At 41.0% G+C, this 243793-nt stretch overlaps 23 protein-coding genes and 1 long non-coding RNA gene across 35 annotated transcripts; 12 read left to right on the forward strand and 12 right to left on the reverse strand.

The window, feature by feature from the left end:
• Positions 1–8241: 8241 nt before the first annotated feature.
• Positions 8242–13054, reverse strand: LOC108091055. Its single transcript, XM_017190006.2, is given in 17 exon segments — positions 8242–8437; positions 8514–8750; positions 8805–8947; positions 9006–9102; positions 9160–9377; positions 9434–9525; positions 9579–9687; positions 9744–9859; positions 9912–10086; positions 10147–10275; positions 10331–10477; positions 10682–10819; positions 10947–11534; positions 11594–11742; positions 11812–12130; positions 12133–12256; positions 12856–13054. Coding segments are annotated over 16 exon segments (2847 nt in total). The 5' UTR covers positions 12239–12256; positions 12856–13054; the 3' UTR covers positions 8242–8353.
• Positions 13055–31201: 18147 nt separating this feature from the next.
• LOC122319738 (serine/threonine-protein kinase phg2) lies at positions 31202–34009 on the forward strand. Its single transcript, XM_043207367.1, is given in 2 exon segments — positions 31202–33296; positions 33328–34009. Coding segments are annotated over 2 exon segments (1632 nt in total). The 5' UTR covers positions 31202–32346.
• Positions 34010–68242: 34233 nt separating this feature from the next.
• On the forward strand, positions 68243–113907 carry LOC108091056 (potassium voltage-gated channel protein Shaker). Its single transcript, XM_017190011.2, is given in 12 exon segments — positions 68243–68424; positions 97848–97885; positions 97888–97970; positions 98042–98210; positions 98436–98532; positions 99662–99857; positions 99963–100084; positions 100493–100646; positions 101151–101322; positions 105729–105858; positions 108091–108281; positions 109780–113907. Coding segments are annotated over 12 exon segments (1995 nt in total). The 3' UTR covers positions 110241–113907.
• Positions 76102–77206, reverse strand: LOC108091058. Its single transcript, XM_017190022.1, has 2 exons — positions 77142–77206; positions 76102–77086 (listed from the first exon to the last, which is right to left on the reverse strand). The coding sequence occupies exon 2, from the start codon at positions 76981–76983 to the stop codon at positions 76198–76200; it is 786 nt and encodes a 261-aa protein (XP_017045511.1). The 5' UTR covers positions 76984–77086; positions 77142–77206; the 3' UTR covers positions 76102–76197.
• A 13553-nt stretch (positions 113908–127460) lies between the features above and the next one.
• On the reverse strand, positions 127461–143411 carry LOC108091100. Its single transcript, XM_017190120.2, is given in 7 exon segments — positions 127461–128075; positions 128078–129329; positions 129978–130377; positions 130742–131201; positions 131264–131844; positions 135144–135812; positions 143244–143411. Coding segments are annotated over 6 exon segments (3042 nt in total). The 5' UTR covers positions 135199–135812; positions 143244–143411; the 3' UTR covers positions 127461–127781.
• Positions 143412–144929: 1518 nt separating this feature from the next.
• On the reverse strand, positions 144930–148156 carry LOC108091108 (vacuolar protein sorting-associated protein 4). The gene is made up of 5 exons (XM_017190131.2): positions 147997–148156; positions 146928–147067; positions 145918–146776; positions 145605–145833; positions 144930–145538 (listed from the first exon to the last, which is right to left on the reverse strand). The coding sequence occupies exons 2-5, from the start codon at positions 147061–147063 to the stop codon at positions 145437–145439; spliced, it is 1326 nt and encodes a 441-aa protein (XP_017045620.1). The 5' UTR covers positions 147064–147067; positions 147997–148156; the 3' UTR covers positions 144930–145436.
• A 481-nt stretch (positions 148157–148637) lies between these two features.
• Positions 148638–150374, forward strand: LOC108091092 (mitochondrial fission process protein 1). The gene is made up of 3 exons (XM_017190107.1): positions 148638–149021; positions 149078–149303; positions 150081–150374. The coding sequence occupies exons 1-3, from the start codon at positions 148910–148912 to the stop codon at positions 150241–150243; spliced, it is 501 nt and encodes a 166-aa protein (XP_017045596.1). The 5' UTR covers positions 148638–148909; the 3' UTR covers positions 150244–150374.
• Positions 150372–159772, reverse strand: LOC108091091 (glutathione synthetase). 4 transcript variants are annotated; one of them, XM_017190103.1, is made up of 8 exons: positions 159518–159772; positions 159138–159364; positions 158345–158557; positions 156821–157191; positions 153205–153247; positions 152182–152420; positions 151733–152117; positions 150372–150811 (listed from the first exon to the last, which is right to left on the reverse strand). In XM_017190103.1, exons 2-8 carry the CDS (start codon positions 159294–159296, stop codon positions 150509–150511), a joined length of 1713 nt encoding a protein of 570 aa, XP_017045592.1. In that variant the 5' UTR covers positions 159297–159364; positions 159518–159772; the 3' UTR covers positions 150372–150508. The 4 variants fall into 4 exon arrangements, with proteins under 4 accessions (XP_017045592.1, XP_017045593.1, XP_017045591.1 ...); XM_017190104.1 differs by lacking the exon at positions 156821–157191 and adding an exon at positions 153731–153864 and having other exon boundaries at positions 159438–159772; XM_017190102.1 differs by having other exon boundaries at positions 159438–159772.
• Positions 159773–161055: 1283 nt separating this feature from the next.
• On the forward strand, positions 161056–172073 carry LOC108091072. Of its 2 annotated transcripts, XR_001771373.2 has the most exons (3): positions 161058–161853; positions 171342–171725; positions 171971–172073. It is a non-coding gene; the product is annotated as an uncharacterized LOC108091072 (long non-coding RNA). The 2 variants fall into 2 exon arrangements; XR_001771372.1 differs by lacking the exon at positions 171971–172073 and having other exon boundaries at positions 161056–161853; positions 171342–171861.
• LOC108091071 (cilia- and flagella-associated protein 91) lies at positions 162692–166945 on the reverse strand. The gene is made up of 2 exons (XM_017190075.2): positions 164914–166945; positions 162692–164336 (listed from the first exon to the last, which is right to left on the reverse strand). Exons 1-2 carry the CDS (start codon positions 165561–165563, stop codon positions 163808–163810), a joined length of 1179 nt encoding a protein of 392 aa, XP_017045564.1. The 5' UTR covers positions 165564–166945; the 3' UTR covers positions 162692–163807.
• Positions 172074–172082: 9 nt separating the features above from the next.
• On the forward strand, positions 172083–190199 carry LOC108091069 (serine/threonine-protein kinase minibrain). 4 transcript variants are annotated; one of them, XM_017190071.2, is made up of 8 exons: positions 172083–172381; positions 176927–177084; positions 177899–178033; positions 180896–181067; positions 181138–181305; positions 181782–182068; positions 182169–183036; positions 188022–190199. In XM_017190071.2, exons 1-8 carry the CDS (start codon positions 172324–172326, stop codon positions 189056–189058), a joined length of 2883 nt encoding a protein of 960 aa, XP_017045560.1. In that variant the 5' UTR covers positions 172083–172323; the 3' UTR covers positions 189059–190199. The 4 variants fall into 4 exon arrangements, with proteins under 4 accessions (XP_017045560.1, XP_017045559.1, XP_017045561.1 ...); XM_017190070.2 differs by lacking the exon at positions 172083–172381 and adding an exon at positions 173724–175423; XM_017190072.2 differs by lacking the exons at positions 172083–172381; positions 188022–190199 and adding exons at positions 174790–175423; positions 184267–186984.
• On the reverse strand, positions 190108–192501 carry LOC108091070 (zinc finger protein 622). The gene is made up of 3 exons (XM_017190074.2): positions 191848–192501; positions 191053–191415; positions 190108–190592 (listed from the first exon to the last, which is right to left on the reverse strand). The coding sequence occupies exons 1-3, from the start codon at positions 192358–192360 to the stop codon at positions 190242–190244; spliced, it is 1227 nt and encodes a 408-aa protein (XP_017045563.1). The 5' UTR covers positions 192361–192501; the 3' UTR covers positions 190108–190241.
• Positions 192502–192962: 461 nt separating this feature from the next.
• On the forward strand, positions 192963–195286 carry LOC108091105 (actin-related protein 8). The gene is made up of 3 exons (XM_017190128.2): positions 192963–193025; positions 193085–193670; positions 193813–195286. The coding sequence occupies exons 1-3, from the start codon at positions 193021–193023 to the stop codon at positions 195052–195054; spliced, it is 1833 nt and encodes a 610-aa protein (XP_017045617.1). The 5' UTR covers positions 192963–193020; the 3' UTR covers positions 195055–195286.
• Positions 195210–196759, reverse strand: LOC108091106 (putative sulfiredoxin). 2 transcript variants are annotated; one of them, XM_017190129.2, is made up of 3 exons: positions 196495–196759; positions 196202–196358; positions 195210–195750 (listed from the first exon to the last, which is right to left on the reverse strand). In XM_017190129.2, the coding sequence occupies exons 1-3, from the start codon at positions 196590–196592 to the stop codon at positions 195538–195540; spliced, it is 468 nt and encodes a 155-aa protein (XP_017045618.1). In that variant the 5' UTR covers positions 196593–196759; the 3' UTR covers positions 195210–195537. The 2 variants fall into 2 exon arrangements, with proteins under 2 accessions (XP_017045618.1, XP_017045619.1); XM_017190130.2 differs by having other exon boundaries at positions 196202–196339; positions 196495–196603.
• A 714-nt stretch (positions 196760–197473) lies between these two features.
• On the forward strand, positions 197474–201969 carry LOC108091122 (protein telomere ends associated-like). Its single transcript, XM_017190149.2, has 9 exons — positions 197474–197939; positions 197994–198323; positions 198384–198518; positions 198594–198923; positions 198993–199475; positions 199539–200058; positions 200133–200208; positions 200264–201614; positions 201706–201969. The coding sequence occupies exons 1-8, from the start codon at positions 197515–197517 to the stop codon at positions 201601–201603; spliced, it is 3639 nt and encodes a 1212-aa protein (XP_017045638.1). The 5' UTR covers positions 197474–197514; the 3' UTR covers positions 201604–201614; positions 201706–201969.
• A 1124-nt stretch (positions 201970–203093) lies between these two features.
• LOC108091037 (laccase) lies at positions 203094–206555 on the forward strand. The gene is given in 5 exon segments (XM_017189988.2): positions 203094–203254; positions 203551–203777; positions 204361–204997; positions 205328–205659; positions 205661–206555. Coding segments are annotated over 5 exon segments (1938 nt in total). The 5' UTR covers positions 203094–203181; the 3' UTR covers positions 206330–206555.
• A 471-nt stretch (positions 206556–207026) lies between these two features.
• Positions 207027–208129, reverse strand: LOC108091039. Its single transcript, XM_017189991.2, has 3 exons — positions 208017–208129; positions 207296–207953; positions 207027–207212 (listed from the first exon to the last, which is right to left on the reverse strand). Exons 2-3 carry the CDS (start codon positions 207926–207928, stop codon positions 207180–207182), a joined length of 666 nt encoding a protein of 221 aa, XP_017045480.1. The 5' UTR covers positions 207929–207953; positions 208017–208129; the 3' UTR covers positions 207027–207179.
• A 1212-nt stretch (positions 208130–209341) lies between these two features.
• On the forward strand, positions 209342–210702 carry LOC108091036. The gene is made up of 3 exons (XM_017189986.1): positions 209342–209416; positions 209720–210432; positions 210502–210702. The coding sequence occupies exons 2-3, from the start codon at positions 209764–209766 to the stop codon at positions 210544–210546; spliced, it is 714 nt and encodes a 237-aa protein (XP_017045475.1). The 5' UTR covers positions 209342–209416; positions 209720–209763; the 3' UTR covers positions 210547–210702.
• Positions 210703–213143: 2441 nt separating this feature from the next.
• Positions 213144–214264, forward strand: LOC108091038. Of its 2 annotated transcripts, none has more exons than XM_017189989.2 (3): positions 213144–213231; positions 213336–213995; positions 214079–214264. In XM_017189989.2, the coding sequence occupies exons 2-3, from the start codon at positions 213363–213365 to the stop codon at positions 214109–214111; spliced, it is 666 nt and encodes a 221-aa protein (XP_017045478.1). In that variant the 5' UTR covers positions 213144–213231; positions 213336–213362; the 3' UTR covers positions 214112–214264. The 2 variants fall into 2 exon arrangements, with proteins under 2 accessions (XP_017045478.1, XP_017045479.1); XM_017189990.2 differs by having other exon boundaries at positions 213151–213261.
• Positions 214265–215874: 1610 nt separating this feature from the next.
• Positions 215875–218666, reverse strand: LOC108091115 (AT-rich binding protein). Of its 2 annotated transcripts, none has more exons than XM_017190140.2 (2): positions 218372–218666; positions 215875–218308 (listed from the first exon to the last, which is right to left on the reverse strand). In XM_017190140.2, exons 1-2 carry the CDS (start codon positions 218549–218551, stop codon positions 217337–217339), a joined length of 1152 nt encoding a protein of 383 aa, XP_017045629.1. In that variant the 5' UTR covers positions 218552–218666; the 3' UTR covers positions 215875–217336. The 2 variants fall into 2 exon arrangements, with proteins under 2 accessions (XP_017045629.1, XP_017045628.1); XM_017190139.2 differs by having other exon boundaries at positions 215877–218311.
• A 1021-nt stretch (positions 218667–219687) lies between these two features.
• Positions 219688–222523, forward strand: LOC108091112 (protein NipSnap). Of its 2 annotated transcripts, XM_017190136.2 has the most exons (6): positions 219688–219812; positions 220075–220207; positions 221161–221340; positions 221411–221704; positions 221769–221911; positions 222072–222523. In XM_017190136.2, exons 2-6 carry the CDS (start codon positions 220149–220151, stop codon positions 222218–222220), a joined length of 825 nt encoding a protein of 274 aa, XP_017045625.1. In that variant the 5' UTR covers positions 219688–219812; positions 220075–220148; the 3' UTR covers positions 222221–222523. The 2 variants fall into 2 exon arrangements, with proteins under 2 accessions (XP_017045625.1, XP_017045624.1); XM_017190135.2 differs by lacking the exons at positions 219688–219812; positions 220075–220207 and adding an exon at positions 220528–220610.
• Positions 222524–222624: 101 nt separating this feature from the next.
• Positions 222625–229341, reverse strand: LOC108091111. The gene is made up of 8 exons (XM_017190134.2): positions 229009–229341; positions 227401–227697; positions 226599–227045; positions 225835–226010; positions 224067–224280; positions 223688–224012; positions 223445–223569; positions 222625–223383 (listed from the first exon to the last, which is right to left on the reverse strand). Exons 2-8 carry the CDS (start codon positions 227546–227548, stop codon positions 223253–223255), a joined length of 1566 nt encoding a protein of 521 aa, XP_017045623.1. The 5' UTR covers positions 227549–227697; positions 229009–229341; the 3' UTR covers positions 222625–223252.
• Positions 229342–230349: 1008 nt separating this feature from the next.
• On the forward strand, positions 230350–231332 carry LOC108091040 (sperm flagellar protein 1). Its single transcript, XM_017189992.1, has one exon. It carries the CDS (start codon positions 230487–230489, stop codon positions 231234–231236), a length of 750 nt encoding a protein of 249 aa, XP_017045481.1. The 5' UTR covers positions 230350–230486; the 3' UTR covers positions 231237–231332.
• Positions 231333–232070: 738 nt separating this feature from the next.
• LOC108091046 lies at positions 232071–233031 on the reverse strand. Its single transcript, XM_043207358.1, has 3 exons — positions 232943–233031; positions 232736–232881; positions 232071–232497 (listed from the first exon to the last, which is right to left on the reverse strand). Exons 2-3 carry the CDS (start codon positions 232817–232819, stop codon positions 232108–232110), a joined length of 474 nt encoding a protein of 157 aa, XP_043063293.1. The 5' UTR covers positions 232820–232881; positions 232943–233031; the 3' UTR covers positions 232071–232107.
• Positions 233032–243793: the final 10762 nt, after the last annotated feature.

The following is a 243793-nucleotide window of genomic DNA, read 5'->3' on the forward strand; positions in this document are numbered from 1 at the left end:
AGAACAAAAGGCGGTGCAAGTGCCGAAAGACAGCTCGTAGCACTCAATTAACGCATTTAACAGCACGCTGGTGATCCAAGGCGGTGGGGGCCAAAGGTCCCCACTTGTCGGGGTTTATTTCGAGACGCTGTCGGTGCATTGTGCATTGTGCATCCGCCCCATTGTCTCTGGCACGCGGCGAGGGCCATCAGGAGCCTTGTGTGTCTGGGGCACAGAGGATGGGCTCTGCTCCTCAGGTTTGCCTCCTCCTTTCTCTGCCGAAAACCCGCCTTCATCCTATACCAAAATCCAGCAAACAAACCTCCAATCACCGAAAGGACCGACACAAAATCAAATGGGGGGGCAGCTCGAACTGGACCATCGATTGATTGCCCAAACCCATTAGGGGAGCCCAGATCAGCAGAGGAGATTTCTGTTTCGTTTTGGGCTTATTGAAAGAAGCCCGGCTGGAAAACAACTCATCCGCCTCATTATCAAATTGCACTGGCAATAGAAAGACCCTTTAGAACTCTTCTTCTGCTCGAGAACACAATAGAAATGCCAAGGTTTTCAGTCATCAAAAGCTCCTTGGCTTCAGCTAAAGAACTAATAAGTGCGCCGAGTTGACATTGAAGCCAAGTCATTTGGCTATCGCGGCCAACCAACTATGACAGCTCGTGACTCAATTTACGAGCGTTTAGGGCAAGTTATTGCCTTCTCAAGTGATCCCTGCCATTTGACGGGGTCATTCATTAAAGTTTCAGCCCAGCTTCAGTTTCAGTTTCAGTTCCACTGGCACTTCCCCTCGATGGCCATCGCTCGGGTTTGTTACGAGAAATAATTTAACGCATCAACGATTGGCAGCATGATTATTGGCCCTTCTCCCCGGGACTTTGGCCCCCCTTGTAATCGCTATCCCCGTCCCTTTCACTCGCTCTATCTCTGTCTGCCCGCTGGTGTTGGAGCTCTGGCCATTTGCTAGCCGAATTTAATTAGTTTCAGCCGGGGAATTGGTTAGCTAAGAAGCCTCTTGTGCTTTTCTTTTCTGAACAAAAGTGTTTATTGCAAGAAGGTTAGTGAATGGTAAAGGTGAAGTACCCTTGATAGTTCTATTTCTCAAATTGATTGCGTTCACCTTCAAAAATTAAAGAGGGTCACCTGCACTAAATCGGATTAATATCCACTGATAAATTAATACCACTACTTAGTGCCAAATGAAGCAAAGTATTCAATCTCTGGATTAATTAAATTTGCTCTTTTAAGGTTTTATGTTTTAGTTATTAAAAATTGCTAGTTTGTCTAAAAAGTTACTTTGATAATACTGAAATTAATTATTTTTGTAGATGAAGTCGGGGCACTCATTTAATATTTCAGATTAGATGAATATAAGCAGTGGTTTTAAGAAGATTGGTAAAAAATATTTATTAGATTTCCAAAACTTAATGTTATTAATACATCTTAACATTACTTTATTCCTTTAACTCTTGTCATTAAACTCATTATCTTCGCTAATAAAACTTATAAAATGTAGAAGGGAAGAATCAAAGGTTTCAGAATAACATGAACCCTTTTAGGAGTAGTTTGCACTTAATAAACTCCAAACTTATGCCAAATCAAATCGGAGCTCTCTGTTGATATAATACCCACTTGGAGGGAACCTTTTGGCTGATTCAGCCGACTGATTGAGCCACCACTGACTGTCTGCATTCCTCGATAAGGGAAGCCCTGCTAAGCCATGAAATTGTGTGGGTCTTTATGGCCCAGTGACCTGCTCACGTTGTTCATGTTAAAAATCCAAATTACATTTTGCATTTTGATTAAAACGTAAGCACAGTGACCTCCGCCACTCACTTGGCTGCTGCTCGCCAGACAAAAAAAGGAGGAAGGAGCGCCCTCCTGGATTCTGGAACTCGTTCCGCCCACGAGACACTGGATTCCCGATGCTCGTTTGCAATTTAATGAAGCAAACTGTTGCTAAACACAAGTGAAGGGGGCTGAAAGTGGAGGGGGTTGGCGGGGGTTGGATTGGCAGCGCGATTTGGGCGAGGGGATTCGGTTGGGAGGCGGCGTTCGAGCATGAAAATTGTTTGTCCACGAACTCCAGCGGATGCCGGCGGGATAAAAGGCGACTGAGGCAGAAGGAAGGCGCTTAGCGTCCAGCAGCTGTTCTGAAAACCCCCCACCTGGCATTTCACCTCCCGTATCCCGTATCCCTTATCCCATATCCCTTATCCTGAATCCTGAATCGCATACCCCATAGCCCACATCGTGCGCCGCTTGGCAATTTGACAAGAGCGCATTAGATGGGCCTGCCTGCCTCAACATCGCAACAAAAAATGAAAAATGATAGAGAGCCGGAATTTCGGCGGAGACGCAAGGAGGCTATAAAACTGGGGATTAGCCCAGTCAAACGATTCCGCTGGCACTGGGCCAAAAGGAAAAGCGAAAGGAACGCAATCGCAAACGATGGCAACAACACACACACACACGAATACACACACACCATCAAATATAAACACACACCACCAGCAGCACGGAAATGATGTACATTTAAAACTGCATAAATCAAAACACTCGCACAGAAAGGCCAAAGGTCAACGGCGATAATTGATTGATGGTCAGTGCCAACTGGCGAGCTTTTATTGAGCCTCTGCTAATGAAGCGTTTTGCGATGAGAATAGCCTCCAAATGTGGTTTTAATTACCAAAACCTCAAACGGATGGTAGTCCACTTTCAGAGGATTTTAAAACTAACCGAACTCAAGCGGTCTTTTCAAATTTCCCCATAACAAGCCCTCAAGATTCGTGAATAAGGTCAATTAAATAACCTAAAACTTTGAACAGGATATAGATATTCATCTACTTGAAATTAGAGTGCTTTCGAGATATTTTGTAAACTTAAGATCGATTAATACGCTTTATTGGTTTTATTTATTTACTTTCTGCGTCCGATTAAAGGGTTATTATTGGGTTGGCAAGAAAGTCATGTCGTTTTTTTTTCAATATTTTCAAAGATGATTTATTTATATCAGGACTTATAATTAATCAATTATGTATTGGCCGTTTTGTTGGACCACTAATGACCATCTTTCGGGCAGCTGCATAATTCCGCGCTCGAAGAACTTTTGGTCTTTTCCAGCAAAGAATCGAGACAAGTTCTTTTCGACAGCCTCATCTGAATCAAAGTTTTTACCATTGAAAGAGTTTTGAAGAGAGCGAAACAAATGGTAATCTGAAGGTGCTAAGTCCGGACTATAAGGTGGATGTGGAAGCACTTCCCAAATCAGCTCCGTTAATTTTTGCCGAGTGACCAAAGATGTGTGGGGCCTAGCGTTGTCATGGTGAAAGACTATACCCATCCGATTAGCTAGTGCCGGCTCCTTTTCTTTAATTTTTTCCGCCAAATTGGATAGCTGGCGACAGTACACATTTCATTCCGGCCCAGCAGCTCAAAGTGCACTACACCCTTCCAATTCCACCAAACAGACAGCATAGCTTTCCTCTGATGGATATTGGCTTTTGGGCTGACTCATTTTTCTTGCTCCATGATCTTTTTCGTTGGACATTATTGTAAACAACCCGCTTTTCGTCGCCAGTAATGATCCGCTTCAAAAAAGGATCGTTTTTAATCCGTTGCAGCAGAGAATAGCAGATGTTGATACGCTTAGTTAGGTGAATTTCCTTTAAGTTATGCGGAACCCAAACATCGAGCTTGCTTACGTAGCCAAGTTTCTTCAAATGGTTTTCAACCGTTGAATCCGACACACTGAGCTTCTCTGACATCTCCCGCGTTGAATAACGCCGGTTTTCATCCAGCAAAGCCTGAATTTGTTCGTCAAAACGGCCGATGGTCGACCAGAACGTGGGGCGTCTTTGACTCAAAAATCTCCAAGCCTGAATTTGGCAAACCAGCGCTGACATTGGCGATCACTCATGGCATCTTTACCATACACTTTGCACAATTTTTCGCGAGCTTCGACCGCTTTTTTTCCTTTTTGGAAGTAAAAAAGCAAAATATGCCAAAAATGCTCACTTTGGTCCTCCATGTTTAATTTGCTATAGCTTCCACAAATGTTATCGAATAATTACCAAATTTTCGTCGATAGTACCTAAGACAATAAGCTTTAAAAAGATACTAAAAAGTGTGACCTTGGTGCTCGATTAGTCGTAAATAAATTAGATTAAAAACGATTACTAAAAAAAACGACATGACTTTCTTGCCAACCCAATAGAACACAAGAGAGATCCGCAGAAATGGCAAGGCTGTTTTCTTTAGCTTAATATCAACACCTTTATCTCAATCGATATGCACAGATAAAGAAAAGTCAATATTGAAAAAGTGGAAAACTTATTAATTTTAGACGTTATTAGATAATATAGATAAATAACGTTCTAATACTTGAAAGCTATTTCTATCCACTTTGCAGATAATTGATAAGGCTAAAAAATGTTAAATATCATCGGAAAATAATTCCTAAATTACCGTTCATTTCGTTTTTCTTTATCAGCACTTAAATGGTATTCAATCTTGTATTATTTTTTAGGGAAATTCAAACAGTAGAAAACAACTGGCAAATTTGTTTGGAGTAATTGTTCTTGTAAATTGTGGCTTAAATCAGAGCTTTAGCTTTTTAATTTTTCATTGCTTTTATATTCTTCTGCTTTTTGCTCCCTTCAAATTTCAGACATTTTTCACACTTATCGTTGTCGTTGCAATTCTGGGGTTTCGAATTGAATTTTATGTCCTCTGTTTGTTTTCCATCGCCGATAACTCAAAGCAGATTTCATTTCTCTCCCGCTCGATGGATGTGCCAACAGAATGAGGAATGGAGTCCTGGGCCAAGGAATCCCTATTTAGGAGCCAGTGCCATCGGTGTCCGCTCCGATTTCTGCCAATTTTCCGCACTCTTCTCCGTTTTTCCGCAGAGCTGCCGCAATCCGTGACGCATTCCGGATCCCCAAATTGCCACATGGTCCCTCCGACGGCAAAGGGAATCGAAAAATGCAACTGAAAATCGCTCAGACAATGGCCGAGGGGGTTAAGAGGGGCGTTAAGGGTTAAGCAGGGTTCCGGGTGCGGGGCTCGGGGTGAAGGAACAACGAAAAATGCAAATTGTCAAACATGCAACGCAATTGACGAGAGAAGAACTGTGAGGCACGCACAACAATGGGAAGGTGCTTACACTGTCGATTATTTCCAGTTAATCGATAAAAAAGGTGATATGCACTCCTCTTTTGTATTGGGTTGGCAAGAAAGTCATGTCGTTTTTTTTAGTAATCGTTTTTAATCAAATTTTTTTACGACTAATCGAGCACCAGGGTCACACTTTTTAGTATCTTTTTAAAGCTTATTGTCTTAGGTACTATCGACGAAAATTTGGTAATTATTCGATAACATTTGTGGAAGCTATAGCAAATTAAACATGGAGGACCAAAGTGAGCATTTTCGGCATATTTTGATTTTTTACTTCCAAAAAGGAAGAAAAGCGGTCGAAGCTCGCGAAAAATTGTGCGAAGTGTATGGTAAAGATGCCATGAGTGATCGCCAATGTCAGCGCTGGTTTGCCAAATCCAGGCTTGGAGATTTTGGAGTTAAAGACGCCCCACGTTCTGGTCGACCATCGGCCGTTTTTGACGAACAAATTCAGGCTTTGCTGGATGAAAACCGGCGTTATTCAACGCGGGAGATGTCAGAGAAGCTCAAAGTGTCGCATACAACGGTTGAAAACCATTTGAAGGAACTTGGCTACGTAGGCAAGCTCGATGTTTGGGTTCCGCATAACTTAAAGGAAATTCACCTAACTAAGCGTATCAACATCTGCTATTCTCTGCTGCAACGGATTAAGCAGGTTGTTTACAATAATGTCCAACGAAAAAGATCATGGAGCAAGAAAGATGAGCCAGCCCAAAGGCCAATATCCATCAGAGGAAAGCTATGCTGTCTGTTTTTGTGGAATTGGAAGGGTGTAGTGCACTTTGAGCTGCTGGGACGGAATGAAACCATCAATTCAGATGTGTACTGTCGCCAGCTATTCAAAATTAAAGAAAAGGAGCCGGCACTAGCTAATCGGATGGGTATAGTCTTTCACCATGACAACGCTAGGCCCCACACATCTTTGGTCACTCGGCAAGAATTAACGGAGCTGATTTGGGAAGTGCTACCACATCCACCTTATAGTCCGGACTTAGCACCTTCAGATTAGCATTTGTTCCGCTCTCTTCAAAACTCTTTGAATGGTAAAAACTTTGATTCAGATGAGGCTGTCGAAAACCACTTGTCTCGATTCTTTGCTGGAAAAGACCAAAAGTTCTTCGAGCGCGGAATTATGCAGCTGCCCGAAAGATGGTCATTAGTGGTCGAACAAAACGGCCAATACATAAATGATTAAAATTAAATTATAAGTCCTGATATAAATAAATCATCTTTGAAAATATTGAAAAAAAAAAACGACATGACTTTCTTGCCAACCCAATAAAAGAGTAACAATACGTTTTTCAACACTCCAAAGCCTTTCTAAATACAGTAAAATCCCAAATTTAAAATTAAAATGTGAACTGAATATGCTATTAACAATTTTGAGGGGGAATTTATGGGCTGTTAAACTCAGCTATAATTTGATTACAAATTGGAAGCAAATGTTTCAATTATCCAAAACAGATTCTGAAATATTCATATAAGACGTTAAACGAGTGCAAAAGTTTTCCTTCTGCTTTGTCACTTGCTCTTTTGAATTATGTTTTGCATCCGAAAAAGCTAGGAAATATGTGAAAGAAACAGACTGATTGTCAATTATGGTTCAGTTTCGTCTTTGCTTCATCCTTTATTAAAATGTCGCATTCAACATGTTGGTGCCACTGTTAATATTGCATTACCTTTATAAATTAAACAAAAAACATTTTCAAGATACGTCGCATAATGACATTTTGAAACTGAGTATTAATTATGCCAAAATTTGGGTCAAGTACTGAAAGTATTGGTTAGCAATTGCAGATTCAGATTGGTTGGCTATTGAATTCGAATTGATACCAACTTTTTAAACACACAAAAATAAATATTTTTCACATTTAAAAGATTGTTGTTCAAAATATTCAACACCGAAATTTTATTTTTTTTTTTTAGGGGAATAACAAAGGGAAAATGTTTCGTTAAAAATATATGGATTTATTTTATTTTATTTAGTGTCTTGGTTTATATGACATGGTTCAATATGAGAGGTCAATAGGAATTTAAATGAAATCGGAATGCATCATATTAACAACCAATATCTAGTCAATTAAATCAGCAATTTGTCTGAATAGTTTTATATTGATGTTAAGGTTTTTGCAAAATACCATTTTGAAGTCCCAATTTTGCGATTTTTTCTCTGTGTATCAGCATAGTGAGTGGGTCCTTGGGTCCCTGGGTCCTCCCAAACATCGAAACGCTTTCTGCCGAGCTCGGGTGGTTTCCCTTATTGACAGGCCGTCACTCTGCCAGTCCGTCAATCTGCGGAGCTGCAGCATGTGGTATGAGGCATGTGGCATGTGACCCACTCCCTCGCAGTTTCCCAGGACGATCGGCAGCTAAGTCCCTGGCTGGAAATTAACCCGACCCGTGTCCTGCCTCCCCGCCCATATCCCTGCCTCTCAATCGACGACTGTTGGCGGATGGCGGATGGCTCGGCACATCCCGGCCGAGAAATGAAGGCAAGGAACTTGTTGCTTTTGCAGTTGGCAGCCGGCCCTCGGTCGAGTCATTTTTAAGCAGGCATAATTAATGGAACCAGCCCCGGATAATGTCAACATTATCGCAGCTAATTGACAGCGCAGGGGAGCAGAGAAGTGGATGGGGCGAAAGGGAATGGGACTTAATGGTGCTGGGAATATGGGAATGCAGATAATGGAGCAGCATAATTCCGAGACTCGGAGTAATTGGCCAAGGGTTAATCAAGATCTTTTTGGTTGTATAATGTTTCGATTTATAAAGTTGGAATAAGCCTAAAAATCCACTGAAGTGCACTTAAATATGTAGTTACTCTTGTTGGTAAATCAAATGTTTGCAACCACAAACACGCGCCACTTTTAGAACTGCAAAAACAGCCCTTGGCAAACTGGCTTTCTTTTAGCACTTTTTGTTGCACCTTTGGCAAATTAGCAGTTCACACCCCACAATTTTCGCACACTTTCCCTTGCTGTGCCTTTCAATTAGCGACTTTCCAGACATGTGAACCCACCAGTGATCTCACAGCAAGTATTTACCCAGAGAAATGAGCGGAGATCCGAGTTTGCATTAGAAAAAAAAAAACAGTTGAATTTATTTATTGTGCCTTAGACTAGTTAGATTTGAGCCTGGACTCTGTGGATCTTTAAGATCGCTTCCTATTTAGCGGGTACTCCTAACTATTATCGGAGATAAGTCGCTGCTCATTGTAGCGAATCGGATATGTGAGTGCGTTGCCCTTGTCCCAGGAGTAGAGTTCCTAAAGGGGATAGTACATACCAAATAAAGTAAATATACTATATATGTATATATAGTATATGCTTTTCGATGCTTACCACAGTCAGGGGATTGTAGCCCACGGTGGTGGTGTGGCTGAAGGGGTTCGAGAAGGGCAGGTTCGTGCTGAGCAGCTTGCCCTTGTACAAGTCGACCATGTATCGGATCTGGGTGTTCTTGTCCGTACCCGAATCGATGGCATACAGATTGCCGCACACGATGAACATCTCGCCAAACTGGTGGTGATCCAAGGTGATGTTGAAGTTGTACTGCATCTTCAGCGTCTCCGGATCCAACTGAATGGGGTGATCTCTTTAGAAAATACCTCCTTAGAGGAATAACCTACTTACCTTCGCGACCAGGGTGTTGTTCGAGTTGTAGGTGCTGTAGATCACCCACAGACCCACCTCGTCCACATTGAAGTCCATGTAGTTGAAGTCCGTCGTGTAGAGCTTGTTCCCAGCGGAAACTCCAGCATAGGGTAACTGTGTGGCTGGAGGAGTTCGGTTGTTGAGAAGATAGTACTCTAGTACAAGGAGTAAGTCACTTACTTATCTTCTTGAGGCTGATCAAGTCCAGCTTGACCACCAGATCGGAGTTCCTCTGCTGGTAGTAGAACGAGTTGTTGAAGACCACATGAGCATTGCCCTGAAAAGGAAGTTTGTTTACGAAAGGGTATTCGGATGTTAATGGTGACCCACTCACATGGAAACCCTCTGATATCTCGTACTTTCGCCTTGGGATACTGTTCATTCGGTACTGAATGCGGGTGGTGAACTCGAACAGGTTGTAGGGATCGTTCTCGTTTGTCACGAAGGTCTTCTCGCGATCGCTCTCCGGCGAAGGATCCCTCAGCCAGGAACCGAACTTCTCGTTGACCACCTTGTGGAAAACTGGCTTGCCCACCGCATACAGATAGCAAGCTATTAGGAAAAAGACGTTACTTTAGTTTGGGAAAAGAAGGAGGGCTTCTACTTACTCTTCGGTCGCTTGGGCAAACCTGGGTAACTCAGGTTGCCGGTGGGTTGGATTTCGAAGTTGTTCAGTATGGAGTCCTTGCACTGGTACAGACTAAAGAGAAATACGAGTTTTAGGGACGAAGGGAATGTATTTTAAGAGCTTACCTGGGATCTGGACACTGGTCGCACACGGGACACTCGCTCTCCGGCGGCCTTTGGCCGTAGACCTTGATGCTGTTGCCCACATACGGTGTCTCACTGTTCGGATCTTGGGCTGAAAGTTATTGGGTTTGACCAAGACTTCACATCTGGTTACGCTGAGAAACTTACGTGCTATTTCAAAGTTGACCATGGTGGCGTTCAGCTCATTCCGCGCCACACAGTGGTAGTAGCCGAAGTCATCCTTGCGCAGATTGCTGATGGTCAGGCGCATCGACGTCTTGAAGCTAAATACCAAGGTGAGTACGAAGTAAGGGTAAGCTCGACGGACAGACTCACCCCTCCGGATACGACTCAATGCCGTACTTCTCGCTGGGATCCAGGATCTTGCCGTCGTAGGCTCTTTCCCAGTACCTAATCGCCTCGGGAAAGGCCTCCACCAAGCACTCGAGTGTCGCACTGCTCTGGTACTCCGCGTAGATCATCTGGCGGTACACCGAGATCATGGGAGCAACTGCAAGATCAGGGAGCGATTTCTGTAGAAGGAAACCTCAGTAGCTTGAGGCATACTTACAGTGAACCTCCACGATGAAAGTGGCATTGGCCACTGGGGCGATTCCGTTGTTGGCATAACAAGTGTAGGCCGCCATTTGGTTTCGCGTGATGTTGGTGAACTTGAGGAACTGTCCGCTGATGGAGGCCACTGAATTCGAAGGGGTTTGGTTATTGAAGTACGGAAACGAAATCCGGAGACTCACTCTCTATCCCGTTCACATTGATGGTGCGTCCGTCCTCGCGACGCCACTCCACCTGAGGAGTTGGGGTTCCTGTCGCAGAACAGCTCAGGTTCAGGGACTTGCCCTCCTCCACAATTACCGTCCGTTGGAAGTCCGGCTGTTGAATGTCTGAAAAGGCAGTAAAAGTATAAAATTAAGGAAGTGTAATATACAACAATACAAATTCCGAAAACCCCTTTTCTTTCTTTTAAACTTGAAGCCCCAAGCTAAATATATTCATTTATTAAAACCCTTTGTAGTTAGTTTATCATAAGCAAAGTTCAAGTAGATTAGAATTATGTCGGTAGGTTCTGATTAAACTTAACAACTTGCCTGTTATCGAGGGTGGAATGAGCAGATCATTCGAGGAGCTGCCGTTGGGATATTGCAATTTCCAGGCATTGATGCCGGGAATTCCGGGAGTGCCATTGGTGCCCGGTTTCCCAGGACGACCACGAGGACCTGCAATGCCTGTTTAAGGAAGTGGAAAAGTTGGGATTATAAAGAAAGGTATAAAGAAAGGTATGATTAAACTAGTTGCACTTTTAACTTCAGGCTTAATGCTTTAAAAAAACAAGCCTCTGATCTGATGACTCACCCTTGAGACCTCGTTCGCCGGGAGGTCCCTGAGCTCCCTTGGGTCCCGTGATGGACAGCCCATCCTTGCCGTCCTTGCCGTGCAGTCCGTCCTTGCCATCGCGACCCGGCAGTCCGTTCTTGCCATCGGCGCCCGCTCGACCCGGCACTCCATCCAATCCCGGCTCACCGGGCACCCCGTCCCGACCATCCAGGCCACCTCTTCCGACGGCCCCGGCATCCCCCCTTGGGTCCCCTCGGTCCGGGGGTCCCACGTGGCCCACACCGTCGATTCCAGGTGCTCCTGGCAGTCCGACGTCGCCGCGGTTGCCCTTGGGACCCGGGATGCCCGGAAGTCCTGGGCTGCCGGTTGGACCCTTGGGACCAACTTCACCCGTGGGTCCCTGCGGAGCTGGTGGGCAGTAGTCCTGGGTGCCCTTGCAGAAGCCCGTGATGATCTTCTCCGGCACGCGGCAGTAGGTGTTCAGGTAGATCCACTCGTCGCCGCCGGGAGCGGCGCCCTTCTGGCCCGTTCGCTTCCGTATCTCGGTGTCCTGCTCCTCGAGGACCTTGCGGTGGTTCGGGTTGAAGAACTCGATCAGGGGATCAGCTGGGGGGAGTCATTGAAAGCGTTATGTGGATAAGGACAGATACTATATATTGGAGTACCATGCATGGAGGCGGGGGCAGAGGAGGGGATGTCCCGCCGCATCCGTTTTCCGGTGGGTGAAGGCGTGTGGCTGATCAGGTTGTCCGTGAACTTGCGCTCGTTCTTCAGGGGATCCCGCGATGCAGTGGTGCTCCTGGATGTGGTGCTGCTGCTCAGAGGATTTGAGAGGGGTACAAAGGTAAGAAGAGATCGTGGTTGAAAGGTCTTAGGTGCCCACCTGCCACCCAGTTCCCGCTCGCTCTCGAGTATCCTGGCAACCAGGGAGCGTAGTTCGTCCTCCGATCGCAGCAGCTCCGCTTGGAACTGCGCTCTGAACGCCCTCGTCGAGTGGACGGGATCCTCGGTGGGCGTGGCCTCCTGGGTGTCCTGGGTGTGCGAGTAGAACACGATCGAGAGGCTGGCCAGGATCAGGGTGAGTGCACCCAGGTAGACGTAGACCAGCGCCAGCGACTGGCGGCCGGGGCACTTGCACACCCGGCATCCCGGTCCGCCGATCACCAGGTGGTCGCTGGAGGCACTTGGCTCGAGGGGAGCGACGGGGGCGACCCCTCCGCAGGATCCTCCTGCGGATCATCCCCGTTCGTCCGCCGCTTGCGCTTCTTCTTGCTGGTGTTCTGCAGACTCTGGTTAACCGCCAGAAACATTTTACCGCGTTAGGTTAGCTGCAAAGAATCGGACGTGGAACAGAGGGATAATGTTTGAGATCCAATTGGAGTTTTCCGATTTCTATTAGCTGGGGTAAGATACAATATTAAGAAACAAACTCTTTAGTGTTGGGATTATAATTTCATTATTAACTCAATATTCTATTTTCCTTTTTTAAATTGTTGATTGCAAAGTCTATTTCAAAATACCCAAAAAGTGTTAAAACAGAAATTTTTAACTTCAAAAAAGCATTTATTTAAAATAAATAGTGTATTGCAAAGTTGTTTTGTAATCTTACGATTAATCATTCTTTGCAATATTAAGCAATAGCTCTTCCTTTGATATTTTCAATAATGTATTTCTCGAAGTGCCAATAGAAATCAGTTTTATAAGCGAATGTCTTTTAATATTTCGATTTTGATTTGTTTTGATTTACGGCCGGCGAGTGCAGTCGAAAATAAAATGCCATACTTATAGACTGAATGAATGGCTATAATTAAACCACTGCCTGCTGGCTCCGGAGCGATTAAGTTTGAATAAAACGCGGAATGGCGATGCATTTCCTCGGTTTCCCCGATTTCCCCGATTTTTCCGCTTTCCCCCGCTTTTTACATACTTGTATACATAAGAGCAGAGCCCGTGGCCGCACAACTTTTCACACTTTTCCTCTGGAGTCGCCGAAAGTGCGGGGGTGTGAGAAGGTGCGACGGAGATGGAGGAGGCGGTAGACAGAGACAGACAGAGTGAGTGAGTGAGTGAGTGAGTGTGTGTGGGAGAGAGAGAGAGAGAGAGCTGCTTCCGAACGCGTTGGCGTCTAATGCTCGACTGAGCGCTTTTCCTCCGCAGCGGTTTGTTTTCCACGCTTTCGCCGGCAACTTTCCCACGCATCCGTTTCACACTCTCTCTGTTTCCTCGCTCGCTCTCCGCCGCTCTCTCTCAGTTTGCGGGAGAGTGGACGGCTATATCCTATAGCTATAGCCTTACGCACATCGTAAATAAGTCGCAAGACTTGAGATTCGCTTGATTTCTGCTAATTTAAGAACCAGAAAACACAAAACAAACCCCATAAATTTTAAGTGGAAAAGTGTTTGCTGTCCGAACCCAAACATAATTATATTCTAAAACAGGAATTAACCGTGGAAATCTAGGGGAAATCATTAACGGAGCGGGAGAGAGAGAGTTCCACGCCTGCGCGATGAAAAGCCTTCTGTTTTTCCTTTTTCCGTTTCCCTATTCCCTATTCCCAATCCCCTACCCCCTACCCCCTATCCCTTATCCTTTATCCTTAAGACCTGCACAGGATACTCCTCCGTGTAAGCGAAGGATGCGGGGAAGTCAACTGTGAATGCACACGGCTCAGGAGGAAAGCTGTCTTGGCTCGGCTTGATTTCGCCTCCTCGGAGAGGGAATACTCCTCGGCGATATCCTCCTCAACAAGTACAAAGTTTAATGGGCCAAACTTGGCCCATGGCAGCCGGAAAGTTTCCCTATTCGCAATCATGGCCTTCCCACTCGAGTTTCCCGCAAGACACTCTATTTGGAATAGTGAGTATCACGAATGTTTTCCTTGCCTGGAAAATGTCTATCTGTGCATCTTTGGGCTTTAAGTGAGTTACTCGCATTTAATTTCATTGCAACCACTTGACTTTTAATCGAACTTCTCTCGCTCGAATTTCATCGATATTTCATTCTCGAATATCTCAATTTAAAATGCGTTTTAAGTCCGCATTTCTTTGCTGACTTATTTCATTGTCCCCATATTTATTTTCGCTCTCTTTTTTTGGTTCTCTCTCCGCTTACTTAGTAATTATCGCAATTAGCGCTTCAATTCTGTCGCTCCAGCCGCAAACGATTCAAATTGATTGCATTTGCTCAAATAATTAAATGTGATTATGTGACGTTTCGAGTGCCACTCGATTATTGTTTGCCACGCCCACCGTCCATTCGACAACCATTCACCGCCCACCCACTCTTCTGCAAGCACTTAGCGCTTAATTTGCATTTCTGTTTCTGTTGCGAAGGCGAATCGAATTTACATTGGCCAAATGCATGCGAGAGCACGGCCCAAAGGCCAATGAGCCGTAACGAGCTCGTTAACTGTTAACTGGCGGAGCAGGACCTGCATCCTGGAATCAGGACCTGCATTTCAGCGATTTACTTCTGCCAGCTGGGCTCCGCATTAGTGGCCCAAACACAATGGCCAGTAAGGCCAGAAAGAGCGGAAAGGGAAGAAAGGCGGAGGAGCGGCAATTCGCCATCAAAGGCCAATGTCAGAAAGTTGGCAGCATCAGATGTACAGAGAGAAAATATCACAAGTGCATCTTGTTCAACGAAAAAGGCTTGCTAATTAAGGTGGGGCTCTTATCGTTGATGTTTCAATTTTGCTGCTCGAAACCTACATATTTGCTTTGGATATTCAGTTGTTCGTAGAGAGAAAAAATCCTTCATAAAAGTTAGCTTTATTTATTTTTATTTCGGTTGTGGAAATAATATAATAATATAATATAATAATAATAATAATATTTATATGATATATGTTAGTATATTTCAAAATAACATATGTACATATTATTGATTTAGCTAGTAACAAGTTGGATGATAAAATGAGTTTACTTTTAGGAATTCAAGGGGGAAATTGGTACTTGGATTCCGACTAAAATTATTTAAGTAAAATAATTTGATTGTCAAATTATGTTCCGTTTGAGCTACTAACAACTCAGGTTAGAACTTGATATAGAGGTCTTCCATTCAAAACGAGTTTTCAAGATAGACCTTCGAAGGACCCACCAGACTCCCTGCTGAGCTGAGCTCTTCCATATTACGCTTATTATTGTGCGGGGATTTTCCGCGTGCAAAGCCAACTGGGAGCCGGGCCAAGCTGTTTGGCGGTTTGGCACAGCGCCTTTCCACGCGGGCCAATACTTGTAAGCGGCTTACTGCCAAGCATCCGCAACAGCAACAGCAACAGCAACAGCGGCAATGGCAGCAACAAGCCGCAGCAGGAGCAACAAGCCACGGCTGGAACCCAAGAACCCGAGAACCCAAGAACCCAAGAACCCAAGAACCAAAGCCAAAGTTTAAGCCAAAGCCAAAGGCAAAGGAAAAGCCAAAGTGGAAGCCGCAGACCAAGTCGGCAAACAACGGCAGCGAAGCCAATAAATCAAAATGTCAAGATGATGGCCTTTGAAGTGCTTTCGAGCCGACTGAGTGGCGAAGGTGAGCCAAGTTGGTTTGCTGGCATGGTAACTTGGGGTCGCAGGTGGCAGCTGGAAGATCCAACAGGCAACAGACACCAGCCATCAGCCATCAGCCATCGGGCATTAGACATCAGCCATCAGACTGGGGACTGCAGAATTCAGACTTCAGACAGCGGAAGACAGACGTCGCTTAATTTCGAACAACAAGTCGGGGATCTCCCGGGGAAATGACAAATTAAATGACAAGAGCTGTCGGCTCGGGACGGCGGCATTTAGTTAGCCTCGGGCTTAACACGCCTCCATCTGCGGTGCCACCGAATTCGAGGTGTAGCTAAGCATATTGATTGTTGTTAATGCGCTCTGACCTCGGACACCACGTGGCGTATGCGTAATAAATGTATGCAAAGTCGCTCGAAAGTGCCCGCCAAAGTGGGATTACTTTCACAAAAAACGGTTATCACTCGGAAAAAAAGTTTATTTATTGAATTTCCCAAAGACATTTATCTCAATGTTTCGATTTTATGATTTATATACAAGTATTTCATTATTTGTTTGTTCATTTATTTTTTGCATATTCGTGTATTAATGCCAATTAATGCTCTGCGTATAATTAATTAGTTAAAAATATAACATTTACTAACCATTGCAATGGGTACTTGCATAAAAAAGTGCAGGCCGATTAAAACTTCAAAAGGATGTTTATATATTGCCATATAAATCACTCTGGATATATTTCAACATAACTTATGTGTAATAAATAGAAATGCTAATTTCCAAATGTATGGCATTAAATTTGATTAATTAGTCGATAGTCATCCCCTTACATTTCTCTGTTTACTTTTTCGTACACAAGTATTCCCTATTACAAAATAAAACATTGAGCTACATATAGTATATATGAAAGATTATCTGTATGCAAAATACAAGTAGAAGAAAGAGTTAATCTTTGATGTGATGTTCTAGTGGCATTTGGTTTTTGTTCTGTGCAGCTGGCTTTTATAACCCCAGCAGACGCACGGCCGAAAGTGCATTCGGAGTTTGGTTTTTTATGGCCCAGTTGGCAATAAAACCCGAGCAGAACAACAACAACGCTTCCAAAAACAAAACGAAAACAATATGGCAGTGGCTCCGTTCGCTTGAAGGAAGCGAAATTGAAATTTTATTAGCATATTTCCTAGGCTCTCTCGAGGATTTCGCCTCGCTTTCAATCAGGCTGATTGAAGCACAAGGTTCTTCAGAGAAAATAACTTCGGAAGTAGGAAATTGTCCACAAGCCACAAACTATCCAAGAGGCCATTGTAAAGAATGTTTAATGCGGTTGATGCTTTTCAGGGCACCACAGTTAGAATACTCAATCAGTTCAAATGATATCACAGACAGCAGAAGCCTTACCATAAAATTCAAACTGAGATGAAAGTGAGTTTTACAATTTGTTTACCATTTTAAGAATAAAGGTGAACAAAATAAATTTATTCCAGGACACTTTTTGAAAGTGTTAAACATGTAAACAATACTAGATTGTAGAACATGTTTTAAATATTCCTTTAAATAATTTAAACAACCAAACCCTTTTATATTTCCTAAGTATTTATTGCAATAAAAAGGTCAAGTCAAGCTGCAGTTCGAATTTTATGTTGATTAAGCTTGTTAATTACATTCTGTGGAATATTTCGAGGGACTAAAGGTGAGGGAAAACACATTCCGCTTCATAAATAAGATTCCCGCAAGTTTGGGGCGTGGGAAATGTCTTCAGGTAATTTCTTAATTGCCGCCCGTCGCGGAAAACGGAAGTGGGCGTGGCAATCGGCGTTGAAATTTCTGACAGCGTCCCCCCAAACATCATCTCCAATTGTTTTCGGGGGAAAGGGGAGTTTTCTTTGGTTCGTTTGCTCCGGTTTGCATTGCCTTTGCATATTTATGAGGGTGGCTACCGGGGAAAAGTTGTGGAAAGCTGGCAGAACGAACAGAAAGCATTGAACGCTTATCTATCACAGAGGAACAAAAAAAAAAAAAGAAGAAAAAGGAAACTGGAGGCCTACGGAGGCTCTTGCCTTCGGCTTTTCGCAGGGAAACGCAAACAACAACAAAATCAACAGAGGAAATGTTTTCAGAGTTCAACTGAAGCAGAAAAGCTAAGCTCCGGCAATTCGAGTCAGCAAGAAAAAATTAAATGAATTTTAAAGTTCCAGTCTTTGTGTCTTCAGTCTCTCAAGGTATAGATTTAATATTGAGTTGGGTTTTGGGGAAACAATTTCATAATTTTGAACAGTCAAAAAAGCCGACATGATTTATAGTACTTTCTTCAGTTATTTTATAAACAAAAACAAATATAAGTTTAATTTTGTGAGGTAAACATAATTAATTTTTGTCTTTTGTACAAAAATCAAATGTATAATATTGGTATCCCTTTTAGTGCACTTCTGCTCAAACTAAGTTTTTGTAATAACTTTTAATTAATAGTACTTTGGGTTATTTTGTTTAAATTGCGTTTTCAGCTCGAAAGGAGATACATTTTAAATTCTAGGATCGACTTTGTTTACTCATTTTCCAGCTGCCTTTATTTATTTCAATTGTATTCCTTTTGTCTCCGCCATTTGGTTTCGGATTGCCTTAAAAAAGCAGGAAAAACTCCGCAGGAGCGGAGAGACGATGGAGCTCCATTTCGTGGGGTGTCGGTGGGAGGGGGGGTCAGTGGTGGGTGGTGGGGGTGGTGCTGGTGGTGCAATCTGCCGCAGATGCCGAGCGCTGCTGACTGGCGATGAGCACGTGTTCGCAGTTGCTCCTGCTGAGCAACAAATGCCGACGAGCCAAGCGAATTTCGCCGCCGCCGCTGCTTCGGCCGCTCTGCCAGCGTTGGCGTCGACGTCGCAGTCCTCTGTCGCTGTCGACGTCGACGTTGCCTGTTGAAAACTTCGAAAATTCAGCATCAGCGCATTGGAAGTTCGAAAAAAAATGTGGAAAAGCTCACGGGAAATGCTTTTTACGCTTTCGATGCTTTCTAAAGCTTTGTTTTTACATTTTTAAGTTCAAACGGAAAGCATGTATTCAAACCTTTGGCGAAAAACGAAACTAAGACCGATTCGAATACAAAACCATTTTTTTGGCGGTAACTACGGCATATTTTGAACGATTTTACCGTTACCAAACCGATTCAATCAGTGAAATTCCAGCCAGGCAATTTAACCTATTGAGTTCCATAAGTATTATTTGTAAGAAACCCAAATATTTTAAATTGATAAGGTGGTGCAAGCATTTCATTTAATGTTTACCAGATTAATAGAAGAAAATGAGTTTACTAAAAGAATTTATATATTCAACCCCTGTCATAGATGCGATTGTGTTGATTGAGCGACTGCGTTTCGTCATTGCCTAGTTTTTGACCTTTTGGCAAGCTCATTGACGTCATTAAGCAAAAAAGCTTCACCTCGATCTACGACAACGTGAAAAGTGTGAGCGTGCGAGTGTGTGGTGAAAAGCGTCACACTTGCCCCGAAGTCACGTTTTCGTCCTTTTATCCTTTTAGCCTGCATTGTGTCAATGTCCTTTTAGCCTGGGGAAACGCAGCGGAATAAAAGAAAACGGCTGAGGAGCAAAAAAGAATCATGCCAAACGAGGTCACGAGGTCACTGCGGCTGTGACGTCAGTGGTTGACCCCCAATTATAGCAAAAAATTAGAAAAAAGGGAAAACATTGTGAGATACGAGTATAATAGGGCTATTTCATAAAATATCTGATTATATTGATAGTTTTTAACATATATGATGATGATATGATAACTTTTAAAAAGTTGTTTTTTAAGTTAAAAAGTCTTTTCCTTTCAAATAACTAATGCTTCGCATTTTTCTATCTTTTCTTATTGCAGGTGAGTAATAACCGTGAAAAACAGAGCCTATTTATAAACTTACTTCTGTGCAAATTACAATTGGCCAAGCAAAGGATTTGGACGTGAATGCAACCCAACATGTTTTCATTTACCTGCCTAATAAAAAAAGGGCTTATTTCATGATCCTTGAGCTTTGTTTAGATTACTTTCCCATCACCTCAACAATCAATCAGCTCATCAATCGCTTGAATATGATTTACATCGGTTGATTAAACACTTGCCACACCGCATAAGCATAATATAAATAAAGCAAATAAAGCAAGCAAATGCCAAAATCCCAATTAAATACAGAAGACCCGAAAAGAGGTTGGGGCTTATTCAGCTGGCAGATGATGATCCCCTCGGTTGATCCATTCGCGGCGATCCATCATCGGCGCTGCCTCCTCGACCCCTTCACATTTTTCTCAAGTTTTTCCCACCCACTTTTCCCGCGTTTCCCACACCCCCGATTTTCCCAGCAACTTTTGTTACTCATGCAAAACGTTTTTCGAGGAACATCAACGGCAATCAATCGACAAATAAAAGGCGATGCCAGGAATTGGGAATTGTGAAAATGCATTAAAAATGTTTCACCCGCGAAAAATCACCCCGCACCCATTAAACCACCCACTTGGCACGGGGTGTGGGACTCAACCGACATGAATATAATATAGATATATAATATACCCTCTGCATAGTGTATCGAGTTTTCAAGGATATCTTGAGTAGGAAAATATGATATGTTTTAGAGCAACAAATGATTATGAGCTTCGAATTTTAACCAAAACTACAGTATTCAAAAGAATTCATTTTGAGATACTTTCAATACAATTTATCTAAGAGTTACTTATTCTCAAAGTAGTTTATTACTTCTATCGAAATAGTTTAAACTGGATGGAGGTATTATTAAAATACAATTCATGGAAAATCGATCACTTCACACTCCAAATATTTCTCATTTATAGTTTCTGAATACATCACATTGAATTGTGATAAAAAGCCTTTAAAGGGTGTTTTCAGATTCGATCCTTCGACTGCTGACATTCCCTTTTGTTAGACTTTGATCGTTTTCATGGTTTTTATGTTGCGTTTTTTGTGAGTTTTCTTTTTAAACAAATCAAGAGGCGCATTAAAAAAGATATTGTCGACAATTGACGAAAACAGGGCAACATGGTCGACGGCTCTTTACGCAATCTTCGCATTTCGCCCCTTGTGAGTGAAATGAAGAGGAAAATGAAAATGAAAAACGAGTGAAGGTCGCTTCGAGTGTGTGTGTGTGTGTGTGTGTGTGAGAGAGAGAGAGAGAGAGAGAGTGTGTGTTTATGTTGTTAATCTAGAGACGCTATTAAAACGCATTTATAAGTGTAACAACATTCATTCACATCTGAGTAGCTCTTGTGGCTGCTGCTTTCCGTCCCATGAATCCAAATATTTGTGATTAATTGAAACTGTGCAGGAACTGCACTTTGCATTTGCGATTGCATTGCAATTCCAATTGCAATTGCAATTGCGTCGATTCCCAGTCGGATTGCCAGATGATGAACACCACTCGTGCATGCCGTGCCACAATGCCACCATGCCAGCATGTTATCATCTGAAAGCGTTTTCCCGGCCATTTTCCTGGGCCGTTGCCATCGATTTTCTGTTGCATGTCATTTGTGTAATCGATATTCGCCTCAAAAACATGGCTTGTTTGTTTGTCTTCCTGCCAAATACTTGGATGGATTTCGTTGTCGTGATTACTGGTGTCGCCCCCTTCCCTCTTCCCCCTTCCACCTTTCTTCCCTCCCACTTGTTGCTCTCGGATCTTTCGAGGGTTCGAGGCGTTTTGGACCAAGGCCGAGGACAGGCATCCACCACCCCTTTTTCCTCCCCTTCTCCTGTGTTTGTTTCGTCTCTTCCCCCCGAAAATCATCAACTGCAATTCGAGAATGGTTCACAAGGCTCTTGGCCATGGCACTAAGTGATTGGTTAACGATTTCAATGAGTACCTCGTTTATACGGAAAAGGGTGTGAGGTTGACCCTCTTTAATGGCACTTGATAATTCATATGCTAGAAGTTTTTTTAAGCAGTTATGCATAGTCTATAGAAGTTTAATAAAATCTTCCTAAATTTAAATCGAAAAATGTGATGGAAATTAAATATTTTTTAAATAATTATTGTTTATTTTTTGAACTTAAACTATTAATAGATTTAATAAAAGTACGTTCGCAAGTTATGGCCATGCATAAACGCATTTTCCCACTGCCGTTTCTTTGGGTCGTCGCTGGCCGTTGACGTTGCAAACAATTTGCGTGAAAAACACTTTCCACACAAAAACACGCTGCGATATAGACAGTTTGAATCCCACTCACCCACTCTTCTCGGACTTACATTCACAATTCAGATGGCTACAGTAAATATAATTGCTTAGGTGACGTATTATTTTGATTCGAAAAAACCTACATATTTCTGAACGCCTCTTTTCTAAATTTATGATCTCTTAAATTTTATTTTATTTTGCATTGACAGTATGATTTTTAATTGGTGGAAAAAATGTTTGCGAAAAGTGAGACAAGTGCCTCAACATAATTCATTTTGAGAACAGTTAGATACACCATATTTTTCATTTTATCCTTTTAAGAAAAATTCCACTTTGAGCATAAGGACTCATAAAAAGAGAATTGAGAAATAACAAAGATTTTTGTAATAGTTGCTTGAACTACAGTACATCTGATTGCGAAAAACACTTTAACTTGCTGGGTGTGAATTTTTTTTTTTTTAGATATTTTTAAACCTTTTTAGTTTTCGTTGTAAATTATTCTTTAAATAAAATTATATTATTTTTATGCCAATTTAGATTCATGATGTTGTTTTTGCTTTTGTTGCTTTTGCATAAGCTATAGCCACTGTATTAACATCGGTATATAGGCTGGATTCTCCCGATGCTGCCGGCGCAGCTGCCTCTGCTGGCGCCTGGCGGCGACTGCGACGTCGGCAGAACTCAGAGGCCGGCGAGCAGAGCGATCTTCAGTACCGCGCACGCCGGTGATCGCTTCGCACTTGTTTTAGAAAAAAAAAAAAAAAAAACACAAAAAATTTACCACAGAAAATACTAGTAAACGAAAACAAAAGAAAAAGGAGGGCGGGAAAATCCTGCCCACTCCTGTGCGTTTAGCCCCTTTTTTTTGTGAGTGCATCCGAGGATGGTGAAGTGAAAAGTGAAAATTCCGAAGATCATCATCTTCTTCTTCTTTATCTCAAGTGAAAAGTGTCGCGTTGGTCGTTTTTGTTGTCATTCTCGTTGATGACGTTGTCAATCCACCACTGTCCCTCTCCCTCTCCCTCTTACGGTCTCTACCCATCTCTTTCTGGCGCACACTGGCCAGCAGAATTATATGTAAAATTCTTTATTTTTTGTGAGTGCTATTTTTTTTTGTCCAATGTTGTCTCTTTTTTGTTGTTATTTGTGTGTGCCGCTCGGCGGTGAAAATGTGAAAAATGTGTGCGACAACTGCGGCCCCGCCCCCCAACCACCCCCGCCCCCTGGTCAATGCGCGCCTCTGCCTGCGTCGACGCTGACGTCGCTGCCCGCTGCGTGGAAAACAAAAAAAAGTGAAAAATAAATGAAAATTGTTTCGTTTCATTTCTTTTGTCATTTGAATATAAATAAATATATATCTAGACGTCTGTCTATTTGTCTCCCCCTCGCAACCACCTAAATGAACATACATATATGCGTCCGCATATCGGCTGATCTATATACGATCCGTACAGTCTTAAGTGTTTCCCGACTTCCCAGCGGCCAGCGAAAGCCAGACAGAATTGGAAAGGCGCAAAGAAAAGAAAAGAAAATAAAAGAAAATAAAAGAAAAGCGATTAAGGACGCCGAAGAAAGCAGCGGAACCAGCTGAGGTCAAAGTGCAGTGCAGAGCGAGAAAAAGTGGAGTAGGTCGATGAATGGATCGCCTGCATGGCCCACATCACGACGACGCACGGCAGCTTAAGCCAAGCGCCAAGGTAAGCGACCCCACCCCCTCCCCCTCTCCCTCCCCCTTTTCATTCCGTTCCGTCGCTGCCTCCGCCTCTGCCACTGCCATTGCCGCCGTCGCTGCCGCCGCCTCTGCCTCTGCCTGCGTCGCCATCGCTGCACAAGTCCGTGATCCGTCGTGGATCCATGGATCCCATATTCCCCTTACTATCGGTCGGGGTAATACTGTTTGCACAGTCTACATACTTAATCAGTGAAGAGTGTGGACCATACTTTAACATATTTATGTTATAATTATATTAATATAATATTTATATTTATTTATAATTATAATTATTTTTATAGTGTTATTGGATGGGTAACAAATTGTTTACAGTTACACGTTGAACGGGTATACTTATGCTTATGGGTACAACTTGATTGGTGTTTTGATTTAAAAATTTTAAACGATAAATATTGTATCAGAATAAATATCGAAAGGTTTCAAATGCATTGTAAAGAATTCAAATTAACGTTACAGGACAGGGTTTATTTTGTGTTAAAAGTAGTCTGTGGCCAAGACTTTGATAGCAATTTGTCGGCATCATAGAATATTGAAAGCTTCTATCGTTAATGCCTGAAATTTAAACATGCACTAAACAGCAGGTGAAATTTTGGTGCACAAAATATTTCAACTTTTGTATAGTTTGATATATGTAGATTAAAATACTTTATGGTTGCTTTAAGTTAACTTCTGCTCTAAGAATTCGATAACATGAAATACGGGACAAGGTATTAAGCCTTTAGCTTTACGGGATTTGTACACTTTTAATTTTAAAAAATATGATATTAAAAATAAAAAATAAATGGACATCAAATCAAATCACTAGGCAATACCTTAGCGATCAACTTTCGGGTATGGTATTTTTAAATTTTCCGAACATCAGCCATAAGCGTTTTCGAGCGAAACTTTTTTTATTGGTTCAGTCCTTGGGGTTCAAATCTACATATATTTCATAAATGAGACAAAAACAAAAAAAATAAAACAGAAAACAAGTGTGTCCGCTGTAAATTTCAAGCTATTAACGAGACAATTAAAAAAGCCCTTAGTCAGCGTGTTTGGGGATTAAAAAGTATGTATTTGGTTCCCTGAATAAAAAGGCCCTAGTTTTTCCCTTCTATATACTCTGTTTGCTTCGATTTTGTTTGCCACGCGATTTCGGACTTTCATTTTCTTTCTCCCATTTTTCTCTGCACGCCTTTCGGCCAAATAATTCATTTTCCATTTTCCATTCTGCATTTAAATTTGGTTTTATTATTTTCTAAATATTTACTTTTGAGCGAGAATTCAGCGTTTACGACTCGGGCCGCGAATTATTCGCAGGTGCCTCGGGGCAACGTTTGAATTATGATCCGTGGCATTAAGCCCCGAAATAGTTAGTCGGCCAGACGATCATTATCTATCTATCTATCTATCTATCTATCTTTCTATCTATTATCTATAGTTAATCTTCTTGTCTTGACCAACCTCGAAATGCAAAAAGTCGAGATATTTAGGTTTCACTTTTTTGCCCTGTTTTGTGTTATGTTTTTTTCTGCCATCGATTGGCCCGATGGCTAATTAACGTGGTCCAAAAGCGCATATGCCATGCATTTGTGTTCACTCAAGGTGCGAGAGGGACGGCTTGAGTGCGAGCGAGAGGGCGAGTGCGGCAGAAAGGGAGAGGTGACGATTATTAAGGCGAGGGGTCAACCTTGGCGGCGTCTTAAAATGCGCTAACAAGTGGACTCCCATGTCTCCCGGGTCTTAGTCCACCTGCCACTCCCCTTTTCCTTCCCCTTCCCCTTCCCCTCCCCCCCATTTTCCTCCACCCCCTCTTCCTCTTCTCGTTAAACATAATTTCTCTCTGGCCGCCCCCTGTCTCTCTTTGCCACCTCTTCCCGGTGGGAAACCCGCTCTTTCCACACCTTGTGGCACTCTTCTATCCGGCATTTCCCACTTGGCCAAAGCCAAGGCTCAAGACGTTTCAAAATTAAATTAGAAGGCATGACTAGAGGTCTGGTGCCAGAACAGGCTCTTTAAATACCCTCTCTAACCGTTCGGTTAACATATTTGAGGTTGTTATCTTAGGGGTTGATATCCATCACACTTTAAGCTTTAAAACAAAACCCTTTTTATCAGAGCTATAAAATTTGTGTGTTAAATGTTCATTTTGTTGCACAAATAATTAAAAAAGGTTAATAAAAAATGTAATACATTTTATATTATAATTAAAAGGTTTCCTAGTTTTTTCCATATTCTCTACCTTTTTAAGGTATGAAAAAATTACCCTCTCCAGCCTTTACTATGTATGACATTTCAAATAAGCATTAAAACAATTCTAGAAAGTTGTCACAAGTCTCAGGTCGCCCACGATGTTACACTGTAGATCGCGAGCGACATTTTTTCTGATCTTACAACAAAATTTAAGAAATTATCATAGGCTCAAAAAATATCAAGTGAGGCAATAATAAATAATTATTTATATTAATAACGCTTTGACAAAAGATAAAAAGGAAAGATTAGTCAGTTTGGTTTAGCATTATTACATTATGTTATAAACACATTAATGAACAGTTTTATGTAACCATTTATGGAATCCAAACAAGGTTTGATAAAAAGTTATCTATTTGCACAAGCAAAAGTGAAATACCCTTTAGAAGAGTGGTGATAAGATAGCCACCGTCGATCGCTGGTGTCTTTGTAAACCCACTATTTCGACCTGGAAAGACCAACCATTCTCAGCCACCTTGCTACCCAGCCACCCAACCACCCAACCACCCACTGTCGCCGTGTCTTTGTCAACCCGCCACGCGGTTGCACTTTCAAGTGGCGCGCGCGCCCGTTCACATCGCTCCCTCAAAAAGCAAAAAAAAAAGCAAAAAAAGAGGCATCTCTACTGGAATTCGTGCGTCGCGAGGGGGACCAAAAAATTCACAAAACTGGTGTCTGGAATTATGCATGCGGCGCCCCACGTGCGCTCGCCAGCAGAGATGCGTCACAAGAAGAAGAGGTAGTGAGCTCCAGTCTCCGGAGAATCCGGAGTCCGATATCCGGATATCCAAGTCCGAGAATTGGGATCCCAAACCTTTCGATTCGCTAATTTTTTCAAATATTTTTTCAATGTGTGTGCTTGTGTGCAAACTCGAAATGATTCTCGACGGAATGGATTCAGGCAAAAGCAATTTGTCATGCAGGATAATTTTAAGATGATGTAAATATGAGATACGATTTCTGATTTCCCCTGTAAAAGATATTTGTAAATCGGATTAGCTTACAGTAGGAAATTGCTTGCATTGTACTGCTCTACGAATTATAAATGATATTTTGATTGCTTAATGGTTTTCTAGTGTAGCTTGGCTATATTGCTTTCTAAAAATATTATGTGATTATAAGGTATTCCCAGTCAATTGCCGGCGGTCAAGTAAAAGTGCGGCGTAACTGAAATAATTCATATCCCATAATAAATCATAGCTGGTATTCCATATATAATATCTATTCATCGAAAGGGGGCATTTCTTCCAGCTGTTCTACGTAATTCTTTTTGCTGGGCAAACACATTCCTTCTCCCGATTTGTGGGGCGTTCAAAGGGAGTTGCAAGTTGGCCGTTGAAGTGGCAAAGCGGATATGTCAGGCGGCACGAAACAATCCCATCAACCGCTCCGCTGCGTCCTTTGTGAAATGTGAGTTGCGAGTTGTGTATGGTGTGTGTGTGTGTGTTTGTGTGTGTTGTGTGCGGTGTGTGGTGTGTGCCTTTTGATTGCCACAACCTTGACGTGAAACGGAAATATTTGCCCAGCACTTTTCGTCTTTGGTTTTCTTTGTTCGGTTTCCATTTTCCGTTTCTGTTTTGTTTTCACGAAATTTTTTAATTGATTTGCCTTTGCCATTGTTTTGTTGTCGTTGTTGTTTTGGTTGTTGTTGTCGCCTTCACCGTGGCCATGACCAGTTAGCCGCAAAAACAACCGCTGCCCCCTTCCCCATCCCCATCCCCTTCCCCATTCCCTTCCCCATCCCCTTCCTCGCTCCCCACACACTTTCTCCGACTTTCCTTTTCCTTTGTGGAGCACACACGCACACGGCGCTCAAAAGAGTGAGTGAGTGAGTGTGTGTGTGTGTGTGTGTGTGTGTGTGTGTGAGTGAGTGCGGAGCGAGCGGAGAAAGGCCATCCATTTTGTTATTTTTAGCATGCAAATCGTTCTGTCAGCCTTCGGGGCAAATGACTTGGTCGAGTGGGTGCCTTCATCCGCCGACTTCCAGCTGGGCAAGATCCCCAGCTTCCCTGCCATGCAGTCCGCTGCACCCGAGGCTCCCCGTCGGATTTATTTGTTTTCCTGCCCCCCTCCCCCTCCCCCTCCCCCAAGTAAGCAGTTTCCTTTCAGCAGCCAACAGCCCTTTTCCCACGAGCTGTGGCAAACATTTGATCAATAATATTTTGGAGTAGCCCCCATCGGAGCGAACCGAAAACGCTTTCGCTATTCTCCTCACGTGCCGTGACTGCTTATTAGCCATGAAGGTTGCCGGCGCCAGCTGAGTTAAGTCGAGCTCACAGGCAGAGAAATCGGTTATGCGGTCCAGATACTATATAAAATGAATTAACCGGAAACAGTGCCCTTTGGGAAGGTTAGGAAAATCTTAACGAAAGGTGCTAACGATCCATAAATTCAATATACAAACTAAATAACTAGGGAAGAAATATTTAAACGAATCTTTTGGAATGCCAAAGCTCTTGAAATGTGTTTGATATACATGATAGATATCAGGATATTTATAAATATTACATATATATATAAATATTAATTTATTTGTTATAATATAAGACCTATTTATAAAATCTTGATTAACATTTAAATGCTTCATCTTCCCCAACTTTGTCCTATTTATGATTGTACTTTTTCGCTCAGTGGTTCAGCTTATGCCACACGATGGCCAGGCATGCAACCCAACGGGCAAGGCGCACCACTTAACCCCTTAACCCCTGACCGCCCAGCCACTTTGACACTGGGCCAGAGCAATTTGCATGGCAGCCACAGAAACAAGCAGCGAGTGTGGAGGGCACAAAGAGCCGGCCATGATCCATGGTCCAACGTTGCGTATGCGTCATATGCTCAGTGCTGCTCCCTTCGCCGACAAATTGCAGTCGCACATGCAACTCAATTCCATTCCCAGCACCCGGCAACAATTGTCCTTCGTCCTTGCAGACCTCCTGCTCTCCCCTTTTCCCCTTCTGGCCCCGATGAAGGGAAAATGATATTGGAATTCAAATTTGAATTTGATTCGGAAAATGAACGGGTGCTTGGATTTTATGAGCCATAAGTTGCAAGTGTTGGGTTTTGGATTCATGAATTCATACGAAATTAGGGAAATGATAATGCGCTTGTGGAACCACCTTAAACCCATTTAAATTGACAAATGCTTTTAATGGGAGAGCGGGGGTTTCCTTAGTTTTGAATACGAACCAGGAATACCCTCAATCTAACTCACTTTTAACCTCTTTTCGAGGTCGCGTTGGGAGTAATTTTCCAGTCAGCTGCTTTTTACACTGCCAGAAGCTGTAGAGGCATTTCCATATAGTGCGTTATCTTTTCAACTACATAGATGTGCACTTTAAAACATGTTACAAAAAACAAATACAACTAATAATATTTCATATGTGGAACTTTGAGAAAGCCTTTTTTATATATTAAAATGGTTGAGTAAAAAGGGTTTTTTTTTTGTTTAATATAATTAAAATGAATTTATTTTAATATACATATTTTTTCAGGCACACTTTAGCTAGTGCACCCACTGGCAATTAAAATCAATAAATATAATTAGGAGGAGAACGTGTTGTAGATTTTCCTATCTTAATGGCGGAGTTAGCCTTGGTTTTTCACTGTGCATTGTTGCTGCTGCACACACATTAACATTAATCGTCATGCAAACGCACACACACACACTTTCACACACGTGGCCACATAACACTCACACAGTGGAACAGTTACGAAACCGAGGCACCAGCAAAACAAACTACGAAAATGACGAACGCGACAACGACAACGACAACGACAACGACAACACAACGACAACACAGCGACAACACAGCGACAGCGACTGCGGCAACGACGACGACTCGAACCCGAATTGAAATGTTGCCCTCGGCTGTCAGACGGCCACTCACACTCATGCACACGCGTACGATTGTGGCCAATCGAATAGGAGCAGAGAACAACAAACAACACTTTTAATCCCACAAACTGTGTGTGCATTTTGGACCAATAAATGAGTTAGTATCGAATACATTTTCGACTAATTAATGATTGAGAATATGATGTATTTTGAACTTAAGAATGAGTTTTTATCAAGTAGAATTTGTTCTAAGAATGAATCAAATAAAACTAATCCATAAACTATTGTAAAACAAGTAGAGCAGCAATTCATATAGGGTATATAATTAATCATTTACACAAAGTAACATGTTATTTACAAAAAAGAAAACCACATAAAGGTTAAACAACATCGAAGCTGTGACGATTTTTTTCTTAATATTCCATATAGTTTTCCGAATTTAATGAGATTTAATTCGTAATTCAAGAGTCGTTAGAAAACTCTATTTTCCAAAAATCATGCTTGTCTGATGAAAACAACGATGTTATAATTTTATTTTCTGGTTTTCCATATAGATTTTTCTATCTATTCTATGGCAGCTATATGATAAAGTAGTTAGAAAACGGCATGGTAAAGTTTCAGCAAGATAGCTTTAAAACTGAGTGACTAGTTTACATAGAAACAGACAGACGTACAGACGTTCGTCAGATCGTGATGCTGATCAAGAATATATATACTTTATGGGGTCTGAGCTGTCCCCTTCACTGCGTTGCAAACTTCTGATTGAAATTATAATACCCTCTGCTCTGCAAGGGTATAATAAACTTTTCTTTATAGTTATTAGTTTAAGTTATTATTATATTGACCTAAAAACTAACAAGGTCTATGATTAATGCAGATTAGCATATTGTTTGTTGTTAATCATGATTAATATGATATATGTAATAGATTATCACTCAAAACTTGTTCGAGGTCAATGAAATTTTTTACCACTGATATTTTTGTATTTGAGCGGGTTAGATATCTTCAAAGATGTGTTTTAAATTACTTTCAAACTTTTTAAACGAATGGATCTGGCTGCCATCGCGAGGACCCTTGAAAGTATGCTACTATTTTGACCACGACTGTGCACTATCCACTCGTAACTCGGAGTTCACGAGCTTTTGGCCTTTGTTGTTTTTGTGAGTTGAGTTAAAGTCGGGTTGCCAGCATATGTGTGTGTTAGTGCTCATCCGCGTGTGTGTGAGTGCGCGAGTGAGTGTGTGTGAGTGAGTGTTGCCGCCATCTGCAGCATTTAGTTAAGTTAAGCAATGAAGTGAACCCAACTGAACCGAAACTGGCCGAAATTGAAACGACGACAACGACAGCGATGAGGAATCGTTGCCATGCCTCTGCTATATAGGATATACATATATACATATATATATATATATATATATATAACTATTTGTGCGACTGTGAGTGTGTGTGTGTGAGTGAGCGGTTCAAGTGGTGCTGCTGGCTTAGATTTCTGTTCATTTTTTTGTGATTTTTTTTTGGTGCTGTGTTCTGGCTTTTGGTTCTGGCTTTTTGGCGAATAGTTCGTCCCGGCCAGCCAGGAAGCCAGGAAGCCAGTTAACAGAGCCTCTCGCTCTCTCTCTCTCTCTCTCTCTGTCTCTCTCTGTTGCCTCTCTCTTCGCGTCCTGCTCTCTCCCTCTATTAAGTGTGTGTGGTGTATGGTGTATGGTGTATGGTGTGTGGTGTGTGTGCGTGTGGCAACTTCGCTGTTGCTAGTGGCTCTTGCTGCCACTGCCACTTCTGCCACTGCCACTGCCACTGCTGCTGCTGTTGGCTGTTGGCTTTTGGCTTTTGGCATTGTCAACAACGCGGCACAAAGTTCATACAATTGTGACACGCGGCGCGTTAAGCACGTGGCTCTGACTTTTGACTGATAACACGGCGCTGAGTTGCCCACCAATAAATGGGATAAATCAAGTGGACGTCCTGCTGCCGTTGGCCAATGCATTTTTTAAACATTTTTTTTGCGAGTGCCCATCGGTGTTTCCGCGTGTTTCGTGTGTGTTAGTGTGCAAATGGCGATGATAAGACCCAATGACCTGCTGACCCCCCAAGTGACTGTGATTTTTGTTCGAGTGCCGCGGTAGAAAAGTGCGTGAAAACTCCACCAGGGAAACTCAGCGATTAGCTAACGTCTGGCCATAACCATTTCGTATTGGCCATTTACCATTTACCAGCAACCGGAGCAGTGCATTCAACTCCACTTGGATGACATCCAAGAGCAGAAAATACATGAATTGTGACGGGCAGCGGAGGGGTTCTTGAAGAAGTTTAAACAAACAAACAGTCTAGCGTGATTGCAAAACGTATATATAATAAAATAAACCAAGTGGAATTATAAAACTTTGGCACAACACATAAGCAATAATAACAACCACTAAGCAAACTTTAATAAATATTTTTTTTAATAGAAATTCAAAGCACCCTAATAAAAAATGTTTATAATATAATACATCAACTTTATAAATCATCAAAGCAATCAATAAAAAGCAATGATTAACAAATGTTTTATTCAAAAGCGTGTGATACAAAACTAATTAAACCTAAATATAATAAAAATAACCTCTTTAGAAGTTAATCAGTGTTCAATATAATAAAAACCTTTCAATTCGATTGACCTCTTTCAAATAATTTTGCAACTTAGAGAATTTTTTTTAATTAGGGAATCAATGTTATTGAAAATCAATTTAAACACAATATAATTAAATAAAAAAAAATTTAAAAAGTGCAACTTATAAAAATAACAAACATAATTAAACACCGAAAGCAATTTGAAGCTTCGAAAAGCACCAAAAATAATTACTAAACAATTAAATATCAGCAAAGAGTCGAAAATGAGCCATAAACGATAATTTGGAGAGTATTCAGTCCCTGCAACATACCCACACAGCAACAATAAAAACAGCCACAGAAATGAGCAGCAACAATGGCAACGACCACTCGCAGCAGCAGCAGCAGCAGCAACCCCCAGATCCACGAGCAACAGCAGCTGCACCTGCAGCAGCAACAATTACCGTTAATACGGGGGCAAATGCAACTGGTTCCGGTTCCGGATCTGGACCCGGACCCGGATCCGGATCCGGATCGGGTTCGGGATCTTTACGACCTGCAACGGCACCCGCTCGCTCCAGCAGCAGCAGCAACAACAACAACAACAATGCAACAAGCAGCAGCACCAGCTTCTACAGGGTCAACCTGAGCCACACTAGCAACATCAACAGCAACATTAACTGCAACATCAACAACAACAGCAGCAACAGCAGCAGCAGCAATGCAAACCAAGCAAGCAACAACAACCACCATGAGAGCAACAGCAACACCACCGCCACCTTGGTGGTCAACACCAGCAGCACTTCAGCAGCAGCAGCAACATCAGCAGCAGGAGCAACATCAGCAGCAACTTCGACCTCGGCAGCAGCAGCAACTGCAACTGCAACGGCAAGTGCAACAGCAGCAGCAACATCAGCCACGAACAACAACCACATCTATGTGAATCCTCACAGCTACGACAGCAGCACCACCGGCAGCGTGAGTGGATCCACGGCGGTGATGCTGCCCCTGCCCCTCAGTCTGCCACTGAACCTGCAACACCAGCCACCTGCAGCAGCAGCGACAACAGTCGACGCGCAGCAGCAACATCCGCTGGGCGGCGGCAACACGGGTGCCATCAGTCGGATCGGAACACTAACTGGAACGGGCACCTCCACATCCACCACTCTGAGCACCCTGAACACATATCTCTTTCCCTGCGGCGCCGATTCGGCCAGCAGCTGCGATCTGGACAGCAACTTCAGCCAGATGCTCGGCGGAGGCAGCGAGGGCGGGGCCAGCAGCTCCCTGAGCCAAACAACAGCTCCAGTGGGATCAGGAGTGGCGGGGGGGAACGGGATCGGCAGCTGGACTCGGATTGGGGGTTCAGCTGGGACTGGGCTTCATCAACAGCCGGCGGCGCATTCGAAGGCTATTCGGCGTGGGTGAAATGGTACCGCCGGTGGCCACGCCCACTCCCTACGCAGCCGCCCTCCGGCGACGCAGTTCGCAGCTCGTTCCAATGACCAAGAAGCGGGAGAAGGAGTTGGAGGATCTCGAGCAGCAGCAGAGGATCGCCACGGTCGCATCGGCGAATGCCGCCTTTCTCGAGCGACGCGAGCAGCAGCAGCAGCAGCAGCAACAGCAACAGCAGCTGCAACAGCAACAACAACTGCAGCAACAGCAGCATCTGCAGTTCGCTTTCAATCCGCTGCAATTGGAGGGCGGTAAGAAAAAGAAGAAGAAGCCACCCGGACCGCCGGCGCACACGCGACAGCAATCGTCACGCGGCATGGAGGATCCCATGATGAACCGACCGAGGAAGAGCACTCCAGCTGGTGGAAAGAAGAAGGACAAGGCAGCCGAGAACCCCTATGAGAAGTACCCATCACCAAAATCCAAAAAGCACCCACCGCTCTTAAGCCTCACCTCTATAAAATTACCAAAATCAAGAAAAAAACGAAAAAAAAAACAAAAGAACAGAAAAAGAAATAGCAATTCAAGAGAAATTTATGCAGCAAAAGTGCTTTCTTGCTGATTGATTTGATTTACGCGCTGCCATTTGTTTGATTTTCTCGCTTGTAACGATTTGAATAAAACGATTAAGAATACCCGCAAATACATAGTTTTTCAATTAGTTTTGAGTACCGCTTTGCTTATCGCTTTTCAATGCTTTTTCGCCTTGTTGATTCTTGATTCTTGCCCTCAAGCACCTAAGGTCGTCAATTATATGTTATGCCCTTGTGAAAGGGTTCAAATACAGTACACTTTTTTTTAGACATCTTTCAGTGAATTGGTTAACTGGAAATCTCTTTTTGAATATCTATGTTTGAATACATGGTCCCAAGGTTTCTAAGAAATCTGAATCGTGTTTTGGAGCTATATATTAAGTTTCTACAAACACAATGCAAAAAAACTGATTGGGAAATTGATTACTTAAAAATAATTATTGGCATTCAATCAAAAATTGAACATGAAGCAAATAATTATTATTATAAAATAATCGCACATTGTCTAATGTACAACTTAAGTACTTAAAACTCCTAAATGTTGCCCTACAACTTAAGTTATTCTTGGATATATTATATAATTTGTTAATCACACTTATCGCCCAGCACCAGACACCTTCAACTTTCTTGTTGGTGAGCTCGGAAAATCCATTTTGCGATTACAGTGCTTTGCTGCTAATTGGGCGAAAGTGTCACATGGGTGTAATCTTGCTGGCTTGCTGGCGGAGATTTGTTCGCCGTCCCACAGGGCGTATGCGTAATGCCCGCAACAGAGGGAAACGGCGAGCAAACAAAAAATAAAAACGAGAGAAAAATCGCAACTTTTTGGCCTGGGGTCAGAGACAGAGCCAAGTTGCCGCCAAGTCAATGCCCGAAAGTCAGACACAGAAGCCGTAAACGATTCCAGAATCTATAACCGAATCTGAATCAACAGACAGTAGACGGCGCCAGCTCCAAACTCTGGCCAAAAAAAAAAAACCAGCGAAGAAGAAATAAGCTCTTTGCGAGCAAAAACAAGTGCTGAATGGTTTTTTGGGGAAAAGGGGAGGCGAGAAATAAATGCGTAGTCATCTGTGCGTCTAACTGGAGCCGGCATAAGTCAGTGTCCTATCCTGATCTCGCCAGCCGAGTCCCACCCCCAAATTATCCTGTCTGCCAGGGGAGATATTACGTATACGCCACCGTGGCTCCTGATGGCATTTCCGAAAAGCGTCGACGGTTAATTGCCCTAGGTCAGCACAAATCAAAGTTCAGTCTTAACTCAGAGCTCTGAGCTCGCCGATCTGCGGCAGCTGTTTCGGGCCTTTGGTTTCCCCCTTTTTGATGGGCTTTCTTTTTGGACTATTGTGTCATATATTTACCGCTTTTATGTAATGCCTTGGTTTTCTGGGTTTTCTGGCCTGGAATGGGGTGTGGAATTGCTTTAATGTGGCTTGCGTGTCGCTGTGAGCTGTGCCCTTTGTTGCTCTGTTTTTTGCTGCTAAAAAAGAATTTATGTCAATGCCAGAAGCGACAAACAACCAACAGCGAAACAGCAACAAGAGAACAATAACAGCGAGCGAATATTATAATGAAGGGTCGCCCGAAGGGGTGTAAAGGGGTGTAGAGGGGTGTAGATGGATGTAGAGGTGGAGGGGTGGAGGGGTAGAGGGGTAGAGGGGTAGAGAGGTGGGGCATGTCGAAATCGGGAGTACTGACTTGACCCCGAATATTACTCTGCAGTTTCAGTTAATTGGCAAGGCACACAGACACACTCACACTCACACACACACATGCGCCTGTTTCTGGTGCCTATCCCCCTTTGAGTGGCCAACACGTGGGCGACAAAAAAAGCCAACACTGCGAGAAAAAGTTCACAACTGATCATTGATTTTGATTGTTTGACTTATAGTTTTTTTTAAAGATGTTTAAAGGTGTTAGAATATGAGTTACCAAATAAATATAATTTAATAATGTAATTAAAAAGGTTTTTATGTATTATTTTTTTCAAGAATAAACTCTGAAATATTGTTCTGTTATTCCCGTATTATCCATTTTTTTCAAGCTTAGAACCAATATTTTCTATTCTTAAAAAACTGAATTATCTACCATATTCAATTATTTTTGAACAGACATTATATATTTTTGGTATAATTCTATTTTATGCCAGCAAAAATTTAATAAAATACACATATGGTATATTAAATCTTTTTTTTTTTTTTTTTGATAATTTCTTAAATTCGACAGCAACTTTTGTTCTTAATTTTATTTTTTTTTTTGTTTTGTTTTAACTTTTGTAAGCCAAATAGGGTTACTAGGTTTTTAGTTCTAAGGTAAATTTTAAGTTCTATCTCAAGATAGTGCTTATGGTTTGAAGTACATTAAACTATGTTTATTTAGGTGTCTACCCATCTTATCTAAAAGGGTTGGTGAAAAGTATATTAAATGATTTTACCACTATTTTACCTTACATACTATTTTTCTCACGGTGTACCTATAGGGAGCGGAAGGTGCGGGGAAGAGGAAGAGCGAGAACACGCGACGCCAGCGCTGCGACATGTAGCCGCCATTTAAATTGCCCGGCAAGGCGACCTCGCCGCCTCCACTTGCCACCCACCATTCGGCCAATACCACCCCTGTCCCTCCTTTCCCCCTTTCTCCTTTCCCTCTTCCCCTTCCCCTTTTCCCTTTTCCCTTCCCTCCAAATGTGGGAACAGACCCGGAATGAGACATGCTGCCCTTGATTTGTGTGCACGGCATGTGGCGGCGTGTTGACTATTTGCATTGCATGTCCCCCCACACACAAACATACCAACACACTTGCACACACTCATGCTACTCTCTCCCCTCGCTGGTGTGTGTGTGTGTCCAATAATTTCGTAACATGGCCTTTGTGGCGATCTTTGCACAGCGATAAGAGAACTGGGAGGAGAACTCATTGAGTAGGCCACTCGCAACTCGTTTTTTGCTCCCTTTTTTGGGCCAAGTGTAAAGGCCTTTGGCGAGGACAGAACAATATCATTTGGCCCACTGCAACTGGCTGTCTCTGGCTGCCATTGTGCGTTTGTGTTTGTGTTTGCGTTGCTGTTGGTGTTTGTGTGGGTCCAATGCCAAGTGATTTGCATTTTTATTTGTGATTTCTTGTGCCTCCGCCTAATGACGGGGTAATTATTAATTATTCGACGCCACTGGTGACCCTTGAAGTGTTTTTGCTGAATAATTCCCAAGCGATTCCCGAAGCAATTGAATAGGTGCCCAGAAGTAGGATTGTCAAACTGTACTAAAACTAATACCTAATGTAGCTATTTATAAACTAAGTAATTTTTGTACAAAGCTTAAGGATCACGAAAAAAAGACGGGATGTATTCAACATTTATTGTGATTTTAAGAGGGTTTTGCAATTAACATTTACCGTCGCCGTCAGATTTAATGAACAACTTCTTTAGAAGGAGACATTGATGGTTTTGCATGGTTTTTTTTTTTTTTCAAAATTCATATTGTTCATTTAGGAACACAGTAGATATACGTATACATATTATTTTTGAGCATATTCAATATTATTTTCAAGTGACCGAATGTCTGTGATGCATTTTTGTAAAAAGGTTTTCCCGTATCAAATAAAATATAGCTTGAGACCAGTAAATTAATTATTGGGAAAATTTCTTAGCACACAAGTCAGATTACATATATGCTTACATTTAACTTTTTAAATTGTTGTTGTTACATCGTTTTTCATAGCAAAAGTCTTAGTACTGAAAATAAACTCTCTTTAAGAATCAATTTCTAAACATAAAAATTGAACAACAAGTAAACAGAACGTCAGTACGTTTTAAGGGCACTAAGATAGTGAGGTTTTGATAATCAGAAGTAGTTGCAAACTCAGAAAGTCTGGCAAGGGGCTTTCTCTAATTAAGCCGATTGCCTTGTTTACCAGCTGGTGCAGCAGCTGATTTCTTGGCTGCGAAAGTTAATTCAATTTCCACGAAGGCAGCGGGAGAGAGGGGAAGAGGGGAAGAAGGGGAGTCCTTCCTCGAAAGTAGGCTACGGAGGAAAGTGCTCGCTTATACGAGAAACTGCAGCAGGAGCCGCGACTCGCACACAACTTTACCGCAAGGGCTGCCAATTAGTGGAGGCAGCAGCAGTGGAGGCACGACCACACCGCCCACCACGCCCCCTGCGGCAGCGACCTTGAACTCGCCGGCAAATCGAAGCACGAAACGAACACAAAAGCGAGTGAAAGTAAAAGTTGCACGTGCTTCGTCTTTGCGGCTTTTGCCTTCCCACTTCCTCCTGCCACTTGCGGCAGCTGCATGCATAATGTGGCACCACTGGCAACCGCCCACCACCCACCACCCACCACTCACTACCCAGTGCTTCCCCCTATTCCGCGAAGGTCGCCACTGCAGGCTAGATGGCTGAAAAATCCATTAGGCCCTGTTGATGAACCTGGCCCACCTTTCCAGCGCTGACGTCACCGAACTCGCAGACCCAAGCCGTCTCTCCTTTCCTGCCTCTCTCCACTTTCTCCCCTTTCTCCGCTTTCTTGGCATTCTTGGCTTTCCCACCTGGCCATCTTTGTCTTTGCGGCCTGCATTTACTTATTTATTGAGCGCTGCGACAAAAACTCGCAAGGAACTCACACGTGTGTGCATAAGAATGTGGGCTAAAAACCAAAAAAAAAAAAAAAAACAAAGAACAACAACAAATTAAGAAAAAAAAGTGGGCGGGTCGAAGTGACGACGTCAGCAGCGATTTATTTCGCGACAGTTTGTCGTTCATCTTTTTTACGACCGCCGACTTTCAGATTGCTGTTGTCATTTATTTGCCGTCATAAACTTTCAATGGAATCACGCAAGCGATTTCTGCCAACTTTTCTCCTACTTATCCTTCGCCTCCGTCGCCTGCTGCTTTCTTTTATTGTTCCGCATGTCTGACAACATGTGACAGCGACAGCAGGCCTTTCTCCCCGTTCTAGCCCCCCTTGCCCACTTCCCCACTTCTACATTTCTCAATTTTAAACGAGGGACGCACTCTCCGCTCCCAACCCTTTTTCTATTAATTTCCCGGCCAGACTTTAAACTTCTGGGCGATGTTTTGCATGTTCGACACCAAAACTAAAGGGGCGAAGAGGGAGGGGGAAAGGGGGGGGTAAAACGACCGTAGGGCAAAACGGAGCCAAAAGGCGAACAATAAGCAAATTGGCCAAAGGGCGAACGGCAACAACAGCAATCATCAGCAGTGGCAATAACACGCCAGCTCCGATCTGGAGCGAATCGGAAGTGCCCTGACTTTGGGTATCCCTTTGCCTCGGAAGAGCAGGAATTGTAATCGCTACTTTAGCGGAAATCAAATCAAAGAATTATTTCTATAAATATACGGGAATGCCACCAAACGAAAATCTCTGCAGGTTAAAACCACTTATTCGGTGTCTAAAAATATGCGCTTGGAATGTTACAGTATACTTTGACATTTATTCCTAACATTGTGGCATACTATTAAAAACCTATGAAAGAGGCTTAAAGTCTTTATAGATTTTTGTCTCATTCAAGATGGTAACTCGGTGTATTTGTAACTACTTTAAATAAATTAATTTCAGCTAGATCATTTATAAAAATGTCTAGTAGGCTGTTAATAGAAGTTCGATTTACAGCTAATCACTCTAGATAGAATATCTTAAAAGCAATAAAATCTATAAAAAATTTGCAATGTTATTTCATGAAGTAACACCCCTTATATACAAATAATAAACACTTTAGTAAAGTTAGTAAGCCCTATTATGAAAAGCATATTTAGGGTTTTGCGAATGACGTACTTAATTATTAGATGTAAATATATGCAATACGAATATATTTACTATTATTTGCATATATTGCAAAACACTGGCCAAGAAGCTCATTAAAAAATGAGGGTTTCCGGTAGTCGTTGCACTTGCCACTTGATGTGGCCTGCTGCTTTCCCCCGCCCCCTGAGCTCTTGCCCTGTATAAATAACATTTTTGTCAAGCGCCTCGTATGACAAAGTGTCAGCTATAAATGTGTTGGACACACACCAAGACAGCCACTCGCACACCCTTGTGCCACACGAACACATGCATACATGTACGAGTGTGTGTGTGTTTGTATAGCTAGGCCTATTGGGCACTCAAGTGGCTGCAATTGCTGTAGTTGTTGTTGCTGCTGCAGTTCAAATGGCAACACCAACAGCAACAGCAACAACAACAAGAGCAACACCAAAAGCAACAGCAACAGCAACAGCAACAACTGCTGCTGCCGTCGACGTCGCTGCCTTCAGTGTCTCCAATGTCTTTGATTGTTGTTGCTGGCAGTGCTGTTGCTGCTGTTGTTGTTGCTCTTGGTGTTGCTGTTGCCTTAGCTGATGTTGCTGCTGTTGCTGTTGTTGTTGCCACTGCCTTTCGCCAGTTGGATGCCCAAAAATTGTGGCGTCTGCGTTGCCCTTTTCCACTTGTTGTTGCTAGTGTAATTTTTGAAATTTTTACTGCCTATTCGCTTTTCGTTGTTGCTACTTCTACTGCAACTGCTGCTGCTGCTGCTGCTGCTGCTTCTGCTGCTACTTCTACTGCTTCTGCTGCTGCTGCTGCTGCTGCTGTGGCGACAAATATTGTTGTTGCCTGGCGTTTGAAATGAGTCTGGCCTTTTGTATTTGTTATTTTTGCCATTTTTTTTTTTTTGTGTGTGCCTTTTCTATATTTTTCGGCAGTCAGGCAAAACATTTTCGGTTCTGGGTTTCTGGTTTTCGGTTTTTCGGCCTGATGTTGCTGCCGTTGCAGTTGCAGTTGCACTCGGCGCGGAAAGCGGAAGCGTTGCCTGCTCCTCGCTCGATGCGGATAAAAATCAAATTTATTTTCGGCCGCTGCTCAGTGACCACTCAGCTGGGAAGTGTGTGATCCTCGATCCTTGATCCTCCGTCCTCCATCCAGTGTCCAGTGTCCAGTGTCCCGGATCCTCGATACCGGGTCGCGTGTGGTTGCTGCCATCGCAGGATAATATGGCCGTCGACGGCTTCGGGCCGAGCAAAACGCATTCTGGCCGGCCAGCGGATTGCCGTTTTCTTTTTGTTCGAGTTTTTCACATTTTTTTCACGTGATTTGTGCCTGTGCCCTGTGGTTAAGTGGAGTTGCAACAGCAGCATCACCAGCAGCACCAGCAGCAGCAACATCAGCAACAGCAACTGCAGTAGCAACAACAACAACAACAACGGCAACAGCAGCAGCAATCTTTCAAGTTGCTCCAGGATGTTCGTTGTCAATGCCATCAAGGATGAGATTGAGAAAATGTAAATATATGCCGGGATGTGTCCTATACCTTCAGTTCTTGCTTTCTTTTGCTTTCTCGGGACTCACGCATTGATTTTTGTTCGCTTTTAGCTTCTCGCTTTTCGCAACCCCAAAATATGGCAAAACCAGCCATCAGATAAAATTAGAAATTAAAAATTGATTGGGCAAAACAAAGGAAAGAGCAGCAGCAGAGCTGAATTATGCAGAATTCCTTGATTTGATTTGACGAGGGGCATTCCCTTCTCCTTCCTCGGAAAATCAATTGATAGGTACGCAAATGCCGCCCCTCTCCCCGCCCCTCCCCCCTTGACACGCCTGTGTGCTGTGACCCAGCCAAAAATAAACTCCATTGACCGCTTCCACTTTGCTTTGTCGCCAGTTTTTAAAATGTCCACGTTTGGGGAAACTTTTTTGGAAAAAAAAAAAAAAAAACGAAAGAAAGGGGACAGATGTGCAGCTGTGGCAAAAAAAGAGGGGGGGGGGGCTTACTTTATGCCACTGCAGAAAGGCATTTGAAAGTGAGGAGAACAGTGGAGGTTTATAAAAGAACAAATGAAGCAAGGGAAACACAGAGTTCATATTCGATGAAAATTGTTACAAACTTGTGGGAAAATATAAATTGCATTTTAAGAAGGATTCTAAGAGATACAAATTGTTTTAAAACTGAGTATTAAATTTTAAGTATTTCCTCTTCACTGTTCTGACTGAATCGTTAAGTTCCTTTTTGAGATTGATTATTAGGTTCAAAGTATTTTCCTATTATTATTGTACTTGTTATAAACATTCCTGCCCCCCAAGGTTATTTCAAACAATGCTTTCGTTATAAAAATCGATTATCTTAAAGCGATTTGTACTGCAAATATCGCTTCTTTTTTGTGCATTTAGGTCGAGAAGACTTCTGTGTGCATTGGCACTTGAACATATTTTCTGAACTTTCTGTTGAGACGTGCTGAGGCTGAAGCTGAAGTCGTGTTGGTGCACTGTGCTGCATTATTTGTCGATAAAGTAAATCCACATTTTCCTTCCGTTGAATAACATATCATCTTCCATTATTATTTTCTGCTTGTGTGCCCCTCTTTTTTGCTCCTTCAATCGCAAGTCAATCGAATTGATTGATGAACCCACCGATGGCCACCGACCAATCAATGTCAATCGCTTTTCCCAATTCCCCATTCCCTTTTCCCCGTTCCCCTTTCCCATTTTTACCCTCTGTTCGCTCTTCCTCTTCTAGGCAACTTCCGCTTCCTTATCTCCGTCTGGCCCCCTCCCCTTTTCTATCTTTGTGTGTCATGTTCCTGCCCTCCGCTGTCTGCCTTGATATCTCCTTCGACTTCTTCTCCGATAACCAAGTTTAAACGTCATTAGAACACTTTGCGTGCCATGTTTGCCACCATCAAACACACACACACACACACACACACCTACAATCTGGGCACTGGGAGAAAAGTTAATGTTTAAAGCTCAGTACTGCATTCTGAGATTGTAGGGGATCAAATTGAATGAGCCATGAGTTATATGGCAAATGAAATAATCCCTTTCATCGCAAAGCAGCTGGTGATTTGGTTTCTGTCAGACGCTGCAATGCAGTGAAAGAAACATTTCCGACCTCTAAAACAGATACCTTAATTCCCATCAGCATCGACATGTCCCCCTGTTTCAAAGCTATTTCACCAAAAGCATGATTGCTGTTCCAGGTTGAATTGAAATTGAATTTTTAAAAAGGGAAAGTTCGGGAAAAAAATCATAACTTCTTGAACGGTCAACACACAATTTTGGTATTTAGGTTTCGGTGATATTTGACATTTGAATTCCAAATTAATTTTTAGAAATAGCAACGGGAATAAATATTAAGTGCTGAAATGAGCACAGACAAGTGAATATTCGATTTTTATGTGACTCTTTCATATATATTATATGTGAGTGATCAATTTCGAATCAGATTTTCTTCAATATAAATTTTATAGAAACATACTCTATTTCTTAGATATTTTGTGTAACTGATATTTTACGAAGGAACTTTTCTTTAATGTTGCCATTCATATATAAAGTTTATAACCATGTTAAATCTTCAATCGATCATATAGCTCAGGAATAAGCGAAAAAGATTACAAATTATTAGAAAAATTGGAATAGATTGTAACATCATGAATCATTTGTAATGAAATATGGGAGACAAGTTAATTGCTTTCTGCGCATTAACCAGTACTAAGATATCTTTTCAAAAACTGTTTTCCTAATGGGCTTTCCTGTTTGTTTTTATAATGCCTGATAAATGAATTTCAAACTGTACAACTTCTTGGCTTCGCATATATTAGGCATTGGGCATTGGGTTTTCGAAGAAGTTATTATTATTATGCTAAGTTATCCTTTTTTTCGAGTGTGCAACGTGTTTTTTTGCACCGCCTTCATTTTCGCAGCGTTCTAGTTTCTCTTTGGGTTTCGGTTTAGGTTTCGGTTTCGGTTTCGTTTGCTTTTTGTTTTTGTTTGTTTGCCGTCTGTGGCATTTGGCGCTAGTCTGGCGGCCTTTGCCACCTCTGTGGCACCAACCCCTTCACCCCCCACCCTCGGATGTATATATCTCCGGGGCTATATGTCTTGCACTTTTGCCTAAGCCTCAAGTCGCGCTGAGCGCTAAATGCATATCTCTGTGTCAGAATGTGGAACAGTTGGCTATAATTACACACACACACCCCTCCTCCTCCCGTTGCTCTCCGCTCGCCGCAGAAACAAAAGTAAAAGTAACTGAATTTGGAAGCCCCGATCGCCTTTCACCCGCCGCCACCTTCCACCTTCCACCTTCCACCTTCCACTTTGCTACTTCCTCCTTTCACCTTTCGGCCCGTTGGGCTGACAGGTGGCCAAAGGGGGTGGGGATGGAGGGGGTGGGGTCGGAAAATGTGGGGTTCCGGTGGTTCCGGTGGCGCCAAAGAAACGTTTAACGTTTTATTCCCATTCTCATTTTCGCCAGTTTCATTTGCATTGTTTGCCACCGCTCCGAAGTCCTTCCACACAGTTTTAGTAATCAATTTTTGTTCTTGCTTTTGTTGCACCCAAATGCTGTCGCTATCGATGTGACTCAGTGTGCGTGTGCCGCTTTATGTGTGTGTGTGTGTGTGTGTTTGTGTTTTTGTGTGTCTGTGTGTGTGTGGGTGTCCCTGGTGGATGTGTGCGTGCTTTGGGGGGAAAACTGGTGAAAATGTGGCATCGACACAGCCAGTTGCATAAACGTCGCAGTCGCACGCGGAACCAGTCGAGAGTAGCAATCGCATTAAATCCCAATTTTCGACGCTTTCGTCGGGGTCTTCCATTACGTAAATACTGCGTGTATCCTGCGAGTCCTCGAGTCCTTGGAACGGCATCCGTATCGCAAGAGCAGCGTCCTCTGTTCGCCTTCGCAAAGGACCAAGATGTGCCGTCGTCTTCGGCGAACGAAAAAAATAACAAACAGAAGCGCGTGTGTGTGTGTGTGCGTGTGTGTGAGATGCTGCTGCACTCCCAAATCGCTCCATCTCGCTCTGCCGCTATGCTCGCTCCCTTTCCTTTTTGTAAATGTGTGTGTGTGTTCTCTCTCGTTCGCCCTCTCGCTCTCTCTCTCTCCCTTTCGGGCTTTTCGCATAGAAACGGTTTGGCAAAATGTGAAACATGAAGATTGGGCTTTCTTTTAGCCGCTTTCCTTTTTGTTGTCATGCTGCGTTAAGTTCCCGTTAGCCGTTCGCCGTTCGCCGTTCACCAGTTTGCCAGTTTGCCATTACCATTACCGTTAGCATTGGGCAGCAAGTGCTATCTACGTGATTTTTTTCCAGTGTGATTGAGAAACTCAATTTGTGAGCCACTCGTGATTTTGGCCTTTTTTTGTGATTTTTTTTAAGTTTTCGCATCCAATCTAGTTGGCAACTTCAGGCTGCCACAACTCGGATACATTTCAGCGTGTTTGCAACTGAACTGCGCGCCACTCTGGAACAAGTGTACATATACCAACAAATAAGTGGCATGCGGTTAATCTAAGCCATTAAAAATAGAATTCGTGACTAACAATCCGTAGATATGACCATTTGTGAACCGGGAAAGCTGCGTTTCGTGTGCCGTCAACACAACATAAACATAATTACATCTGATTTATTGTGATTCATTCCCCACTCAGTGGTTATTATTCAGTCTCTGATTTAGGTATTTTCCCGTGATACGAAGTTTCAGGTTGGCATTGATATAGGTATATACATATATAGGTAGTTATATACAAAAATATCACTCCTTATTACACCAAATCCTACTGTCCATTCTTCATAAATAATAACCGTTCTCTCCCAAAAAGTATATATTGTGAGTTTATAATAATAATAAAAGAGTTCTCATTGAATTTCGACGATTCAAAATAAAAAAAATAACAATTCAAAAGCAAACAATGAGAGATTGTAAACACTTCTCGTTTCAAAGTTTCTAGAATAACAAATGACCTGTACAAAGGCAAATAATTTTGAATGTTGGTTTTTGCATCTCCAAAAAGAGATGTGATTTATTGTTTGAATTGCTGAAACTTAGAAAGCAAACTAAGCGCATAAATAATAGTTCGTTTGATTTGTTTTGTTTTTAAACGGATTTGTGTTAAATAGTTTTGGTGTACGGGATCAGTTGTTTAGCTTTTGACTGTTCAAAAAGCAAACTAATTTATTGTGCTAGCTGAAATAATTAAAAATTCAGTTGTACACATTCCTTTTTCGTTTTATGCGCTTGCAAAATAAACTTCATTTGTTTTAGTTTTAATATTATTGAAGAGCTTTAGCTTTAATAATGCTATTAGAACTTTCATAACATCAACCGCAATTTAAAATAAAATCATTGATTTCTTGTTTTAGAATTAATTTGATCAGATTTTCCTTTCTTTTTGGGACTATAATTTTTCTGTACAAATTAAAAACTTTTTACAACCAGTTTTGTTGAACACACAAATAGAAAGTTTACGATTAGTTTTTCTGACTGTTCAGTCCGAACCAAACTCATATTAGTTCAAATATTCATTAAATGTTAATTCGAAATTGCAGATGGTTGTATGCTACCTGTTTAAAGGTTATACATTTTGTAAGCCCTTTGCAGGACTTCCATGTTGATCTACTGTGCTCTACAAATATTTGTTTGTTTGCCAGCAGTGCAACACAATTTGCGCAACTTAATTGAAACAAAGAGTTAACTCAGTTCAACACTCGGACGCAGGGTCAAATGCTGTCCGAAGCGTATTAACTGTAAAAGCTTTTCATAGTCCTTCTTTACTACGCGTCGTTGGCTCCCAGTCCCGCCCCCTTTTTTCTACCGCCCACTCTCCTACTCACCCCCTCTCCCACTCTCCCGTTTGACCGCCGTTACATGCGCTCCGATGTCAGTGTGTCAGTGTTACAGTGCCAAAGCCGGGTGCTTGTCCATGTCCGTGTTTTTGTGCTGCTGTCTGTGTCCGCAAGATGCCGACACTCCACGAAGCCTTTCTCCCCACACACGCTCCTTCATGCATCCCGTCCTCTCTCTCTCTCTCTCTCTCTCTCTCTCTCTCGTTCGTTTCTCAGTGCTGCTGGGAAACGATTTGGCAATTGGAACACGGAGCATCACATTCACTTTTTCCGCCGCGTTCATTTCGCGGCTTTTTCGTTACGTATACGCAATGTGAGCCAAGGCGTTGGGGAAAATTATTAGGATTTTGAACAGAAAATTACAAAAACAAACAGTACTTATTAATAGACAAATCCCTTCTGGAGTGTGAGTGTGGAGTGGGAGTGTATTTTTTGTGTGCACGGTAATTGTCACTGTGTTGGCTTTCGAAAGTGACTGTATGTGTGTTTGTGTTTATGGCAGCAGTTAACTTCTTTCGATGGCCCGGTGTTTCCCTTACTTTCCCTGTCTCCAGCCAAATGTAAACAAATTTCAATAATGGAAAAAATGTGAGAAGTAAAAGTGTGTCCGTGTGTGTTTAAGTGTGTGTGTGTGTGTGTGTTCGGGTCAGGCGCATGTCTGCAGCAGAAGAAGAAGAGCGAGCAAAGCAGCTGTGCGAAGTTCTCGTTTTATTTACATTTATTAATATTTCCTCATGTTTTTTTTTTTATCACTCGGTGACCGAGTGTCTGAGTGTGCGGTTTTCGCCCCTGGGGTATTGTGGCGTCGCCATGGCGTATGCGTAATATTTTGTTTTGTAATTATATGCGCGCGGGCAAACGAAAATTTGTGTTTAATTAATTAATTGAAGCGCAGCAGTAGCAGCAGGAAAGCAGCAGCAGCAGCAGCAGTAGCAACATTGAGCAGTGGAAGCGGCGAGCGTTTTTAGTTGACCGCGTGGCGCCAACTTGAGCGCAACTCAACGGCAGCTCCCCCGAAAACGTTTTTTTTTCGGTTTTGTGGTACAAAATATATAACACTACAAGTGATTTTTTTTCTGGTGCCCAGTCCCAAAAAACAGCTGCTTGCCACAGCTGTCTGTGTGAGTGTATGTGTGTGTGTTAGTTAGTGAGTGCGTGCGTGTGCGTGAGCGTTTGTTTGTGGAAGCGAGATGGGCATACACAAATAGAATATTTTTTGTGGCCTGCATCCGCCAAGCGAACGACCTTGGCGCCCGAAAACGAAACGGAATGAAACACGCGGCGGCAAATAAAAAAAAAAAGAAAAGCAATGAGAGTCCAAGTGAAAGCATAACCACTTTTTTTCCGGTGCCCCCATAAGTAGGCAATACTTTCGCCCACAAAGTGCACTCGCATCCAGCCAATGAATAAGTAAACGAGCGACAATTGGCAGCAAGCAGCAACATGTGGCCAAACCGCAATGCCAATGCCACTAAAATGTAATTACCACTGGTAACTACCCGAACCGGCAGTGAAAACAAAACCCACAACGAATCAACCGCAATTCTCGGCGAGCGTAAATGCGACAAATAACAACTATTAAAAGTGCAACAGGACTTTAGTTCGATATAAATGAGTTGTGTTCGAATCACCAAACAGTCGATCATCTTGGCGAAAGGGTTTATTGGTTTCATCTCGTTTCGAATGTTGCTGTGGCAGCATAATAATAAATCACAAACTAACAAATACTGTGGAAAATTTTTCAAATTTTTACAGAGTTATTTATGCAAAAGTTGATTTAAATAAGTTATAACTTCAATCATATATACATCTTAATTTCATGTTTTCACTTTTCCAATTTGAAAACAGAGATCAACGATTTATGTGAAATTCTGCAAAGAACGAAAATTTAAGCGCTTTTGAAATCGTATGGTTAGAGGAATCCCCTTTTACTTGATACTGGGGAAGCCTTAGTCATTTAAGTCAATAACACCCTCACAAATCAATAACTTTCCCGTGATGTTCAGTAGTTCGCCGTGCAATGCGCCTAGATGATCGACTCGATAGGGCGGCAAACCAAAGTGACCAAAGAGTAGGAGTAGAAATAGATTGATTCCCAATGCCGATCTGCAAATGGCCACCAAGGCAGACGGAGCACAGACAACAAACGGAGCTCGAGTTCCGCCGCGGCCACCGCTTCCAATTCATCGCGTCTCACTCCTCGTTCGTGCAACAGCGGCCACAGTGAGGCAGAGCTAACGGCGACGCGCCCCAGCGGTCCAGCGGAGGATTTGCGGCGCCCGAGAGGCCGCGAGGCGGTTGGCGATTGGCCGTCATGCATCTGCGGGCGGCCGGGGCCCAATTAACCAGCGGTTGCATTTAGCTCACCCATAGAACACTCCTGCACACTACCACACACACCAAGCACACTAAGACACGCACACACACAAACAGACACACACAAACAGTACACACACCTACAAACACACACACACATAGATACGTTGGCGAGGTTTCAGTGAGCTCATCGAAGCAGAACCAGACAACCAGAGACCCTGAAACCCTGAAACCGAAATCGAATCCGAACAGAAGCCATGCAGATGATACTTGTTGCTGGCGGGTAAGTGAAAAGCCAAGCCCACCTGCCAACCCCTCCCCCTATTATCCTTTCGAACACCCCCTCGATGTGATATGTGTGCCTCTCTCTCTCTGTGTGTGTGTGTGTGTGTAACCGGAACTACTCGTACTAACCGCCACATCCGAAACTGTGTATGTAACTGTCAAGAGTAGACTCTCCCACTCGACTGTAAAAATACCCTAAAATATATCTGTGCTAACAAGAGTATCGTGAAACTAGCCTTAAGTCTCAAACAACTCAGATCTGAGTGGACATCTCTATTTGTATCTACATTTCTATCTGCATCTATTGCCTATATCTGTATAGAATAGCTCCCGCTTCTTGTTTCGCCTTATTTGCCACTCGCATCCGTTGCCGCCGAATGCCTTTGCTTGGCACTTGTATCTAGTAAATAGAGTAATCATATCTCGTAACACGTACTGTGTACTAAGTGTAGCTTTTTTACGTTAAACGAGTATTTCAATCTCTCTCTAATGACTGTATCTCTCTATTTTCCCATTTGCAACATTCTACGCCTCCTTCGATGACCGAATTCGATGTGCTCCGACATCTCACCTCACAGGTAAGTCTAAACCAAACAGTACACTAAGGGACATAAGCTATAGAGGATATAACTAATACAGAAATCAGATCATACATAAATCAGATTAATTTGATTTAATAAAAAATGGGTTAATGGTTTATGTCTTTGAATTCAAATTCTTAATACTTAAAAATGTATTTATATTCTGTCCAAAAAATAAAATAAATGTCAAAAAGGTCTTATAATTCCAAGATTTCAAACACATTTTAAAATAACATCAAATTACGCGGTTCTTTTGGCAATTATAAAAGGAAAATAATTTAGGATTTGTCTGAATAATATTATTGTTTTAAAGTTTTTCGCGGAGATTGACGATTTGAAAATTTCCTTGGTTTTTTTCGATGCAAACATATTTTCAACATTTTGTAAAATTAAGAGCAAATTAAAAAGACTTTTGATTACGTTTGATAAAATTCACTAATTTGATATTAATTACCACTTTTTTTCTTGACTACTGCAAACATAAAGGTCCAGTTTCTAAAATCGTATAAAACAAATATACAATACTATTAATATAAAAATTTACTTATATCATATAACAATATTAGTTACTGAATATTTTCATAACTAAAATTTCGTTCTAAAGAAACAAATGTGTATTGTGTATTCTTTTTTTTTTGATCTGGAAAACATTTGCACAGGTTTTATTAAATAATTTAATTAATTAAATTAATAATTAAAAATTTTTAAATAATTAATTATTAGGTTCTGCAATACTTTCAAAAATAACTGTAACGAACTGCCATAAAGCCATTCACATTAAATATAAACTCCAATTACTGTCATCATCTTGGGTAAAAATAGGGACTTACTACTCCATTAAATATTTTTATATATGATCAGGATCATAAAAAGAATAAATCTAGCCAAACCATAAGAACGATAATGTCTAGATTAAACATTTAGAATTACCTGCGCAGGAAAACTTTTTTCGAAAAATTTCCACGCAGACTTTTACGCCTATAAGACACAAAGTCCAATGGCACCCACAACTTTATTGGTACGTACTTATGTTTGATGATTAAGGCTCTTAAAAGATGTGCTGCTTATTTAATTTGTTCATCCGAGTAACGAGTACCTGAGGTTCAAGACACACGACTCGAGCATTTAATTTAATCAACTGCTTTCAACTTAAACTTCATTGAATAATAAAGCAAGAATGAAAACGTTTTAACAGACCAAATTTTCCCAAATGTTATGCAAATGCATTGTTTTTTATGACAGTCTCTCAAAAATATATTATTAAGTAAGTTGCAATTTTCAGTACTACTTCCGATCCATTGGGTCAATTGTCCTTCAAACTTTCTCGTCATCACTATTAATTTTCATTAAGTAGCACAAGCTGAAATTACCTTTGCTTGATAGCTTTGGAGTTAAGGGACTCGTATAAATGGAAATACCAGAAAGTATAAATGGTGTTTTTACTTCTATTAAAATTTAATTGGATCAAAGCTTAAAAGTTTTTAATACTCGTGTATTATTTTTTATGGTTTAGATTTTTGTATACCGTTTTATATTTAAGAAATCTGTTTTTTAACCTTGCCTCAATAAGCACACAACAGGTTTGGTTTTCAACGACGTTTACAAAAAGTTTTTCTCGAAAAAGAACCCCTTTTAGCAAGGACAACAGAGCTTTAAGCTTTACTTGCAGGCAAAAGTCTTCTTGAGCTTCGAAGCTCGACTTAAAGCCCCTGATTTAAATGAAAACTGACCTTTGAATCGCTTTTAAGCTGCAGGGTCAGGCAGCAGTTAAACTTTGATTGAGCATAAAAGCAGAGCTTAAAGCTGCGATTTATGCAGCTTTCTCTGCAATTTCTTTTCTCTTCCCTTTCCGCCTTCCCTGTGAACTTTTTACCATGCTTTGTTTGCGCGCGCGTTTGTGTGCGTGAATGTGCCATGTGTTTATTTATTAATAATTGCATTACTCATACGCCATGCTGTCCCTCGCTGGCAGCAAAGCGTTCAAGTGCACACGTGACACGTATGTGCCGTAGTGTGTGTGCACTGCTGCGTGAGTGTGTGTATGTCTGGATGTGTGTGTGCATTATTCGCATTATTATAATCAAGTGGAGCCAACAATGGCAGGCGATGGAATAGGCTGAGGAAACATAACGAGCCCGGCGGCGTTTTAAAGCACACATTAATAATGGAGCACACACCTTTGAGCCGGAAGATTGGGGGGATTGGCTGGGTTTTGGGATTGCGATTGGGCTTGGGGCTCTGGCTTTTGTGGTTTCTCACTCGATTCGATTTTCACTTGCTCTCCGCCTTAATGTGTGTGTGTTGGTGCTGAGTGTGTTTGTGTGCCTGGTTCATTTACAGTTTTCACCTAGTTTTCATGTTTTGGTTGGCTTTTTTTTCGCCTTTGGCCGCCGCCTCAGCGGCCCCAAGCGGCATTCACTTCGCTCGAAACCCCGTCCGCTGGTCACCGCTTTCGAGCAGTCGGTGCCCGAGTGTCGCCAGTGTCCTCAGCTCCTCCCTTCTCCCTTCTCCCTTCTACCTTCTCCTCCTGCCGCTCCTCTAGGTCCTCCTGCTCAGCCATGTTCGCCCAGGCTACTCATTGCCTTTGTTGCTGTGGCCGCTTTGTTGTTTCCCATTTCGTTCTCTTCTTTTTTTGGGCCTGCTTTGGTCCCCGTGTTCGTGCCAAGTGGCACTAAAACTATTTGCCTTTGCCCAGTTTTTCGTATGCCTTGGCCAGCGGGAACAGGAGCGGTACCTGCCACACAGAGCACACACAGCCCACAGCACACAGCTCACAAAACACAGCACACAGCACATAGAGCACAGGGCACAGAACACAGAACTCAGAACACGCAACACGCAGAGGCGCCGGAGGAGTCGGAGTGCAGCAATGGCAACTCCTTTCTCCTTTCTCCTATCTCCATTCTCCATGCTCCATGCTCCATGCCACAGCAAGCGCCACACGATCCGGTCCGCCGACAGAGACGTGGAGCCAATGCAGTAGGGCAAATCGCACGTGCTCGCCTCGTCCGCAAGCTTCGTGGCGCGTTCGTGGCGCCCAACGTGGGGCGTTCGTGGCTCTGCAGTCCGTTCGGCTTGCCACTCGGCATCGCTTGGGCTTCTGCTGCTGGTCGCCTTTGCAGTGCCTCAGTTCGGTTCAGTCGTCGCAGTCGCAGTCACGTCGTCACAACGTAATCGTGCAACGCGTTCCGCGCTTGGCGGCGACTGTCGTCAGTCAGTCAGTCAGCAAGTCAATCAGCCAGTTAGTCAATCAGTCATTTAGTCAATTAGTCAATCAGTCAGTCAGTCAGTCAGCCAGTGAGTCAATCAGGCAATTGGAGTTTTCCCTCTTCACTCTTCGATATTTTTTAACTCGCCCCCGCTCCGCCACTCGAATTTTTTTTAATTAAAGCAGGTGGTGCGTGCCGCGTTGTCGCGCGTGATTCTTGTTGTTGTTTGGTTTTTTTTTTTCAGTGACTGTGAATGTGTGGTTTGTTTTTTTTTTCAGTTACTGTAACTCTCATTGTTGTTATTGCCGTTGTTCAGAGCTCCGTGCGTGCCGCAAAACGAAGCAAGGAGGAGAAACCCCACTTAAAAAGGTGTTTAAAAGAGCTTAAGAAGCCATTTAAGCCGCGTGTTTGTCGCCACCAAAAAGAGAAAAGGAGAGAGAGGAAAAGGACATGATCAGCTTGGAGGTCCTCAGAAGACCGTATCGCTCCATCTGGCATCTTCTACCATTTCCATTTCCATCTGCAACCTGCCACCAGCCACCTGCCACCTGCCACTGTGTCTGTGTTTGTTTACCTTAATTAATGCACTGGCAAACGGTAAACGGTAAACGGTAAACGGACACGGCCAACATAATTTGCCTTGGGGCGCCACTCGTTGCAGCCTCCGGTGGAAGAAGGAATGGGGATTGTGGAAGGAGAAAGGAGGCTGAGGTGGCGGTGGTGGCAAGTCCGAGCCAACTGGGCTGCAGGTCGAGTTAATTAATATTTCACTCCACTCGAGGGGCAGGGTGAAGCTGCTGGAGGGATAAGGGAAAAAGAGAAGGGACGAAGGGGGGAAAAGGGGGAAGACCCCTCTGAAGTTCTGCTTACATAAGCAACTTCAATTCCTATTGCCTTTCTCCGTTTCCATTTCCATTTGCTAGTGCCACTGCCGCTGCCACTTCGACTGGCACTTCTACTTCCACTTCCACTTCCACTGCCACTGCCACTGCCACTTCCACATCCATTTCCATTTCCATTCCCATTTCAGTGGCCCAAAAGAGCCAAAGAGCCCAAAGAGAAACTGGCAAATTGCTCATACGACGCATTGGCGCCGTCAAAAACTGAACGAGCCACAAAAGCAAAGGGGCGGGCAGCCGCAGCCCGTCGAAGCCGAAAGAAAAACAAGTTGACCCAATTTGCAATTGTAAATCAAACTTAAAATCACAGCCGAAGCCGAACAGAAATACGCAGAGTGCTGAAAGGAGTAGGCTCAGAATGGGAAACGCAGGTTAATTTTCAATCAGACCGGAGGATCCCTCAAAGATCAATTAAATGGTACTATATTCAATGCTGTATCAACAAAATACCCTTCAAGCAAAGGTAATGGCTTGTGTTGTGGCATCTCAGAGGTTTTCGTTCCGTTGTCATAGTTTCAACCATCAAAGCTACCCATTTGCATCCGAAAATGCATTCTGCTTGTGGTTTTGGCCCTCGAAACGAAGCGTTTCCCATAATTTTCGGCTGCTTTGTTCGCTGGAAAACTTTCTGCCAGCCAGCCAGTTTTCCATAGAAATCGCTTTGGATTCTCGCTCTTTTCATTAATTTGTCTAAGAGCAGCTGAGGTTTTTCCCCGTCTCAACACATGAGGTCCTTCATTTGCTTCTGCTCACTCCAAAGCTTCTTTTGTTCTGCCTCTGCCCCTCCACATTTTCCTTTCCTTCTTCTCTCTTCTCTCTCTCTCTCTTTTTTTTTTTTTTTTTTTTTTTGCGCCGTATTGTATTTGCGATTAAATTCAAGTTTGACTCGCACACGCCAAAATTAATTGGGCACTTGAAGAGTTGAAGAAGTCGATCGGTGCGGGGAAAAGTGGGGAGGGGGAAAGGGAGGGGGCATGTTCCGTGACGGCCCGACAGCTCGGCCTTCTGTTAACCCTTATCCGTGCGAGGGGGGCTTACCTCGCTTGCCTCACACCTCCCCCTGCCCCCTCGTAATGTTCTAGGCAACTGATTTATTTTGATTGAACTTTGCATGCAAGCAGCTGAGGCAACAGGAAGAACAAGTCCCGTGTGCTTGTGTGCTTGTGTGTGTGTGTTGTTCGAGCTCGAGCAACAACTGGCAAGTGAAACATCATAAAACAAAGGCAGTTTGCGGTTGAATGCGAGTGGGGAACCCCCTACTCCCCCTCCACTGCTCCCCTGCTTCTCCTCCCTCCACTTTAGCCACAGCTGCGAAAAGAGGAGGGAGAGTCTTGGAGCCACTGGATCGGAGGCCATTCGCACGCACATCGGTCGCTTTTTTAGGCGCCGAGGCTTAGCCCAATCGTAAATGCGTCGAAAGGAGCTCCCTCCGCTTACTCAGCCCCTTCTTAACCCCCTCTCAACCCCCTCTCAACCCCGTCTTAACCCCTTCTTAAACGTTTGTGCGTGGGCTAAGTGGTTATGGCAACGCTAATAAATCCCCTTGTTCGGTGGCAAGCACTCGCTAAGCCAGCCTAACGCCACTGAGGCAACTGAGGCAACTGAGGCAACCGAGGCTTTGTCTCTCGCCTCGGAAAGATTTTCGAGGAGCCGTCGCGGCTTCCCTGATTGAATAGCAGCGAACTTCTGGCACTCCCCCCTCCCCCTCCCCCTTCCCCTTCCCCTCCTTTACTCCTCGCCTTGTCCATTTAGTTTTGGCCCAATTGCCAGGCCACATATGTATATGGTGTGCCTATGCCTATGCGCATATGTTTGCGGTTGGGCACACGGACACACACAGATGCACAGGCACACAGATACACGCACACTAAGAGAAACTCGACCATCAAAAGTCCCCAGAGGCTGCAGCACATTATGTACTGGAGGAATTAATGCCGCAATTCATTACTTAACTCGCCCATTAAATATTTAATGTCTGAGCGAGGCTTTTTATAATAACTCCAGTATAAAGTAAACATGTCTCGAGCGGAAATGCAAGGAGTGCTCTTGGCCAAACTTCCTGCTCTTGGCTTGGCTCCTCAGGACATTTCACCGCAGACACTCGAGTGACATTTGCTAAAAGGACGAAAGTGCCACTCTCTCCAGGTCAAACCCTAAACTGCAATAGCTCCCCGTAATCGCGTTCAAGTGGGCCAAGTGATTTATGCCAGCTTTCCGGACTTTCCATGGCTGCCATCGGCCAAACTGGGCGCTCAGTGTGTCATCTATCCGGGCAGGGATATTGTAAATTATTCGCCTGGATCCGGAACCTCTTGCCAGTGGATTTTGGGTCCTCCGCACGCTGCTCGTTTCGAGAAATGTGAAATGTGAAATTCGAAATACGAAATACGAAATGCGAGCTGCGAACTGCGAACTGCGGAGAAAGGAGAAAGTTACGCACTGCGGCGATGGCGAGTTTTGGGCTTTTAATATGCTGTTGAGAGGTGGAAATATGTCTCTGTATGCGTGATGGTGTGTGTGTCTGTGTGTTTGGTGTGTGTGTGCAGGTTGCACGTGCGCTGCGTGATTTTAATTTGAAACAAACATAGCCAAACACACACCGATTTCTTCCCCGTTTTGCGTTCCTCTTTTCAGACTTCGGTTTCTTCTTGGTTTTTCCTCGTTTTTTTTTTTTTTTTCGTTTTTCTCGTTTTTTGTTTCTGTGGCCCCGGCTTTTCACAGTTTTATTTGGTTTTTCCGTTTTCGCTCGGCTCCCACTCTTTTTTTTTTTGCGTTTTTATTTGTTTTTTTTCGTAATTCTTTTTACGACTCAACAAGCAGCAGAAATATAACAAACCGACAAAAAAAACACAAGAAGAGGAGAGGGAGGGGAAATGGGAAATGGGAAATGCGGAAAGGCGGGTGGCAGAGAGAGGAGAAGAGAAGGTTTATTGATCTGCGGCCGCTTGAAGCCAATTTGAAGGTCACTCATACGCACTGTGGCCCTGTGGCTCGGAATCTCCGCCTCGGCAGCCAAAGAGTTCTGCAGTGGGTTACATAAGCCACCACATGCAATGCCCGTCGAGAAGCACCTCCCCTCGAAAACCACCCCCTCCCCCTCCCCCTCCCCTGCCTAAAGTGAAACCCCCGCTGGTGACGTCACTGTGAATTATTTTCAAATTTGCCCCCAAAGGCCAAACAGGGAGCAGCTGCTGCTGATTTTGCTGGTGCTGCTGCTGCTACTGCTGCTGCTGCTGCTGCTACTGCTGCTACTACTGCTGCTGCTGCTACTGCTGCTGCAGAAAAGCGGAAACGGAAGCAGCAGCAAGGAGACAGGAGGCCACAGCACGGCAAACACAGCATACTTTTCGGGGCGCTGCTCTGGGCAAAATACTGCGGGGCTTCGATTCCCCGTAAAGGCTGGGGAAAATGTGAAAATCCAGAGAGGAGGGGGCTTGGGAGGGAGTGCATCTCGCCTCCCGCTGCTCCTTGTTGTGCCGTGTCAAACATTTTCATCCACTTGTTCGCATTATCCTGCCAGACAGCCGCACAGCGGGCGAGGGCTTCAAAGGATGCCGCCGGCAGGAATCGCTACAATTGCCGTCGCGGCCGGGGGGAGAAAGCCGAGTGAAAGCCCAGCGAAAGCCAAGCGAAAGCCAAGTGAAAGCCAAGCGAGCGAGGCAAACTCAGGCGAATAAAATGGCAATAAACAGCCAGCAAAATGGCCGTGATAAAACGAAAGTTATACACACTTTCCAAGGGAACAACTTAAAGGAACTTTTTCCTTGTGTCCATTGCTGTATTTCAAACAATCTGAAGCAAACATGTTGGTAGTTTCCATTGCTTTCTTGTGGGAAGCAAAAGTTCACAATGCCGAACTTTCCTTTGGCCAGTTTGCAGCTCCTAAAATTACTAGTATTTCGGTTCAGAAAGAACAAAAAATACTTTGCATTTGACGACAGTTTTCGTTGTTTGCAATAAATGAATCAAACAGGAAATATCCAGGTTTTTATTTAGATTTCCACAATGAATTTAAGACGAGCAACTTTAGATGAAGCAACACAAAACGCAGAGTCTGCAAAAAGAAAATCCTCTTAAGCCGAAAAACATAGAGAAATGTGGCTTTGCTGGTGAACTCTCGAAGAGCAGGAAATTGATTTAGAGTATAGTACCTACATTTACACAACGCCAATATCGACCAATACCGACTTTCCCATCGACTGCACTCTAAAGTTAAAGCTTATCGGCCACTGGCAGGGAGAGCCAACATCGGGATTATCCCCAAGTTGCAGGGCATTGCCATCGAGCCAGAGGCTTTTCCTGTGAAAATTCTTTGCGCAATCATGCAGAAAATCGCTAAAAACCCAACAAGCAACTGAATCTAACTCGAGGCGGTGGAAAGCACGCACATTTTGCACATTTCGCTCGCTTTCCTCGATTTTCCTCGATTTTCCCCCATCCTCATCGCTCCTTTTCCCCAATGGCTCGTCGCCATTCACTTTTCCCTTCCCTTCGCTGGCCGGGGCTAAAAATTTCATTAATGCTCAAATAGAATTTCGAATCGCATTTCAGAATCGATAAGCATTTGGAGCGAGGCTTTTTAGATTCTTGGAGCGGCAGGAGGAAGTCGCCAGTGGATGCATTTCAATCATGCAACGCAGCACTGCATTAAAATGCCTTCAATCATTGCGCTAAATGAAAGCGGAGGCGAAACTCATTTTCATTCTCGCCTTCCGCCTTTCGAGCGCAAAGTTTCCCCTCTCGGAAAATAACTGAAATTAATTCCAGACTTGCGAAACAACGATGATTGCATAATTTCGCACGAATCTTCCATTTGACACTGCGTCTTTCAGGTAATTTGAAATGGTTCAGCTGCGAAAGTGGTAAGAAACTTGAAGCAAGTTATGCTTCAATGTTCTGTGGGATTTTGTTGGCCATTTTAAAGCACTTTCAAGTGGTTCGCCACTCGAAGCTTAAATCAGTTTTTCGCCTGCTCAAGATTTCCATTCCGGGGTGCTTACACAAATACTTCAGTGGCAAATTAAGCGAAAACAAATAAACAGCGGCAGTAACTGTGACTGAGCGAAAACAATCGCAAATTAAACGAAATTAATTCAAATGGCAGCGGCGGCAGTGCCAAGAGCAACCACAACAAGCAACAGTAAAAGTAAAAATGAGCAATAAAAATTAGCATAAAAATGCGCGAATGTCAGGCCAACTTGAGTCCTTCGTCCATCGTCCCTCTCTTTCGCACCCACGTGCGAATGCCGGGGGGATGGGTCTATAAAAATCGTGTTGTGCCTCGGCTTTAGCTTTGGGTTTTTGTTTTAGCCTTAGCTTTGGCTTCGGTTCAGTTAACCCTGCGAAGTCCTGCAAAATTTCCCCGCTTTAAGAAAAAAAAAAAAAAAACGCGGCAGGTGCAACACACGCTCCTTCCAAACAGGAACTTTCCCTCGCCGCTCTCTTTTTTCCGCTTTTCCGCTTTTCCTGCTTTTTGGTAGGCAAAATCGATACAGCCACAGTCGAGGAATTAGAACTTGGCCAACACACAGACACACACGCACACCCCAACACACACACACACACACACACACATTCGCTTGAAAGCACGAAGCACGCGGCAAAAAAGAAATGCAGAGGCAAAGGACTTCGGTGGTTCCCCTAATTAAAACGGGTTGTCGGAGAAGCCAAAGGAAAAGCGGTTGTCTCCTTTTAACCTGGCTCTCACCTCTCAGCCAGCGGGCCTCCATTGATTTCCACTGCACTTAGCCTAATTAAATTTGTGCAGCTCGATTTTCGTGTGTCAATCGATTTGCATGCGCCGCAAAAGGGTTTATTAAACCGAGCGCGTTGCCCATTCTTCGCTTTTCCCGCATTTCCCGCTTTTCCCGCTTTTCCCGCTCTTCCCGCTCCTTGTCTGCGGGAAAGTTTTGTCCAACTTTGAAAGTCACGTGCCCGAAGTCCGAGCGGCCAAAAATGAACTCTGGCCAGAACAGGACTCGGTTTACAAACTTCAAACTAGCGCTGCGGGGGAAAGAGTGGGAAATTCTCGGAAAATGGAGTGTGGAGGGGGAGGAAAAGGGGAGGAAAGGGGGTGGAAGGCACCTCGTAGACAGAAACCCAACTCGACTCGACTCGACACGAAACTATAAATGTTAATAACAAGCAACATTGTTTCTAGTTCCTCTTCCTCTGGCGCTTCCTGTTCGTCCATTTTGAAAGGGTATCATTTGGGGTATGTCCTTGTGAAATGAAAGTAACATTTTGGTGTTTACTCTCTATAAAGAGTAATTCCTTAAAGTAGAAGGTATTCCCAAACAACGGTAAAGTGATTTCCAGGAGTAACTAATTTTCTGAATAGAAAAGGGTATCCCGCAGTCGTGAGATCCTTCTGATGGAAAACTTAATTGTTCGCCTGTATCCTGACTGGCATGCCGAGTCGAGTTGAGCTGAGTCCTTGCAGAGCTGTTGTTTCTGCCATTGCGCTGTTTTTGTTGATCGCTGTTAGTGTTGGTGTTACTGTTACTGTTGTTGTTGTTGTTGTTGTTTCGATTGCTGTGTTGTTGTTGTTGTTGTTGTTGTTGGCTTTGGGTATGTTAGACAACAAAGTTTTAATGGTATTAGCAAGCCAAAAATAACACACACACACACACACATACACTCAACACACAGAATGTTGCCAGCAACAAAGTTGGAATCGAAGTGAGAGGGCGACACACACACACACCTCATGACACACACACACACACACGCAGAGTAACTTTTCAGGAAATGAGTGAAGGAAATGAAGAAAAATCCCATTGCCTACTTTTTGGGGACAGAGGCAAAAGAGTTTTCCCGGAATTCGCCACACTCAAATCGAAATTATCGTAAATTAATTGTGAAAAGACTCGAGGTCCTCGGGCGAAAAAAAGAAGGTGACGAAAGTCCCAGTGGCCATATAACTTTCATCCTGCCCCTTATGCTTCCTCCTTTTTCCTGCACAAGTGTGAGTGCTCTGCGGTCAGTGCATGTGTGTGTGTGTGTGTGTGTGGATGTTAGCAAGTCTGCGTGTGTTAGTGTCAATTATCTGTGTCCATGTGGACGGAAGAGGCAGCTTTAGAAGGGGGTGGGGGAGAAAAGAGGTGAAGGGGGGGTCGCTTGGCAAGCAGAAATTTAACTTTGTCAACCTTTGCAGTTTTATGAATTTCAAGGCCCGAGCTAAACGGGTGGAAGTGAGAGGTTAAGAGTGGAAAATTAGCTGATAATGCTGCTGGCTCTTGTGCTTGTGCGGCTTTGCCCGAGGATTATGCGATGGCTTTCGGGGAAAACTGCGGAAATTGGGTAAAATTGAGAAATACACACAAAGGGGCCGCAAACTAGTCACTTTTCATTGTGGGGGCGATGAAGCGGGGCGGCATCGCAGTTTTAATTCGCCACTAAAAACGAATTTATGAAGCGTCCATAAACAACAGGACGCAAATGGGAACAACAAAAGCAGATCAATTGCCCCATGCAAAATCGAAATAAAATTCTATTTTGCATTTGTTTACCCATTTTGCATGAAATGTATATGTTTGACCAGGCCAAACAGACCAACAAACACACAAGCGTACGAGTATTTGTGTGTGTTTTTAGCCAGACTCTGGCCAAAATAAATGCCAGAATATTGAATGCTGAAAAAATGTTGTTTTCCGCCCAAAAACTGCAATTGCACAGTCGAAATTTGCATAAAGAATTTCAATTAAATTTTTAAGGGTATTTGCCTAAAACCTTCCCCTTCCGTTTTTCCCCCTTTCCACTTTTCCTCTGCGAATTTCGCTTTAAGAGAGTGGAAAAACCATTCTCCACTCCGCTCATGAATCATTTTTCCGTCTCGGATTCTGACATCTGGCAATTAATAAGTTCACCTATGAACAGGGCGTGTGGGTAAAAAGTAGGGCTGAAATTTTCACCGCGGCTTGTTTACCCACCAAATGATGAGGGCGGCCACTGGGTGGTTTAGTGGGTGGTTTGATGGGTGGTTTGGTGGGTGTTCAGTGGGTGGTTCGTGGGTGGCAGCTGGGTTTGGTTGCCTAAGGGGAATGACCAAGCACGCACGAACACCACCACCACCACCTGCCCCATCTGCACCACCGCTCCCATTGGAGCAAACAGAACTCGCGTTTTTACCCAAGTTTCTGGGAATGCCAGCTCTGATATTTGTCGGCGCTTGTCTGTCATTTCCAATTCGTTTTCCCCGCTCGCCAGCGAGCTGCGCAACCCCAAAAACCCCTAACCACCCAACCACCCAACCAGCCAACCACCCAACCACGCAACCCCCGATCCCCAGCCACAACCTTTGACCCCCCGGCAGAGCCTTCATCGCATTGGCATTTCCGCTGTCATTTGGTAATCGATAAATTTTGTATTTGCCTTCGGTAAACGCTTCTCGTTTAGCTTTGGCTTTTGTCAATGCCGCTGGCCGGCGATGCAAACGCTTTTCACCGCCACTGCAGAGCTCGCCCGCCCGAATTTTCCACCGCTTTTCCTCGCCCAACTCTTCAAACACGTGGGCCTGATTGGGCGAAAGTTTGCGGGATTTTCCTCGCACTGAAAACTAACCTTTTGCCTGGATAAAATAAAGGGAACATTTACTTTTCGGACTGGAAATATAAAAGTTTTAAATTTAAATAGCAGCTTAATGGTGCCAAATACCATTTGATTTACCCTATCTGAATTTGCCTTTTCTTCCTTAGAGTACTCCTAATATTAAAAGCACTTTTTGATTCGTCGATCTATATTCAACATATACTAGTATTAATAATACTTATTAATCAATAATAATTGTTACAATTCTAGTACAACCCAATAAAAAACCAAAACCCAAAGAAACATTTAAGAAAACTACGAGTGAAAATGTAGAGGCGCAAAAAAAATCAGTTTGGCTTTCCCCATCCAAAACGATAAATCAGGGCCTGCAAATCCATGAGGAAACATATCCTTAGGCGAAATCCTCTTTCACCTGGAATTCAAGCCAATACTCTGTGCTCAGCTGAAAACTTTCGTTGTGGCAAAACGCCAAAACGCCAGAGTTGCGATGTCATTTGGCGTAGGTTGCACCTCGGCTGCATTTCGTGGCAGAGGAATCAATCAGTCAGAACGGCGGGCTGAGTGGATGGCAAACTGAGCGAGACCGCCAACCCCTTTTTGGCCAAAGTGGAGATTAAACAGTCGAAGCCCCCCTCCCTCTCCGCTTCCCCTTTCCCGCTGAGCACCCCTGGTGTCCTGTGTGCATAAAACAATAATTTGTGCATAAACCAAGCGAGAGCGAAACGTTTCGAAATGTTTATGTCACCGTGGGGAACCCGGCAGCTCCACTCTGCCATCTTTGCATAGTATACAAGTATATATACTCTATATATATGTATATCTATATATATCTAGTACGAATATAGCACCAGAGGGGGAGCGGGAGGGGGAGGGAAAGCAGCCCCAAGGAGATCCTTGTCATTAGTTTGAATAATTTATTTATGTGTATTTCCAAAATCCAAGTTCGCAGCTTGACTGCGAGTGCTGTTTTCACAGGGCTTTCGTTTCGGTGCAGCTCCCAACTTAACCCATTAAATAGTAAATCAGGCTTTGATTTCGGCCACTTCTTGGCAGGCGAACGAGGCTGTCCCGCAAAATATGAGCATTGGAAATGGCCAAAGTAGATTCTGCTAATTCCAAGTTCGTTTGTTTTCCTTGAACTTAAAATGAACTGCATGAAACACTCGTTTCAGTATTTACCATTTGAATATTTTGTTTACAGACAGATGATGAATTTCACGAAATGAAATACAAATTTGCTGAGCTTTTATTTAAACTAGTTTTAACCAGTGCAGTGGTTCTCTGCATGTTCGGGATAATTGTGTAGTTAATTCAGTTAGCTCAGTCCAGCTGAACAGCACATAAAAACTCTTTCGTTTCCATTACTTAATTTATTAGAGAGAGTTTTATTTTGGGACATGTCCAGAAACTAAACATGGTTCTTTTTTTTGGGATTAACTAGGTTAGCCTTCACGGGTTCATTCAGGCGAAATTGTTGAACAAAGTTAGGAGTGCAAATCCAGTGGGAAATGCAACCGCCATTGTTCCATTTGTTCTGCTGTCTTATTTGCGAATATTTCGCGTTAGTTTTGTGCTCCGGCGGATTTGGAAAACCTATTTCAATTTGCCAAATTCCATATGACATTTGGCCCTGTTGCCCGTTCCCTGTTACCTGTTACCAGTTCTCCTGTTTTCTGGTTTTCTGGTTTTCCTGTTTTCCTGTTTTCCCGTTTTCCCCTTTTCCCGTTTGGCCAAAAAGGCGGCGGAAAAAGGATGCTGGAAGTGCATTAAATGCGCATTATGCGGGCGGCCCTCCGCTCCATTTTCCCCCGACTAGTTTTTGCCAGCCCGCTTTCCCCAGCCCAACCCCATTTCCCTGGCTTTGTTTTATTGCTTTCAAATTAGCGCACAACTCAATTAAAGGCAAAGGAAGTGGAGAAGCTGGTGGTTTGGTTGGGTGGTTTGGTTGGGTGGTTTGGTTGGGTGGTTTGGTTGGGTGGTTTGGATGGGTGGCTTGGCTGGGTGCTTCGAATGGGTGGTGCGTTGTGTGTGGATGCGCTCCAACGCGCTTAAATGCCCGCACACCTCCACACAAACGCACACTCCTGGTGCAACGCTCGCATTTAATTTAGTTGATTCTAATTTAATAATGAGTCGAATGGGTTTTTCTGCCACGCCCACCTCAATTGTGGCCAGCCACATCGTGTTCACATTAATGATAATGCTGATGAGCACAGGCATTACAGCCGCAAAATGCGAAAAGCGGATTGAGTGCGACTTCAAGAGCGGAGGGAAGTCCTCTCTAGTCCTTTCTAGTCCAACACCCCGCCATAAATCCGATAAAGTTGCTCGGATTAGCCATAAATAAGAACGAGCCACTATTATTAGCCAACGAGCCAACCAACTGAAGCTTGGCTGAGTTACTAATTTTAGTAAGCTCACTTTTTATAGGTTCCGGCCACAGGAATGCACTCGAGCAATCGTTTGAAAGGTGTGTTTAAAGTGCATAAAACATGCATTAGTATTGGTCACGAATGGTTAAATCTACTATTTTTATAAGCAAATGTTTAAGACTAAAAAACCTTTTTTTTAATAGAACATTATGCACTTATCTTAGTACGTACTTGAGAAACCTATTTAAAAGGTTTTAAGGATCTGAAGAGGATTCTATGGCAGAAGTGGGATTTTAATACAATTATAATTATTTTCTATCGAGTTTAAAAGTAGACTGTGTTTAGGAAAGTTATGGCAACTAAAATGTGAGTCATCTTATTGAAGGTCCCAGTGTATCAGTGTAACTTTTGAAGTGTCTTTATTGAAATTTTAAAAAATGAGCAGATGGCAAATTGTATTACAATTGTGAAAAACTGTGAAGTCTAAAATTCGGTTGAAGTTTGTCTGTTCGTATATTCATTCTATTCCACTCGCTGTAAATCGAATCCAACTATTGTTGAAATTTTACCCTTTTTGGAAATATAAGTTGTATATGTTTGTTTAAAAAAAGATCATGCAAGCCCAATAGTTGGAAACCAGAATTTGTTGATAAGACGGACTCAAGACAAGGTTCTTGCGTGGTCGAGATTCCCAGTTGGCGACACATAATTCACCGGAACATCCTCGACAATATGCTGGCAGTTCGGCGGCAGCCGTAAATACATAACCTCCGGCCTTAGAACCTGACACATGTGGGCATACTTGTAAGCCAGTGAACGAGGTGCTTCTCCCCCTTATCCACCCCCCTCCCCCTTTCCCCTTGTTCCTCCTTTAGTTGTCGTAATTGAATAGCCGGAGTGGACGGACTGGCCCCCACACTCTGGCCCTGACCTTGCCGACTGACCCCGCCCCCTTCGGTTTTGGGTGGATCAAGTGGGTGGTGGTTCGGATGGGTGGTGGGTGGTGGGTGGTGACCCTTTCCGGCCGATTTGCCCGCCCGCCGTATGAGTTAATGCGCTTACACGAACGTCGGCGTCAACGCAAGTGTTCGGCATTGCATTTAAGCCAGTGCAGCCGGGCAACTGTCACCTAATGGCCACCCATTTAGCCATCCATCCGACCATTCGACCATCCGACCATCCAGCAACCAACTACTGGGCCAGATTAGTGTGCAGTGGCAACACGAGGCGTATACGTGATGCGAGGGCGCAGAAATCAATAGCAGCCAATAGTCGTAGCAACCCAAAGCCAATAGCAGCCAATGGCCAGCAATAGCATCATTGAACACTTTGGCACCTGGGCACCTGGGCCAAGCTCAGCTAACTCGATTTCAACACGGAAGCAATTGGCAGGCGGCTTTAAGCCTTTTGGCTTATTAAGCGCCGCTTCTTGGGTCGCAAAACTGCAATTTGGCACTTGTGCGATGGCAGCTAATTCAGTTTTTAGTGGAATTTGACGAGACTAATTTTGATTTAGTGCCACCAAGCAGGGAATTCCAAATTTTTGGCACCTTTTTCCATTTAAATAATGGATTGAGTAATGGCTTAATAAATATTGATTAGCCAAGCGGAGGAAAACATTTATCACTGGCTTTCAGTTTCAGCTGATTGAAAGCATATTTTGTACAAGCCATTGTAATAAATTCCAATTAACAATCGCAAAGCACTCAATACGTTAAATTGTTTAACCGCAATTAAAAGTGAAGCTTGAAACTAACGTTGTTCTAGCATTAGCAATGCATTTTATTTACACTTAATTAATTGATATAATCGAAAATGGAACGATAAATTGTTAGCTCGTTTTCAAAACTCGAGCTATATGTTTCTCGTGACTCTGTGATATTCAATGCGAATGGTATCCGGCTGCTCTTCCGAATCAAATGTAATTTATTAAAGCAATCAGATAAGCGCAGGTGGAGAGCATCCCGATTCCATTTGATAATAGATAATGGCGCTCTGAACATTCCGAATGCCACATGCCAGCATTGTTTGCCTCTGCGAGTTGATTTCTATTCTATTCGATTCGATTCAGTGCGATTCTATGCGATGCGATTCGAATCGAGTCGAATCGAATCGAATCGATTTGATGTGATGTGATTCACTTTCCCGGGCGTTTTTGTTTGCTCTCCAAGGGGATGGCAATGGGCTCCCAGATAAACAAGCAGCATCGGCTGGCGGAACACAAAGTCAAGTAAGGACCAACAGCGATGCAATTATGGCTGCCATTACGCAACGGTTACATAACACTCTGGGCTGAGGGGCACGCTAATTGATTTGCCGGGCGAGTGGGCGGAAAGGCGGAAAAGCGGGAAAATCAGGAAAAGCGGAAAGGCAGGGAGCGGGGGGAAATCGGAAAATCGGCTATCGGATATCGGCTGAGTGTTGCGGGGAAAGGGGAGAAAGGGGGCGAGCTATATATAGGAATAATTACACTCATCAAAGGTCTCAATATTAGCCGCAGATTCGTGGTGCCTCACCCGACATATTAGCTAAATATAATATAAGCCACTAAAGCTGACAAGCTATCAATAGCAGGAGGTGATGGTCGTAAGATTAAAAGAATCGATCATACTTACGCAATGGAACAAGCAAAAACAAATCAAGCGATTTGAAAACACTTTTGAATGCCCCAAAAAGTATGCTTTGAAAATATTACATTGTACAGTAGAATCCCGATTATCCGAACATCGATTATCCGAACATCCGATTATCCGGACTCATTCATTTTCCTTGAAAGCGTTCAACTGAAAGGTTGTCTTTTATTTTTGTTTACGTTTTGTGTTGGAAATTTAAAATGTCCAAGCGAAAAAGAGTACTGTTGTCTCTTAAAGACAAAATGAAGATATTTTTATAATATAACTTAATTATTATTAACTTAATTATTTGATTTGCCTTGAAATCGGTTATCCGGATTTTCGATTATACGGAATACCCCTGGTTTTAATTGATCCGGATAATCGGGATTCTACTGTACTTCAACAAGAATTTTCGCTACATTAGAGCTTTAGATATAATGAAGCATACTTTTGGGATCTTACAAACTCTTTTCTAATAATCAAAGACACTTCCTCTAAAACTGAGAGCTAATATTTAGCAAACGAATAAGTAGTTGACTAAAGGGGGAACAGACAGACTTTAGGCCCTTAAATATTTCTTTTGGGGCCTTCGAAACGATAACCCCCTTGAATTTGCTTGCCAGCTCCACTAGCCATGTTTGCGAGTGAACCGCCGCGTAACTAAAATGAGAGTCCGAGTGAAAATGAGCGCACGGCAGCCGCAAGAGCAAGAGAAAGAGCAAGAGCAAGAGCAATCGGTCCATGACTCAACCAGTGACAACCAGTGATCCCCCAGTGAATCCGAGCGAGTTCCGCGCGGTAGTGCGTCCTCTTCGGCGGCTCCTCAGCCGGTGGCATGGCCGCCGTCGCCGGCCTCTACGGCCTGGGCGAGGACCGCCAGCACCGCAAGAAGCAGCAGCAGCAGCAGCAGCACCAGAAGGAGCAGCTCGAGCAGAAGGAGGAGCAGAAGAAGATCGCCGAGCGGAAGCTGCAGCTCCGCGAGCAGCAGCTCCAGCGCACCTCCCTCGATGGTTATGGGTATGCAAGACCGTACTTTTAAGTTGCCCCTGGTAACCCTCTCATAGCCCACTCATAAGCTATCCACATCCCACCCGCAATCTACTCGCAATCCGTGCACTTTCTTGAGATCCCTCTCTTCACTTGGGAAAGTTTACTTCGAGCATAACTTTCCTGTTCAAACAAAAGCCCCAAAAGTGAAATAACTCCCAATCAAAATACCTAATTTGTACAATTTCCTTACAATCGCATATGCAAAATAAGTTGTCCTCAAAAATACAATAAAAGTATAGGTAAATAATTTTTTGAATATGTTTTTTTATATATATTATATATTCTATATACTTTTAGTCGAATAAGGTTTATCGTGATATGTGAAATGCGTTTAAGAACGTTTGAATTTTTACACAGAAAAATTTAACTAAACATTGTCATTCTTTTGAATAACAAATTTATCAATTTATTATAATTAGTAGGTACTTGTGATTTTACCTCCCTTCCTTGTCACTCTTAAAAAACTTTTCTGCATTCTGTTGGTCGCTTTAATTAGCTTTGACTTATCTGGATAAAATCAAATTCCATTGCACATTTCATTTACAATGAATGCTTTCCCTTAAAATTCTTAAAATGCCTTCTGGGCATGTTAATCGAAAATTTAAATAAATTCCCACATTTTTTGAAAATTCCTCTTAATCCGCCATTCGAAGAGGTGCAGAAATGGTTAGCCTGCCGCATTGCTGACGGCTTCATCATCAGAGTTAAGCCTCTTTGGTGCGGATATCCAAATGGCAAATAAATAAATAAGGAGCGACGGAAGCTGCATGCCACCGGCGAAAGGGCCTAAAGGGTTCCTTTTTATCTGCACTCCACAGCTGGCACAGATCTCGGGGCACTCGGCTGCACCACCTGCACCACTTGCACCACTCGAGGTGCGCCCTCCAACTCCACCACTCGAACTTTTCAGGGGGGGAAGGGGGGATTGAGGGCGACTGGTAGTGAAGATATCTGTCCTAAAAGCGCAATAAACGTGACTAAAGTAAACTAAATCAAGAACGAAGCGCACGGAGAACTTTCAGTTGAGCATTCGTGTTGCACTTGACAGCCAGAAAGAAAGAAGAAAGCAAAAAAAGAAAGCAGAAGGAAAAGGGAAAAGTGGGGAATGTAAGGCGTTGTTAAACTTAAGCTTGTGTGTACACTGAGGGAAACGGGGGATTGAAGACGGGAGTACAACTATTTTTCGAGAAATCACTTAAGTTCTGGCAGAGCAAAAACATATTTACATGTTTCCTTGATATGCTCGAACATTTGCACTTTACTTTAAAAGAAATATAAGAACAAAAGAATAATATTTTTATCACCATCACATTCTTGAAACTGCAAAATAGAATTCATTCGACATATTTTTGGAATCATCGAATGGTTATCTTTAAATCTTATCTTTAAATTTACATGCCAAATACGAAATACAATTGCAATACAAATTGCAAGTCTCTAAAGTTTTTCTTGATCATCTTTTGATTAATATTGGATAAACATTCGTTTTGATAGCCACAGAAATACAAAGTATTGTTTTTCCGTTCCGTGCACTCGATGTTAAAATAGAAATGTAACTAGCGAATGAGCTACTTGTTTATTAAAGAAAACAAAACACGAATCCGATCGAAAATGTGGCATCAGAAATTCAGAAGAGATATAAATAATATTTATCCACCTGGCAGTAAAATAGCAATGTCTAGAATTCCAGTGTTGTAGTTTTGTATGAAACGCATGATAATTTTAGTTGACTACCAATGCACTATTATATTTAAATTTTAATCTAAAGCTTTGGAAAATACTCGTGCACACAGATACACGTTTTATGTGGACAGATTTTCCATTTTATAGAACCATTTTCCAATTACCGGTGGACCTTGCTTCACCGATTTCGAAGCGTTGTTTAAGTGGCTCTCTCTGTATCTTTGTATCGTTGTATCTTTGTATCTGCATCTGTGCAGTTGAAGTCAACAAAAACCATTGAGCAGTAAGCAATGAAAAATGCCCAAAAAAATAATGGAAAGAAAATGGAAAACACAGCCTGGCAGGGAAATAGAAAAACACGACTACAAAAAAAGTGAAAGCCAAAATGTTATTTTGTTCAACTTGCAGGGCGCCATTCAGGCAGCCTGTCAAGCGGCACCACCCCCTGAAAACCCCCCGGAAAACCCCCCTGAAAACCCCCCCTGGAAAACCCCCCTAGAAAACCCCCGAAAGCCCCTTAAATACAGGAAAAACGCCTGCCATGTGTGCTCGGAAAAATCTTATGCGGGGGAGGGGAAACGGGAGGAAGGGGGAAAACTCTCTTGCTGATTTTTCAGTGCGCATTTCTTTTTGTTTCTCGTTTTCCGGGGAAGTTTCTTATTGGACTTTTGTGTGCTTGCGCTTAAACTCGTATTTTATAGAATGATATTTTTGGCTGAATGCCAAAGGCAGTTACCATTGGAGCGAGGGGGGCGAAAAAGGGGGGAAAGAGTGGGTAAGGAGTGCTGCACACACATGCAGATATATGTGTGTTTGTGTGTGTGTGTGTGTGTGTGTGTGTGTGTGTGTTTGTGCACTGAAAGCCTTTTGGTAATTACATTAAACATGCCCAAAATGCAGCAGCAATTTACACATTTCCCTCGGCCGACCACGCCCCCTTTTTGCCGCCTATACCCGCCCCCTTTGGATAAATCCAACTCCATTTTCTCCAGCGCAGCTTTCTATGTGTGCGTGTGTGTTTGTGTTTGTGTGAGAGTGAGTGTGACGTCACGCGCTGCAGCAGTTGCCAAAAATTGCAACTGAAAACTCTGGCGGCCATAAAAAAGGATAAAAAAAAGAAAAATAAAAGAAAAAACAGAGCACACAGGGCAGGATACAATGTTGCTGATGCCTTTGGGTTAAGCAGCGGCATATACATATATATATATATAGATATATATGGTGTATATATATTTGTACATAGAGAAGTCTGTGTGTGTGCCTCAAGGACATTTCCACTTGCATCTGCTTCAATTTTGTTGCATTAGTGTCAGTGTCTCTTTCGCTCTTTCGCTCGCTCTCTCTTTCTCGCTTTGTATTTTGTTTATTCCTGCAAAGTTGCTAGGCCGTTGGGGGCGGAACTGGGGCTGCGGCAAGGGGGCGTGGCACTCACCGCCCAGACACAATGTCGCGTCAAGCGGACAAAACTTAAATTACATTCACTTCCACCGCCATGAAGTTCGCATAATTGTCAGTTTTATTCCTGCAAGATTGCAGGCGAATGGCAACCAAAGCCACTTCGATGAATTAAATTATTTGGTTATGAGTTTAAAACTATATTCACTTGCTAGTTAGTATTTACAAGCTTTTAATCTTTAAAGTGTTACGACAAAGCTAATAGTGGCTAACTAACAATTGAAATAAGTTTAAAATCCCTTTTCAAATTAAAAGCTACTGCAAATATTCACCTCCTAAGTGAAACAATTTCAACTTCATTTTAATTACATGCCTTAAGTCTTAGGAGTGTTACCAAAAAGCTAACAATGGCTTACTTACAATTGAAATAAGTTTAAAACCTCTTTGCAAATTAAAAGCTGCTCAAAATATTCACCTCTTAACCGGTAAAACAATTACAACTTAAATTTAAAGATGAAAATAAAAATCTTTTGAGCCATTCCGACACTTTCGTCGTTGGCTTTTAAGGCATAACCAATTAAAACTTAATTTCACTTAGAAATAAAAAATTGTGCACGTGAAAAACTTGGTCCTTTCCCCTCGATGGATCCTTTCTTTCCTTTTCGTTTTTTAGTTTTTGTTTTGCAGTGTGCTCGATGTGCAACTAATGACGTTGACAAATGCTGCAAGTGTCGCTCGCTATGGCCAAAATCGGAGTCCACAACTACAGGCGCACTCGCTGTTGGCCAACACGGATGCAGTTGCCATTTCAGCTGCAGTTGCCAACTGCCTGCCAACTGTCTGACTGTCTGATTCGGAGACAAACCGCCGCAGACAAACCGACGACAGGCGGAGCGTCGCCAGTTACTGCTATCGAAACCCCCCACCAGCCACCCCCTTAGAGCCATCGAGCCTTCGAGCCATCAAGCCTCCTTGCCAGGCTTTTCCAGCGCTTTTCCGGCACTCCCCCTTCCCCTTTCCCTTCTCCCTCGCTTTTCCACCACTGCATCTGGCCCAGACGGAGTCAGCGAGCCTCCAGCAGCCGACCAGTGGTGCCAACTGGCAACAGCCAAAAGTAGCTAATGAGGAGGAGTAAACAGAAATCGAACTATGTTACCACACCTCAAATCCACAACAATATTCACAATATATTTATGACACAGTTACCTGTAAAACTTCAATCTTGAATTGATTACAAACTTAAACAGAATCTTTGCTTCCATAAGTTAGTTGCACCTTCATACATAGTCAATTCATACAAAAAACTTTCCCACGAAAACTGATTAAGTATTTGGGCGCAGCCAACTTAACACTGCATTAATAAGGTTGCCACCCAAGCTTAAAGGTTCATAAAAATTCGTATTTGCATTTAAAGTTGTCAATGTTTTTAAAACCTAACCCTTAACTTAATGTGATATAAATATTCTTGTAAGCAAGGGGACTTACAATTATTTATTTTATAGCACCTTAGGCTTCTTCGAACTTCGATAAAAGCTAGATGCATCCAAAACCAGGTTGGCAGCACTCTTTGCCATAGCCGGCGGTGCAGCAAATTAACATCATGACACACATTTAAATGCAGACAAACAAGAGGGGCTCGTTTCCAGGGGAGAATTGGAGTGGCAAGTGGAAAGTGGAGAGATGCTGCAGTAGTACCCGGGGACTTGGGAAATTGAGGCCACACACAAACACACACACACAAAGAAGGAGATATGTGGACTTGGGCAGATGGGGACAGAGAGTGGGAAAAGATGTGCAGCTTCACTTTCACCAGATGTTGCTCCTACCCACATTTCCATATGAGCCAACTTATTACCCAACAATTGACAGCGCACTCCATGAAATTCAATTGCCAATGAAAACTCGCCTAATTGGTTGCAAATGAAGATCTAATTGTTTAGCCACATTAAAACCACTTATGTTAACTATTTAAGCCTAAATTGTATTGCATTTTTAATTAGTTATAAAAAGAATTCAAGTCCGAAAGCCATTTTAGATACTATTTTACGTGCTTAGCTTGTAACTATTTAATTATGGATGTGCAATCGATAAAGGCTGCTGAAAACGCTTTCAGTTCCCTTATTTATGTCTTATTTTTGCAAACTTGGCCAAGAGGGAAACTTCGCTTGCATAATCGCCCAAAAGTCAGCAAAGAGAAAGTGAGGATGGTGGGATTTCGGGTGCTGTATGCCCAAATAAATATGCAATTGTTATGAAAAATCGAAGGCCAACTTTCAAGTGTCAGCCATATTTCACACTCTCTTCAGTGTGTGTGTTTTGTGTGTGTGTGTGTGTGTGTGCGAGAGAGGAGAGAAGAAGACGGGGGAGGGTGAAGGGCAGAAGGGCCGGAAGTGACAAGCAATTTGAGGGCAAAAAGATGCAGCTACACGCAAAAAAATTCTATATATGGAGTCACAAAAATAATTCCTTATTCTATCTAATTTACTTGAATAAAAAACTTTTTAGAAACAAAGTTTTTTAATCAGAACAAAAGGTGCAATTTAGTAAGCCGAAAGCGTATCTTAAACTTCTGTTCCTAAAGCTTTTCTATATATTTCCTTTTATAAATACATATATAAAATATATTTTATATATATATATATTTTATATATATATAAATTTTTGATGTGTGCCTTATTTCAACAACTCACTTGATATCCACAAACATTCGTACTATATACATATGAACATATATATATATATATATATATATATATATATATATATATATATATGAACAAAAAATATGTTCAATGCAACATTTAGTAGCTACAAACTTTCTCTTAGTGCATTTCCCAGCTCATCAGCCACACACACACACATACACTAATGCCCAACTGGCTGTGGCGCCGACCTGCCTCCCCTTTTGCGCTTTCAGCTCCATGTCCACGTCCATGTCCGTGTCCATGTCCCTGTCCCTGTCCCTGTTTCCCTTTCCCTGTTTCCCCATCCCTTTCGAGTGGCATTGCAACTTGCAGCTCGCTGGAAGGATGCGCTATAAATTTTGTACGTTGTTTTGCTGCGCTGCAAAAATTTCGGCGGTGGCCGTCGCTTTCCACCGATTTTCGCGCATTTTTCACCCCATCGATGGCAACGGCACTCGCCTCGTTTTCCTTTGCTGCGGCTCTGTTCTGTTCTGTTCTGCTCTGCTCAAAAATATGTATATTTCTCGTCCCTCTCGACTGCCTTTGGTCGCATATTTTATGCAGTTGCCTGGGGTCCTCGGATCCTCGGATCCTGGGGGCCCTCGAACAGGACCAAAAGGACGACAGCCAGCCGGAATGTCGGCCAAAGCTGCGGGCCACATTTTGCACGCTCGCTCGCTCGCTCCCCAGCGCTCCTCATCGCTCCTCATCCATCCATTGACGTTTGAGGTTGCCGTCGCTGCATTGTTGCTGAATTGTCGTCGAGTTGCCGCCCGTCGTCCTGTGTAATTGCACCAATCGCTTCTCGGCGGAATATGAAATTCCTGCCAGCCAGCCACCCAGCCAGCCAGCCACCCAGCCAGCCTTTCATCCAGAGATTTTTCATCTTTTTTTCGCCACTTTTCACGGCTGCCTGGCATCTCATAAATCTCATTAAAAATGCGGGTTGAAAACATTATGGCTGTGCAGCTGTGCAGAGTGGCTACTATTGTGTTTTCACTCATAATTATTAGTGGTGCGACAACAGTTTTGCAAGACCTGACCAGCTGATATCGTTGTTAATTAATTGCCTTGCTGAAAAGTAACCTAGGTTATTTGTATTTCATTAAGATTTACTGATGAATTGTGTGATTAAAATAACCTTCTTTGCTGAGACTATTCCTATTTCTACAGACCAAAAAGCTACCTTGACTTCTAAATGTCAATAAAACATCTAATTAAACTCACTATTATGATTGTTTGTTTTTTATACCGAGAATTTTTCCGTTGGATTAACAATAGATTAACTAACAATGGTTTGCTTATATAAAATATATTAATACACGCCTGTAAAACAAAGTCACACTATTTATATAACTTTTTCACGTATTAATGTGTCGGGGCTGTGAACCCAACTTATTTTCACTGCGGCTCGGCTCGGGGCTCGGACCTACACGCAAACTGTACTTCTGGTTCGTGAACCGGTTCTTTTAAGTGGTGGAACGAGGTTCAGGTTCAGACCAGTTTAATTTAAATAAAATTCAATTTTGTAATGTAATCTCAATTTAATTCCTTTCCCAATGATGAGCAAGTAACTTACTTTAAAAATTGAAAAACTGCAGTTTACTAACCTTTTGAAGCCTCATAACTCTTGCTTAATAAACGCTATTTGAAAATGGTCAATTGTTATTATTAGGCTTCTGGTGTATATTTGATGGACGTCAAAAACACAAAAGTATTGCTTAAACCGAGCCCGATTTTAAAATCTACTGGTTCGGTTTGGGTTAATTTAATAGTCAAACAAATAACCGTCCGAGTTCGGTTTAGGGTTCAAAATGCTACGAAATAGTTCACATCCCTGCCGGAATTGTCAACAGTGGAAGTGTAAAATATATGCATTATGTTTTATTTATTTTATTTATTTCCCTTTGGAGATAAATACCTTTATTTATCGTACTACCAAATTATGATGGAAGTGATGGGACTTCAACTGGATTCCCTAATAACCCTGGTACAGCCAGACGTTGAACTCGTGCTTCTCGAACTGCACATAGTAGTTGCGACCGTCGATGGTCATGTGCTCCTCCCAGCTGCCGTTGCTGTGTCCCTGCTGATTGGTGAACAGGCTCATGATGTAGGCTGGCCACTCGTTGTCCGGCACAGCAGCCCAAAAGATCTGCGGTGGCAGATCCTCCCCACCGCTCGTTAGAGGTGCTCCTTCGCCAGCCACAGGCGATGGTCCAGCCACCTCCACTTGTGCTACTTGGTTATTCGCTTTTGAGTCCGGAAGGAAGGGGGAGTTGACATCGGTCCACTCGGCCTGGGTCGTGTATTTGTGGGTCCACCATCCGTTGTTGAACTCGACGCTGTGGCGCTCTCTGTAGGTTGGCGGTCGCCAGATGCCCACGCGCAGAAGATCCTTCGGCTCCTTCTCCGGCTTCTCCTCCTTCACTTTGACCTTGAGGTCAACGGGGGGCTGGGTGCTAAAGAACTCCCAGAAAGACTCCACCTTCACCCCTTTGCTGGTATACCAGCACCTATTCGGACGATCATCTTCGTCCGAGGAGACGGCCTCCACCTTGATTGATGACTCATCCAGAAGATCCTCGTCCTCCTCAGAATCCTCGGCCTCTTCGCTCGAAGACTTCCTCTTTCTCTGATCGTCCAGATTCGGACTTGGACCCTCTTCGTCGGAGGAGATTTCAATCGGAATGGGCTCCGGCACCTCGATGATCTCCACATCGGAGCCCCAGTCTTCGTCAATCAGGTTCTTTAGTGCGGCCATTTTGATAAATAATCTGATAAAGGATAGCTAAGCTTCTTCTAAACAAAAGAAATTGAGACTCCTTTTCGTTTCTACGTTATTGGTCTCCAAGATTGCTTGTTCTCTGGCAAATGCTTTTTGTAAGACGTTTTCAAATTGTTTCTTATTTTCTTTCTTACCACGATTTTATTTTCCTTTCTCACTCAGACACTATGACTCGGCAGGTCAGCAAACTGAATTGAAATTAAATTAGAAAGCTGTCATCGTAATTAATGAGACCGAAGATTGTTTTTTTTTAAATATCCAAATATACTCGTATCTCTCCCAAAGCTTTCCAACCTTAGAGTTATCGCTACTAAATTTCTTATGGCTTCTATTGACTTTTTCTCAGCGGATTTCTTAATCTGCATATTTTGTGATACCGAAGTGATGACTTCATAAGATCCTTTGTGGCTTCCCATTGATTTTTATAATATTGTCTCAAGTGATAAATTTCCAAATATATCCGCATTGGCATTATCTCTTACTTTGTACTTTTTGGGTAATACTTTGCGCCACTTGTGACTGATTTAAAGGACATTTTAAAAGGTTTTTAAATTGAGAGAAAAATGTAAAAGAATTTTTGTGGGTCTGCCTTTCGAGCTTTTCTCTCATATTATATATCTTCACAAAGATAAGCTTATGAAATAAATAAATTTCCCAGGATAAAAAATAAGTACATTTGAGCAATCAATTGAGAAAGTTTCTACATGTTTTCATTGCCATACAAATTCGGCTTTTAAAAATTTATGCAATAGCTGCAAATAATTCAATATTTGTCAATATTTTTCTAATAAAAAAATGTAACCCATTAATTAGAAAGATATAAAAGGTTTGTTTGGTACTTTAATCTGATCTTTTCAGTCTGATCAATTAAATATTTCAAAAAAACTACAGCTGTTCCGCAGTAGAAAACTGTAAAAAAAACTCAACAGAAATCTTTTTATATCCATTCCAATATTAACTGCAATTTCATATCTCACACTATATTTTAAGACACTATAAATGCCCGAAAAGTTAGTTCTTTAATTAGTTCTTGAACCACATTTCGCATTTTACCATGGAAGTCAATGCAAGGCTTTGCTTGGTCCTATATGCTGTAAATTTACCTTATCTCAAAGTTAAACGTAATATTATTCAGTATGATTCGGGTTCCTATACTACAGAATAATAATAAAAAACTTGCGATATTATTAAACAACACAGTTCAGTTTGCAACACTGAGAAGGAAAAACTCTCTCAAACACGACTGCGTTTTGCCAATTTTAGGGTATTTATTTTTGACAACGAATGTGCTTGAACACATTCTCTGATTTAATTTGAGCAGACCTTGAGTCCGAAAACGTAACTTCAGATCCCCTAATTTGTGGCACAGTACTTTGGATGGTAATTACCACTGGTCGCCTGGTCGCCTGGTCGCCACAGATATATATTCTAGCCACCACCTTTGTTGTTATCCCCGTTAAGCAGGCTAACAGCTTCCACGGCCAGCCCCTCGGAAAATGTGCATCGCCGGCCATAAATTTGGCTAGCAGCTTACCAAGTGAGCAGAAAGGCCAGAAGACCGGGCAAAAAAATGCAGCAACGAGGTGGAAAAACCAGTGGAAAGCGAGGGGGAAAAGAGGAAAAAGGAAGGCGGTTGGGCAACAATGTACAACATGACACTAAAAATTTTATGGCCCCCACAGCCTTTGACTCCGGCAAAGGCGTCGCCTGCAAGGTCCGGCTTTTGGGGCTTAGCCCTCGACTTGGACTTGGTTAAGTGCAGCCACGGCAGGCCGAATTATCCTTGTTTTCATGCCCGGATTTTTTGCACGGATGGGCGACCGCCCATCTACAGACGCGTGTGCGTCATTTGGGGTCCTTTGTCACTGTTTTGGAGGCCGAAATGGCTGCCAAAAACAAATCCGGGGCAATCCCTTCGGTGGCTAATTGATGGAGCCCGAGTGTTCGGGCGTTCGATTTGCTAAACCCACTTTGTACGGATATGCCACCCGAATATCCTGTGGCCAGGCTTTCAGCACGCTGCTAATCGATGAAGCGACAGCTACAAAATGCACAGGCTCGCAGTGAATATTTTAGCTTGATTAATTGCCAGTCGAACAATGCCAGCAATGGCAAATTCCACATACAGTACGAGAACAACCTCGAGCGCAGCACATAACTGCCAGAGGAAGTGTTGTAGCCATTAGGGAATTCCGGCCAAAATCTGGTTGGTCAATAATTACTGCGTTTTGCGTTAGTGCAAATGCCATAAGAGCGTTCAACATTCTGTAGTCCAGCTTTGTGGCCATATTCATTGGGAAAACTTCATTTAATTAAGCAAGGCAGGCAAGCCCATGTTTACCATTTTCTTTTTCATTTACTCATACAAAATCTTTAGTGGAAAATGAATTAAATAAACCTACCCGTAAGCCTTTTGAACTCTACTTCAACTAGTTTCTTCATACACCACTTTGAACTGCCATACATTTATTATGGTAGTTAATTATAATTTATTTTATTAATTAAAGCTGACATGCTACTACAACTCAATTACTCTTCGGTTAAACTGCCAATTATTTTGTCGCTTTTTAAATAAAAGTGAGGACTTTTTACATTAAATATTTAATTACATTCGTACATTTATAATGTTTGAAAACGTTAAAGTACTTGGTTGGAAATCACTAATAAAAATTTGTCTCTGAATTTTTACAAATGTATAAAATTTATTTTCAATTATGGAGTCCATTCTCATATTTAACATTTTATTTTTTATTAAGTAGAACTGGCTGACAAATGTATGCCAGATTTTAATTGCAAAGGCATTTAAACCCGTATTTTCAATTATACGTGTACAACATATCTGAACAAATATTTTGTATTTTTGCATTTACATGATGCCAACTTCAAAGGAAATGAAAAATATTGTATTTTTTCTGGATTCTCCCCGTATGCAACTTAAATTCAATTATTATTTTTCAGAAACATTGCTGTACTCGCAAGAGTACTTTTTCATATTTACAGCGCAGGTCCTTATTGACCAGTCTACCTGACTAATTGATTTTGTGCACGGAATATGAATTCGATTTGAGTTGTTTATCTTGTCGATGGCCGTGTCCCATGTGCCGGATTAATCGCGTTTGGTGGGCGCAGGACATTGTGGGTGGGCATTTAGCCTTGGCAGTCTGTCAAGGATACGCGAACCGCAGGCCCGCCTACTGACGTCACGTGGGGGCGGTGAACTGCGGCGATTGCAATCGATGCGGCTGACCCAACGACACATCGACCCATTAACCCACCGAACCACCTTCCACCATCCACCTTCCAGCTTTTGCCACTCCACCTGCTGCTTTCTCTGAGTTTTTGAGTGCGCGCCCAGCATCCAAGGGACGAGCTTTAGGAGCCGCCAGCGGTGGCGCCCTCTGTGCGGGCAGCTTTTGCCTGGAAAGCGGAAAGGCCGCAGCCGCACAGCTTCCGGCTTCCAGGCGAAAAGCTCGCCTCCTGACAGCTGACCAACTGACAGTTGGCCGTGTTTCATCTCCGCTGCATTCCGCAAGCAGTTAATCAAGACACTTCAGAACTTTTCTTGAAAAAATCGCTTTTTTGTAAGATTGAATTTCGAAATTCACAAGCGTTATAAGCACATCATCGAATTTCAAATATTTACTTGGTGGTTTCCATACATTAAGAAAAGGGGATACATGGTATTTGTATACGTGATGAAATTTTTTAATGGACAGTGGTTTCTCACATAAAACAAAATTAATTTTTTATATTTCAAAACATCTATCGAATGTAACACTATTAGTTTTATTTCGATAAATGTTTTAATATAGATACCTCAAGTTTTCTACCGACAACAACATACAGTCTGTAACTTCGAATAGCGTTCATAATATCATAGTTTTAGCGGCAGAAGATACGCTTTTTGCCCGTAGACCAAAGTATTGTGATAGTTAATACAGTTTTATTTTGCATAGTTCTGCATTATTTTTATTTTGTTTTTGCTTAGACTTGCGTTTTCATCTGTTTTTCAATTTCATGTACTAATTCTTATTTACTTATCGTGCTCTCTTCTTAAAATAAAACCTAAAATTAAAATAGAATTGCTGCAAACTGCAGCAACCTGAGCAACCGCCTTAAGCCAGACAAAATGTGGGGCTATCAAATTAATATTTATAATGTAGGTAGTTGTTATTTAATTGGTACATTTCGGAGCCCATTGATTTTATATTTCCCAAAGTGCACCAATTTCACGTTGTTCAAATTAACTTTATTTCTTAATCAGCTTTCTGTAATTAAGCAAAATAGCTATAACAACTGACTGTAAAACTGAAACAATTGCTTATAAAAGATTAGTTTAAAAACACCTGTTGGTGCTTTGATTTGACAGTGTTATGTCAAATAATTATCAAAACAACAATCGTTGATAAAAAAAAAAATAATCATTAAAATGAATTATGTGTAGGTGTGTTTTTTAATGATTAATGATGAAAAAATATTGCAGATACCTGTGATCAGCTTTTATATCAAGGATTTTGACCCACCTTGACATAAATCAATTATTTTCAATTAAACCATTAAGAACATTTTATCATGGCTTGAAATGTTCATACCCATTTCAGCATTTCTATATAATATTTTGATTAAGTTAAGAATCGAACTTCAGTGACGAGGCAAAGTCGCAAGCCCGCTTGCCCGTGAATTTGACAGCTGTCAGCGGATGGGCCGCCTCGTCCGCTGCACGCGAGCTTTATTCATTGAGGAATCTGGCAAAGCCCAAGCTCAGTGGCAGGTCCTCCTGGAACTCCAGCTGACAGCTGACAGCTGACAGCTTCCAGCTTCCAGCGGCGGAGCAGCTGTCTCAGTAGCAGGCGTGGCGTAAGGGTGGGGTGGTTGGACCTCCTACGCCGGAACACCGGAATCGGAACGACGAACACCAAAACGGCTGAACGGCGGAACAGTGGAAGGGGACCGGGCGACGGGCAACGAGAAACGCCGAGTGGCTGGCCCGTATATTTCGGCGAGAGTCAGTCTTTGGCAGCCAGCAGCCGACAGCAGATGCCGACGAGGATGCAGAGCACAGCCATCCAAAACAGGGACAGAAACAGAAACAGAAACGGAAACAGAAATCGAAATCGAAACCAAACCCGAGTGCCGAACCGAAATCGAAATCGAAATCGAAACTGAAACTGAAACCAAAACCAAATCCAAAACCCAAAACTGAAACTGGGAAAGTGCGCGTCCGTGTTCCATTGCCGATTTGTGGCGTTCCAGTGGCAGTGCATCAACAAGGGGGCGGGCGCCGCGTAAGGGGGCGGGGCAGGACACAAATCCAAAGGCGAACAAGAAACGGCCGCGGGCAACAAAAATAAAAAGAAAGCAACCACGAGCAGCCGAAGAAAACGTGCTAAGTTCTACATATAAAAAATACGCATTTTTTTACTCATTTTTTTAAAGAAAACACTTTTTTTTAATGTGTGAGCAAAAAATAATGCAAGCCAAGCTGAAAAGGAAAAAAAGTGCGGCAAATGGAGAGATTAAAACCGAGCGATAAAGATAGATAAATCCATGGGATTGCGTGCGTGTGCTTAACCTTGACATATCAAACAAAACAACAAAATTAGACTTGTGTGAAAAAGTAATGCTGTTGTGTCTGCGACTTTGGCATCGCCGAAATTCCTTTGACATGCCAGGCATTTCAACAATAAATCGAACAAGCGAACAAGCGCAAAACACACTTTTAGATAGCCAACTCAACCAAGCAGAATAAAAACTCAATCTAAAGCCAAAGAACACTTACAAAATAACATTAAACAAGTGGCCGCCAAAGAGAAAGTAGTGCAAGAAAGGTGAAAGCCAGAGGGTGGGCACATAACATATTGCTAAGCTCAAAACACAGAGAGAAAAAGCGAGAGAGAGAGAGAAAGAAAGAGCCACTGTTGTTGTTGTTATCGTTGTCGTTGTCGTTGTAGTTGTTGTTGTTTGCACAGCAGCCTACCTGAACAACAGCAAGAACAACAAGAAAAGCAACGAGCATCAGCAGCAATTCCGCTGTAAGCAATATTTTTGAGGTATATCCTTCTTAAGGACGTTCCAAAGGCAATTTGCTGCCTTATTTTGCTGCCACTGCTGCAGTGTGAGTGTGTGTGTGTGTTTGTTCCTCTCCCTTTTTCTTCATCTTCACGTAAACACACACACGCGCACAAACGCAGAAGTGCCAAAAGAAACAACACCAAACGAAGGCAGAAAGGAGAAAAGCAGGCGTATACGTAAATATCCTTAAAGAGTTGGCAAATTGTTTTGGAAAATTAAAATTCTTAGGACACTTTTTCGCATACTTTGCATATCGCAACGGGAACTATAAACAATGGCTCAAAGAATTTCATTGGCATGAGCAATTCATTTTTGTACACTTTGTCTAGCGTTGAAAGCCAGTTAATGAAAATTAAACCATTTCATTAAAATTAAGATATGTTAATACAGAATTTTGTTAGCTCTTCCAAAGTAGCGATTGTATTATAATTGGCTATATATGTACAACTGTGCGTATGAGATATTTTTTATTGCTCATACGCCGTGATGGTCAGTTAAGAGAATATACATAAATAAACATTTTTTTCATCCTTATTGAAGATTTCATCAAAAACTAAATATTTAATATATTCTTTTAATGTATGCTAGTCATTATAATACATAATGCATAATACAAACGCTGGGCACCGGTGCGTATACTTTATTTCTTGTAGCTAGATAAAAAGTACAAATCATTATTAGGCTAAAGATTTTTTATTGAAAGCTCAGTAGTGATTCTAGGCAGCGGTGTTGCTTTGTATTTATTAAAAATAACAGTTCTACCTACCGCTTTTTAAAATTATTTTTAAACTTCAAACTATTCGCTAGTTTTCGTCTTTGCTTTAACGAAACGAAACTGCATATAAAAGTTAATTGTATATTAACACTAAAGGCACACACATCAGCTTTGGGTAAACCCCCAACATTGTACGTTAAATATATCATAGGTATGCAGCACAGATTGCTATCGACGTGGTAAATTAATATTTCCAGTCCCAGTCTTAAATTACCCAGTAGGAAAGTAATTTTTTATATAAAAATAAAGGCTTTCAAAGATCATAATCCTATATTTTGAGAATTCAAAAATCAAAATCAGTTCAAAAACATGGATTTGCGTATGCGTTTTATTTAGATAAGAAAACAGTACAGATGACCTTTTTGATTGAAAGACAAGGAGCCATAAAAAAATGCAAGCTAACCAGCAATTTTCCTGAATTGAGTCCTTAATTCATCCCCTGTCCGTTGGACCCCTCACCTGGCTGCAATTTGCCTCAACTTTTGGCAAGTGCTCAATTCCGTGGCAAACAGATGCTGGATGCTGATGTTGACCTTTCGGGAATGCCAAACTCTCGCAGACAGCTGAAATTGATGGATGAGCTGGTGGTCCTGATTCTGCCTTCGGTTTAGACAGGGTTTGGCAACGTGTGAGCTGCAAACTGTTGCCAAAAGCACAGGCACAAGAAAAACACGGATAGCTAATCAAAATTGATTAAAGCTCATCGATGACAGCGGATGCGGTTGGTGGGGAGAGAAGGGGTGGGAGAGGAGGGGAGGAGAGGAGAGGGGCGAGGGTCTACCGAAAGGGTTGTTACCACAATGCAGTTAGACCTATCAATCAATTAGCATCGCAAGTGACAGTCGAACAAAAGAGCATAATTGGAAAAATACTTGCAAAAGCAGGCAAAACTTAAATCGAATTAAAACTTTGGGACCTCTTCGAGGCATAAAAAACAAATTAAATATGGAAACCGACTCGGCATCCTCAATGAATTCGTCGTATGTATTTATTTTTAGTTAATATTTACTTTTTTACGCTGAACTTGTATAAGTTTTTAATGTGTTAAGCTGCTTTGGTTTAGTCCATATTATTAGTAGTCATATATTTTTTATTCTTCTATATTTTAGTTATTATTTTATTTTCGGGTATATATAATCTTAATTTAAATATTTAAGTCTTTAATTAATTTATTAAGTTATTAAGGCATGCAGCTTGGCCAGAATAACAGCTTTTGTTTTATTTTCACTTATTTTAAATTTGTATTTTACTAACGGATGGTTTTATTGATCTATTTGATAAATGGTTATGACAATTCCCAATATTATTTTTTCTTTACGTTTTGCTCGAATTATTTATTTTATTAAAGGTTTCAATATTTTTCTTTAAGAGTCTCTGAGACAGTTATAAATTGACTCGCTATTTACATTTCAATTCATTAATAGAATATAAAAATGGAAGGTGTACAAGATCTTATAAATTTATTTTATTTAATTACAGTTTTAAATCATCAGAAAAATGTAGGAACCAAAGTTTATATCTGAATTCCTTTGAATTTCATTTCCAACTCCAAAATCAAAAAATGGCTTTTAGTGAAACCCATTTTCTAATGGTTTAATTAGATTTGAGTATTTTTTTCGGGTTTATAAACTAACTGTAGGCAAAAATCTCGAGGCCCAGGGTTCAGTGCATGGGACACCCCTTTCTTCTTGTCGATTGACCAACTAAAACTCGGTCTAGTTTGGCAAAGTAAACTTAAGTTAACTTGAGTTAAGTTAAGTTGAGTTGGGTTGAGTTCAGTTGAGTTCCGTAAAGTGCGTGTCAAGACAAAGGCAACAACAGAGGCGTGAGTGGATGTCTCTTTCTGGCCAGCGGCCCCTCTCTCCCTCTCATTCTACGTGTCTATCCCTCTTTCTTTCTTTCTTTCGAGGGGGCGGTAGGCGAAGTATTTACTGCGCACACCGAAAAAATAGAAGAAGCCGAAGGAAACGAAATTCGTTGGAGATGCGAAGAGATGAAAGAGGGCATGGCAATGGGGACCCGGTTCACTTTTTCCCGGCCTAGCGAAAATTCCCGGCCCCAAAGGACCCCGAACACACACAGACATAGACACACACATATGCGGCAAACACGCAGACGCAATAGCAAAAAAAGCGGAGACAAAAAAACTGACAGCTGCTTAACACTCCTGAGAGAGAGGGAGAGAGAGGGAAGGTAGGTGTAGTGGAGGTGTCCGATAATAACGGCAAAGATAATGGAGGAGCGCACAATACGCTAGGCAACGAAGCCAACGAAGCAGCGGGCCAAGCAGGAAACGCCAATAAAGCAGGGACACAGTGGACGAACGGTAAACGTAGCCAGGACACGCACTAATTCCATGTGCGTGTGGCTCTCCCGCTTTGCTTTCGCTCTCTCTCTCTCTCTCCCACCTCTCTCTCTCTCTCTCTCTCTTGCTTTGTGCGCGTGTATGGGTTGCATAAATCCGCCAACAAGTTTCCCATTGTGCAGGGCCTTAGACCAAAGGACCCACCAGAATTTCCCTTTTTACCTCAACATCATTTGCTCTCTATCTCCCTCTCTCTTTCGCTTTCCCTGTGTTTCTACAATGACTCACGAGCTTTGCCCTCGTATTGGTGTTTTGTTATACACACACTACCCGTGTGTGTCTGTGTGTAGGAGAGAGTGTGGGTGTGCTGCTGCTTCTGCGACTGTGTGTGTGTGTGTTTGTGTGTGTGTGCGTCGGTGTCATTACATCGCCAGTTAAGCGCTTACACGCTTAAATTTCTCGCTTGCCACTTATGGCCCAACATTCGTCGCCTCTCGTCCTTTTCGCCTCGCTGTCCGTTTCACTGCCATTCCGTTTCCACGATCCAGTCCCACCCGTTCGCGCCGTGTTCCATTGCCAAGCCGTGCCGGGCCACGTTTTTGCGCGCTCTTCCAGGCGGACTGTTGTTTGTTCTGGCCCTCGAACTGGAAACCAAGCGAAAAGCGAGAAGCGACGGGCGGGATAAGCCCCCCGCAAAAAAGGAGCACGAGAAAGGAGAGCCAGAGGGCAAACCAGAGCAGAAATCGTATATAAAAATGTTTTTTTTTTTTCTAAAAATATATGAAAGTTAAATATATTTGAAACCAGTGCAAAGGTTTTTTTTCCCAATGTGTGTGAAATAATCAAAAATAAAACACCTCCACACAAATAAGTGTAGGCGTGGGCCATTGCCGTTTGTGAGTGTGTGTGTGTGTGTGTGTATGTGTATGAGTGTGAGTGGGCTTCACCTGTTTCACACTCCCTCCATTTTGCTGCCCAATTTCTCTGTCGAACTGAAAGGTTCAAGGTTGTTGTTCCCAATCGAAAAGTCGCGCCAAAAACAACAACGGCAGCATCAAGCTCTCCACTCGCAATCAATTGCAATTATTTCCGAAAAGGGGTAGCGAGAGGGCCGAGAACGAAACCGAAAACGAAAACGCTTTAAATACGACCCATAAATAAAACGTGAAAAATCTGGGCCCCAAAAATCAATAGGTAAAGGACATCTCGCAGGCTCTCGCTGGCAGCCTATTTTTACCCAGCAAATTCAAAACAACCTAAAACTTGTATGAGTGCTTCTAAAAGCGGAAATTGCCATTTTCACTAGCTGTTTCCGGTTCAAATGAAACTGTTTCTGTGTGGGTGTGTGTGCTTGGTACTTTTTGTTTTTTGCTGTGTGTAAAAAGCCAACATAAATAAATGAAAATCAAATGTATTCATCCAACTGCAGCAAAAATATGTGACTTACAACACGAAAGCAATGAAAAAAACAACGCAGTGTTTGCAAAGTGCATTGCCTAATTACGAAAAGAAAAACTTTATCAAAATCGCAAAAGTAACAACAAAATCGCAGAGTCGTCTTCGCCGCAACTGAGAACTGAAAACCCAAAGGACTTCCCCGTTTTACACTGCAACCAATTGCCAAATGCTAGCCGAAATAGGAGCCAGGGCAACCTTAATGGCCAGAAACACAAGCTGCACGGAGGTGTCGAAAACCGAGGAGCTCGCCAAATAACAGAAGCTGCTCCCGACCAGCATCGCCAGTAGTGGATTATCGTAAGGTGGAGCAGGGACAGCAGGAGCAGGAGCAGGTGCAGGAGCAGCCGCAGGACGAGGCCGCGGCCAGGATACGCCATCCGAGCAGGCTGAGCATTGGCGCAATTAGCGATTCGCACCACTTGCTCGTCCTCAACCATTTCCCGCATCGATTTCATCGAGCGATGGGGCCTCACACCGGTTCTGCGACCGCGCCAGGAGCAGCCGTTGAGCGGTGAAAACCTATCCAACGCCTCGCCCCCTCTTCTCTGCGATAGGTAAGGTCCTTGGGCGATCCGCTCTCCGATATTCGATATGGTTAATTCTGGGTAAACAAGCCGAGCACAAAGCGAAAGCGCTTGTGCTCCTCCTTCTGTTTCTATCAGTTTACATTTTAAAAGCCCCTTAAATCTGTGCCATCGGGGTGCCGTCGAAAGCTCTGGAGATGTTAAACTTCTTAAAAGCGAGTCGGAAAATATGCTTCCTTGTATTTTTGGACTCCCTTTTAAGAGGTTCATAGCCTCCAGAGAGTTATGTGGCCACGCTCGAATCAGGAATGCCAAATTGCCTAATAATGTGCCTGAAAATATGCTGTCAAAAGAGCTGGCTCTGTACCAGATTTAAACTAAACTAAACTGAAATTACTTTGGAGCTCTTTATTTGAATGTGGGATGTCCTATAAAAACAAAACGTATTTTTTCGAATAAAGGTTTAAATTTTATCGTAAGTCCGCCTATAAACATTTATTGTAACTGGCAGATAAATCAACTTTAATGAGTCGTTAAATTATTTGTAAATTACAGAATTTTCTAGGTGGTTATACCTCTTATAATTATAGCCATTAAAAAATATTTCAGCTTATATCTATACTATTCATTTGATTAATAAGTTTGGGCACTTTATTAACTTTAACTTACCTATTTGGGTATTTTAAATTAAGATTAAAAATTCCCTTCGAGATAATGAATGACAAATGAGGAGACAGAAGAATGAATGCAGATGCACAAACAGACAGAACTCAGCAATTCACGCACCCATTCAAACACTTACACACACACACACACACACACATACGCGTACATTTAACGAGCGGTGGGTGGGTCAACGCGGCGTATGCGCAATGTGACATTGACAGTTGCCCAAACGGCAAACACAAAAGTGGCACAGCATCAATATCATTAACATTCCAATGGCCCCAGACCGGACCCTTCACCCCTCACCCCTCACCCCCCATCCAACCCCCTTTCCCCGGCCCATTCAGCCGAGTGAGACATAACAATATCCTTTGGTGATATCCTGTAATCGTCTCAGTGAATTGACATGAGTCTGACATTGATAACGATGCTGGCTGTGTGGCTGGTGCTCCTTTGATTTTCCCTTCTCACAAAGACTTTCCACAGCAGACTTTCAAGAACAAATGAAGAGCGAATCTAATGCATCTGGGTAAATTGGCAAATTGATGCCCGACGCTAGCGAAAGCAATTCATGGCACTAAAATCGCTGACACCGAGTCCTTTTTGTCCTGCAGAGAGAGAAACTACCAGCAAAATTGTTTATTTTTTTCATTTATTCTTCTTTATATATTCTCAAAAAAAACAGTGATGTTGTGGTTATACATTTTTATAAACTTTAACAACAAAAATAACTTTATTTTAATTATCCTTAACCGGAAAATAATTTTTAAAAGACAAACAAATATTTAGGTATTCGTGAGAAGATGTTTAATTAGGTTGGCGTTTTTCAGAAAAATGTATATGAACTTGATAGTAACTAGCTATCATCAATTAAACAAATTGGGAACTTTATTCTTTAACTATAAGAAAACGGTACATAGAAGCCATGGGACTTAGTTTCGCTAATAAACAGTTAACAAAAACTATATTAAAATTTTATTAATGCTTATCTTGTTTTTTTGCACAATGAAAAGGAAGATAACGCTTTGACAATGCGATCACATGTTAACCAATCATTTTTTTTAACAGTGTCGCCTTGCTCCTTGCCGTTCTAGTTGTTGTTGATTGACGAGGCTTACACTTTCACTTTGCCTTTTACCCGAGCAAACAATTGCCGCACATTTCAACTTGCAACTTGACTTTTGCCCGCTGCCTGCTGCTTGCCGCTTGCTATTTGCCGTCATTGTTCTTGACTTTTGATCCTGGTTTTTGCTGCTTGTTGGGTTGTTAGTTCTCCGTGTTGCTGTTGTTGTTGTTGTTAGTGTTGTTAGTGTTGTTCTTGTTGTTGTTGTTGCTGTTGATACTGGCAGGACTGGTAGTAGTTGTTGCTGGCAGCGACAAGGCGACAAGCGCCGTCAACGTCAGCAACAAAGCCATGAACAATGGACACCGAACCGCCAACAATGAGCGCAATGTGTGTGTGTATTATAAGCCCCCGTCCCCCTCCCCCTCTCCTTTCCCTTTCCCTTTCCCATTCCTTAACCCCTCACCCACACACACACATACACACACACATGCATGTCTCGCCATTTTGGCTTTGTGTTGGCTTTCACTCGCTTGACTCTCCCCCACAAAAAAAAGAAGGAAATTCCCCTCCTCGGATTCCATGTGCGGTGCATTAAAATTAAAACCACACAATGCGCGAAGAAAGGGCATTAAACGGTTTCGGGGTCTTAGCAAATTGAATGGAGATTACTTTGATTGTGGCCAAGACGATTGGAATTTATCTAGAATCCTCGGGAATGAAAGGGGAGAAATGGACTTAAGTTTCTGGGTCAACCATTGCGGAGTTTCCCCTTTCAACCTAAAATATTGACACTTCATGGTGGAATCTTTTGAACTCAGTTGAATTCGTAGAAGTAATACTTCCAATACGAACTGTTATTACCAGCGCTCTTACAAAAAAAAACTTACTTATTCACAGATGATTTAAGTCTAGTCAAGATTTTTTGGATAGAATACGGTTCGTGGCATTTCCTCTGTAAGCCCACTTACTTATGCTCTATCCATGGTGGCTTCTCTAATCTCGCGAAATGTTTGCTTTACCCTTATATAACAAAGCGATATCGATTATTGAACCGTCCACAGCCTTTTGATTGTCTTATCCCCGGTGAAGAGCCATGAACTGATTGCACTCCTGTGTGAGCCACGGCTAAGGGCCCTCGATCTCCTTCTGCATCTCCTTTACAGTCGAGGTCCTTTTCCGCCCTTCAGTCCTTTCTGCTCGCTCTTGTGCCTTTGACGCACTTGAGACATTTGAAAAGTTTCACCTTTGGCGAAGTTCGCCTCGCTTTTAAATTGCGCGCTTAACAAGTTCGTTTCCTGTCCTTTTTTTTATTCCCATCCCAACCCCTTTTCTGCTGTTGCTGTTGTTATTGTTATTGTTGTTGTTGTTTTTCTTCAAGCTAAGCCTTCTTTTTCGTATAATAAACGACGAAAAGTTTCAAATAGCGGAACATGTTTAAAATGCCTGACGTGCACACTTTCCCAGCACTTTTTTGCGCCTTGCCAGGACACCCCTCCCCCTTCCCCTTCCACCCTCTCCTTTTCCATTTCCATTTCCCGCAGCACCTTTCTCTGCTTTCCACAGCCCCTTTCATTCATTCTTCTGGCCACACGTGCATCGGCGAATGCAAACAGCACCGAAAACAGAATGCGACAGGCAACAAGCTTTCACCCACTCCCAAAGTCACTCCCCTTCCCCCTTTCCCTGCCCCTGCCCCTGCCCCTGCCACTCCCACTTTCAGCCCGCCTCCCAATTCTCACCTCCGTTCTGTTGTTGTTGGCTGGCAAACAGCTTGCATGTCGGTGCACACGAGTAGAACCTGAGAACGGTTGCCAAAAATAAAAAGCCAGCGGAAAACGGAAAATGAGAATGGAAATAAAAGCGAGCAAGTGAAGATTCCGTCGACGTATTCAAAACTTCTAAACACCCTTGATTTTTCAAATCCCTGAAAGGAATTAACTTTCGCTTCAAACCATTGCTGACAAAATTTTAAAATAAAACGGAACCATTCACATACAAGTTTTGTAACGAACACTATCTGAAGTGTGTTGTTATATTTTCAAAAAGATTATTAACAACAATCATATACAAATTAACCAACCAACACCATCTGAAGTGTTTTATTTTTGTTTTTATTGAAAACGAGTTAACTAAAATTTGTAACCTAAATCATAGGGATATATTTTCATTATTTTTGTATGCACTTCTGATCTGTACAGTTCGTTTTCTTTATAAACAAAACAATGTATTTGTTTGTTGAGAAACGCTCAGATAATTTAAGTATTGATGAGGTTAAATAGACTTGCAACATACTTTTTAAAACTGTTAACTAAGCATTAATATGCAATTTTCCAATAGTTATATATTGTCCGAAGAGCTGCAAATTGTCGTGGCTAGGGTATCGAAAAAGCAAATCACGAAAACAAACCAACAACTCACACAAATTGTGCACGCAACTGGCCAAGGTCGCATAGGGCAGACCAGTTGGTTAGACCGTTCCAACGTCCCTTAGTCCGTCCGTTTGTCCGTTTGTCCGTATGTCCGTCCGTGTGTCCGTATGACCGTCTAACTATCCGTACGTGAATCCGTCGGACCGGGATTTGCATAATTCTACTCTGCGGCGGCCCGTCTGGCGATTGATGGCCCCGGATCCGGACTACATTTCGAACTTGGATCCAAGTAAAAGGTGCTCATATAGCACAGAGAAGGCCACTGCCAAGAATTCGCAGAGGCTTGCAAGCCATTGACGCACGGCCTAAAGTGAAATAGTATCTGTAAGAAAGGAAACCTTTAGTAGGGTTTTGAAGATATTAGGAAATTACTTTCACTGAAACAAGTAAAAACTTATAGTGTTTAAAGTCTCCCCAAGCGCCTTATTAAATAAAATGCAATTGTTCCGCACTAAATACAATTGCAATTCCTCGTTGCGATCCTTTCTTCGAGTGCATATACCCATTCATCCATATTCACGCTCAAAACTTTGTCAGTCGAATGCCGTTTGTGACGTCAGCGTTGAATCCTGTTTCGCATTCACCTTGCACATCCTGCGGCGCCTCTCGTTCGACGGCGTTGATTGAATCATGTTGACACGCCCCCCAATCCCCCGATCCCCCTCCGCGTGCGCCCATGTGGGTTCCAATAGGAGGCGATTGCAAATCAGCTTTATCAATGCTTTTTCCCTGAGGGGCAATCGATTTGGCCGTGGCCCCACACAAAGTCGCGGCGGAACAAAAGCAGTTTCTGGCCCACTTTTAAAGGCAGAACATTAAAGGTTTTTTTGATTTCGTTTATCTGTAGAAAAGCAAACAAGTACATTAGTTTTGATTAAAGTTGTTTAAAACTCAAACTCAAAGTTTGCAAACTAAACTCCTCAAACAGTTAAGATTTCTGGATTAGTTCATTTGTGGCTTCAATCAATTGGTATTGCTTTTACTTGTCCTTTTATAACTCTCAACTAGTCTTAGCGAGACGTGTACAAAACAGACTCTGGATCGTTAAGTTTTTAACAGCTTAACTAATTTTTAAAGCTGAAAATTTAAAAGACACTACTTACATGAAATGCACACGAGCATTTTACAAATGTACTGTTCTTTGTAAAGGATCATTAAAAAAAAATGTATACTTTTCTAAATTTTTAGGGTAAACAAATTTGAGCTGTAAACAAACTTGTCAGATTAGACAAATATATATGTTAGTGAAAACAAACAACTCAGTGGGTAATCCATAAGTACAAATTGTCTTTGCTATCAATAAATCAGATCAATAAAAGTTTATGACCTTAAAAAAAGTATATTTAAATTATTGACTATAAATAGTTGTCATTAACACTAACTAATTCACAGTCATAACTGAATATTGAAGTTTTGTGTATTCAAATTTTTATGACTAAATAAAGAAGATTGCTTATTTGGAAAGGATTAAACGCTCTTCTCAGCACTTCTTTGTGAACTGACTTGAGTGGCAATATTCAATCTGTTCATCCTTCGCCTTGATCAAATCAAAATGAAAGCTGGACTTAATATATTCATCTCAAGAAACTCTTTACTGGGCGCTTCTGAGAACTTGCTAAGCTGGAGGAGGATATCAACACAGAAGTCTAAACCTATTAAGTTTCCTTCCCGGCGGGTCTCAATGGGTTCCCCTTTAAATTCAGAGAAGATGACAGCTGAACTTAATATATTCATCTTATTAAATTTCCCCATTAGAGCCGGCGCCCTCCTCTGCGCTTCTCAATGGGCTTGCCTAAATGGCGAAACGAGTCCTTAGCTGCGGTCCCGATGCTTGATTATCCTGCAGATGCGCAGCTGGGGAGTGCGGCCTGCATAAGCGGGTCCTCAATGGAGACTGGGTTGACTTGGGGAAGACGGGGGGCGTAAGGGGATGTGCGGCGAGTGCAAGTGCACTCCCTCAGTTCAAGGCTCCTTCGACTGGTGTGCGTGTGCATGCCTTAAATTTCCTTTCGCCATCGCATTAATTCATGAATTTCAGCATGCCGTTGTTGACGCGGCTAAAAATAGTCCAAAGCCGGGGGTCGGTGGTTTGGTTGGTCGGTTGGTCGGTGGGTCGGTGGGTCGGTGGGTCTCGGCTTTTGGGGCTCGGGGGTCTGAGGACTAAGTACTGAGTATCTGAGTATCTGAGTAGCGAGTACTGCTGGGGCTGACGTTGCCTTGACCGGCCACAGAGAAGCTGGCACACACAAAAACACACTTGCCTTGCACATGTCAGATGCCAAGACACTCACATATTCACACTCACACATTCACACTCACACTCACACTCACACACACTCAAACTTGTACTCACGATCCCTAGGACGGAATGGCACTTCGATTTTCGACATCGCATTGAACTTCACCCATCGCCGTTTCCATTTCCGTTTCCGCTTCCGTTTCCAATTTGGCTTCAGCTGCAGTTGTTCTCCGACTTATGCAATCCACCTGCAGAACGAAACGGAAGTGGGTGAGTCCCTCCACTCATTTTCACTCACTCCAACTTGACTCGGATCGTATCGTATCGTATCGTATCGTACCGTACCGTACAGTATCGACTCACGTTGCGACTTGCGGATACATATGTACGAGTTTCTTGTAAATAGGTCGCTGCAGCAAGCGAACGGACTCATCGACATCGGCGGCATCTAGAAAGGAGGCGACAATGACGTCACAGCCGCATCAGCCGTGCCGCTGACCTATATACACGCTCGCAAGTGCAACAGAGATGGAGAGATCCAAAGAGCGGACGGGGGAGAGCGAAGAGAGGAGAGCGGAGAGCGGAAAGAGGCGAGCGTAAAGCGTATGCATAAATTGCTGACTGACATTTACATATAGTAGATAAACAAGCTGGCTGCTCCAAGTTCTGCCATGTATTCATGGGAGCACTAAGAGGGGTGGGGAGGGGTTGAAAGGAGATAAAGGGGATGAAGGGGTGAAAGGCGGATACTGGAGAAACAAAGGCGAGCAAGAGCCTACTACAACGGAGGCCCAAACTGTTTGTTGACATTTGGCTTGGAGCCCAGCACAGGTCCACCTTAACCGGCCTTTTTCACCTTTTCCACCTTGCACTCACTTTTTTTACGGCTTGCAACCTGCAGCCTGCTGACGTCACAGCGAACAATGTATGCCAATTTGGCAATATGCGGTGCAAAATAACGGGGCTCAGCATAAGCCGTGTTTCGCCGCAGAATAATAGGCCGCGTTAATCGAGTGCCAATGAATGAGGGCTTAAATATTCAAGCGACCCCTCCTTCTGACCCAAAGAACCTTTTTCAGAACAGACTGGCTAATTAACACTTCCGAAATGAGATAAAAAGTACAAAATCTAGGCCATAATGTTGGCTTTGTGACCGGCGACAACCCTAGCCACAAGCTTCCTAATTAAGCCCTAGTCGCTGGAAAATCAATTTTAATATTTAAATAAAAACATAACTTAATTTTTTCGTCTTATTTTATGATGATTTTAATATGATTTTAAGTATGAAATAAGTTTCTATATGCTTTACAAAATCAGAGAATACTAATTTGGATTCGAACAAATTTATTCTAAAACCTTATTTAATTATCAGTTATTTATAAATAAATTCAAATTCAAACAACCCAAGTCAAGATGCATACGAGTATGCTTGCAGTAACTGAAGATACTTACACGTGTTAACTTGGCCCTCAAACCGATAAACTCATTCATTTCATCGAGGAAAAGAAGTGCTCTGAACGTCCATTTACAGCGCCATTATTGTGTTGACCACATGTAGGACCATAAATACGAGGAAGCGCCGCCGTTGCAAGATGGAGTTGCAGCCGGAAAAGATTTATGCCGACAAACAATTTGTCCGAGCGAGCACTCGACATTATTGCAGTCGAGTGGAGGGGATAAGTGATGTGGGTGGTGAATTGGGGGGAGGGAAAAGTGGGCGGGAGGCATTTTGACTTTTAGGTTTTCGGCTTTCAGCTTTCAGCTTTCTGTTGCGGGATTTGGGGGAGGGCCAGTGCACTTACACGCTTAATTAAATGCCACGGCACGGCGCCAGAAAGCAGGCAACACCAAAAGCAACAGCAACAGCAAAGGCAACACCAAAAGCAACGGCAACCTGCCATGCAACGCCAAAAAGTTGCCAGCAGCAACAATTGCAGCTGCAACAGCAGCAACAATTGCACATTGTCAGCAACATCAGCGATAAGGGCGGAAAATGTTGGGCACACTGCCAGCAAATGGGCGATTCGGTGGGTGAATGGATGGGTGGTTGAGTGGGTGGGTGGCTGAGTGGGTGAGTGGGTGAGTGGGTGATTCGATGATGGTGTTGCTGTGGTTGAGCCCGACTCGTTGGCTCGTTTTTATATGCGATTGTAATACAATTTCAATTACAAGTGTAAACATAAGTACATTGCCGGCATGGGCGTGGTGTGCACATACATACATATAACTCGAGTATATGTGTGTGTATATTTGTGCAATGAGTGCAATGAATTTAATTTGAACGAGGCCTAAGCCAAACGAAAAGGAAACCAACCAACCTTCTCCGCATCGTTTTTGTATCCTCGAAAAGTTGGCAGCGCAATTGCGAATTGCAATTTGAAATCGAGAAAGTCAGGCTGAGAATCCCCGACTGCCGCCGGCTATGCAATATGCATGGCCATTGAATATTCAATGGCAGAGCATCTGAAAATTGATTCGAGACGAAAAGTAATTAAAGACAGGGCCACTGGAGAGCCGTAAGATCGAAGGCATTGAATAATGGAGATGTGATTTTCAGTTAAAAAGAAAGTCAAACGCCAAGTTAGTTATAAATTAAATGTCTGCCGGATAAGTAATGACAAATTGATGTTTGGCTTTTTGAAATGTGTGTCGACAGTAATCGGCAGACTTTAATTGAACAAATTGGTTTAGCCTCAACTGGGCGCAAATATCAATTAAGCTTGAGTAAAAAGAGATTTCTTGTTCAGCACTCACTTTCTCAACCAAATTGGTTTTTTGACCTTGTTGCACTGGTTTGCTTAACGGAATATACTTGTTATTATCATTTACTTTTGAAGGTGCAAATATAGAACCTTTTTCATTGAACATCTTAAAACAAATCTTAAACACATTCATATACCTCATTAATTATCCATTAATAATAATACATTTTCAAATGAACAAATCGCATTTTAACGACTGTAAGTTGGCAAGCAGGTTAATTGGGAAGCAGTTTAATTGGCAAGCAGTTTAAGTAGTACAGTAATATAAGAAGCAGTATATAAATCTGTAGCGATAACTATCCTCAATTTTCCATAAGGATCATATGACTTCCCTACCTTTAACAATAAATCTAATATTTTGTAGTAACAAAAATACCAAATCAGTTTATACAAATTTTTTATTTAGGTTTATAAGACGGCAATATATATACATACATATATATAAATACATACATAGGTCATATTTATTTAAAATAAAGTGTATTAAAATCTTAAGAAATAAAGTCCCGTATTTACCAGAAATATTACGCTCATCCATTCACAGGTCTTTGCCCAAATTGAGCAGTCAAGACGAAGAAGGGGGGCTGGTCATGGCTTTGGTGGCGGACCGCAACACTTTGAACCCATTCCTCACGATCATGATTTCTGCGAAAGAGTCGTTATAAATGTGAGTGACCGAATCGAAAGGTATGTCAATATTTTCACCGCTTTTCCCTCGCCGTTCTCCTCTTTTTTTAGGTAAGCGGATTAAGGTTTGAGACACAACTACGAACGCTAAATCAATTCCCGGACACGCTGCTTGGGGATCCAGCTCGGAGATTACGGTACTTTGACCCGCTTAGAAATGAATATTTTTTTGACCGTAGTCGACCGAGCTTCGATGCGATTTTATACTATTATCAGAGTGGTAAGCATCCAGTGCATTCAACTTATCCCCAAAAACCCCGCGTTTTTGTGTAACCCAAGGCTAATGTTTCTCTGTTTCTCTCTATCCTCGTCGTCGCCGAACAACAAACAATGAATACTTGACTTTATTCACACACCGCCACACACCACCACACACCACCACACACCACCCACCACTCACTGCCAACCCAAAAACCCAAAACACACCCATCACGTTTATCCACAGGTGGCCGACTACGGAGACCGGTCAATGTCCCTTTAGACGTATTTAGTGAAGAAATAAAATTTTATGAATTAGGTGATCAAGCAATTAATAAATTCAGGTAAGCCCACGTGTTGCCCACTAGAAATTCCACCATTCCCCTACCAAAGTAAAAAAAAAAAACAAAACAAAAAGTAAATAAAACAAAAGCCCAAAACAAAACCCCAAGCAAAAATCGAACAAAAACTAAACAAAGAACTTAAACAAATCAAAAATGAACGGGACAACAAATTGGTTCGGTTTGTTCTATATTGGTAGCACGGCAAATTTTGATCGAATCAGTGTAACGAGGCATGCAACACGGCAAACAGACCGACACACGCACATAGACATAGAAATAGATCTAGACTTGGCTTGAATACAAACATACAAAACTACACATTGCGTTGGCTGGAAGTGCGCTTCAAGGGAAAGTTATTCTAAAAATAAGTGTATTTGATGGCATTAAAACAAACTTAAATTACGTAGAAATATCTTGCTATCAAGCTTGGGCTTAAGCACCCTTAAGTAAATAAGATATTTACTTACGGAGTAAACAAAAAACATAACCCGAATACATACTCGTATAAGGAACCGTTAAAGTAAGTTTAATTTAATAAGTAGCTTACCCACAAATCTCCCTTGAAACTTGAGCATCTCCAGCGATGGCAGCGTAGAAGAAAATTATTCGAAAAAACAGGAAACATACAGATGGACTGGACCACGGACCGAGGTCAAATGCAAAAGCGAAAGTGAATGTTAATCACTTGACCACCAGCCTAAAATTTTGTTGATACGGCGCGGGGGGCAGTGTGGCCGGACCCGTGGAGCGGAAATGGAAAAGGATGGCAGATCTACCGAGGCAAGGACGATCGAGGACGATTCAGCGGGATGCAGCCAACAAAATGTTTCCTTACTTTTTTCTAATGCCACAAGCCAGATTCTTATTAGAGTCAACGCTTTATTTACGGCTTTGAATCGATTTCAATCTTTAGTTTAGCTTAGCTTTCGATTTGAGCCTTTGCCTGCTTCCGATTAGAGTTGCGAACCAATAAACAAAATCTGTGCCTATAAAATACCAATTAAACTAATAAAACGCCACACTCACAAGCCCACACGAACACCAACACCCTTACATCATTACCTTCATTAAAACCTGGTAGGAATATTCTGTACTAACATGGGATCATTGACTATTGCTCTACTTGCAGAGAGGATGAAGGCTTTATTAAAGAGGAAGAAAGACCATTACCGGATAATGAGAAGCAAAGAAAAGTCTGGCTGCTCTTCGAGTACCCAGAAAGTTCGCAAGCCGCCAGAGTTGTAGCCATAATTAGTGTATTTGTTATATTGCTATCAATTGTTATATTTTGTCTAGAAACATTACCCGAATTTAAGCATTACAAGGTGCGTACGAATCAAGCCGAAGGACCTCCAATGGATACAACTCTTTCTTTCTCCCCTTTCTCTCTCTTTCTCTCTTTTTTGTGTGTTCTATTGGTGTGCTTTCAGGTGTTCAATACAACAACAAATGGCACAAAAATCGAGGAAGACGAGGTGCCTGACATCACAGATCCTTTCTTCCTTATAGAAACGTTATGTATTATTTGGTTTACATTTGAACTAACCGTCAGGTAGGCCGCTCACTTCCATTGCAAACTATTATGCGTACACCTAGTCATAAGCTAAGCGAACGAAAGAGAAATATTAGTTTGAACTTGAACTCGAATACAATATCTCTCTATCTATTTAAAACTCTGTCTCATATTGAGTACAAACATTGATTGATTTTCCGTTCTCTCCTGTTTTGTCTTCGATTTTTTCTTTTCGTAATATCTTATATATTTCTCTGTCCGTTGCTTTGCTTTTGTTCGACACTCCTGGTTTAATTCAACTATTTCAATCTGAAATCTCCTTTCTCTCTCTTACATCTCTCTTTCTCTCTCTCTCTCTCTCGCTCTCGGTTTCTCTATCGCGCTGTCTGTGTGAATCTTTAAACCAAACCAATCGCTGGTCGTTGTATCGATTTTGTGTGTGTTCAGGTTCCTCGCATGTCCGAACAAATTAAATTTCTGCAGGGATGTCATGAATGTTATCGACATAATCGCCATCATTCCGTACTTTATAACACTAGCGACTGTCGTTGCCGAAGAGGAGGATACGTTAAATCTTCCAAAAGCGCCAGTCAGTCCACAGGTATGAGATTTCTGTTTGCCCAATGCCAACTACACATGTATCGATATTAACCAATCACACACTACTATACACACTCACAAGCATAAACAGTTGAACCGATTGAAGTAATAAGTGTTGCCATCATCATTTATAAGTTGCCTGACATGATAAAGGGGTTGCCTGCCCGCCCCAAGCCCGAAAACTAAAAACAAACTCCAATCAAATCTCTTCATTTCTTCCCACCAACACAATAAACGTACACAAACAACCCGCCCCAATATCCCCCACCCCATTCCACATCCCGAAACCAAAGTCCAGTTTATCGATATGTTGTATATTACCGATATTAACACAAGCCAACATCCGCTTACTCACCTCTATATACATACGATCGAGCTATGTAAATGAACATCCATCATATATATATAAACGATACACACCAGTACATACCAACTTACATATATATATATGCATACCATCTCTTCTATATATATATATATATATATATTTCGATAAAATTTTTAGGACAAGTCATCGAATCAGGCTATGTCCTTGGCAATATTACGAGTGATACGATTAGTTCGAGTATTTCGAATATTTAAGTTATCTAGGCATTCGAAGGGTTTACAAATATTAGGACGAACTCTGAAAGCCTCAATGCGGGAATTAGGTTTACTTATATTTTTCTTATTTATAGGTAAGTTCCATACAGTCAACAAAAAAAAAAAATAATACAAACACCACATTTACTTATCGACTTACGAGTTTTATTCAAACAACAAAAACAAAAGAGAAATACTGCAAAACGACTGCGACCATCCAGACAGACTCACTCCCTCTACCCTGCCCCTAAAAGCTCAATTTCTAACTACTCTTCTCTGTCTCAACGTCCTGATACACAAACTACTATAACTATTTCTATAAATACATCGATAAGAAAGGACGCGGAATCGATGGTCGAGATCGGGAATTAAAACAACCACAAAAGATACATAAATATATCTATCTATCTCTGCTTACGTCTGCCTCAAGCCAGCACATTTATGTTAACGCTCATCACGAACCTCCAATCCTCTAAACAAAAAGAAACCGAACCCGCCAAATGTTTCATTGCGCCACAGACAAACCAGCCAACCAAACCACTAAAAAACAAAAAAAAAAAAAAACAAAAAACAAACAAACAACAACAAACAGAAAGTGTTATGCTTTTTAAGAACTTATCATTTTCTGATTTGATTTGCCTCACGCAACTCGGCGAAAGCCCAAAACCCCAGTCTTAAACTAAGGTATACCACATACGGGAGCTCCCAGTACTTGTTCAGATCAAGTGCCCATATCTAGATATAGTGTATCCACCAGACACCCCCCTGTCCCGCAGCCCCGAAAAATAAAGTCAACGAAACTGCTCCAATAGAGATTAGACCTAAAACATAAAGCTATAAACTAAAGTAAACTAAAGTAACGTAAACTAGTCATACTATTTAGTTATAACCACACACACACACATCTACACACATACATACGCCCACACAAGCCAAACAAATACAATAGAGGGAGGCCCATAGAGCGTGTATTATCCGTATTATCTAGGCGTACTCGTATAACTCACCCATTACGTATATCTAACTTATTTAGTGTCGTCTAATCCTAGCGCTAAGTAGGTACGACTATCGTCCGATGGCGCGGCGATAGGCTAGCGATCCCTCGATCCCACGATCCCCGATATCCCCTTCAGACCCGCCAAAGAGCTCTACGAGTATAAGTATCGTTCACTTTGGATTTGTTCCTTGAGTTCTATTGATTTCCGTTTTGTATTACGGATATCCGTTTATATTATATTTCAGTTTGGTTTTGGCTAGCTTTTTGGATAACCAGCAGCAAAGTCTCTCAATGTACTCGAATTTTAGTCTATTACTCCTGATATACTCTGACAAAGTGCGAACGGCAGACGAGGGGGGCGAAAGTGATCGAGTGCCTTGGCACCGGGTCGTTTCTTGTATCTCCAAACTGCCGAGCTCAAGTCGTTGGCAATTTTAAGGACCTCACGCAATTTGTGCGCAGATCTAAGCTGTCTTCTTAAGTATCTAATCTTCTTCTCTGTGTGTTTAATTTCTCCCCTTCCCAAAACCCCCATTCATTTCATCAACATTTTTTGATGTGCCCAAACTGCGCTGAAAATGCCTTAAAATTGGCAAACTTCTTGGCATTCAAAGTGTCCTACCAAACAAAATAAATAGCAACTAGAACTGGTGATCGATATGTGTTCCAACCTTATGCATATAGAAAAATTCAGCAAACTAAAATTTAACCATCTGTATCAAATAAATTATATATATTTTGTATTGTTGTTCATGTTCTCTACCACATTCAAGATGTTCGTAAACCGTAATCAGTAATCCGTATTCAATAATCCGTAAACCGTTTTCAGTAATCCGTAAACCGTACTCATCATCAACGTTGTCGTTTCGATGTCCATGTCCACAGATTGTGCCGTGGTTTGAATTTTGCTTTTAGTTTTATAGTTTCTAGCTACTAGATCCTAATTTCTAGTTGGTAATTTCTAGCTTATAGTTTGTTGTTGTATCCGTTGACCGATTAACGTATTTACTAACCATACCTAAGTATATCATACTCGTATGTATAATCTATAGTGTACCATATCTAAACTGACATGAACATGAACACATCTATATCAATATATCGCTACCCAATTACTCTCAACTATCTGCATATTCTAATATACTCGTAAATATCCTGTACATATCAGTTACGTTGAGTTCTGTGTCTGTTACGGTCACTCCATTCCGTTTTGTTACGTTACGTTACGTTACGTTAGATATTTGTTAGTTGGCTTTCAAAATTGCAGAGTCCCCAGCGCAGCCAAAGACCTATAGAGTGGCATCTGCGATACACAACTGATATACACTTGTATGGTTTATCGGTATTGATATATTTAGAATTTCGATGGTTGCTTTCGATTCGATTCGTTTTCGTTACCGTATCATTTGTCTTGCCGTAGTGTAGCCCCATCATATTTACCTGTACGCGTATACATATACATCGATATATTGATATATATGTATAGAACTCTATCGATATAACTACTTACCTACTACTACTTATGAACCGATAACGTATGTATATTGTATTGTACAGAGTACTAGCTAGTTCCATGTTTAACTCTAATCAAAACCAAAACTAATAATGTTCTCTATAAACCAATAATCTTCTGTATAGCTAGTTCCCACCAATCAAGTAGCCCTACTAACCTTACTAACACAAACACACACACTCTCTCTTTCTTTCTCTCACACACACCCAAACTTGTGAGAGCGCAGAGATATAGGCAATTGTCTGCGATCTCTGCGCCGAGTAACATGCCAATTTTCGTTATCGCCTTTGTAATATTTTGCTAACTTTTTATGTGACACCCACACAAACACACCCACATAGACACTGACTACCCACACATACATATCAATATCCAACGGAGAATACTCCTCAAACATTTTCGATAACATCTTATATATTATATATAGTTTTCCTTATCGTGCACTGAACTCCAAGAGAAAGAAACCCAAAAAACATTTACTAACTCATAATCATAGTCTTATGTATATCTTGTAGTTGTTTTAACGAACTAATAAGAAGGGGACTAATCAACCTCGCAGTCTGACGGGACTCAGACATCAGCCCCTGTGACCCAAAGAACCAACCAACCCAGACCAATCCCCAAACCGATTCCCAAGCAGAAAATAACCATTGATTGCACTGTTAATAACGATTGATCTCTATTTCAACGGTCCGCTCGGATCGTGATTCAGGCGTGGTCCTGTTCTCGTCGGCGGTTTATTTCGCGGAGGCTGGCAGCAACAGTTCCTTTTTCAAGTCGATACCGGACGGCTTCTGGTGGGCTGTGGTGACCATGACGACGGTGGGATATGGTGATATGAGGTACAGCCCACGTTTCAAATCAGATCCACACTGGTGTGGTCCCGGCACTAGCTACTCTCGATCCCGCCTTCTATATATCTACACTTATCTCTCTTTCTGTCTCTCTGTCTGTCTCTCTTCATTGTCTGAGTGTTCGTAACTGAGTGTTGTACAGTCTTTCCCATATCTCAACTATATGTCTTTCTAATGCTTTTTATGTGTGTCATTGGTGTTTTGCTTTCTCACTCTCAATGCTAATGTAAATAAATCGAATTATGGTGGTTCCATTTCGTGCGTTCCGCCCCCAAACTGTGCCTTGTGTACAGTTGTGTCGAAAAAGCAGCCTCTGTAAATTAAACGATGTGAATATACTATTGATGTTTTGGTTCCTTGTGTGGTGATCGCTCGCTTTTATGGACCTTTACCCCTCCCCCTCTGTTTTTTGTCTCATTTTTATATCCTTTCATTCCCGTTCCTTATGTGTTTCTTTTTTTTGTGGCATGATCAGTTTCCCGTTTTGCGTCGCTGTCCATCCCCCTTTTCAATTTGCGATTTTCATCTGTTTTACGTTATGTTCGTCCTGAGTATGTACCAACATCCACCCACTCCGCATCCCACTAGCCCCCTTAATAAGGAATGGAGGCTGATTTCGTTTTCAAGACATTCGCTGTCGCCGTTTACTCCGCCTGCAAAGATATCACCATATTTCTGGGCCCCATAGCAGTACGAACAGCGGGCGGCTCACCAGAAACCACCTTACTCCTCTGACCATATTAATATATATTAAATACAAAATAAAGAAACCCCTAGGTAAGCCGTGATTTTCTGCTTGGGAATGCCGCTGGATTGTGGTGAAGTCGATCAAAAAACACACGTGAATATATCAGAACTCTTTTAAGTTGAACCGAAAACAAAAGCACTGAAACTGAAACAGAAGCCGTACCAAAGATGCCAAATGCACTTTGGAACACAAATACCTCACCATCACATACGTACACCACCTTGACGAGCTTGCGACGCATCCAGACATTAAAGACTTACTTTCAACAAAACACTCTTTGGTTAAATGTTAATTTTAAAAAGAAAAAAAAAAGAAAACTAAAAAAACAAAATAACTTTAAAGAATATAATACCAATGCAAAGCAATGTTTCTCCCATCAATTTTTTTAGGCGTCGTACTCTTCTCATCGGCGGTTTATTTTGCGGAAGCTGGAAGCGAAAATTCCTTCTTCAAGTCCATACCCGATGCATTTTGGTGGGCGGTCGTTACCATGACCACCGTTGGATATGGTGACATGACGTATGCAAATCTATACAATTCTAACTTTTATGATTACGTTAACGATAACTCCAATTTTGATTTTACGTTCTGTTTCCGTTATCGTTTCGTTTTCGTTTCGTTCCCGCCTTGGGAGCGCCTCTTTCTGGGCGCTCCATTCCTTCTCCGTTCCACCTCTGTGTTCTGTTCTAATTTTCATTTTCAACTGTACCCCTATATGCGTTATGTGTGATTATTAAGAGCCCGCCCCACAACGCTAACCCAATTAAAGCTATCTATCGAAATGTATCCAAAACTAACTGTACCTCTTCTTAACCCCTTTGAGTTCGTATCTCCCGATTAATAATATGCAAAACCAAACTTAAACGTTGTTGTCTCTTACTTTGACTCGCTGAGCTGTTTGTTTGTATTTGTATTTGTCTATAACGACATCTATTTGTATTTGTATTTGTCTTTGTCTTCGTATTTGTATTAATCTTTGTCTTAAATCTTGTGTTTCATTCCATTTGGTTTTGTAACGTTTAACGGCTTTCAGTTGGCATCACCTTTCTTTCTCGCTCGCACTCGCTCAACCTCCATCTCGCTCTCTCGCGTGTTCCGTTGCCATCTCATTGCGTTTTCATTTTGGGTTTTTAGCTGTTTTATATTTTGCGCGAAGTTCATTTACTTTGCTTATAATTTTCTTATCGCAAATTACCTATGTAACGTTGTGTCGTTGTTTAGTTCACAAAAGATACCGAAAAAATACCGAAATAATCTCGAAAAGTACCGAAACAAGTCATCAATTCAGCTCGATTTATTTCGCATACCGGGTGCTGTATCTTCACTGTACAGTGCCGCCCATAATCGCCATCATCAAACACACAAACTATACCCACACACAAACACTGGGTGATGGAACCACGCCCGCCGAGCGATAACGATAACTTCATTTGCTGGCCAAACAGTTTATCGAGTTTAACCCCCAACACCCCCACATCGAACACAATAAAGCTGGAGGGGAAGAACAGAAAAAAAACCAAAACAAAAAAAGGATGGAGGAGACGAAGACGAGCATGCTGCATGTGCCCGATAAACATACACGAACACGAAACACATACACACTCGCCCCATTCACACACGGACACACACGCACACTGAGACAAAAAGTTTAGCTACAGCAGCCTAATGAGCAACAAAGCCCAGCCGCCTGCCAAATCCAATTGCCTATGATACCAGAACCCTCCCCCTTCCCCCAAGAACCAACTTTAATCGGAGAAGGAAAAAGTTTTCGCCTCACCCACACTTACACACTTGCACCAGACCCGAGCCCTCGCACTCCCGATCCCACCAGCCCACCAACCCACCTGCCGCACCCACACAAAACACCTAAGCCAGTCGCTCGCACTTATGCAATAATTATGTCCGTATGTAAGCACACGAACAAGCCGCTTCAGAAACTGCCAACAGAGATACCCACAAGAAACAAAATAAAAGACTACAGAATATTTCCAGATATACGCTTACCCACCCGTTGTTCTAAGTGTTGTGCCTTCTTCTTTCGACTTTCGTACTCTTTGCGCCACTTTGATTTGATTTGAACGTTCTCTGCTAGACTAATGCCTACTCAAGCCCTCCTCTCTATAAATATAATTATAAGCGTACACCTATCGATATCTATACCTGTATCTGTATCTATATAATGCGTAATGCCGTATAATTTTGCCAATGCATACAGTATATATGATAAAAAAAACCAACGCAAAAGAAATACTAAGAACAAAACGAGAGTTTTACTTTACATTTCTTATATATTTGTATTTTCATTTTATTTATATCGTTCGTTCGTTAACATCGCTCGCTTCCATCCAAACAAACCAATACCAAAAATGAATTTAAAAAACAACCAACCAACTCTAAAATTTTCAACTCAAATAAAATTTATATCAATTGTTAATCAAAATCAAAAACAAATATTCCCAACAACCAACAATAAAAATTGCACCTATATCTTACCATAAAAAATAAATTTAAAAAAAAAAAAAAACAAATAATTATCAAAATAACAAAATGCAACCCTAAAACGCCGGGAAAAATTGTATGTGCAAATGATTGCCAATCAAAAATTGCATTGTATCGTTTATCGTTTGACACACGATCACGACTATCGATTGAAATCGAATTCACGAATATTAATTAAAAAATTGATTATCCGAAATTAATTGATTGACTGAATGATTGAATGATTGATTGATTAAATGAATAATGGTTCAGACCCGTCGGCGTTTGGGGCAAGATTGTGGGATCACTGTGTGCCATTGCTGGCGTGCTGACCATCGCACTGCCGGTGCCGGTCATCGTCAGCAATTTCAACTACTTCTATCACCGCGAAACGGATCAGGAGGAGATGCAGAGCCAGAACTTTAATCACGTTACTAGTTGTCCATATTTGCCAGGTACATTAGGTAAGTTCAACACTATGTGTGCACCCCCACTGCGAGTCCCCGTCTTTCTCTGTCTCTCTCTCTGAATCGCTCCGTGCCTCCGTATCTCCGTATATCTGTTGTGGCCTTGGCTCGACCCCCCGACTATCCCCGGCCCCCTCCGTACTCGATTCGCATTTACCTCACCCAGAAACCCGCAACAAACCCACCCAGAATACCAACAACCCACTACCGACAGAACCACCAAACCAACCAAACCACAAATTCAAGTAGAGCAACAAAAAGTAGAACCCGTCGAATAAAAATAGAAACATTTACGAAGAAAGAAACGAATTGTGGATGCCGATGCCGAAGGCGGTGCCGAGTGCCCCCAAAACCACCAACCGAATGCAAAAACTCAAAAAAAGAAAAAGAAAAAAAAGAAAAAGAAACCCATGTTCCTCCCGATTGGCAGCACCACCAACTGGCGCCCAAGCGGATGGGTACCGGCACTGCTTTCGAACCAGACACGTTGTCACACGGAGAAAAAATATCACCACAAGAGGTCGTCGATGTCCAGCCAGCTTCAATCCGAGGCATATCAGCGCGGAATCTTTAGCAATTGTGCTCTGAATGATTTCAAATCTCAACTAGCATCTTGCATCCTTTAAAGGCCACTATAGATTTTTTTTAACACTCCAAGTTTTTGTGTAACACTATCAAAAAAAAAAACAGTTGTATCATGCTAGATCAAATAATCCCAAAACTAATGAGGTTTCAAGCTATATTTGATTTACCATTTCGCTTCAAAAAGTCTTTTATCTTTATTTATCATAATACTCGTTTTTCGAAAACCCCATAAATTATGATCGATACTCACTGATATGCCAACGATTATGGGCACAGTAAATGATTAATTGAAAAAGTCGAGATGACAAAATGAAACAGATGTTATGTTTTTTCTCTGGGCACTGCCGAGCACCCACCATCCCCCGCAATGTTGGTGGGCTGGTGGGTGAGATGCTGCAGCGCCGGTGGGTGGCAACCCTGTCGGTGGGGCAGCGGTATAGACAGCGGTGCCACAACCAACGTGCACGTACTGTGTGTGTTTTGTGTGTAAGCGAGTACTACAGCAAAAAACATTACTGTTACCGATGCATTACAACTGTATGTGTGATCTCCTCTTTCTCTCTTCTCTCTCTCTTCTTTTTGTTTCTCTCTTTATTCCGTCAATGTAATGGCCAATTCGAATATCGAAACGTGACCTCCACACAAAAATGTCCCGAAAAACCCAAAAACCCGACAACCTCAAAAACCAAAAACCAAAACCAAATTCAAATCAAACTCGAAACCCATCCATCCGAAACTCCGCTCCTGCATCCCTGGTATTGTGTGAATCCCCCGATCACGAACACATGTCATACACACATCAAATACGAACACACACACACACACCCACACACAACACACTCTGTCTGCCAACGCGTGAAACACACTGCGACAAAACACACTAAACAAATGCATACCAACCACCAAGTAGGTCAACACATGAAGAAATCATCGTTGTCCGAGTCCTCATCGGATATGATGGATTTGGACGATGGTGTCGAGTCCACGCCGGGATTGACAGACCCACATCCTGGACGCAGTGCGGTGGCTCCATTTTTGGGAGCGCAGCAGCAGTCGCAGCAGCAGCAGCAACCGCAGCAGCAATCGCAGCAACCGGTGTCATCCTCGCTGTCGATGTCGATTGACAAGCAGTTGCAGCATCCCCTGCAGCAGCTGACGCAGACGCACCTCTACCAGCATCAGCAACAGCAGCAACAGCAGCAGCAGCAGAACGGCTTTAAGCAGCAGCAGCAGCAACAGCAACAAATGCAGCAGCAACAGTCCCACACACTAAACGCAAGCGCAGCGGCGGCAACGAGCGGCAGCGGCAGCAGCGGCCTCACCATGAGGCACAATAATGCCCTGGCCGTTAGTATCGAGACCGACGTTTGACTACTGGGTAAGTGTTGGATAACGCCACTCGCTTGCTGCACAGACCCCCCACTCCCCGTCTCTGTCACACCGCTATCTTTCACTATCTCTATCTTGCTCTGGCACACTCATTTCTCCGACCCCCACAACCCCACCACCGAAACCCGTGCACCTTGAGCCGTAGAGCGTAACTAGGTTTAAGTGTTGCAAAATGCCAAATGCCAAATTCTTAAGCGGGTCGTTCGCACTGGCCACAACAGATGTAAAGCAATGACCGAAAGTGTGTTTGCTACCAAGTGAGACAATCTATTTACTGCATATATTGTTTGTTTATTATATTTTTGCAAAATGACCAACAAATTATTTCAATGTTACATAACTTACTGGAAGACGTTAGGTCTTCGGTTTTTGTTGACCATCATATAATGACTTCAATTTGAATTTGTACTAAAGGCTCCGTCTTCGTTCTCCCATGAGAAATCTTCAATAACCCTTAAACACGGTTTTAACATTTTAGAACAAACACTTTTTTTATGTGCAGTGCGAACGTCCCGATCCATTTAATTGAACCGAAATGAATTACGATTTGATTAGAACATAACTTTTTCTCTCTTTTCTCTCCACGTGGCGCGCTCTTCTACCTACGCGATACATATGTTTGCCTATGTTTACGTATAAACCTAATCCTAAACCTAAACCTTTGCCTACGTCTCGATCCCTATGTATGTATTACCGTATGTATGATGTATATGATGTATGTTTTACGTAAAACGTAAAACTAGTGCAAAAGACGTTGCGTGGTATAAATTTGGCCTTGACAGGAGTTACGTTGGATGCCAGAAACGACTACAAAAGCTGTTTATATTTAATTTAAGTAGAACAAATAACAACAACAAATTTAATATATTGCTAAATTAAATTAAATCTAAATCTAAACCTAAATTTAAACTTAAATTAATTTAATTAAATTATACATTTAAAGATAAACATCACAAAACCAAAAAACCAAAAACAAATCCAATCCACAACAGAAAAAGAGCAGAACTTGAATGAGTAAGGGAGTACTAATAAATACGAGTAGTATGGCATAACCAAAAAAAAGATTGACAAATAACAATGATAAACGGAAAGAGATACATAAAAGCAACAGCATAAACATCGAAGCAGTGAGGGCAGATTTCAAATCAAACTTTTAACAACCGAAAGCCAATAACAACGCGATCAAACTGCAGCTGCCAACGGAAACTGTAAATAATGCAATAAATCTCTAAGGTGACATGCTATTATTTTAGCACTCATATAGAGGAACGGTCGAATGATCCGAGTGATGAGCAAGTCCGTGTGGAGGGATGTCCTTTTAACAGCTGAAAAAACTGAAAAACTAAACCCAAAAAGCAGATTAACGACTCACACTCAGTCACTGAAACACACACTACAAGAAAGTATAGTAAAACTGCCGTAATATTTAACGTAAACCCGAAAACAACAACTTGTATAGTCATCAAAACAAAAAAAGAGGCAATATCTGCTTTTAAATGTGACAGGAAATACTATCGTGTAACTAACTTAGACACTAACCATCTAACTGAACTACTTAATAACTGAACTAACCAACTAAGAAATACACACACATACATATATGTGATAGATGTACTATGTGTATAACCTAAACAATATCGTTCGTGGCATTACTCAAGTCCCTTTGTTTTTTGACTAAAGCTTAGGAGAAATCTGTACCACCACCTATTGCCCACCCACCCCACCACTTACCACTTACCACTTACCACCACCCACCAAACCTCTCACCTCCACTGACTAACTGAACCCATATCAGCTATGTCTTCTGCTTCGATCCCCCCGAATTAAATCGAAATAAAAAGTACAAATATTCAACTAAAGGCAAAAGCAAAAGCGAAAGCGAACAAAATAAGGTAAATCATACGAGTGCTGCAGAGCCAGAGCTTCAAGGAATGGCGAAACGACTGCAATTAACTACAAGACCGAACATTAGTCAAACTTCCAACGGGTTGCTCGTATCCCCAGTCAGAGATCCGCTCAATCACAATAAACCCACAAGCAACAAAAATGGCGACAAGAGATACAAAAAACAGAAAACGCTCTTATGATTTTTGTAATGAAAGCTAACTATACCACATAACGATAAACGAGAAACAACTTAAACCAAAAAAGCTAAAGGTAAAAGATTAACTTAAAGATGGGGCTCTCCAGCAATGATTTCTTTGACTGAATTGCAGGGGTTGGTCGGTACACAGTCCCACCCGAAAAAATAAAACACTGAACACCTTTCACTTTCAAATAGCAAAAGGTAGTTAAACAACAAAAACAAAAAAAAAGAAATCGTTAGCTGAACTATGCGAATTCAACTTTTGCATTAAGTGTATAGTAAATGAGAAACTACACAATATATATAATATGAAAGTATATATTTATGTGTGTGTATGTGAATACCAAACTGCATAGATGAATATATTTATACATACGAGTATATAGGAAGCCTGTATATAAGGGAGGTTGCTCTTGCCGATGTAAATTGATGGATAGCAATGGCAACGAGATACCGATCATTCAAGTGTACATTTTAAAAAGCTTTGAGAACCGTCCACGCACACACACACACACACTACACGCGCACTCACACACACACACATAGATATAAGCAGGCGAAGTCAATGGTCAGGGGCGTAGAGTACAAGGGGCTTCGGCGAAACCAGTGCCAACTAAAGATCCGGAGGAGCAGAGCAGAGCAAGTGCCTTAAGGAACATTGTGCGCTGGCCAACTCGACCCCCTTTGCCTCAGCCGTTGATCAGAGGGCCACGCCCCACGCCCCCCTTTTATTAACACCCGCCACCACCCCCCCAACCCCTAGCAATTCAGTAGGACAGCTGAAAGCGAACAATAAAGCTACGTTTCCAGGACGCCACAGTGGAGGCCAGATATAAAGGGCCAAACCATACGATGTGCATTCGACACTGTGTAAATAATCGCTTCCCCAACCCGAAGAAAATGAGCTGTTCCCACTGTGGCTGCTAACTGCTGTAAATACTCTCCAGTCAAAACTGCATCTTGCAAATGCTATTTTGTACAATAAATAAAACATGAACAAACGCCTAACGATAAACCCAATAAAACCAAAGAGTATAAGTAATAAATGAATAAAACTAATGAATAACACATTCAAATGTCAGTTAATTTTACTGTACTTAGTCTCTATATCTGTAAGAAAACAAAGATCTACGACACATACGAGTATAAGCATTAAAGAAGATGAAAATATTGGTCCAGACGAAGACGATGAAACTTGCAAAACACCAAAATAATGAGGAATGGGGATTGAGGAGAGGGAAATGAAGCATAACGAAAAGAAAACCGCTTACCTAAGATTAGATTTTATGTTTTAGATCGGTCGGAGGAGGTGATTTTAGCTTCATAGATTCAATATACCAGATAGCAGATAAAAGATACAAAAGAAAAAACTAAACCAGATAGCAGATACAAAGAGCCGAGTGTAAAGTAAGGTTGTTTTTTTTTCCTAGCCTTAATCTAGACAAATGAATAAATTTAGCAAACATAACTGTAAATGAGTCTAAGAATTACCGATGTATAGCAAAATTTAGAATTTTATTTTAATTTTATTATTACGATTATACGTTCATATTTTGTCCTACATCTTAAGACTTTGATTTAATCACAAAATAAGCCACTATAATTAAACAAAAAAAACACAAATTAAAAAAAAAAACACAAATAAAACGGAGAAAACAGAAAATGAAAATCGTGTTAATATTTACATATAAAAGCTTAAAAAACTGAAATTATTAAAACATGAAAAAAAAAACAGAAAAATTTTTGGAATAAATGTGTTCAGCAAAGAAATGTTATTATATGTTTAAATAAATTACAATTAATTCGAAATGAACAACAAATTTAATGTAATTAAATTGAGCTAAGTACACGAGAAAAATTCTAAACAATTTCAAATTGTACATAAACACAGCATATACATATACAAAAAAAAAACAAAACAAATAGCATGTAGCATATCTCTAGACATATGCATATGCTGCAACCGAATTACAAGCTAGCTAACCGCAGACTAAACACGAAAATGAGATCCTTGAACGTACCAAAGAAAAACTAAATACTCGTACACAAGATGAACAGTGAGAAGGTTAAGAAAACGGAACCCCTTGCTGATCCAATCCGATCCGAATCCACAAATAAAGAAGCGAAATCGAAGCAAATAATATGACAAAGTTTTTCGAACCGTTTTTTATTTCGCACAGTTCCCTGTGCCCTTGAACACCCCGCCTTGTAAATACATAATACTATAGCAGTTCGACTTATCCGTCTCATTCCATTCCGATTCGCTCCGTTCCGTTCCATATATATATATATATATATATATATTTTGTATTTGTATTTTGGCGTAGATCCGTAGTTAGTCGAGTCGAAATGGAACCGGAAACCGTATCCCTTTCGATCTAGGATCTAGTCTGAAGAAAAACGCTAGTTCTGTATCCTTAGTTCGTACTGTAATTGTATTAGTTGGCGCTCAAAAAGTAAAAAGTTGTAAATATCTAATTTCGTTTGTTAACGTAACGTAAGTTGTGTGAGCTCAACCCAAATCTCGTCTTTGGCATATCAATCACTCCCGGCCGCAGTTATCTGAGTTGTTCAATCAGTAAACAGTAATCAGTAATCAGTCAATCAGTCGATCAATGCTAGCCGATTAGATACACCCACATGCGAGTATTTAGACACATCACGAACACGACTTAGGAGCGAAAGCGCATTTTATTCGGTTTTCGTATTTTTTCGTATGCTTGAACTATGCTCTACTCAACTCTACGCTCTACTCAACAAAACTCAACTCTAGTCTAGCCTACTTTAACCCAAAGCGAAATGCACTAAACCAAAAACTTAGGACGAAACAACTCTTACTCTAGTGAATGGAAACCCAGACAAGAAGAAAAACATGAAAATGAAGAAGCAAACATATCGTTGTAAGGCAAGAACTAAGTTATGGTAACCACTAATAACTCAAATGAAAAGTCTAACTTATTAATGCATAATTATTTTTAAATACGACACTAACACGCCACAAAAAACACTCGACTTCTCCAGTTCAATTCAAACCAAATACAATCTTTTCAAGTTTTCCATTAAATTTAATTGCAAACCTAACAAAAAATCTTAACACACATACGTAAAGAAAAATATATAAAAATAATAAAAAACATTTTGATTGTACGGACTATAATAAAAAAATACACATACATATGCCATATGCTATATACGAGAAAATCAAAAAACAAACCAACAAAAGGAAAAAATAAATCTTTCAAAATCTTCTCAATGCTTCAAAAACGAACAAAAAGAAAAATGAATTTCTATTAAGGACAAAGACTGCAAATAGAGATTTAAAAAAAATACACCGAAAAACCGAAACTTTTTAAATAATTATTTGAACTCTAATTTGGCCTCGATTCAACCTACCAAGAAATAAGTTAAGGTTTAGTTAGAAGTTCAAGACACCACACAACACAACAGAACCGGACAGGACCGGACAGAACTGAATCGAATCGAATACAACCTTTAATTCAAAGAACTCCACCCGAACCCGAGAAATAGAGCATCAGCAATAGCATAATTTAAAAGTTATAAAGATAATACAGAACCAAAGAACAAAACCCACTCCTAAACAAGCGAATCAAAGCAGATGAATGATAATATATAATGAAAATTCGAACACGACTAACAGGCGCAATAATCCCCATAGTAAAAAATCTAGCATTACGTGTAATAAGATATTAAAAAAGAAACAAAAGCCGAAACTCACACACAAATTAAACTGAATGAAACAAAAAAAACCCAAAATGAAAACAAAACAAAAAATGGAAATGTTGTTAAGATTAAAAATGAAATGTTTTATAATCGTTATTCAATAAAAATAAAAAATAAATAAATTTCCATGAAATCATTAACCCAATAAACGCAAGCAATGGCGCAATTCGAGTTTATTCGAACAATTCTAGCTGTAATCTGCCACCATTCGAAAAACCCTAGCGAAGAACCAAACCCAACCGTCTTAACCCAAAAGCACCGTTAACTCCAACTTAGACTAGCTGGTAGTATTTGCCTCCTGTTTTTACCCCTATTTAATTAATTATGGGTAGAATTATTCAACGGGGGTGGCATTAGACCCAACTAGTCACTATCGTTACTCCACAGTTATCGTTATTGTAAGCTTTGGCTCTAGTTCCCTAGATCTAAGTCGGCAAAAGGGGGCTTGGCGCCTCCCCCTTTTGAACACGCAGACAGACAACCCTCACACACATACCCCAGTCATAAGCCAGTACATATATATAATATATATATACTCGTACATACAAAAATGCCACACCAGTAGCACATTCCATTGCAGCCATTTCCTAGCGTAGCTTAGCTTATCGCCCACCCCCAATCACCCCCAAGAACAAAAACATACACGTATCTCCGTGAGCACTACAATCGCGACAAATCGAGTGTAAAAAAAAAGAAAAAAAGATATATTTAAAAAGAATGTATATGCAACTTACTGAAAATCTTGGAAAGTTGAAGTCCAAACAGGTTAAACCCGGCCCGGCAGTCAAAGCGATGCAAAACCAACGAACGGTGAGTTTGAAAAGCCCCCAAGACCCCTTCCCGAAACCCCAGTAATACCCCTCTGTCTCCGTCTCGTTAACAATACCCTCCAATATATATTTACAAATTTCTCTCGCTCCCAAGAAAACGCAGTCTCAGTCGGTTTTTTCCCATGTCTCTCAATCTTTTTGTGTTCTGACTTTAACTATTCGTATTCGTTTTTTGTCTATGCCTCCATTTTGATTTTGCCTATGCCCTCGGATCTCCGTTATATATATATCTTTATATATATATATATATCTCGATTTATGTAAAAGCATTGACCATAATAACGATAACCGTACATGGAATATTTTGTAAACTTTTGCTTACGTTCTTCCCCCTGCGCCGAATGTAAAACTGTAAGAATCGCTTCAGCGCTCCGCCGCCTGCACCTGCTCCGCCGAAGCTCCTGCGCTATCCTGCTATATCGTTACCGTTACCGTTACCGTTACTGTTACCGCTATATCATATACCGCTATCGCAACCAGCAATGCCAGCAGCAGCAGCAGCAACTGCGGCAGCAATATCTGCCGCGGCAACATCAGCGTCTAGAACAACAACGAACAACTAGGAAGATCTAACAGCCCTCAAAATGCTGAGGCTGTGCGGCTCCTGCTTCTGCTCCTAAGTCCCGTTTCCCTGTGCTTCCCGATTCCGGTGCATGTGCAATCAGTTGCTGTATCCAATCGAAATCGACCAAATCGAAGTTCGATTATGAGATCGCGACAGTACCAGAATCAGATCGCGTCAAGCGCAATCTGCCAGCAAATTCAATTCCAAGCAAAGCAAATCAAAGAAATGCAAACAAAAAGCAAAAGCAAAGCAATCCCATATCAAAAGCAAAGTACAAAAAACAAAAACTCAAAAGCAAAAAACAAAAATGAACACAAGGGCGCACGCTTAGCACATTTGCATAAAAACAACTTACTTGCTACCTACTATATATCCACACAGCTCACACACCCAAACACCCAAACACACACACACACCCACAATCACACAGGAATGCATACACCAACTAAGGAGTTGAATCGAATCTTTTTTGGCTTTCTACTCACTTTGAACACGTTTTTTCTCTCGCTTTGATTTTGATTTCGTTCCTTGACTCGAGTACTCGAATGAGCATTATATCAGCAACTACTCTTTGCCTAATTACGATCGCTTAACTATACCTAATCTCTATATTACGGACACTTCGTTAAAAACACGTTTCTTGGAAAATTACACACGGCTGCACGGCAGTTTTACTGTTAGCTCAGGAAAATTGCCGAGCAGCCTTGCCCTTGTCATCTGCCATTTTTCATTTCATCCCAATAAAGAAATAAGTAAAGCAAAATTCTTACGCACACACTCACAGTCATGACACACTCAATTAAAAAAAAATAGGGTCATACATCCAAAGTACAGTCAGATCAAAATTCAAAGTTCAGTCAGTTCAGAACACAGAGTCAGACAGTCTACACAGACGATCCAGAAGAGAGAAGAACCCCACGAAAACGAGGAGAAATTGCCAGAGAATAACTCGAAATGGAATCCCCAGAAGAAGAAGGAGAACCGAAGACGAAAGATAAGAAGAAGATAACCAAGGATCAGTTGCTCGTGCTATGTGTCTCCCTCCAACCTCCGCGCCCACTGCTGTGTCAGTGTGTGTGTGTGCCGAAGCTATACTTCACCGTTAACCGGTCGTCGATCCCTCAAAGGATCGGCGAGGATCGGTTCGATTTGCTTTGGTTTTTCCACACATCTCTATCTATGTATATTCATTTTATGTCAAGTTTAACAGCGACGACGCCAAACGCCGGCACATTTTGTTTATTCCATTTGGCAATAAGTACGCTTCGGTTTTTCGTTAGCCAAACCAGCCCTGCTATCCACCCATTCATCTAAATGCATAAGTAAACCACGATGATTTCGTCTTCTTGTTTTTTGAACTTCATTTACGGTTCTGACTTTGGTTTTGATTTGAGTTTATGGTTCCTCATACTTAGTTGGTTTCTGCAACCGATTTGGTTGCCGCCAACGAGTTGCTTTCGATGTTTGCATACGAATACTAATACTAATACGAATACCAATAACAATAACAATACCTTCTCCTATACGTAACCGATACCTAGTTGAGCTTTTAGTTTTGTTTTTTGCTTTACCTTGAGTTCAATTACCGCTTTCCTCACCTGCCTCCCCACCCACGGATACTTACTCGAACGCCTCCAGCCATCCTATATACCTAACTCGTATTGCTTTGTTTATGTAAACATATGTATTTGTTGTGACACGTTATTCTCTTTTGCGTTATTACGAAGTTGTTAACACTTTAGTTGGGCCCGGAGCTATGAGCTCTGGGACCGGAGTCTAAGCCGCTATCTAGAATAGTATATTGAATATATCAAAACTTATAACTTATTTCTATTTGTTTTTTACCACCTGATTTACATACTGCGTTCTTCTTCTACGTTCTTCTTCATACCAATACCAAACCAATAAAACCAACAAAACACACCGAATTCAATTGACTTTGAAACGAATTTGCATATTTAAACACGGATCGGATCGGATCGTATCGAATCGAATCGATTTAAATATACAAACCAATTCGAACTCGAACACACCCAACGACAATGACCATTGACAAACATGAATCGAATCCACAAATATTGCCATTAAACAAACGAATGCATTCAACAAAATGCATCCAGGCCCGTCGGCTTCTGGGGCAAAATTGTCGGCTCTTTGTGCGTGATCGCTGGTGTGCTGACAATCGCACTGCCGGTACCGGTTATCGTCAGTAATTTTAATTACTTCTATCACCGCGAAACGGATCAGGAGGAGATGCAGAGCCAAAATTTCAACCACGTTACAAGTTGTTCATATTTACCTGGTGCACTAGGTACATACTACTACTACTAGCGGTTAAGAAATTCCCCAAAAAAGAAATATCCCCAATCCCTGATTCCTGCCCACTCTAAGCGACCCACTTGATTGCCCCTTTCTAATCGTTGTATCTGGCCTATCGGATATAGGTCAACATTTGAAGAAATCCTCACTCTCCGAGTCGTCGTCGGACATCATGGATTTGGATGATGGCATTGATGCAACCACGCCAGGTCTGACTGATCACACGGGCCGCCACATGGTACCGTTTCTCAGGACGCAGCAGTCATTCGAGAAGCAGCAGCTCCAGCTTCAGCTGCAGCTGCAACAGCAGCAGTCGCAGTCGCCACATGGCCAGCAGATGGCGCAGGCGCAGCAGCAGCAGCTAGGCCAGAACGGCCTACGAAGCACAAATAGTTTACAGTTAAGGCACAATAACGCGATGGCCGTCAGTATTGAGACCGACGTCTGACTACTAGGTGAGTATTGGTTTGCGTGAGTATGCCCAAGGCCCCACGTTGGGCGCCAATTCCCGTGTAAGTCTCACGTTGGGCGCCAATTACAGAATTATTAAGTAAGTCGCCAAATAACTCTCACATTTATAAGCTTCCATAATAGTGATTATCTTGTTTTATGACTAAGGTCACATGTTGGGCGCCAAGTGTTACATTCTCATGTAAAGCCCACGTTGGGCGCCAATACAGCTTTCCTTTGACATTTGAATGTTTTTATGATACTTACAATGTCGTTTCAAATATATTATAATATATACAGCTTATAAGATTATAATTTGAAATGTAGCACTGTAAAAATTGTGTATTGACAAAGTATTGGATTTTTTTGAGTCCTTATTATTATTATATAATATTAGAAATACATTTCTCAAAATAATTTATAATACCACCAATAATTCTATTTTATAGTTACACCCCTTTTAAGAAGTTCGCAGTTTTATTTCTAGGCAACATCTAAATCCTTGAATCAATGTCATTATCGTTCTTCTTTGACTTTGTCTTACAGTCAAACAAATGGAAAATGGACGAAATTTGCGCAGTGAAATGCTACGTTGGATGCCAGAAACGTCATCAAAAGCAGTCTAATTTAGAATTTTATTAATAAATACAATTAAATTATAATTATATTAATTAGTAAGCAGCGTAGTTGTAAATTAAACAGCAAATGTACACAAACACAAAACACACACACAGTGCCAGTTCACTCAGCTTGAATTAGAGTATTTGTAGACACCAAAAAGAGTCAAATATGGACTGGCTTTCTATAGGGTTTTCCTTGTTTCTACTTTCATTTTCCTTCCGGTAATCTCCACACCGAAGACACACACACACACCCTCCACTTACACACACACAAGATGACACAAACACACTCGTAAAGAAAAAGAAAACTCTACTTGATACCTATGTTCAAATTTAGCAATTAACAACTAACAATCGTTACCAACAAAACAAAACAGATAAAACCAAAAAAAAACAAACGAAACAAAAATCTAATTATCTTAGTAGACTAATCTAATTGGAGTTTCTTCCTTTCTTTAGAAGCTAGCAAAACAAAAACAAAGAACAACAACAACCAGACAAAAACAAACAAAACAAACATACAATATCTGCTAATTTTATTTTCAACTTTAAATTATGCTCTATTAATTAAATATTAGTCAGAATATTAGTAAACAAACTAAACCAAAAAAACAAAAAGAACAACAACAAAAAGCGGAAACGGAAAAGCTAAAAGCAAACTAAAGGCGTGGCAAATAAGATGAAGATGATAAAACGGCGGCCGGTCGTCGTTAAAGCAGTGCTCTGGTTAATTACCTCAAACATATGTATTATGTTAGTGTTCATAAATTGCTTCAAAAGGGAAATTAAACTCAAAACAGAATTGGAATTTTTTTTTTTGTTTTCTGAGTTGTTTTATCCCCAGATTAAACGTTTAAAGCTTTTCTGTACTCAACTGAGTGCTGTTAAAAAGAAACCGATTAGCCGTATACAATTACTCGTATGTGCAGAATTTAAGCTCCTGCCGTTAAAACAGATTGCTGTGAATTGTAAAACTTTGTCCGACTGTAGAAACGCATTGATTACCAAAGCTTTCGAATATCTCTCGATCTTACCCGAGCGCTGTTTTTTATATTTGGGTGACACAACAAACACAGCCATACACATAGACACATGAGATACACATGATAATGCTAAAAACATCAAAACTGCCGTTAAGTTTAAAGAATGAGTAATACAAAGATTATATATAAATAAATATATATTAAATATATACATACATTTACATATATAATTAAATATACATAAACTAAACTAAAACTGCTATTTTGTAAATAAGTAAGTCAGAGCTGAAGCTGAAAATATAGATATAGAAATAAATATTAAACAACAAAAAACCAAAAACCAAACAAAAAACAAAAAACAAGAAAAACCAACCAAAAACCAAATCATAGCTAACTAAAGGGAATACAAAAACGAACCCAAAACCAAAAATAAGGAAAGCTGCTAACGATACAAAAACAATAATTAAACTTAGCAAATACAGACAACCGAAAACAGCCACAACAGGAAAAATAAAAAGCAGAGAACGCCTCAAGAACAAGAACAAAAACTATAAGAACCCCAGAAACCGCGCTGATCTTTCCATTTAGGAAGCAAACAAGAAATGTAACAAAAATAGCAACCTTTTATATGAGAACTGTAGAAGAATCCTGGCTCATTCAGTACTAGCTATGATCTCTTATAGAGAACCTTGTGATGCACACGTGCATGGACCTGCTTTCGTTTAGTTTAAAACAGTTTGTTATAGTTTTAGTTTAGTTTAGTTTGTCTTCCTTTGTTAGAGAGACAGTTAGATCTGCTTTGATACTTAAGCATCTCCTTGGGAGATATGTATGTATATGCGTATATATCCAATGTTCCCCAGAACTGTTGCATATTTATGTGTCTTTCTTTTGTCTCCACACGGCCTCACAAACACTGACACAGAAGCTTTAGGATCTAAAAGCTCACACAAACATGTTCATGAGTTGTAACTTGATTCGCTGTCTTCCTGATTTTTGTGATTTGAAACAATCGAAATCTTCTCATTTGGAAAACGTTCAATCTAGCGATTTCAACTTTTGTCAAACTCCAAGAAAACGGCAATCGAAAAAAAAAAAACAAAAAACGAAACCATGTAGGAAAAACGTAAGATGTAAAACCAAAACTATCAATTTCAATTTGCATGCGCATTCGATATATCAATTCTATAAAACATAAGATGCAAATACGTATGAACTGCTTCCACTGCTTCACTGTGCAGTGCATAGTGCCGAATGTTAGCATGCAAATCGATCGATCGAAGTCATATCTAAATTTCTCTATACCTAGAATCCTACCTACAATGCTTTGCTTCTACCGCTCTTGCTAACCAAAACGCTATATAAATCGAAACAGAGGGGGAATAATCTGACGAATATAAAGAGGAGGAGCCACAAAATACTTTGGACCACAGAAGAAACATCTCACAAAACAGAAGATTAGAAAGTGGGGGATATGATAACGATAACGATGTCGATAACGACGATGATAGAAATGGGAAATTCCGAGACGAGAACTAAGCTAACGCAAGCAAATATACACACACACATATACGATATTTATATATATATATATATATATATATATATATATATATATATATATATATACATAAATATATACGAATGTGTATATAAATATGTTTTTTTGTTAGATATGCGACTGAATAAAAAGTTTTTTTGATTTGCTGCTTGTTGTAATTAAGAAGAATTTAAACCAATATTTATACCGAAGCAATCTGTAAATATGTAAAAACAAATACGAAAAAAAACGAAAAAAAGAGGAAAACCAAGCAAAAAAAAAAAACGGAGAGAAAATAACGTTAAATAAATCGAATCAATTTACAGCTTTGAAAACCGTCCACACGCACACAGCAAACGAAAGCGAAAAAGAAAGCGATAGCGAATGAGAAAGAGAGAGATAAATAGAAAGAGAAGAAGAAGAAGAGAGCGAAGCTGAAGACAGTGGGGAATGAAAATAGAGGCAGTTAAACACATAGGAGAAGGGAGGGAGGGAGAATCAACTAGAACCGAAAGACATTCTTACGTATACTTGATTTGGCCTTAAAGACAAACACCTGCTTGCACACACACACAGAACACAGGAACATATATATACTCAGATCGGCCCTATTTATATATATGTACATATAGCAGAACAAGTTGAAGTATCCCCGATATACAGCCCATGTTTTGTACGTGCCGCGCACTCATGTCAAAGTCCCGGCCATATCCATTAGCATTACATATATCATTAGCGGATTTACGGAATTACGGATTTATCGGTTTATGGACTTATCTATTCATGGACTTGCGTCCAAAATCAGTTTGGTTTTAGTTCGTTCGATTCGTTGATAAGTTCTCGGTCGGCCAATCGATTAGATACAACCAATGAGCAATAACAAAATACCACAGGATTGCATATAAAATATTCTTAATATTAACTACGATAATTACACAATAATCTCTATATAGACATAAAAATAATAATACAATTAAAAACATATCGTCTTCAAGTCATGCAAATGGAAAAAACAAAATTCAAATATTTTTTTTTTTATAAGCGTAATTTACAAACTAATATTAAACAAACAGAGAAATCGCTAAGAAAACGAAGCTTACTATTGAAAACCAAAAAAAAAATAGCAGAGAGATCGCAGCATAGGAATGATAGAAAGGTTACGCAGTGGGCAAGAAAGGAGGAGAGGAACCAACTTGGCCAGACTACAACTAAAAGTGATATAAACCAAAAACAAGAGTCACAAAACCACAAAAAACAAATCAAGAAAAAGAAAAAACGAAAAAGAACTATTAACAAAGTAAAGATAACTTGCCAAAATAATTAAGGGTATTAGAAAGCGGAGGGAGAGAACAGTGAGCATGAAGTGAAGTGAGGTGAATTAAGAGAGAACTATGCTAAATAATAACAGAAGTATTGCCTAGGATCAAGTACAGTTTGCAGTCGAGCTACTTTCCAGCCAAGTCCAGCTTGCCCTTCCAGTAGAGCCCCTAGTAGAGACCCATTGACCGCGCCCACGTCCAGGAATCACGGATTCTACCGTTGCTCGTTTCAGGATCGAAAAGGTGGACAGAGAAGTCAGAGGAGAAGTGAATAAAATGAATAAAAACAAAGACTGGAATAAAACAAAAAACAAAGATTTAAAAGTACATACATACATTGCATAAAAAGCGCGGGACTAGCAAATTTATATAGTATGCACAAAGCCAGATGTTTATCAATTCAGATCAATCGGTTCGATACATATATACATATGTACATATGTATCCCTGCTAGTCTCGGAACATTACTCAGTTCAAATCAAATCAAATCGGTCTTCATTCTCAATTTCAATTTCGATCCCATTCCGAGTCTTCATTTCGATTCAATAAAGTGCAACTACCAAAAGAATATATTTAGCTCAAGCATGCGAAATACAACAATAAAAGTCAATGCAAGTAAAATTATGATAACTATGCCTAGATAATACCACACCCACACACACAGAGAGCAACGTATTAGGCCCAGATCAAGTAGGAGGCAGGAGATATAGAACCAAAGGAGCAAGGGGAGTAGGGAGAGTAGGAAAGTAGGGACAGAAGCTAAGTAGAGAAAGTTGAGCTGGGAAAGAGAGTTAGCATTGCAAATGTGGTAGTCACTCCATGTAAATTATGCGTACAACAATAATAATAAAACAAAAAGCAACAACAGCAGAGATGGGCATATGGAAAAACTACTTATGAATTAAAGCTAAACAAATTTACATATTAAACTTATACATAAATAACACTTAAGTAAATAAAACTATAACAGAAAAACGCCGCAGCAATTATAAAATATATATATATATGTATATAAATGATTTATATATGTATATATATATATATTGTTAAGATTCTAAAATGAAATGTTTTATAAATAGTTAAACCAAAAACCAAAGAAAAAATGATTATTATATATTAAATACAAGAAAGCGAAACCAAAACAGATAACGATAAAAACACATACACAGCTAGGAAGCAAAACAAAAGCAACCCAAAACAGAACAAACACACAAGGAGAAACAACACCAAAACTACAATAAGCAACAAACAAACAGAACAAAACAAAACAAAATAAAACAAAACAAAACAAAACAAAACAAACAAACAAGGCGAGCAAGCACAAAATCTACCGTTTGACTTTCGATAAATTTAAAGCAAGGAATGAAACCTTAACTCCAAACCAAGGAAGTGAATGCCTAAAATCAATTTTTACAATCATTGTAAATTAAAACAAACCAGATTGGATCTCAAATCAAATCAGCTTACAAACGAACAAATTAAAGCGAATAATAAAATATATGAAACCAAGCCACACACACATGCTCAACACACACACAAACATATACACACACACACAAACACACAGACAGAGGCAGACACATGTTACTTTATGAACATAAAACAAATTAAATGAAAAGTATATAAAATAAATTATGCTAAAAGAAAATTAAGAAGACCACCACTTGTTATTTTTTCTGATTTCAAGTAAGTAAAAGCAGTGTATGTAAACTAAACTAACAGTTAACAGCAGTTCTGCAAGCAGTGGATCGCTGTTTACAGTTGAATGCATTCGCAAGCAGTCGATTGTACGAATAGGTAAGGTGGCACTTAACTTTTTACCCATTACTCGTAGAATGGATAGATCTTTTGAATTTGCCAAAAAGTATGTTACAGAAAGAAACAAGCACTTTCGGTATAAGTATTCTTGATCAGACGTCGGACGGTCTTTTCGTATGAACTGAGATCTTGCAGCTCGATGATCAAGAATATTGGAATTGGTTAAATTTATTAAAATGGTAAAACGTCCACAAATCGCTAACTTTAAATTTCAATGTGTGTTTGCAGAACAATATTATAAACTATAAATCTTTACTGACGAGGAAAAACTTTGACGCTATGTTTCAATACGCTGCTTGGGCGCTAGGATCTTCTTTAAAATACAATATATCACCGTTTCTTTTCCTTTTTGATGTTTCATCAAAGCGAATACTTCCTATCAGGCAGTTTGCGTTGCCCTTAGGATTCCTTAACCAAATTTGTTTGACACATATTTATCAGACCTCTTATTATACCCTTGCAGACCCTTTGGGTCTATTCTTTTGGGTTTTATAACTTAAGTCAAAAAAGAGATCCTAGGGATTGTGGTGGTTAATGTGGACGTATACAGTTTTCAAAAAACCTCCCGCTCTGTATTTATTACAAGATTTTTATCATTAATCCAAAACGGTGTTCTATTAAATTCCTAATTTCCAAGAATTTATCGGCTCGTTGTTAGACCCTGCGTATTTATCTCTTGTATCTGAACTTTCAATCCCAATATCCTTACTGTAAGACTTTCCAGGATCTCGTATTCAAAATGATGGTAAGGTTACTTAGATAGAACAAAATACGATTTTTAACTTAATACAGTGAAGGCTGTAGTTAATCACTCGTCTGGATGATTCTTGTTTTTTTTTATAAACAACGTATTAAATATATTCAATAACAATAACTGGTTGTTGGTATTTAGAATCGAATATTTCTTGCATACCACCTTCTTCCAAATATAAAAAGGCAAACGTCTGGTTGTGGTATCTTAAAGTCGAAAGCTTCGACTGTAGGTTTTATCTTATCGACTAAGTTTCTCACATTTAAATTCTTACATTCGACATCTTATCATAGGCAACGGACCGCGACTTGAAATTCCATTTCAAAGTCGATCTCTGCTCGCTCGATTCGGATATTTACAGTGTGAGGATGGGGGTAGCGCTGATGGAGGGGGCGGTGAATGGGGTTCCGGAGTGCGGAGCTGTGCCATAGCCACGATCTGGTGTGCATATCACAAAGTGTTCATCCCCGATGGCGGGACAGCCTGCTCAGCTGGTTGTATCAGGGAATCAGCTTTGGGGATCTGCCGCGTCTCCGGGCCCTCGAAACGGAAACGGAAACACCAGCCGCAGCGGAAGTGGAAGAGGATGTGGATGCGGAAGCGGAAGCGGAAGCGGAAGCAGCTACGGATGCCGATGTGGAAACAGAGGAGGTTTTCGGCCTGTAGGTGGGCAGATCGATGAACACGGGTCTGTACTCCGGTGCCTCGGGTCGCATTGAACGAGACTCGGCCTGCAGGACATTCGTGTAGTAGTTGACCTCATTCTTTTGCTCCAGCTGCTCCCCAGTCTCCTCCACACCCTCCACCCCCTCCCCCCCTCATCCGACTCCTGCTGCTGGCGTGATCGGGATCGCATCAGCCGGAAGAGATTGCGCTGCTGCACCGCCGAGCGGCGGGCGGCCTTCTGGGATCGCCGCCTCGGGGAGCTGGTGTTGAGGAAGGCGGACTCCTCGTAGCGCGGAATGTAGCGCGGCTTGCGGGACTCCCCGAGTCGCACCGAATCGCGATCGTGGGGCGTCACATTGAAGCCGAAGAAGCGCGGCGCCTGCACGGAGATGAGCGGCAGGAGCGTCTCGCGGGCGTACCGCTCCGCCCGCTGGAGGAGTTCGCCCAGCCGGAAAGGCAAGAGCTGGACGGTCTGCGGCTCATCCGGATCCGGTGACCGACCCGTCCCCACCTGCGTCATCGCCTTGGGCGGAGTACGCGACGCACCAGAGCCACTGAGCGTTGACGAGGCCAATCCGGCCACCACCTCCGCCTCGGTGAGATCAAGATCCTTGCCCTGCTTGACACGTGGCGTGGTGGCCTTGAGGACCGGCTCCACGATCTCCGGACTGTCGGTGGTGGCGTAGTCCTGCAGGTTCCTTCCCCGGTTGACGGCCAGCCGGCGATCCTTGAGCACCGGCTCGAAGATCTCGCCGGCCACCGAGTCCGAGAGACTGCGACTGGACTCCGCCGCCTCGGCGGTCTCGTTGTCCAGCGAGTTGCCCACCAGGATCGGCTGCCAGGGCAGCTCGTCGCCCTGGTCCAGCGGATAGGTCTGGTTGCGGGCCAACTTGAAGCTGGTGCCCAGGTTGAAGATGTCCTTGCGCTGCTTGGCGCTCTCCACCCCGTCCACCGATGACTCCTGCACGCTGGAGTCGGGCACCTCGGTGGGGTTCAGGGTGGGATTGGGATTCAAATTGGAATTCGAATTGGGAACGGGAACGGAAATGGAAACGGAAACGGAAACGGGACTGCCGGACGGGGGTTGGGTGGTATATGCTCCGTAGTCCTCCTGGTTGTCCAGCTCGCAGTTGCCCGCCTGGAGGCGCAGGCGCACCGGACTGCCGCTGCTCAGCTTCGTGGAGGGACGACAGAGGGAGTGGCTCCGGCCGAAGCTGTCCGTGAGCACCACCTTGTCGATGTCCCAGTGGGGCAGCCCCTTGCTTAGCCACCCGCTGTACGACTTGTAGTGCAGGCTCAGCGTGGTGGGGAATCCCAGGGCGGGGTGCGGCACGATGATCTTCGACACGATGTCCCCGGCGAAGAACTCCGCATCGTCCTTCCTGGAAAGAGGAACAAAGAGGAAAAGGATCGCTAGTCAGGAAATGCCGTTGGATATACTTGATATACTCCATCTCAATAGTAAGAAACAAATAAGTACCTTTTTGAATAACACAAATAAATGTACATGGGTTGTGTTTTAAAGTATAATATAATATTACAGGATAATTTAAAGTTTGGAAGAGTTTCAGATTCTACTATTAAATTTAATTAAACTTAGACACGTTAATTTGAAAACACGTTGAATCGAATAGCACAAACAAAACATTAAACACACAAATTAGTTGTAAATAAAATTTAAACCGAAATACATTCCGAACGGAACAGATTTTATTTTAAAGGTCGGCCGATATTTAAGATCTACACTCTAATATATTTTTGTTGAAAGCGCAAATCTAAAATCAATTTGAATTGTGGTATTTTGAAAGCAATAATAAAATGTTTTCGATATTTTGAAATGAAATACAAGACAATTTTAAGAACCAAAATGTAATCATTCCGTTAAAAGGGAACATTAGTCGATCTAGTTGTACATTATATTGGATTGTATAAAACAACATAATCACATCTGAAACTCTTGTTGTAGGATAGTTCTTTGACCACTCCCACTCCCACTCTGAATTCGATTTCGATTTCGATTTCGTACTCACTCGGATATCTCGAAGGTCTCGTTGAGACCGCCGTCCCCCTCGAGAATCGCCTCCAGACGACCGATGGTGCGCAGTGGCAGGTCGTTGAAGGAGTTGAAGATCTGCAGCTGGAACTGGTGGGCGCAGAAGGGCTCCTCCTCGCGGGTGAGCAAGTACAGCTGTCCTCTTCCGGTCGATCGATCGGCGTAGTAGCCCATGTTGCCGCACCTGGGAACGCCTTCAGCCAGGTCCTCGTCGTCCTGGGCGCACGGGAAGCACCGTCCTTTGAGGAAGTCGTCGTAGTTGCCGCAGGGGAAGGCGGGGAACAAGCATCGTGGTGCCACCGAGTCAATGAAGAACTTGTAGGCCCGTCTGTGATTGCACAGCGAACGACCCTCCTCATCCTCCGCAGCCTGGGCAGCTGTAGGGGGAGCATCAGTCAATTTAATACAAATCTTTGTTAAGGTGTAACAACATCAGTTAGAGATAAGTGCACTCCTCAAATAAAAGTGTACAAGCCTACTTGAATAATTTAAATAAGGTTAAAAGGGGTCGTATTTGAATTCTAATTAGGACGACCTACAAACGAAAAACGGACAAACTAATAAATATCCTTAAATCAATTTATAGAAATTATTAAGCAGCCTAGAACAAACACTAAAAATGTTCGGATTCTTTCTTCTCTGCAACTGTATAATTCTCAACCCATTCTAGCTGCTGAGTAAAGTGCCGGCTAAACCTTTTACTACAAATAAACAAGATTGGAATACGCAAGCAGAACTTACACCATATGAAATCAGTGACAGCGCCGACGAAAAGATTCGAGCAGCCCGTTTGCACGCGTCCGCCGTTCGGATAGTAGTCCACGTGGCCCATGGGCTGCCAGGAGCCCAGACCCCCCAGGATCAGGTTCTCGCCGTTCGAGTGGATCACGTCCACGAACTCAGCATCGCTGCTGTCCAGCCGCACCTTCGGGTGCTGGGCCTCGAAGAGCGGACCCGCCGGATCCAGGCCAGTAATCCGCGAAAGACCTGGCAGCTCAGCGCCAGCGAACCCGGACACATGGGCTCCCAGTGAGAAGCCAATGACGTGGGTGCGCATGAGGTCGAGACCCTTGTACTGCTGCAGGTTCCTCAGCAACATGGCCAGCTGCTTGCCCACCAAACGGGTGTTGGCCGCCGCTCTCACGTAGTTGGGAAAGGTGGCTCCGTTCTCCCAGTCCACACAGATCACGATGCAGTCCTCCTGAAAGAGATGTGCCGATAAAGGAGGATAGTATGCAAGTGCGGCCTGTAACCACTACTCACCACCGCCATGAGAGCTGTCTTCATCTCGTAGATCCACACGTGCGGGCAGGCCGATCCAAAACCATGGACGATAACCCGCACGGACAGCTCGTCGAAACCCTCGAGGTCATCGATCGAGGGCGAGGATTTCCTTTGCCCGCCCCCTGGACGCTCAGTGCTGAAGGTGGAGTTCGTGGTGGGCGAGGACGACGATGACCTGCCACTGTTCTCTGGCGAACTGGTGGTGAATGGCAGGTCCGTCTCCCTTTTCCCGCGAAAAGCGTTCGTCATGTTCAGAAAGGAGAGCTCCATGAGCGGACGATCGGAGCGTTGGCGCGTGGAGTAGAAGTAGAACTTGGTGTTGATCTCCTCCGGGGGCGAGGGCAGCATCTCCAGGTAGGCAAAAGGGCCGGAGTCCTCGAAGCATCCCAGTTCCCCATAGCAGACCCGCTTCACCGCCCTGCGGGATCGGTGTCCCTGGTGCAATCGCTCCCGCTGACGCGTCTCGAACTCCACCAGTGAGTCCTGGACCGCCTGCGATAGTTTCGCGAATTCGGAAGCCGAGGGCGCCGCGGTCTTAGTTGCCACTTCCTGGGCGGGAGCTATAAATATCCAGAAATACAGAATAGGCGAGTGTGACTGGGTGGTATGCTCGTATAAAAATCAAATACAGTCGACTCTCGTTAATTCGAAACTGGAGGGACTCTTGAAATATTTCGAATTATCGAGTGTTTGAAATATCAAATGGTTCGAAATTTGCGAGAGAAAATAAATAAACCTTCGAATTATTAAGTGTTGGTTAATGTTTATTTATTAATATAAAAATGATAAGAATTAAGAGGTACATTCGTGTACGTACATGTATTCGTAATGTGAATTAATTAATCTTTCGAAAGAACTTTGTTAAACTGGTTTGCTTTAAAGCACAATTCTCCTGCTAAAACTGCTCAATAACTTTTTTAAAGAGAAAAAGTGCCTGAAATACTTTTTCATCACTTTCGTTTTGTAGACAAAAGTTTTGTAAGGTATCAAATGAGGATCTTGCTTCCTTAACTTACACCTCTGCCAAAGGTTCGTTATACTTTCTAGGGCTCATAGCTAACACTAACTTCTAATATGCATACCAACGAAAGAGTAACAGTAACTGAATAACTACACAAACCAATTCGTAAGAAGTGTGTGCGTCAAAAACTACATAATCAAAACAAAAACAAAGGCAAGTTTGAACTTGTCGCAAAATTTCCGACTTTTTTTTCTGCAACTTTGAATTGTCGAGTGTTAGACGCTGATGAGTTCGAATTAACACGTGGTTTTGTTAAATATCAATGATTTTTTCGTTTGAATTACCAAGTGTATGAAAATGTACTGATTTAGTTCGAAATATAAAGAGATTTCGTAGGGACCTCGAGATAACTTTGAATTATAGAGAGGTTCGAATTATCGCAGGTTTGAATTAATGAGAGTCGACTGTAAGTTCAGTAAACACGGTTCTCTGCATGGCAAGCACGTTCTCCGCCAGATTCATTGGATTTAATTCGATTTCGGAGATTCCGAGTTGGTGAATACGCCTCTCAGATATTTCTTTTTAAAAATCAATCAACCGCGTAAACCTCACAGCAAAGCAGAAACAATTTAATTCTAGATATGCATGTGCGACTCTTTGGTATCGTTAATTAGCTTATAAATTTAAAAGTGTCAGCTATCACATAAACCACATGCATAATTGGCATCAGTATCTAAGATTTTGGTAGTCATATGCTTGTAAATAAATTGAACGCAATTACGATCTAAATTGTGTATCTTTATGAAGGAAATAAAATATTGTGGTTGCAAAAATCTCTTTAAACAGAACTTTCCTTAATAGTATACCATTAATTTTTTATTTAATTATTTATTTGTTTATCAGCAAACCTTAAAACCAATCGTTAACCGTTTATTTCTTTACAAAACGCGTTCCCAAAGCCAACAAACCATTTAAAAAAAATATGACAGTGTTTAATATTTTCCGCATTTTGATATTGAAAACAGTATTATCCCTTATTTTTTCAATTTGAAAGCTAATCACATTTCCCAGTTTTCTAACCGGTCAAGCCTATTTCTATTTCCCTGGTAATCAAAACGAATAATTTGATATAATGTGTTCGGTGTAACACCCCTTGCCCAAGCAGATCGGCAGTGACAACTATTTGAAATTTCTTTCCAATGACAACGCGTGAATTATTTTAATTTTAATTTTAATTTTCCGTTTTACGTTTTCCTCGTGCACTTCGCAACTCAAACAATTCGAAACGCACGGCATGCGGATGACATAACTCCGCCATCCGCGTGTATGATAAATCGCCGAAGCGTGATTGTGTTTTTAAAATTTCTTTATACCTAAAAGCCGACTTGTAACCAAAACTAAAAGCAATTGCCAAGCCCGCAGCCTAAAATTGTCAACACGCGTCATCCGTTTGACGAGCTTCTAGTGTCCAGGAAAGCAGCGAGTTGGGAAATAGTGTGATATATCTATGGAAAAAGATATTCCGAAAACTATACTTTAAAGTGCTTGCAGGCCATAAAGATACCAAAGAAATTTTTATGTGCGCTGAGACGCACTATAATTGGATTCTTTAGTTTTGATAAAAAAAAAAAGTACAATTAAATACGAGCTTACATTTTCAAGTTTTAATATCTGCTGACTAAATCTATGATGTTACTTAAATAATGCAAGGATTATTATTATTATTGTATTCTCAGTGATTGATCTTTGAGACATGTAAATGCATTATAATTAATACACATAAATATTAAAAAGCAACCGAGATCCTCAGCTTAACTCATGGTTCATCTCAAGGGTAAACTAATCTTGGCCGCTCTTAGCTTTATTGGTTTTACCTTCACAAAACAGACAATCAGACACTTGTATTCATGTAATTGTACACAGAAAAAAGACGGTTGTTACTTAACACAAAAGACAATAAATATATAAAATATACTAAAAGCACATCAATTTTATTGTTCAATGATAGCAGTTGATAATGGTATTAATAATTTTGCAATTTTATTTTTTGACTGCGTTTCATAATCAGTGCTTAAATAAATTAAGCATTGGAATCCAACCAATTTAAGTCATTATTAACTATACCATAGTGCGGCAAGTTCTTTCCTTATCGAATAAGAAAAGGTGTTGAAAAAACTTTAAAAATATATATTAATATATTGGTATTTCAACTTGAAACTTGAAAACACAACACAATCAGAAATTTAGCTGACAATCGATTGACTTCACGAATTGCTTAACTCCACAACATATCAATACAATTTTATGCTTAGCCATCAGCAAGAATGAGTTTTAAATAACAAGTTAACCAACTATTGACTACCTTTAAAAGTATTTTTATTGAAACGCCTTTAAGCGAAAGGTAATAAAAATCGGGACAAGAAATAAATTGCAAAATTACAATTAATTTGATGACTTTTATAATGTTTCCGTAATCAAAAGAAACTTTAGCTTTCAGGAAACCTTTCTCAGACTTGCATTTTATCTCCCAAGTAGAAGCTATGATAAGGTCAAAATGATAAGGCCAAATCCAAAGTATTGACCTACATTGAACATTATTTTTCGCTGTGCAAACACCGCACTTATGTTTGTATGCTCCGAGAAAAGGCTGCTCTCTGGACCATTGTGCAATCACCGCGGCGAAGTGGTGCGCTGATCGTCTTCTCAATTGACACAATCACCGCACCACCCACTTACCCGACTACATAAAGGCATACGGATATATAGCATATATGTGTGTGGAGGAGGCACTCGTTAAAAGCAAATACAAGTCGAGCACTCAGTGAATTAGTTAATGCCTCGCGCCGCCGGCTGGCAATTAGTTAATGGAGGAGCCCACGGGGCGGATACTCTACTCACCATTTTCCGTGTGGCATATCAGCACCAGCAGAAGTACGCAGCCGGCGCCCAACATGCTGATTTCAATTGAGGTTCTGGCCTCTCCACAACGATCTTCATCGATCGAAGCGGCAATCTGGTAAATGGAACTGCAGTTGCCAAGTTAGATGTGGATGCTGGCTGCCTCTTGGTGTTGGTGTTATGCGTCTCTTTCGCTTTGGTAATAGAAAAATACACAATAAACAAATTCACTTTCACTTATTTGTGAACCTGCCGGGCGACAGCAGCAAAAAGCGAAGCCAAAGCGAAGACGTCGTGGATATGGATGTGGATGTGGATATAAATGTGGTTGTGATTGTGGTTGTGGTGGTGGTGGTGGAGTCGTGACTATAGCGTTGACTACAAGTTCGAGTCTCTGACTCACTGACTGACTTAGCCAAAAGGCAGACAGACAGCACCGCAAAAACTCCGCTGGGAACTTCGGATCGCGCTTCTCTGATCCACTGTCCAGGTTTCAGGTTGCACTGCGACGACTCTTTGCAACTGCAACTGCCACTGCCACTGGGACTGCCACTGGAACTGCGACTTTGGCTTTCTCCGAGAAGGGAGAGCGGCTGCGACTCCAGCTCCAATTTGCGACAAGCGGCATTGACTGATTGATGGCCCGATTGATGGCTGGCGTTCGGTCGTCTGCAATCAGAGGAGGCAAGCCCACATGAGTCAAAATGTTTCGCTGCACACGGCAATAAACTGAATCACAAAAGACCTTATCATACATGAAAATATTTTCGCCCGTTACGACTATATACATTTTAAATACAAAATTCGGAACACATCATACTGATATAGAAATGTACATAATATAAACATGACTGATGCATTGAGACACAAATTTAGACTGTGAAAGCCAACCAAATCAATTGAATTAAGAAGCCATTAAGATAACTTACTAACTATCATAACTAACTACTACATATAAGAATAATATTTTCTGTTCATCTAAGGCGAATGTTTTTAAATACCTAACTATTAAAATCTATTAAAATGTTATGAAATAAAACGTTTTTCCTGCTACCTAATTTAAATAAAATTAATCAACCGTAAGTGCTGAGACCTTTAATAAAAAAAACCTTAGAGCACCTCACCTTTTTTTATTTACTATTATTTTTAGATGAAAATGTACATAAACGTCATATGTTTAATTTTATTTATTTTAGTTGGAATTTTACCTTTTCAAAATATAAAGTATATAAGGTAAAATAAAACTCCCAACATTTTGCAATATTTTTTCTGAGAAATAGGGAACTGTGGGTAAAAGAGACCACTGAACTCCCAATTGGGGCTTCGATTTTTCGCTCCGTGTAGCCGTTGGCCATTGTATAATAGGCCGGTTGCAGTGCCTCCCGAACAGGATGTTGCGCATGTGCGACTGCCCGATGGTCTGGTGGCTCGTGCCTCGTGCCTCGAGCCTCGTGCCCCATGAGTCTTGCAACTGCGTCGCCAGTTTATTGACCTTACACTTGACTGCCGAGCATTCTGGCCGCCAAATCCCGCCCGACGGCTTTTGGCCGCCTCGCACATTTGGGTCAACAGGCAGACAAAGCGAAGAGCCGTCGGCGTTTGTTGACTTTTGGCCAATTCACTCGGCGGCCCCAAATTGCACGGGGAGCGGTGGGGAGCGGTGGGGAGCGGTGACTCAGGCGAAGATGTGATAAACGAAAGTGAAAACCTCTTGGCCACAAAAACACAAACTGGAACTGAAACTGAAACCCAAACTCAAACTGAAGCTGTGACAGAAACTGAAACTGAAACTGAAGCGGAATCCGAAACCGCACTTCAAATGTTTCCCCTATCGATTAACAAACGCGGTCTTCAATCAACAACATTTCACTTTCGTTGGGCGGGCGACGTGATCGATCAATTAGCATCCAAATACCAGGGATTGTGCAACTTCGTACCTCTGCAAATTGACCGCCCACGAAATACGAGTATTTTGTCATCGGTTTAGCAGACAATGAGTGCACTATTGAAATTGCATCGAAAAAGAGAGAGAAAGAACGGTTTACAAGCAACAAATAATATTATACAAATTAAAAAACCATTACAATTTCATTAAAGTTAACTAGATTAAATTGTCTAAGCCTTTCGAATGTTTTGAAATAATTAAAGCAACATTTTTTTTGTGACTCACGCATTTAGTCTAAGCCAAAGATTTAATAATCACGTTTCTAAAGGCAATGAAAAAAACATCAAATGTATGTTGATTTAAGTTATAAAATCAATCAAATGCAAACCTCATGTTAAGTTTTCATAATCAAATGATTTTATTAAAACAAATACATATTTATAAATACTTGGAAGTCCATAAAAATTAGGAGAAACCACAAATATGCTAAAGCACTAACTCCAATTCCAAGAAATCGGTTTCAAAATTAATGTATTAGAAGCTCTGACTATGACTATGACTATGACTAGAACACATACTTTCGATTAGATGTTGGCATTTATTTCCTTGGCATTTTGTTGCACAATGCGTTCATTCAATGAATGTGCAACCAATTTCTTGTTATTCAATGGAAGTAACTGCATCCCAAGTAAACATTGTAATTTGTTGCTATTGATTTTCCTCAATTTAATACGCAAATCGTATTGAAAGGCTTTCAGCTCTGCATGTTTTTTTGATCAAGCTAAAACCACACTCAATTATATCATAATTTCTTAAACTGTGAAAGTAATTATTTCGAAGTGACTCTATTAAGCGACAGTTTTTCTTTGAGTTTGTCGCATCCTGCTAATAATGATTTCCTCAACGTTCCGTGACTAAACCGATCACCTTCATCAGCTATGTATACCCCACCGATCCGAACGGATGTCAACACACCATTATATTCAACCGGCGGCCCTTTCTTTATATCGCATCGTGTGAACATCCGATGGTTGATGGTTGATGGTTGATGGTTGATGGGTGCGATGAAAAGCCAAATTAAAAGGCGAGTACCGTTAAAGAACGAAGACAGTTGACAGGTGAAGATGTCGAGAAAGCGAAGACAGACATCTAAACATCTTCATTTCGATCCCAGCTCGAAATGCGCCATCAAAATGGAAAGTAACGCACAGAATAGTGCTTCTTAGGCGACTTTCGCATGGCTTCCATCAGATGCTGATTTTTATGTTTTTGTTTTTGTTTTTATTTTTGTTTTTATTTTTATTTTCGTTTTGGTATAGGTGTATATAGTTGACTTGTCGGTGGCGCTGCGGCCAGCGCTTCCACTTTCAAATAGATTAACCCAATTTGGCGGCTCTGACGCTTTCCGCAGCTCATTTTCGCGTTTGCCGGCTAATTTGGCTCATTACGAAGAACGAGTGCCAGTAATCTCTGCACATGGAGAAAAGATGCAAGTACTTTGGAGTGGAAGCACTGAATGTACCATTCAAAATGAGATTTCATTTTAGATTCTCCTTTAAAGCCAAGGAACACAGACTCAAATTCAGATTAACTGATGATATTGGGGGATTATAAGTATTAATTATATGTTAAATGATGTATACAGCAATTGGTTTTTCTGCGTGTAGGTACCATTTGAATGGGAAAAAGTGAGACGAACTGAGAACTGGCTGGGAAAGTCTGCGAGGCGATTGAGAAAACCGAACCGTGCCAAAGAAAAGTGCAGTTCGTAGCTGGCAGCACGGCGTTTTTCTACCTTCTGTCCGTCCGCTTGTCCGTTTTGTCCGTCCGTTTGTCCGTCCGTCGGAATGGGAATGTCTCATTAAGCTCTGGACGTGAGCCAAGCGAATGGCGGACAATGGAAATGGAAATGGCCACTAGGCATTGCCAAATGGCAGACAGTAACAGTAACAGCAACAGCAACAGAAACAAAACCGACGCATTGTCTTCGCCTTTTGTCTTTGTGCAATCGAAATCCGCATGAAGCGACTTGATTGATTTGTCAAGCCATAGACTTTCAGACAGACAGACAGACGGTTTGGGCCCATGTCAAACGAAACAAGAAACCTCGGTGCGATGGCTAAAACTTTTATTATTATTGCTACTGCTATACACTCCATCCAAAGGCGGTAAATTGCGCCGACAAATCGAACAGATGATGAAGAAATCCAAAATGATTTATAGGTTCCCAGCCTGAGTTCGCAAAGGAGGTTAATCGAACGAGTACAGACTAGAGAGCAATTTGAATTTCGGGTGCGCTTTCGATTAGGCGCAGTAATTGCGGCGATTAATCCAAGTTAGATCGCTTAAATTTAATGGTGCTTCTCGATCTTAAGATGTTATTAGACATGTTCGCAAATGGCACTAATCAAATTTTGGCCAATAAAATCGGTTTTGAACAGGGTATTCCTGTTTCGTCGGTCTCATTTCGAATTTCGGGCAAAATGCCACTTGCCAAACGAAAGACTTAGGCAACGAACTTGCCACCGATGGCCGATGTCTGATTGCACATTAAACAGAAGCAAGGAAAACCCAAAATACGTACAAAGTTTCCTTAGCCAATTTTCGCACGGCAGCTTGAAATAGTTTCCTGTTTGTTACGACGCACCCAGCAACTTAAAAAAAAAAGGGAGGAAGCCGATCCGATTCGAGTTAACAGCCAAAGCTGGGGCAAGAAAATATAACGAAAACCAGCTAAGCATAAAGTTTCCGCTCGCGTCTTTGGGGCTTTTCAACCCAATGCTGAAAGTTACAGAGTAACAAAAAAATATAATCACACTGAACACAATTGAGCATAATGTAAACAAAAAGGAAAACATTTGAGAAATGTATTTTTGTAAGTTACATTTTTGAAAATTATAGTTCCATGTCACGTCACATGTAATAAAGAAAAAATATTTAAAGTCTTAAACGATGCACAGATTTTCGCCAGATCAGCATGACATAATGTGGGTAGTGTCAAACTATTTCTGCCAGTGCAACTTTTCAGCACAGCTGCAGGCAATTAGTGGCGGCTATTTATGATCGTTTTCGAGGTGCCTTTGCGGCTCCCGAAACACAGAACTTTTCGTGGGCCACGCAATCCTCATTGGCGATGCAGAACATACTCGCATAAACAATATTCCATAAATCAACTGGATGCAACGGTGGAGTGCCAGCCAGCCAGCCAGCCAGCCAGCACAATAACACGCATGCAATGGACTAGGAACGTGACACAGTTTTCGGGAACGCCACTCCACTCCACTCCATCCACTCCGCTTTCCGAATCGGAATCGGAATCAGAGCCCGAGTCCAAATACCAACTCTTTTGTCATTCACTTCCCGGCGACAGCATCAAGTTGCCGGTTATGGTTCATGGAACGGGTTGACCCAATCAGGCACTCTTTCATTTCTCGTCTTACGAAACCTTCTGGCCCAGTTACCCAATGACAAAGAGATGATTAAATAGAGAGCAGGCAGAACCACAAGAATATCTCGACCGTTAAAGAAATACTCGTTCAGACAGATACATTTGTGCAAGGCAAAATAAGTGCTGGAAGGATGTGTTGTGCTTCGGTAACAAGAGAGTGTGCTTGGATTAGGTAACAAATTCTTAGACTTCAAATAAGCAGCATATAGCATATATGAATTGGTTTAGTAAACATGAGACTCCCAGCAGTATCAGTTTGTTTTAAAAGCAAGACCGAATCTCCACAGAATCTAAGCTGGAAAATCTAGAGCTCTGACCTATCTTTGGCTTTCCGCTCTCTTGGCCAACGTAACGACGAGCACAATTAACACGACAGATTAAAAATAATTGTTCTTTTAATGACAGGCCGCCTCGCCTCGCTTTGTCAAGAACAAAAGAAATTTAATTTGCTTGCGCCGCTTTTTATGGTCTCTTTTCCAAGCAATTATAATTTCTTTACCGGGAACTTTGGGTAATAGACAAAAAAACAAATGTGAAATAAAATAGTGAGCGGCATCGAAAGCGCATTGAATGCAAACATGCTCGTAATTCAACAAATTGCTCTTGAATAATTTGAGGTATTTTCCAGCATTTAGCAGACATAATGCCCATTTGCATCTGATAATGTGCGTGGTAAACGACCTTGTTCCTCGGGCAAGTCGGCCCAAACTGATGGTAACCAGCCAGCCAGCCAGCAAAGCCAATCAACAACCAACAATCAAGCAGAGTTTATTGTTCGCTGGCTCTTCGATCGGTTTGTTTAAGTCCAAATGCAATTCAATATAGACACACGGAAAAAAACAAGCTCTTCATTGAGCACCTCTGAAGTCAAGATTATATTTCAAAAGCTTATCAAAAGAGTTGTGGATTTATTCAAACAAAATACGGGTAATACAAATCACAGAAAACAAACGTGCACAAAACGCTAATTGTATATAATCAAAATAAAAACACTCAAATATCAAGCCAGCATTATTGTGCATAGTTTTCTTTCGGTGCAATGTGCCACTGAATTAACCAAAAACAAATTTGTAAGCCAAATTAATATATTTCGTTGTTGTTGGCGCCTGACATTGGTGGAATTTTATGCACTTTAATTGTGGAGCGCACACAACAAATCTTAGTCATAAATTTGAAGTTGGCAGTTTTGTTTGGATTTCAACTTTAAACTGTATGATTTGACTTTTGTTTGTTGTGCGTTGTTTGTTTTTTCTTGTTTTTTTTTAGTTGTTGCTGCCGACGACAATTCGTGTCAATGTCAGCATGATTTTTAGTTTTTTCTGATCTGCTGGGGGGCAGGTGTTGATGTTGATGCCTCTACAAACAAGTTTAATCGAAACATGCATAATACTGAATACTGAATGCCCAGCCAGCAGAAAAAACCAAACAAACTGGATGCAAGAAGTGCAGGCGAGGCGACGCACTCCGCTCGAACAGAAAACAGAAAATGGTGGAAAACCGCTCCCGGGCACTTTAATGCACTTCATTTTATGCACATAACTCAGTCAGTTGGACACATTTGAGCCGCAAGAAATATGCATTTCTGAAATAGTTTCGCAAAACTGCGACTGACACAAAAACAGTAGCCGAAATCACAAAGTAAAGCACTTAAAAAGAAAAAAACAAAACCAAGTAAAACAATGCGAATGTGGGGAAAAACGAAGCCACCAGCGGCAACAACAATAACAATAATAATGATAAAAGCACAAAAAATAACAACAAATTATGTGGGTTCGGCTGCTGCGAGGCTTCGGCCTCAACTTCTTCTTCATTTCGCTCATTTCGAACCCGGCTCACGGTTTTCACCTGAAGCGCGTGAAAGTTGCGCTTCACCACGGCAGCAGCAGCAGCAGCAGCAGCAGCGGCGTTACACTGCAAACAATTTCTCTTTATTTTCCGTGGCCTTTGCAATGACCCCCCTTAAGGTTCACGTCGTTCTGACATTTAGTATTGACGGATTTACGAGTTGGCCACTGCAACAAAGGCAACGTTAAGAGCAGAGGGACACCAAAAAAAAATATGTTTTTACTATCTATTTAGTGAGTTCTTTAACACCCTATCAAAAAACTTATAATTAAGTATCGCAAAGACTCTAGTCAGCTGTGCATTTTTAAACCATTCCCTATTTTTATCAACTTTATATCAACTTAAATATTTAATATAATAGATGTAAATAGATATAAGCAGTAACATCGATCATGAATCGGTATACATTTCATGAGTCGATTAGGTGATTTTCAATCAAAAGGATTTGTTCAGAAATTTAATGTTATGTATCATTGACAATTTTACAAAACCCTTACAAAACATTTGCATTCAAATCATAAAAACTGTATTTTGTTTTGCGAAACTAATTGTCGATCTTTCGAAATAATCAAACAATTAATCATTAATTAATTTGTAAATATCCACACCACCAGATTTAGAAGCATTTGCAAACAATATTTTGTATTGAACAAGTGTCCACGCATAAAGTAGAAAAATATTTGTTCTGCGTGCACTACAAACCGTCTTTAGAAAAAATCAGATAAAAAACATCAAATATAAAAAAAAGCCTCCAAAGGGCAATTAATGCAGCTCGAAAAACCACAACAAACAAAACAGAAATCCACTTGCACACCAAACAAAAACAGATCACAACAAATACGCACTTTTTTCGTATCTTGTATCTGGCTTTTCACGCTGGCCAGACAGTAAAAAAAAAAAAACAACGTTGCGCAAAACAAACCGAGAAATGTTGTTGCCGTGTATCTGTATCTTTCGGCTTTGTATCTTTGGCTCCGTGCAACGCAGACGACGGCGCTGCACTCACGTAACGGAACTGCCGATGTGCGGGCGAAACTCAGCGAAATGTTAGCGCGGACCGATCCTCGATTTGCGAACCTCTAGCCTTTGGGGCTGAAGACCAACTGAAACTCTGGCTTAAAGCCCGGCTCTAAATCGCGATCCGAGCTTCAGCCGTGGTAGCATAGGCACAAGATAGTCTCGTCGGGTCCGTCAGTCCCTTACCAATCACAACAAGACAGAAACAGTAGGAGAGTATGTTGTCTAGCCCATGGTATAATAAGTACAAGGTAGTCTCGTCGGCTTTTTTTTTCCCCTATCGACACTACAATTAGAGCGAGAGAGAGAGTGTTTTCCTATGGGTTCGGGTCGATAGGGGAAAAAACCCGAACGATTTTGCAGCCGACGAGACTACCTTGTATAATTCTACCATGGTCTAGCCCTAATGCGGTGCATGGGGTTTTAAATGGCACGTCATATTGGAATAAGCAAAACTTCGTGTATAATTTTTTATTTTTCGCTCAGGCTGCAGCCTAGAATCCTCTCCCATATTGTTTGCCTTGCTAAACATAAAAGGGTTAATGCTAAACAAAAAGTCATTAGCTCAGAAACACTGACCCTTAGCGGACCGAGCCCGAACGATTTGGCTCCCGACAAGAGTACCTTACAGTTATTTCTACCATGCCGAAGCCCCCGATCGTTTGCTTAAAAGCTTTCAGCGTCGCACGGTGGAGCCAATTCGCCATGAAAACGTATTTTTATAAATATTCTCGCTTGTAATTTATAAAATTTAAATACATGACTATTTATTAAATCTTAAAATTATCAAATTAATTATCAATCAAATCATAAGCAGTAGTACGGAATCAAACACTCGAAGCACCTTTTCAATTTAATTAGTAAAACAATTTTTATGAAACATACAAATTTTAAATGTCCTCCTACTCATTCTGAATATCTCAATATATACCTGAATATATATAAACTTAAATACACACTATAAATGAACTTGTACTGAAATTAGAAATCACGTTTCTGCAAAATCATAACTGCAAATTATAACGAAAATAATTCAACTACATATATCCATTATAACCACAAAAAAAAAATCGAATAAAATACATGTAAGCCTAGAAAGATTTTACATTATTTATTTTACAAAATGGTACCGAATCAAGGCTTATTTAACATAGCATAGAAATATTTTTATAATAACTATGATGCGATATAGAAAAGAAATACATTTAATGTAAAAAAAAAAAACTGATGAGTTTCCGAGCTCCTCATTTCCAAAACGATACCCTGAGGCAGTTCCACTGTACGCCCACACATAGCCGAATAATATCTGGCCGATCGGCCAGAAGCGAACGTACGAGTATTTGGGGCCGTTTTGCGGCGCGGAAAGATCTTATCATGCAGCATGTGGGGCAGGCGGCAAAAGTCGCGCATTCTTTGCGCCGCCTGGGGCCGAAAGTGCTGGCGCTCTCTCGGTTTCTCCACATGACCGATTGCCCGCTTCCCACCCACCTGGTGGCTCACTGCGGAATGGGGTCGCCAGCGCGAGGGGATTCCCCGCGTAGCGTCGCGTCGCGTCGCGTCACGTCATTTGGCAATTGGCATTCTCGGGATGTCAGTGTTGTATACAATTTTCGCTTTTTATTTCTGGTACGTTACATTTTAAATAGGTTTGCTCGGCTGGGCTGAAACTCCTCCGCTGCTGCTCTAACCACTCCCCCTCCGCTCCCTTCAACTCCTTCTCGATCTGCGATCTGGCGATCAGGCGTCCGTGGCAAGTCCGAGTGGCAAACGTTGCGCAAGCGCGGCGACACACACGGTTTGCATTCGGCTCCGTTTTCGGGTTTCTTCTATCGCTTAACATTAAGAGTACAAAAATACATTGACTTTGTGATTACAACAATCCCGCCCTCTTCTCGCTCGCTGCATCTCCCTTGTCTCTGTGGCAATCGCATGACGAATTTGAATTACAGTTTAAACATATATCGATCGTATGTATACATATTAATATATAAAATAAAAAAATTTTAAGGAGAGCCTGAAGTAAAACGTGTTGAATTTATGCAATAGGCAACAATTAGTATTAGCTGGTGGTGCTGATGGTTTCTGGCGGGGATCTTGTTTAGCCCTCCTGGCCGAAGTCCTCTGTGAATTTGCGCAGCTTCTTCAGATCGTCCTCGTTGACAGTGGGTTTCGTACGAGACAAGGACTTCAGCATGTCGCGCTGCAAGGTAAACACAAAGCAATGTTTTAGTACTTGGAAAGAGGCATTCAAGTTGAAAATCCGCACCATGGTCACGGGTGGTTCGAAGAGCTTGTCGCTGGGCACATCCATCCAGTTCATCTCGACGGCGCCCTCGTCGCCCGGCGAGCACGGAACCAGCAAGTTGTCGACGATCTCTTCGTGGTTGGTGGGACTCGGACCGGAGACGCGCTTGAAGTGCGTGGCGGTCTGCACCTTGCGCACAGGTTCCATCAGAGCGTCGCGCACCACGATCGATATATCCGCGCCGGAGTAGCTGCAAAACAGGAAATCCGTTCATTAGTCACGATCTCTGAATGGGAATTAATAGCCGTGGTGGTTAATAGCTAAGGTTGCATACCCCTCGGTTTTGCCGGCCAACTCCTTGAGATCCTGCTCGGTGAGCACGTGCGTGGTGTTGCCCAGATGGATCTTGAACATGACGAGGCGGGCGTGCGCCTCCGGCAGCGGAATGTAGATGCGCTTCTCGAACCGCCGCCGGATGGCCGAGTCCAGGACCCAGGGTATGTTGGTGGCCCCGAGCACGAGGATGCCGTCGGTGTCGTTGCCCACGCCCTGCATCTGCACCAGGAACTCGGTCTTGATGCGCCGCACGCTGTCGTTCTCGTTGTCCGATCTCGCCGAGCACATCGAGTCGATCTCGTCGATGAAGATGATCGAGGGCTTGTGCTGGCGGGCCAGCTCGAAGAGATTCTTGACCAGCTTCTCGGACTCGCCCAGCCACTTGGACATCAGGTCCGAGCTGGACACCGAGAAGAATGTGGAGCGGTTGGCCTCCGTGGCGACGGCCTTGGCCAGATAGGATTTACCGGTTCCGGGCGGCCCGAACAGCAGGATGCCCTTCCACGGGATTCGCTTGCCGGTGAACAGCTGCGGGAACTTTATCGGCAGGATGACGGCCTCCTTCAGCGCCTCCTTGGCGGCGTCCAGGCCGGCGACGTCGGACCACTGCACCTTCGGCTTCTCTATGACGATGGCGTCTTCCAGCTTGCTCTGCAGCTTCTTCTTCTCGGGATCGTCGTCCTCGTCGTCGCTGTCGCTTTTCTTGTCCTTGTCGTCCTTGCCGCTGGACTCGCCGCCCTCCTTGAGCGGTTTCTTCTTGCCCTTCTTCAGGTACTCCTTGAGCTTCTCGGCCCTGTCCAAATATTGCAGGCACTTGGCTCGAATCGAGTCCTTGGCCCTCTCGCCCTGCGCCTCATCTGCGTGGGGAGATAGGGATTATTTTATCAGATTTATATTTTAGGAGAAACTTAGAAGTGGGGTCTTGGATCCCTGTACGTGTAATATTCTTGGTCTCGTATTTCATCAATAAATTGTACATTTATTACATTTCATTAAAGGATCTCTTACATTTGATGGTGTGTAGAAAGTACTCCACTCCGTGCTCATAAAGACGCAATGCCTCCGCGTAGTTTTTGTTCCGATCCTCCTCGGTGGCTTTGGTCACCAGATCGATGGCCTTCTGTAGTGTGGTACCGGCTGCCATAGTGCTGCAAAAACAAATTAACCACTGAGGAATTAAGCTTATATAGCACAAATGCGAACGTTTTAACTTGTTGTATTTATTTAGCTTTCAAATTTGTAAAATCCTAGTTTATTCTGATCTATCTTTTGTTTCATCCTTATTAAGTAGAAGTTTTGTTATTTCCTGACCGTTTGCTCTTAAATCAATCAATAAGGAGTACAACTTATCAATTTACAAGTGACATTAGACAAAACCTAAGCTGATTAATATTTGCACACATACAAAATTTGCAGTATGCAACGAGAATTCAATATTACAACTTCAAATAGAACAATTACTTTATAAAAACTCAGATCAGATTCAAGAAAGCTTTTTAGCTAGATATAAAACTATATGTTTGTATGAAAGGAATTCCCATATCGATTTGTGCAAAATAAATGGATGCTCAGATTTTTATAAAAAAGCAACTGATATGTTTCACTCGGTAGCTTAAGAACAGGTTCTGTGCCTTATAGTTATTATATTGATTTGTGCAAAGATGACTGGACTAAATCCTTATATTGTCAACATGTATCGTAAATATTTATACATATTTATATAATGCTCATATAAAACTATGTAAGATTCCGTTTTTGTGCGATACCGCTTTTTTTGTGGGTCCCAATTTAAGATGAAGTGCTTAACATATTCGTTATCGGCTATAAATTTCGGGGAATTAGCCCCTCCCCTTCGGGGCTCAGCATCCAATTTGGGGCGAAACCCCCTGATTCGGCTTTGGAGACGATGTTACCCAATCCTGGGGGCAATTCTAACTCCGATTCTAGTTTCAGTGTCCTTCGGTGACGCAGTTCGCAAGCAAAATCGAATTTCTTGGCATGACTAATGCTCCGCACAGCGGCATTGACTTTACCCCAAATCGGTAAGTTTGGGGCGGGCATTTCGGCGATTACTCACGTTTATGCTGGCTGACTTGCTTCGAAATCCAGGCAGTCGTCGCTGGATAACTCGATGATGGTTCGACAGGTGTTAAACAAAAGGAAACTTAACTATTTTGTTGGAATTCCAACGCGTATGACGACGTCTTGTTTTTTTTTTGCTTGTTAGTGAGACCGCATCGGTTTGAAAGCGTTTGGCCAAAATGCAGTGGAACCCGAAGTGAAAATGGCAACACTGCAGTGCGCGGAAAAATTTAAATCTAAAAGAAATTAAAGCTTTAAAACGATTATTTATCAATATTATTTGATCAACTTATTTTTAAAACACACTTTGAATTGACTTTGTGTTGTATTTTGTATTGTATTGTATTTTTAATTTCAGAAAAATAGAGATTCGGCTTAGATATTATCGTAATAAATAACAATTATCTTAGAGATTTACGATTTCATTCAGGTAGTTTTGTTAGACTGGTAACGTTAAGGTAAATAATATAATATATATATATATATGTATTATTTCCTTAAAGAACTAAAAAATGAAATAGCGAAATCAGGAACAAAGGATAAAAGGTTTGTTCAAGTAAATAATGTTTGAATTGTAACAGCCATAATAAAGATTTAGCTATTTTTAGCCTTTTCGTGCATCTCTGCCAACCGATAACGGTGGCCATTTATCGATACGCGCTATTTTATTCAATTATTTATATAAACATTTTGTTTATACGGCTTTTTGATTCCCGAGTTCAGTCCTTCGATCGGTTAAATTTAAATTGAAATAAATGGATTTTTAGGCAACCAAGCTTGCAACTGTTTTCCGTCACTGGGAACAGATAAGCATAGCTAACACGAATCAGAACATATTACCCAAGTCGACTCGCCACAAAACAGAAACCCACATTCCCCTTGAAAAGTGATTAATCACAGTAAAGACAATGTCGGAGGATAAGCAATTAAAACAGATAGAGAAGGAGGGCGTAGAGATTGCCCACAAGACGGTGACGAAGGATGTGGACATTTATCGGGACACCTTTATCCGTTACATGGGTGAGTTCCGATCCTAAACCCTATAGAATTCCGAATCATTCCAAATATTTTCCCAGGCTACAGCAACGAGATCGGCGAGTCCTTCCGCCCACTGGTGCCCAAGTCGCTCGTGGCTGCATCCTACGGCATGGCCATCGGATATGTCTGCACCGACACCTTCGACAAGGCACTGCGTCTCCAAATGGACGGGGCGGCTCACAGAGATGTGCTCATCAAGGGCGGCGACGTCTTTGCCTGGCAAATGCTGGCCTCCGTCGCCATTCCCGGCCTGGTCATCAATCGGTGGGGTCACACGTTCCCATGCGACTATACTCTTAAGTCATCATTCCGATCCTATTAATATTTTAGATGTTCAGAGCAGGGAATATCTTACGAAGGTTACTTCGTCGGTTACGCAACAGTTAGCATTTAGTTTGGGTACTTTATAGTACTTTCGTGCCTAGAAGATATCATAATATAGTAAACCTAAGCTTAACTTAACTTACGTAATATGGCAGAATATGCTTAGGTATTGCATAGTACTGTCGTATACATTTAGTAGCAATTTTATATGACAAACTCTCAACAAACAATGTCGCGAACAAAAACTGGTTTAACATTTTGACTGCCGTTCGAATTGGCCTAAGTAGAATTCATGAAATCATCATTCATATTAAGATAAAAAAAAACTTGATTTAATATATATAGTAGGGTAATGCACCTAAAGTCAAATTTATACAAAGAAAACTTATCTAAAAATTAGATTTGGTCAAACGTTATTTCTTTAAGGAACTAAGTAACAGATATTAAATAGATTTTAGGTCGCTAGAAATTATTAATCGTTACTGGGTTTTACTATGATGTGTGTTAGTTAAACTGAACCAAGTGGGAAATGGTTTTAAGTCCTCTGACCAGGTAAAATGAATGGTACTTTTATTTATCTGCATTTTGCATAATCCTAATTAAGAAATCATATATAATAGTCAAGAATATTAATATTTATTCAGGAAACTGTATCCATTTTGTATATAGTTTAAGTATTTTTCAATATAATATTATAGCATGTTTTTGCCTTTTCAGGATCACCTGGGCCACCAAAACCCTGCTGAGCCGCGCTCCGCTGCCCGTGCTGAAGACGGTGCCCACCCTGGTGGGCTTGGCCAGCATCCCGCTGATTATCCACCCCATCGACAGCATGGTCGACCGCCTGATGGACGCCACCTATCGCAAGGTGGTGAGGTAGTGGCCGCTGCAAGGGATCGATCCCTACCACATTCTACTCCCCGGTGATAGTTCTTAGACATTAGGCGTTCGTATTGACTGTAGCGAAGCTTTAACCCCAAATCCAGTTTGCATCTTTTCAAGGCCATCTAACTTTACGTTTTGTTTATTGCAATTTGGGTGGGGGAAAGTGAAAAATGTACAACACGCTTTACAAAAATAATTATCTATACAAGACTGAGGCAACAGGTGGAATGCCGGCTTTTGGACCCTTGACACCGAGGATCCTAGTTCTCCTGGTCGTCGTCGTCGCTGTCAATAAGATACGGGCTGTCCAGGGCGCCCAGTCCGGCGGCCACGCCTCCTTCGTTCGCAGTGGAGAGCTTGGTGCGCAGCATGTGTCCCGCCTGGTAGTTGTGCACTATGTGCTCCGCGTCGCCGATCACCACACCGAAGATGCCCAGCTCGGAGACCATGTCCACGATCTGGGGCGGCATGTCGCCTCCCGGACGCACCATGTAGCCCTTGGTCAGTGGCGGGTGGATCAGGTCCATCAGGATCCACGCGGAGCGCTCCACGCGCGACATGCGCTGCAGGAAGACATCGAAAGGGATTGGTTAGAACACAAATCGTTTAACAGAGCATGATGGGAGTCCTATGTGTAAAATATTAACTGCCTAAAGTCACTGCTTTTATAAAGAGCAAAAAAAATGTAGGTGTTTGGGCCTGATTCCGAGTCCTTACAAACTATTATATTATTTTGCCTTTTGCTTATCAGGCAGTTGTTAAATCTTGAACAAAACAAATGTCTTTAATGAAAAATTAAGGTCTTGGTTATCAAATTTCACAAACATGTTTCGTAAAAAACTTTGTTCAATTTGTCAGCCTGAGCTTGGCAAAATCAGATATCTTAAATAAACAAGAAGACAATAAACAATTATAAAAATCTCGGCGTGTTGCCTTAAATGCAATTATTAATCTCTATTTTGTTGGTTTAAAGTGTTTAAGAAAAAATGTAATTTGATTTAATTACAAAAAAAAATTGGAAAGAGAACTTCAAACTCATTTGAAGCGCTGTATTTAAATTTAAATTTATTCAAATGTAAATTTATTCAAATTTATTCTACTTGCCTCACTAATAATTCTGTTAGCTATTGGTCAACCAGTTTTTTAAATAACTACAACTTTGAGCTTTATTATTAAAATAGTAGTGACAACAGTCTAAATGCGAGCAAAAATTAGTTGAAATTGATTGTAATTCTACAATTACAGAAAAGTATAATTAATTGTTAATTAAAAGTACCACAAAGATTAAAGGCAATCGGAATGAATGAAAAGTTTGTTTCAAAACAAAAATTGAAAAGGTACAAATTTATATTTGCATTGAGTGGAGATATGTTAAGCGATATATAGATATATAATATATCTATATATATATATATATATATATTTATTTAGATATAGCTTAGTTCTGCATTTCAGCCCGACCAAAGTGGGACGAGACCACTCACCTTGAGGGCGTCGGGAATGTCCACGCCGTAGACATTGTTGCCGCCTCCCTCGCGCTGCGGCTTCAGGACGAATCGCTCCGGGGTGCGGAGCGCCATCTCGTAGGAGGCGTTGCCCGCCTCGTTGTCGTCCAGCGAGTAGAGGCCGGTGAAGATCTTGCCCACCGCCTTGATCTCCTCGGGGTCGTTGATGAAGCGCTCGAGCACCGCCGGCTGGGCCAGCGCCTGCTGCACCTTCTTGGTGCCCGCCAGGTGGTAGTGGATCGAGGGGCACTTGATGGCCAGCGAGGTCTCCATCAGGTAGCGGGCGTCCCACTCCGCCTGCGAGTGGTAGTGGCCGGGCTCGTAGCCCGCGCGGAAGTATATCACGGCCACCTCCAGGGATCCCCTACGAACGGCAGATCGAATTGCGGATTAGAAAATGGCTTCTGGTTTTTCAGGGAAGGACCTACAGCAGCAGCTCCTTGGCCTGGCCCAGTTTCCCCTCGCGATGCACCTCGGTGAGGGTGCGGCGCAGCACCTTGATGTGCGGATAGGTCTCGCGAATGTAGAACTCGTGGAAGCGCTGGTCGCAGATGTTGTACGACACGTCCTCGATGATGAACAGGATCACAGCCTTCGGCTTCGCGTAGATCTCCCAGGCCTTCACCATTCCGTCGCAAAGTCCTGCCAAAGCGTTGTTGTCGGGCATCTGGCGGAGGTGCAAACAAAAGTTAATAAGAACATCCAGACAGCAATCAAAGGTTACCAACAATAATCTGCAATTTACAATTTTAAGATATTTTCCCTTGTTTTAACTGCTTAGGTTCCTTTTCAAGTAAACTGTTGCCAAATATTACTTATTTTATTTTTAAAATATAATTCAGTTGAAAATTAATCAGATTAATGGTACATCATCTAAATATATAGTGATTTATAAGTGGTACTTTAAGACTTACGCAAAATTCAGCTTTCATATTTTATTATATTTTAAATACAAACACAATTGTAATCAGTTCAATTAACTATTTGTTATTCTTTTCCTACTTCTAATTGGTTTACAATACATATCTACGAATTAAAATTTTTTTTTTTTTTCAATTAAAAAATGAATCCTCATTTATTTTTTACTACAATTTGCTACTGAGAAAATGCAATTAACTAAACTGAACATTTTTATTGTTAAGTTAAGGTATCCAAAATTGATATTTACTGGTTCCATAATCGTGCTCTATTACTCCTGCATTTAAACAAAATGTCAACACATTGGCAATTATCTATGTATATATGTATCTATTATAAACACATTTCCAATTATCCTTTAGAAAACATAGAGCAATTTTAGGGCTTTTTTCTTATTATATTAATAAATTGTCAAATAATGACCACTTTAATAACTACTTCCAAATTCGTAAATAATTATTCTTTAATTATAACATTTGTATCACATTATAGTTGTACATATATGCAGACTTCGTCCCCCTTGCGGTACTCACATTGTGCAGCTTATCCGCGTGTCCCAGCTCGCTAAGTACAAATCTGCGCGGGTGAGAGAGACGGAGAGTGCCGGAACAGAAAGAGACGGATTAGCATGATTCAGGAACCGCTTGATTCGGCCAACAACAGCAACAAACAACAAAAACAGCAAATGTTCGGGGCAGATGGGGTTAGTTACTGAGTCCAGAACCGCAGAAGAGTTAGGAGTTTTGGGAGGGTTACGTGTGTGTGGTTGTCGAAATGTTAGGCTACAGCGTGTGGAAAGAGACGGATAGAGATAAAGATAGAGAAAGAGCTAGAGCCAATTAACCGCATGCAAGTGAGTAACAGAGACAGATATGGAGCCTCAAAGCCGTGATCAGTGATCGGTAATCGGTTATCGGTTATCGTTTTTATCGGTGATTAGTGATCGATGCGTGCGTGAGCGGTGGGAAGTTGGGCAGGGTGCGGGGAATATAGATAGACAGGTGTGTGTTTGTGCATTCGTGCGTTTGATAGAGAGAAAGAGAGAAGAGCGCTTAATACTTCTGCTGCGGCACCAATCGAGTGGCAATGCCAGCGAAACTGGAGGCCACCGTGTTGATCTCGACCTGCTTTATCGCACAGCCCTCGGAAACGTGTGCCATATAGTCGGATCGCAACAGACCGATGCTATATGCCTGCAATTATGATCATTATACAATATATATACATTAGGTGCGTCACAGCAGCGTCCCTTAAAGTATTACTTAGCCGGTAAAGCGATTAAAAAAATAGTTTGCATATGACTAAGTATGATGTGATCCTCGTCCTTGGGTCTTAAATGTACAGGATGGGGCAGGTGCAGAATCAATGTATTTTTTTCAAAGAGAGAAATTGTGCGAAATGAAGGAATGAAACAGTGATTTTCCCAATTCGATCTAATCTATCTATCCACACAAGCAATATTAACTTTTTATCACCGCTTGCCTTAAATATAATTTAAATGTTAAATTGGTCAACCACTTCCCGATAATCTTACAGAAATATTTTCTTCTTCGGTCACAAATAGAGACAAGAAAAAAAGATAGCTTCGGAGAGGCCAAGTTTTTTTTTACCCTTGCTGTTAGAGATTAAGTGTACAAAACGACTAGACTCAAGTCTATAATTTCTCCGATGACAACTATTTGATATGGCCTTTTGATTTTAGTAAAATTTTATTTGTAATTCAAGTATACATAGTTAGTAAACTAGATACTTCAATAGTCATGCTAAACATAATATTTTTCCCGTGATGTTTTATGATCTTTCCTTTGGGAGCTATTCATTCGAAAAATGGAATCAATCGCTATCACCAGAAAACTGTAAACTTAAAACATTTTCAAGTTTAATTCAGCTCTCTACTTATGAATTAAAAACTGTTCATAACTTTTTCGTCTTGTAAGTTCTGTCATTAAAAAAAGTACAAGCAACGGAATTATTATTTGTTACGCTTTTCCAAACCAAATTATTTGGTAATCCAGCATTTGCCCTTGGCCTTAAAATTTCATAAAAAAGTGTAATTGAGCTCTGCGCAGCGAAACGAGTTCCTACCCCACCATTATTATGAGGTGTTATTTTTACTGTTTAATAAACACGTTCTGGTCTAATCTGTTTAAATTGCGCTTACGTCACCGCTGCTGGCAACTAGGAAAACAGACAACCGGCTAAAACAAATCCCGCTTGAACAAGTGTTTTGGGAGCTCAAATTCTCTGGTTTGGAAACACCATCATAGATGAGTCATCTGCTCAGAATGTTTTTGGGTGATTGGAACGCAGATAGGGACGCTTTTTCCAGAGCTAAACATCATGACTTGCTGGAACTTGTAATTGAAAACCAATTGCTCCGGCTGCTATCCATATTTTGCACCTAAAACTGCACCTGGTTGGCCCTGTTATCGGCCACCTCCACTTTAAATAAACAATTACCAGGCGTATCTATATCAGTTGTCACCGTATCCCTATCTGTAACCCTATCTGTGGTTCAGCTGTATGTTGAATATACAAAGTTAGGCGAATAATCGTCAAGTTCTGGCCTCGAGTCTATGAGTTTAATATCTGTCACTAAGTGCCTTTCTAAAAATTAATAAATCCAAAATGTTAACAGTCCTTTTAAAAATATGAATGTGTTAAAGTACGGCCAAACTTCCATAACACGAACTTTTAGTTTGGAGAAAACAAAGTATAGAACTATTTATATCTCTTTTTGTATATTCTAATATCCATAAAACTTTAGATTATGGAGGTTCGAGTTATGGTAGTTTGACTGTATACAAATTTAAAGTTGATTTTACGTGGGTTGTGATTGATTACTACTTTTCACGGGCGACATTTGGGTGTACGTTCCAGAAACTTCCAGAGATGAAATAAACGTCATTTAATGTTATCATGCTATCATGTGTTATTCACTTAAAAGATGATGAAATATGTAAGTGATAAATTTCGGAGATTTATTAGCAGGTCACCGCTTTATCACTTGGAAAAAAAGTACCTAGTGTCTTTGCTTGGTTTTGTTTATGAAAAAATATTAAATTATGTTATTGGTTTCTTTGTTTAAACTATCCTTCTGTGTAGTCACTGTTAGACCTATACTATACCCTCACACCCCAAAAATCTATTACCTATAAAAACCCATGTCTGCCATTTGAGCAGGGACTTTGCTTTAAGTTGGGAAAATTAAAGGGCAGAGAGCGGACAATCACTGGGAAAGAGATATAAAGCGGTTCAGCTGCTTGAGTAAGATCGGGAAAAGCAGGTGGCAGGTGGCAGGTGGCAGGTGGCAGGATGCAGGAAGCACGAGGCAAGAGGCAGGAGCAGAGCAGATCAGATCGGGAACAGAGCATTCAGGAGGCAGGAGGCAGGAGGCGACAGGCAGCGGCAGCAAATCAAAAACTACCCAACGATCTCAAGGTCTCAACCAAAAAAAAATCATTCATTCAGGCAAATTGTCAGCAATAGATTTTTAGCAGCTTTTATACATAAATGCATGTCTAGGAAACAGCGAAACAAAATCAACTTCAACTTAAGTACAAAGGACTTTACAAAGCAACGCACACAAAGCCACACAAACAAGAGATAGGACTTAAGAAATGTAGCTTACTCTTTATAGAATTTACTTTTGATTGTAAAACAGTTCGAGGTTTATAAATTTACCCCTCGGAAATACTCGTATTTAAGATATAAGCGAAACAATGACTTTAGATTTGTTACCAAAATGAATGTTGTTGATATTACAATTTAGGAAAAGATGTTTATAGAGCTACAGAATACATATCACTCCGTTTCGATGTTGGAATCCAATCAACTTTTGGCTCACTGGCCCAAAATACAGGATGACCCCTTTTCCTCATGAAGACTAGAAGACTTGAAAAGGGGCCAAAGGAGCCAGTAGAGCACCTAACTTGACTGGAATCCCATTCGGCTCTAGTGTTAGTGTGTTTTGTGTGGTTAGGCGGAGGATGCAAGCGATGCAGGAATGCAGATGAGGTGGTGATCAGGTCAGAGGTCAAAGGGAAAAGAGGGTAAGAAGGGAAAGCGGGAGTGGGAGTGGGAGTGGGTAAGTGTGGAATGTTGCTGATGGAGGCGTGGTGTTGCGGTGGTTGCACTGATGAACAGCACCTTTGAATGGTTTTACTTGCTGGTCCCAAATGGCCAAAGCCCGAAGCTATCGTATTGATCTCGACTTGTTTCCAGCAGCAGTACGCGGATGGAACGCCGGCCGCCCTCCGATCCCGTTCCCCGGTGGCGCGGCTCAGCTGACTCTCCCTGTCCTCCTTCCGCTCCTCCTCCTCCTTTTGCTCCTCCTTCTGCATCTGCTTCTGCTCCTTGTTCCTGCCCGTGCCAACAGTAGCAGTTCCGGCAGCAGCTCCCACAGCAGCCGCCGCCTGGCCGCGATCCTCTCCAGCCGCCGGCCGAAGTGCCCGCGGCGACAGCTCCGGGCAGCCGGACTCCAGCATCAGGTCGCTGCGCAGCATCCCCAACGATATTTTCTTCGATTCGATTCGATTCGGTTTCGGTTTCGATTGTTTCGATATCGATTTCGGTTTCGATTTCATTTGATTCCGATTGGATTCGGTTTTCGATACGATTCGACCGTTTTCGTGGCATAGCGATGCAATGAGTGACGGATAATGGAGCAACAGATTGTGGTTGAGATCGAGAGTTTGTACAATTGCGTGGTTAGGGTTTTTTATCGAGGGGATGGTGAAGTTGTAACGACGAGAAAAGCAAAACTCATGAAAGAAAGGAACCTTGCACAGAAAGCAAGTTGCGCTCGGAACTTGATATTTACAGATTATTGCAGCTACCAAATTGAAATTCAAAATTAAGTAAAGTTAACATTTTTTTCAAGTGAAATAAAAACAGAGTTCCATAAATTAAAACGGGGTAATTAACCGCACCAAAAAAATATTACCAGAAGGAAATTGATTGTTTATTATATGAAAAACAATAATCAAAAAAATAATATCAATGAGATAAGCGAGTAGAACTCTGATTAGGTTTGAGGGGATTCAAACCTTTCTAGATTTCTACTTTCGGATTGATAAGCTCTATTAGTAACTGAGCAAATAATTACTGGCTTCAAATACGCACAAACTGTCGCTTTCCGCGAGATGAACAAATGATATAGACAGATATGCAAAGATCAAGTTCAGTGGGGATCGTTAAACTCAAACTCAAACACTCAACTCGTGTCTGTGCTGGTGTCGTTAGGAAAATGAATGTAATCGTAAACTAAATGTATAAATGAAGAGCAACGGCAAAGGCTAGCGCTTTTGGGGGTCAGGGATGGGCTGCTCTAGATCAATTTACAAGCGGCTAACTGGGCGAACCAACGATAAGGAGCTGCCGGATGCCAGGATGCTCGCATAAATCACGCGAGATTAGCGCCTACAGCCGACCGAATTCTTGGCTATGACTATGGCCGGCGATTTATGGACGGGCGATTAGATTGCGACCGCGGGTGGAGGGGCCCAATAAATTCTAGCGAGAAACCCACTGGCTGCCTGTGGATGTGATCCCGATGTGGATGATGTGGAGGTGGAACGTTGGGTGATGGTTGGATGATGACAATGGTGTGTGGTGATGTGCAGGGCGGAGGATCGGAGATGGATGAACGGACGCCAGCTGACGGAATCTCACCTGGGTGAACCCGTGCGCCAGCACCTTGCGGTAGATGTTGAACAGGTTGGCCGTGAACTCGTCCACTTTGATCGTCTCCGCCAGCGTCGTGGTGATGAACTCCTCGTCGTGGGCCACGTTGTGCATCAGCCGGTTGATGATCGGCTGCAGGGCCACCGCCTTCTCAAACTCCTTGCGCGGAAACGAGGAAGGCACCAGCACAAACGGAGCGAACTGCAATCGAAACTGATTTAGTATCCTCGTCCTCCCGTGCGTGGAGTCGAACCCCTCTAGCTTAAGCTGCATTGCACTAGTAAACGTCCTTCATTACCTAACTAAAACAACTAACTAATACGCACATACAATTTCTAAAACCCCCTATTGGAGTACACAAATCTCAGTTTAAAGGGAACCAACAAACGGAAAAATGTTTAATGTAATAACTAGCTCTTCAGTTTACGTATTTATAGTGAATAAATTATTGAGCTGCAAATGGATGACTCTAATTCATACCTTCTCAAGACGATTGCAAATAAATAAACTTCATTACGAAAGTAGGAAGGAAGTCTGCAAAACCAAGGGCTTTTGCCTACAAAACGTTCGTAAGTTACTTGAATTCCATGAAATTATTTACATGAAATAAATAATAAAATCGATTTGGGACCCCCCTTAAACTGAATATTTCTTTGAAGAGGCTCTAATGCAACTCCTCCTTATCCTGGCTGACAGCCAACGGAAACCATCGCAAGGCGACTTCACATATCACAAGTGCAAGCAGAGGGTCTCGCTAGCAGGGTTCGACTTTACCACCCACATTGAGCGAGTCCGGGCTGAAGGCGGTCTTCGATCGCATGGCGGCGCCGTGCATGATGGCGTAGTCCTTGGCCTTGGCGGTCACCTCCAGGAGCTCGTCCTCCGGCAGCGGCAGCCGGATGCAGTTGCGCAGCACGGGCGTATCGGCGTCGCTGGACATGGTCAGACTGGTTGGGGCTCGACGGCACTACGGGTCAACGGATCAACGGATCTTCGGATCGGCTGCTTCTGGAAAACGGAGTGGATATATCGGTGTTAGACTGCCTCTAGTTACACCATATTTCACGGGGCCATAGCTCACGGGTCTGCTCGCCGGAACTGCTCGCTGGGCACTGAGGGCAGTATGTGCGCGACGTGTGGCACTGGGTGCCTGGTACTCACCACTGGAGCACTGCGCTATCGCCCGATTTCGTCACACACAAAACCCGATTGTTTGGGGCTTCTTCGCTGGTTTCCCTGGTGACACACCTCCTCGTCGGCTAGACACACTGGGGATTTAGACACTGAATCGGTTCGCGTTGGGGTTTAAATTTACAATTCGCCCAAAATCTGACACGAATCGAGCAAAAATAGAATTTTATCGGAACGTAAAACCAAAATATGGGGACCAGTGTGCCCGCCGTTCGACGGTAAGACCACACCAGCCGGCTCACGAAAATATACCAAAATAAATATTTTGATTTTACAAAAATATCAGATATACACACAACAAAATAAAACTAAGCTTATTAATTTAAAATTTTACAAAAAATTAATGAATTTGTTAAATTACATTATGAATTTGTTATAGGGTACAGAAAACTCGTAATATCATTCTGATGGGAATATCTTAACACTACATTGTTTTTTTATTTTAATTTTGGATGTGCAAAATAAATTGTGTTAAAATCACCTGACTATATTGTTAATCTGCCATTGCAAATCAATACCGAAATCGACAAACACTTGTTTTTTAATATACATTTATTTACACAATAGCTCCTTGTGTAAAAAAAAATTGTACATCAAAATAAATTTGAAAAATACTTGTGTATACGATTGATTTGCCAAGAAGGTGTCTAGTATATTTAGAATTTAGTTTGATATTAAAGTCCCGCTTTTTGACTTTTGGCGCCATTTGAATTTACTGTTGAATGGGTTATTAACGTTTATTCAAGCTTTCTTTTTTAACTCACTCTGTTATTATTTATCGTACAGATAAAGTAAAGGCCCCTAGAAAATAAATTAGCTAACGGCACTCTGTTTCCGAAAAATTGTCTGTGTTTACATTAATATACATTTAAAACCCGGCTCTTGTTTATTTGGTTAAAAAAAACAACAAATACCTTAAACTATATGTGTTGGATTGTTTATCACCACTTAACAATTAAACAAATAATTTACTGCAACTTAATTGGCATAAATTGAAAACGAAATTATTGGAATCGTAATCATTGTTTTTCTTTCGTTTTTATTTATTGATTCCGTAAGTAACGTTTTCATGCTTTGGTTTAAATTTTAATATCACCTCATATTGTATGTACCTACTGCCCATTTGTTTTTAGCAAGTACACGCACCTCACGTAGTGACTGTGTGTGTGTGCACGGGAGGGAAATTATTAACATTTCTGTTAAAAAGGCCGACCAATCTTAGCTTCAAACCAGTGTGTTGGTGGGTGCATGAAAACGTTTCGGACGCCAAATTTAGGGAAAACTGAAATTTAGTATATTGTTCAATTCATTGTCTTTAGAATAATATTTGCCGTCTGGTAACACTGTGCAATCGTTTTTTATTTTTCACTTGCAACGATACGCCGAGACAAATGACGCTTCTAAAATCGATTTTAATGTTGAACAGAATTAATGTTACAACAGAAGCTAATAACAGAACAGCTGGCCAACAGCATTGCATTTACGTATACGATACGAACAACGTAAGCGAACTACGTTAATCGATAGGAGAATAAGTATCGTTTATAGATGCAGACGGAGACAAGACGCGACACGTGAAATCACGGTTAAAAGTGTCGGTAGTCGGTAGTGCGTGCGCGCGAATTGCGATCATTTTGGCCATATGCAGTGCGCTGCCCAGCACATCGGCATGGTGTAAGTGAATCCGATTAGAAAGCCGCAAAAAGAACGGGAAAGGCGAGAACCCAACGCTTTTATTTAGCATTTCCCCGATTCGCTCGTGTCTGTGTATGCGTGTGCGTGCGTGAGCGTCCGCCTGCGTGAGTGTATGTGTGTTTTTTTTCCTCTTTTGGTGTGTGCCTTTTTTTTTGTACACTGGAGACGCGCTCTTTCTTGTGGCAGACAGGGCTGAATAAAAAAAGAAAAGCAATGTGAAATGTTTGCAAATTGAGCCGTACAAGTTGTACATTAAGTGCAAAATGGAAACATAGAAAAAGGTAGCGGCAGCAACAACAACAACGAGCAACGAAAAACGGCAAAATCTTTTTTGTTTGCCTCTCTCGCTCTCGCCCTCTCTCGCTGCGTGTGTGTGAGTGTGTGTGTGCGCGCGTCACATATTGACGTCCCTCTCTTGCCACCAACAACGAAAGAAAAAAAGGAATAAAGTGAAACATGTTTTTCTGTAACAGCAACTACAACAACAACAACAACGGCAGCTGCAGCCATCAACAGCAACTTTAAACATGTGTGGAATAGTACCAGCGAAAATATAAAAAACCCTGGAGATTTAAAAACCAAAAAATTAAAAACAACGGCGAAAATCGAATGTAAGTATGTATTTTTATAAAATACATGGTTAGGTTGAAGAAAGAGAGAGAGAAGAGAGCCAAAAATCAAGCGTCTGACTTACAGCGTGCTGTTAATCTTTAACAGTGTTGCTGTTAAGCGCCCAAAGCAAGCCAATTGGACTTGCCGGCATTTTAGGGTCCAACTGGAGGTTGGGAATAGATCTTATATTTTTGTTAATTTTGTTACCTATTCAAGTTTAGGCTAGGTTTCAAGATGTCCAATGCAAACGGCAAAATTTCAATTCTCAGATAGCAATTTATCCTTTCTACTGCAACTCACAAAAATGAGACAAATGCTAGAAAATGCGGTTTACTTTAGATTTGTATTTGTAAGTCCTGCCAATCTATATAGTTTCTCTTTGACAAGGGCATTTCAGATATCATGTTTTAGCTAGATATTTAGGTTGGATGTTTCCACTATTGGCAGTCGAACTGCGAAATCTTAGTTTACCGATAACTAGATCCGGTTAAAGCTTTTAGATTAGGAAAGTGGTTTTAAATGCAAAAGGAATCAATTTTAAATTATGCAAAATCGCTTGCATTTATTTGACTTCTAGGGTTATTTATATATATTTCCCAATGAATTAAATTGTCTTTGTTTTAAAACATCTTATTATTTATGTTTGAAGTAATAACTGTCGATTTAAAAATTATAATTCAATTTATTCTTATTTAATGAATTTGCTCTCCTTTTCGCTTTCTCTCCTTTCGCCCTCTCTCTCTTGCTGACAAATGCGCGCGCCCTCTTGTTCTCCTTCTCTCTCGCTCTCTTCTGTTTCTCCCGCTTCTCTCTCGCACTCTTCCGTTTCGAGTTTCAAGGGGCAATAAAAACAACAACGACGCAACAGCGCCGAAAAAGGTGGCAACTCTAGTGCCGTTGCACTTTTAACACCCAGTCGCCCACCTTTTCCATGAAAATTACAAAAGAAGAGGGAAAAACCCAAACAGCTGGACGCGTCGCATTGGCAGATGTTTCTTTAGTTTTGACCGGACAAAGATTGGTTTTCCTCCGTTTCTCCCTCTCCTTCTCCGTTCTCCTTTTTGTGATCGTGCTTCGTTGATTTTTGGCCTTGCACCCATTTTCCTTTGCCTATACCGTTCGCCCAACAACAACGTTGCTCCATTGTTATTGTTTATTTCGCAAGAATTACGGCACTGCAAAGCGAATTTGTTGGTAAACAATTGCATATTCAGGCAGCTACAGAGATCACTCGTAAAGATGAAACTTAACTTCCTTGAATTTGCACCACAGGATATATTAGAACAGTGCACGCTCGATGATGCAGATTTTATAATTACACAAATATATGTATACGTACAAAATAATAGTTATTTTTCAATTATAATGCAAATATATAAAAAACAATATATTCCCCATTCATATTAAATATTAATCTGTCCTTTAAATGTAGTGCAAACTTCATCTGACCTAAAACCGTTTTAAAAATAGGCAATGTAATCTATGTACATATATATATAAATAGAAAAAAAACTACTATAAAAATAGAAAGTAGACTTTGGAGCATCTATCAAGGTTTAGAGTGACATATGTACACAGAGAAGCAATCCTTATGGCCAGTTAATAATGAGGAACGTTATTTAAAGTAAAGAATGTAGACATAAAATTTTAATACAAATAAAACCGTTATAAAAAAATTAATGAACAGGGGATGAATTTGTTTTATAAGCCAACAATAAGTCGGTTAGTCTCATCAAAACTAAATTTAAAACGAAAGAAGTTGGGTTTGTGGGAAACTATTTCATGATATAATTTTTTTTTTGTGTTTTTTGGATAATGGTTATCAAAACTAGAGTGCACTTGTTCAAAGCGCGATCCTCTATGTTTTTTGATGTGTTTAGAAATTGTCCAGCAATGGCCTTGCTTTATTGAAATGCAAACAATGAGGAACTAAACGAAGAACTAAATTTTCTTTCAAAATATGGAGTCCATTCGCTCGAAGGGATAGTCATTGAACATAGACTTTCCTGAAGCTGGCATCACCCGCCTTCGGAGTTTGTCCCGCCGCTCCCTTTGCTGCTGCCTTCGTCGCTGCCTGTAGAGATCCAAGAGGGCGTGGCAGCCGCCAGATTTTTTGGAAAAGCCACAGCCCCCTGTCCTTGGAGGTGGTGGTGGTGGTGAAGGAGGAGGAGGAGGAGGCGGCGGCAGAACTGTGGGGCAAGGAGTCGGAGGACAAGGAGAAGGACGATCCTGAAAACCAGCCCCGTCCGAGGGGCAGGCGGCTGCCTTTTGCTTAGCCTCCACCGCGGCGGAGGCCGCTCGACAGGCCGCCTCCCGCACCTGCTCGACCTCACACCTGGCCTGCGCCACCTGCTGGCCCAGGCGCTCAGCACGGGCCTTCGCCGTTGCTAACATTTGGTTCTTCTCCTCGAGGTCAGCGGTCGACTGCTCGATCAGAGCATTGATGTCCGGCAAACTAGCCTTGGTCTGCTCCATCAAAGACCTGCGAGAATGAAGGCGGATGAACATACAAATCTAATCGATATCTAAAGAGGGGTGGGTCTGTGTCTTAATCTTGGATCATTACAACTTATGTGGCATTTATTGGGTTCAGTTTTAAAATAAGTAGATTCCCACGTTTACATTGTCGCCAAGATCTTTCTTTATCGCCACTTAGGATTAATACATTTTTAACAATACGCGATTGAATCCAGTCTTTTAAAAGAATATGAACAATATGATGTTGGTGACCATATATAGGATTTCGTTATCTGCAGCAATTCAAAATTGTTAAAATACAAACATTTATTTTTAACAATTTTAAAAAAATCAGATTAAAATAAATTGTTGGGTATTAAATAAAAACCGTGTTGCTCCTTATAAACATATGCATACTACCCTAGAATTTACAAATTATGGCTTCATCAAACTTCTAAAAACAGCCTCTGGTTTTGTTTTCTTGGCGGCTAGTGATTATATATAAACGAAGGTTCAATGATAAACTCGAAACTCAGTCCAAGTCTAAATGGGTAATTTTTTATGTTTGATCGGCTAAATGTGATGAAGTCTAACATCTTTACCTGAATGCGAGTGTTTGGGCCTCCGCCGCCTTGACCGCGGCACAGGAGGCGTTCACGAGCGATTCGCTGGACTCCAGGGAGGCGCTCACCTGGCCGACGACCGACTCGGCCTCCTTGATTTCCATGGCGATGTCGTCGACCAAACCCTGCTTGCCCTCCAGAACGGCGTTGGCGGCGCGGGCGGCGGACAAGGCCTTGTCGGCCAGCTGCATTTTCACCTGGCGCGAGGCGTCTTCGGCGGCCGCCGCCTGTGCCTCGTTGGCTGCCTTGGCCATCTGGGCGGCCTTCTCGGCGATTTGGGTGGCGTTTATTCGGTTCATGCTTGACTCGCTGTCGAGGGCATCACAGTGGTCCCTGTTCTTATCCATGTCCCGACTGCCCTCGCCGGACAAGCCGGGTAAATAGGAGGAGCCGGGCTGATAGGGAGACCTGGTGGAGTAGCCCATGCAGGGAGGCGACTCCGCCGTGACCGGTTCAATGCCCTCCGCTTCGCAGTTGGCCTCATTTGGGGACAGGTCATCGCTGGGATTGTCCAAGTAGGTGTCCAAATAGGAGTCGAATCCGAAAGGAGGAAGGTTAAAGCTCATCGCCCGCGCGTTGGTTATCCGGAGGATCGTGAGGAGTACGGTTATCAGTTGGAAAAGGTTCATTTTTGGATAGAAATTTGAGAAATGGGCGTCAGGCTGCTGAGTTGTTGTATATAAAATCTAACACCTATTTTAAATCCCATAAAATGTCATTCTGAAGCTGATATTGTCGTAAATGTTGGAGTGGATTTTAGGGGATAGATTGATAGATTTTTAACTGATTTGGGTCAATATTTCACTGGATTTATTTATATCTACATATGCCAGCTTTTACAATTTGCAATCCATGTTTTTGAAAATTGGTTGCATTTAGATTTGTTCAAATTTCATGCAAATTATATAGTTTTTTTTTTGTTTTTCCAAATGATTTATAAAATTGCTTTAAAACTTGTATGGCCTGCTAGTTGCTCATTGAAAATCATCAGAATAACGCACCATTAAGAGATTGCTCATATTTTTTCCCCGTCGCTTTCGCCACTTTCTTCTTCTCCTGCAGGATTAATGGATGCCATAGCGATGGGTAATTAACACCTCAGTTAGCAGCTTTCACACCTTTCTCCCCTTTTGCCGGACTAAATGCGTACCAAGAACATTTCATTAGTCCCCAATTGCGCCGCAATTGCGAAGCTGACGCAGCCAACTAACTAGCTAAGTAACTAACTAACTAACCGGCTAACATGTGTGGTCAGCAGGGGGAGAGCGACTAAGGGGAAAATGGCGAGAAAGTGGGTGGAACACTGTCACTTAACCACAACAAACCAGATTTTATACACGTGCTGTCCCGAACGAAGAGAGATGCTGGCATTTGTTTGGGTTATTATTATTTTACTCTCTAATCAGTGCAGCAAAACAAACAAAAATACTCGTACACAGAAAACAGAAACCGAAGTGTAGTTAAATAGATGTGGGGAAAACCCTTTAACCGAAATATAGTCAACTCGTTGCAATGCTCTATAGATACAGCAAATATTTGTAAATACCAGTGTAATAGGTTTACATTAGTGAAATATATTAATTAGGAGCACATTGAAACTTTTATCTGTTTCAACAGGCAAAAACTAATTCATCTTTTATATCCGACACGACGAACAGATATTTACATACATATGTATATTTTTTCTTTCAGAGATTTGCATTTATGTTTTCTAAGAAAGATGCAATTACATACAAAAAAAATTTTGATTGCCTTCTAAAAAAAATTGATATATGTATATGCGTTTGTTTTTTCAGTCTTTATGACTATTAAATAGCTGAACCATGGGTGAGAGTGAAATTTATTATTTATTTTTAAGTTGGTCACATTACAGAAATTCCAACACTAACGCATATTAAGTTAACATTCCAGCAACAAAATGTATGTAGGGTTTCGTGTTGGGGGAGATATTTATTTAATTAAAATTCATTTTGGCTATTCTCTTCCTTTGTTATTTAGCAGAGTAATTGAAGCTTCTTCTTATTCTCGTTCTTCCTGTATTTATTCGTATTGTTGTTGCTTGCAGTCTGCTTACGAAATTTAAATTTTCAATGCCACTGTCAAAGCTGCGACGTCATCCGTCATCAATGAATGCGCAGTTTTGAATTACCATACAAAACACACTGCTGCACTCGAAGAAACTAGGAGTGAATCGAAGTTGTGTACCGAGAAGAGTGCTTTTCTTTTAAAAAATACCCATAAGCTTAATTTGCTCAAAAAATGCTTATTGTATTTTTCTCCAATTGATCAATCTATGTATTCTTATTTAATTACATCGCAAAAATATTGCATCTTATCACAAATTCAGGTTGAATAAAGTTTGCTTTGATAAAATTGTTCCTTAATTCACAAAAAATTGCAGTAAATTGTCACACCTCACATATAAACAAATTTCTAAGGGTAAACTTATTGTATTCTGTACAATTCTTTCTCGACAAAAAATAAACCTAATACGAGTGACAACTTTTAAAAATTAAGAAAATTGTAGTTTTGAGTAGTTTTTTATATTATTATTTAATGATGTTTCTTTTAGGAAATAATACAGTAATTTTTAGAATATGTGTGTATCGGCAGATAATAAAAATGTCTTTAGTTTGCAAACATGAAAGATTATTTTAATTGCCGCTTATTTCTTTGTGTTCTTGCTTGCCATTTGTTACTGTTTATATTTTCTATTTGCACATTTTTGCGCTATTGCGTATTGAGCAAAAATCAACTTTATTAACTGACCTTGTGTGTGGCCATGTGCCTCGGTTTGTCTGTGTATGTGTTTAGGTGCGAGTGTGCGTTCGTGTTAAGGAGATAGCAACAAAGCTCTGCGACTGCGCCACTCACTTCATTTCAGTTCATTATTTTATTTTATTTCAGTTCATTTCGCTTCAGTTTCGGCAAAGGCAAAATCGGTCATTGAACTTTGAACCAAGCCGAGCTATAAAATAAAGAAAAAAGCAACAACCGCGGCAGAAACAAATAAAACAAACTTAGCCAGCCATCGGCATTTAAATTCTTCGCTCTCCTTTCTTCTCTTCTCCGCTTCCGATTCTTCTCTATCGCTCTTTTCCTCGTGCCCGTTCTACTACGCACTTACCCAAGGGGTGTGAGCGGGACAGAGAAAGGGGGCTACGCGGTTGTTACGGGGAGTGCAAAGAAAGAAAGCATAAATTCTCTGCTTTTTTTGCACAATCTTCCATTGAAAAAGTGCTTTAAAAGCGCAAAAACCGTTTTGTTGTCGTTTTTTTTTTTTTTTTAGCACAGTCTTACTTTCTTTACTGATTTCAATATAGGGGTTATTACAAAAAGGTTTTTGAACACTCAAACATTCAATGAATAATTAGATCGTCGATTGCACATTACATTAATATGTTGTTTTACTTCATATGATAAATGATTCAATATTTGAAAAAAATTAGTTTTTTCTTAGAGAACTAAACAAAATTTTGCTTACATTTATAAACTATGTTTATGTTAATTCTTTCTTTTAATTGATTTTTGTTTTAAAGCAGTAAAACATTTCTTTACTGTGTAGCATCAAAAACATGTCCTAAAACTCTCCAATTATGTATATCTCTTTCAAAACAGTGGATGATTTATATTTCTTTTGTTTATAAAAGTAATTGCAGTCTTAAGGTTGTGACACTAGAAAGTATTCGTTGTGTAGGGAAAGAATTTTGGGTAAGGACAGGTCCTTACACTAATTTGTCTTTAACAATGCTAAAGTTGTAGGCAAAATTGATTTAAGTAGCAATATTTATGTTCAAGTTAAGGAAGTTTTGCCGTTTTAATGTAGCCCCTTTTAGCTGTTCAAGTTTCTTCAGTTCTTTTTAGGGCTAATCAGCGATACTAATGACTACAGAAAAAACGGAAAGCGCCTACAAGGTATTTTTAGTAGAAACGTAGAAAATCTGGAGCACGCACATAGCCAAATATATAGAGTGGGTAAAAGTGTGAGTACGCAGTATTAATAACAAAACTTTTTTTCGGGCGTCGCCACATGTTGCGCAAAAATAAAAACGAATTAACAACGGAGGAAGAAGACGCTGTTGCAGATATATGATTTATTCCACATATTATTTCAGTAACAACATTAAATGTGCACGCAAATTGAATTAAACAAAACGAGCGCAAATGGAAAAAGTCACACGAACGATTTAGGTCACCACATGACGTGCTGCTCTGCGTCTTCTTTTTCTGCGGTGGGTGGATGTAGTGGGTTGTCGGTGGTGGGGGAGGCGTAAGCGGAGAAAGACTGAAGAAAGAGAGCACGAGCACCGGAGCGACCATATCTACATACGAGTATATTCACTATTCGTATATAGGCACAATCCGACAGACAGACAAACTGATTCTGACGTCAAACGGCCGCCGCTGATCATAAAGTTTTTTATGCACACTGGTACAGTGGCTATTCGCCTAGTTGGACTCGTAAAAAGATATAGATATTATGAATACTATTAACCCTAAATTCAGGTAAAGTGTTTTGTATTAGTAATACCGATGATTTTAACTTACAATTTATTTGATCGCGTTGTGTCCCAAAAACAAAAATGGGATTCCAACAAAAGGTGTTTTTTTTGTAACTTTTCGTTACACTTACTACTATATTTCCTAAAGAATTTGCTATTCTTTAGGTCTTTGTATTTATTCCCCATAGTTTTCCTGATCACTTGATTTAAATTCTTTTCTATGCGAACGGTCGTCCACGGTGATAGTGCAAAAGCATGCATTTGTGAATAGTTACTGTATTCGCAGGAATGTTTGTGTGGAATTTTTAGTGTTTTTCCCAGAGTTGTGGGAGTTGAACGAGACTCGATCTCGGAGATATTTGTAGACCATGGCCAGGGTTGCCAGCAGCCACCGATAATGAGTCGAAGGAAAAAGTTCGTTTTCGTTTTTTTCAGTGTGATTTTTGTTGTTTTATATTTCGTGTGGGTGTGCGTGGGTCCGTGTCGTTACTGCATCTATTTATTGTTGCTTTTCGCCGATTTCGTGTTGGCCCAAAAATAAATGATGAAGAATGCAAAAACTTTGGCTGCTGCCGGTGCTATAAATAAATGCAAAAAAAAAAACAAAGAAATACGCTTACCGGACATTGCAGAAAAGTGTGAAAAGTCAAATGAACTCTGATAAGCGGTCGACGGTATCGACAACAACGGGTTAGCACTCGTTAGCCGCATGATCTGCAAAGATCAGCGCACTGGGAATTACTTATTTATTAGTCACAAAGTGCAGAGACGTATGACGCATTTATTTGTTTTTTTTTTTTTTTATAAATTTCTGATTCAGAGGGGCAAAGTCACTCACAAACTGCACTTTTCTTCTTCATCTTGTTCATTTTCTTTATTTTTGTTTTTTTGGGAACTGGTTATCTTCTGTTTTGACGGTAAACTGTGTGAATAATTTTCTGCAAAATAAAAAAAGATGATGAAAAATTGGTTTTGTAAATATTTTTATTTTGTAAGAATATATTTTATTTATTTCATAAAGGTTACATGGATGATATGTTTAGATTTTGTTTATCAGGCTGCAAAAAAAAAAAAAAAAAAAAAAAAAAAACCTAAGAATATTAAATAGGAATTGTGTGAACTTCTTAGAGCTCTTGGTTAGTGCCCCCTAGTTGTCCTTTTTTTTTCCCAAAAGGCAGAACCAAAAATGTAAAGAGGGGTGGCAACCCTGGTTGTCTGCTGGTCAATTCCATTTGCTTGGCAACAAAATCGCGAAAATGCCGACATGTGCCCAGGAAAAGCAACAACAAAAAGGCGAGCAGCGCAGCTCTTAACGCTAATAAACGCCACTTTCACCGCAAAAACAACAACAAAGTGTTTGTGTGTTTTGTTTAGCTAATTAAAATATTTGCTCACGAATGTTGTGTATTGTGTCTTGCATGGGTTAATCAACATTTGTAATTAAAATGCACACTAAATTTTTCGCCTTGACAACAGAGTCGAAAAAAGTAATCGAAATCGAAATCGAACTTGAAACAGCTGTCACTTGGTATGCGTGTGTGTGAGTGCAATGTCAGAGGTGGGCGTGTGTGTATGTATTAGAGGCGGCGCCCCGGCAGAAAAAAAAATAACGAAAAAAAAACGCCAAGCCACACGTTGAACTTGCTCACTCTCTCGCTCGCACACAGACGCATGCTTTTTGCGTCGCGTGTCGTTCGTTCACCTGCCAAAGAGGGAGAGCGGCTAAAAAGAGAGTCTGTTAACAGCGAGTTAACAGAGGCAGAGAGGGCAAGATTGTTATTATTTATTATTTTTATTTGCGCCGTACGCTTCAAACCTTTCCGGCACCCCAATATAAATGTATTGTCCATTATTAATTATAATTCAATTAGTTAATTAAACAAACGTGTTCTCTTTTCCTTGCAGCGAGCGACAACAACAACAGCAGCAGTACAGTTTTGTAAACAAAGCGTGTCGACAATTATTTACAAATATCAAATGCAAATGTAAATGTAAACGGGAAAACAAAAGTTCTGAGAAAATGTTTAACCACAATGTCGAGGAAAGTGGCAGTAAAATATTACCATAAAACAAAAACTACAGTAACTTAAGCAAACCAACCATACCATCATTAAAAATAAAATCGATAAAACAAAAAAACGCCGAAGAAAGTCAGATCGCAAAAGTTTTTGCTTTCTTCTCAGATTTCCCTCGTGCGTGTGTGTGCGTGTGTGTGTGTGTTTTGTTTTCATTAAAGCACACACACACGCTCCCGTTGTTTGGGAGTGTGTGCAATTGTCATGCTAAACGGTAAATAAACGGAAAAAGCAATAACAACTGGAGAAGGAGAAACGCGTTTTTGTTTTGTTTGTTTCATAAATGTTTGACAATTACACTGTAAAAAGTAATAAATAATAATAAACGGAAAAGCAAATCCAACAAAAGACTTGAAACTTGTGTTCATAATTTTAAACAAAACAAAACATACAACAAAAAGTATTCGACCCATAAAATATATACGAAAAAATATATATTAACCAATACCATATACATAGTTATATATTAACTGCTACACACGAAAAAAAATATACAAAAACAAAAATGCAACAACGACATAAAAGATATCGAAAAGAAAGCAAAACACACAAAGAACTATTTAATTTATAGAAAACAAAATCACAAGCAACCAAATCTGACAAAAATATGCAAATACAAATTCAATTTACCCAAATCGTATGAACAAATAACGCAATCTTTATATACATATATATATATATATATATAAATATATATATATTTATATATATAAACACAAGTATATATATGTGAAGTACATATAAAGTTAAATATAAGCATAAACCCAAGTTACCATTCATTAATCAGCGCAAAACCAACAAACATCAGCCCCATGTATAGATTAGAGGATACGAATAGCGGCGGCGTTATGGATAAGAACAAACAGAAACGTAAGTTATAACCTCTGATCCTAGTTGTACAATTTCCCAAGATCGGATCGCTCAAAATACTGTCTATCAACTTAAGGTTGACCAATTTTTGCTTTAAAAGGGTGGGGGTTTCAGGACTTTTGTTTGTCTAAAAATTGCAGATTAAAGTAACAATTTTCATGAAAGTAATTCGTAATTCTTGGAGCTCGTTTAATGCCAAACCCTTTACGTTTAAACACATTAATCTGGCTTAATCCGAGATTTGAAATATAACTAACAAATATTTGAAGAATTCAATTGATTTTAATCTGTAAATTAATTTTAAATTTAGGGGGGGGTAAGGTTTTAACAATTTATTTTTTCGATTTTTTTTTTTATTTTTTTTCTAAGAGAGCAATATGTCCAGAACATTGCGTAAAAATTTTGAGTCAATTAGAGTCAAACTAACGGAGTTACAGCATTTTAAACGACCGCTTTCCTGTAATGGTTTAAAAGCCTTGCTAGATCTCTTTGAATTCCAAAGTAGGTAATGCATTTTGATGATATCAGGTGGAATTTTAACGGCGAGGACGGAAGTGTTTTAGTAGCTTATTCTGGCTTTTCCCCCGACTGATTCACCTCACCCTTCGAAAACTGCAACAATGTCACTTCATTCAGACAGGAAAAGTTGTTTCATCTGTTTGCTTATCACTCAGCTGTCTCCGTCTGTATTTGCCCCAATCCGTACTATTTCGAAAACCCGTGACTCTCTGTGTGGGACTTCCCCATTATTTGACAAATACGTCCCTTGGACTTTTGTATCTGATTAGCTTGGCGCCATCTGTTCATAAACTTGTCAAGTGGAGTGCGACAAGTAACTGCAATTCACGGCTTTACCTTTCCAACCGGTCGTGTGACTCATCTGCCTTTCCGGATACCATCGGCGTCTCCCCTCCCCCCAGAATGCAATTATCGACGGAGGTTGCATATCGAGGCCCGATCTCAGTCCTGGGCCAAAATGCAAGTGGCCAAAAGGCGGGGAACGGGGAATGAACGCAAAATGTCGTCAACTATTTTTATTTTCGAACGAGACACGACAGACACCGCAGCATCGAAACATTAGAAACGGAGGATCGGAACCCTATAAATAGGGGGCTGTTCACTCTCCTCCGAACTTTTGGGTGGCACTAACTCATTTATCATTCCGCTCCTCCATCTATTGGCAAGTGATCAATTTATTTGTACGAGCAAATAATTTTATAATTGGTTCCGAAAAAGAGTAAAGAATTTCTGTGACGTTCAGTAGAATTTTGCATAACGCGGAGAGAGAAAATTCATTCGTAATCCCATGGATTTAAACAGATATTTCCAGAATTCTGGTCAAATAATATCCAATGAGTTTTGTTTCATGTTACGAATTGTTCTACATTTTATTTTTTCATTTAATTCTTAATTGTTTCCATACTTCCGAATGGCGTTCTTTGAAGACAGCCCAATCAATTATACAATCTTGTAACGCAATGTATTATGCACGTTCTCTTTACTAGGGGTTAATTACATTTTATTTTAATTTCACATTTCGTTTGCTTTGTTTTGATTTCCTTGACTTGACTTGACGACGACGCAAAAGCCGAAACAAAGAAACGAATTTATCTGTATCTTTGCGCGCACGAGACAAGTGCGAACATTTTTCCGCCCACAAGCCACTTTCCCTGCATTTTCCCCGCTCCGATCCACTTCACTCCGCTACAAGTCGTTATTGAAATTCCATTATCTACAAAATGCGGAACTTAGTTCCCCTTTCACTGCCCGAAAAACAGCTGTGATAAAAAACAAAAGGCGGGCGAGAAGTGCGACAAAGATATCGCAAAAACGCCTGAGAAAACAGAAAGCGAATGAAATATCTGTTCCTGATTTTGAGTCATTAATCGGAAAGGAACTTCATGGGGCCAATAAGTATTCAATGTTGATCAACCTAAAACCGAAATCAAAAAGTTTCAGAAATGTTTTTCTGTTTTCTAAAGCCAATTTTGCAAATTTGAGTTTTCACAACAATGAAATCTAAAATTTATTTCATCGGATAACGTTACAAATGTAGAACACCTACAGTTTTTGTTATGATAGTTCTTTTTATATTTTTTGAAAAGAATGTTGAATGGATGCTGTAATATAAACATCAAATTCCGATGCCAGATCGTCGGACACCCCCAACACATCGTCATGATCATTATCATTATCATTATCACCCTGCGATCGTGATGATCGCTGCAGTTGCTATCTCTCGTTCGTTAGTGCAATCTGCAGAAATGCAGCTAAAAAGAAAAAAGGAAATGCAAACAAAAAATACAAAATAAAAGAGCAGCCAGAAAGCGCGACAGAAAACACGGTTCCGTATAAATAAAACAGACGACAAAACGACGAGTGGCAACTTTGGGGCCAGGGAAAAAAACTGCGGCAGTTTGCGCTGAATTTTCACGCAGCGCAGATCGCGCTTCAAAAGGCCACGCAAATGGATCTGTAGCCCGAGTCAATTAACTAATTAATTAATTAATTAAATAAATAAAACAAACACGAGCACGGACAAGGGCCACATAATAAAACAATAAATAAAGTGGAAGCGGGAAGTGCGAGTGCGAGTGCGAGAAATGTCGACGGCTTTGGTTTACTGGCAGTCCACCAACGGCGGCGATGCAATTGACAAGTCCGCCACGGATTGGACACCATTTGTCGTCGGTCCACCTGGTGGCAGCTTCAGTTTCGATGGCAATGGAAGTGGAAGTTCCAGTGGCAGTGGCAGTGGCAGTTCCAGTGGCGGTGGAAACCTGAACCACCATCATCACAGCCATCACAATCACCATCATCCGCCTCATTACATCAATTATTTGGCGCAAATTGGCTGCCAGCATCGTGTCAGAAATTGGCCAACGAATGGCAATCAGGAGGCGGATGGCGATGGCCATCAAATCATATCGAAATTCCAGCCGAAAAGTGTTTGGAGCACGGTGGATGTCGATCGAATCGATGGCAATCTATTGGGGGTACAGGGATCGGGATCATCGAGAAGTGAGGAGCGACAATTTGCTAGTAAGACAAGATTGGGATTTTAACAATACATATTATAAATGAATCCTATATTTCAACTGCTTTCTTGGGTTTCAATTGCACAACTGTCTGTCAGCTAGTAAATTTAATTTCTTTAAAACGCTTTTCATAGCACTTGAATTTTGTTTAAAACAAACGCTTTGAGTAGAATCCAAAAACAACATAAGAGAAATGTGTATGTTAGTACGTTCAATACAAATTTTATTCGAGGGCTTAAACAAAGCGAACATAAAAAACGTTGACTCTTTGCTTGTCTAGAGGAAACGTATTTGCTGATGAAATACAATGAATTAAAAATTAATTTTTATTTTCGGATAGATGTGAATATAAATACATTTTTTATCTTTTCGTTTGTTGTATAAAACCGAATTTAATACGAGTTTTCACAAAACCGCCTTAAGTGTAAAATAAATTATTTATTTTCATTAAAAAGTCATTAAATGTTGTAGTCGATAATCAGATAAGTCCTTTAGTTACCGACAGTTTTTTTCTAATTGACCATATAGACAAGTTTTTGACTTGTTTGGGGTTGGGTCCTTATCACTTTGGGAAATTTTCGATCAAATAGTATATTATTAAACTTAAAAAACAGCGGTTGCTCTTCAGGTTTTTTTTCTGTAACCCTCCTCAACCCCTTCATCGGTTTTTTCGGTGTCTTGTTTATACCGTTGGGGCTATTTTAGTTGCACTAGCCAAGCCCAAAGCAAAACAAAAAAGCGAATGAGTGAAATGGTCATAGAAACTCGGGGAAATAGAATCAAGAAACGGCAGAATTATGTATCTGCGCCTGCATATTGTGTAATAATTTCAGTTCCGTCTAGTTCTAAAATTAAGAAAGAGCTTCTTACTTTCCCGATCGCTCCTCGTCTTTTTTCTTAAACTGTCCCAGTACAGTGGAAAAAGGGGTACCATGAATAGTTTTGTTTGAAAAACGGAAGACAGAAATAAAAAGCAAAGTAAAGCAAGGTTAAAAAAAAACGGAAAATCGTATCAATCAATCTAAGGTTTTATTTTAAGATCAGTCAATTTTATATCGATAACACTTTACGAATATTAAATTTTTTATTTTATTTTTTGTTCACGGTAACAAAAATACTGTTTCTATACGTCTCTTCATAAAATGCTTAACATATAATCCTGCATTTCAACAAAACCTGAGCATTATATAGTTTTTTAAGGAACATGGCAAAGCATTTTTGATTGCAAATATTGGTTAGGGATTGACACTGCATTTTCCCAAGTGTAGAGCTCTCCTCTTGCGTTTTTATCATCGTTTTGGCAACTCTCGCCGCTGACGTCGTCAGGTGTGCGAGAAAACAGGTGCATTTTGCAGAGGAGCGATCCGGTCAATGAACCAGCACAGAAAGCACCACACGACTCGACAGCACCAAACAAATACAGAAATACAGAAATACAAAATACAGAAACCACAAATTTAATTCCCGCCGATATCTGATAATGTGTCGTCTCTCTCTTTCGCTCCAGTGTCCGCTTACGGGTCCAGCGGGGTCAGCGTCGCCGTCGCCGTTGACGCCGCTCAGGGCAGCGGAGGCGGGGGCGGGAGACAGCGCCACGCCCCCCTCTACGGACGATTCGTCGTCGAGGAGGATCTGCCAGCCCCGCACCGAGATGTCATGCACCATGTGAGTACCATTAAAACTACATTCGAATATGTCGTATATCCTTGAAGTGTACCCATTGAAATATGAAAAAAAAACTGGGTTTAGTAAATGCCTTTGTTCTAAATTGAATTTCTTAAATACAAAATTAATTTTGGTAACTGAAAAGAAAATGACAAACGGTTTTAAACAGAAAGATGTCTTTAAAGATCAGATTTAATGATCACAATTTTCATATTTTTATGTTTTTATTCTTTACAACTTAATTTTATTATTATGATTTATTAAACATAATAAACAAGTTATAATAAAGTTTTAAAAATGAACAAGAACTAAACTAAACTTAAAGATCTCCGTTAAAAGGTTCTGAATGTTCATTCTATTTTTTCATTGGTAGTTGGGGAATATAATTAGCAAGCTGCGTAAAAGTTATAAACATTTCAAGAAATGTTCCCATGCTCCAGTTAAAATTTAAGTTGCAATTAGAAAGGTTAATAGCCACATTTAAGTGAGCCCAAGCTTGGAAAGAACGTGTTAAAGAAAGGTTTCTTAGCAACCTGTTTTATTTTTGGCAAGTAAGCCAATTAAGACAAGACTTGGTATATTGTACGGTTTAACGAGAATATTTACTAAGTGGATGAAAATTAATATTAATAATGTAAATTAAAGAAGAATGATCACCATCAGCAAATCTTAAAGTTGCTGTCCGATGATAAGAAATTCTTGAACACCCCGCGTGTTTTAATGTTTATAGCAGTCTGATCTCGCGTGGGGTCAACTGGCCAGCCACCACCATTTAATAACATTAAATTAATATCTTTTCCATTCCCTTCCGCAGCACTCTAGTCCCTCGTCTTCGTCGGAGGTGCGTGCCATGCAGGCCCGGATTCCCACCCACTTTCGGGACCCCGCCTCGGGACCTCTGCGCAAGTTGAGCGTCGATCTGATAAAGACCTACAAGCACATCAACGAGGTGAGTTTCGAGAGATCAGAGTATTAGATAGAATTACACCCACCCACCCAGGCATGCAAAATATTAACTAATTTGCTCATCAGTCCAAGGTTTCATCAAATCAAAATAGGTTCTTAATATCAAAACCAAAAGCTTTTTAACCGACTAAGTAAATTTGAGAACTGACATTACGTTACAAATAATAATTAAATAATTTTTAGAGCTTGAAACTATTTTTTCTCTAATAGATTCGAGTAATTTCGATTCGATTCATTCATTGTACAAGAGTAATGGATTGGTGGAAAACGTTCAAAAATTATGATTGATTCCTTCTAATACGAGAATACAATATTCTATTATTGGCGCCAATTTCAGATTTGAAACAAAATAGATACTTAATAATAATAATAGTAGATGAACTGTTGGTTTTCTCTTTTTGATATTTGTTTTAATAATAAGTGTTCATTGTACATAAAGTATGAACACTTGCTTGTAAACAGATTTTGTCGTATATCTGTGCGATAGTACCCTAGAGCCTTGGCATCCATCCCGTTTTCTTTTCTTTTTTTTTGTTCACGCTCTTATGACGATCGGAATTTTGTCGGGGGGTTTTCTTGCGTTGCTGGTTTTTTTTTGTGGTGTGACTATCTGCTGACAGCGGATATTTGTGGCGTCGAGCTGAGCTAAAGATACGTTTGTCCTTGACCCGCTTGGTGGGTCGATCCCACACCACCCTCGCCCATTCGCAGTTGACTTCGATTGACGTCGTCTGCCGCCTCGGTTGACAACAGCCAAAAAATAAAAGACAAAACGAGGATAAGTTTGTGGGGACGTACAGGCAGCCACGCAACTGTCTCGCTTTTCCTGCCAAGTTCTAAACAAAACGTCCCCAAATACCTAATACTAATACTTGGCTTGGCTCTCATGGAAACTGTCAAATGACGTTATGACGAACCAAGTTGGAGATAATTATTCACCTTGAACGGGCGGGGTGATTGTCCTGTGTGGTATTCGAAAAAAAAAGAATCCCCTGAAAGAACGGTTGAGTTGTATAATTTTGTTCAGATGTTTGCCAGCTGTTCCGTATAAAATTTAACCTTCACATAATGCACTAATTCAGTATCTCAACAGTCATGTTGCCTTGTTGAGAACTGTTACCTCGACGAATCATGACAACTACGCATAGTAAATTTGTTTTAATTTACAAAAGTTTATTTTCACTTAAAACTTTAAACAGTTTTCACAGTAATTGGGGATAATAAATAATATTATACCCATTTGCAGGACCGAACATTCTACAGTCAATGAAACTTTCGATAGACAGCTCCTTTGACAATTAGTCGGAAAGAGTTTAAGGTAGTTGGTCCTTAATTGGAAATGGTTCGTTAAGTTTTACACAATTAAAAAGTTGAACTACAAATACTTCGAATATAAATAATTCTTTGTTCATAACGATAATTAGATAATTACTTTAATAAGCCCAGTTTATACGCAGAACAAGTTGAGGCAGGACCATCCTCTGACAAAAATTGATTTGTTGGCTGTGTTTGGATAATGTTCAATAAATACTTTCAATAATTTAAGCAGCATACATACGAGTATATTAAGCTTTTATAAATTGCAATGTTTATGCTTTACTTGCGACTCAAAATCAAACATATTGATGTTGGTAAATAGCAGTCTTGCAGTTAACCGATTTGACAGCTGGCGATGCGGTTGGTTGCAGGTATTTGAATTTGACAGGTGCTCCCGAGCAGATTGGAGTGTTTTTGACAGACGTTACAGTTGCATTTGCAGTTGGCAGCTTGTGCCGTTAGATATGCCGTAATACTGCAAATGCCTTTTCGCTGCCGTTTTGTATGCTACAGTTTTCGTTTCGTGAGAGAGTGGGGCTTTCTCTCGCGATGTGGCGCTATCTCGCTCGCTCAACCGCCAGCTTGCCGCGTTAGCAACAACTTTTTCGCCAAGCTGCAACCATTTTTCCCCCGGTCTCCCAATAAGAAAAGGGAGCATGAAAGAGAGAATAACAGGGAGAGAGAGAGAAAACGAAAGGCAGAGAGCTAGAATTTTTCCTTCCTCTCTTTCTCTTTTTTCAGCCTTCAGGTCGGCGTCGCCCTCTTTCGGCATTTTTTCACTTGCCGGTCTTGTCTCTCATTTCGCTATTTTCTCATTTTCCCGTTTTGTGTTTACATTTGTCGTTGATGAAGTGGAAGTAACAGGATAACTTCCAGCTGGCCAATAAAATCCAATTAAGTTTAACACCTGAAATTTGGGTATTTTAATTATTATTTCTATTTCCTCAATAACTTAATGTTACGTTTTTTAAATATGTTTATGTATTTATGAAATTTTTAAAAACTTTGATTTTTTCGATATCGATCGATTTTTAGCTGTAGTTTAACTTTTCTTCAGCAGGGGGCGTTTTGGTTCTTAAGACACGCTGCTTGGCGCCAGGTGGCGCAATCCATGGTATAGACTCTTTTTAGGTCTTTATAATTTAGTCTATATATTAAGGGTACATATATATTAAATAGTATTAGAATATAACAATTCTTTTTTGTTTCTTAACCCTCAAATTAAGAACCAAGTTTGTTTTAAAAGAACAAGATCAAATTCACAACCAAACATAGAATGGTTTTGAAAAATTTTAAAGCTAATTAATCTTTGGTTCATAAAATGGAAAGATAATGATTTAAAAGGAAAAGCGAATGCAATCCTGGAATAAGTTTAAAGTACATTCCCTAATTTCCTTGTACATAAAAGTAATTTTGAATACTTATTAATATGTATTTATTCTTATTCGTATCTAACTCCGACAATGTGAAAGTTTTTTCCTCCAAATAAAAGTTTAAGTACTAAAGCGTCAAAATGATTTAATTTCAGGTTTACTATGCGAAAAAGAAGCGCCGTGCCCAGCAGACACAAGGCGACGACGACTCGTCCAACAAAAAGGAGCGAAAACTGTATAACGACGGCTACGACGACGATAATCACGACTATATAATCAAGAATGGCGAGAAGTTTTTGGATCGCTACGAGATCGACTCGCTGATCGGTGAGTAATTGACTGCAGTCATGCAATATTGTAATTAATACTCACTGAAAATGTGGCAATTTTCTCACAGGCAAGGGCAGTTTCGGCCAGGTCGTAAAGGCCTACGACCACGAGGAGCAGTGCCACGTGGCGATCAAGATAATTAAGAATAAGAAACCGTTCCTAAACCAGGCACAGATCGAGGTCAAGCTGCTCGAGATGATGAACCGGGCGGATGCCGAAAACAAATACTACATCGGTACGTACTCCTATGGGTAATATACTTGTAATGTGCTGAGGAAATAAAGAAAATTATGCTAATGCCTGAATTGCTAAAAAAAATATTCGAAATTCCGAAGAACTGTGTTAACAGCTTACATTTAGTCTGGTTAGTTAGGATATTTCTACAGAAATTATTTGAAAAAAAGTACTCAAAACTGTTTTAACGCTTGAAAAACAAATAATTACATATCCAGCATATAAACTGGTCTCAAAACTGTGACTCGTCCACTTCGTGGCACGAAAACATATAAACAGGAATTTTTTTTAACAGCGTACATTCAGTTTAAGAAGGTGGTATTTATCGTACACAAATATTATATAACTTGGGAGATCTTGAAAAGTACGCATTACGAGTATGTTCAAAAGTGTTTTAACGATCCATTAAATATCCATACTAAATACTAAGCAAAAGCATACTACTTATCCTACAATATTAATCCTTTCCATCCGCAGTTAAGCTCAAGCGGCACTTCATGTGGCGCAACCACCTGTGCCTGGTGTTCGAGCTGCTCTCATACAACCTGTACGACCTGCTGCGGAACACAAACTTCCGGGGCGTTTCGCTGAACCTCACGCGCAAGTTCGCCCAGCAGCTGTGCACCGCACTGCTCTTCCTCAGCACGCCCGAACTGAACATAATTCACTGTGATTTGAAGCCCGAGAACATCCTGCTGTGCAACCCGAAGCGCTCGGCGATCAAGATCGTTGACTTTGGCAGCTCCTGCCAGCTTGGCCAGCGGGTGAGTTCCATCGTTCCATCGCTCCATCGCTCCATCGCTCTCTATTTAAATCTCTTGGAGTCCCCTTGAATCCTAATGCTGATTGAATTACCCTTTGTAGATCTACCACTACATCCAGTCGCGCTTTTATCGGTCGCCCGAGGTGCTGCTCGGCATCCAGTACGACTTGGCCATCGACATGTGGTCGCTGGGCTGCATCCTGGTCGAGATGCACACCGGCGAGCCGCTCTTCTCCGGCTGCAACGAGGTGGACCAGATGAACAAGATCGTCGAGGTGCTGGGCATGCCGCCCAAGTACCTGCTCGACCAGGCGCACAAGACGCGCAAGTTCTTCGACAAGATCGTCGCCGATGGCTCCTACGTGCTGAAGAAGAACCAGAATGGACGCAAGTACAAGCCGCCGGGATCGCGCAAGCTCCACGACATCCTCGGCGTCGAGACGGGCGGTCCGGGCGGACGGCGTCTAGACGAGCCTGGCCACTCGGTCTCCGACTATCTCAAGTTCAAGGATCTGATACTGCGCATGCTCGACTTCGATCCCAAGACAAGGGTCACGCCCTACTACGCCCTGCAGCACAACTTCTTCAAGCGCACGGCCGACGAGGCGACCAACACGAGCGGCGCGGGCGCCACAGCGAACGCGGGTGCCGGTGGCTCCGGCTCCAGCGGAGCAGGGGGATCCACTGGCGGCGGTGGCGGTGGCCTAGGAACAAACAGCGGCAGCGGCAGCGGAGCGGTCTCCTCATCGAGCGCAGCGCCACCGACGGCGGCGACAGCAGCGGCCACGGCAGCGGGTTCGGGTTCGGGCTCCGGATCCGGTTCGAGCGTCAGCGGAGGCTCCTCCGCGGCGCAGCAGCTGCAGCAGCAGCAGCAGGCGATGCCGCTGCCCTTGCCGCTGCCGCTGCCACTCCCACTGCCGCTGCCCCCGCTCGCAGGACCTGGGAGTGCGTCGGATGCCCAGTGTCACGGTAAGTGGATGCTCCCAAAAAACGGAGTCCCCTTCAATCTTGGCTAGTAACCCGATCTTGAGGCGAGTGCTCGAGGTGCTATGCGTAATAATTGGGATGCTCTTTGGTTGTTATCGTAAGGGGAACCGAAGCGGAAAGCCTCAAGAGAATCACCTCTATTCCGAGAGGAGTCTTAGATTCTTTTATCCAGTTGGACAGCTTCATAAATAGCATTTTATTAAAGCTCCAAAGTCAAGATTTAAAGATATTCAGTTTTGCATCAAGAACGAGTATTCCACAGATAAAATTGAAAGTTTTTTTTAGTTAGGTTTGAATCTAAATAGCGTTGCATATAAGTTTAAAAAAAAAGGAAATTAGTTTTATTAAATTAAACTAAACAGCACTCTAATCTCTTTATCATCTTTCAAAGTTGAGATTCAGACTAAGATGCTTTTTTATGGCAAATAGATCTATCATCCTACTAAGCAAGATATATCAAAGCTGTAAACTGTAATTTGCCCATTCAATAATACCTAATTTTGGGTTGGAAAGAGTTCGTATTTTAGGGCTCATCATTGTATTCGTGGACCAAGAACAGAGCAAAGATTACGTGATCGGGCACCTGGGATCCTTGGCCAAAGAGATCGAGGCCATTTACCTCTCAGTTCGTAGCTGCTGTTCCATAGAATTTTGTGTTTGTTGATTATGATTATAATTTTTGCGTGAGCCCAAGCCAATTGGACGAAGAGCTCCGAGTTTTTGTGTTGTAGTTGGCAGCGAGTGGCGACTGTGATTCGATTCGATTCGATTCGATTCGATTCGCAGTTCTCGTTTGTTGTGTTTCGTGTGTGTTTTGAGTGCGTGCCGTCGAAATGCATTTATTATGATTTAGTTATTAGCTGTGGACCAATTTGTACTTGAACATATTGTTTGTAATGGGCACTTGTTTGATATTTTCATTTGATACTTGGTAATTACCATTTAGTTGCTCTCCTAGTCACCCCAAGCGTAAGAAGTGTTTATGTTTATCCTTAGTTCGGCGCTTAGTGCAAATAAGTTAATTAATTCACTAGCTGTACGAGATGAAAGTTTGTCAAAAAAGTAGCAATGCAAGAGCGTGAAATGATTGTGCTCCGAAATATAAAGATAATTCCCTTTCTTTTTCTATTTGAACTCATCGCGCTCAATCAATCTCGAATTCGAAAACAAAAAAATAATCAAATAAAACAATGCTAATTCAAATGGTGGCAGCAGATGATCGCCGATGACCGGCAACAGCAGCAGCAGCAGCAACAATCGCAGCAGCAGCAGCAACAACAACTGCGGCGGCAACTTCGGCTTCGAGGATGCCTCCACAACAGTAACCAGTAAACAGTAAACAGCAACCAGTAACCAGCAACATGCAACATGCAACATGCAACATGCAACATGCAGCATGCAACGTGCCACGTGCAGCACTAAGACAACAACAGCAACACTTGCAAAACGGCGATCCGCCGATCATGTTATCCATTATCCAAATGCTTCGGCCTTTTGTAAATAGTCATGTCTCTCTTTCACACACACACTGTCTATCTCGTTCTATATATTCTGTCTCTGTCCCTCCCCCTCTAATGCCACACACAAAACTAAAAGGAAGGAAAGTAAGAAAATTATACATATGTGTTTTCCTATCAAAATGACTGTTGCCCTTCCCTGATTTCCATCAAGCATCTTTTTTTTTTTGCTAGAATATATATAAATGTAATTTGTATTATGCTCACGCATTTTAAACGCTCGGATGAAAATACAATCGTGTGTTAAGTGTTTACCGTTTTTTTTTTTTTGTCAACATAAATTACGCAAAATGGCTAAAATTAATTATTTAACTATAAGCATTTAGGGTCATAGAACTGTACGAAAGTTTGCGAATACATAAGAATAATAATAAGAGGAATCCTTAACGACTTTCTTAATGACTGCCATACATATACATACATCTTAATATACATATATGCATAAGAAACTGGACATGCAAGTTGAACTACACTGAGCGAAAACGGCGAGCAGCAGGGGATATCGTGGGGAAGCGCGTCTGATTTGCGAAGCTCTTTCTGGCAAGGATAGAACATTTAATTCCTCTGAAAAGCCACAAAATTAATTTGATTTCTTGTCAACCACTTCTCTTATCACTTCTAGTTTCATCATTTATAAAAAATCTTTATCTCCCTTATTTACGAAAATACTTCAATTAATTTCCAACGGCTCCGAAAGAAAATTACCATTTTTGTTTTAGTCTATGAATACTTGCACTTTTTTTTCTGACTTTTGTACTGCAATTAAAATGATATAAGGTTTCACAGAAAATATTATAGTGTTTAATTTTGATAATTTCAATTATATATTTTATATTTGGTGTTTTGCCGGCTCAAGGTCTGGGTTGATATTAAAAACACAATTTATGTTTTTTAACCAATATATTTCGGCTGCTTCTCGGCAACCGTCTTCAGGGCAATTTTTAACACGTCTGCGTGGAGTTAAAAAAAAGTGTTTTTTTTATCAACCCAGACCTTGAGCCGGCAAAACACCAAATATTCAATTGGAAAAGTCGCATATATTTTATTATAAAATTTCGTGGCACCTTTTATTTTCATTTTTAAAAAGGGCACTCTGAAAGAACAGAAAAATACTTTATCTTTTTTTTTCTACAAAATCAATTTTCCGCATTCCTTAGAGTTTTTCATGTCAACCAAAAAAAAAAAAAAAACAACCCTGCTGTTAAAAATTTAAAAAGAAATTAGTATGAAAATCTAAAATTAAAAATTTGAAAAAGCGAAAATGGATCTCAGTGAATTATGCGAAATACGAAACACAAATCATAGTTTGTAAAAAGTATAAAACCAAAATCGTAGCCCTAAAACAAAACCAAATTCAGGAGCAGGAAAGTGAAAAAGATACAAAAGCGTTTAGTAAACCAAAGTACATGTGCAGAAGTCAAGTAATAAAAAGTGAACTTAATGGAAAAAGCCCAGTATGTAACATAGACATGCATCCTTTTTTAGATCCCTAATTTTAACCCTTTTTTGCCCTTGGATAAAGAGTTGCAAGAGCCAGATTTATTTTCAATTTTTAAAGAGAAGAAAATAATTTCCCAAAAGTTTGAAAGATGTTTTCATCCAACTGAAAATGCATCCATCACAGAATCATTAATAAAATTTATAAGTTGTGCTTTTCCGGTGCGAAACGAACTAAGTTTTCTCTAGCGACCCCTTTTTTGGTTAAACACCACACGGGCATTAAAGGGTTAAGATGACAGTGGCTTGTTCACTCTCTTTCTCAATCTTTTGGAAGTCTACAGGGATTTCGTGTAACGAAACCTCTAAGATAAAGAAGGAGAGTGGGCGAGCAAGCGATAACCGCTTTCTTTTGTGATAAAAAAAAACTGCAAAAATATTTAACCCTCTAAAAAATACCATTGCCGCAATCTTTAAAAACTTCGGGCCTTGTTAAACGCAAAAAAACAGGCAATCTGTTAAATTAAAAAAAGAATAGAAACACACTCTTAAATACAAAGCAGCGGTAAATATATACATATATACATAACAGTTTTAATTGGAACGATTGATAAGCGATAACCGATAAAGAAATCGATAAGTATCGATAGAGCGGCAAATATGCGAAATACGAATTAAAAACCAAACACAAATCATAGTTTGTAAAAAGTAAAAAATCTTAGGCATGTAAAAATAGCAGAAAATAAAAAAATTGGTAAAGAAATGAATGCGTTTAGTAAACAACAAAAAGTAAATAAGACAACAAACAAAATCGTATAGCAAGCATAACAAATTAATTCAGTACGTACTAAAGAGAAGAACTTTAGCATTTAATAAATTAACATACATACATCTATATATAACACTTACAAGTAATTATGCGGAAAACTCAATTAATTTAATTAGACACAAACAAAAAAGCAAACAGACAAACGGATACGAAATACATATAAAGTAAATATTAATTAATATTAGAGGTTAGCCCCGAACGAAAATGATCCATGATCCATGATCCATGATCCAAGAATTTAACAGCAACCGGAGAGACGACACGTAACAAAACTTGTGTAAAATACTAAAGCCCAAAAAGCGAGTGTTAAAAGTCGAATAAGTTTAAAAAGTCACCATACATACATACACCCCCAAAACAAACACTGAAAATGGCAAGGATATGCAATAATAACGATAACTGCAACGATAACGACAACATAGCCGATTGTTATTTAAACAGAGTTGCATTTTGGAACGAAAGCAAATAGGAGGTGGAATAGAGGAAAAGCGTACGGGCAAAACGGGGAGACCATAATGCATTTTTTTTACGAAACAGTATTGCAAGGATATGAAATTCGAATTCAAACATTAAAAAAATCACAGAAAGCACTCACACACATACACACACACAACCGACAGACCGACACACATATGGACATGCAACATATGTGGCATTTATATAATATAAACATACAACAGCTGATGGTTTAAGTTGAATAAGTACGAGATAATTTATTAACGATTAATGAAACCGAAAGGGAAACTTTACCAAAATCCAGAAAAGGAATTCATGAAAAAACTAAGGCAAACCAAAGCTAAAGATAAAAATTACAAAAAAAAAAAGTAAAAAAAATCTTCAATAAAAACTTATGATATAATCAACAAAAAAGGAGTTTGCTAGAAAACATGAACTATCTTTTGGGATCCACAGGGCAGAGTTCATTGGAATTCTCACTGTTAATCCATGGAAAATGCTAACATGCTTACCTTTCATTCAAAAATCTAGTTAAACCTTAAGAACGTTTTCAGGATTTTCCAATCTTTATAAATAAAAAAGCTAGTTAATGTATGCCAAAAAAGGTTAAAATTGAAATGTTTGTTAGGAAAGCTTAGAATTTTCCATGGTGAACTACGGATTTTCCCCATTAGTCCGTACTTAACTACGATTCAGCAACTAAAACTGACGCTCTTTTGGTTTTGCAGGCCTCCTGATGCACTCGGCGGCGGCCAACGCGATGAACAACTTCTCCGCTCTGAGCCTGCAGAACACCGCCCATCCGCCGCCGCCGCCGCTGGCCAACAGCCACCACGGCAGCAACAGCCTGGGCAGCCTGAACCACATCAGTCCCGGCAGCGGCGGTGGCGGTGGCAACAACTCTCGCCACAATCGCCTCTACGGCGGCAACATGCAGCACGTGGGCCACCACATCAACAGCGGCAACATCAATAGCAGCAACATCAACATCAATAGCTGCAGCAGCAGCAGCAGCAGCAGCAATCACAACAGCATCAGCTATCCGCACGCCATGGAATGCGATCCGCCGCAGATGGCGCCTCCGCCGCCAAACGGACACGGGAGGATGCGGGTGCCGGCGATCCTGCAGCTGCAGCCGGGCAGCTACGCGCCCAGTTCGGTGCCCTACTACGGCAACATGACCTCCTCCTCGGTGGCGGCGGCGGCGGCAGCGGCTGCGGCGGCTGCCTCGCACCTCATGATGACCGACTCGAGTGTGATCAGCGCCTCGGCGGCGGGCGGTGGTGGCCAGGGCGGCGGCGTTAATCCCGGTCCGAGCGCAGTGCCGCCGTCGGCCTCCGCCGCTGCCGCCGCCTTCCTCTTTCCATCGCAGCCCGCCGGAACGCTCTATGGGACGGCGCCCGCCTCGCTGAGCGAACTGCCGCTGCCGTTGCCGCCACTGCCGCTGCCGCTGCTCAGCCAGCCACTGCCGATGTCCATGCCCCTGCAGCTGCCGCCCTCGTCCTCGTCCTCGCTCTCCTCCTCGGGATCGGGATCGGGAACGGGATCAGCTGGTGGGGGTGGAGGCGTTGGGGTCATTGGCCCGGGACCAGGCGTCGTTGGCCAGCGGCGGCTCATCAGCGGGCCCGTCTCGCAGGCGGCCATCATCGGCCAGAACGCCGGCGGCGGCAGCAACTCGACCACCGGAGCCAGCAGCAGCGACGCCTCCTCGTCGTCGCCGATGGTGGGCGTTTGTGTTCAACAGAATCCTGTAGTTATACACTAGCATAAACTGAGGCGGGAGCCAAATAGTTAGTTGCCCTGCCCGCTTAACACACACCACACATCTTTTTTTTTTTTTGTCACCCTTTGCCGCTCTCTGCTGCTATTTATTGCACCGCCACCACCGCCGCCCAACCAAGAACCACAGATTCACTTGCGCAGCAGAACTCCAGGTGGTCCAAAGTCATATGTTTGTGTCTCGTCTAACTAAAAAGCTCCCCAGCAAGATAGGCTTCTCTATCATTGAGTCACCTAAGCTATCAAAGATTGTATCATATTGTGAGTGTTGATTTGAGTTGACTTTCATCGTTCATTGTGTTGTGTACTTACTTTCGAAATTTATTTAACTTTAGCTTAATTGATTTTCTAAGATTTTTTTTTTTAATCTTAACACAAAATTCCATGTTTTCGAGCTTGGTTTCAAAATAATAGTCAAAGTTTAATGTCATGTGTTTGTTTCAAAAAGCCTTTGGATAGACTTCTAAATGTAAATGTAAATGTGTTGAAATATTGTCCTTGTACGTTAAATTATTTTAAATCTAGGTAATTCTAAAAACTGACAATTTTAAAGCCAATTAATGTTACAAACTTTTCAAGTGACTCCTTAATAAGGCCGTTAAAGCCGATTTGAAATTGAACAACTTTTTATATAAGATGTTTTCGAAGGAGATTTCCTTGTGTGACGAGACACCCGATTTGAACCACCATTCTAGAGACACGCCCAAACTATAAATACATTAACATTAACTAGCTAAAATTGACCCTCATGTTCCCGCGAAGCACACAAGAAAACTCACTCACATGCGGTTTTACTGAATAGTCACATCGTGCTCTCACCGCCGCGCCCACATCGCCGGCCACGCCCTCTTTCGTCCTGGTTGGGGGCGGGGATCGCGCGTGGGCGAACGACTTGAAGGATTTTGCAAGCGTTTATTTTTTTTACATGCTAGAACCTATTTTTTTTTTTTGGTCTAATTATAATGTTTAATTTTATGATGTAATCGTAACGACATAACTTTACCTTATATAAACGAATCAAAATTAAACTTTATTTAATTGTTAATTTAAATTATGTAATTTTATTTGACGAGAAATCGCTAGTAATATAGAAAGCAAACAAATGCTTTATTTAAGCAAACCCCAAATCGTATTTTTTGTACACGGTGATCATATCAGATTGGCAGCGATTATATCAGAACCTGGGCGCGGTAGTGCTTCTGCAGCTTGTTGGCCTTGCAGCCCAGCTTCATCTGCCACTTGGACTGGACGCGCTTCATCAGGTGGATGTCCCGCGCCTTCCGGGCGGCGGCCACCTGCTGCGTGTGCGTCCATCCCAGAGCGCGGTACTCGCTCAGCACGCGGTGCAGCTTGCGGTCGGACTTCTGGAGCACCACGGCGCGCTCCGGGCGGAGGCGCTGCCGGTAGTAGCGGAGCAGGGAGCGGTGCCCGATGACGGCGCCGGAGGGCAGCACCAGCTGGTACTCGTCGCCGTCGAGCAGATCCGGCACCACCTCCTCGTCAATGTCCATGTCCTCTTTCTGGGCGGGATAGGGAGAGAAAGAAGTGAGTTATTTCGGCCCTTATTGATGGTCGTATCTGAATCCATAGAGTTGCCTGTAGGAAAAGGAGCTCTAAAATTGAAAACAAACCCGTTTCCCAACTGTTACAATAAACATAGTTTTTCTGTCTATTTCGTTCGCATGAGAAACATTTTTAAGCTCCCGATTGTGGCTTTAAAAAGTTTTTGTACACTGTTTTTGATTTTTTAAATTAATTTATACACCTGTTTATACCCTTGCAGAGCAAAGTGTATTATAATTTCAGTCAGAAGTCGATGGAAAGATTTATATGATGATGAGAAGAAGGTAATATAATGTAAAGGTAACATGAACCCCCTACTTTTAAGAAAAATAAAAATAATGTGCTAAAAGCAATGTTGCCCAAGAACTCCAATTCCCACTGCACAACTAGCTCTCCTGGATGATCATTCATACTCACGTTGTCCGGATAACTTGTGCTATAGTCGTAGTACTCGGCGTACTCGGCCAAGGCGACGCCCTCGTGGAGCATCTGGCAGTGGCCCTTGTCGATCATGTGCTTGCGCACCGCGTCCAAGGAGTAGAAGGTCTTGCCCCGGTCGTTGCAGAACAGGCAGATGAAGTAGTTGGCCACCTTTTCGCCCAGGTAGTAGACCAGGCCCTCGATGTCGGTGCAGTACTCGGTGTCCGGTATGAAGAACGAGTGCGCCACGGACATGTGCTTCAGGTTCTCCACCAGATCCTCGCTTGTGTGTGTGCAGAACAGGCAGTCGCGTTCTGTCAGCGGGTTCTCGGGTATCTTGTCCCACTCATCGGAGTCGACCTGTAAAGCGTCAAGGAGGGAACCATTAAATTTAATACATTTATCACACAAATGCAATGCTCAAGGCGTTAAAGAGATCCCACTCATATACCAAGAAGATTTTCATAAGTATTAACGGGCTATACAAAATCATTTGTTAAAATAGATTTTGGTTCTAAATGCTCATTTCTGCTCAGTTGTAAGAAGCCATTTGTAGATGACTAGCATACGTGTATATAAAAATTATACATGTAGCTAGAAGAATGCACGATTGCCGGATTTTTTGATTTTTTTTTTAAATTTCTGGTTATCAAATTTCCTAGCACTTACTAAGCACTAAGGGAATTTTCTAGAATCTTGGATTTACAGATATTGCTAACCGCTGATGGAATCCCTTGAACTCCGAAGCTGCCAGGCAAGTGCAGTCACATGTATATGGCTACTGTATATTACCTCCTCTTCCTCAATGTCCTCGAACTCGTCGTCGTCCCCTTCCATTTCCTGGTCGTCGTCCGTCTTGGCAGACCGTTCCGCGAATGCCAGTCGCCCCTTGCCGGCCGCTGCGGCGGCCAGAGCGGGATGTGGGCGTGGTTCGACGACGCTGCGCGTGCAAACGGACGCAGCGGTGCTGTTGCTGCCACCACTGGCGGTCATCTGGTCCCGCTCGAATCGCGCGAGCAGCTCCTTATGCTTGCGGCTATTCAGGTGGTTGTCGTGGGCTTTCTGGCTGCCAAATTGGCGGCGGCAGGCGTGGCAGTAGACACTCAGGTTCTGCTCTTCCAGCGCCGCGTCCGTGGCACTGCGGGCGCTCAGCACGCGCTGCTGGAACTCCTCGGCGGTCACGGGTGGCAGCTGGGCCACCCTGCGCTTCAGGTTGTAGCGGTGCCAGTCGGTCTTGTAGTGCTCCCGCTGCACGTCCGCGCTGGCGAAGCGGGCATCGCAGTTCAGGCAGGTGAAGTGCGACATTCCGGGATGTTTGGCTGACTTGTTTATTGGCTAATTGACTGATGGATTCGCTGTCAATTGGGAATGACGTATTTCACAACGGACTATACGGCTCTACGGTTCAATGATTAGAAAACAAAACCACGTTCTCGGCAGTGTGACCAGCCATGCACACAAAATGTGGCTTTGCAAAATATACTGAAAATAAAACATGGTTCCATGAATGGTTCATGGGATTCCCCAAACTGTTGATCAACGGAATCGTTGAAAGTTCAAGGAAAAGAACTCTGCAATAAAGGAAACGATACCGGAATAAATGCCCTCCAAAATTAATTTATCAAGCCATTAAAAATTCGTTATTCTATCCGAAATTGAATTTGTGTGGAACAGTTTATTTAGTATTTCAGGGAAAATCTGAAGGTTCCTTCAGTGGTTTGCTCTTATTGCAGTGTTAATATGGTGATTAATATCTTTGCTTAGTAAAAAAAAATCAATCAAAGATTATAATACTTTCATAAAATATGCTCAGCTCTCGCAGCACCTTCAAATAAAATAATATACAAAAAATGAACGTTAATGTAAATGGTATATTTTGAGCGCCAAACGTTTTTTATTTGATACTCCAACCCGGTCACACTGCAGAGCGCCCAAGCTTAAGAATTCGGTCCGGAAACCCGAAAGATGCAGTAAGTAAACTGGTGGGCTAACTAGGGCAGCACAGGATATATAAATTCATTGCCCGCAGACGATCCCGCGCCAGCAGCATCAGCAGTGGCCAGCCGGCTCCCCCGGTCTCGGGACTGCCCCAACCGCAGGCCCAACCACTGGAGGCGCCCAAGATCATCGTAATCCATCCGGGGTCACAGCACCTGCGGATCGGGCGGGCGGCGGACCTCAATCCACTCACACTGCTCCACGCCGTGGCCTACAGGCGACGGCAGGTGGACGGCGACTGGCCGCACCACGACGCACTCCTGCCGCCACTGGACAACATCAATCCCGCCCAACTGCAGGTGGAGTTCGAGGAGCAGCGCTTGGCGGTGTCACGCATCTTGCAGCACTGCGTCGTCGACGAGAAGAACCGCCTGCGCGTGGCCACCCCGCCACAGCAGCTGGCCCATTTTAACCGGAGCAGCCAGGCCGAGAAGGTGCCGCCGCCAAGTGCGCAGCAGGCAGACGACCAGCAGCCCTGGCTGGATCGCGAGGCGCCCGTCCTGTTCGACGACCGAATCTTGCGGCTCAGCGCCTTCGATGCTCGCGACTACGACATCCATTTCCCCATCCAACGGGGTGAGCTCAATGTGCACAGGGAGAAGGGCGGCTCGTTGCAGGTGAGCATCTCAGGCGTTGAACAGGCATAGGGATGGTAGAATCGTTCTCTAAACCAGATGTTTGATATTGGTTACTGTTGCCAGTGATACTCATGCGAACACGCACTTTCGGTTGCCGGATTCTAACGAACTTCCTTTGCAGGCCAGCTTACAGCACTTGGAGCGCATCTGGTCGTACGCCCTGGAGGCACGCCTGAAGATCCCGCTGCGGGATTTGGGCACCCACTGCGCTGTTCTGGTGGTCAACGACGTGTACGTACGACGGCACTTGCGTGAGTTCATGACTCTGCTGCTGCAACGCTTGGGCTTCCGGCGGTGTTTTCTCGTCCAGGACAGCGTGGCTTCCACCTATGGCGCCGGCATCGGCTACGGCTGTGTGGTGGACATTGGCGCCCAGAAGACCTCCATCGCCTGCATCGAAGACGGCATTTCCCAGCTAGATGCCCGGGTGAGGCTGCCTTACGGCGGCGGTGACCTCGACCAGGTGCTCCTCATGCTGCTGCGCAAGTGCGGTTTCCCCTATCGGGAGTGCAACGTCCAGGACAGCTATGTGGACGCCCATCTGCTGGACGAGCTCAAGGAGAGGTTCTGCCACCTGAACGCCAGCGTGTGTGGCGCGCAGGAGAAGCACTTCACCCTGCGCAAGCAGAACGGCCAGTGGTTACGCTACACCATCCAGGTGGGCGACGAGGCCATCATGGCACCCCTTGCCCTTTTCCACACAGAGCTGCTTAACATTACGGGCCGGACGAGAGCGGTGTGCACGCAGCAGACGGCGCAGGAGCAGTACGACTGCGAGGACTGCTTCGATGGCGAGTACCTGAAGGAGACGGGTCGGAAGAACGGCGTCCGAGGCGGCGACGCCTTGAGCCTGGTCGCCGGTCCGGGCTCCCAGCCACGCCCCCAGCTGCCGGTGACCGCGGACGACGACGAGCTCATCGTGGTGGACCAGGACGATGCTAACACCAACTGCCAGCCGCAGCAGAACCTGCAAACGGCTGGCGGGCAGCCGAACTCGAACGATTGTTACCACAACGGACAGGGCCAGGTCCTTCCGTTGGACCAGGCCGTAATCGGAGCCATCAACCGGCTGTCTAACTACGAAACCAGGCGCAAGATGTTCGGCTCCATCCTGCTCGTGGGGAGCAGCGCCAAGCTGCCGGGACTGGCCGCCTGGCTGGAGCACCGGATCAGCCAGCAGCTGCAGCCCACCGACACCGAGGTGAACGTCTTCACCAAGGGCATGGATGCGGGCATGGTGGCGTGGAAGGGCGCGGCCATCATGTCCGTGCTGGAGAGCGCCCGCGAGCTGTGGATCTCGCAGCACGACTGGCAGCGCCACGGACTCCGGATTCTCCGCGAGAGATCACCCTTTCTCTGGTGATATTCCCCTTACCCGCCTCACTGCATTTCGAATATGTTTAAGGACTTTGTAAATGTTAGCTGTAGCACGTAGCGGAGAGTACAAGATATTTTAGATCAGCAATAGGTTAAAGTGCCGACCAAAGCATTAGCGTACGATAAAACTGGAGTCAACACTTAAGATCGCATCATTAAAACATTATACGTTTATTTAAGGCACGTTTCAAAGACGCAAAATAAAAACAAACATCTAAGCCTGTTTTTGTTTTGCCCGTGTGTGGTCAGAATTGTATTGTATTAGATAAGGTAAACAAAATTTCAGTCCAGCGATAAGCTAAGTATAAAGTTTAAGATTGCCAAAAAATAAAGCTAAATTATCGCCCTGGCCGTCAAGTTCGAACTTTATCCAGCGATAAGTAAAAAACGACTTTCTTATTATAAAAAAACATCAACAAAAAATGCATTTGCTTCACAAATCAGAAACCAAATGGACTTGGTACAAAGATCAGGCTAGGTACTTGGGTGCACTGGAACCCATGTAGTGATACAAGTCGCCCAGGGTGGACTTCACCAGCTTCGCCTTGATCGTCTGCCGCTGGAGTCGCTTGTAGGCCTCGAACCGGTGGCACCCGCCGAAGCTGAAGTAGTAGTCGCCTCCCTCGCTGCCCGAGATCCACAGCAGGTCAATGGGGGGCACCTCGTCCTCGCTGGACTCGCCCTGCGGAAAGGAAGGTGGAGAAGGAGAGAGCGTATTGCAACCGGTAGAGTGACAAGTAGAGAGTGGCATGGGCAACCGGTATGTGCAACTGGAAGCTATTCTTGCCTATTTTGGGGGCCATAGGTGTGCCTATCTGCTCGTTTGCTTACATTTCATTCGGTTTTAAGTCTGTTTTAAATTGATGAAACAAGCGATGCTCTTTAATTACTTTATATTAGAGCAGCAGCCAAAATGCTTTAAAATAAGAAATCTAATTTAAAGGAATTTTCATTATCAATCAATATAATAATAAGATAAAAATATTCAAATGTATAAATTGTTTAGTTCATTTTATGACTACTACTAATTTCATTTTCAATTTTAGACCTTCCATGTGCTTTTTCTACGCTCTTTGGGCACTGAACTTATTTTGTTTGGTAACCCACCCACTCTCCAGGGGAATCGCAGTTACCTTGATGGTTTCCATCAGAGACTCCACCTTCTTCTCGTCGAGAACGGAGGGAATAGGTCTCTGAATAACGCTCATCGGAACTTGGTGGATCTCGGCGATGCCCGCGGAGTGAATTGTGGTGTCCATGATGTTGTGTGCCTGTCGATCGTTTGAAAATCTTGGCCAGTTGTGAAATTTCATCAGTAAAACGACGTTATCACTGTGCGTGTGGGTGGCAACCCTGACTTGCCCCGCCACCCATAAACGAAAACACACACAGAGAGGCAGGTGGCTGCCACAAACAAAAACCTTACTTTCTACGGACGATTCCGCTCAGACTTCTCTGCAGGATTGGACTGAGTTTGGTGTGGCGTCTGCTCGCTAGTCGAATGAACTGGCTAATGAACTCCATGGCGGCCAATTGTGCGGTTTTTTAGCGGCGTCGAAACTTGTTTTCGTACGTACACCTCGTTTATGTGTGTGACTGTTTACCGCTATATGCTTTGCTGCAGCTACTTGTTGTTTGTTTTTATGCATAATCATACCCCCCACCACCCACAAACACACACACGGCCAGTATTGCCAGTGCGATAAAAGCGAATGAAATTCAAAATACATTATATGGTGTGTAGATGATGGCATGGCAGAGGATGGAGGGGTTCCAAAGACAATGGCAAAAATTCTGAATACTCGGCTGGTGGGCAATCGCCGTCTGATTAGCGTCAGCAGAGAAATTAAAATGTGTAATCTACGTTGACAACTCTTGTTGCTTGTTTTACCCCATCGTCGTATCAAAAGCAAGATAAATGCTATGTACAAATGGTGGGCAAAAGTATGGAATGCGGCTGATAACAGATGCCATTTTTCAAAACAATATGCAGATTTAAAAAAATACTGTATCGAACTCGTCAACAATTGGTCGGTAGGCAGTTGCCAGCCCTGACCAACAGTCGTGTTGTGCAACACTTTTTTATTTAATTTTGAAGTGGCGGCTTATGTACAAGTATTTTCGAAAACTAAATCTAATGTAAATTCATGATAATATATATGTATGTGAAAATTTGTGAGGTCATCACCCCACTCAAAACTGTTTCTCCGGGCCTGCTGTCACGAATATAAAGTTGGATAAACACATAAATAATACAGAAGCTATCCAATTTGTACTTAAGCAGAAAAGTAAAATACTGTTTTTAGGATCCCGTAAAAACACTTATTAATAAATATTTCGCATTGCCTTATGGTATATTTAATTATTTCATGTACGGTCACACCTATGTTATTCCTAATTAGGCGGGTTTTCTGGCGTTTGTTGTCGTTTTGCTGAGTTAGTTTTGATGTCTGCATTAAAGGCACTCCGCGAGCGGTCGCTCAACAATTCAAAATCCAGTGATCAGATTTTTCCTGTGACCTTTAAGACATTTAAAAGGCTAATAGCAAACCTGTCGAAAATCGCAACGGCTCTACGATCCGCCGATGGAAACCACAAAACCGACGACGAGTGGGCACATTGGTATTATGAAGCTTTTTACAGAGATCCAAGTATTCGAGAAAAGTATAAGTTCGAAGTGGCTCCTTGTCCTCATCATATACGAGAAAAGTTGCTCACGGTACCTGATCCTGAACTGATCATGAATGCGGGTAAACAGAAAGAGATCAACCAGCCAATATCAAAACAAGAGGTCAATGCTACAAGCGAAGCGAATAAGTTGCCAGGAAACCTAAAACTAGGATCTGAAGATCAGATAGTTAAAGTAAACACGTAAGTGCCTTTCAATTCAAACTAATGGCATTTACAACATTTCGATTTGTGTAGGCTTGGCACCTTTGTATTTCCGGTGTCCTTTCGAACTTTTGAGGGCAACCTTAACAAAAAAGTGGTGTTCCTCAAGATCATCAAGAACAGACAGCATGGTCTAATGCTGTTGGGCAATTATGGGTATTGTCGTAGTACCTTAAGAAACTTTTATAACCGCTACTACATATTCCCACGATTTCGTGAAAAGACCAACTATTTCAAAGAAGTTCCATCTACTCCTTTGGCCAAGTTACTGGAATTTGGCAGAGCTTATGATGACATAGCAGCCAAAACTGTGCGGAATCATGAGTTAATTTCCCATAAAATCGAGTCTTTACAAGATTCAAAGTAAGTATAAATAAGTACCCGGAAATCATTTTAAAAACCTAACACATATTTTTTTATTAGAAATATTCCCCTCAAGCTGTGTCAACATCCAGATCCAAACATAGTAATAGATTTAACAGAACCCCACAACGAGACAGCCAACCAAGTTTTAGAAGTATCGAAAAACGCTAAAGAACCACTAAGAAACGATTTGATGTAAGTAGCTGTAAAAGATATTCTTTTAATAAACTGTGAATAACTTTTGTAAAAATATATATTCCGACTTGGAAGATGTAGGCCACCCGTTTCTATAAAAATGTTTAGGAGTCATGTTAGCAATCTTAAGGATATCGTTCACCAAATGCTTCAATGCGTTGAATACCATGGAAAATCTGAGGAGTCATGTATCCAAGAGTATTACAAAGGTTTCTATTCTAGACCAGAAATGCGGGAAAAGTTTGTTCCTCGTCTTAAAGCATGCCCCGCCAAGTTGCGGGAAAAATTGCTAAGCTTTCCACCGAAATTGAATGAGCAATGTTCAAAGGAAGCGGCTTGCCAAGAGAATCCCAACTCGGGCAATGAAATTGCGAACACTAATAAAGAAGTTCCACCGCAGGAAAGGTAAACAAAAACGTTCGCTTGTTTTTTCTTAATAAAATTTTTTTAATTGTAATTGTTTATTGTGTTCAGTAATACGACGAATACCTCAAGATCTGGGAATCAATACTACGACGATACCTTAATTCGCTTATCAAATAATCATTACCAATTTCCCGTGTCGTTCCGAACTTTTAAGCTTTATGTTAACAGCGATGAGTTGATGGATCAGCTTGTCAACGACTCTTTTGGAAAGACTAACACTGCAGAGCAGCTAGCCGAGATTCGTAAAGATAACGTCAGATGTGTTCGCCTGCTTCACAGGTTTTTCCACTCATTTTACGTTAAAAAGGATATTAGAAATCGTTTCAAATTTAACTTTGCTGCTGCGCCCTCTGAGATGGCCCAAAAACTACAAGAGTGGGCGGTGCTTATTTCTGATTCGGAAGATCAGAAACAGTCGCAGTCCATAAGAATATCTCAGCCTGAATCAAAAGGTCAAGCACCAGATGAACAAAAGAAAGGAAGGCAATGTCCGAACGAGTCTTATGAAGCACGGAAATTGGAATTAGCTTCGTAAGTAATTAATGTTATTTTATCTAAGTTTATAATGCTGATTGTTCTTCCTTATTTTATTAGAAAGACAAAGATTGATTTAGTGCAATATATTCCCGATAACTTATATGCATATTTATGCTCTGATTGCAAAAGCCCGCAAGAGAGGGCAATTCTTGAAAACGAATTTTTGGAATACCTCTTAACTCAAAAAGGAGGTTCATTCATGCATGATCATCTGATAGCACAAGTTGCAACCCCAGCAACTTCACGTTCAAATGCAGTTGAAATAGGCAGCATAGTTCATTTTAGGCCACCAGCAGCCGAAGAGCTTGAAAGTGCTTTGGAACAGCATGAGTTCCTGAAATGTTCAAAGGAAGGCAAAGCTACGTCTGTTTTAAAAACTCTGCCTCAGACGTCCAGTTTATCAGAATGTTCTCCGAACTGTTCAAGAAGCTCATCGAAATGTGATACAGGAAACAAAGACCGATCTTCCACATTTTTAGAGAAAAACCTAACAAATAAAAATTTGGATTTTCCTGTGGAATCAACCGCTTTGCATGTTCCGATATTAGAGAAGCAAATACTCATAGAGAAAGCAAAGGTAAGAAACCACTTTTTAAAGAGCAATCAATACGATTAACCAAACAAAATTTGATCCCATCATAAAATTTGAAGGAGCGAACAATTGACTTGGATGGCAGCCAAAATCAGAATATACAACCCATCTTCTCGAGCGAAGATGCCTTCAATCGTAAGTTAACCCAAATCATTGCCAATAACTAAAATAATAATTTCTAAACTCTCAGAGGAATCTAGTGGCACACCTACTCAGCCTACTGAGTCGACTTTCGTCAACGTGGCAACTGGAAACCAAGCTTACCAATCGACAGAAATTCCAAGCGATCTACCAATGGCCGCGGGAATCGCAGATGTGTGCCAATCACCAAAAGAGCCAATGTCCTTAAACGTGGTTACAATTAAGCAGGAACCCATTAAATTCCTTAGCAACGAACGTTGCGTTTGCTACACCGATGATTGCCAATGGGAAAAAATTGATTCGGAGGAGCAAATAATAGACTTGGATGGCAGCCAAAAAGAGGAAACGAGCTTGCTCTGCTTTTGCATTTCGAAATTAAAAGAACAGATGCCTGATAAGATGGGTAATTTGCTGCTAGAAGAAAGCTTGTTAGGAAACAATGATAACGCGGACGAGGACGTGGCTGCAGCCACCCAAGAAGTGGATACCGATGATTTCCCATGTACGTCAGAAACGAAACGAAAAAGCGAATCAACCAGCGAGGCAGTGCCAATCAAACGAATAAAACTGGAAGACGAACAGGTGCCGCAGGTGAGGCATGGGTTTTCAGACCTGCCGTTGAATGCAATGGTGCGTATAGAGTCTGAAGGCGCTAAACATGTCGATCCATCCGACAACACTTCACCTCAGCCATTAGCGCCCAACATCACTCCCTCGCAGGAATTTGCTACCGGCAACACACTCTTGGAGTCCACCCAGCTACACATGCTCCTGGACTCCACAAATATTAACACTCGCAAGGTAATTGAAAAGGAAGTCAACAGTGCTTCTCTTGGAGTTTGTGATCAAGCCCCCTCTCGGGTTTGTAATCAAGCACTACAGAGCAGTGTTATATTTCTTGAGCTGCAGCGATTCAGCTTTTTTAAATCGCTTACCGTTCCGCAAATAATCAGGAACCGCATTGAAGGACACCTAGAGGGTGCCTGCTATCAGGAGGCGTTGGTCAAGATTGACGGGAGACGTAGTTATTTGCGAGGTCCTCTGCTGCAGAGTCTTTTTCCCCACTTGTCACCCACGTTGCGATCTGATTTGGAGCATTTGCTGCGCAACATGGAGGAGTTCTCCTACCATCGCTTCTGGAAAGCTCATACAAATTCCACCCTGGATCTCCGCACACGGGTTTTGTATGTTTTTATGGACGTGGCTGCGAAGTTCGGGCCATTTCACGTAATGTTTGATAATAATACGAAAGAGTGGGCTACCTGTAGTGAAATAGTCAGATGGGAAGATGAGGAGGCAGTGAATCAGGGGAACCCCTGCAACGTAACGCAGTTCATCAACCCGTGCATTTTGAAGCGGATTAAGGAATTAAAGGAGATAATGGGTTGATCTCAAGTCAGGTATCTAAATTATTAAATCTTAGTTGATTGGGCTTAATTCAATAAATTCGAGTAAGTTATTCTTAACCGGTTTGCCTTTTTATCTTTTCAGAGGCTGTGACGATCTTAGATCTGGACACATTAACTGTATTATTTAAAATTTAATCACCCAAAGAAGTTATTAGAATTATATCGCAGTTAAAATATGTTGAATTTTCATTTGTAATTTTCACTAAGAGTAGATTAAAAATACTTAACAAATAAGTTGGAATTTGGAAAGTAACTTTAAAAAAACATTTAACGAAAGAATTAATTATAAAAATTGGTGGTATATATACAAAAAATTGTATTTTGAATAAATAAGTTTGAATTTGAAGTGTAGCCTTAAAAACATTTATAAAATGAGTGAAATCAATATAAATTCATGTTGCTTTTAAACCTAAAATTATTTTGTTTATTTATTTACACAACTTTTGGAAAACTTTCAGCAAGATAGCTTTAAAACTGAGAGACTAGAGAGACAGACGGAAAAATTTCGTTAAAAACCGACAACGTTGTCATATATGTAGCTGCCATAGGAAAGATCTAAAAATCTATATAGAAATAACGGAAATAAAATTATAACATCGTTGTTTTTCGTCAGACTCTTAAATTACGAATTAAATTTCATCAACATCGGACAACTATATCATATAGCTGTCATATGAACAATAGTCGAAAATTTGGAAAATAAATATAAAAATCGTTATAGTTTCGATGTTGTTTAGCCTTTATGTATTTTGTAAAAGATTGACGCCCAAGCTTAGAAGAAACGAGCTGAACTTATGCTGCGGTTTCTTAAAATGAAGCCTTGAAACGCCAAGAAAGTGTTGATTGCGAACTAAGGAACTTAGCGAAGGATTAGAAAATTCTATACAACAATGTGGCTTTCATGAGAGCGCTGGGGAAAAACCGAGGTAGCACACTTTTCTGCGTTAATGCGGACACTCCAAAAAAAAATGTTCTCCGATTTCAATCAGAATTGAAAAATAAATATATGCCATTTCCATCGACGAAAGCCCTCTCTCGAACGGGCCAAAAGAGGAAGTATTTGTGTGTGTACTACCTTTAAGTGTTGATACTTGGATTAGTTATAAGAAATATGTTTAAAATTAACAAGCTTCACTTTAAATGAAAACAAATCACAGGAGCTCTGGTTGTTTGTTTACATTTTTGGATGAGTCCTAAAACTAGGCCAGTGGCACTTATATTCGGCTCTGAATCATTTCCACCAACAGTAGCGGCTGCTCGGGGAAATTATTCGTGTATTTGCGTCAGTAATCGGCATCTTCTGTTCTTGGAGCGGCTTGTCAGCCGCACAATCTTCAATTAACTGCAACGAGTTGTTCGACACGGCAGACAAGCAACCGATTCCGGGCAATTTTCAGCCGACTTTCCCGGCCGTTTTGCTTACAAAAAGGTAACCGATGGCGGAAGCCCATTGACAGTACCATTTGGCCCTCAGCCAGAGCCACAAAGGCGTCTTCTACCCGAAGTGGTTTTACTCTAACGACAGTGCTTCTGTATTGTGAATCGATTGGATGCGAGCATGAAACTCAATTTGGTGCAGACACTAGTCTTCACTTTGTGCCTCATAAGTGTGCAAATCAATGGCATCCAAGGTGCTTTTGTGAATTGCATTAGAGCTATAAGGACTATCTGCCGGAATATCGGGACAGTTACAAAACATGTATTGAAACAAACACGTTTGGAGTTAGAAAAACAAAGTTGAAAAAAGTGTCTCTCTAACCGATTGGATACTCAAAAAGCTCCAACGGATTCACGGGAAAATGTTTACTTCCGTTGAGTTGGCTTTTCCAAATCGAACCTGTTTAAAGTTCGATTTTTTGTTTATGTATTTAAAATATACTCGGCAACACATTAACCGCCCAATTGTCTATAATACTGATACTCGTAGATGCCAGTGGCAAGCGGATCGTGAGCAAGTATGAGCGGATCATGCAGATGTATCCCCAGCTGTCCTCGGGCGCAGGCGAGTCCTCGCAGTGGCGGGTGGGGGAAAAGGACAACATGAGGCATCCTTGCAAGCGCGACTGCGCCGATAAGCAGCCGATGACCTGCTACTACTACATGGTGGTCCACTACGACGACACGATGGCGGAGACCTGCAAGCGGTACCTCCAGGTGAGCCGCAAACACCGAAAGCAAAACGTTTGCCAAAGAAAGATTCGATTCTAATAACTTGGCCCTAGGAATACGAGTACATGAGACTAGTTTACTTTGGACTGCGGGTTGTTGAGGTGTCCTCTTTTATTCCAAGACAGACTGCAGCGTAGTCGGTTTGTAATCTTAGAATCGTAATCAATGTAGAACACAGTCAATGTAGAATGTAACACGTAATGTAGAAGAACAATGTAGGTGGAACGTAAGCAACAATCAAAAACAAAAAGTCTTTTCTTCTTTTAAAAAGTCACTTAAATATGAATTTGAATATGAAATATTTATTGATAATGGCGAAAAACAAATAAATCAGTCATTTCGCCGATTTCGGCCAAATTATTCGTGATCAGGTTAGCATGGATTCTGAAATTTTGAACATGGTTGGAGATCGGAGGTAGGAGGGCTAGGTCCAGTTCGAGGTTTTCCTACCACTCCGAATTACTTCTCCCCCTCCCACTCCCCCTCCCACTGCCTCTCCCACCCATTTGTCTACCCATCAAAGCCATGTTTCCGCGGGAAGCACTATACCTTCAGCATTCCGTTGCAGTCGAAGTTCCGCTTCAAGCTGAACGGGCGGGAGTACATCGACGGCGTCCGGCTGGCGGAGCAGCTGGCGGCGAACGACGACTGCAAGTACGCCGACGGACTGGAGAGCGAGGTGATGGTGGTGAACGGCCAGCTGCCGGGGATGAGCATCGAGGTGTGCCACGGGGACACCGTGGTGGCCGACGTGATCAACAGCATGCACGAGACGACGACCATCCACTGGCACGGGATGCACCAGCGACTGACGCCCTTCATGGACGGCGTGCCGCACGTCACCCAATATCCGATCGAGGCCGGCCAGGCCTTCCGCTACCGCTTCGAGGTGGACCACGGTGGCACCAACTGGTGGCACAGCCACACGGAGCACCAGCGCGCCTTCGGACTCGCCGGCCCCCTGGTGGTGCGCATGCCCCCCCGGCTCAATCCGCACGCCCACCTCTACGACTTCGACCTCTCCGAGCACGTGATCATGATCCAGGACTGGGTGCACAACTTCGTCGAGAGCGTCGCCGAGAACATCCTCATCAACGGCCGGGGCCGCAACCTCAAGAAGGGCGTCAAGGCCGCCCGCCCCACCCTCTACGCCCACTTCCCGGTGGTCAGGGGTGGCCGCTACCGCTTCCGGGTGATCTTCAATGGTGAGTCAAGTAGAGCTTCCTAACTGACGTACACACGTACGTAAAATATGGGTAGGGTATGTATGTTTATTAAACATTTTACATACTCGTACGTAAAATATGGGTAAGGTACATATGTATGTTTGTTAAAAATTTTACATACTCGTAAAACTTTTGAAAAATGAATGCGATTGTGCCAATGCTTTTCCCAGCTTCAGAAACTCCTTCTTTAAATAAGAAAGCAATCTAATAGCTAACTGGACTATCAGTAACTTTTTTGAGTGTAGACCGTACTGTACTGTAATCCATTATCCGAGTTATCAGCCAAGAGAGGTTTCTGTGTCGTTGCAGGCGTATCGAACTGCCCGGTGAGCCTGAGCATCGACAAGCACGACCTGGTGGTGATCGCCAGCGACGGGAACGACATCGAGCCGGTGGAGGTGCAGCGGATCATGCTGCACGGCGCGGAGCGGTTCGACTTTGTGCTGCACGCCAACCAGGAGGTGGCCAACTACTGGCTGCGCGTGAAGGGCTTCAGCTTCTGCGCCCGCAACCAGCTGCACCAGGAGGCGGTGCTCCACTACCGGGACGCCGACCCGCAGGCGCTCGATCCGCACACCCTGAGCTACGCCTACGATGCGCCCGGCAAGACGCTCAACGAGTTGGGAGACGCCGCCAGTGGTGGCAGCGGCGGCGGGGAGCATCTCGCTGGCCAGCTTGAGTGCCCAGCGAGCGGAGCCGGAGGTGCCGCCGACCACCACCTTCTACACGAGCATGAACGCGTTCGAGGTGCGCCAGGGCGAGGGATTCCGCTTCCAGATGGACGACATCAGCTTCAGCATGCCGCGCATGTCGCTGCTGCAGACGCGCAACCTCGGCGTTGGCCAGTTCTTCTGCAACCGGACGCAGCAGGCGGCGCTGGGCTTCAACTGCCGCCAGCGGCACTGCCAGTGCTCCAACGTCATCCAGGTGCCGGCCAACCAGCAGGTGGAGTTCGTCGTCTCCAGCCTCTCGCAGACCCCGCACCCGGTCCACCTGCACGGCTACACGTTCCGCGTGGTCGGGATGGGTGTCCTGGGCGAGGAGAGGATCGCCCAGATCGAGCAGATCGACCGCAAGACGCCGCTGCCGAGGCGCGCCAAGGGTGCTCCGCTGAAGGACTCCGTGCAGGTGCCCGCCTTCGGCTACACGATCCTGCGCTTCTTCTCCAACAGCCCCGGCTACTGGATGTTCCACTGCCACATCTCGCCGCACTCCGAGAGCGGAATGGCCGCCGTGGTGCGGGTCGGCGAGGACGTCGAGATGCGGATGTGTCCGGTCAGCAACTGCGGCCTCTGCAGCTCGGTGGCCTGATCCCTGGTGGGATCCCAGTCCCTTTAAGCTGGCAGCTGACGTGGATTGATGTTGCGGGAGAAGAGGAGGAGCCTTGCCGGGATTCCCCGCCCTCTTGGAAGCTTACATTTGTATTGGTTTTTTTTCTGTATCTATTAAAAGTGCTTTCTAAATATAAGACTTGGAAAAATGTTAACACTCCCACTGAACTTTGCTTAAGTGGCAGTTCAAGTATCGCGTAACGCAATCTATTAACGATATTTTTAATGCGGTTGAAAATTAAGAGGAGGGCCAACACAAAGAAAATCGTAAGGGATTTCAGCCAGTGCAAGATTTCAGCCAAATGGTCAGGAGTCCGTAGTTCAGTTCAGTTTTTGCACTAAGTGTCTTGTACCAAGCAAAACGAAAACGTGGTGCATAGAGAATATATATACTTTATGGGGTCTGAGGTGTCTCCTTCACTGCGTTGCAAACTTCTGACTGAAATTATAATACCCTTTTGCTCTGCAAGGGTATAAAAACACTTGCTAAAAATTCCCAATATCACCGATACTGATATAAAATTGCATTAACACGCGAATAACACAGAAGCTGTGCCATGACGTGTATACTTCAGCAGAAAAGTTTGATTTTGAGAAGCCAAACGAAAAATTGCTATAAAAATAAAAAATAGTCTATAAAAATAGTTTGTTTAAGATACAGGAAAAACAATTGATCGTGTTTTTTGGCCGAATACTTTAATTGTCTTAGACTCTTACTAAAAATTTTGTAAGCCGAAAAATACGTAAATTTGGACAGACATACAATTTACAGAATACAAAAAGTCGCATAAATGAATAAAGATGGTGGGACTCGGATGGAATTTAACGCCTTAGGAAGAATTAGCATTGCGTGCAGACGCGGCCTGTAAAGATACATGGATTTATTTATGTTACATGAATTAATTTCAGAATTTGTAAGTATTCAGCAAAGTCGTAAAGCGCTTACCATCTGGCGGTAACGATTTTTCTCCTTTTCCGAGAGTTTTTGCCAGGCTAGGGTGCCCTCTTGAATCAGTTTCCGGGTCTTTAGACTGAGGGGCTTCCTCCTGAGATTACGCAAAAAGTTCAGATAACTTTTGTCGGTTATCGGATCCACCTTTCTGCGTTTGGCAACTCCTGTGGCACACCTTTCCCTCAGCTTCTTTGCCCTCGAGGGACTCTTTGTTGGTAAGAAACAAGTAATTCTTTTGGGCTTTCGAAGGGCCGCCTTTCGTCGGGGCGTGGCAAAGCGCTTTATCGGCCGCGATTTCGCGGGCCTGGTGCGACACTTTAGTAACTTTATGCCGCTAACTTTGAACATAGGAGAGCTGCCCATTACACGTATTTTCGAATTCTTGGCGGCCTCGGAAACCATGGCCGTTATAGCCTCGACGGTACTACCCATATTGTAATAGGGGTCCTTTTCTTTCTCGCTCATCTTTTCCCAGCAACCAGCGGCCTTCCTGGCGAACTGCATATAACTAAGGTCGCCGCAGTGCTTAAAGAAGTCGCGCAAATAATTCAAAAATCCATTGTCTTTCCACAATTCTTTACTTATGCTTCGACCTTTTGTATTAGTGGAGGGCACGGGCTCACTCATGTTGATTAACGAAGGCTAAAGAAGACTAAAGAAAGCCAAAAATTATGTAAATGCTTGCTTTGGAAACAAGATGAATTTGTAAACGTACAATTTTTCACTATTTTTCCTATTTATTTTGCTTTCCACTGAACAAATTTTTATTTTACGAACTACGAACTGTTCACGATGGAACTTTCACAAAAACTGAAGTATTCGAAAGAAACTTCTATAAAGCAAGGCTGATGTGTTCTACACAGATTGCTAGATTCGAAAATGTTGCTTTTAATTACAAGCATAGTCGAGCCCGAACATTCGCTGAATAAAGAGGAGTTCGCTGTCTAGGTTTTAAAGGCCAAAATAAGGCCTATATTCGATTTTTTTTTGCGGCAAAATAAGTATTGTTCTATTATAGTGAGTTTACTTAAATGTTTTTGCTCAACTTTTGAAGAATATTAGAAAGAACCAGAAAGGAAGCTAGCTTCGGCAAGTCGAAGCTTATATACCCTGGCAGTCATCAAATATGCCGAACTAAATACATAAAGGCTAAACAGCATCGAAGCTATGACGATTTTTCTATAAATGTTCTATATTTTCGACTATTGTTCAAATGACGGCTATATGATATAGTCGTCCGATTTTGATGAAATTAAATTCGGTATTCAAGAGTCGTTAGAAAACTCTATATTCCAAAAATCATGCTTGTCTGATGAAAAACAACGATGTTATCATTTTATTTCCGTTATTTCTATATAGATTTTACGATCTTTCCTATGGCAGCTATATAATAGAGTAATCCGATTTTGATAAAATTCAATCCGAAATTAGTTAGAAAACGCCATCTGGAAGAAATCAAGTCGATCTGATCAAAAACAACGGCGTGAGAATTTTTTATTTCATTCTCTCGTGTGGGAGCAATCCGATATAGTCGGCCGATCCGGCCCGTTCCGACTTACATATATACTGCGTGCAATAACTACACACCTTTTGGGAAAGTTTCAGCAAGACAGCTTTAAAACTGAGAGACTAGTTTGCGCGGAAACGAACAGACGGACAGACGGACAGACGGACAGACGTACAGACGTATTCTGATTCTACTCGTGATGCTGATCAAGAATATATATACTATATGGCGTCTGAGGTGTCTCCTTCACTGCGTTGCAAACTTCTGACTGAAATTGTAATACCCTTTTGCTCTGCAAGGGTATAAACACACAATTTTGATAATCTTTGTGGATAACACTATTTTTGGGGGACATAGTCGGTTTAAAAAAAAACCTTTTAGGGCTTGACCAATTGTCGAAATAACTTTTATATCAATTATTAGCTCTTATGGTTTCAGCGATCTCAATGCCAGGCAGTTGCGTTAAAAATATAACATATTCAAATCGTAGCAATCGGTGTAATTCTTATCATCCTAACTAAATATAAGTTTGCGAGAAGTTGTTCCTTATTTCATTATTAGTGAAGCTCTCACTGTGTTAACACCAAAGATATTTAAATTTTTCAGTGGTAAGCAAAAATTGGACATCACAAGTAAATTTTTCGATTTTTTTGTCGGCTCCTACAGTTTTGTCGACCCTAACGTTTATAGTTACCGCCATACGTGCTTGTTTTTAAAAACAAAATTTTCGAATCTAGCAATCGGTGTAAGACCCATCATCCTTACTTTACAAAAGTTTTTTCAGCAGTTCGTAAAATAAAAATTTTTTCTGTTAAATTACAAACTGAACTTGCCAAGCTTCGCGTTTTTAAACCAAGATTAAAAAAACCTGAATATAATATATTTAATTATTTTTGTAAATTTTTTGAAAGGCAATCTATAAAAATTATTTTGGCGAACGCCTTCGTTAGCCAATATGAGTGAGTCTGAGCTCTCCGCTAAGGTAGTAGATGTTGAAAAAGGCCGAAGCACTAGTACAAGGTTGTGGGAAAACAACGGATTTTTAAATTACTTGCGCGACTTCGTTAAGCAATGCGGCGACATGAGTTTTATGCAGTTCGCCAGGGAGGCCGCTAGTAACTGGGAAAAGTTGAGCAAGGCAGAAAAGGACTCTTATAGCGACTTCGGTAGAACCGCCATGGCGATAATGGCCATGGCTTCTGGGGCTGCCGAACATTCAAAAATATCTATACTGACTGTTGACTGTCCTGTGGACAAGGTTAGCCGCGTGTTAAAGTGTTGCACCAGGCCGCCGAAATCGCGCGCAAGGCCGATGAAGGCCTGTGCCACGCCCCGACGAAAGGCGGCCCTGGGTAAGCCCAAAAGGCGGGCCGCTGGTCCCCCGAAGAAAAAGGAGGAGAGAAAGGAAAAGCAGAAGGAGGAGGAGGAGGAGAAGGAGAAGGAGGCGTGTGCGAATGGAGATGCCAAACGCAAGACGGGTCCGATAACCACCAACGGGTATCTGAACTTTTTGCGTGCCTTCAGGAAGGGCAAGATCGGTCTAACGCCCCAGGAGATGGTTCAACAAGGCGCTCTAGCCTGGCGAGAACTCTCGGTAGAGGAAAAGGATCGTTTTCGCCACATGGTAAGCGCCTTACAAATTCCGATCTGTTTTATTCAATAACATAACAAAATCTATCGTGTATCTTTGCAGGCTAACAAGGGCGGCGCATCTGCAAGCAATGTTAGTTCTTCCTAAGGCGTTAAATTCCAACCGAGTCCCGCGATATTTATTATTTTATGCGATTTTTTAAATCTGTAAATTGTGTATTTGTCCAAATTTAATATTCGTCGGTATTTCAAATTTATATAAAAAGTATAAGACTATTAAAATGTTCGGCCAAAAAAAACAGTACAATTATTTTTTGGCTTTCTTAAATCGGAAACTTTTTTGCTGAAGTAATAACGGCAGCGCACGGTTTCTGTATTATAACAATCGGTCTTAATGTTACTTGGGATTTGGATATAAAAAAAAACAGTTTAGGAAATTGGGTAGTTTAAAATGTGTAAAAGTAGGCTTGTTAACCTTGCTTTTTGAAGCAATCCCTTAAAATTGTAGGGCGTAGAAAAGACCGCCAAAATAGGGGACTCTTTTTTTCCTGTTTAGCCCGGTACCTGATTTAGCCCCTCCAATTTTTCATGTCATTTACAGCAGTCATCGCATACCCGGCTAGCGTTTAGAAATATGTATGTATTGCTCATTGCTGAAGTGCAAGTGGCTTGTATTCAAAAATGGCTGCCGGTGTAGGGCTCCCTTGACTCCGGATTGCATCTCAGATCATCAACGTTCGCGTTTCTGCGCTTCGCAGAGCAATCTATAATTTAGGTGCTTTCGTCGAAGTAAGTAACGAGCTTCATCCAAACGGCATCTTGATTTCAGGGCTTGAATTTTAAATATGTAAATTTAAAAAAATGTAAAGGCTAGACGGGTGTTGGGTGATGATGGCAATAATATCCGGATATGCGATGACTGTCTTGAAAGCTCTCACAGTTGACTCAGGGCTGCTTTAAAGGGTATAAAAAACTAAAGGAGCCTTGGGCGGAACAAGAAGACAAAACGCGGACTGTATCTAACCAAGGAAAATGAAGATAGTAATGATCTGTTTTCAATAAAATGCTCGCCTTTTTCCTTGTTAAAAATCGGCAATTTAAAGGATCAAATTTTTTATTAAACAAGAAAGGAAGCTAACTTCGGCAAGCCGAAGCTTATATACCCTTGCAGTCATCAAATATGTCGAACAAAATGCATAAAGGTTAAACAACATCGAAGCTAAGACGATTTTTCTATTCATTTTCCATATTTTCGACTATAGATCATATGGGAGCTATATGATATAGTTGTCCGATTTTGATCAAATTTAATTCGTAATTCAAGAGTCGTAAGAAAACTCTATATTCCAAAAATCATACTTGTCTGATGAAAAACAACGATGTTATCATTTTATTTATAATCAAATCTATATAGTTTTTTCGATCTTTCCTATGGCAGCTATAAGATATAGTTGTCCGATTTTTATGAAACTTTTTTCTCAATATAAGGGTTGTTAAAAAACTTGATGTTCAAAAAATCAAGCTCGTGGGATAGAAAACAACGATGCTATCAATTTATTTCCATTAATTCTATATATATTTTTCGATCTCTCCTATAGCAGCTATATGATAGAGTTATCCGATTTTGTTCAAATTTAATCCGAAATTTAATAACAGTTAGAAAACGCCATCTTGAAGAATTCAAGTCGATCTGATCAAAAACAACTGCGTGAGAATTTTTTATTTCATTCTCTCGTATAGGAGCTATCCGATATAGTCGGCCGATCCGGCCCGTTCCGACTTATATACTGCGTGCAACAACTACACAACTTTTGGGAAAGTTTCAGCACGATAGCTTTAAAACTGAGAGACTAGTTTACATAGAAATCGACAGGAGGACAGACGGACAGACAGACAGACGGACAGACGGACAGACGGACAGACGGACAGACAGACAGACGGACAGACGGACAGACGGATTTGGATTCTGATCGTGATGCTGATCAAGAATATATATACTTTATGGGGTCTGAGGTGTCTCCTTCAGTGCGTTGCAAACTTCTGACTGAAATTATAATACCCTTTTGCTCTGCAAGGGTATAAAAACACTTGCGCACATGGCAGTCTATTCTAAGTGCTCCAAGCTGCATTTTTAGACAGTTGTTATTTTAAAATGCTCGCAGAAATCGAAAGGTCAAAAAATAGATTCAAAGATTGACGCCCAAGCTTAGAAGAAACGAGCTGAACTTATGCTGAGGTCTTTTAAAATGAAGCCTTAAAACTCCAAGAAAGTGTTGATTGCGAACAAAGGAACTTAGCGAAGGATTGGAAAATTCTATACAACAATGTGGCTTTGGAGGGCACCCGATGTCGCCAAGATCAACGTGAACACCACCCACGAAATTGGTAAATTCTGGATTACTTTTACCTATGAATAGCTATTTGCAAATGTATTTTTTTAATGTCTAGGTCACGTTGTGCTTATTGGTGTCGACACTGACCGCCCTCTAACCCTGGCAGGTACTCCTGAAATATTTACTTAATTTGCAGATCATTTTTGGCAAATTAAGAGACAGAAAGAAATCTTAATTTCAAAATTTGTTCTGCAAAGTTCATTCATATTTCGATGTTTTTAAGTGGGCGCTCGCTATCTGTTGGGGATCGACTGTGCTTGTTTTCAAAAAAAAAATTTCCATATCTAGGAATCTGTGTAAGACCCATCAGCCTTACTTTATAGAAGTTTCTTTCCAATACTTCAGTTGTTGTGAAGGTTCCATCGTGAACAGTTCGTAGTTCGTAAAATAAAAATTTGTTCAGTGGAAAGCAAAATAAATAGGAAAAATAGTGCAAAATTGTACGTTTACAAATTCATCTTGTTTCCAAAGCAAGTTTTTACCAATTCTTGGCTAATTTTTGTACACTTTTTTAAAGGCAATCCATAATTTTTGGCTTCTTTAGTCTTCTTTTTAGCCTTCGTTAATCGACATGAGTGAGCCCGTGCCCTCCACTAATACAAAAGGTCGAAGCATAAGTAAAGAATTGTGGAAAGACAATGGATTTTTGAATTATTTGCGCGACTTCTTTAAGCACTGCGGCGACCTTAGTTATATGCAGTTCGCCAGGAAGGCCGCTGGTTGCTGGGAAAAGATGAGCGAGAAAGAAAAGGACCCCTATTACAATATGGGTAGTACCGTCGAGGCTATAACGGCCATGGTTTCCGAGGCCGCCAAGAATTCGAAAATACGTGTAATGGGCAGCTCTCCTATGTTCAAAGTTAGCGGCATAAAGTTACTAAAGTGTCGCACCAGGCCCGCGAAATCGCGGCCGATAAAGCGCTTTGCCACGCCCCGACGAAAGGCGGCCCTTCGAAAGCCCAAAAGAATTACTTGTTTCTTGCCAACAAAGAGTCCCTCGAAGGCAAAGAAGCTGAGGGAAAGGTGTGCCGCAGGAGTTGCCAAACGCAGAAAGGTGGATCCGATAACCGACAAAAGTTATCTGAACTTTTTGCGTAATCTCAGGAGGAAGCCCCTCAGTCTAAAGACCCGCAAACTGATTCAAGAGGGCACCCTAGCCTGGCAAAAACTCTCGGAAAAGGAGAAGAATCGTTACCGCCAGATGGTAAGCGCTTTACGACTTTGCTGAATACTTACAAATTCTGGAATTAATTCATGTAACATAAATAAATCCATGTATCTTTACAGGCCGCGTCTGCACGCAATGCTAATTCTTCCTAAGGCGTTAAATTCCATCCGAGTCCCACCATCTTTATTCATTTATGCGACTTTTTGTATTCTGTAAATTGTATGTCTGTCCAAATTTACGTATTTTTCGGCTTACAAAATTTTTAGTAAGAGTCTAAGACAATTAAAGTATTCGGCCAAAAAACACGATCAATTGTTTTTCCTGTATCTTAAACAAACTATTTTTATAGACTAAGCAATTTTTCGTTTGGCTTCTTAAAATCAAACTTTTCTGCTGAAGTATACACGTCATGGCACAGCTTCTGTGTTATTCGCGTGTTAATGCAATTTTATATCAGTATCGCTGATATTTAGCAAGTGTTTTTATACAATGAAACATACTTCTGGTCGAAATAAAAAGTTTTCAGCTTAATGGCTTTGCTGCCAACGAACTTTATCTGTATTTAAATTACATTCGTATTTTAACAGGTAGTTACAGGTTCGACCCTAAAAAGTGTATTAGTTAGTCACTGCAATGTTTAGGGTACTTTCTCTGAGTAATAAACCCATTTCAATATTCAAAGTACTTCATTCAGTAACAAAGTCAAAGACGTTCAGAATAAATTTAAACATTTTCGATCAAATTACTCTGCAAGTCTGCAGAGGTAAGTGCGCAGCAACAGTGGACTCTCATTTGGATCGATTTCAGCTCTGCCGTCAGCAGCAGCGGCGTTGACGATCCCCACGGCCCACAACCCACTGCGTAACATATTCAGTCCATTTTTGATCTTTGATAAAGAACCACGTTTTTTCTGAAGCAAAAAATAAGTCTTTTTAATCATCCTGGAACCGAACAGGGACCCAACTGGAAGGCATTTGATTAAGTTCGATCTGTACAATATAGAACAATCCTGCGCAACTCCGTTGGATCACAAGGAAGGGATCGGAGGATCTCCTCGTACACAAAAACCACTAAAAGCCGAAGTCGACCAATCATCGGTGGACTAAAAGTACTGTAAGGCCCGCCAGCAGGAGACTCGTTGTGAGAAAGGATCACGAGTAAGAAGCAAAAAGGACAACATCCGGACCAACAGGAGGGATTTTCACATAATATATGTAAGTAATGGAAAAAAATTATAACGTCGATGCTTTTAATCCCACGAGCATGATTTTCAAAACATCGAGTTTTTTAAATACCCTTGAATCGAGAAAAAAGATCAAAAAATCTATGTAGAAATAACGGAAATAATATGATAACGTCGTTATTTCTCATCAAACAATTAGGATTTTTGGAATATAGAGTTTTCTAATGACTCTTGAGATTCAAATTAAATTTCATCAAAATCGGACGACTATATCTTATAGCTGTCATATGAACAATAATCGAAAATAAAGAAAATTAACAGAAAAATCGTCAAATCTTTGATGTTGTTTAGCCTTTATGTATTTTGTTCGACATGTTTGATGACTGTAAGGGTATATAAGCTTCGACTTGCCGAAGCTAGCTTCCTTTCTTGTTATCTTTAATACCAATAAACAAAGATAGCATCGTTATTTGTAAGAAAATACGGTTAAGAATTTTTTTTCAAGAATTAAGGGCGAATTCCATTAAACATAGTTACATTAGCATCATCGTTGTTAATAGAAATAAATGCATATAACTTGAGATTATGTTGAATTTTTTACGATTTAAGATATTCGAATTTATTTTTATTAATATCCAACAACCGTTAAATATAGCTACAACAGAAAAAAAGGAAAAAGTAATGGAAAAACAGGCCAACCTTTTTTGTCTCTTAGAAATACGGTTGTTCCATACAGTTTACCTTATTAGCTGACAAATATCAGACCAACAATTGGACAAAATCTTGTTACAAATCTTGAATGAATGATATAGTCTTAGATTTTTTGTTTTTCTTTGATTATACGAATATTCTTGCCGAACCAGCTCCCTTTCTTGTTTTAACGCCTTTAAACTTAGCTTGCATACTGTATATAAAAAGGCGGACATGACTGTATTTAATAAAAAATATAGGTCGATTTTCATACACTGATCTGATTTACAATACCCTTTGCAAGGATATATAATAATGCAATGTTCACCCAAAATGTGAACATCTAGCACCGAAGAATTTCTTTGAACATAGAAAGGAAACAAAAACTATAAAGATTTTTAAAAATTTTCACACAAATTATAATTTCTTTTCATCTGCTAATGGTATTGAAGTTTTTAGCAGGAAAATGGCAAGACAAAACCCGTATTATTTCATGGAGAAAACCACAAACCAGCTTAAGGAAATGATCTTTTCAACCAAAAGACAATAATCTTTTGATTTTATAACAGTGTTTTTTTATGTATTTTCATTTTCGCTTGGTGTTGCGGTTTTACTGTGGCTGGTAATTAATTGTTTAATCTAAAAGTTATTTATCATTTGTGTCGTACTAAACTAACTGAACAATTGTGTCTCCCTGCAATCTCGTAAAGCTGAATCCAACCAAAAATAAGTCTTGGTGGCCCCAAAAACGTATTTAACTTTAAATAAACATTTGAAAACCAATAAAAGTTCTTTGAAAAATCGCACCCAAAGACTCAGCAAATTTACTTCAAAACATTTCAAATAAAAAGTGGGACAGCATCAGATTTTTTGGTTAGGATTCAGCCCAACCGTCTCTGAAATTATCAGGGACACATCTGTATATAAAAATTGCATTTACATACATCTAGAGCGCAAAAGTTAATGGGAGGTTAACATAACCCCACTCAAACATTAACATTACATTTACATGGGAAACTAAGCCTACATTAGATACAATTATTTATATATTTATATATATATGTATATATAAGAACGCTTGCCGGCCACCATATTGTTGCAACAGGAAAGTTTTTCATTTACAATCAGGGTTTTTAAAGAGTGCCTTACAAAACCTTTTAAATCTAGATTTTCTCAGGACATGTATCTTTGTGTCACAAACGGTAACAAATTGCTTTGGAAATTTAAATCTCGACAATGTATATTGACGTCGAGCCGACCGATTTGTGATTTGGGAAACTTACATTTGTATACTTTTTTAAAGGCTTTTAAAGGTAAGAACATGTGGCAGGCAAACGTGGATTTGTAAACTAATTTAAAAAAAAAGTAGGTTGAAGCTGCCGGTCCGGAAGTGGGAGTTGCAGTCTAGAAACGAGTCCTAGCGACTGACTTGCATTGCAGTGAGCTGAACAAGTGATGGGAGGCAAACGAGGGATCTTAAGGCTGCGGTAGTGCAATCTTCCATCTAGAAGCGCTGCGGCAGTATTTCATTTTTAATGCCCCTCAGCGCATGCTTCTTCTTGCGGTGAGTGGACAGATTGCACGACTGTTTAAAGGAGGCACTGCACAGTTCGCAGTTGAACCGCCGCTCCTTGCTGTGCACCACCCGATGCAGCTCCATTCTGGACTTGTACTTGAATTTCAGCCCGCATGTCTCGTAGTCGCAGACGTACCAGCGCTCTCCGTCATCCGAGGACACTGCGCTCCCGGCGCTTGCCGTCGTGCTGTTGGAATCCTTGGGCAGCTGCTCCTGATTGGCGGTTAGCATGGCGGCGGCCATTGCCGTCGTTGGAACCACGGCCATGTTGAGTTGCTGTTGCTGTTGTTGTTGCTGTTGCTGCTGCAGCACGTTGGGCGGTGTTGTGCTGACCGTGTTGGACGTGCTGGTGCTGGCGCTGACACTCACGAACCCCGGCGTGGGCGGCGGAGGCGGAACCGGTGCCGGAACTAGCTGGGGCAAGTGGTAAATTGTGCCGGCAGCTGCTGCAGCAGCCTGCATTTCGGGTGTTAGTGTGAGGCTGGTGGGCTCTATCTTTATATCGATGCCACTGTTGCTGCGGGTGCTTCCCTCGGCGGTGGAAACGCCACCTGCGGCAGCTGCTGCGGCGGCCACCGCGTTGGCATGCAGCTCGGCCAGCTCCTTGGCCATATCGCGTTGCTGCTGGAGCTGCTGGTGGGCCTGCTGTTGCTGGTGGGCCTGGTGCTGCTGATGAGCCTGCTGTTGCTGCTGCACCTGCTGCTGCTGCTGCACTTGGACCTGCTGCTCGTGCAGTTCAACCTCGCGCTGCTCCTCCTCGGAGTACTTGGTGGAGCAGTGGTAGAGGGCCAATGGAACGCTCACTGCCGTTGCACCTTGCTGGGAGCTCCCGCCAGGCGTGGCCGCCGCCGCGGCAGCCTCCACGTCCGTGAGGCAGTAGCTTGAGGTCCGACTGTGATCCTGCTGCAACGGGACACGGATTATAGGACTTCAGCAAGAAAAAGAACGCAACAACCAGCCAACCTTGGCCACCCCGTGCAGGAAGTTGTGTTCATCCTGTATGTGCTTCCAGAACTGGTCCTGCGTCTGCAACTCCTCCTGGCACGTGTGGCAAACAATCCAGAAGCTGTCCCCCGACAGACAGAACTCACCCAGCTTCGTATAGATCTTGTTATTCTTGCTGAGGATGCGCGGAAAACCCATGGTTTCGATTCGTTTCGCTCGCTCCCTATGCTTGTGTTTGTTTATGTTTATGTTTTAATTTTTTTTTTGTTGTTTTGCTAATCGCACAATATGAAACATGACAACCCTGTGACCTATCGACAGAAGTATCGGTTTATTGTCAGAGAGAATTGCTGCTATGGTCACACTTTTCTGGCGGGAAAATGTTTTTGCTAATACCTTCGGAAAAAAATTATTTCCAAAAAAAAACTCCATAACGCGAAAGAGCTGCTAGTCTGCACAAAATACATTTTTTTTAATAGGCGCTACACACAGCAACTTCAAAAATTCATTACGATTAAAATTATGCGGATGATTACCATACGAGAAGTAAGCAAGCCGAGAGGGAAAATATATAATGTTATTTTTAGTATTTTCTTCATACCAATGGTTTAAACGAAGATATAGGGACTTTTCAAACAGCTACAAATCCACTTTTTATGTATGTTACACATTTTTTGAAAACTTTCTTTCTTTTTTTAGCACTCAAAGTTAAAAAAAAAAATTATTTTGAATTAACTTGTTTATATTTTTAAAAGATATGTATGACTCATAACAAGCATTACTTTGTGGGTAGCCAGTAGCCAATATTGATTGATCAACATCTTTGATGGGTCCTGTATTAACTATGTATAGTTAATTTAATTACAATTTACCTTTTTTTATTATTAAATTTAATTTTAAGTATTAAAAATCAATTTTTTTTTACGTAAAAATTAAGAAATAACTTTTATTTTGTAATTGTTTGCTTTTTTAATTATAACCGTTACAGTCCCTGATTTAATCATGTCAATAAATTTAAATTTAAAATAAATCAATTGAGATGCTCAATTTAAAAAACCCTAAGATAACGTTCCTTAATCAGTGTTACCAAGTCCCTTCAAAAAAAACATCCAAAATGCATGTAAGTATTTAACTTCTGAGATCCAATTAACGACCAATTAAATCCAATTTAATGGTTTTGTGGTAAACCATTTTTATTATTGATTACCATAATTGGTTTAAGTCTTAAATTTTCCCTAAAATTATATCGATGAATCGAAAAACAATTTCGTCTTCCATCTCCAATGCTAACTATTGGGAACACTAAAATGTATGTATTCGATATATCGATACTATCGTGAGTGGTTAACCCAGCTCTACTACATATTATTTACAGACCGCATTATTTTGTTTTCTTTTAACGTTAACATTTCATTTGAATATTGTTTTAGTTTTTAGCAATCCGGCAAGCAAATAAAAAGTGAGTGCAACTGTGGACTATGGGTATTTTTGATTAGATCCGTTCACTGGGATACAAAATTTGAAATGGGGTGGGGACAGAGATGAAATGACAACCCTCTATTCTATTATCAATGCTAACGACCATATACCGGCGCACTTGTTTAAGTGACTCTGGTTTCACCTTGACTAAAGTACACTAAAGAACAAAATGCAATGGAAGACGAAAACTGAAAATGATAACAGTAACAGCAGTAACAGTTAGCTGAATTTGTTTCTTCCAGTTCTCATCTCAAAATCATCGCCTGCATATCACAATATATACCTATATATTCGGCAGATCCTACATAAATCGAAAATGTTGAAGCTACGTAACTTATTGGCCGTCGGAAAAAGCAACAACAACAACGCTGTCCGGTAAGACAAACAACATGCATATACAAAAAATCGTCGCAGCTGTGTCTATGTACACATTTATCAGTGTTGGAGAGTATCTTGCTACTTGTACCTAAATATATGCATGTGTACCACGGTACACGGTTCGTCAAAATCTGCTTATTAAGAAAGAAAAATTAAAAAAAAGTGTTTTTAAATTCCGTGCTAAAACCAGAACCACAAAAATGAATAATCAAGTAGAAATTTTCGTGAATAACTACTTCCTTGTCTAGGTACAAAAACGACTTCCTTTCGCAACACTGTTATTAGTACACCTACATGTGTGTATATTTAGTTCCAAAATGTCTATGTAGGAAATGTCGTTGCGACGTCAGCAAGCAAAAACTTATGCAAATCTGACTGGAGATTGTGATTCGAATTTTGGGTACCCTTTTTAAATATTTTTATTGGTATTGTTTTGTAAAATACCAACTCCTCGCACTCTGTGTAATCTATAAATAAAGACCTCATATTAAAATCGCTTATTACTAGAGGTTTTTAATATTATTATTATAAGTTAGCGCTTAACTTATGGATTTAAGCTATACCAACTAGGTTTTTTTTTTCGCCTAGAAGGAAATAATCTTTCTTTCTAATTAAATTTTTATCTCATTTTCTTTATTACCAATTTTTTTTGGATTTCGATAAGCCACCTCCACTTTTTTTTTTATATATTTATCAAGCACTATCTTAAAATGTCGGTTATACCTAGTTTCATTTCCTTTAAAACATAGTTTTGAAGGCTATAGGTATGTGTGTAGTTAAAAATATGTAGTAATACATACATATGTGTATTACCTTATAAACATAGGAATGATAATTAAATGTATAAGTTCAACTAATGGTAAGGAGGTCATTTATAAAATGAACAAAACTATTGTGTTAACGAGCTTAAATCATTTAGAAGAAAAGTCTAATTTATACTCCATTTTCAGGTGTCTTTCCACAACTGCAACCTGCAACGATTCAGAATCATGGTTTTCAAAACTACTCGTTCGAAAAATAGAGCCAACGAAGGAATCGCACAGTCGAATGCTAAGCGACAAGGAAATTATTTATGCCTTACACACGCACAACGTTAGGCCCGATTCGATGGGAAACTATTTGAACAACTAGTGAGTTATTAAAACCTTAATAGTAACTTAATTGTTCTGTTTAATGCAAATACCCTTATATTGTTTATAGCAAAAACACTGTTGGTTTGATAAACGATAAGAAGGCCAATCTTTCTTGCGATTTGGTGGCATCATGGACCGTTCAGGTGGGCGATATGGATCAATGCTTGCACCTTTGGAAGTACACCGGAGGTTTTGAGAAGATTGACCAGGCAAAGGAAGATCTTTGGAACGATCCGGAGTACCTCAGCTTGATGCAAGAGCGTTCGAAGTTCTTGCGATCCCGTCATCTTCAATATCTGTTGGCCTTCAGCTATTGGCCGCAGATTGCCAGTCGTACCGGCAAAAACATTTATGAAATGCGGTATGTGAATTATTATACTGCTATAAAATAATATTTTAAAATCCGAATGATATGATATCCTTAGCTCATACCGACTGACCCCAGGCACCATGATTGAGTGGGGAAATAACTGGGCCCGTGCCATTAACTATCGCAAACATAACAACGAAGCCTTCGCCGGATTCTTCTCCCAGATCGGTAGACTGTACAATGTTCATCACATTTGGTGTAAGTTATCAGATAAAGGAACAAAACGGCTTGTTTAAACTAATTGCCAGTAAAACAAGCTCGAGTTTTAATTACTTTTTAATCACATATGTACATATTTTTTCTGTGTACCGTTGACATTAAGATTAATTATTTACTCTTGTTTTCCATTGTACAAAAGGTTACAAATCTCTTCAGGACCGTAAAGAGACCAGGGAAGCAGCTTGGCGATCCCCCGGATGGGATGAGTGTGTGGCCTACACGGTACCATTAATTCGCGACATGCACTGCCGCGTTCTTGCTCCAACTGAGTTCTCACCTTCACAATGATTACCTGGCGGGCTATATTTCTTCGCAGTCTGATGAAAATTTGAAGCTTACCAACGCTTAAACACATTTGCTGTGAATTGTTGAGAACGTAACTTCGCCTCTTTTCCTGTTGAATAGTTATTGTAAATAATGCCAGCTATCTATGCAATCATTTTAATTTTTTTTTTTAGTATAATTAAGGTCAAAGTGGAAATTGTTCTCCAAATTTTTACAAGCCTCTATGTGTGTATCACTTACGACGACCTTTGAATTTAACAAAACCAATTTTGTTTTTATAAAATAAAGCAATTATGAAACTGTTAATTAAAAATGTTTTTTCACTTTGGTATCTTGCAGGATTTGAAAGACATGAGATTAGTTTTTACCATAAGTTAATAATAAAAAAGATGTTTATGTTTCTGATTATATTGATCATTGTATATTTGAAATTGTCCAAGTGAAACAAAAGCACCCGAATCCAAAAATACAAACAGCAACATAGGTGATGAAAAAGTAGTATACCGGATAAGTTTTTAATCAGATCGTTGTTTTCTTGAAAAAAACTGGTTATCCTGTGAATATGAGGTATACGATAAAAATTAAGTATGATACATTTGATTTGCCTGTAATAATTGTTAAAAAAAAATTATTGGAGCTCATATACTTATTTTCAACAGGAAATAGTTGCAGAAACATTTTTTTAATTGAAATCTGGATCCTCGCCAATTATTTAACTCTGTAAAGGCATTATTAAGACGAGATCTTAACATCATTTCTAAATTAATTATAATAACAGTTCTGCGAATTTCAACACAGGGTTTTTTGTTTTTTAATTTAAAATATTTTTCTAAACAAATTAGTAGTCTTCGATACTTTTATACCATAGGCACTATAACATAAATATGTAATGAAATCACCTTCTGATTCTTAACATTAAAACTAAAACCTTTGTTTAGAACCAGCCAATGTCTTTTATACTTAATAATTAATTGGTTAATTGTTTGTGAAAATCGATTGGCTCCAGTTTCTGATGCCGACTCTTTGACACTTTGATTAGAATTCTTGACTTTCGATTTTCACGCAAGTAATGAGGAAAATGAGTTCCAGGAAAAATCCCAAAAATACGATATAACTGATTTCGGGCCTTGGTGCTATATTGTGCTGGACAGCCGCTGGTAGTTCGCCTAAAAATATACTATGTTTAATAGAAAATTCATAAATTAATATTATGTTTAGTTTTAGTACCTGTCAGCACTTGTACTTGGACAATTACAGTAAACAGTCTGCCAAGAGAACAGGAATAGTTTCCACTATCGGAGAGCTTGGCATCTCCAATGGATATACGACTAGTTAGCCAGACATCGGAAACACTGAAAATAATTTAATATTTGTACCAAAATTCTTCGGGTAATCGCAACACATCAAATACGCCTTAACCTAATAATCTTTAGGCTAAAACTTAAATTCAAAATTAGTTTTTAGGCGTACCTTAAACGCTTATTGGTCATTCCTTGGAGTGGTTCTTCGTCCTTTGCCCAGGTAATAAACTTAGTAAAGTACTTTTCTAAGTCCTGGCCAGAGAATTTGGTATGTGCATGACTCGTGTTACCAATTAAATTAAGCTCACTAGTCGACTCATTAACTACTTTTTGTACAGCATCATTTGCAGTATCGGTTGACTTTATAATGGTTTGTCTTTCCTTTTGGAAAAAGCTACGCGATATTTGGCATTGTAGATCGACGGTACTTCCTGACTTATAATATCTGTCCCCAACATCCCTTTCGTGTTCATCGATTATTCTTAAAGGAGGTTCTGAAAATTAAAACCAATTTTTTAAAAATGCCTTAAAAACAATCGAGAATTTACCCAAGATAGTGAGATTTGTAGTGAATACCCGGGGAGGATGGGTGGAAACCTGGCACATGTAAACTCCGGCATCTTCAGTCTGCGTTGGATTAATCAGTAACCTCCAATTATTTGGATACTGAAACTTAACCCGAATCCTTGGGTCTCCACTATACGTCACATTGCCAACAGTCAGAAGTGATACCTTTTCCGCTGTTCGCCTGACCCACATAACCTAAAATTGGATTTTATTACTGACTTTAACAGATAAAATGTAAATTCAAGAAAATTTAGATCAATATGATTTCTATCTATCTTTATTAAAAATAATTTTTATCCAAAACTTTAAAAACTAGTTATAGTTTACAGTTAGATAATATTTTCCAAACACGTTAAAGAGAAATCTTGTTTTAAACCTTTTTAATTTTAATCCTTATTTAAAACCTAAGAACAATCATTGGCAATAAACTTTACAATGTGCGTTTTATTTTATGCGTTTATAAAATAAAATGCGTCAACTTTTACAATCGAGTGGAATGAGTCTTACCCAAAGCTCTCTCACTCAAAAATGAGAAGATCATAAATAAGGAAATGGAAAACAGGCTCTCTTGCTTCCGCTCTTTCTTCCTATTCTTCACTTTTGCCTGTTCTTTCTTGGTGAGCATTGCCATAAAAACTTGGCTTACTGCGTAGTGAAATTCTTATCTAATTAAATTGTTTTTTCGGGCTTATAACTTGTAACAAGTTCGTCAAAAGTGTTAAAAATTGATCAACTGAGGTCGATGGAGTGAATTTCATAAGGTATATTATGTTTAAGCGCTTAAATCCTATGCATTTCACCAAGAGCATTTAAATATGCTTGTAATATCCACACTTGTTCAGTGCCAAAGTATGTGTGAGTATAATATACGTATGCATATACATACATATGTACATATTGCAGCCGGCTTCCATTTTCTTTTTTGAATTGTCCGGGTGCTCCGCTGAATACATACATACATATGTACATACTATATTTGAAATATAATAAAACAGCTAAATTTAAGCATATTATCTATTATTTAAAAGTTTTTTTGTGAATCTTTAGTGAAAATAAACACTGCGCTTAATTTTAGTTCGCATGTACATATGTATTTGTGCCGGTCAATGTTTTTCAGTGTGTGTGTCGGCAGAGGACGGGCAGAACTTTCTGCTTTGCCCCCAGCATAGGAAGCTGTCGGCCACTGAACTAAATGCATAAAAAAAATCGATTTTCGATTACGTTTTACTCAAAAAATTCAATTAGGGAGTTTTATACCTTAAATCCAATAGCATTTAAGAAATAAGTAAGTAAAATTTAATAAACTTTTAGTAGTTATATTTATATGTACTTTTAATATCAGAGTCACCAGGAGCTTGTACATTTTGCTGTAAACTAGGGAGTTGTATTGGTTAAATCCAATAGCATTTAATTTTTAATATACTTATATGAGTTGGATATTAATATTTGTTTTTTTCAGATTCACCTTTTGCTTGTACTTTTTGCTGTAAACTACTGCGATGAAAGCCTTAAAAAGAATACAACTTTTAAAACAAGTGAGTAAACTTGAATTATTTGAATGATTTGAGGTAATATTGTAAAAACATTTAAAATTTTCATGAATTTCACCCTACACAACCATATAAGGATTCTAAAAATACTATAATCATTTTGATCGATTCTATTTTTTCTTGATCTTTCTATTTACGTTATCTGTTTTCTCAGTATTTGTTGTATTAAGAATTAAACTTCAAAGTAAAGTTCCCTTACCGTCTTGTCCTTGAGCATACCGACTCGACAATTAAGCACCGCTTCCGTAAACAAATGCACGGCGGATACTAAATTGTCGCCGGAAGTTGGCGAATTGATTGGCTCCTCAAAGAAAGGTCCCCAGTGATGTTCGTGGTGGTGCTTACTCCGGGGTCTTTCTGTAACTCTAGCGAATCCTGCCAAGATTTTTACATGAAGGTTTTTAAAATTTCTGGGAAACAAGGTCGGCCTTTTCAAACTGACTCATTCAACTTTAGACTTTAAAATTAAACAAATTAATTGATGCCGCTTAAATGTTGCAGGTTTGTCAGCTCTTAATATGATTTTTTTTATTTAATAACACCTTTTCAAATACTTTTTAATTACTATAGGGATCTCAAGCGCCCTAGATTTACACAGTTGTTTAATTTTTTGGTTGTGTGGTGGTGAATTTGCCTGTAATTCTCCAGATTTTATGCCACCAAACTGTTATTTGTGGGATATTTTTTAAAGCCAAGATAAACTCTAATAGCCCAGCAGTTGACGTGAAACAGGTCAAACTTTGATTAAAATCATAGAAAAAGGCTACTAAAAAAATAGCATTTTGCTGTCAAAACTACAAATGCCCAGTTGGGAGGTTACATTTTTAAAAAATAATTGAAATAAATCTCCCCGGACCAACATAGTTGATTTTTCAAATGGACAAAAACAAAACGAAAAAACAAATAGGTCAGCTTTAAATGGCCTACTCTGTAATTTTGGCTTTCGTTTTTATTCAGTCTTACCACTCGCTGTCCAATGATTTCTCGTTCGTGTGGAATCGATGGGCTGTTTTATGACATTCTTATCGATTTTGAGCGATGCAAATGCCTTGGTTGGCATTGTTACTGTCGGTTCTTGATGATCTGTTGTCCCCGAACGCCCAATGATATCTACTAAATTTTTGATTGGAAGGCTATTGCTAATCTCGGTGCTGCCTGGTGTTTCAGTGGGTATTTTATCGTGGCTTATTTTCGTAGGGATGGATGAGTTCCACACCTCCACTGTCATTTGGGACACGTCCTGGTCCTGTGATGAAAACGCGTAAAGAGTTGCCCTTGTGGCTGACAGGTAACCAGCAGTTGATAGCGTTGCTTTAGTTTTATTATAGTCATCAAAATGTGAAGTATGATTCTCGCTGATTTTGGGTTGTGTACTAGTTGTGGTTGCTTTAGGTTCGACGGATGCCGTGCCTGTGAAATGGCAAGGGTTAACAATACAAGACCCGACTGTGTTAAAAAACAATAGCTATTTGGAATAAAAAAAGAGGGCAGCTTTTTTGTGCGTAATTTTTTTTGTTTAACAAAAATGTAAATTTTCGAAAAAAATTTAATTATATAAAAGCTTTGGTAGTTGGTGGTCAAATCTCCATTGTAGGTACTTAACGTCTAACTGTTTGTCGAGAATAATTATACTGCCTTTAGCTCTAGCTTTATCAAAGGAAAAAAAGAAAGAAAAAAAACAACAAAGACTGCACACTATATAAATGTCCTGTTGCTTTCATTTCTCCTGCACAAAGACATAACAATAAAAATTTTATGGACTTACACAGAACATGAACTTGCGATCCAATCACCAAGACAATTGCGAGCAGCCGATAGAGGCTCAGACTAGTTTTTAATTTGTAGGAGAGTGGCAATGTCTGGTCAGCGTTCGATGCTGGTGATAATGTCCTATATCCTTTGGAAAGCCTCATCCTTTGCACGGGGCGACGTGACTTACGGAATTTGCTCGAGTGAAATCAGTAACCTTCATTTTAGTTTCGAAAAAATTCAGCTGCTTTCTGGCACTGAATCTTCACGATAGCTAAGCAGATCCTTTCTTTTTTCTTTGCTATTTAAATTACTGAAAAAATAAGAAAACTGATTAAACAAAATCTAGGCATCGTTTCGTTTTATCCATATGAAAATTCAATATAACAAAGAAATTAAGAACACAGAATCGGCCATTAGATATTTGATGCTAAAATTGAATTATCAAAATAACCTTTATACATTTAAATCCAATAATGGGGTCATACAATTTCAAATTAAAATGCTTGCAGAAAAAATACCCGAAATTGCCCCTCATAATCCTATAGATTCGGATTACGACTTTAAATGAAAATTACCCTAAAAGTTGGTAATTTTATTCGTTCAACATTTTGTCGTCAGTTTTGTGTAAACCGTTTCCTAGATTATGGGTAATTGCGTAATTTAAGCCCAATATGAGCTCCCAATGGCAAAAATGTGTCCCATTTTATCAGAGTTTTAAAGTTCTGTAAATTGATAACTCTGAAGGTTCAGTTTTCTAAAAATCTTTAGGGGGTGCAAATTCGTTGACCCATTTTCAAGTGAGAAATATTTCAGTAACTTGAGGACATCCAAAACAGAACTGCACTTACAGACCTTGGACTAATTGCTTGTATTTGTAATCTCAGTCATTTTGAATACAAATATTCTTTGATTTGTTATAGTTTTCTTTCAAATATTTAACGCCATTTTAATCAACATTCAAGTCCATTTTGCACAAATAATGTTTTATTTGGTCAAATTGTTTTAAATAGCAAATAACAAATCTTTAAGACAATAAAAAAAATGTAATAAATCTAAAATGTCCCCTCGGCATGACCCGTATTTAGTATGCAATATAAATAATGTGGCGTTGAACTTTTGTTTGTGAAAACTACTTCTGTGCTTGGCCTGTGAATAACTTGGCTTTACTTGAACGCACATTCTTTAAAGCATAATAAATTAAAATGTACGGATACGTCAATCTTGAAAATATGTCAAAACCTTCTTGAGGCTTTACAAAAAAGCGACCTTGTTATTAAATTTTGACTACTTTAACTTTTCATAGGAAATATTTGGGTATTTTTTCGTGCTTAGATATAATTCTATTTTCCCCTGCCTGTACGTGGATTTAAGATGATTTTTTGGGAACAGGGCGTTTTATTTCTTGCTGAATTTCCAATTTTTCCTACGTAAAACCAGGAAGAATACATTAAAAAAATGCTTGGCAATTTATTTGCTTTATAATTATATTGAATTGCAAATATTGAATAATTTCAAGTGTATTTCACTCGGCAAATAATTGATTTATTAATAATTAAATCTATAATCAAACAGAAAGGGTGGCCGTAAAATCCATTTTTTATGACTCTTGAGTTTAACTTACCATGTGCATCAGTGTGTTGAGAATAACATCCAAGAGGCCAGGTTCGAATAATGACGAGGGTGAAATTATTTGCTTTGTTAGCACACGACACGTTTGAACCAAAACACTTTTACTTTTGCATTAAAATTGCAAAAACAAAAACATAAAAAAAAAATATGGTTTTATCCAGGCATAAATTAGTTCTTATGCTGCGGAAGTTGACGATTTTTCATAAACACACTGTTACACAGAAAAAAAATATGTTCTTTGGACTATTCCATGTAAGATGGCACGAAACACGCAGATGGGTGCGTATTATTCATGCGCTCTATCCGGCGAGCACGTAGGTATCGCTTATCCTTGAAAACCGTAATGAACTGTCGTTCGCAAAAACTTCGGACTCCATTCCAAGCATCCAAATGAAAAGCTCAGGAGATTTGAGTGAAAGTTTGTCTGCACACTCAACCCCTCCTTATGAGTGACTATGATTGAGTAACTCTCGTAGCTTTTGCAGAATTTAACCACAGTTCACCACATTTCTCGAAGTTGGGGAAGTCTCCTTTGTCCCAAAGTTTCCCCAAGGATTTTATTAATACTGGGAAATTTTTCGTCCCAACTTAAGGCATTGAGTGACATGTGAGTCCTGTTCAATTGTATATGTTTTCTAAAACCTTATTTTTTGCTAATTTTTCCTAATTCAGTTACATTTACTTGGAAATTTGTTTGACATACGTTCAGATAAGTTGTATGGGATTATATTGATATGATACAATTGTAACAATTCCCAATCACAAAAGTTTAAGACCCCATTTTTTAAAGTTCATTCGCTTTTTATCTGAAAATTTAGACACCTATTTAAGGGTGAACTAAACGGATTTTATGGTTTTAGACTAGCTTGTTATACATCGGTATACTATAACAAAGTCGGGTTAGAGTCCGTGGTTATGCCAATAAAAGTATCTTTTCAAGAACACTTTGGTATACATTGGGATATTTATTTTGTTATGCTTAGTTCTCTGTTATAAAATAGGCTTTTATTGATATGTACATTTGAACAAATAATGACCTAAATATACAACGGAAAGAGTAAAAAGCCGGAATAAGTACTTATGCTAAATAATCTAAATGGAGCTTTCGCATTTTTTTTGTTATAATTTTTTTGAATGTTGAAGTTGGCTAACAAAATTTAATTGAAGACAAAAATAGGTACAGAGACTTTTTTCATTTATTTTTAAGAAAAAGGGGTTTTTTTTTGCGAATTTTTTAATATTCCTATTAAAGAAAAAAGTTGCGCATTCTCAGCAGATTATTTTTGGAATTCATGTCGTTCATAATTTATGTTGCCAAGCAAGGGAAGCTTTGATTTTGCAGTTACTTATTCAACTTAAAACCAACATCAAACACATCGGATTTCTCATTGTGTGTTTACCACACAACAGTTGAACTCAAAACAATTTAAAAATTGTTTTTGTGGTACAAGAAATCGTGTTTTTTCAAGGATGCATACTGTAAGTGGCAAGAATCTTAGCAGCGAAGAGTTGGAGGATGTACAAAAATGGCTGCTACAGAATAAAATTTGTTCGAGCAGGGTGCGTCGCGACTTTTCCGATGTTTTACCGCTTGCCGAAATACTAAAACGTGACTATCCACGCCTAATTGACCTCTACAACTACCCGAAAAAGAGTAGTGTGCAGCTTAAATTGGCCAATTGGGAGACATTTAACTTTAAGGTTCTTTCCAAGTTTAACATGACCCTGAGCAGGGATTTTATGGAACAGTTGGCAAATGGTGTCAATGGAGCCGCCGAAGTATTGTTACACGAAGTGATACGGTTGGAAAAAAGGCAGCGTGTTGCAGTGGAACGTAATGCGGCGATGCGGCAAGAGCAATCATGGGAAGAAAATGATGAGGTGAAAACGGTTGTTGTTAACAAACAGATTGGGGATGGTATCGTTCAAATTCCACAAAAAATGATTCTTTATTCGCGTTACGAAAAAATAGCACGTGACAGCCAAGCCAAGGATGTTATTATTGATGCATATCAACAGCGTTTGGCTCACTTGGAAAACATAATAAAAATAAAAACTGAGCGTATTGAAGAACTACTAATGCAGATGGGAAAATTACCCCAAAGGGGACAAACTCTCAATTCAACGAGTTGCATCCAAGTTTTTGATGTCAAGGACTCAGCTAGCAAACGTCAAGTTCTTGGACCAGGTTCATCTGGCGACCCGGAATGCACTACCTGAATAAGTTTGAGTTTAATCCACCTGTAGTTATTAACTATTGTTAAAAAGCGTAACCAAATTATCGATTACAACTATAAATAGATCAACAAGAAAGAGTTTTAGTTTGTTTGATAAATTAATATATTATTAGCAGGGCTAACAGAGTTATGTTCTTAAAAACGTAAAAATATGTATGGATTTATGGACGAAAAAATAGAGAAATATGGACGAAATATGGACGAAATATGGACGAAAAAGTTGACAAATATGGAATAAAATGGATAAATATGGATAAATAAAGGTAGTATAGACGAAAAAAGGGATAAATATAGGTATAAAAATGGATAAACGTAGACGATTATATCGATCATATCAACTTTTTATGACAATGAACAATTAGAAATCGCTACAAACAAAAGTGCGCCGTTTGTCTCAAAGATCATTGCAGAACAATATGACATGTTGTGTCAGATTAGTAAAAACAAAACTACGTCGTTTGTCACTCAATATGTGTTTATATGATGAAAATGAACGCTCAATTAGTAAAGTATAAGGAAAACGACAGAAATTTCATAATATTTGAGCCAAACATATCTTTCTATAGGTTTTCAGACACTTTAATGCTCAAAATATGGATTTATTCAAGTGATTGTGCAAAATATGGATTTATAGGAAAAAAGGCGAAAATATGGAAATAAATATTTTTTCATTTAAAAACATAACTCTGTTAGCCCTGATTATTAGTAACTATTAAGTGTGCATTACAATATATATTTTTTTTAAGGAGAGGGAAAGCAAAATTTGTACAAATTGGCGTGCAAAACGTAAAAAAAAGACACACATTTTTTATTTTAAAGCAACTTTATTTGTTCCACATTTATAAATCATCTGTTTACACAGCATTTTCACTACACATCATTGATATATTTCCTATTAAATACTGCTTTCTAACATTCGCCTCATTCAGTGCTCTGTTGAACATTACTTTAAGTTTTGTATAGTAGTTCCAACACTTTCTACTTTTAACTGTTGCGAGTCGCATGTCACATTCGTCTATCTTTCCCAACAAAATGTGATTGAGGTATTTACTTAATTTAGTATATTCCAGAAACTCCTTAAGTAATTTTGCCTTTCTTTCTGTACTCCATTTCTGTTCAATTGCCGTATTTATCTTTCGAATGAGTTCCTTAACTTCACTATTTTTATTGGGGGGACTTCCATGATAGACATTTAGGATGTTCTTGAGTACAATGGAACATGGATCCTCTGGCGAGTCAAAAACCTGAGGGAAATATGTTAAAAAAAATGACTGATTGGGAAGTATAAAGTAATTTTTTTAAGTAAGGAAACAAAGTAAAATCAAAAATACAGCCAAACTTCCATACCTTGAACTAAAACAAAATTAAATGCCAATTTTGTGTGAATCAAAATTTTGTTGAGAATGCTAGTCAAGAAATTAGACTTAAAGAAGTTTGAGATTGTTTTAAAATAAAATATTAAAATAATGCAATCTTACGCACCAGTTTATAGGTTGAATTTGGAGATGAGTTTATCTGATTAACTATTCGATCAAACGTATCTTGATCGCAATGTTGTATAAACATTTTTGAGTCAATATTTGTAGTTGTTGATTGAATGACTGATTGGGTATTTGAAGTATTTTCACCTATAAGACAAGTAAGATGGTTTCTTCTTATTATGTTCCACTTTTCAGTATTAGACTTTACCAAGCCTGCTATTAAATCTTTAGCCATATTTTTATAATGTTCTTTACATGCTGCAGACGCTTGTGTTTCCTTTATATTTTTTGAAATTTTGTTCAGCTTAAAAAAAATTATGTTTTCGAGCTCGATTCGTGTTTTGTCATATATTGAAAAATTCGAATAAAAGTTAAATTTAATATGACTGTCCTCTTTGCCCCAATTTAAAAAAGATTTAAGAATCTTTATTGTTTCTTCAAATTCTGCGTTATTTAGTGAATTTTCTTTCGGAAACAAATACTTTTTATTTAGTGTTAGAAGCCTTTTATTGATAATATTCCGCAAAATCTGAACCAATGACTGTAAAAAAAAAGTGTTTTTTTCATTTGTTTAATTGAGGGAAAAGTATTCAAGTGTTACCTGTTCGCTTTTTGTAAAAAGAAATTCTTCAGTTGTGAAAACAAAATAGTTTTCGGAATTCGGTTGAATCGGCTCTTTCGATTTATCATATTCAGAATGTAACAAAGCTGGATTGCTGGTAAAATGTACATTGGTCGGCATGTACTTAGTTGCTTCAGTGCTCATTTTCTCATAATTTAAAGTCTCTGAAAAAATTTGAGTTGTATCTTCTTCTCCTTCTTGAGTTATTTCAATGGTTTTAGATGCCGGACTTGTCACGTTTCCATATTTAACTTCTTTGGTAGTGTGTCCAGTATTCGTTTTGTTAGCTTTGCTACCATTTTCAAGTGTCTTGGTTGTGAAAACAAAATAGTTTCCGGAATTCGGTTGAATCGGCTCTTTCGATTTATCACTTTCAGAATGCAACAAAACTGGATTGCTTGTCGGCATGTACTTAATCGGTTTAGTGCTCACTTTCTCATAATTTAAAGTCTCTGAAAAAATTTGAGTTGTATCCTCATCTTTTTCACGAGTTATTTCAATGGTTTTAGATGCCGGACTTGTCACGTTTCGATATTTAACTTCTTTGGTAGTGTGTCCAGTATTCGTTTTGTTAGCTTTGCTACCATTTTCAAGTGTCTTGGTTGTGAAAACAAAATAGTTTCCGGTATTCGATTGAATCGGCTCTTTCGATTTATCATTTTCAGAATGCAACAAAACTGGATTGCTTGTAAAATGTATATTGGTCGGCATGTACTTAGTTGCTTCAGTGCTCATTTTTTCATAATTTAAAGTCTCTGAAAAAATTTGAGTTGTATCCTCATCTTTTTCACGAGTTATTTCAATGGTTTTGGATGCCGGACTTGTCACGTTTCCATATTTAACTTCTTTGGTAGTGTGTCCAGTATTCGTTTTGTTAGCTTTGCTACCATTTTCAAGTGTCTTGGTTGTGAAAACAAAATAGTTTCCGGAATTCGGTTGAATCGGCTCTTTCGATTTATCACTTTCAGAATGCAACAAAACTGGATTGCTTGTCGGCATGTACTTAAACGGTTTAGTGCTAACTTTCTCATAATTTAAAGTCTCTGAAAAAATTTGAGTTGTATCCTCATCTTTTTCACGAGTTATTTCAATGGTTTTAGATGCCGGACTTGTCATGTTCCCATATTTAACTTCTTTGGTAGTGTGTCCCGTATTCGTTTGGTTAGCTTTGTTACTATTTTCAAGTGTCTTGGTTGTGAAAACAAAATAGTTTCCGGAATTCGGTTGAATCGGCTCTTTCGACTTATCACTTTCAGAATGCAACAAAACTGGATTGCTTGTCGGCATGTACTTAATCGGCTTAGTGCTCATTTTCTCATAATTAAAAGTCTCTGAAAAAATTTGAGTTGTATCTTCTTCTTTTTCATGAGTTATTTCAATGGTTTTAGATGCCGGACTTGTCATGCTTCCATATTTAACTTCTTTGGTAGTGTGTCCAGTATTCGTTTTGTTAGCTTTGTTACCGTTTTCAAGTGTCTCGGAAGATACACATCTCCATTGAGCATTCTTAAAGCAAAAAAGAGGTACGTAAAATTTGATATAATATCTTCTAATATTAAATGTCTATCCTACCTTTGTTGTTTTTTTCGTAGCTTGTAACAGTGTACGCTTCGTAATTACACATTTACAAGAGCAGAGATCCTCGTCAGGGTCGATAACGCATGTACACAAACAAAGCGCACCTTCAGTAGAATCTGTACTAATTGGCTGCTCACACGTGGGAAGTTTAGTGCTTAATAATCTCACAATCGTTAATCCATTTGAGTTGGATTTTATCGAATTTAAAGCTTCTCCGCTGGCGTATTTTGTTTCTGTATTTTCTTTAGTAAGTTCAGTAACGGTTGATGAAATTTTAGGGCTTAATAATCTCGTGATTGTTGTTTTATTAAAGTTAGGCTTAAAAGAACTTATAGTTTTCCCATTCATAGATTTTGTTTTCTCACTCGCTTCAATAGATTGCTTATTACTAGGAATATTAGAATATTTATATTTACTTTTTGATTTTTGTGTATATGCTATATCTAATGCGCTAGATGATGATATAGTTGAGCTTACAAAAGAACTTAGTTTATTGATACCGCCAGTAGTTATTCTTGCTTCCTTTTCAGTTATGAGGTAAGTTTCTGCACTTGCATTTTTAGGGAGTTCACTTGATTGAGCTACAAATATTGTAAGTTGACTTTCTTCTTCATTCGTAAAACTTGCAGTCGGCACTTCACTTGAACTAGTTGATAATGTAATTCTTTGTGGTAGCGATTTCGATTGTTTTATTGTTTCATTTTGAGTTATTTGGTATGTTTCTGTATTCGAAGTTTTAGGAAATTCACTTGACTTAGGTAAAAGTATTGTAAGTTGTATTTCCTCTTTCTGCGATAAACTTAAGCTCGGCATTTCAGTTGAACTAGTTGATAATGTAATTCTTTGTGGTAGCGATTTCGATTGTTTTATTGTTTCATTTTGAGTTATTTGGTATGTTTCTGTATTCGAAGTTTTAGGAAATTCACTTGACTTAGGTAAAAGTATTGTAAGTTGTATTTCCTCTTTCTGCGATAAACTTAAGCTCGGCATTTCAGTTGAACTAGTTGATAATGTAATTCTTTGTGGTAGCGATTTCGATTGTTTTATTGTTTCATTTTGAGTTATTTGGTATGTTTCTGTATTCGAAGTTTTAGGAAATTCACTTGACTTAGGTAAAAGTATTGTAAGTTGTATTTCCTCTTTCTGCGATAAACTTAAGCTCGGCATTTCAGTTGAACTAGTTGATAACGTAATTCTTTGTGGTAGCGATTTCGATTGTTTTATTGTTTCGTTTTGAGTTACTTGGTATATTTCTGTACTCTGAATCTTAAAAGAATTGCTTGGTTGTGGTGAAGTAATTGTTAGTTCTGTTTTCTCTTCTTGAACTGTACTTGCCCTCGTCGATTCAGATGAACTAATTGATTTTTCACTTGATTGAGTCAGTGAGTTCGGTACTGATCTTGTTTCCTCTTCGTGAGTTGGTCTAGTACTCGGCATTTCCGGTGAACTTATTGGTGATGCACTTTGTTGCGAGAGAGATAACGATAGTTTTCTTGTTTCCTCTTGAGTGTGTTGGTATATTTCTGTACTCTGAATCTTAAAAGAATTACTGGGTTGTGGTGAAGTTATTCTTAGTTGTGTTTTCTCTTCTTGAACTGTACTTGCCCTCGTCGATTCAGATGAACTAATTGATTTTTCAGTTGATTGAGTCAGTGACTTCGGAACTGATCTTGTTTCCTCTTCGTGAGTTGGTCTACTTCTCGGCATTTCCGGTGAACTTGTTGATGATGCACTTTGTTGCGAGAGAGATAACGATAGTTTTCTTGTTTCCTCTTGAGTGTGTTGGTATATTTCTGTACTCTGAATCTTAAAAGAATTGCTTGGTTGTGGTGAAGTGATTGTTAGTTCTGTTTCCTCTTCTTGAACTGTACTTGCCCACGGCGATTCAGATGAACTAATTGATTTTTCAGTTGATTGAGTCAGTGACTTCGGTACTGATCTTGTTTCCTCTTCGTGAGTTGGTCTAGTACTCGGCATTTCCGGTGAACTTATTGGTGATGCACTTTGTTGCGAGAGAGATAACGATAGTTTTCTTGTTTCCTCTTGAGTGTGTTGGTATATTTCTGTACTCTGAATCTTAAAAGAATTACTGGGTTGTGGTGAAGTTATTCTTAGTTGTGTTTTCTCTTCTTGAACTGTACTTGCCCTCGTCGATTCAGATGAACTAATTGATTTTTCAGTTGATTGAGTCAGTGACTTCGGTACTGATCTTGTTTCCTCTTCGTGAGTTGGTTTACTTCTCGGCATTTCCGGTGAACTTATTGATGATCGACTTTGTTGCGGGAGAGATAACGATAGTTTTCTTGTTTCGCCTTGAGTGTGTTGGTATATTTCTGTACTCTGAATCTTAAAAGAATTGCTTGGTTGTGGTGAAGTAATTGTTAGTTGTGTTTTCTCTTCTTGAACTGTAGTTGCCCTCGTCGATCCAGATAAACTTATTGATCTTTCAGTTGATGAAGTCAGTGACTTCGGTACTGATCTTGTTTCCTCTTCGTGAGTTGGTCTACTTCTCGGCATTTCCGGTGAACTTATTGGTGATGCACTTTGTTGCGAGAGAGATAACGATAGTTTTCTTGTTTCCTCTGGAGTGTGCTGGTATATTTCTGTATTCTGAATCTTAAAAGAATTGCTTGGTTGTGGTGAAGTAATTGTTAGTTCTGTTTTCTCTTCTTGAACTGTACTTGCCCTCGTCGATTCAGATGAACTAATTGATTTTTCAGTTGATTGAGTCAGTGACTTCGGTACTGATCTTGTTTCCTCTTCGTGAGTTGGTCTACTTCTCGGCATTTCCGGTGAACTTGTTGATGATGCACTTTGTTGCGAGAGAGATAACGATAGTTTTCTTGTTTCCTCTTGAGTGTGTTGGTATATTTCTGTACTCTGAATCTTAAAAGAATTGCTTGGTTGTGGTGAAGTAATTGTTAGTTCTGTTTTCTCTTCTTGAACTGTACTTGCCCACGGCGATTCAGATGAACTAATTGATTTTTCAGTTGATTGAGTCAGTGACTTCGGTACTGATCTTGTTTCCTCTTCGTGAGTTGGTCTAGTACTCGGCATTTCCGGTGAACTTATTGGTGATGCACTTTGTTGCGAGAGAGATAACGATAGTTTTCTTGTTTCCTCTTGAGTGTGTTGGTATATTTCTGTACTCTGAATCTTAAAAGAATTACTGGGTTGTGGTGAAGTTATTCTTAGTTGTGTTTTCTCTTCTTGAACTGTACTTGCCCTCGTCGATTCAGATGAACTAATTGATTTTTCAGTTGATTGAGTCAGTGACTTCGGTACTGATCTTGTTTCCTCTTCGTGAGTTGGTTTACTTCTCGGCATTTCCGGTGAACTTATTGATGATCGACTTTGTTGCGGGAGAGATAACGATAGTTTTCTTGTTTCGCCTTGAGTGTGTTGGTATATTTCTGTACTCTGAATCTTAAAAGAATTGCTTGGTTGTGGTGAAGTAATTGTTAGTTGTGTTTTCTCTTCTTGAACTGTAGTTGCCCTCGTCGATCCAGATAAACTTATTGATCTTTCAGTTGATGAAGTCAGTGACTTCGGTACTGATCTTGTTTCCTCTTCGTGAGTTGGTCTAGTACTCGGCATTTCCGGTGAACTTATTGGTGATGCACTTTGTTGCGAGAGAGATAACGATAGTTTTCTTGTTTCCTCTGGAGTGTGCTGGTATATTTCTGTATTCTGAATCTTAAAAGAATTGCTTGGTTGTGGTGAAGTAATTGTTAGTTCTGTTTTCTCTTCTTGAACTGTACTTGCCCTCGTCGATTCAGATGAACTAATTGGTTTTTCACTTGATTGAGTCAGTGACTTCGGTACTGATCTTGTTTCCTCTTCGTGAGTTGGTCTACTTCTCGGCATTTCCGGTGAACTTATTGATGATCGACTTTGTTGCGGGAGAGATAACGATAGTTTTCTTGTTTCCTCTTGAGTGTGTTGGTATATTTCTGTACTCTGAATCGGAAAAGAATTGCTTGGTTGTGGTGAAGTAATTGTTAGTTCTGTTTTCTCTTCTTGAACTGTAGTTGCCCTCGTCGATTCAGATGAACTAATTGATTTTTCACTTGATTGAGTCAGTGAGTTCGGTACTGATCTTGTTTCTTCTTCGTGAGTTGGTCTAGTACTCGGCATTTCCGGTGAACTTATTGATGATGGACTTTGCTGCGGGAGAGATAACGGTAGTTTTCTTGTTTCCTCTTGAGTGTGTTGGTATATTTCTGTACTCTGAATCTTAAAAGAATTGCTTGGTTGTGGTGAAGTAATTGTTAGTTCTGTTTTCTCTTCTTGAACTGTAGTTGCCCTCGTCGATTCAGATAAACTTATTGATCTTTCAGTTGATTGAGTCAGTGACTTCGGTACTGATCTTGTTTCCTCTTCGTGAGTTGGTCTACTTCTCGGCATTTCCGGTGAACTTATTGATGATGCACTTTGTTGCGAGAGGGATAACGATAGTTTTCTTGTTTCCTCTGGATTGTGTTGGTATATTTCTGTACTCTGAATCTTAAAAGAATTGCTTGGTTGTGGTGAAGTAATTGTTAGTTGTGTTTTTTCTTCTTGAACTGTAGTTGCCCTCGTCGATGCAGATGAACTAATTGATCTTTCAGTTGATTGAGTCAGTGACTTCGGTACTGATCTTGTTTCCTCTTCGTGAGTTGGTCTAGTACTCGGCATTTCCGCTGAACTTATTGATGATCGACTTTGTTGCGGGAGAGATAACGATAGTTTTCTTGTTTTCCCTTGAGTGTGTTGGTATATTTCTGTACTCTGAATCTTAAAAGAATTGCTTGGTTGTGGTGAAGTAATTGTTAGTTCTGTTTTCTCTTCTTGAACTGTAGTTGCCCTCGTCGATGCAGATGAACTAATTGATCTTTCAGTTGATTGAGTCAGAGACTTCGGTACTGATCTTGTTTCTTCTTCGTGAGTTGGTCTAGTACTCGGCATTTCCGGTGAACTTATTGATGATGCACTTTGTTGCGGGAGAGATAACGATAGTTTTCTTGTTTCCCCTTGAGTGTGTTGGTATATTTCTGTACTCTGAATCTTAAAAGAATTGCTTGGTTGTGGTGAAGTAATTGTTAGTTCTGTTTTCTCTTCTTGAACTGTAGTTGCCCTCGTCGATGCAGATGAACTAATTGATCTTTCAGTTGATTGAGTCAGTGACTTCGGTGCTGAACTTGTTTCCTCTTCGTGAGTTGGTCTACTTCTCGGCATTTCCGGTGAACTTATTGGTGATGCACTTTGTTGCGAGAGAGATAACGATAGTTTTCTTGTTTCGCCTTGAGTGTGTTGGTATATTTCTGTACTCTGAATCTTAAAAGATTTGCTTGGTTGTGGTGAAGTAATTGTTAGTTCTGTTTTCTCTTCTTGAACTGTACTTGCCCTCGTCGATTCAGATGAACTAATTGGTTTTTCACTTGATTGAGTCAGTGACTTCGGTACTGATCTTGTTTCCTCTTCGTGAGTTGGTCTACTTCTCGGCATTTCCGGTGAACTTATTGATGATCGACTTTGTTGCGGGAGAGATAACGATAGTTTTCTTGTTTCCTCTTGAGTGTGTTGGTATATTTCTGTATTCTGAATCTTAAAAGAATTGCTTGGTTGTGGTGAAGTAATTGTTAGTTCTGTTTTCTCTTCTTGAACTGTACTTGCCCTCGTCGATTCAGATGAACTAATTGATTTTTCACTTGATTGAGTCAGTGACTTCGGTAATGATCTTGTTTCCTCTTCGTGAGTTGGTCTACTTCTCGGCATTTCCGGTGAACTTATTGATGATCGACTTTGTTGCGGGAGAGATAACGATAGTTTTCTTGTTTCCCCTTGAGTGTGTTGGTATATTTCTGTACTCTGAATCGGAAAAGACTTGCTTGGTTGTGGTGAAGTAATTGTTAGTTGTGTTTTCTCTTCTTGAACTGTACTTTCCCTCGTCGATTCAGATAAACTAATGGATCTTTCAGTTGATTGAATCAGAGACTTCGGTACTGATCTTCTTTCCTCTTCGTGAGTTGGTCTAGTACTCGGCATTTCCGGTGAACTTATTGATGATGCACTTTGCTGCGGGAGAGATAACGATAGTTTTCTTGTTTCCCCTTGAGTGTGTTGGTATATTTCTGTACTCTGAATCGGAAAAGACTTGCTTGGTTGTGGTGAAGTAATTGTTAGTTGTGTTTTCTCTTCTTGAACTGTAGTTGCCCTCGTCGATGCAGATGAACTAATTGATCTTTCAGTTGATTGAGTCAGAGACTTCGGTACTGATCTTGTTTCTTCTTCGTGAGTTGGTCTAGTACTCGGCATTTCCGGTGAACTTATTGCTGATGCACTTTGTTGCGGGAGAGATAACGATAGTTTTCTTGTTTCCCCTTGAGTGTGTTGGTATATTTCTGTACTCTGAATCTTAAAAGAATTGCTTGGTTGTGGTGAAGTAATTGTTAGTTGTGTTTTCTCTTCTTGAACTGTAGTTGCCCTCGTCGATGCAGATGAACTAATTGATCTTTCAGTTGATTGAGTCAGTGACTTCGGTACTGATCTTGTTTCCTCTTCGTGAGTTGGTCTACTTCTCGGCATTTCCGGTGAACTTATTGGTGATGCACTTTGTTGCGAGAGAGATAACGATAGTTTTCTTGTTTCGCCTTGAGTGTGTTGGTATATTTCTGTACTCTGAATCTTAAAAGATTTGCTTGGTTGTGGTGAAGTAATTGTTAGTTCTGTTTTCTCTTCTTGAACTGTACTTGCCCTCGTCGATTCAGATGAACTAATTGGTTTTTCACTTGATTGAGTCAGTGACTTCGGTACTGATCTTGTTTCCTCTTCGTGAGTTGGTCTACTTCTCGGCATTTCCGGTGAACTTATTGATGATCGACTTTGTTGCGGGAGAGATAACGATAGTTTTCTTGTTTCCTCTTGAGTGTGTTGGTATATTTCTGTATTCTGAATCTTAAAAGAATTGCTTGGTTGTGGTGAAGTAATTGTTAGTTCTGTTTTCTCTTCTTGAACTGTACTTGCCCTCGTCGATTCAGATGAACTAATTGATTTTTCACTTGATTGAGTCAGTGACTTCGGTACTGATCTTGTTTCCTCTTCGTGAGTTGGTCTACTTCTCGGCATTTCCGGTGAACTTATTGATGATCGACTTTGTTGCGGGAGAGATAACGATAGTTTTCTTGTTTCCCCTTGAGTGTGTTGGTATATTTCTGTACTCTGAATCGGAAAAGACTTGCTTGGTTGTGGTGAAGTAATTGTTAGTTGTGTTTTCTCTTCTTGAACTGTACTTGCCCTCGTCGATTCAGATAAACTAATGGATCTTTCAGTTGATTGAATCAGAGACTTCGGTACTGATCTTCTTTCCTCTTCGTGAGTTGGTCTAGTACTCGGCATTTCCGGTGAACTTATTGATGATGCACTTTGCTGCGGGAGAGATAACGATAGTTTTCTTGTTTCCCCTTGAGTGTGTTGGTATATTTCTGTATTCTGAATCTTAAAAGAATTGCTTGGTTGTGGTGAAGTAATTGTTAGTTCTGTTTTCTCTTCTTGAACTGTACTTGCCCTCGTCGATTCAGATGAACTAATTGATTTTTCACTTGATTGAGTCAGTGACTTCGGTACTGATCTTGTTTCCTCTTCGTGAGTTGGTCTACTTCTCGGCATTTCCGGTGAACTTATTGATGATCGACTTTGTTGCGGGAGAGATAACGATAGTTTTCTTGTTTCCCCTTGAGTGTGTTGGTATATTTCTGTACTCTGAATCGGAAAAGACTTGCTTGGTTGTGGTGAAGTAATTGTTAGTTCTGTTTTCTCTTCTTGAACTGTAGTTGCCCTCGTCGATGCAGATGAACTAATTGGTTTTTCACTTGATTGAGTCAGTGACTTCGGTACTGATCTTGTTTCCTCTTCGTGAGTTGGTCTAGTACTCGGCATTTCCGGTGAACTTATTGATGATCGACTTTGTTGCGGGAGAGATAACGATAGTTTTCTTGTTTCCCCTTGAGTGTGTTGGTATATTTCTGTACTCTGAATCTTAAAAGAATTGCTTGGTTGTGGTGAAGTAATTGTTAGTTGTGTTTTTTCTTCTTGAACTGTAGTTGCCCTCGTCGATGCAGATGAACTAATTGATCTTTCAGTTGATTGAGTCAGTGACTTCGGTACTGATCTTGTTTCCTCTTCGTGAGTTGGTCTAGTACTCGGCATTTCCGCTGAACTTATTGATGATCGACTTTGTTGCGGGAGAGATAACGATAGTTTTCTTGTTTTCCCTTGAGTGTGTTGGTATATTTCTGTACTCTGAATCTTAAAAGAATTGCTTGGTTGTGGTGAAGTAATTGTTAGTTGTGTTTTCTCTTCTTGAACTGTACTTGCCCACGGCGATTCAGATGAACTAATTGATCTTTCAGTTGATTGAGTCAGTGACTTCGGTACTGATCTTGTTTCCTCTTCGTGAGTTGGTCTAGTACTCGGCATTTCCGGTGAACTTATTGGTGATGCACTTTGTTGCGAGAGAGATAACGATAGTTTTCTTGTTTCCCCTTGAGTGTGTTGGTATATTTCTGTACTCTGAATCTTAAAAGAATTGCTTGGTTGTGGTGAAGTAATTGTAAGTTGTGTTTTCTCTTCTTGAACTGTACTTGCCCTCGTCGATTCAGATGAACTAATTGGTTTTTCACTTGATTGAGTCAGTGACTTCGGTACTGATCTTGTTTCCTCTTCGTGAGTTGGTCTAGTACTCGGCATTTCCGGTGAACTTATTGATGATGCACTTTGCTGCGGGAGAGATAACGATAGTTTTCTTGTTTCCCCTTGAGTGTGTTGGTATATTTCTGTACTCTGAATCGGAAAAGACTTGCTTGGTTGTGGTGAAGTAAT

This window comes from Drosophila ficusphila, unplaced genomic scaffold (genome assembly GCF_018152265.1).
Source record: "Drosophila ficusphila isolate 14025-0441.05 unplaced genomic scaffold, ASM1815226v1 contig_198, whole genome shotgun sequence".
Lineage (NCBI taxonomy): Eukaryota > Metazoa > Arthropoda > Insecta > Diptera > Drosophilidae > Drosophila > Drosophila ficusphila.

Excerpts from the sequence above, each read along its gene's own strand:
- LOC108091058 (XM_017190022.1), bottom strand. The coding sequence starts at position 76,983 with ATGGCCGCACTAAAGAACCTGATTGACGAAGACTGGGGCTCCGATGTG.
- LOC108091108 (XM_017190131.2), bottom strand. The coding sequence starts at position 147,063 with ATGGCAGCCGGTACCACACTACAGAAGGCCATCGATCTGGTGACCAAA. Across the intron at positions 146,777-146,927 it reads CTTTCTACACACCATCAAAT|ATGAGGCGCAGGGCGAGAGG; the intron begins GTAAGAGATCCT and ends CTCCCCACGCAG. Across the intron at positions 145,539-145,604 it reads TCGAACCACCCGTGACCATG|CGCGACATGCTGAAGTCCTT; the intron begins GTGCGGATTTTC and ends TTTACCTTGCAG.
- LOC108091092 (XM_017190107.1), top strand. The coding sequence starts at position 148,910 with ATGTCGGAGGATAAGCAATTAAAACAGATAGAGAAGGAGGGCGTAGAG. Across the intron at positions 149,022-149,077 it reads CACCTTTATCCGTTACATGG|GCTACAGCAACGAGATCGGC; the intron begins GTGAGTTCCGAT and ends ATATTTTCCCAG. Across the intron at positions 149,304-150,080 it reads CCCGGCCTGGTCATCAATCG|GATCACCTGGGCCACCAAAA; the intron begins GTGGGGTCACAC and ends TTGCCTTTTCAG.
- LOC108091091 (XM_017190103.1), bottom strand. The coding sequence starts at position 159,296 with ATGTCCAGCGACGCCGATACGCCCGTGCTGCGCAACTGCATCCGGCTG. Across the intron at positions 157,192-158,344 it reads TGGCGCACGGGTTCACCCAG|AAAATATCGTTGGGGATGCT; the intron begins GTGAGATTCCGT and ends ATCGAATCGAAG. Across the intron at positions 150,812-151,732 it reads ACATTCCCGACGCCCTCAAG|CGCATGTCGCGCGTGGAGCG; the intron begins GTGAGTGGTCTC and ends GTCTTCCTGCAG.
- LOC108091071 (XM_017190075.2), bottom strand. The coding sequence starts at position 165,563 with ATGAACCTTTTCCAACTGATAACCGTACTCCTCACGATCCTCCGGATA. Across the intron at positions 164,337-164,913 it reads GCCCAAACACTCGCATTCAG|GTCTTTGATGGAGCAGACCA; the intron begins GTAAAGATGTTA and ends TCATTCTCGCAG.
- LOC108091069 (XM_017190070.2), top strand. The coding sequence starts at position 174,985 with ATGTCGACGGCTTTGGTTTACTGGCAGTCCACCAACGGCGGCGATGCA. Across the intron at positions 177,085-177,898 it reads ACCGAGATGTCATGCACCAT|CACTCTAGTCCCTCGTCTTC; the intron begins GTGAGTACCATT and ends TCCCTTCCGCAG. Across the intron at positions 178,034-180,895 it reads CCTACAAGCACATCAACGAG|GTTTACTATGCGAAAAAGAA; the intron begins GTGAGTTTCGAG and ends ATTTAATTTCAG.
- LOC108091070 (XM_017190074.2), bottom strand. The coding sequence starts at position 192,360 with ATGTCGCACTTCACCTGCCTGAACTGCGATGCCCGCTTCGCCAGCGCG. Across the intron at positions 191,416-191,847 it reads AGGACATTGAGGAAGAGGAG|GTCGACTCCGATGAGTGGGA; the intron begins GTAATATACAGT and ends GACGCTTTACAG. Across the intron at positions 190,593-191,052 it reads GCACAAGTTATCCGGACAAC|AAAGAGGACATGGACATTGA; the intron begins GTGAGTATGAAT and ends TATCCCGCCCAG.
- LOC108091105 (XM_017190128.2), top strand. Across the intron at positions 193,671-193,812 it reads AGAAGGGCGGCTCGTTGCAG|GCCAGCTTACAGCACTTGGA; the intron begins GTGAGCATCTCA and ends CTTCCTTTGCAG.
- LOC108091106 (XM_017190129.2), bottom strand. The coding sequence starts at position 196,592 with ATGGAGTTCATTAGCCAGTTCATTCGACTAGCGAGCAGACGCCACACC. Across the intron at positions 196,359-196,494 it reads AGCGGAATCGTCCGTAGAAA|ATTTTCAAACGATCGACAGG; the intron begins GTAAGGTTTTTG and ends CAACTGGCCAAG. Across the intron at positions 195,751-196,201 it reads CTCTGATGGAAACCATCAAG|GGCGAGTCCAGCGAGGACGA; the intron begins GTAACTGCGATT and ends TCCTTTCCGCAG.
- LOC108091122 (XM_017190149.2), top strand. The coding sequence starts at position 197,515 with ATGTCTGCATTAAAGGCACTCCGCGAGCGGTCGCTCAACAATTCAAAA. Across the intron at positions 199,476-199,538 it reads CGGAAATTGGAATTAGCTTC|AAAGACAAAGATTGATTTAG; the intron begins GTAAGTAATTAA and ends TTATTTTATTAG. Across the intron at positions 200,209-200,263 it reads GAGCGAAGATGCCTTCAATC|AGGAATCTAGTGGCACACCT; the intron begins GTAAGTTAACCC and ends CTAAACTCTCAG.
- LOC108091039 (XM_017189991.2), bottom strand. The coding sequence starts at position 207,928 with ATGAGTGAGCCCGTGCCCTCCACTAATACAAAAGGTCGAAGCATAAGT. Across the intron at positions 207,213-207,295 it reads AAAATCGTTACCGCCAGATG|GCCGCGTCTGCACGCAATGC; the intron begins GTAAGCGCTTTA and ends GTATCTTTACAG.
- LOC108091036 (XM_017189986.1), top strand. The coding sequence starts at position 209,764 with ATGAGTGAGTCTGAGCTCTCCGCTAAGGTAGTAGATGTTGAAAAAGGC. Across the intron at positions 210,433-210,501 it reads AGGATCGTTTTCGCCACATG|GCTAACAAGGGCGGCGCATC; the intron begins GTAAGCGCCTTA and ends GTATCTTTGCAG.
- LOC108091038 (XM_017189989.2), top strand. The coding sequence starts at position 213,363 with ATGAGTGAGCCCGTGCCCTCCACTAATACAAAAGGTCGAAGCATAAGT. Across the intron at positions 213,996-214,078 it reads AGAATCGTTACCGCCAGATG|GCCGCGTCTGCACGCAATGC; the intron begins GTAAGCGCTTTA and ends GTATCTTTACAG.
- LOC108091115 (XM_017190139.2), bottom strand. The coding sequence starts at position 218,551 with ATGGGTTTTCCGCGCATCCTCAGCAAGAATAACAAGATCTATACGAAG. Across the intron at positions 218,312-218,371 it reads TCCTGCACGGGGTGGCCAAG|CAGGATCACAGTCGGACCTC; the intron begins GTTGGCTGGTTG and ends GTCCCGTTGCAG.
- LOC108091112 (XM_017190135.2), top strand. The coding sequence starts at position 220,543 with ATGTCGTTGCGACGTCAGCAAGCAAAAACTTATGCAAATCTGACTGGA. Across the intron at positions 221,341-221,410 it reads GGAAACTATTTGAACAACTA|CAAAAACACTGTTGGTTTGA; the intron begins GTGAGTTATTAA and ends TATTGTTTATAG. Across the intron at positions 221,705-221,768 it reads AAAAACATTTATGAAATGCG|CTCATACCGACTGACCCCAG; the intron begins GTATGTGAATTA and ends TGATATCCTTAG.
- LOC108091111 (XM_017190134.2), bottom strand. The coding sequence starts at position 227,548 with ATGAGGCTTTCCAAAGGATATAGGACATTATCACCAGCATCGAACGCT. Across the intron at positions 227,046-227,400 it reads ATCGCAAGTTCATGTTCTGT|GCACGGCATCCGTCGAACCT; the intron begins GTAAGTCCATAA and ends GCCATTTCACAG. Across the intron at positions 223,384-223,444 it reads CCAAGTACAAGTGCTGACAG|GCGAACTACCAGCGGCTGTC; the intron begins GTACTAAAACTA and ends GTATATTTTTAG.
- LOC108091040 (XM_017189992.1), top strand. The coding sequence starts at position 230,487 with ATGCATACTGTAAGTGGCAAGAATCTTAGCAGCGAAGAGTTGGAGGAT.
- LOC108091046 (XM_043207358.1), bottom strand. The coding sequence starts at position 232,819 with ATGTTTATACAACATTGCGATCAAGATACGTTTGATCGAATAGTTAAT. Across the intron at positions 232,498-232,735 it reads CAAATTCAACCTATAAACTG|GTTTTTGACTCGCCAGAGGA; the intron begins GTGCGTAAGATT and ends TATTTCCCTCAG.